Source organism: Phacochoerus africanus, chromosome 4 (genome assembly GCF_016906955.1).
Source record: "Phacochoerus africanus isolate WHEZ1 chromosome 4, ROS_Pafr_v1, whole genome shotgun sequence".
Lineage (NCBI taxonomy): Eukaryota > Metazoa > Chordata > Mammalia > Artiodactyla > Suidae > Phacochoerus > Phacochoerus africanus.
Window position 1 is genome coordinate 11,164,971 of NC_062547.1, and position 288,358 is coordinate 11,453,328.

The 288,358-nt window shown below is 39.9% G+C and overlaps 9 protein-coding genes and 1 pseudogene across 20 annotated transcripts; 2 read left to right on the plus strand and 8 right to left on the minus strand.

The window, feature by feature from the left end:
* Positions 1-8,736: 8,736 nt before the first annotated feature.
* On the minus strand, positions 8,737-21,989 carry MS4A1 (membrane spanning 4-domains A1). The gene is made up of 7 exons (XM_047775625.1): positions 21,803-21,989; positions 15,718-15,892; positions 15,147-15,266; positions 14,608-14,664; positions 12,732-12,968; positions 11,717-11,818; positions 8,737-10,639 (listed from the first exon to the last, which is right to left on the minus strand). Exons 2-7 carry the CDS (start codon positions 15,874-15,876, stop codon positions 10,406-10,408), a joined length of 909 nt encoding a protein of 302 aa, XP_047631581.1. The 5' UTR covers positions 15,877-15,892; positions 21,803-21,989; the 3' UTR covers positions 8,737-10,405.
* Positions 19,737-162,192, plus strand: LOC125125119 (membrane-spanning 4-domains subfamily A member 4A-like). Of its 7 annotated transcripts, XM_047775628.1 has the most exons (11): positions 19,738-19,824; positions 70,810-70,899; positions 75,661-75,791; positions 84,388-84,540; positions 100,527-100,629; positions 150,235-150,394; positions 151,726-151,860; positions 155,299-155,355; positions 157,063-157,218; positions 159,895-159,996; positions 161,904-162,192. In XM_047775628.1, exons 5-11 carry the CDS (start codon positions 100,586-100,588, stop codon positions 162,027-162,029), a joined length of 780 nt encoding a protein of 259 aa, XP_047631584.1. In that variant the 5' UTR covers positions 19,738-19,824; positions 70,810-70,899; positions 75,661-75,791; positions 84,388-84,540; positions 100,527-100,585; the 3' UTR covers positions 162,030-162,192. The 7 variants fall into 7 exon arrangements, with proteins under 7 accessions (XP_047631587.1, XP_047631584.1, XP_047631582.1 ...); XM_047775626.1 differs by lacking the exon at positions 75,661-75,791; XM_047775629.1 differs by lacking the exons at positions 19,738-19,824; positions 75,661-75,791 and adding an exon at positions 23,398-23,412.
* On the minus strand, positions 27,232-50,786 carry MS4A5 (membrane spanning 4-domains A5). Its single transcript, XM_047774515.1, has 5 exons — positions 50,634-50,786; positions 44,857-44,985; positions 41,100-41,156; positions 39,688-39,840; positions 27,232-27,342 (listed from the first exon to the last, which is right to left on the minus strand). The coding sequence occupies exons 1-5, from the start codon at positions 50,784-50,786 to the stop codon at positions 27,232-27,234; spliced, it is 603 nt and encodes a 200-aa protein (XP_047630471.1).
* On the minus strand, positions 61,315-82,188 carry MS4A14 (membrane spanning 4-domains A14). Its single transcript, XM_047775624.1, has 7 exons — positions 82,037-82,188; positions 80,420-80,548; positions 76,989-77,039; positions 74,031-74,180; positions 71,387-71,485; positions 61,715-63,459; positions 61,315-61,546 (listed from the first exon to the last, which is right to left on the minus strand). The coding sequence occupies exons 1-7, from the start codon at positions 82,175-82,177 to the stop codon at positions 61,315-61,317; spliced, it is 2,547 nt and encodes an 848-aa protein (XP_047631580.1). The 5' UTR covers positions 82,178-82,188.
* MS4A7 (membrane spanning 4-domains A7) lies at positions 88,343-111,215 on the minus strand. Of its 2 annotated transcripts, XM_047775635.1 has the most exons (7): positions 111,083-111,215; positions 104,898-105,332; positions 101,185-101,319; positions 99,454-99,510; positions 97,190-97,390; positions 90,125-90,226; positions 88,343-88,587 (listed from the first exon to the last, which is right to left on the minus strand). In XM_047775635.1, exons 2-7 carry the CDS (start codon positions 105,042-105,044, stop codon positions 88,561-88,563), a joined length of 669 nt encoding a protein of 222 aa, XP_047631591.1. In that variant the 5' UTR covers positions 105,045-105,332; positions 111,083-111,215; the 3' UTR covers positions 88,343-88,560. The 2 variants fall into 2 exon arrangements, with proteins under 2 accessions (XP_047631591.1, XP_047631590.1); XM_047775634.1 differs by lacking the exons at positions 88,343-88,587; positions 111,083-111,215 and having other exon boundaries at positions 90,026-90,226; positions 104,898-105,085.
* Positions 121,696-122,197, minus strand: LOC125126551 (ragulator complex protein LAMTOR2-like; annotated as a pseudogene).
* Positions 162,193-169,618: 7,426 nt separating the features above from the next.
* LOC125125122 (membrane-spanning 4-domains subfamily A member 6A-like) lies at positions 169,619-179,871 on the plus strand. 5 transcript variants are annotated; one of them, XM_047775636.1, is made up of 7 exons: positions 169,621-169,792; positions 170,664-170,826; positions 172,163-172,297; positions 173,939-173,995; positions 176,252-176,449; positions 178,371-178,472; positions 179,630-179,871. In XM_047775636.1, the coding sequence occupies exons 2-7, from the start codon at positions 170,680-170,682 to the stop codon at positions 179,723-179,725; spliced, it is 735 nt and encodes a 244-aa protein (XP_047631592.1). In that variant the 5' UTR covers positions 169,621-169,792; positions 170,664-170,679; the 3' UTR covers positions 179,726-179,871. The 5 variants fall into 5 exon arrangements, with proteins under 5 accessions (XP_047631595.1, XP_047631592.1, XP_047631594.1 ...); XM_047775638.1 differs by having other exon boundaries at positions 170,669-170,826; XM_047775641.1 differs by lacking the exon at positions 176,252-176,449.
* A 15,917-nt stretch (positions 179,872-195,788) lies between these two features.
* MS4A2 (membrane spanning 4-domains A2) lies at positions 195,789-217,133 on the minus strand. Its single transcript, XM_047775642.1, has 8 exons — positions 216,867-217,133; positions 206,610-206,747; positions 205,424-205,547; positions 204,478-204,612; positions 200,957-201,013; positions 200,265-200,420; positions 199,522-199,620; positions 195,789-198,568 (listed from the first exon to the last, which is right to left on the minus strand). Exons 2-8 carry the CDS (start codon positions 206,669-206,671, stop codon positions 198,470-198,472), a joined length of 732 nt encoding a protein of 243 aa, XP_047631598.1. The 5' UTR covers positions 206,672-206,747; positions 216,867-217,133; the 3' UTR covers positions 195,789-198,469.
* Positions 217,134-222,815: 5,682 nt separating this feature from the next.
* On the minus strand, positions 222,816-229,672 carry LOC125123952 (oocyte-secreted protein 2-like). The gene is made up of 4 exons (XM_047774124.1): positions 229,528-229,672; positions 227,019-227,197; positions 225,575-225,678; positions 222,816-223,899 (listed from the first exon to the last, which is right to left on the minus strand). Exons 1-4 carry the CDS (start codon positions 229,601-229,603, stop codon positions 223,662-223,664), a joined length of 597 nt encoding a protein of 198 aa, XP_047630080.1. The 5' UTR covers positions 229,604-229,672; the 3' UTR covers positions 222,816-223,661.
* Positions 229,673-277,786: 48,114 nt separating this feature from the next.
* On the minus strand, positions 277,787-286,115 carry OOSP1 (oocyte secreted protein 1). Its single transcript, XM_053743496.1, is given in 4 exon segments — positions 277,787-277,877; positions 278,788-278,894; positions 281,213-281,394; positions 286,040-286,115. Coding segments are annotated over 4 exon segments (456 nt in total).
* Between the last annotated feature and the right edge of the window lie 2,243 nt (positions 286,116-288,358).

A 288,358-nucleotide genomic window follows, 5' to 3' on the forward strand; every position in this document is an offset into this window, starting at 1 on the left:
CATTTGCCTCTGGATATCTCTTACAGTCTTTGATTTCACCTCCTTTGGCTCTCATCTTAACTTTAGATGGCCTGAAAAGATCTTTTTGGGCCGCCGATTCCGTGCTTGGTTGAGTATCCATATAGCATCACAAAAAGAGCAACTTTTTGTTGCTCCCATTGTAGAAAATTAGCTTGGCTCTGCAAGGTTATTCAGTGTCTTCCTCTTAGATAATGCTGTAGAATGTTGGTAAATGTTGCTTCTTCATTTTCTCTCTTGTCTCTGATAATTCCTTTTTAAAAATTAAAAAAAATTTAATACCTCTTCTTTTTTTAAATTTTATTGTGATGTAGTTTATTACAATGTTGTGTTAGCTCCAGGTTTACAGCAAAGTGAATCAGTTATACATTTATACATATATCTATACATATATAATTTTTTAAAATTTTATTGGAGCGTAGTTGACTTACAATGTTGCATTAGTTTCAAGTGTGCAGCAAAATGAATCAGTTACCCATATGTGTGTGTGTATATATATATATATATATATATATCCATTCTTTTTTTCACTTATAGGTTATTACAAACTAGAGTGGCTTTCCCTTAGCCATTAAGTAAGTTCTCTGATAACATTCTAGTCATACTCTCTCTCACTCATATCTTCTCTGACTTCATCTCACTTCATTGTATCTTCACCAACTCTACTCCCTTTATTATCTCTTCAAAGGGATTCACTTTACTTCATTTCTTCAGAAATTGTAGCATCCACCTTCTTTAAAGGTGTCCTCTCCAAAAAATAATAGCAAAGAAAAGCAAAGAGAGAAAGAAAAGAAGGAAGGAAGGAAAACACCTTTTTCCACACTTTCTGGATTTTGTGGTTTGGTATTGCATTCCTGTGTTTTAAAAATGTGATATTAATTTAAGAAGCATAAAGAAAGGTAAATCACATTTTAGTGGGCGGAAAATATGAACAGAAAGTAAAAGGAAATTCAGTTAATAGAATACTGTTCTATTTCACTAGCAATAAGGAACTATCAAGATGACCTATGATGAAGGAGAGAGTGGTAATTTATTTAAATTATTCCAAGTTTAGGTGAATGGGATACACCTGTCTTTTATGGGGACTGTATATCTTAACAACAAACTATAAAGAAAAAATTGTCACACGTGAAAACAAACCATTTATTGAAATCCCTTTAATTCAGTATTTCACTGACTTGTAAAATTCTCTAATATAGTGATAAAAGAAGAATAAAAATGAATGTTTGTATTTTAATAGATAAATGAAAAGATGGGTAGATAGGTAGGTAAAGATGCACAGTCAGAATCACCTAGGTAGAGATAGTCAGTTTATCAACAGGGTAAATGGGTAAAGTAACTTTGGTATTTCTAAGTGATAGACAATTATGCAATCATTAAAATGAGAATATGGCAAGATAAAAATACATGCATGAAAACTATTATGAATGTTATGTAGTGAAAAGTATGTGTCTGTTGATTAATATGAATACAGGTGACCATAAACACAACTGAATTTTAACCATCATCATTTAATAAGTATAGTTTGAGGACCTACTATGTGTCATACTGTTTTAGGTACTGTAGTTTTAGTGGTAAGCTCAATAGACAAATCCCGGTATCTTGTATTCTAAGCAGGAGAAGCAAACAATCAAATAAATGACAGAAACATCAAATTCTGATAAGTGAGTTACCAGACAGAATTAAGATGGAGTGGGAGAGTGTCCAAGAACGAGGGAAATTGTGTGGTCAGAAGAGGCCATTTGAAGAAGTTTTATGTTGTTGCTGTTTTTTCCTATCATGTCTTAAAAATTCTTAAAATAAGTCTCTTTCCAATTCAAAAGTATATTTCAGAAGTTATTTAAAGTGATAACTAGTTACCTAAATTTTTTAATCTTAATTATTTGGATTCCATAGAAGGAATTTAGAAGAGCGTTCCTTAAACTGCTGCACGTTAGAATCACATGAGAGTTTTTAAAACTTCAAGTTTTCTTAAAGCAAAAAAAAAAAAAAAAGTATGTGTCTGATTCATTTAATAAGTTTTAATAAAGTTTCTTACTATCTCATGACTTGGATTGTTCTTATCATAAACGTAGATTCACTGCAGCTGTTTCCTGCAAAATGCAAAAAGCGTAACTTTAACAAGTTTCATTTCCTATACAGATAAACGCACAGAGCTGTTTGTAGACCTCCTGGTGGCTCTTTCCCTGCAGAAGCTGATGAAAAATGGTGCCCATCAGCTACACTATAATCTCTTTGACATTTTAGGGGCAGTAACTTCTCCCTTCCTCGATCTCACTTGGTCCTGTCCTTGATGCTGCAGCCCACAGATTTGTTTCTATTGTGTTGGCTGTTGTGGTTTTTCCTATCAAAGCGGAGGAAATATTGTTTTTCAGATCAAGAACATTGTAAAAGCTCCACACAGTTGTAAGTTGTTTAGAATGTCAGTAAGTTGGAAGTAATACACCTGATCCCTAGCTCTTTAGTGAAAAGAAGTGTGCAGACTTTGCAATATCCTCTTGACCACTCACCTGGGAAGCATATTAATGCATCTAAATAATGTAAACGCCACAAGGGCAGGATTTTTTGTCTGTGCTGTTCAATGTTTATATCCTCATCACAGAGGAGAACGAGCCCTAAGAGCAATAAATACTTGAATGTGTTAAGTGAATGTACCTTGTATCTCTCGATGTCTGCTGGGTTTTAGACCACCCACCATTCTGGGTAACTCCTTGCCCTGCTTCTCACTTAAACCCTCAGTCATCTCTCTCCTTTTACAACCAAACATTCCCAAAGCAGAGTCTGCTCTCCCAGCCTAAATGTTTTCATGTCACATTCACTTTTTTTCAATGAGTTGCAGTCTTTCTTCTCTCCTTGATGCCTTTCTAAAATTGCTTCCCCCTAATGCCACTAGTGATGACCTGATAGCTGAATCTAGTGGCCTCTATTCAATCCTATTCTTTAGGATTTCTCAGCAACACTACTCTGCTTCCTCCTTGTCCTTTGAGACATTTGTCCTTCCTTAGCTTTCAAAGCAGAACACTCTCTTAAGTCCCTCTCCCACTTTCTTAGACATCTTCAATTTCTTTTTATTTTTTAAAAAGCATTTATTCTGAAATCTGACAAAGTCAAATAGATGGATTTGATACTTGACAGAACAGTATTAGTTTAGTTGTTCATAAGATAACCATTCTTATCCCAATTATTAAAAAAATTTTTAAGCAGGAAGACACTTTTTTAAAAAGTAGCAAAACATGACTAGAATATGACTAAGTACTAGTTTATGGAATCAAGGATTAATTTACACTAATTATGCAGTGCATGAAACTAAGCGATTAAATATTAAAATATGTCGAAGGTAGTAAGAAAACATCTTCCCATGTGATTACTGAAATAGAAGACAGGTTGTTACACTGTGCCTATCTGATATTGCCTCTTCCTTTTAAATCACATTGCTTTTTTTCTTATTGTTGAACTTTAAGTACTCTTTGTATATTTTGGATAAAAGTCCTTTGTCTAAAATGTCTTTTGCAAATATTTTCTCCCAGACTGTGACTTGCCTTCTCATTCACTTGACATAATCTTTTGTAGAACAGTGTTTTTTGTTGTTGTTTAATTTGAAAGGAGTTTAGCTTATCAATTATTTCTTTCATATTCTTGAGTCTTTGGGGTGTTGTATTTAAAAAGTCATTTTCATATCTGAAGTCACCTAGGTTTTCTCCTATGCTGTTTCTACGATTTTCATAATGTTTTTTACAAAATGTTACCCATTTTTTAGTTAATTCTATGAAAGATGTCAAGTCTGTGTCTAGATTTTTTTTTTTTTTTGCAAGTGGATAGCTGGTTGTTTCATCACTATTTGTTAAAAAGACTTTATTTGCCTAATTGCATTGCCTTTGCTTCTTTGTTAGTTGACTTTATTTTTTTAATGATTTTTATTTTTTTCTTTCATAGCTGGTTTACAGTGTTCTGTCAGTTTTCTACTGCATAGCAAGGTGACCCAGTCACACACACACATTCTTTTTCTCACATTATCATGCTCCATCATAAGTGACTAGATAAAGTTCCCAGTGCCGTTCAGTGTAGGGTCTCATTGCTTATCCATACCAAAGGCAATAGTTTGCATCTATATTTCACCTTCACTAATTTCACTTTCTCTGACAGCCGGCCACATGTGAGCATTCCTTACAAAGTGTTACCTTTCCTTGGAAACACTCACTCGCTCAGTACCGTAGCTTACCAATTTTAGGTGAATACTTCATGCATTGCCATCTTGTTTCAACCCTGTTCTCTCCTCTGATTTTCAGACTTGCATTTCCAGTTATTTGTAATGCATATTGTAATGAATCTTCAGTTTGTGGTGTACAGTGATAGAACTGGTCCAATTTGAGCTCATGGTGCAGTTCCCATGCTTCTGCTTTTCACAGCTTCCTCTCTCTCCTTTCCATCATCACCATCTATTGACCTTCTTACTTACCATCATCCAAACTGAAACTGAGAGTGTCTTTTATTTCTTCCTCTTTTTCACTCTTTATAGCGAACAAATTCCTTTACATTTATTAAATCCATCCTACCCCAAAATATCTTTAAAACATGTACCCTGTGTTTCTAGTCCCTAATTCAAGTCTAGTTTCCTGTTTACTTCTGCTGTCACTCTTACTAAACTACTAATTTTATTTTCTTTCTTCCTTACTCAGTTCATCACCAAGGATTCCCTAATGCTTATGGATTAAATTACAGATGCTGTAGGCATTTAGGACCCTGCATAGTGTGTGTGGTTCCAGCCTTTCTCTATTTCCTTAAGTCTAATTATATCCTGATTTAACCATGATCCATTTAGGTTATTCTATCATTGGCTCTGAATACAACTAGAATGTTTCTGTTTTCATCTTTTGTAGGTATTGTTCCTCTTATCTGGAATAGTCTTTCCTTTATCTTTTATTATATAAATTCTACTTATTCTTTAAGATTCAGCTCAAATCCCTCCTGTCCCGTGAGATTTCCTTGTAATACCCTGACCTTCATTGAGCCCACTCCTATAATATTACTGAGCAATAATTTTGTGTTGGGCATTAGCACATTTTACTGTTATGTAGTACTTCCTGACTGTCTTATATCACTTGACATATCTTTAAAAATATTATTATTATTATTTTGTCTTTTTTAGGGCCGCATCTGCGGCACATGGAGGTTTCCAGGTGAGGAGTCGAATTGGAGCTACAGCTGCTGGCCTACACCACAGCCACAGCAACACTGGATCCTTTACCCATGGAGCAAGGCGAGGGATTGAACGTGCATCCTCAGGGATGCTAGTCAGAGTCATCTCTGCTAAGCCAGGATGGGAACCTCTAAAATTATTTTTATTGGGATATGATTCACACACCTTTTAAAGTGTTTTTAATGTAGCCACAAAATTATGTAACCATCATTGTACCATTACATAATTGCAGAATATTTTCATAACTCCAAAAGAAACCTAATTAATTAATGAGCAGTCACTCTCTATTTCTCCTCCTGCTGCCCCAAGCCTCTATCTATTTTTTTGTTTTTATGGATTTGCTCATTATGGGCATTTCATATAAATGGCATCATATAATATACAGTTTCTTATACCTGCTTCTACTACTTAACACGATGTTTTCCAGGCTCACCTGTGTTGTGACATACACTGCTAGAACATCATTCCTTTTGCAGGCTGAATAATGTTTTAGTATATGGGTATACCAGATTTTCTTTATCTGTTCATCAGCTGATAGACATTTAGGTTGTTTCCACTCTTTGCCTATTATAAATAATAATGCTCCTATGAACATTTGTATGAAAGTTTCTATGTGATCTTATATTTTTCTCTTGGGTGTATATACTGGACTGCTGGGCTTTTTTGAGGAACTAACAAACACTTTTTCAAAGCAACTACACTATTTTACATTACCACCAGCAATGTATGAGGGTTCTAATTTCTCCAAATCCTAACCAGACTCGTTACTTTCTTTTTGAGTGTAGCCATCGCCGTGGGTGAAGTCATAGCTCATTGTGGTTTTGATTTGCATTTCCCTAGTGACTAGTGACCTTGAGCATCTTTTCATATGCTTATTAATCATGTGTACATTTTCTTTGGACAAATATATATTCAGATCCTTTGCCCAATTTTAACTTGGGTCATTTGTCCTTTTACTGTTGAATTGTCAGCATTACACATTCTGGAAATGAGATTTTTATCAGATATATAATTTGCAGCTATTTTCTCCCCTTCTGTGTGTTGTTTTCACTTTCTTTATAGTGTCCTTTGAAGCACAGAAGTTTTTAATTTTAATGATCATTTTTTTTCTTATTTGTTTATGCTTTTGGTGTCAGACCTAAGAAACCGTTGCCTAAGCCAAGGTTGTGAAGTTTACGCCTATGTTTTCTTCTAAGGGTTTTATAGTTTTAGCTCTTATATTTAGGCCTCTGATCCATTTTGAGTTAATTTTTGTATGCGATATGAGGTAAATGTCCAATTTTGCTCCTTTGCTTGTGGCTATCTAGTTTTCCCACCACAATTTGTTAAAAAGATTATTCTTTTCCCGTCGAATTTTCTTGAATTGCTACTACTTATCTTTAAACATTATTTTTTGTCATCTCCATTTTGGCACTAAGATTTTTGAGGGCAGGGGCCTTCTCTTATTTTTAGACGTATGCCACCAGTACTCAACAGTATGCCGTACTCATAGGAGGTGCCTGGTAGATATATAACTAGTGCCTGCCTTTCCAAGCAGATAGTAAGCTCTGAAAGGAGAGGACTCTGCTTATTTTTGCTTACTGGTAGGGTGGAATCAGTAAGGCTTTTTTTTTTGGGGGGGGGGGGTGATGATTGAATTAATGATTTCCCAGTGATTCATGTCTTACTTTAGAATTTTTGTTCTCCCCTGCAGCAGAATCCATACTAGGTCAGAGCAAGTTTCTTGCAATAAGTCCCCAAGGGAAGAGGTGAGTAAGGGGCAAACAAGCCTCCACAGGAAAATCCTAATTTAGCTTTGATTTTGCCACCTATGATTCTACCATATTCATTTTATCTTTCGTGATCCTCTTTAGCTCAGACCATACCACCAGGTTTTGAGTTAAAGGAAACTTCCTTGAGGTTTACAGACTTGGGAACATTTTCTGATTTTTGTTTGAGGTTACGTACCAAGAATTTAAAACAAATCAAACCCAAGTTACCATTTCTGTGTGCTGGGTTTTACTCTTGTCAAAGTGTAATAAAAATTAATTTCCTAGTCTTTTAACAAGTGCCAGTACTTCCTAGTAGTAGACTTTGACAAGGCCTGAAATGTGAAGCCACATTTTGAATAATGAGAAGAGGAAATATGTTTCTTGCTCATGGTTTCTGCAGCTCTGAAAGTGATTTGCAAAAAAAGAAAAAAAAAAAGGAAAGAAAAGGAAATACCCTAACTATCCAATTATAGAGGAATGGTGAATTATTCTGTTGATTCAATGAAGTGGTAAGTTGAAACTAAAAATAATACTTAAAAATTATATACCAGTAAGGAAACATCTTTTTTTTTTTGTCTTTTTGCCATTTCTTGGGCCACTCCCACGGCATATGGAGGTTCCCAGGCTAGGGGTCTAACTGGAGCTGTAGCTGCCAGCCTATGCCAGAGCCATAGCAACGCAGGATCCGAGGCACGTCTGCCACCTACACCACAGTTCACGGCAACTCTGGATCCTTAACCCTCTGAGCAAGGCCAGGGATTGAACCCACAACCTCATGGTTTCTAGTCAGATTTGTTAACCATTGCGCCACGACGGGAACTCCAAGAAACATCTTTATGATATAAAAAAAAGTATAAAAAGATTAGAATACGCAGTGATTGCAGCTGGGTAAAATTATGTATTGAACTAGGACAATCCACTATCCTGGTTTGGACTATCTGGTTTTTAGCACTGAAAGTCCTGCATTCCAGGAAATCTCTCACTCCAAGAAAACTGGGGTGGTCACACACCCTATTATGAAGAAATTGCCCTAGGGATAACTGGGGACATAGCAAGGATTTTCCTTCCCCGCCCCCCCCGATTCTCTTAGACCTTCCTATGCCTCATTTTTTTTTTAATTATAGTTGGTTTTCAGTGTTGTGCTAATTTCTGCTGTACAGTACAATGACTTGGTTACATGTATATTCCAGGAGACCGAACACTGTCACTCGTGCATAGCAAGGATTTTCATTCTTTTTTTAAGCGCAGACATCAACAGTGTCTCATAAAGAGTTATGTGAGGTCAGTAAAATTATTTGAGATCATGAAAATGAATGAAATAAATTAAAATTCTTAAGGAAACCATGGGTTTGGAGAGGGATCCTCAGAGATATTTCAGAAGTGGAAAGAAAATGAGATAGAAATACAATCGTGTCTCTTCTGAGGGTTTTCTCACGGAATTTTGCCTTGAACCTGCCATGGCCACATTCTTTTCGTGTTCCCCAAGTCCAAGGCAGGGCCTGGACCTGGTCCACCTGCAGATATTCCAGTCACGTTCTGGAGTGCAGACAGGGAGGAATACATCATTCATGTCCCATTCCATGGAAAATCTCCTTGAGAATGTATGTGTGTGTGTAGGAATATATTGACATGAATGTTTGATGTCCTGAAATCTTACAGTTCAAACCCAGATCACAGTTATGTGAATATGATCTTAAGGCTGTGGGAGCCTCCTGTGGTCAAACCTGTTACAAGAGTAAAGAAAATTAGGGAAACACCGTGACAAAATCATCTGTTGCAGACAAGAACACACATTGTTTTATTCATTTAAAGCCATTTTTTAGGACTTTACATAGACAAAGAAATCTCCCACCCCTTTTTTTCGAGTCACAAGAGATATCTTCTGCTGGGGGTCCATAGCAAAGTGGAAATTTCCCAGGGAGTGGAACTTAGGATGTCTATACACCTGGCAGAGTCTGGTGGCACTCAACAGATCACAGGTGCTCAAATGCAGTTGATCGATTGCAGCGACATCTTCCTAGGTTAGCATTCTTTCTGTGTAGGATACTGTATCTTGAAGCATGAACAAGAATTGAGAAGTGGGGCGGCTATTCCCTAACGTTTGGCCTTGTAAGTGATTATATCATTTCCAAGCATTACGTTTGGCCTTGTAAGTGATTATGTTATTTCCAAGCATGATTCTCTTTCTCAGAATGTCTGTAGCTCTTAGTGTCTGCATTATATACTCTGTCAGCTTATTATATATTAATGATTTTTGACGGTCTAAGTCTTTTTGTTACCAATGGTTAAAAACCTGATCGCTAACAATTTTGTGTCTCTCAACACCTGTTTCATGCTGGTACTTGAGAGAGTAGGTACTTGATAAAACCTGTAGTAGTTTATGCAGACATCAGATAGACAGTTTGGTTATTTCAGACATGATAGCATTTGAGTAAGAAGATCTGGGTATGAAACGAGGCTGTCAAGATTCCTCGCTGTGACCATTGACAAACTACCTTTACTTTCTTATGAGTTATGTAGCCTCTTTGAACATTCGTAAAATAGGGGTAGGGATATTTTTTTTTCCCTTGATCATGGAAGATCAATTGCAATTATTTGAAAAAATACTATGTGAACTAGAAAATATTTTACAGATACAAGTATTGATTATCATTTATGATTTGGGGGCTCATTATAGCATTTTTTTTCTTTCATTCTTTCTTGTCTTCCCTAAAGGCTAAAAGTAGGTAGACAGTGCAACCAAGAGCCTAGAGCGTATGTTAGGGAAAGTTAAAACATACAGATATGTGTCCATATATAAGAGGTGCTGTTTGTATGAAGACAGGGCTGAGGGCTGGCCACTTAGTGCCCCCCTGATGTGGTGTGGGAGCCACATAATGTCAACCCCACAAAAAAATAGATGGCATAGGTTCTTTATTGGACCTCATTATTATTATTTTTTTACTTTCCTGAAAATAGTGGTGCAAAAGAGACTCCATGAAACATGTAGATGTGGAAGGAACTAAAGATAGTTTAGAGATGGCATGGAGCAGTCGCTTATATTTTTCATCTGATGTGGAGTCTTCCCGTTGCAGGGGGAAGAAATGAAAAAAAAAAACAAAACAAAAAACAAACTACTACTGCTAATCTTGCTACTACTAGACCTTATTCAAGTCATATACTGCAGCCCTTATTCAGCGCCCCCCCCCCCCATTTTTTTAAATGTAAGAAAGCTGCCCTAAACAAGAAGCATGATGACACAACCTGCTACAATGGCCTATAATCATACTCTCAATGAGGGCGGGAGAAGGGAGCTGTGGCCACTCCATGCAAAGACCAGAGAGAGACATGGAGGATACATGCAAAGTGCCTCCAGAAATAGGGGCAAGTATGTCTCTTGTAAGCTGTAGGCACTAATGCTTAAAAGAAGAGGAAACAGAAAATAGAAAAAAAAAATAGTTTAAGGGGCACTGTCGTTTTCTATTGGTGAAGATTCCTCATCTTGGGGAGGCTCTGGAAAGTTTATTTCTGTTTCTTCTTCTTCTTCTTCTTCTTCTTCTTCTTCTTGGACTGGAATAATTTCAATCTCTTCTTCATTCTTTGGTTGGGAAGGTATTTCAGTCTGCTCGACTACTTCTTCTTTTATTTCAATGGCCTGTTCTTTTTTTTCTTCAGCCGACAGGAGAACCACATTCTAGAACACAAAATCGAACAAAGTTTTCTTGACCTTCATCATTGGCACATTTCTCAATAATCTATACAAATATAAAATACCTCCTAGTTGTTATGCTATGCTATTTTCTGTATGCTTCCAGGTACCAGGATTGATTTCCTAGGTGCACAGGTCCTTATCAACTCACTTATCAAGGCTCTTTCTCAAGGCCAGCCAATTTTGCCACTTTTTTTGGAATGATCACATAGTACAGTAGAGGAATTTAGATTGTAGTTTTGATTGGCCTTTATTGGAAATGTACTTGGGGAAGTAGTTTTCTCTCGCTAATCCTATCTTCTCATTTGCAAACAGAAGGAATTCACGATGATTTCTAAATTCTCTTCCAAAGTTAATGTTCTGTGGTGGGATATTCATATCTCCCAACTGTGGAGCCTCTTTGAACCTCTTGTTTTGGAAGAGGGATTAGATGGAAAGGGCACTGAAGAAGGGAATACTGAGAAATGAAGTAGAAGAACTAGTGGCTTTAATCGGCCTTCAGTCTTCATCCATCCTGCTTTTATAAATCAGCTATGGAATCTTGAAATCAAGAAGGATGACTGAATGAAGCTTAACTCAAGGTTCGTAAGAGGATGCGCATGTCATAGAACTGGATCCTTTGTTTAACCTTTTTTTTGGGGGGGGGGGAGCATATCCATGGCATGTGGAGGGTCCCAGGCTAGGGGTCGAATCAGAGCTACAGCTGCTGGCCCACACCACAGCCACAGCAATCCGAGCCATGTCTGTGACCTACACCACAGCTTACGGCAACGCCAGATCCTGAACCCACTGAGCAAGGCCAGGGATTGAACCTGTGTCCTCATGGATACTGGTCAGATTCATTTCCACTGATCCACCATGGGGAATCCCCCTTTGTCTAATCTTTAAACTTATGACATTTCCCCCCATTACTGGTAGTTTCTGCTTTCCAGAAATATGCCATGATCATTTTTCATGATGCTCCCAGTTGCAAAGACTTGTCAGGTTACACTCTCCATATAAAATCCTTTGTAGGTGTGATTTTCCTAGAGGGAGGTTGTGAGCAGCATGGCCACTACTTACAGCTTTGGGTCTGGAGCACATTTTTTTCCATTCATTTTCAACCGTGCCAGCTGTCACAAATTTCTGGAGGAAGGCAAAGATCAGCATCACTGCAAAAGTGCTCTGAGGAATAGAAAAATGAGGGTGAAAATGTAAGAAGGTGGTTGGTGCTCAGTAAAGGACCAGTGACTAAAATTAAGTGATTTAAAGATTAGTTCTGATAGCCAGTCTCTTGGGGTAGACCGTGATGGAAGATAATACAAGCAAAGGGATGTATGTGTATGTATGACTGGGTCACTGTGCTGTACAGCAGAACTTGGCACAACATTGCCAATCAACCATACTGTTTTTTAAAAAAGAAAAAAAAATCAGAGAGATAAACTGTAGCATGTAAAAAAATTATTTTTTTTGTGGGAATAATGACTGAGAGAACTACTCGTATCTGTATAACCAACCCTAACTCTTAGAAAACTCCTGGCACACAGGATAGTTAGTACATGTTGCTGACGGAAAGTAAGGCAGTAGTGAAGAATCAATTCTGTGTAGGCAAGAACAATTACTGAGTCCCGAATTAAATTGTATCCAGCTTCAGGTAGTATATATCAGACCAAGAAAACCTCTCCATACTTGGCAGATTCATTTTTTTTCCCTTCAAGTTCAAAAACACTAAAATCTCCTTAAGGCAAAAGATACTCATTGCAACTTATGTTCTTCATTGTCCACCTTAAAATAGTAATAATAATAAATATTAATTTCATTAAAAATAATAATAAATGTTTGCGCAAACAGTTAAGTAGCACTTTCTATGTACCAGGCACTGCTCTAAGTGCTTTGCATGTATTAACTCATCCCTCCAAACAGCACTATACTGTTACCTTCCCCATTTTACAGCTGAAGAAATTGAGACACAGTGTGGTTAAAGTTCCTGCTCAAAGACATATAGGCAACAAGTAGCAGCAACAGACAGTCTGGATCCAGAGTGGAGAAGAAAAATGCCGTACCTCCTCCCTGAAAGTAAATCCAGTTTCACACTTACCAAGAACACAGCTCGCATGCTTTCACAGTATCGCATAGATAGAGAGTTTTTCTCAGCGATGTTAGCTGGTTCACAGTCGTATATGTTAATATAAGGCGTGGGAGTTTTAATAAGGTTCAGATTCTCCATTTTAAAAAAATGGGAAATAGTAATATTAAATATGTCCATGATCAAAAAAATTATTCCAGAAATAGCAGCAAAGAGGCTCAATGAGTTCATTACCATCCTTGCTTTGACCTGAAATAGAGATGTAAAGATTTATTAACTGAGATCAATTCCTAGCTGCAGAATATAAACTGGGAAAGAATTACAGATCCTATTGCCCTGACTCAAAAAGGTACTACACCCAAATCATACTAAATCCTGCTTCTCTCTTGTTTTTAGTCTCCTTGTCTCTGTAAAATAAAAAACCTTCAAGTCTCCATATGTTTCTTTCTCCGTCTTCCCCATCTCATTTATGCCACCAGCATCCAGCCAGTTTATCAACAAGATGTTCTAGGAGTGATCCCTGTATTTCCCTTCACTGTCATTGCCACCATCCTAGGAGGTGTTCAGTACACAATTGTTGAATAAATGGAGATAAATCGTATTCAGATTATATCTTTCTGCATCAGAAGAGAGAAGGAAAAGAGAGAAGGAGGTTCTTCCATCACAGTGAAGCAGGATGGTTCTGTGTATATAGATAAGAAAAGAGCAGATAGGACCGTCTAGGTCTGTATCTTCAAATGGAAACAAGCAAATAGTGACACCTGCTTCCTATTGATATAAGTTGCAATCAGTCCCGGTGAACCATCTTTCAGAATACAGTTAGGGCTGATGTCTCTGGGTAGCATAGGTAAGAAGAGCATATGTCAGTGTGAATGTTCTACTTTGCGGGGACGATAAAAGGTTGAAACAGGAAGGTCTATGTGATAAGGACCATATAATGGCAAGGGGTCATTGACGATTACCTTAAGACACACATATTTCACCCCTGGTCGTATGACTTACAGATGGCAAGTCAGTAGGACTGGCTGTATTTGGAGAGTAAATACAACTTGATTTCCATAAACAGTTTTGTTCCCCTCCCCCCAAACTGAGTTTATCAGAACACCTCTAGAGAGAGCCCTCTCAGTCTTCTCCGTCCCTCACTGACTTTGGAAATGACTCGAATTAGTTACAGCTTGGTAAGTGTAAAAAAGTTGAAGGAGGGAGCTTGCTGATAAGCTCTTGACCCGCGCTGAAATGAGGAGTTCCTCCTAGGTGTGAACGTGTCCCAGGTGGTTATATGAATGAGAGCACGGTAGCCCTTTACAGACTCTGAGTCGCCTTCATATATATGTGTGTGTGTGTGTGTGTGTGTGTGTGTGTGTGTGTGTGTGTGTGTATATATATATATATATATATATATATATATATATATATATATTACTCCATTTTATTCTCAGGACAATTGCATATGGTAGCAAGGACTGTTATTTCCGTGTTTAGGTGAAAACACAGAGGTACATAGCGGTAGACTGACTTGTTTGAGGTTACAGCTTAAGGTTAGCTAGGACATGAGCCAATCACAGCCTTGGTTACACAGTCTTGCTAAATGCTGGTCTGAGAGAAGTGGCACAGCTTTTGTAGACAGCATCTCATTCCTAAGACCATGAGTATGCTTTTCATCCATGTGCCTTCAACCCTGTTTTCACGGACATGTTTCGGGTAGATCTCATGTCCATAGTTTTTATGAATCAAATCACAGCAGCATTGCAGAGGATCCTTTGCTTTTTAGGGCTAAGAGAAAACTCAGTGCTCCTGTCACTCCAGAGGTCTTCAAGGATCCTTGTTTTCAGCTGAGAAAATGGATCCTTCTCTGATGTATGGGAAAGAAGGACATACGATTACTTGCCAAACTCTTCCTGGGGCTTTTCTCCGCTGCTGCCAGGAATGATCCAGAAATGATATACTGTAAAAAGAGAGGTGGTGGGTGGGAAAGGGGGTGGGGAGAGGTGGGAGAAGCAGCAGAGGGGGAGATCATTTTTTAACATCGCAAGAACTAGTTGTAAAAAATCTAACCACACCCTCAACCACTTTCACTAAACTACCCAGCCATTTTTCCTGGATTCATTCATTTTTTTCAGCAGTCCTACTTCTCCATTATTCAGGCTCAAGCACCTTCAATCCATGCCTTTTTCAACTAACTGGGAGCTGTGATGAGGAATATAAGACCAGAGGCAGAACTCATATTTCTGTTTCAGTTAGTACTCACACTGTAAATTTAAAAGTTTTTTTAGTTTTCCTTCCTTGCTTTTTTTTTTTTTTTAATTTATGGAATTGCTCTTTGGAGTTAATCTGCTCTTTAGAAGTAATCTGGTATATGTCTGTGATTTAAAAAAAAAAAATACTTTTGTTTGCATCCTCCCCCAATGGTTAGTTGTTTTTACTCACCAGAAGGCCTCCCCAGAGAGGGTACCACAAAGTTACACAGATGGGTGCATAGACCTCCATGTGGAACAACAGGAGGCTGCCCAGGGTCATGTGGAAGAGCCCGTTCATGATCTGGACAGCCTGTGGAGAGAACAGGGCACCGATGGGTCAACCAACCTTATCAAGTCAGAGAGAGAGGGTGAGGCTGCATGCGCTGGCTCCCGACCTGGGTGTGGCAGTGTAAAACGCCCAGAGCAGGCTGTGAAGGCGCCAGGACCTCTGTCTTGTTCAGATCCATTTTCCCCACCACCTGGGCCATTTCCAAGGCAGGTGTACCTGGGATGCTGGTGGCGAACTGGGAGGGGAGGCCCCTAACTATGCAAGCCTCAAAATCAAGACAGGGCACACCATGGCGATTTCACCGTGGTGATTTCTCTCTACATCCCTGATTTGGGCCACTGTGTCAGACACAAAGAACACCTCAGGTTGGATCAGATGCCTTCAGGTTGGATTGAATTCCATGCTTGGCCTACGGCATCTGCTTCTTAGGCCAGGGATCCCTAGGATGTAGAATGGAAGGCACCTGACTTACCCCCAAAGCCTTAGATTCCCTCATGAAGAAGCTTTGTGTAGGGCCCACCATCGAAGGCACCCTCCTGGGAATTAGTTTGGGGACAGGTTGCATGGCAATGGGACCTTTCACAGGATCTGCTGGGAAAGCTCCAATCATTGAGTTTCTGGGCGTCGTCATTTCACCCTCAAAACTCCTAAAAATAAAACAAAACATAAACTGAGGAGAGAGGACAGGGTTTTCGGCAGTCTCTTATCTGGGCATGCATCTGAATGCCTCTGTCTGTATTCTCTCAGCCGGTGTCACTGGTGGCAGACACAGCCTCTTCCTAGTGGCTTTGGGCCTGAGGCAAGGCCTGCTGGTGAGTTCTGAGGACCCAGAAGGGCGTCTCAGGCAAGAATACGTGGGCTCGAGGATCCCTGCCAGTATTCTTTTTTTTTTTTCTTTTTTAGAACCACACTCGCAGCATATGGAACTTTCCAGACTAGGGGTCGAATCGGAGCTGCAGCTGCCAGCCTATGCCACAGCCACAGCAGCTCGGGATCTGAGCCACATCTGCAGTCTATGCCGCAGCTTGCAGTAACACTGGCTCCTTAACCCACTGAGTGAGGCCAGGGATCGCACCTGCATCCTCAGGGATGCTAGTTGGGTACTTAATCAGCTGAGCCACAATGGGAACTCTTAGAATATAAATTCTGTCAAAGCAGAAACCTTGTTCTCCCCTGTTCAATATTTAAAATTATGTCCAGATTTAGCAGTTTTTCCTAAGTATTATTGAAAAAGTAAATGTTTGTGAAGCACCCATGTCTGAAAAATTATTAGCTACTTTTTCTGATGTTCTTGTTCTTTATATTACTTTATATTATAATACCTTTGTGGGTATTAGTTTCTATTTTTTTTCCGTCTGAAAAATGAGAGAATTCCCCCTTTCACAGACATGTGAGAAATAAGTAAGTTAACATATGCGTAACTGCCTGGTACACAGGGAGAAAGTAGTAAATACTATTTGTTGTTAGGATTCCTGATATATTCATTTTTAAATAGAAATGTCCCTTTCCAGCTCTAAAATTTTAAGACTGTTCAACTCTTCATCTTATGATTCCCTTTGGTATTCATTTCTTTATCTCATTTACTTATATGAATTCTATTGGGTCTTTCCTGGGCCCCGGAAATTTCTCTTTAGGGACACAACTTTGGTCTTGGTTATGTTGTTTTTTGTTTTTTGTTTTTTTTGGCCATTTTCAAGGCACACGAAGTTCTCAGGCGAGGGGTCGAACCCACATCAAGGATCCAACCCATGCCACAGCAGTGACCCTAGCCACACTAGTGTCAATGCCAGATCCTTAACCCACGGAGCCACCAGGGAACTCCACGGTCTTGTCTTTATTGACTGTAAGTCATGTAAGAGGCCTTGGCGACCAAGGCTGTCTGTCCAGCTTACTTGTCTTCCTGAAGGCACACAGGGCCGGGCACCCGAAGGTGTGCTGTAGGACAGGTGCTTGGGAGTATCCCAGGCCTTACATCTATACCCACTTTCTAGTAACAGAGACATTTCTCATCTGGCATCTCATCTGAGCCTCAGAGTGTAGAAAAGGGATGAACCATTGCCCCTGTTTTGTAGAAAGGAAAACAATGGCGTGGAGAAGTTAGGTAACCGGTTCAAAGTTACATGACCATCAGACTTTTAAAATGAGAGCATTGACCTAGCCGACAAGGTATCTGTGGTACCAGGCTGCTTTGTCCTCCTTGGGGAATAGGAATTCAGCCTTTTATTTATCAGTCTTTTCCATCTCCTTCAAACAGATGTGCAGTTTGGATGCCTATAAACCAGCTGAAAACAGAATATCTTTCTGGGCTGTGGCTAAAGGGGAAGAGAGGAGGCTGATTTTGCCCCAGCTCAGGATTACCAGCTGTCATGTGGTCCTAGAGACCTGCTTTGCACCCCAAACCACCTCACGGGGCTACCACTGAAAGGTAATCCACTAATACAGACCACTAAGGAGTTTACAGACTGATTCTGGTCACCAGGGAGAATTTTTAGGGCCAGTAAGAACCTCAGAAACCTTTCTGTTCATTTTACAAATGAGGAAACTGTAGCCCATGGATGGGGTGTGCTTTGTTAAAGACCTTCCACTCAATGACGGCGCCAAACCAGAAGGAAGACTCCAGGCCTCTGAGGCTGATGCTCTTTCTTTCTTTTTTTCTTTTTATTTTTTCTCTCTTTTTTTCTTTTTTAGGGCCCCACCCACGGCATCAGGAGGTTCCCAGGCTAGGGGTCGAATCAGAGCTGTAGCTGCCAGCCTACACGACGCCAACACAGGATCCAAGCAGCATCTGTGAGCTACACCACAGATCACAGCAACGATGGATCCTGAACCCACTGAGTGAGGCCAGGGATCGAACCCGTGTCCTCATAGATGCCAGTCAGATTCGTTTGCACTGAGCCACAATGAGAACACCCTGGTGCTCTTTCTGCTGCCCGCTGGGTTGGAGCACATGGATAGAGTCATTCACTGAGCTCACTCTGTGCCAGGAGGGTTGTGTATCCAGTCCCAGCTCTACCCACACCTTCCTTACTAAATGGGCACTTTGTCACTTTGCAAGTGTGGAAAGGGGGTTCTGAGAGGTTAATTACCTTCCCCGTGGTGAGTACAAAATGAGCTGAGAGTCACCATATCCCTCTCCAGGATTCATTTTAATAAGGACAACTTAAAGAGCAAAGGTCATCAGTTATTAGGGCAGAAGGAGGTGACTAGACCATCCCTGTTTTAATTTCTCCTATTTTCCACCTGCCTAAAGCTATGTCTGTATTATTGGTAGGGTAAAGCTTTCAGGTAAACAAATCCTAATCAGGCTGTGTCTGCAATGACTAATGGCAGAAATGACCACTGGAGGGGAATATTTTATTTCTTTTAAAATGATATCTCATGGAGTTCTCATTGTGGCTCAGCGGTAATGAACCCTACTGGTATCCATGAGGATGGGGGTTCAGTCCCTGGTCTCGCTCAGTGGGTTAAGAATCCGTGTGGCTGTGGCTGTGGTATAGGCTGGCAATTCGACCCCTAGCCTGGGAACTTCCATATGCCATGGGTACGGGCTTAAAAAAGCAAAAAATAATAATAATAATAATAATAAAAATAAAACAGTGATGTCTCACTATGGCAATTACATTTCTACTAGGTCTTCAACATATATTATTGTAAAATAGTAATTTATAAACACAAACATGCTTGTTTCTATATATTACTTCATTTTTCAGGGAGATAATCTCTCCTTATATATAGTCACACACACACACACATACACACACCCATCAGGTCGTTGTAGGCTGATTGGGTAAAGAAATTTTTCATTCTATGGGACTATGTAAAACTAAATTACAGACTTTTTTTTTTTTTTTTTGGCTATGCCCGCAGCTTGTAGAAGTTCCAGGGCCAGGGCTTAAACCACAGCAGTGACCTGAGCCACAACAGTGACAACATTGGATCCTTAACCTGCTGTGCCATTTGAGAACTCCAACACACACTCTTAAGGATATTGTAGATTCTTGTAGCCTTATCCTATACATTTTTTTTAAATTTAATTGTTCACGATGACTGTTTGCTCCAACTGGGTGTTTTCCAACATGAAGTTATGCTCAATGACTAGTTGATTACCCTTGTAGTGGTTAGTGACCACATTGGTCAAAATGTGACCATAATAGAATTTTCTTCTCACTGAACTATGAAATCAGAACTCAGTTTATCAGACACTGCTCCATTTTATTATAACAACTTCTGCAAATCTCTGTTGATTTTTAAAAGGCACCACTGTTTCTGTGTCTATTCATTGAAGAAGACAGATCTCATAGCCTTTATGGGTTTTGGTTTGAATAATGACTTTTAGGTCCAGTAATTCCATCCTTTACTGAGAAGTTCAAAGCTGCCTAGCTTTTGTTACCTCAACTTCCTCCTTTGCCACTCAGAATAGTTTTGCATTTTTATCCCTTGTGGCCTCCTGTGCGCTTATCTCTGAGGAAGAATGTTCTTACTTCCTTCCTCTCGCACTGTGCTCCTCCACCCGTCTCCCTCCACCAAGATGTCAGTCCTTCAAAGAAACTGCTTCTTCAGTCTTACTCTGCTTGTGGTGGTATGTATCGGAAAGAGCTTGCCCCAGCTTGGTTGCTTGCTACCTTTAGGGTCTGATCTCTCTATTCAGAGTATTGTTTGGAGAATGTGAGATAATTTACAATTTATAAACTATTAAATGCTCAAAAAATTATTATTATTACTGGAAATTTTTTATGATTAAAATGTGCTGCATTTTCCCCCAGTTCCAAAGCCCCATTTCTTAAACTGTCCCAACCACTGCCCAGTCTCCATCCCTGTACCCCCGGCTTCTTAAAAGCTTAGGTACCACCTTCTTCCTCCACTTCCTCACCACTCACTCACTCCTTGACTCTTGGCAGCTAGGTCCTGCCAGAGCTACTCAGTTGAAACTGATCTCTTCAGAGATTGTGTGCCAGGCGTCCTCCCTCAGGTGGCTTCGTGTCTGTTTCCCTGTCACCTAGGCTTAAAAAGTTGGAACCATATTCCTCTCTGGCTCCTGCATCTTCCACGTGGAACCAATGGCCAAGTCATGCCATCTCTCCCCCTGTAAAGTATCTTATTTTGCAGGTGCACACTTTTTTTTTTACTTCCAGTGCCACCCTGTGACTTTGATTCTCATTTCCTCTCCTCTCATTTCCCCTCCTGGTTTAGCACAAAAAGCTTGTCTTGCTGCCTTCCATCCCATCTTTTCTAATCTATCCTCTGCAAGGCTGCTAGATCAGACTCCCCAAATCCCTGCTGAAGTTACACGCTCCCTGAACTTGAACTCACCCCTGATCTGTCATTACCTGCCAGAGAAACCCTTCACCTGGCCCCTCCCAGCCTCTGTGTAGTTTCTTAAGCTCAGACCCCACTACTCCCCACCGGAGCCACTGGTCTGGACAAGGCTCCTGCTTTCTTCTTTCAACCTTCTCACTTTTGACATGCTTCTCCACCACCCCCTCCCCCTTCACGTTCAGGCCAACTGCCCATCAGACATTCATATCACCTGGGTCTCTTCCTGGCAAGGAATTCTCCTTCAGAGCCTATAGCTCTTTGCATTCCTTACTTGTCACCAAGGGTTTTCCTTCTCCTGTCGTGTTGATAATTTCCTCTAGTGGAATGTAAATTCCTTTAAGCAATGCCCTACTGGGATTACCTAGGGAACCTGTTTTCCTATGTATTATGAACTCAGTAAACAGTAAACTGAACCACTTCCTCTGGGGAAGTTTACAAATGCTCAGGATCTTGGACCAAAAGGTGATGCTTCACCTCACTTGAAGATCCGTGAGATCAAGCCATCTTATGAAAAACAGAAAAGGAACGTTATATGCTAGTTTCAGGAAACAGTGATGTCGGGGTTAAAAGTCATCTTTGTCTAGACTTCTGTGATGGATTTGGGGCCGGATTTTGTGCTTGGTTTAGTGTCCACCAATCCCATCCAGAAAATATTAGCCTGAGAAGCTTAACAACATTTAGTAGTGTTCCCATTTAGTAGGTTATCTTTGGAGGAAGAAGTATATAAAGCGAGATGAATGGAGTTATTTTCATTATAGCCTTGACCAGTTGTCTTCCTATTTGGTACAAGCCAGCTCTAAGAGCTTCCAGATCTAGCTTATTTACTCTTCATAATGCAGTGACTGTTACTATTGCCCCCATCTTATAGATGAGGCAACTGAGGAAGAGAGGTTTAATACCTTGCCTGAGGTTCTATGGCTTGTAGATGGTAGAGCTCAGGTCTCACTGAGCCCAGCAGGTGAGTAGCCAAGCTTTAGTCTACAATGCTGCAATCTGATACTTTCGTAGATTGACTCCCAGTTGATGGCCATTATCATTCGTGAGAGAGAGTGAGTGGTTAAAGCAGTAGGTGGGCAGCAAGCCTCAGTGTCATGGGCCCCTTCTCAAATGATGACACTGTCAGAATACCCGATCAGGGAAGCCCTAGAATTCAAACCGAGAATCTCCAGTCTCCAAGACCATCCTACGCCTTATCCGCCGCTCCCTTTTAGTCACATAAACAAAGCAAATTGATTCCTTACCTGAGTCTCCAAGGTCTTAAGGCTCAAGGGCTGGTGTAGATGCTTGCTGCTGAGTTCAGTTTGGAAGCGAGCAGTGCCCAGCGGGTGAGTGAGGTGGGCCAGGCCTAGGATCTCTGATAGATACCAGGTGACAGGAAATCAGTGACTTCTGCCACCTTGGGCTTCACCCTAATTGCTTTAGTTTAATATACACTTAATCAGAGCCAGAGGATATACAAAAAAAAGCTTCTGCCTTACCAGGAGGTTTCACTTCTTGAAAAAAGATCCCAGGGGACTGCCAGGCGTACTTTACGCTGCCTTAATTAGAAGAACTTTGCAGCCCCCACCCTGTAAGCAGGTGTGGATGGTGGGTCCCCAAGGGCAAAAAAGGCTCTAGAAATTCTCCCAAGATGGGTTGCTAGGACTTTTACCTTTTGTCATTACTTTTAGGAGTGGGTAGGTGGGAAGGAGGCATCCATGCAGAGAGATTCAAGAGTAGGTGTTGTATGTATCCTTCTCAAAGATCATCCTCATTTGCCTGCACTGAGGGTTCTAGTGGGACCATGTATGTCTTGTGTAGAATTTAGTAGAAATGGTTAAAAGTTTAGTAGAACACGTCCCCAGAAGCTTGAGGCAAGAGTTCCACATTTTGGGATGTACATCGAAATAGCACTTTTGGAGTTCCTGAGGTGTGGCTCAGCGGAAACTAATCTGTCTAGCATCCGTGGGGACAAAGGTCTGATCTCTGGGCCTTGTTCAGTGGGCTAAGTATCTGGCATTGCCCTGAGCTGTGGTGTAGGTCACAAATGTGGCTTGGATCCCACGTTGCTGTGGCTGTGGTGTAGATCAGCAGCTATAGCTCTGATTCGACCCCTAGCCTGGGAAACTCCACATGCTGAGGGTGCAGCCCTAAAAAGACAAAAAAAAAAAAAAAAAGAAAAGAAAAAAGAAAGAGCACTTTTACAACTACAAGTCCACCTTTTCCCATCATCTGTCTAGTACCCCTTGTGTCCTCTCTCTTTTCCGTTTGGGCTGGGGTGGTGTGGCTGGCAAGCCCAGTGCTAGATCAACTGAGGAAATTGAGGAAGCTGGTGGCCAGGAGAGCAAATACTTAGGAGAGGAATCTAAGAGAGTTTTGCTCAAAGATATTGTACCCCCTGCTCCACCGTATACAACCTTTATGTTCATAGTTTGGATTTTTTTCTTGCTTTTTAAAACTTTCTTGTCCATTGCTTTATTTCATTAGAGACCCAGGCTGTAGTTAGGTAATTGTCTGCCTACAGGGCTGGAATATGGCAGCCCAACTGCTGAACCTGAGCTTCCTTTATATCTTCTCTCTCACTCTCTCTGTCCTCTCTTTGCTCTTTCTCCCTCTGCCTCTTTTTCCTTTTAGATGGTTTGGAACGAGAGGGTTGGAACCAATGGGTAAAGTCGTTCTGGAGAGGCTGATGTGGGGGCAACATAGAGAACAATGCCGTCTCCCCACCACTGGAGTAGCTCATGAGCGGAACAGGCTGTCATTTGAATAGAGAACTTGCTTTCATCAGGAGTGCACAGGTAGAAGCCCTGCAGTCTCCTGTCGTGAATGCTAGAGAGAGGAGAGGCATGGGAACAAAAGTCCTGACATTCGTGTAAGACTCTGGTTGTGGGTCTTTGAGTATCTGCTGAGGCGCTTGAGTGGTTGGTGGTAGGGTCTGAGGTGTGGATGATTGTGAGTTTTGAGTCCCAGGTGATAGGTGGTTAGGAGCCTTGGTCTTAGTAAGCAGGAGAGTGGGGTCCAAACTTGGTGAACATAAGGCATCATTGAGGATTGGGGTGGGGTCTCACTGCCTAGTTTGTTGTGTTTTTCCTCTGTGTAGGCCCTGTTTTGCCCAGGTATGTCTTGGGGTATTTGCAAGTCTGTTTTTTGTGGCCCATGAGATCACTGAAGGGCCTCTATGTTTGATTCCTCCTGAATCACCTTGAATTTTAATTTATATAAATAAACTTTCACTTTGTCCTTGCCAGTTTGGGTTTATTTGACCTTTCAGTGTTTGACTGTGTTGAAATCCTCCTACAGTTTGGATTTGTCAGTGGAACTTTCATTATTTCACCTTTTATTCTCCCCACCCCCCCCCACCCCCCCCGTAATATTTGAGCATGTTTTACTAGGTCGATGACACATTTAAAATTTCTCTCTCTGGATTTAGCCTCTTGTCATTATCTTTCCCCTCTCCAAAGGATGATCTCTTTCTTAAAGTCTGCATTAAAGTTTATTAACTAACCTTTTATTGCTAATATTTGCGTCATAGAAATTTGTCTTTTATTCCCTCCACTTCCTAATGCCCTCGTTTTTGTTTTTTTTTAATCCTTGAGACATCTTGCTTCTCTTATGAGAACTACATTCTGCATCATAATCGTTCATGTCCCTGCCTTACTCAGCTATCGCTTGATCTGTATGTTCCCAGAATGTTTTCTGTATGTTCTCTGACCGCTGTGTTCTCTGTGGTGCTGTGAGAGCCAGTGGTCCTTTGTGGTTCTATCTTGTATCCAGATGGTTATCCCAGTGCTACCCATTATCAGGAATATTATGATGGGTTCCCAACTGTTCAGCAAGGTGTTGACACCCAGAATCATCTGGCATTGGAGGGTTTTGATTTCAGAGAATTGGTAAGGGAGATGCCAGTGCCTCAGAGGTGAAACTAAAGATCTTATTGCAAATAGAACTTGGCTGTAAGTTGGAAAAATCTCCATATTGTATTTATAAAAATAACTACTATGAAGGAAAATATAAATTCAAGTACTTAAAAGCTTTATAGTTTATGAGCTCTCTTCTCTGTTTGGAGGGACTCCTTTACCTAAAAAAAAATAGCATTAGTTGAATATATGCTTATGTGCTAAGCACTGTCCATATGACACCTATCATACTGTGTATTGATTCTGTTTTATAATTATGGAAACCAAAGTTCAGGGGGAACTTTGGGGGAAGCTGGCTCAAAGTCACATAGTAAAGATATAGTAAGAAAAACTTCAGTTATAAATTTAAAAGAAAACCTACTATTTTCTAAGTGATTATTAATTTCTGAGCACTAATAGAATCACATGTTTCATTTAAGCTCACAGTAAACCCATTAGGTAGGTGTTAATATTACATTTTAGTTAGGAATTTAAAGCTCAAAAGATTAAATTATTTGTTCAAATCATTTAGCTTGAAATTGCAAAACTAGGAGTTCCCTGGTGGCCTAGCAGTTAAAGACTAGGCATTGCCACTGCTGTGGCTTGGGTTACTGCTGTGGCTCGGTTTGATCCCTAGCCCAGGAACTTCTGCATGCTGCAAACATAGACTGAAAAAAAAAATTGCTAAGTGGACATTTAAATCTAGGTCTGACATAAAAGCCCTTACTATTAGGTGACAGGCCTCTCACCCTTAAATATATCTCAGCCCCCACCCAATAGAACCTCACTCAGCTGCCAAGTGTTTTTCATGGGAACGGCACCCCACCCCCACCCCCTGCCCTCACTTATGCATCTATAGGCCTTGCTCCTTCCAGCTTATAGCAGAAATGAAAGCGTGCTAGTTGATTTCTTTGAATGTGCTGAGTTTTCCTATGCTGGAAGAATAGAGGCAAATGGGATTTGGAGCTGGGGGTTCTCACTTCAAATCCTGGTTCTAAGTCCCTCTCCCTTTTGTGGTCTTAGAAAATTGAACTGCTTTGAACATTGGTGTTAACGTCTGTGAGACTGTGAGACAGGCTAGTCATACCTGTGTCTGAGGGCGGTCGTGACCGTTCAGTGAGCCAAGAGAGGTCCCATCACTGGTAGTTCCCAGGTATCCAGTGAGTGGAAGGCAGTATAACATAAGGCAGCTGTTCTCAAAGTTGATCCAGGAACCTCCGGGAGTTCTTGAGACCCTTGGAGGGGGTCTGTGACCTCAGAACAATTTTCGTAACAATACTAAGACCTCATTTCCTCTTTGTGTGGGTTCACAGCAGTATCCTCCATGGGCTGTAGAACAGGAGACACTACAGCAGGTCAAATGCAAAAACAGCTAAGAATCCAACTGTCTTCCATTCAGCTGGAGAGAAGCCATGGTTTCCAAACTTTGCCCTACTTTGGAATCTCTGGGAATCTTCAAACCCTGTTGATGTCCATCCAGCTCTCAACACATTCTGATTTGTTGTGCAGTGCATTAGGATTTAGTAGTAAAAGTTCCCCAGGTGATTTGAATGTGCAGTCAAGTTACATGGGGATTTATGGGTATAGCGTTTTTGTTATGCGAGGTGAGTAAATTCTAAGAGATCTGCTCTACAGCGGAGTATATATAGTTAATAAATACAGTATTGTACACTTGAAAATATGTTTACAGGACAGATCTCATGTTAAGCATTTTCACCAAAAATCTAAAACAAAACCCCACAAAAGAACACAAAGGACATTTTGGAGGTGATGGATATGCTTAGTACCTTGGATATGGTATTGGGTCATATGCACACATTAAACATGTGCAGTTTTTTGTATATAAACTATAACTTAATAAAGCTAAAAAAATAAAAAGAATGTCAAGTAACCTAAAAAAAGATTTGCAAAATATCAGTGCCACTCTCCATGCTAAATTAATTTTTTATTTTGGAAAGTATAGTTATTTTAATGAAAATGTTAATTGTATCAATTTGTAAGGTGTCTTGAATAATTTTTCAGAGTATAAAGGGATTCTGAGGCTGAGAGTTTAAGAGGCACTGGTATGTTGGTACAGAGAAAACCTGGGGATCAGGAACCATGCCTTTTAATACCATGCCTTTGCCATTGCAAACTTTGTGACCTTGGGTACGTGATGTACCCTCTCTGTGCTTCAACTTCATTGTCTGAAAAATGAGTGTAATCATAACATTTGCTTCTTAGATTTTTGTGAGATTTAAATGTGTAATACACCCAAAACACTTAGCGTGGTGCCTGGAGCCTTATAGTGGCTTCCACCAATATTAGCCCACATTATTATGATTCTTCCAGTTGTTATAAGTGGCTAACACTGATCAATGTAAAATTTGTGGGTCAAGCCATTCTTCCAGCCAACTCATCTTTAAACACAACGGGGGAACAGGAGCCCCCACGTAGAGTCTTTTGGGGAAATCGGCAGGACCTGGTCTCAGATACTCTGGGCTTTGGTTCATTTCTCTGTATGTACAGTGACGGCCAACCCTACCTGGGTGTCCTTTTGTCCAGTGAATGCCTAACTAAGAGAGGAGGTAACACCAAAGCGACCATGTGATTTGAGGAGAGGAGGAGCTGGCACTGCAAAAAGGCAGGATGTGGTTTATCAGCCAATATGTCCCCACACCCCCCTTCTCTTGAGTCACTCCCCTTTGCTTCAAGGAGTTGCCAGCCTTAATATTCGATGTTCCTTTGGCTTTTCCTCACAAGTGGAATTCATCTCTCAACACCATTATAACACATCTTTATTCTCGCAGTGCTAGTCAACAGCATTCCTCACAGTTATCGCAGTGAATGGGTCCCCTCAAAATTGAGAAAGACAGGGCAATGAGTAATTCAATAATGCTGAAGGCCATCAACATAATCAAAATTCCCTGTAACAGAAGAAGAAAAATAAGAGTCATGGTATTTGTACAATAATGGTTTTCTGATGCACTGAGGTAGCAGTTCCCAGGGAGAGAAAGTTATCCCAGGAGTCTCAAGGGGATTTGAGGCTTAGGAAGCAAATTCAGAGAGGCTCATGAGAGCATCTGTCCATTTTTTAGCACACACGTCACAGCATAGCACAGTACAGGACTGCTTTCTCAGAGACGGTCATACAGCACCATCCACTTTCTAAATTATACGTAAGAAATGCTCCATTTCACAAATGTATACATATGAAAAAAATAATAAAGTGAGTGGCCTGTTGAAGGAGAAAGAAGGTTAAGAAACGTGAAAAAGCTAAAACAGAAAAAGAGAGAAAAATGGGGAAAAAGAAAACTGCAGGCTCAGAAAAAGAGGAACATGCAGAAAAAGACACATAAAAAAGGCTAATGGTAACTTCTTGTGTTCTTTGCCACTGTTAAAGACCTTTAAATTATTTTGTATTTTGGCAACTAAGCACATACAGGGCTGTACATCTTGTTAGTAGCCCAGAAGCTGGACACACAAGTGTTTTGCTAGATAAACATTCTGCTACCACCCTATTTGTCTGCAGTGTTTTAACTATAAGCTGAAAAAATATTTATGTCAGAGTCACATGGTATCTCTTGGTGTAGTTAACCATAATTCACTTATTCTCCAGTGCCAGGAAATACTTTATTTCCTCTTTCTCCTTTTCTTTTCTGCTTTTTGTTTTTACCACTCTGAATAATGCTGCAGTAAGCGTTCTTACACACATACCCTTATATAAGGCAGCTGAATTGCTGTGGGGAGAGCTATGGGGGTTAAAGGTACGTTATCTTTCACACAAGTGAATGACGCCTTGCTTTCCAAAGTGGTAGCAACATTGCACATTTCTACCCCTGAGGAACAAAAGCATCCTTTTCCCCATTTGCCTGCCCATGATAATTTTTATGACTCATTCATTTTTGCCAATCTAGTAAATGTAAATCTTAGACCATTGTTAATATAACTGGCACTTCCCTGACTACTAGTGAATTTGAGCATCACTCTTAAGTGTGTTTGGGTGCTACATTTGCATTTTTGTAAGTCGCTTCCTCAGAATCTTTGTTTTTTATTACGTTCTTGACTTTTTGTGACTTATATTTTCTCTTCGTGTATAAAAACATTAAAAGCTTGCTGTTATCTGCTTTAAAAATATTCTTCCAATTCCTTTAGCATACAATTGACCCCCTTTTTTTTTACTTTCTAGATCAGATATATCATATATATATCCATCATCCCAGTAAGTTCTCTAGCGTCCCTTCCGATTTCCCTTCCAGAGAGAACCACTATTTTGATTTCTAACACCATGTATTAAGTTTCCCTATTAATTCTGTATCTGAATTTGTCCATTATAATGAATTGAATTTCATCTGTGTTGCTACACGCATCAGTATTCTATTGTTTGAATAGTCATAGTTTGTTCAGCCCCTCCGTTGCTGATAGACATTTGAATTGTTTCAAGCTTTTAATTGTTATGAAGAGATTTCCCAAGAGCAATCTCGTATATATTGCTGAGAATAGAATAGGTCCATGCTTAACTTTGTTAAAAGCTACAAGATGGCTTTTAACAAAGTTTTCCAAGGAGGTTAAGCCATTTTATATTCCCACCAAAAATGTATAAGAATTCCAGATGCTTTATGTTCCCGCCAACACTTGGTTTTGCCAGTCCTTTTAATGAAAGTCCTTCTGGTGTGCATGTAGTAATGTAGTAATTTTTTCTTTTCTTTTCTTTTTTCTTTTGCTTTTTAGGGCCACACCTATGGCATGTGGACATTCCCAGGCTAGGGGTCAAATTGGAGCTGCAGCTCCCGGCCTATGCCACAGCCACAGCAACCCCAGATCTGAGCCGCCTCTACGACCTACACCACAGCTCACAGCTCATGTTAATTTTCATGGCTTTCTTTGGGAAGTAATAAAGTTGAATACATACTTAACATGCTCACTAGCTATTGATATATCTTTCTTTGGGAAGTGCTTGTTCAAGTCTTATTTATCTTTTGGCCTTTTTATTGTTGATTTTCAGGAGTGCTTAATATATTCGGTCAGATGCATGTATTGGAGAGATTATTTCCCATTCTGTGCCTTGCGTTTTCACTTCTTTCTTAAAAATGGAGATGTAATTGACATGTTGTGGAAGTTGAAGATCTGCAAGCTGTTGATTTGATATATTTATATGTTACAGTATCGTTACCACCGTCATGTTCATTGGCGAACACTTCTATCGTGTTCCATCGTTGTCATATTTTTTGTGATGAGAATATTTGGGAGCTAATCTCCTAGCAACAAGGAAGTGTGTAATACGGTACTGTTAACAGTAATCACTATGCTGTGCTCTAGGTCTCCAGAACTTACTCATCTTCTAAGGGCAGGTTTATGCCCTTTGACCAGGGTCTTCCAAATCCCCCACCCCCGAGCCCCTGGCAACTACCATTCTACTCTGTTTCTATGAATTTGGCTTTTTTAGATTCCACATATAAGTGATATCATACAGTATTTGTCTTTCAATATCTGACTTACCTCACTTAGCATAAAGTTCTCAAGGTCCATTCATGTTGTTGCAAGTGGTAGGATTTCCTTCTTTCTCATGGTTGAATAATATTCCATTGCATATGTGTGCACACACACACACAGATACACAAACACACAGACAGACACACACACACACACACACACCATATTTTCTTTTTCCATTCATCTATCAATGGACAGTTAGGTTGTTTCCATGTCTTGCTATTGTAAATAATGCTGCCGTGAACATCAGGGTACACGTTATCTTTTTGAGTTAGTGTTTTAGTTCATTTTGGATAAATGTCAAAGTGGACTTGCTAGATCATATGGTAGTTTTGATATTTTTAGCAACCTCCATGCTCTTCCAGTAGTGGTTGCACTAATTTACATTCCTGCTAACAGTGCACAAGTGTTCCCTTTTCTTCACATTCTGGCCAGTGTTTCTTATTTCTTATCTTTTTGATAATAGCCATTCTGACAGCTGTGAGGTGATATCTCATTGTGGTTTTGATTTGCATTTTCCTGGTGATTCGTGATGTTGACCATCTTTTCATGTACCTATTGGCCATATGTATATCCTCTTTGGAAAAAAATGTCTACTCAGATCCTCTGCCCATTTTTTTAATTGGATTTTTTTTGCTATTGAGTTACATGATTTATTTATATTTTTTGGATATTCATTCCATATCAGATATATTATTTGCAAATATTTTCTCCTATTCCATAGGTTGACTTTTTAATTTTGTTCATGGTTTTCTTTGCTGTGCAGAAGCTTTTTAGTTTGATATAGTACTGTTTATTTATTTTTGCTTCCGTTGCCTTTGCTTTTGATGTCAAATCCAAAAAAATCATTGCCAAGACAAATGCCAAAGAGCTTACCACCAATGTTTTCCTTTAGGAATTTCATGTATTTAGGTTTTATATTCAAATTTTTAATTTATATCAAATTTATTTTTGTGTATGGTGTTAAGATAGTGGTCCAGTTTTATTTTTTTGCATGAGGCTGTTTTTGTTTTTTTTTTCACAACATCCTTTGTTGAAAAGACTGTTCCTTCCCCACTGTATATTCTTGGATCCTTTGTCATAAATTAATTGACCATATATGCATGGATTTATTTTTGGGCACTCTTTTCTGTTCCACAGATCCATGTGTCTGTTTTTATGCTGATACCATACTGTTTTGATGACTATGGATTTGTAATATGGTTTGAAAACAGGAAGTGTGTTGCCTTCAGCTTTATTCTTTCTCAAGATTGATTTGGCTATTGGTGGGTTCATACAAATTTTAGGATCTTTTTATTCTATATTTGTGAAAAATGCCATTGGAATTCTGGTAAAGATTGCATTGACTCTGTAGATTGCTTTGGGTAGTATGGACATTTTAAGGATATTAATTCTTCTAATCCATGCATAGGGGTTATCTTTCTATTTCTTTGTGTCTTCTTCAATTTCTTTAATCAGTGTCATAGTTTTCAGTGTGCCAGTTTTTTACTTCCTTGGTTAAATTTATCCCTGTATATTTTATCTTTTTAATGCATTTTTAAATGAGATTGTTTCCTTAATTTTTCTTTCTAATAGTTCATTGTTGGTCATATAGCAATGCAACTGATTTTTGTTTATTGATTTTGTACCTTGCAAATTTACTGAATTTGTTTATTAGTTTTAACAATTTTTTTGTGGAGTATTTAGGGTTTTCTATATATAATATCATATCATCTACAAACATACAGTTTTACTTCTCTGATCTAGATGCTTCTTCCTTCCTCTCTCCCTCCCCCCTTCCTCCTTTTCTTCCTTCCCTTTTTTCCTTTCCTTCCTTCTTCCCTTCCTTCCTCCTCCTCTCCCTCCTTTCCTTTCCTTTTCCTTTCTTTCTTTCCTTCTAACTGCTCTGGTTTTATTGCATAGGACATAGACTGTATGACTTCAATCTTCAGTATTAATTTATAATTGTTTTATTTACCAATATATAGTAATTTTTGTTGGAATGTGCTATAAAAATGTATATTCTGTTGTTGGGTATAGTAGACTAACTATATCTATTAGCTCTGTTCTCTCACTTTTGGTATAAGCATTAAAATATAGAGTCTAAAGTTCTTCAAACCTTTATGCTCTTCTCAGGTAAAATTGAAACCCTTAGCAAACACAAATAACAAAAACACCATTTACTCCCTTTTCTACTTGTAGTTAATGTTGTCAGGCATTTTAAATATTTTTTAATCATACTATATATTATTATTATTACTGCATTATACAAGCAGTATTCACATGTATGTGTACACATATTTATCCCATCCTTTGTTCTTCATTCCTTGTTGCATCTCATTGTACCATCACTTTCTATCTACTTGGAGTTCATCGGGTCTACAGGAGGCAAACTCAATTTTTGTATCTGAAAATCCTTCATTTCACTTTTATTCTTGTAATATATTTTAATGGGGAACAATAGGTTGTTGGTTGGCAGTTACTTTATCAGCACATTGAAGACATTTTTCTACAGTCTTCTAGCTTTCGTTGTTGCTTTTGAGAAATTAACTGTCAGTCCAATTCCTTCCACTTTTTCCTTTTCGTAATTTTTTTAGTCTTTATTATTTTAGTTATGATTACTGACAGTTGAGAAATGCAAAGGAATCATGATTTTTCAAATAACTCAGCAAATTGATAAAGTGCATCAAAGCATAGCATGCCAGATTGCTCTCTAAGTTCAAGGTTTTAACATAAGGTTTTTCAGATCCTTGTTATTATTCAAGATAAGACCACAGAGAACTGTTTTAACGGTAATCTTATGTTAATTCATGTAATCGGTAATCTTATTTCCAAAAATAAGACCTTTGACTGTCCCCACGACTCTTCTAGCTTGCAAATCTAACCAGTTCCTTCCTAGACTACTGTTACTCTCTCCTAAAACTACCTTATGACTAACTCCAGCTGAGTTAATATCCTTTCCTGTTGAATCTGAGACTCTGTGCTCTCCCTGGATTAGCAAATTTGATAAATTCCGCTTTTAATTGGCATAGATTCCCTAGTGGTCTTTGAAGTTGCCTGAACAGCCATAGAGGCCCCAGAGATGTCTAGCCAGACCCCTCACCATTATGGTCCTGGCCCTTTGACTCATTCAGTACTTATTCCACTGGATCCTTGTGATTATTGACAGACAAGCCTACAAACACAGTATTACCAAGAGACTCTTCTGTGAAAATTCGTGTTGTCATATTTCTTCATTCACTCATGGCAGCAATTAAGGGGCAAACTCCTAGAAAGACACCAACTATTAAGACTAACTCAAGAAGAAAAAAAATCGTAATATCCCCATAGCAAGTAATTTTATAACTTTTCACAAAGAAAAGCCCAAGCCCAGATGACTTCACCAGTGAATTCTCCCAAGTATTTATAGAAAATTATATTTATTACTTCCTAAAATTTCCCAAAAAGTGTATGAGGAAAGAGTATTTCCCAGCTCATTTCATAAGGCCAGTTTTAACCAGATACAAGAGTCAAAGACATCACAAAAAAAGACAACTGTAGATTAACATCTTTTATAAATATAGAAGCAAAAATCTTTAACAAAATTCAAGGAAACCAAATCCAGCAATATTTAAAAAGGATTATGCACCATGACCAAGTGGGATTTATCCCGGGGACGTAAGGTTGATGTAAGATAAAAAGTAAATCAATGAAATACACCATATCCATAGAATGAAGGGCAAAAACACCTGATCATCTCAGTCAGTACAGAAAAAGCATTTGAGTAAATTCAACAATCATTATAAAAATGTTCAACAAGCTAGGAAGAGAAAAGAACTTCCTCAACCTGATAAAGGACATCTAAAAATGTCCTCTGCCAACATCATCCTTAATGGTAAAAAATTAGATGCTTTCCTCCTAAGTGCAGGAAAAAAGATAAGGCTGTCTGCTCTTTAACTTTTTTGTTTGTTTGTTTTTTGGTCTTTTTAGGGCTGTACCTGCGGAATATGGAGGTTCCCAGACTAGGGGTCAAATGGGAGATACAGCTGCCAGCCTACACCACAGCCACAGCAGTGCGGGATCTGTGTCGCGTCTGTGACCTACACCACAGCCCACAGCCACACCAGATCCTTAACCACTGAATGAGGCCAGGGATCAAACCCATGTCCTCATGGATGCTTGTTAGGTTCATTAACCACTGAGCCATGACAGGAACTCATGCTCTTCAACACTGTGCTGGATGTTCTAGCCAAGGGCAGTTAAGCAGAAAAAGAAATAAAAACATCCACATTGGAAGACAAGTAAAACCATCTCAATTTTCATATATTATGACGTTGTATTTAGAAAATCCTAATGAAACCTCTAAAAACTATTAGAAATGATAAATGAGAGCAAGATTATAGAATATATTAATATAAACATCAACTGTATTTCAATACACCAGCAATGAATATTGCAAAAAATAATTCCACTTATAATAGCATAAAAAAGAATAAGATAGGAATACATTTAAAAACAGATAAAAGTGTCTAAAAACTATTAAGACATTGTTGAAAGAAATTAAAGAACTAAAAAAACAAAGAGGGCCATGGATCAAACAATTTAGTGTGTTAGTGTGTTAATATTCCTCATAACTGGCCTACAGATTCAATACAATACCTATAAAAATCCTAGTTGCCTTTATTTCCCCCAGAAATTGACTAGATGAGCCTAAAATTCATATTGCAAGGACCCACGACAGCCAAAACTTTTCTAAAAACGCAGAACAAATTTGGGGAACTTGCACACCCCATTTTCAAAACTTATTATAAAGTACTATAATCAAGACAGAGTGGTTCTGGCACAAAGATAGACATTATAGATCAGCAGAATAGAACTGAGAGGCCAAACTAAACCTTTACATTTATGCTCAGTTTATTTTCATCAAGTGTGCCATGGAAATAGGATAGGTATAAAACCCAAATCTTTTCAATAAATGGAATATTTGGCCAATATGCAAAACAATGAAGTTGGATCCTTTCCTCACACCATACACAAAAATTATCTCAAAATGGATCATATAGTTAAATGCAAGAGCTAAAGTAATAAAACTCTTTGAAGAAAATATAAGAATACATCCTCATGACTTTGGGTTAGGCAATGATTTCTTAGACACATCATCAGAAACTCAAGCAAGAAAAGAAAAAGATAAATTGGACATCATTGAAATTAAGTTCTGTGTCACTAGGAGTTAACCTTCAAGTATGTAAATTTTACTTTATTTTATTTTTTGTCTTTTTAGGGCCGCACCTGCAGCACATGGAGGTTCCCAGGCTAGTGGTATAATCGGAGCTACAGCTGCCAGCCTACACCACAGCCACAGCAACGCAGGATCTGAGCTGCGTCTGTGACCTACACCACAGCTCACGGCCACACCGGATCCTTAACCACTGAATGAGGCCAGGGATGGAACCCACGTCCTCATGGTTCCTAGTTGGATTCATTTCCACTGCGCCATGACAGGAACTCCCAGTATGTACATTTTAAAAATCTTTTAGGTGACTCAGGCAGGCCAGAATGTGAAGTGGACCATGGCAGAGTAATCCAACTGCATTACAAATACATGAAATGAACTCACTGCAGAGGATTGACAGTGGAGACAGGTACTTATTGAAGTTACTTTGGAATCTGTAAGAATAAATTCAAATGGAACTGTCAGAAGCACAACTTCCTAAGGAGTTGTCAGCTATATTTACTGACAGGCGGTATTTAGACTATATATGGTAAGTTTTGTTTAACTGTTCAGTTTACTTTTTTTTTTTTAGGGGCGCAACCACCCACAGCATATGGAAGTTCCTAGGCTAGTGGTCAGATCAGAGCTGCAGCTGCCAGCCTATACCACAGACACTGCAATGCAGGATCTGAGCCGCATCTGCAGCCTATACCACAGCTCATGGCAATGCGGGATCCTTAACCACTGAGCGAGGCCAGGGGTCAAACATGCATCCTCATGGATAACTAGTCAGATTCCCAACCTGCTGAGCCATGACAGGAACTCCAACTGCTAAGTTTATATTTGACTGCTATCCCATGGAGCTGTCAATTAAATATAACTTATATATCAGTTAATCAGTTATTTAGATGATAAGTTAGATTTAACTACTTCCTACTTTTAAGTTGTGTCCCACGAAGATAATCACTTAACAGTTCTGGCACCACTATATTAGTATAAACTGTAATTGAAAAGTAAATGGGTGGAAGATGGCGAGAGTCAGGCTTCTCACTGTGGAGGTGAGGGGGGATTACAGATAGTCAGCTGGGGAGGCTTTGGTGGGTCAGGTAGTCTTGTAGACATCACTATGAAACTCATGTCCAGACTAATGTAGACAGTGATGTATACATAAAGAGATATGTATAGATGTACGTATAGACATGGGTTAGTACACTCACATATATTTCCTTGCTCTGTCAGAGAGGGCCTGCAAAGCAATGATGCTCCAGTAGCCCCAAGTATACTTGGTGCATATATTTTGTTTGCTAGTATGATTCTCCAAGAGAAGGAACCAGGGCTCCTTGGAGAATTGCCGTATTCTAGGCCTGAGGCCAGGGATATACAAATGGAGCCTGAAATGTCTCATTGTGCCAGAAAGTATGGAAGTGCCAAAACAAACAACCCCCCATGTATAGGGGTATATCAGAGAGTCACAGGAGACAACCGAAAGACTTCCCAATCAATGGCTAACACTGAACAATTTGCACAACAGTGTAGTTTTAGATGATAACCCAAGGTATAAAAAAATACCCACAAACCTATACTGATGTAAATAAGTAATTGAATGCATCAGTGAGTAGGAGGATAACAGACAAATCCCCTATTTAGAAGAATTTCAGATAATTTATGTAGATACTCTGTCCTCAAGGAGTTAGAGCCTAACTCCCTACTTCTTAACTGTTGGTTGCACATCGTGATTTCATTCCAAAAACTACATTATAGAAAGGGGAAAAGAAAAACAGTAACTTGATGTACAGACATGTGTTCAGTTTATGAAAACTCATCAAACTGTAGACTTAAATATTTAAAAGTTTAAAAAGTATGTTGAACACTGTCTTTTTCTGTAGAAATCTTCATTCAAAGGCTCCCAGAAAAATCTGTTGATCATATAAACTGCATTTACCACATTTTCTGAGGTTTAAGTCTCCACTGTATCTTGAAAAAAAAATGTATGTAGAGAATATATAGAGTGTCAACGATGAAGTTAGTCAAAGGGTGATCCAGGTAGAGATGAGTCATTTTCTATAAACTACAACAGCAGTCTTATCTTTGAAGTACATGAGTCTGTGAAGAATTTTATGGGTCTGAACTAGAAAATGTTGAAATAATTTGAATTTAGACAGTTTATTTTGAACATAAGGACGGACTAATACCTTTGAGGCTCCTGTAATACTTCCTTCCAGTTATTATCTCTCTTGAGATAAATGTTCTCACTGGCTATTTTTAGGAAGATAATCTTTTTTTTTTTCTTTTCACTGGTTGCTTTAAACTTTTATCTTTTCTGGATTTTCATTGTAATGTGTTGAGGTGTCTGAGATTCACTGGAGCTCTTAATTATATGGGCTAATTCTTTTCACTGGTCTAAAAATCTATCATAATTTCTCTCTCCTCTTCCCTCTGTAAATAATTCTAATCAAGTTTATATTAGACTTTTTTCACTCTATGTTTTATATCTCTTAATCTTACTTTTGTATTCATTTTCCCCATGAAATATGATTCATTCTGACCTATCTAGTATGTAATATCAAATATGGTACCAGTTTGGTAGGAGTTTTGTAAGACTATTGGATATTATTCCCCCCAAATAGCCTTTGATTTTGCTTTTGTCAGGTGCTCAGTGCACCAAATATCAAGGCCAAATTCAGGCTTGAGCATTCTTGGTTCACCCAGTTTATTTTTTTGAGTTTGAATTTTTCAATTTATTTTTTCTTGAAGTATAGTTGATTTGCAATGTGTTGATTTCTGCTGTACAGCAAAGTCACTCAGATACATATATATATATTCTTTTAAAATTATCCTTTTCCACTATGATTTATCACTGAATATTGACTATGTACTGTGCTATGCAGCAGGACTTTGTTTTTTATCCATTCTGTATATCACAGTTTTCATCTGCTAATACCAAACTCCTAATCCATCCCTCCTCCAGTACCCCTCCCCTTTGGCAGCCACAAGTCTGTTCTCTGTGTGTATGAGACTGTTCCTGTTTTGTATAAGTTCATTTATGTCGTATTTTAGATTCCTCATGTGAGTGATATCATATGGTATTTGTCTCTCTCTTTCTGAGTTAATTCACTTAGTATGATAATCTCTAGGTCCAAGTTGCTGCAAGTGGGATTGTTTCATTCTTCTTACGGCTGAGTAATATTCCATTGTATATATGTACCATGTCTTCTCTATCCATGCCTTTGTCCATGGACACTCAGGTTGTTTTCATGCCTTGGCTATTGTAAATAGTGCTGCAATGAACACTGGGGTGCATGTATTTTTTGAATTATAGATTTGTCCTGATAGATGCCGAGGAGTGGGATTGCAACATCATTTGGCAACTCTATTTTTAGCTTTTTGAGGAAGCTTCTTACTATTTTCCATGGTGGTTGCACCAATCAATTCAAATTCCCACCCAAGTGTAGGAATGACTCAATTTATTTTAATCAAAGGATAACATCCCAGTGGAGGTGGAGGATGGGAGGAGGTTATCAGGGGATCTGGGAAGGGGCCACAATTTCTCAAGCACTCTTTCTTTTTCACTCTGTTCAGTAAGTTTTCTTTGCTGTTATGGGGCAGCATATTTTGTATGCCTTTTTTGCCCTTATCTGAAGCGTGTAGTCATCTATCAAGGACCCAGGTCAATGTGGGGAAGGTCTGTTTCAAAGTCTTCCTACCTGAGTGCACTCTGGGCTGTGCCTTCCTCTTCCTTTACTGCACTTAGGCTGGGAATCAGATTCCAAATGGCCTCAAGGTCTAAGCAGCTTCGTTGCTCTTTAGCATTCCATTGACAGATTTTAGGTTAGGCGTTCATGTAAAGAATGATCTCCATTGCTTTTAAAGTGTTAAATTCTTTTTAATATAGCATTTTCTTTTGTTTTCAGAGAAGGGTTGATCCAAATAGCTCAATTTACAATTCCCAGAATCAGTTTCTCTATTTTCTTCTCTTCTGCCCTGGTTTTCATGGTCCTGATCCATCCAGATACTGAGTATTTCTTTGAATGTACCGTGCGAAATATTACTTCTGTTAGGACCCCCTTTCCTCAGGTGACTAGTTTCCAGCTTTCTCAGCAATTTTTGATGGGTCTCATTGACTATTTTTTTCTTTCCATGTAGATTTATATATATTTTTTATATTCCTTTACAGTTATTTTTGTGGCATTTTGGAAAGAGCAGAAATAAATACTGCTTTCAATCTAACATGTTTTATCAGAAGTCCCATCTAAATGTTAAAACCAAAACCAAAAGATATTCCACACATGGTTCCAATGTACATCTAGGACTGTGAACTATTACCATACTGCTGTACCTGTATTTTTCTTTTAATATATCACTTCATCTTTTGGACTATGTTCACCAGTATGCATATTTTATCTCCTCTACTCTTTGGTGACTTCCTATAGGCAGGACTTAAAATGTGCTTATTTTTCTATTCCAAAATGTGTGATACTGTTATTTCTATAAATGTGAATAAAAGTAAAGACATATGTCTGCAGCGTTATTTGGATGCTGCTGACTGAGGGCTAACAAGTCTTTATAACGAAACCCATCACTCCTCACCCTAAAAATGCAGCATACTTACAGTGAACAGGGTGTTAACAGACTGACACTGACTAATTTCTTCAGAATAGCCACAAAAGAAGTTTTGGTCTAGAATGAAACCGAATACGAGGAGAACAATCCCAGCTGTTGCTGCCATGGCACTAAGAGAGTTCATTGTTCTGCTCAGCATCATCTGAAAGAGAGTGAGAATGTAAGGCCATGACTCAGGCCCAGCCCAGTCCAAAGCAATGGGTGGGGAGACTGGAGAGCAGGGTTTTAGTCACAGCTTTGCGATGCCTCAAAGCAGCTGTGTAATCTTCTGTAAGTTTCTTTACCTCTTTTGGCTTCAGGTCCTCATCCACAGAAATGAGAGGATCCAGTGATTTTTTTTTTTTTGTCTTTTGCGTTTTTAGGGCCGCACCCGAAGCATGTGGAGGTTCCCAGGCTAGGGGTCGAATCGGAGCTACAGCTGCCAGCCTACACCACAGCCACAGCAACGTGGGATCCAAGCTGCACCTGTGACCTGCACCATAGCCCACCGCAATGCCGGATCCTTAACTCACTGAGCGAGGCCAGGGATCAAACCCGAAACCTCACGGTTGGTATGTAGTCAGATTCGTTTCCACTGTGCCACTGTGGGAACTTCCCAGTGAACTTTTATAACCCTTCCATCGGCCTCAAACTGCATAAGTGAGCTCCCATTTAAATTGGAGGAGGGGTGCACCCTAGACAAAAGAGGTTCTTAGGGAGTAGCCACATTACCTTGCATTTTGATGCTCTGGTAAAAGTCACGACCTAATTATATTTTTGTTTTGTGACTCTGTTTAATGAAACATTGTGTTTCTTTGTAATTTTTACTTCCTCCTAAAACTGTAAACCCAAGAGAGATGTTCTTTGCTAAAAATAATTTGTTGGTTTATAAATTAATATCTCATAAGCTTTGATTCTTTGAGAAAAGTAAAAATGCTCTACTTATAATTTATTTGTAAGTTAAAATTTTGTATTGATTAACACGTATTATTTATTGTGAGATGCTGCTTACAAGGTTGAATTAGGTTGTCTATTCAGTGTGCTATCATCGTATGAGTCAAACCAGTGCCTTCCAGGTGTCCAGAATACAGTAGGCACCAAAAATACAGAAAGAACAAATGAGGGAATTCCTGAAATTCTGAGACCCATTTTACCATTTGTCTGAGTAACTTGAACAAGTCATTTATTCAATGCCTCAGTGTCTAAGAATTAAACTGAATGTCCTAGGAAACTCTACTGGCACTTATGTTTTATGATTCATGGAAAAAAAAAAAAAAGAAGCAAATGCCATGCATTAGTGTCAGTACTTGGCAGTTCATGGAATTATGGTGATTTAATGATTTTCCAAATTCATTTTCAAGGCCAGAATGAATTATTTCAAAGTTATGCATTTTTAGTAAAGGGGACATATGATAGACTCACCAGAGTTTCTGTGGTTTTTCTTTCCAGTGCAACTAGAAAGGCTCCAGAATTAATGAACTGTTGAAAAGAATAAATATCTTAGTGATGTTAAAGAATTCTCTTGAATAGACCTCGCCACGTTTTCTCTTACATACCCTCCTTCCTGGTTCACACAATCCTCAGGGCAGTGAGAAGGGTGAGATGCCTTAAATGATTGTGCACAAATGGTTGAAAAAATACTGGACTAGAAATTTGTTTTTGTCTTATCTATTTATTTGAACATGAAGATTGTTTTTAATTCTTTCTTTTGTAGGTATTGTGGACTTGGCTTTGATATCATGACAGACTGGCGTCAAGTCAGTTTACAATCAATACAATCAAGTTTATCTTTCATTTCAGTTATTGTATTGTTCATCTTTGTTCTTTAAGTCTTCTAGCTCTTTGTTAAACATTTCTTGTAACTTCTTGATGTGCACTATAACTGTAACAAGGTATCACCTCATACCAGTCAGAATGGCCATAATCAAAAAGTCTACAAACAATAAATGCCAGAAGAGGGACCAATTGTGGGAACGTAAATTGGTACAACCACTGTGGAGAACAAACAGTATGGAAGTTCCTTAAAAAACTGTAGAACTAGCGTATTTTCCATCACTCCTGGGCATATATCCAGACAAAATCATAATTTGAAAAGATACATCAACCCCAGTGTTCACTGCAGTACCATTTACAAAAGCCAAGACATGAAAGCAACCTAAATATCTATTGACAGAGGAATGGATAAAGAAGATATGGTACATATATACAATAAAATATTACTCGGCCATAAAAAAGAATGAAATAATGCCATTTGCAGCAACAGGGTTGGACCTAGAGATTATCATACTAAATGGAGTAAGTCAGACAAAGACAAATATCATATAATATCACTTATATGTGGAATCTAATAAAAATGATACAAATGAACTTATTTACAAAACAGAAACAGATGTATGTATAACTAAATCACTTTGCTGTACACCTAAAACTAACACAACATTGTAAGCCAACTATACTCCAATAACATTAAGTAAAATGTTCCCCTTGTGGTGCAGCGGAAATGAATCCAACTAGGAACCATGAGGTACGGGTTCAATCCCTGGCCTCACTCAGTGGGTTAAGGATCTGGTGTTGCCATGAGCTGTGGTGTAGGTCACAGACATGGCTCAGATCTGGCGTTGCTGTGGCTATGGTGTGTAAGCCAGCAGCTGTAGCTCCAATTAGACCCCTAGCCTGGGAACCTCCATATGCCATGGGTACAGCCCTTAAAAAAAAGCAAAATAAATAAATAAAATAAAATTAAGTAAAAAATGGAATCTCCCTCATACCCATTTGCAATTCGTGTGTTTGTTTGAATGAGAACACAGAGTTGCAGCTGATATGCTGGTAATTCTGAAAAAAAAAAAAATCCCTTTAATTTTCACGTAGGGAAGTTGTATGTGGTAGCATCATTGTCTACTAGAAACTTCAAATCTGATTCTAACATATCTGTTTTAAAATTTCTGTTCCCATGGACTGGTATTTCTTCCGCTTCATCCCTCCACTCGCTGAACTCAGAGTTCTCAGAATAGAAGATGTCCTTCCATACCTTAAGCTGCTAGCCCACGTTTCTCCTTGGCATGTGCAAGATAGCCCCACCCCTCACCCAGCCACCCCTCAGTCCTTTCTTGTGTATGTGTCCTCACCCAATTAATGATTCATCCTTTAAAACTCAGTCAAGCTGGGATATCTCTGGACAGCCTCCCCTCTGTCTTGCAGTTGTCTTTCCAGTAGAGTCAGCTTGTGTGTCCTTTATCGCCACTCCTCACGCCATATGCTAGTTGATGACTACTCAACAGAGACCTTGAGACCAGGGACTGCCCTTCCCCTGAATCCCCGCATGTTGCACATTCTCTGGGACCACAATAATGATTAGTCAGTGTGATTAAGTAAGTGCTTCTGATAAGTCTTCCCTGCTTCTTCACTTCTCTAAAGAGTAAATTGATCTTTCATCTCTGCTTGTAAAGCACTGTCTGCACCTCTGTGATATCATTTATCAAGTACCTTGAAATGACCTGTTAGCCTGTTTTCTTTCTTGCTAGATTTAAGAGCCATTTGAAGGAAGGGCCCAAGGATTATTCTTTTTCTTTCTTTCCCTGTTTCCCCCAGTTTTACTGAGATATAATTGCCATACAGCATTGTATAAATTTAGGATGTACAGTGTAATGATTTGACTTATGTATATCGTGGAATGATTACCATAATAAGTTTAGTTAACATCCATCCAGAATTTTTTAAAAATTCCTTATGATAAGATGGAGTTCCTGGTGTGGCTTAGCAGGTTACAGGCCTGACTAGTATCCATGAGGATGTGGGTTCAGTCCCTGGCCTCACCCAGTGAGTTAAGGATCCGGTATTGCTGTGAACTGTGGTGTGGGTCACAGATGCAGCTCAGATCCCTCATTGCTTTGGCTGTGGTGTAGGCTGGCAGATGCAGCTCTAATTCAAACCCTAGCTTGGGAACATCCACATGCCCACAGGTGCAGCCCTAAAAAACAATAAAATAAAATAAAAATTAAAAATTCCGGAGTTCCCGTCGTGGCGCAGTGGTTAACGAATCCGACTAGGAACCATGAGGTTGCGGGTTCGGTCCCTGGCCTTGCTCAGTGGGTTAACGATCCGGCGTTGCCGTGAGCTGTGGTGTAGGTTGCAGATGCAGCTCGGATCCTGCCTTGCTGTGGCTCTGGCGTAGGCCGGTGGCTACGGCTCCGATTCGACCCCTAGCCTGGGAACCTCCATATGCCGCGGGAGCGGCCCAAAAAATAGCTAAAAAAAAAAAAAAAAATTCCTTGTGACGAGAACTCTTAGGATCAACTCTCTTAAACATTTTCCTGTATATCATATAGCAGTGTTAACTATAGTTATCATGTTGTCTATTTCCTTTCTGGTATAACTGGAAGTTTGTGCCTTTTGACCACCTTCATCAGATTCCCTCACATCCTTCCAATAATGACAAATCTGATCTCTTTTTTAGATTCCACGTGTAAATGAGATCATACAGTACTTGTCTTTCTCTGTTTGACTTACTTCACTTAGCATAATGCCCTCAAGTTTCACAGGTTGACAGGGTTTCCTCATTTTTTAGTGAATGAAGCTGAACAATATTCCATTTTGTATACACACACACACACAAATACAGGACTGTGTTATACGTATACACACACACACATCCCACACATCCCACAACTTCTTTATCCATTTATCCATTAATGGACACTTGTGTTGTTTCCATGTCTTGACTTTTGCAAATAATGCTGCTGTGAACATAGGGGTGCAGATATCTCTTTGACAGTGTGGTTTTATTTCCTTTGGAAGTGTTCCCAGAAGTGAAATTGTTGGGTCTTATGGTAGTTCTATTTTTTAATTTTTTGTGGAACCTCTATACTGAGTTCCATAATAAGGCCCCATATGTTAATGACCTTTGACTTCTCATTGCCTTCCTCTGTGTATCTGTCTTATGATAGATAGGAAGTCATCTTGAATGAATGAATAGACAAATAATGTCAAGACCTGAAGAAGTATTCCCAAAGGAAATCTCAAGACCCAATGATGGAATATAAGCAACTCTGATGAATTAATGGGGAATTAATTTTATTTTCATTTTTCAAAGTATATCATACAAATGCTCATTTCATTACTAAGATTTCCCTAATATCCCTGTGGGCATAGCTTCAAATTGAACTTGCCTGACTCTACTCACCAGAACAGAGCTCCAGAATGGATATCCTGAAAGAAATATAAAGGGGAACCTTGGGTATGGTTTTTCAAAGGCGAAAAGTAAAACAATTCCAAAAGAAAAGTTCATCAGTCCAAACAGGATCTGGATAGTCTGTAAATAGAGGAAAACGTCATGGTGAGGAAAAAGCAAAATGGTGGGTTTCCTTTTTGAAAATTTAGATCTCTTTTTGGTTAAAAGGACTTGGCAATTACCCCCTTTTATAAATACGGAAAGTATAGTAGAAGCTTCTTTACAGTGATAGTAGATGCTTCTAAAGATATTTTCTTTTTTAAAAAAACTTCTCACAGCCACACCTGCAGCATGTGGAAGTTCCTTGGCTAGCAGTTGAATCGGAGCTGAAGCTGCAGGCCTACGCCACAGCCACAGCAACACCAGATCTGAGCTGCATCTGCAACCTATGTTGCACCTTGTAGCAATGCCAGATCCTTAACCCACTGAGAGAGGCCAAGGATCAAACCCACATCCTCACAGACACTATGTGGGGTTCTTAACTCGCTGAGGCACAACAGGAGCTCCTACAGATATTTTCTTGATCTTTTTATCTTGTGTTGGTAATACATAAAATGGTCTAAATCAGCACTTCTGAAAATGTAGCCCATGGATTGTCAATATTAGGATCACCTGGGAATTAGAGATGCAAACTCTTACATCCTACCGTCTACTCACGGAAGACAACCTCCACGTGTGTCTGAGGGGTCTGTGTCTTAAAGTCTCTAGGCATCAGGGAAATGCAAATTAAAACCATAAAGAGATATCGCCTCACAGCTGTTAGACTGGCTGTCATCAAAAAGACAAGCCAGCAAAGGCTAGTGAGGATGCAGAGAGGAGGGACCCCTGTGCACTGTTGGTGGGGATGTATCACTATGGAAAATAGTATAGAGATGCCTAAAAAATGGGAAATAGTACTAACGTGTGATCCAGCAACTCCACTGCTGCTTATATATCCAAAGGAAATGCATTCACTATCTGGAAGAGATAATCTGTGCTTCATGTTCATTGCCTCATTATTAACAATAGGCAAGACATGGAAACAGCCTAAGTGTCTACTGACAGATGAATGGATAAAGACAATACACACACACGCAATATATATTATATACATATACATGTATATGTGTGTGTGTATTGTCTTTACCCACTAGTAGACAATGAATTATTATTCAGTGATAAGAAGGAAGGGAATCCTATTGTTTACAACATGGATGGGCCTTGTGGGCATTATGCTAAGTGAAGTAACTCAAAAGAAAAGTCAAATACTATATGATCTCCTTTATATGTTGAATGTATTTAACTTTGAACTCACAGAAACAGAATGGTGGTTGCCAGGGACCGAGGGGCTGGGGAAATGGGGAGATGTCGGTCCCCCATTCTGAGTCCTGGGACTCTAAGGTTCAGTATAACGACTGTAGTTAACAGTACCTACTGTGTACTTGAAAGTTGCTGTGAGAGCCGAGCTTTAATGTTCTCACCACTCCCATAATAATGAAAACATTAATTATATGGGATGAAGAATATGATAACTAACCTCATTGTGGTAAACATTTTGCAGTGTATATGTACCTCCAGTCAACACACCGTACACCTTAAATTTTCACAATGTTATATGCCAGGATGTCAGCTACATCTCAGAAAAGCTACGGGAAAAACCCTCAATATCTTTAGCATATAAAGTTTGAGACACACAAAATTCTCAGCCACCGTACCAGCCTGGCCTCAGGCAGAAGTGAGACTGTCAGAAATCCCTCCTGCTGACGACCGGTCTGGAGGGCCTGTGGAGGTATCGTCACATCCCGGGGCCCAGAGCACTCCCCATTATTTCTGCGTCTTATTCTGTCTTGTTTTTTTCTTCCCCATGCCACACTTGTGATGCTCTACAACGCCAAGCAGTGGTTTGACCAAATGCCATGGAAGGATGATGAGAATAACATGCAGAAGGGAAGGTATAGGATGTGATGAGTCTGTGTCTTCCGTCTTCATTCATTCTCAGTCCACCTTCTCAGACAGTGATCTCAATCACTCCCATAACAGCTGCAGCTTTTGAGTAGGTGAGCTGTAAATGTTATCAGTATCCTCAATTCCAGACGCATTTTTAGCTCTCATCGAACACCCTCCCTTGAATGTTCCACTCTTTCCCCTTGTATTCAGTGCGTCCAGAAACAAGGTCACCTTTCTTCCTTTAAACCTTGTCTTCTTTCTCCCTTTTCTGTCTTTGCGTTTAGCACCACCTTTTCCTTAGGCTTGAGGTGTTTTTTGTTTTTTGTTTTTTCTTTTTAGGGCCGCGCTTGTGGCATGTGAAAGTTCCCAGGCTAGGGGTCCAATAAGAGCTGCAGCTGCCAGCCTATACCACAGCCACAGGAACCTGGGATCCGAGCCACTTCTTCAACCTGTACCACAGCTCATGGATCCTTAATCCACTGAGCAAGGCCAGGGATCAAACCCACATCCTCATGGATACTAGCTGGGTTTGTAACCTGCTGAGCCACAATGGAAACTCCCAGGTTTGAGGTCTTAATCTGATCTTCTCATGTCCTTTGATCCCCAACAATCAAAAAGTAGCCAAGCTTTCCTCTTCTCTTTACTTGCAGGATCATAAATATTCAGATTTTTTTCTTTCATTTTTGCTGTTGTGCCAGTGTTGGGACACCTGTTTCATACGGCCGGAGTCCCTCTCGTATTTAGGTACTTATGCACAAATATTTCCGGCCTTTCTCGACTCACAGTTGGTAAGTTTCAAAATAGTTGGATAATGAGAACATAACCCACTCCCCTTCTCCCCTTGAGAGTGACCTTTTACAGCAGGCACCCATTTGCTTCTGCTTCTTGATGCAAGAGCAAATGCTACTTTTGCAAAGGGAAAGCCTGATGTTTGAGGAGTAGGTTCAACTCAGTAGCTACTATGTATTCACCTAAATTATTAACTGGCCTTTCTGCACCGGCCTCTTTTTCCCCTCTTCCAGTGTTGTATCAGAGTTAAGTGAGATTGCAAAACAGATTTCCGACCTGATTACTTGTCTCTGTAGTGTTTGAAACATAGCTCCCAAGTGTCGTGGTCATCAGATTCACTCAGAGAAGTGTTAAGAAATGGTTTCTAGCCCCCGCCCCGCCAAACTCCCTCAGAATTGCCCTCCAGTAGTTCTGGAATGAGGCCTAGAGACTTGGTGTATGTTTTATAAAGCTCCTTAGGCTATTTTGTTAATTTTAGAGATTGGAAACTACTTGTATGCATGATAAGATCCAAGTAAGGATGAGATATAAGATTCTTGGCCATTAGGTCTCCAAATTACGTTACTGGTTGTTTCCTCCACGGCTTGGTTTTTTAACTGTCTTTCTTAACATCGTGGTAAAATGTACACACCGTAACATTTACCATATTTACTATTTCATTTAAATTAATAAGCTTTACTTTTAAAGGCAGTTTTAGGTTCAGAGAAAAACTGAATGGAAAGGGCACTTTCTCGACCCACAGGGGGTTTCCACGTATCCCCGCCCCCTTTCTTCACATCCTCCCCCACTATCAACAGCCCCCATCAGATGGTACATTTGTTACAGTTGAGGAAACAGCACTGACTCATCCTTATCAACCGAAGTTGGTAGTTTATGTTGGGCTTCACTCTTTGTGTTGTTTTCTAGGGGGCTTGGTAAACGTATAATGACATGTATCTGCCATTATATTATTGTACAGAATAGTTTCCCTGCCCTAAAAACCCTCTGTCTTCTGTCTGTTCATCCCAGCTCCCTTTATCTCCTGGAAACCACTGATCTCTTTATCATTTCTATATTTTGGCTTTTCCAGAATGTCATGCAGTCGGAGTCATGTAGTTGGCAGCCTTTGTAGGCTGGCTTCCTTCACTTAGGAGTGTGTGTTCTCTTCCTCCCTGGCCCTTCATGGCTTGATGGCCTATTTCTTTTTAGTGCTAAATAATATTCCATTGAATGGATGTACCAAGGTTTATTTATCCATCCCAATTGTTTCGTATTTCTTACTTTGTATTTTTTAATCCTCTCACACGTTTTAAGCTGTTTGTTTTCTCCCAGATTTCCTTTGCCATTTCTGAGTGATGCTGCCATCGGCTTTTATCCATGGTGCTTTCATCATCTAGAATATACTGCTCTCTCCCCCCCCACTAAAATTCCATCACTTCTTCAATGTCCAGCTTTGCCCTGGTGTTGTCTCATCCCTTTTAGCTTAAAGTAACTGTTTCCCCTCTAGGTTCTGCTGCCCCATCAGCAACAGCATTTAGTTGATGCTACATGGAAGTGTAGTTATAACTCTTTTCATTTTATTAGTTTTAAATTATTTATTCTCTTTAGTGAGAAAAACTAGATTTTATTCATTTCCATAGGGTTTAACATAGTTTCTTGCACATAGTTTAATACATATTTGTCAAAATAATTTGTTAACACAGTTTAGACTGATGACCCCATTCTACATGTCAGTGAGCCATCTTTCTCTACTCATCTTTTTTTCCAAAAAAAAATTTAATTTCTTTCTGTTTTTCATTCTTGGAGTCTGGGGATTAAGAGGATCTTTTCTAAGCTATGGGCAGTATTATAGCCTCAACCATACCTGAATCCCCACATTGCCTGAGAAAGGAGGATTGGTAGATAAAAGATAATCAATATTAATGAAGGGATAGCTGGATGGATAGATGAAGACTTACAGTATTAAGGGGATTTTCCACAAAGGCCCCACGTATAGTAATACCATATCATGTTATCAAACTGAATTTTGATTTTTCATTGGGAAAATATAAAACTATAGGACTCGGAGTTCTGTCGTGGCTCAGCAGTTAGCAAACCCGACTAGCATCCATAAGGATTCAGGTTCGATCCCTGGCCTCCATCAGTGGGTTAAAGATCCAGCATTGCCGTGAGCTGTGGTGTAGTCACGGACATGGCTCAGATCCCAAGTTTCTGTGGCTGTGGCATAGGCCAGCGGCTACAGTTCCGATTGGATCCCTAGCCTGGGAACCTCCATATGCCTCAGGTGTGGCCCTAGAAGACAAAAAAGACCAAAATAAATAAATGAATAAATAAATAAATACTATAGAACTCAACAACCAGGATACACAAGGAATTCCCTACTTTGTAACTTTTAAGAGCCCAGGGATCTTGGCTTATTCATTTAACATTTTCCTTTCCACAGAACCTTTTATGTAATTGATAGAGAAATGTGATACCCACTTCTTTAATTTAATGGAAATACAGTGGCTCCTAGTTAAAACATTGTGCCACTAGAGTTCCCATTGTGGTTCAGTGGGTTAAGAACCCGACTAGTATCCATGAGGATGTGGGTTCAATCCCTGGCCTTGCTCAGCGGGTATATTTCTTTTCATCTCTCCTCAGCACCTGCCCCTATCTTATTTCAGGCTTATATAACACAGTAGCATAGACTAGTGGCTTATAAACAATAGAAATTTATTTCTCATAGTTCTGGAGTCTGGAAGTCTGAGGTCAAATTGCCAGCATGGTTGGGTTCTGGTGAAGACCTCTCCCAGGCTGCAGAGTTCTAATTTTTCTGTTGTATCCTGATATATTGGAAGGAGAGCTAGCTTTCTGAGTACTAACCCCATTCATGAAGACTCCACCATCATGAACTAATTACCTCCCCAAAGCCCCATCTCCAAATACCATCACATTGAGATTATGGTTTCAGATATGAATTTGGAGGATAACAAACATTAGCTTCATATCAACATACTCTCAGTGGAGTTTACATTATGGCAAATCTTACTTACCCCTAAGATTTTCATTCTTTTAGTAAGCATTTCTGGAAAGGGCATGCTAGACTCATAGGTTGTGCCTGTAAGTTCCGTTGACTGATATTCAGGAACAGTGATCTCTGGAGGAAATATCAGAAAGACAGGATGGTGTGCAGCATTTGAATCCATGATGGTGTAGTTGAGATTTTGAAGTGAAAAAATGATTTGGCTGATGTTTCCGTCTAGATCATATTCTTCCCCTGTACCATGGCTGCCTGGAGCACTAGCATTGTTGTGCCTCGTTGTGGAATTATAGAACCATGGCGTCACAGAGTCATGGAATCTCAGGACTGGTCGAAATCTCAAGAAAAAAGGCCCAGAATTGGGGATCAGAGGATCTGATTGGTTGTCCAGATTCAGTTAGGACCTCACTGTGACCTTGGGCAAGTCACATCCTCTTCTCTTGATTTCAACTTCTTCACATGTACATCGATCGGGTCAGATGGCATGGTCTATAGAGACATTCCAATTCTCAAATAAATGAGTATTGTGAACACTTATTCTAATTCTCTCTCGTCAGACAGGTAGAGGACAAAACCTCTCAGGCCACAGAATTCATTAGTTACTTCATGTAGCAGACGTGGCATCTATTTAGCTAGTCCCTATATTTTTTCACATTTTTGCAAAAATTTCATTCTTAACAACAGTGAAAATTACATGCATAAGATATATTTAAAGTTATAATGAACTTGTCTAGAAATATATTTTTATAACATTTGAAGTCTAGAAGTTCAGAAATACTATCCTTCTGGCCTTGCTAATAGAATGTCCTCTGTAGATTTCTAGTCTCATGTTAATCTGAAGTGTTATGTCACTAATGTTCTCATTCACAAGAGGCTCAGGTTTAATGAATACCCAAGACACGACAATTACACAAACTCACATGGTGTAATTCCAAGGATGTTCACTTGTGGTTTTTGAACAAACCACTTTAAAACCCAGTGGCTTCAAACAACCACCCTTTGGTTCTGCTCTCAATTCTGTGGGTTCTATGGGTGGTTCTACTGGTTGGGTCCAGCTCAGCCCTTCTCTACCAAGTTTTTTCATGTGTCCATGATTAACTAGTGGAGTAACCAGATCTAGATAATTTAGTATGGCCTCAGTCGCATGTCTGGCAGTTGGCAGATGCTTGGTTCTCCTCTGATTCACAAATGTTTTTCAAACGTCTGCTGAATCATGTGTGCCAGTGTCCCACTGACCTAAGCAAATGGCATGGACAACCCAGATTCAAGGGGTAAGAAAATAGACTCCATATATTCAGGGACAGGTCTGTACAGTCATTTTGCATGGATGAAGGGAGGGGAATTGTGTTCATTTATATACTCATCCTCTTTCATTTCCTATTAAGATCAGGTCTTCCTAAATTGAAAATCCTAATGTGGCAGCCATTTGGCAATTAGAACATTTTAAGAGACCATCACTCGTGCAAATTCTTTTCTCTGAATTTACCTTCTCTCATTCAATTTTCCATGGATATAGAATTTGAATGGTGATCACCCTTTATGAAAATCCTCTGATACTGGGTTAGTGTTCCCTGAGTTAAGCAAACTCTGTTCCAAATACTTTATGATTTACCATTTCCATCCTCATCACTCATGTTTTCCTCTGGACCTTTTCCAGTTTCTCTCCCCCCACCCTGTCTCCTCCCACACCTCTGTAAGCATGATGCCTAAAACAATGTAGTAATAGCTATCTGATATAAGATAATTGTTCTTATTATGCTTGAATTCAAGTGAATTCTCAAGATATAGTGGAAGACTCAATTCATAGAGCTTAAAAACTTAGAATTAATTTGAAGCCCTTTTGTTTATGGAGGTCTTGGCTAAATTATACTGTAACTTACATATTCATATTAACATTTATATTGATTAAAACATTGCATCTCTTATTCAAAAATGGGCATAGTAATTGTTACCGTGTAGGGTTATTGTAAATGAATTATAAAGTATCTGGCATGTTAGTAGATTGTAATAATAAAGATAATCAGAATAAGTATTGTTTCCATTATTGTCACCACATTAATCGTGGTGGCTAGATACTTTATTTTGCTCTATGTTTGCATTATTTCTAAAGTTCATTTTGGTTGGCTCATCAGCTAAATGTCCTCTGCCTTTTTGTGTGATCAGCTATAACAACATGGGAATGTCACACTGAGTTAGTCCAGAAGTTATTTTCTCCATTTCCAGATGGCTATGAAACCTCATAACCTTTCGATAATACATCCTCTGCCCACAGATTCACGGGTAACATGCTGTGTGCTACTTTTCATTCTTCACATACCCTTAGAATTCTTCTTATTTTCCAGTCTGTCAAAGCCTACTCTTTTCATGGGATTTACTGTAGCTGTAAGTTGGTCTGTGGAATGATGTAGAATATAACTGTATTCCTCAGTGTTCCCAAATCAAGACTTTTTGAAGCTTCATGTTGCTAGTTCATCCAGGGAAGTTATGATGATACAAGTGATCAAAGTTTTCTTGAGTTGTAGTCAGTGGGATTAAGCTTCTCCTTCTCGCAGATGATTCTGATTCCCTTGCTGGATAGTTCCAAGAAAGGCTCTCTTTGCTCTTTCTCTTATTCTTTTCCTCCTGAAACTGAAGCTCAATTTTATTTAAATTCCTCGTCTTTCTCTCTGTTGCAGAATCTCCCCCTTTTAAACATCTGTGCACTAGAAAGTACAGCAGTTTCGGTCAACCACTGTGAACACATGTCAGGGGTTCCCAAATCCTCCCTTTTTCTCTCACAGTTTATTATATAAATAATCATGGCTCCAGATCTTATCCCATTGTCCTTCCCAAAAATATCTTGGAAGGGATGAGTGGATACGAGGCAAGGAGAGCAATTTGGGCTTCTGACTATGAATTTTATTTGGAGGGGTATGTAATTCATTCCATAGCAGGGAGATAATTTGTATAATTTAGAATAAAGAGAGAGAGATTTTGTCAGCATAAAATATATGAAATTTATGCCACAAGAAGCAGTAATTTTTGCAAAGATAATTTATTTTGGGGTTTTTTGTTTGTTTGTTTTTTGCTTTTTAGGGCCACATGTGTGGCATTTGGAAGTTCCCGGGCTAGGGGTTGAATTGGAGCTGCAGCTGCCAGCCTACACCGCAGTCACAGCAATGCAGGATCCTTAACCCAGTGAGCGAGGCCAGGGATTGAACCCGAATCCTCATGGGTATTAGTTGGGCCCATAACCACTGAGCCACAACAGGAGCTCCAAGATAATTTGTTTTATAGATGTTTCATTATGGAAAAATATTGTGCTAGATAATCTTCTAAACCCTGTACATGCATTGATTATTCAATCTTTACCACAGTGCCATACTAGGCACTATTCCTGCTCATCTTTTATAGATGGAGAAACTGAAGTACAAAGATTTTAAGAAACTTGCCCAAAATATCCCAGCAAGTAATGTTGCAGAGCCAAAATTAGGAACCTGTTGGTTTAGATTTAGACCTTATGGATTCAGTTTGATGTTTTAGAGCGTTGCCTTGAGGACTTAAAGCTTTCTGCAGTGATACATGTATTACCAGCAACTCCACGCCTGTATCCTAGTGGAGGCCAGAGGGGTAGTAAAACATCAAGGGGGCCATAGGGAAGGAAAGGCTTATGTGTGTCTGTGTTGATGGGGGGAGCAGAGTGAGAGATTGGGAATTCCCAAAGGGTCAAAAGTGTACCTTGTGAATTGATGGAGAATTCCCTGGATGAAAAGGAGTTCTACATCCTCCTTAGGACTCCTGGTACAGGTGTGATCCACTAACAATAAGTTTATCTTTTTGGTAATGCAGTGCACCTACATGCCCTCCTAAATATTATAAGCACAAGTGAGGCATTGTATAAATAAAGATGATTCTTTCCAAGAGAGCATCTCTGTACCACATTTCTTAATATAACATTTTAGTTCCTTGCTAACAACAGATCTCAATGAGGGTTTTATGACTGTACATTGGTATTGTAGTAACTTCTGATATGAGCAGGTGTTTCCACATAAGGCTCTTCCCAGACTGTGGCTCCAAGTCAATCAGCATAAACCAGATGTGATGGTTAATTTTGTGTGTCCACCTGACTGGAACATGGGGTGCCCAGATATTTGGGTAAACAGTATTCTGGGTGTGTGGATATGTCTGGATGAGATTAATATTTGAAATGGTAGACTCAATAAAGCAGATTGTCCTCCTCAACATGGGTGGGCCTCATCTAATCTGTTGAAGGCTTGAATAGAACAAAATACTGAGGAAGAGAGAATTTGTTCTCTCTGCCTGGTGATCTTTGAGCTGGGACATTGGTCTTCTCCTAACTTTGGACTCACACTCAGGCTAGAATTTATATCACCAGCTCTCTTGGAGCTCAGTTTACAAATCTTGGGACTTCTCAGCCTCCATAACATGCAAGCCAATTCCTTATAACTAATATCTCTCTTTCTTTCTCTCTATATAAGGTGTATATCCTGTTGATTCTGTTTCTCTGGAGAACCCTAACACTGATTTTATGGAAAATGGAACCTGGAGGAACAGAATTTTAAGGATGAATTTTCTGAATTGGTTCTGAGGTTTTTAGAGTTGACTCTGTACTCTGATTAGATTTACATGTTAATTACTTCAGGAGTAGAGGGCACTGATAATCCATGGCATGAGGAGTCCCCATTGTGGCTCAGTAGGTTAAGAACCTGACATAGTCTCTGTGAGGATGCAGGTTTGATCCCTGGCCTTGCTCAGTGGGTTAAGGATCCGGCATTGCTTCAAGGTATGGCATAGTTTGTGGATGCAGCTTGGATCTGGTGTTGCTATGGCTGTGGTATAGGCCTCCAACTGCAGCTCGGATTTGACCCCTAGCCTGGGACTTTCCATATGCTGCAGGTGCAGCCCAAAAAAAAAAAAAAAAAAAGGAAGAAGAAGAAGCAAGGTGCTGCAAATAGAAAAATACATGAAACAAATGTCCTTCAGCAGATGAATGGTTAAACACAACCTGGAACACCTCTGCAATGGAATAATACTCAGTAGTTGAAGAGAATGAACTATTGATATACACAACAACATGGATAGGCCTTGAGAGAATTATCTTAGTGGAAAAACTCACTCTCAAGAGCTTAACCTTGTATGATTCCATTTATGTAACATTTTTCGAAATGGCAAAACAACAGAGAGGGAGAACAGAGTAGTGGTTGCCAAGATACAGAGATAGGGTTGGTGGTGAGGTGTTAATATGAAGAGGTAACATGAAGGAGTAGTTTTGTGGTTATGAAACAGTTCTGTATCTTGAATATTGTGATGGTTCTAGATATATACATAGGATGGAATTGTATAGAACTAAATGCAACTAAATATTCACACATACAAATGTATGCAGGGTAAGATGACAAAAACTGAATAAGGTCTGCAGTTTAATTGTATTGTACCAGTATCAGCTTCCTGTGTTTGATATTTGATATTGTGTCTCAGCTTGTATGAGATGTAGCAAGTTGGGTGAAACATTGGCTGAAGGGTATGTCTATCTTTGCATTTTCAAAGAATTTTCCATGAGTCTATAATTAGTTTAAAATGCAAAAAAAAGAGAAAAAAATTAAAAAAAACTTTACAGAGGTCGAAAAGTAAAAGAAAAAAAATACATACTGAAGTATGAAATGAAATAAAGTACATGTGTGTGTTCATATTTATTTCTATGTTAGAAAATTACACAGAAAACAATTCTTGTGAACAGAAAAATCAATAAATGTGTTATAGATGGAGTGGGGGGGGGCTACTGAAATGTGTGTTGTTATGGGTTTGTTTTTTTTTTTTTCATAACAAAGAGAACAGTGAGAGAGAGAAATAGATGAGATATAAAGTCAAAGAAGGTCTGTGAAAAATATTTCCAGGCTGATGGAAAAGTGATTCTGGAATGATAGCTGTGTACCAGTGATGGAGAGTGAGTAGGCCAGGCATTGCCAATGAAGACGTCTTCAAAATGATGAAATTAATAGAATTTGTAATATGAATTGTGTTAAGAGGAGACTTAGAAAACTAGTGGAGAGTTTGGGGTTAAAAAGCAAGGAGGAAAAAAGGAAATGCCATAATTCTAGGGGAAAAGAAAAAAGTACAAGAGAAAGAAAAAATATTAAATGACTCAGCTCTGATAAGTCATAAAGATATAAATACACTATATCTGCACCAAATTATGAGCTTTGCAGAGACCATGAAGGGTGAGAAATATTCGTGTGTGTGATGGTTGGGTGTTGGAAAGAGGAAGGAGAGTTAAATCTTAATCTTCCATAGTAGGAGGATCAGTGCTTCTACGCCTTTTTCATGGTGTTCATAGAAAATGATATATGGTGCATGGCTGAATTTGAAGCATTTATTTACTTATTTTTAAATTAAAAAAAATTTTTTACAGCCGCACCTGTGGCATATGGAAGTTTCCTGGGTTAAGGGTCAAATCAGAGCTACAGCTACAGGCCTATGCTACAGCTACGGTAATGCCGGCTTGCAGCAACACCAGGTCCTTAACCCACTGAGGCCAGAGATCGAACCCGCATCTTCACAGAGACTATGTCAGGTCCTTAACCCACTGAGCCACAACAGGAACTCCTAAATTTAAAGTATTTAGAATTACAAATGGGTCTACTTGCTATTCAAGATAATCCTTGTATGACTAGTTGATTTTTTTTTAAACAATTGAGTATATAAATATGATTATTGAAACTGCAAACACCACTTTGATTGCATATGTGACAAGGCAACTCAGTGTTTCAGAAGGAAAAATAATACCTAAAAATATATTGAATCATTTTTCTTCCCCCTTATCACCCATTCTGGGGTGTGATAGGAAGAATTATGGGCCCCAAGAAAATTCTATGCCTTAATTCCCAAGACTGGGAATATAATGAGATATCACACCCATGAATATGTTACCTTAAACTCTGTAGGTAAAGCTCCTAAGTATACTTTCTAATAGGGAAATTTTCCTGGATTATTTGAATGCACCGATTGTAATCACAGGACATCTTAAAAGCAGACACAGAAGCTTGAGAAGGACTTGACAAACCCTTGCTGGCTTGAAGATAGGGGGAACCTGCATGAGAAGAACTTCAGGTGTCTTTTAGGAGCAGAGTGGCCCCCCGCAGACAGATGGCAAAGAAACAGAGACATCAAACCTACAGCTGCAAGGAACTAGATTCTTCCAATGGTAAATGAGCTTGGAAGAGGACCCCTAGCCTCTGGACCACAGACCTAGCCAGTGCTCTGATTTTAGCCCCATGAGACCATGAGCAACTAATCTAACTAGGCTTGCCCAGGACTTCTGACCTACAGAAACTAAGAGATAATATATTTGCGTCATTTTAAGAAGCTGTGTTTCTAGTAATCCGTTAAACAGTGGTAGATAATACAGGGGGATAATAGTAAGGTTCGTTCTGTTTTGAGCAAGATTTGAAGGTTTTTGCCTTAGCAACTCTATTATTCAGAGTCGGCTAACTTCTGTGACAAACAGTTCAATGCTTTCCTTGGCCTAGTGCCATAAAAGGTTTCTTAGGTCTCAGTCCAACTAAATGTTTAGCAGTGGATTTAATCTATGCACGTCTTTATGGGCAAGGCTCAGTTCTATACAGATCTCAGCCTCTTCTGGGTCCTGGACTCCCTACATCTGACCAGAACAGGAGGAGAGCGAGATTGTGAGACTAATGCAGGGGATCTTGGGGTCAAGCCTGGAAGTGGGGAGCATCACCTCATCAGCATTCCACTGGGGAGAGTCGCCTTCCTACCGCCTTAGACACAAAGAGGCTGTAAAGTATAATCTAGCCATGGAGTATTCAGTCTCACAAATGAAAATGTCCTCGTGAACAACTGACTTGTGTTTCCCAAAGGATCTTGGGAATTGTAGGTATAAAGCAGTAGCATCAGAAAATCAACTCTTCACAATTTTACCCAAAAAAAAAAAGCCTAAGAGAGATGTTTGGAATAAGATAGTTAAATAAAACCCTAGATTGCCTTTGGCTGCCTTCGGTCTTTTGCACCCTTCTTTATAAACTGCTTCTTCACACATTCACCTCCCCTTATTGGCTTCTAAACTCACTGATGGGATGGTATTGGGTATGTCAGACAGGGGGATAAGGAAGAGAATTCCTTGGTAAAACAAAGAGAGAAAAGTATTTTTGCAGAATGTAAAGGGGTGAGGGGACTTCTGACGTGCTCCCTAGCATCATTCCCAGTGGGATGGAAAACCTAGGAGAGGATGGTTTTCTACATTTTCATGCTGTAAGTCTAGACCATAGGCACTGAAGTCTCATAATTTTAGCGGAAATGTATTCCAAGTATGGGATAGAAGCATCAAGTTCACAGGACACAAGAGTTCCTGTCATAGCTCAGCGGTTTACAAATCTGACCAGCATCCATGAGGACACAGGTTCGATCCTTGGCCTTGCTCAGGGGGTTAAGGATATGGTGTTGCCATGAGCTGTGGTGTAGGTCGCAGATGTGGCTCGGATCTGGCATTGCTATGACTGTGGTATAGGCCAGCAGCTGCAGCTCTGATTCAATCCTAACCCTAACCCTAACCCTACCCCTACCCCTACCCCTACCCCTACCCCTACCCCTACCCCTAACCTGGGAACCTCCATATGCTGGAGGTTCCTAGCCTGGGAACCTCCATATGCTGTGGGTGTGGCAAAAAAAAAAAAAAAAAAGAACAAAGTTCACAGGACACAGAGGGTCTAATGAAAACTGGGACAGTGACTTGGTGGTAAGTGGTGTGTACTAGCTGCTAATGACAAGAATTGCTTCTCCAATGACCTGGCACTATTTAAGACCCCAGTACCGTGTGTGTGTGTGTGTGTGTGTGTGTGTGTGTGTGTGTGTGTGTGTGTGTGTGTGTGTGTGTTGGATGGATAGGGCGCTGAATAGGCAGGAATGACCGAATGGGTTGGGTTCTCAAAGAATTTGATTAAGAATTGCCAATGTATATTTCCTGAACACCTGAGTTTGTGGACTGAACATTAAACCCATTAGACAAGCACCATACAAACGTGCTAGTTTAGCTGAAACAAAAGGGGTGAATTAATATTATTGAGATTAAGTTGAGTGCAAAGTGGTATCTATATGGGAACCATAGACCAACTGAAGTAGGGACCCTATCAAGGTCAACCAACCTTGGGCTGTTGAGGAAGTTAATCCTTCCTACAGAAGCAAAGGCAACAAGGAGCACATAGCCAGTCTCTCCAGCCCTGTATGTCACTATTCTACTGCGCATAACTTCACTTACCTCTAGGTGGGGGCCCTAAGCTTCCACGTATGCTCTTAAAAATCATATATCCTTTGTGTAGAATTCTGGAGAAGACACAGATACAGCACAATCTGGGGGTATTCACAAGAATATGGGAGAATTATTGTGGTTTCAAAAAAGAAGGAAGTTGGAGAGATATACCTGAAATACTTATTTTCGACTTCTTGAAATAGGAAAAGAAAAAAACACAGAAGCTGATATGTGTGATGAATATTGGGGAAATAAAGGATGGTTAATGACTCAAGATGGATCAAAGACACTTCAAGGAGGAAGAAGATCGAATATGTCATTAGGTTTTGGGGGCAGGAGGGTAACTGACGGCTTTGGATCACACAGTTTACTTTGACCACAGAGGATGAAATTATGTCCTAAGTGCTGAGAAATTAGAAGTAGTGAGTGAAGGCATATGAAGGAAGCTAGAGCTACACTCTAGTGTCTAGTGTCTACACTCTAGTGTCTAGTGCATTGCAGTCTGTCATACTTTTTTTTTTTCTTTTTACGGCCATACCTGCTGCATATGGAAGTTCCCAGGTTAGAGTTAGAACTGGAGCCGCAGCTGCTGGCCTGTACCACAGCCACAATAACATAGGATCCGAGCTGCATCTGCAACATACACTGGAGCTCATGGCAGTGCCGGATCTTTAACCCACTGAGTAGGGCCAGGGATTGAACCCACATCGTCATGGAATCTAGTCGGGTTCGTTACTAATGAGCCACAATGGAACTCCCAGTCTGTCATACTTTCTGCTAAGACATCTGCATCTCTTCCCTTCCCTGCCTCCGACCTCCCTGTCTCCAGGTATGTTTTATTCTTTCCCTATGCACCACATTCTGTCCTCATTGCAACATTCTACCTCATTAACTGAACAAACCTAAAGTATATATCCTCAACCTAGATCTGGGGTTGCGGGGGAGTAAATTGGGTGATTGGAAACAGGAAAACAGGGTAATGGTGGGATTGATTTTTATTCCTCACCAACTCTTTTGGTCCTTGAGCCCTTAGAGAGCCTACACAGACTTCTTCCTGGTTGACTTACAGAGCCTCTATAATACACAGAGGAGAAGGCAAAAATATTAGCACCGTAGAAAAGTAAGTCCACATAAAATATTAAGTTGTGAAATGAATTGGTGATCATAAACTGAGACACTAACACTGCTAACAGAGAGTTTAAATGTGAATCATTTCCTCACCCTCAGAAAGTTCTGATAGTGTTAATATTTGTTGTTTTATTGTAATTAAGAACACATTCTTTGAGTGTTCTGCATGCCCTTTGTTTCCTGGTGAGCGAATAAGGTAGCAACCACACTTGAGAACATAGATTGGAGGAGACTATATTGTTTTCCCCTAATTTAGTTCCATAACTGGGAGTAGTGCAGTATTTAGGTAGATTCTGCACATTGGTCAGTCTTCAGATTGCTGTCTTTCTTTTGGATCAGAGGCGGTAGAAGTTACATCTTCTTTGTATGCAGTTGAGCAAGTTGAAATGTTTTGTTGCACATCTTGTTCTGAATTTATGTTGGACATATAGGTGAAATATGTGTCCTGTACTGAGCTTTGATAAGAGGAACATTTAAAATCTGGTTTCATGTCTCCTGATTGAATGTCACTTGGGCTTTGACTTCCACAACTCATGCCCTCAGGGTTCTTCTCTCCTGTTTGCTTAGCTTTTGTTTCCCTGTTTTCTTTTTGGATTCCCATAGATTGAGGCTCTTGTACTGAGCTTTGGTTGGAGGAACATTTAGCATGTGGTTTCTTGTCTTCTGATTGCAGGTCACTTGGGGCTTGGCTTCCAAAGTTCATGTCCTGAGGGTTGATGTCTCCTGTGTGCACAGCATCTGTTTCCAGATCATCTTTTTGGATTCCTGTGGACTGAAGGTCTTGTATTAATCTTTGGTAGGAGGGACATTTAAGATCTGGCTTCGTATCTTGTGATTGCAGGTCACTCGGGCTTTGGCTTCCACAACTCGTGTCTTGAGGTTTGACGTCTCTTATTTGCATAGCATCTTTTTCCAGATCTTCTTTTTGGATTCCTGTAGATTGAAGGTCGAGTTGGTCTTTGTCTTGATACTGACTGTCTTGATGTGGAATGTCTTGTGATTGTTCATCTAGATGAGGTGGAATTACGGCATGGACAGTTTGAGTTTCTTGGAATAGAGCTCTCTGGTTTTGGGACTCTTTTACTAGTTGATCTCGGGTTTGCCAGGCTTGGGATTCCCAGTTTTGGGAATGCTGCATTTCAAATTGCCATTCTTGTGTTTTCCATTCTTTGTTTTGAGTTCTCCAGTTTTGGGATTGTTGGCCTGAAGTTTGCCAGTTTTGGATTTTCCAGTCTGGAGATTGCCAGTCATGGTATTTCTGGATTTGAAATTGCAAATCTTGGGATACCTGCTTTGGGGTTTTCTCCTCTTGGGCCTGCAGGTCTTCGGTTTGCTGATATGGGAATTGCGGTGAGGTTTGGACTTGCTTATCTACGTAGTGACTGTTTGGGGATAGCCTGTCTTTGATGTGCTTGTCCAGGGATTTCCTCCTTGGGGCTTGTTGGTCTTGAATTTGCAAGTCAAGGGATTTCTGTTTTAGAGATTGCCTATCTTTGCTTTCTTGATATTGAAAATGTTGCTTTGATGATCTCTTGCTATAGAGTTCCTCCTCAGATTTCCATTCTTCAGTCAGTAACTTGACTTCTGATTTAATGTCTTGATATAATAAATGCATAGATTTATGCTCTTGAGATTGGATATTTTGTAGTTTAAGATCTAGAGATTGTTGATCTAGGTGTTGCATATTAGAGGAGTGCACATCAAGTAATTTGGGGGCTTCAAATGGTAGGGCTTTTACTGGCAGCACTTGCCTTTGGAGAGAGATATCTTGGGAGTACATGTCTAGGGATGGTAAGTATTTATCTGTAGTGGCTTGGGATTGTGTATTTTTGGATGGTATGTGTTGGGATGGTGTGTCTTTGGATTTCAGTACATTAGACTTTGTGACATGAGATGTTGGGGTTTCAGATAGCAGGACTTGTTCTGGCAAATCTTGGGATGGCAAGGCTTGGGGTGGTAAATATGGGGTTATTTTTACAGGATAAGATGGAGAAACTTTGGTTGGCAAGGGTTTATCCTGCTGCAGTTTTATTTTCTTTCTTGTAAATTGTGCAGTAACAGCTTGCAGGTCTTCATCACTTAGTTGTTCCGTGTCCGTAGTAATTTCTGAGGACTTTTTCTCAAAAACTGGAGGCAAAGTTTTGAACTCTGGTTCTCTGTCATAAAGGCTTAAAGGTTCAAGGAGGTATTTCTGTTGTTCACCTGACTCGGATAGAGAAGCTGTGCAATAACTAATGCTGCCTCTCCTTCCTGCATGTTGGAAGGCTAAACTATTTTTTGTGACTGTTAACTTGAAGAAAATATAGCCTCCAAAGAAAACAGGCTGTATGTTTGTTGTTGAAACATCACTTGCAGACTCTTCTTGAAGCTCAAATTGTATTATAGCATTTTCTTCTGTAGCAGATAGTTCCCTATCTTGAGCAACATCCGAAGGCAAGAAAAACACAATCTATAAAACAAAGGGGTGGGGGAAACATTAATAGGACAGAATCATCTTTGATTTATTTTCTTCTTGTATTCCCAAAATCCCAAATTATTTTTCCTCTCTGCCTTAAGATAGCAGATAGGAAATAACATCTATAGGAGGAGTCAAAAAACAAATACCAGTACTGCCCTTACCATCAACTCATTGGTTTTATTATGGACAAGACATTTCCCTCTGATATCTCAAATATTGAATAGGGAATTTATTCAGATTGTCTGAAATATTCTTCCCATACTTAATATAAAGCTTTTGGTTACCAAAGGGGACAGGTGGGGGAGGAATGGATTGAGGTTTGAGATTGGCATAGGTATACTGTGGTATATGGAATGATCGGGTGATGGGGAACTGCTATGTAGCACAGTATTCTGTGTACACCCAATATTCTGTGGTAGTCTCTGTGGGAAAAGAATCTGTGAAAGAATGGAGGTATATAGTGTATGTATAACCAAATCACTTTGTTGTGCAGCAGAAATTGTCACCACATTGTCAATCAACTCTACTTGAATAAAACGTAAAAATATAAAAATAAAATTAAAAAGAGATTAAAAATATAAGACTTCTAAGATATTTTAAATTATCTTCTATTCATGTATTGAGGTTTATAATGATTTACTTACGACCTATTAGATGAATAAGATACTGGAGAACAAATATAGTTAGATGTGGGTGTTACCTGTAAGGCACTCACAATTATAGGTAGACCACAATATAGATAGATAACAATACAGTTAGCAAGTGCTATTATAGAAATAGGTACTCTGTATGTCATGGGGATGTAGAAGATGACCTAATTCTGAGAGATCCAGGAAATGATTCACAGAAGAAGTGATATTTGATCTATGTCTTGATGGATGAGCAGAAATTCCTCAGGTGAAAAGGTAAGATGAAGTAACAATGGAGCCAAAATCCACGTATAGTAGAATCAGCAGGTATAAAAACACAAGGTTGTGACACAGTCCAGTGTGATGGCAGATGGTACCCAGTTAGATATTGTTAGATGCTATGCTAGGACCTATACATCAAATATCCTTCCAGAGCCATATGTTGAAACCTCATCTCCAGCGCGATGCTCTTTAGAGTCAGAATCTTTGGAAGGTAGTTAGATCACGAGTGTGGAGCCCTTGTAAATGGGAATAGTGTCCTTATAGAAGGGCCCCCAGGAAGCTCCCCAGTTTTCCCTTTGTTCACGTGAGGACACCATGAGAAGTCTGCCATCCATGAACCAGGGAGTAGGTCCACACCAAACTCTGAATCTGTCAGCACCCTGATCTTGGACCTTCTAGCTTCCAGAACTGTGAGAAATAAACTTTTGTTGTTTAAGCTACCACGTCTTTAGTATAGGAGCTTAGCTGGACTAATACCAAAAAATGTTACCAAGAAGTGAGAGGGCTGCTGTAGTACATACCTAAAGATGTAGAAGCGGATTTGGAATATAGGGTAGTGGGTAGACGCTAGAAGAGTTTTGATGTGCATGCTAGACAAAGCTTAAATTGCTGGTGATTAAGGGCAATTCTGGTGAGAACCCAGAGAGATAAAAGGAGAGCTGTGGGAAAAAACTGTCACCTTCTTAGAGAATACCTAAGTAATCCTGAACAAAATATTGGTAGAAATACGCATGCTAAAGGTCATTCTGATGAGGTCTCAGGCAGAAATGAGGAAAATGTTATTAGGAACTAGAGGGAGACGGTCTTGGCTGTAAAGTGGTAGAGAACTTGTCTGGATTGTGTTTGTGTTCTGGTGTTTTGTGGAAGGTAGAACTTTAAAACAAGGCCATTGAGCTGAAGCTGTTTATAATTGAAGTGCTGAGGATGGTGAGGCTTGGCTTCTATTAACCACTGATTGTAAAATGCGAGAAGAGAAAAAGGACTCAAAGATGGAATTGTTAAGCCTAAAGGAAGCAGCACTTTATGATGTGGAAAATTCTCAGTCCATCCATTTTGTAAAATATGAGAACATTTAAGAGTAAAGCAAGTGACTAGTTTGATAAGGAAATTATTATGGATCGGCCATCTCAACAATAGCCAGGAGCTGTTCTCCAGGGCAGTGGAAGAATGCCTTCCAAAGTGATTCAGAGATCATCAGGGCTTCCACTCCCACCACAGGTCCCAAATGCCAAGGGCTCTGAACAAAAATGGTTTCAAAGGATGGGACCACATCTCTGGTTCAGGCAGAACCAAGATGCCCCCACCCTGTGCCTCAGGGGTGAGGCCCACACAGAAGAGCTGCTACATGCACTGCACTCCTCAGGTACCTGACTGCCTCCACCTAGATTTCAAAATACAGAGCCACAGGCTTGGGATCCTAAACCATCAGAGACATAGGCATGGGACTCTAGCTCAGGAGAGCAGTAGAGAGAGCCAGGCAGAGAGTTAAAATGGGGTCACCTTGATGACCTCCAGGGGTGATGACACCCCAGTGTGCTTGGAAGACAAAGCATCAAGCCCAAGAGGATCATTATTGTGCCGTAGAGTTTGTTTGCCCTGTTAGGTTTGGGGTTTACTTGAGACCTATCCTTTCTTCTTTCCCATTTCTCCCTTTACAAATGGACATGTCTATCTAATGCTGTTCGATTATTGTAGTTTGGAAGTTTGGTTTCACGGGCTTGTAGCTAGAGGGAATTTGCATCAGGTGGAATCATATCTTGACATCTAACCCATATTTTAGATGATATTTAGCTGAGACTTTGGACTTAGACTTCAAAGTTGATGCTAAAACAAGACAGAATGTTGCGGAGCTATTGGGATGGAAAAAATGTATTTTTCATGTGTGAAAGACATGAATTTGGGAGGCAGCAGGGATGGAATGCTATAGACTGAAGGCTTCTCCTCAACCCTAAATTCCTATGTTGAGAATTCATCCCCAATGTGATTGTATTTGAAGGTGTGGCCTTTGGGAGGTGATTATTTTGTGAGGATGATGCCATCAGGAGTGGGGTTGGTGCTCTTATAAAGGAGACTCCAGAGAACTCCCAGGCCCCCTCCACCATATAAGGTGGCGGGTGGCACACCAGGAAGTGGGCTGTCATCAGACTCTGAATCTTCTGGTGCCTTGATCTGGGACTTCCCAGCATCCAGAATTCTGAGAAACAAATTTTTGTTGTGTAAGCCATCCAGTCTGTGGTATTTTTTTTTACAGCAGCTTGAATGGACTAAGACACTAAGCTAGGAGGTTTGGACTTTCTTTCCATTACAGACAAGTGAGATCCGCTGGCTTTTTTTTTTTTTTTTTTTTGTCTTTTTGCCATTTCTTGGGCTGCTCCCACGGCATATGGAGGTTCCCAGGCTAGGGGTCCAATCGGAGTTGTAGCTGCCGGCCTACACCAGAGCCACAGCAACACTGGATCCGAGCCGCATCTGCAACCTACACCACAGCTCATGACAATACCGGATCGTTGACCCACTGAGCAAGGCCAAGGATCGAACCTGCAACCTCATGGTTCCTAGTTGGATTCATTAACCACTGCGCCATGACGGGAACTCCATCCGCTGGCGTTTTTTAAACAGCTAAGTGAGTGACAGCATCTGATACAACCTTTAGCCAGTGCTTCCCATTCTTTCCAATTTTTTTATTTCTTTGAGAAGGGTTGCTATTACAGACCAATCTGCTGATTTTTGTCAGCTTGTGTCCTTTCTGAAGACATTCATAGAGTAAGAGTAGGCTATTGTTTCTATTTGATGAGGTGATTGGAACGCTGAGTGATTAATACACCTAATTATGTTTATCCAGTTGATCGACGGCAGGGCCAACATAAGAATTTCCACATTCTCTTATGCTACACATTGTCACTCCTCACCCTTCTAATTTTCCACACCTGTATTTCATCCCTATTGGAAGTCAATTTATGTAAGGATAAATGGTACTCTAGGGGAGGTATCTGCATTTTTACTCATTCCCAAACTTCCATTTCATTTGAATTGTAATTTATTCATTTGGTAAAAGAGAGGTTTGGAGGCATGAATTATAGTTTCTCTAACTCTGTTCAAGCTGTTCAGTGCTATAATTTAGAATTTACTCATCCCTAATGATAACTGAGAAATTACCAGGTGCCAGCAAGGTTCCAAAGTCATGTCAAGTAATTGTCGTAACATCCCTAATGAGGTTATTATCTTTGTTTTATGACTGAGAGAACTGAGGTTCAGAGAGATGTTAATGAATCTGACCAGTGTTATAAAGCAATTAACTTGTGAAGCTAGGATTCATACATTGCAGTTGAATTATAGGTCCTCTGCTTTCCTATCTAATCTAATCTCTAATCTTTGCTTCCTTATAATAACTATTTCAGTTATATCTTACTCCAGGGTAACTATGACTGGAGATTATATGAAATAATGCTTTTAGTCACAGTAGTGAGCACAGCAAATATTAAAAGTTCACTTTCCATTTCTTCTTGAGAAACGCGTAGCACATAGTATCTTTAAATCTTCCATTGTGCTTTGCACATTACTATGCCATTAAAAAGTTTATTGATGGGATTAAATTGGGTAGTTATGCAGTGCGAGTATTTTTTTCTAATGGCTGCATACATGGCATATAGAAGTTTGCAGGCCAGGGACTGAATATGAGCCAGAGATGTGACCTATGCCAAAGCTGCAGCAGGGCTGGATCCTTTAACCCACCTGTGTCAGGCTGGGGATTGAACCCACACCTTCACAGCAACCTGAGCCACTGTGGTTGGATGCTTAACTTACTGTGCCACAGCAGAAGCTCGAGTAATTTGTTTTAATACTACTCCTAAGGAGTTTCCCACAGAGTTTTGAACTCTTCGGTATTTATATCGAGTAATTTGTTTTAATACTACTCCTAAGGAGTTTCCCACAGAGTTTTGAACTCTTCTGTATTTATATCGAGAGCAATATGGAAATTAACTTGGGCTCAGATAACATAATAAAAATATTATGAGTGAAACGTTACAGAAATCAATGTACAATTATGATTTTACAGATTCTCTGAAAACTAAGGGATTTAGGCCATGAAAAATCTATGGGAAACATTACATTTAAGGGTAAACTATAAAACTTTTTTACCCTAATATTGGGAATAAGGAAAGACTGAGTATGCTCAGTATTAAAAACAAAAACAAAAAACATTGTATGGAAGGCTCTACTTAGTGCAATAAGTCAAGAAAAATAAGGCATGAATTTTATAAATAAAAGTGTCTTTATTTACTGGTAGATAATTATCTACATAGAAAATTCTAGGAAATCAGTAAAAAAAATTGCTAGAATTAATAAGTTTATTATGGTCATAGTATACCAGTATATAAAAATATAGTTATTCTATATCTAGGAATGGAAATCTGGAAAGTTAAATTTTAAAATGCCTTGCAAAATAGTAAGAAAGGAGCTCCTGTTGTGGCTCAGCAGGTTAAGAACCCAACTAAGTAACCAAGAGGATGCAGGTTCAATCCCTGGCCTTGCCCAGTAGGTTAAGAATCTGGCATTGCCATGTACTGTGGTGTAGGTCACAGACACAGCTCAGATCTGACATTGCTGTGGCTGTGGCAGAGGCTGGCTACTGCAGCTCTGATTCAGCCCCTAGCCTGGGTACTTCCATATGCCAAAGATGCAGCCATTAAAAAAATTTAAAAATAAATAAGAAAAAACATGAAATACTTAGGGATAAACTTAACAAAATAAGCATATGATTTATACAATGAAAACTACAAAATATTGCTGAGAGAAGTGAAAGGAGATGTAAGAAAACATAAACACATTCCATGGACATGGATAAGAAGACTAAATACTACTAAGATGTAAATTTTTCTCAAATTATTTATAGGTTCGATGCAACTCCAATACAAATCCCAATAAGACTTTTTTTGGAACTGATAAATAGATTCTAAAATATATATGGAAACTCACAGGACCTAAAATAGCCAAAAGTGATTTTGAAAAAGAAAAAAGATTTACACTACCTGATTTTAAGAATTACTCTAGAGGAACCCCGGGGAACAAGGCAGAATAGGGAGCTCCTGGAATTTGTTGATTCATCTATACAGTAATCGTACTGACAGGGATGTACTGGCTGGTGAATGGACAGGCTATATCAGTCAGTTTCAGTCTTTAGAGCAGTAGTGACCACCCATCTCTCACTCTCAGCCTCTGACAGGCAGCTGGAGGATGGCAACCTGTGTTCTTGGTGTGACTTGCTCAAGGCAGGATAGGCAATAAGGCCTGATAGTCGTGTTTCTGCGTTCTAGTTGCAGATGCTTCTGATCACTGAAGTACAAGCACAGAGGCTGGGTACCATTGTTTCAACCTATACTGGCTGAAGCTACTTTGAGAGGAACTATTCCAATTTTTGACTTTTTGTTTGATGTTCAAACAACTGTGTGTATGTGAGAATGCAGAAGCCCACCATTCATGCCCAGGAAAAGATGCAGAGAATATATTAAACTCTCATCTTAGGCTGTTCTCTGTCACAGACATGATCTACACCAATAAAAAAAAGAAACAACCCCCACATCACCCCCTGAAGGAAAAGGGAGAGTCTGATTTCCAGAGTTAACACATTATATGATTCAAATGTTCAGTTTTCAACAAAATACATCACAAGGTCTACAAGGGAACAGGAAAGTATGACTCACTCAATGGAACAAAATAAACGAGCAGATAATATCCCTGAGGAAGCTCAGACTTCAGATATACTAGAAAAAGATTTTAAAACAACTCTATTAAAGATACTAAAAGAGGGGGTTCCCTTCGTGACTCAGTGGTTAACAAACCTGACTAGGATCCATGAGGATGTGGGTTTGATCCCTGGCCTTGCTCAGTGAGTTAAGGATCTGGCATTGCTGTGAGCTGTGGTGTAGGTTGCAGATGCAGCTCAGATTCCATGTTGCTGTGGCTGTGGTGTAGGCCAGCAGCTATAGGTCTGATTCGATTCCTAGCCTGGGAACTCCTGTATGCTACAGGAGCGGCCCTAAAAAGCAAAAAAAAAAAAAAAAAAAAAAGAAAGAAAGAAAGACATTAAAAGAGTTAAAGGAAGTCATAGACAAACATAGGAAAATTATTTATGAACAAAATGAGACTGTAAATAAAGAGGTATAAATTATAAAATAGGACCCCAAATAATTTCTGCAGCTGAGGAGTACAATAAAATATACACCAGAGAGGTTCAGAAACTGATGTGAACAGGCTAAAGAAATAACCAATGAATTTTAAGATAGGACAATTGAAATTATTGAGTCTGAGAAAGAGAAATGGAAAATAATTAAGAAAGGCGAACAGAGCCTAAGGAACCTGTGAGCTATGAACAAGCAAGTTAGAATAATATAGGTTCTCATTAAGTCTGGTTTCTCATATATTTTGGCAGGGTACTAAGGAGCTATGTCTGAACAGAGACGGCTGTGGATAACAGACAAAGCTGGAGCAAGTCGGCAGGACTCTGGGAGTCTGGTTTCAGGTGATACAGTTCAACTGCTTGGATAGTTGCAATTTTTAGTGATTGTTGTGTTTGTGTTTGGGCTGCAGATTTTAGGTGAACATACAGGATGTATGGACTTTAATCAGCCAAGCCTTCCTTAGAAGAAAGAGATCTACTCGATAGTTTCTAATAACCTATATGGGGAAAAAGAATGGATATATCTATAGCTATAACTATATCTATCTGTCTGTCTATCTATCCATAACCGATTTACTTTGCTGTACACCTGAAACTAACACAACTTTGTAAATCAACTCTACTCCAAAAAAATTAAAAAAAAAAAAGCAGCGTAGTTGTCTTAAAGGGTGGCATGAGCCATCTGTCTTAAGTTTGTCCCTCCTTGATCTTCCCAAACTTAGAAGTTTTAATTCAGCAACTGGGAATTCTGCGCTGCCCCACTAATAGGCCAGAGGTCACCTTGGAGTGTTCCCATAGGGATCCATTCTCCTAACAATATTGAACGCACCTCATTTGACCTTGTCAGGCAGTTGCTTCTAAAGGAGATGACAGTCACAGAGATGCTGAGCTCCACAATGCTGATGATCAGTAAGACTGACAAAATTCCCTGTAAATAATGAGAATAAATATATGGCGTTTGAAACGAAGGCTATAGCATTTTAAAGATAGAGGCCAAGGAGCACGTACACTGTATGACCAAGTATGGGAAAACCCATATTTTAGATGCATCTGGAGCCATCAGTAATTGAATAGTTTTTATTTAATGTCTTTCTAGTAAGGAGAGGTAATGGATTCCAGTGGCTGTAGGGGTCAGACAACCATCCCAAACGAGTGAAACCATGAGAAGGGGAGGAAGGAAGAAGAAAGGAATGTCTCAGTATCCATTACTCAATTCCAAGCAATAGTTGCCATGTGGGAATATGGGCCCCTTGAAGCCTGGTCTTTTTTCTTTTCCTAAGGGAGCTGTATATATGCATTTTTAATGTGAAACTCTCCAGTTATTTATTCACATGTATGAACCAAACGGAACATATCTTCAGGTTGGATATAGCCCACAGATTGCCATTTTGCACATTTTACCTGAAGGTGATATTTAGCTGGAGAAGCAACAGGGAATAGCGTAGTGTCTAAAAAGTTCAGACTTTGAAGACAGAAAGACCTGGTACAGTCGGGTCCAAGATTACATTAACCTTGTACCAGAGACTGAATCTCTCCAAGTCTTGGTTTCCCATATCCAAAAGCTTGAATAGTCTCCATTTGTTGATAAAACAAAATTTAGGAAGTTCCTACTGTAAATTTACTGGCTTCAGCCAACAACACGATGGACCTGGTCTTGATCTTTGCAGAACTTGCATCATTGTAAGGAAGTGACAAATAATTAGACAATTATTTAATTAACTATACTATGATAAGTGCTATAAAAGCATTGGGAGCTGTTTACTACTGTAATGGGAGACCTGAGCAGAGGCACGATGAGGAGGGACCTCCTTAAAGAAGTGATGTTTACACTGAGAGTAAAGAATGAGGAGGAGTTAATTGGGTAAGTAGAAAGGGGTAGGCACTGGGCCAGAGAATATTTGAGGCAAGCAAATTGCACATTTTACTTGAAGGTAATATTTATTGACACTTTAATGAATCCCAAGAGGTGGTGGGGAAGTGGAGTGAGAATGATAAAGGCCTGGAATAATGTTGGAAAGGCAAGCAGGATAGGTGCTACTGGGTCTTACAAGCCTTTTAAGATTTGGGTCTTAGTTCTCTGTTTAACAGGAAGCCATTGAGTAATGTGCCCAGATTTGCACTTTTAAGTGATGACTTTAGCTATAGTGTGGACAGTGGGTTGGTCTTTGGGACAGAAGTCAGTCCAAGAGGTATCTAAAGCCTATGGTTCCAGCTCTTTTTTTTTAGCTTTTTTAAATCATCTGGGTTAAGTTACAGCAAGGAATCATGGAGTGATACAAAGGAGGGCTTGGAACACATTCACCATGATTCTGTATGCAGAAACTAACCCTGCAGTGCCCATCTGTGCTGGGCAGGAAGTAGAGAGCAGAGTTTCATTTATCTGGAGGTTGAACCTCAGGATACAATTTTTTTTTTCTAGTATATACTAAAGAAATGTACAGCAGTGGCCTCCTGTTCACTAAGAAAAAGGGTAAGGATTATGATATTATATCATATTCTTGGCCCAATTAGGAGAGGATTTTGTCCCTTACATTGGTTTCTGACTTTCTTTAAGTAACCTTTTATGAGTCTAATTCTGGAATTTATCTGAGAACATATGGGAATGTCCTAGGCTCACTTTAATGGGTGATTATGAGGATTAAATAAGATCTCATATTCGGTAACTGATAACTCTTTTCCTTTTCCTTCTTTATTGGGGAAGACAAGTTCCCATGATTCCACTTCACTTCCATCCACACAAGTCAAATCTCATTAACATTCTAGGACTAAAGCCTTGGAGATGTGGCTGGTTAAGATATAATGAAAGCCCAGAATTTGCTTGCAGAATAAAGGGAAGGACCTTCCGGAATCTCTGACATGCCTAAAAAATAATGTCATTGAATACTTACTAGGTAAATACTTAAAATTAAAGTGACAATGATATTTTCTGATAAAGATGCAGTGCATCTGCTGTAAGAAATAAAATTCCTACATTTATGTAAAATGATTCATGTTCTAAAATTATTAAAAACACTTTATGCCTTAAACACCCTTCTCCAACTGTATTTAGTATTAACTGAGTAAACTTTTTAGATGCTTCTCTTCCTCATTAATGCTGAAAAGGTAACTTTTAATCCAGTCCATGTCAACACTAATAGGAATGGCTAAAACCTATCAACCACTAGCACTCTGGCAAGTAGTGCTCCAGTTTAAATAACCCTCACAGTAAATCAGTGAGGTTGGTATTCTTATTATCTTCATTTTTCACACGAGGAAAACGGAGGCTCAGAAAAGACAAAATATTAGGCTAAGCTTGTAAGTGACAAAGCCAGGATTCAAATCCGAGACCCTGTGGCCCTCGAGTCACCTCTCAACAGTCATTTCGAATGCTGAGACCACTTTGATTATTGAAGTCAAAACTGATGAATCAATGCATCGTGAACAGGGTTCAGGTGCGACGATGCAGATTCATTGTACAGAGTAAGACCACTTACACTGTAAAGGGCTCTACTTATAGCACATGTTCCTTCGAGGGAAGGCACCTGGCAGTACTTGTGTTGGTATCTGTAGCTGATAATGGTGAAAAGAATCCCAGCTGCTGCAACAAAGGAACTGATAGCATTCATGCTTGTGACACCTTGTCCCTGGAAAATAGTTTTCAGAAATAACAAAGTCAAAACCGGATCAAACAAAAAATATCCCCTTAAGAATTTCTTAATGCTCTTCTCTTTCCCAGTACCCCTCAGGCATAAATCGCTCCATCAGTTCAGTATCCCACATTCATCAAAATTAGAAGACAGACCAGGTTTTAGAATGAGCCAGGAAGCTAATGATGAGAACAGGGAGAAAAGGAATGCCCTCTGGTTAAGGCTAAAGAAAATATTCATTTTATCCCAGTGCATCCTCTTTCATAATCCATAAGCAAAATAGTGTATTGGAAAGTATCACGTCCTTGTAATCAGACTTGATTTTGAGTTCTAGTGAACTAGGACCTTCTGCAAGTTAACTAATCTCTTGTAATCTCAGTATCTACCTTTAAAAACAAGAATGATGTCACCTAACTTTAGGGCAGTATCCATTTATTCATTTACTTTTAGTAAATACTTAGTGTCTATCAGCTCTGTGTCAGGCACTTCATTAAGCCCGTGGGACACACAGATAAACATGATAGATGAGGTCCTGCCTTCCTCTGGCTTACATCATCCCCCGGGGGATAACCAACCAAATCAGCAACTTATTTACCGATGGCAATGAATTTGGCCTGAGGTTTAAAGATTTTCCTCTCTTGCTCTCAGTTTTCTACTGTGGAGGCTATGTAAAGTTCAGATCACCTCCATCAAGTTCCTATTCCCTTTATTTCCTTTTTTTTTTTTCTTCTTACAGCTGAACTTACAGCATATGGGAAGTGCCTGGGCTCAGGGTCAAATCAGAGCTGCAGCTGCCAGCCAAAGCCACAGCCACAGCATTGCCAGCTCCAAGCCAAGTCTATGATCCACACCACAGCTCACAGCAATGCTGGATCCTTAACCCACTGATCAAGGCCATAGATAGAACCCACGTCTTCATGGCTACTAGTTGGGTTCAGTACCACTGAGCCACAAAGGGAACTCCCAACTTCCTATTGTGTTTTGTTTTGTTATACAAATCTGAGTTCCTCTGAAGGAAGGGGGATGTCTTATTCATATCTATTCCCAGCACTGCTATTGCCCTTTTAAAAGAAAAAGAAAGAAAAAGCTCAAATCTCAATTCAGTAGGTATCTACTATACCTTGAGTGTGTTGCCTTATGGTGGGAAATGCAATGATACTTTGGCACAGCCTGTCCTATCCAGGAGCAGCTTGTGGCTTACTGTAGCAGGACTTGGAGTCTGTCTACCCCTGACCCAATGTTTGCTCCAAACACAGTTCTTTTCTACAGACAAGCCTTTTGGCAGAAATTATTCAAGCCATCTTTTTGAATCCTCAGTCTTTCGCTCATTTCAAGGCTCTGTTTTGGCTCCCATAGGACAGGTTATGAACTGACGTTTCTGAAATAAGCAATTCCTTGTCTGTATTGTGCTCTACGGTTTACAAAGACCATGCCCAGCCTTAGCTCATCTGATCCTGACTACAGTTTTATGATGTAGGCAGATCTCTCATGGTCCCCACAGTCCAGACGAATAAGGTCCAGGGATTCAGTGACTGTGAGTTTGAAGGAAGAGCCGCCATGGAAAGCCTGCTCTTCTGACGCCCGGTTTTGTGCTCCCAACCCCATGCCGTAAGTGTCTGCCTCCATCTGCTCCGCTCTGGGTGAGTCGTAGGTGGGTCCGCCTTATCCTTAACATATTCCTTGGCTCTGAAAGGAAGTCCGCGCAGAGAGAACAGCATTTGGAGTCCCCCCTGCATGGTCTGCATTTACTCCCAGGGGGAGTGGGAGGTGGGGGTTTTCATCCCCCAGAACTTCCCTAGGGTATGTAACTATCCCTAGAGGACACTGGCAGAGGACCACAGAAATAGAGTTAAAATGGCTCTGAGAGAGGGTCCACATCCCCAGGGCCTTAAAAGAGTCTGAGTGGTTGGAGGAAAGTACAAACATGTAAGTCTTATTTTGCCGTGTATACGTTGTATCTTATTAAATCTTCAAAGTAATCATTTAGAGTTGACACAGCAATGCCTGGCAGTCTTGATTCAGTCATGGAAGGATCTAGCATCAGACTCTTGCCTTGAGACCTCGAGCGGGCCCCAAAGAAAACCTCTGTTGTGGTTGGGGTGGGGGTGTGATCACTGGGATCCTGGGATTGATTTTGGTTAGAGTCGGGTTCATCAGTCTCGACCCAATAAATATTTGAGCCAGACCGTGTTTTCTGACTCTCCTATGCATTTGGGGATCTTGAGAATTATCCCTGGCTTCTACCCACTACCCAGCTGTGACAATCAAAAAGGTGTTCGGGCTTTGTCAAATATTCCTGGGGGCAGATCTGGAGGGGGTAGGGTACAAAATTACTCCTAATTAAGAACCATGGAGTTAGAGGAATGTGGAATTTTTTTGTTGAAGTATAGTTGCTTTACAGTGTTGTACCAATGTCTGCTGTACAGCGTAGTGACCCAGTCCTACAAATATATCCATTCTTTTTCTCGTACTGTCTTTCATCTTGTTCTATCCCAATATATAGTTCTAGAACTAGTGGATATGGTTCCCTATGCTCTATGGCAGAACCTCATTGCTTACCCATTCTAAATGTAATAGTTGGCATCTACTAACAAGCAACTATTTCAGTTTCTTTGCTCAGAGAAATGGGAACTAGTGGAAGGATATAGGGCTCCTGGTGATATTGACCCAAAGAAAGGCCAGACTGCAAATCTGACAGTAAGGATTTTCCTGGAAGATCCGTTGTTACTCAGGGCCGTGTGCACAAAGACGACCTAAAGCAAGTGGAAGACTTTCAATTGCACAGAAGTCACGAAAGTGACTTACCAGGCATTTTCTATTACCGTTGCTTCCTGTGACGTATCCTGCTATAATGAACTGTTAAGAAGAAAAGAGATCAAAGTTAACGGGAGATGCATTTGATACCCCCACAGTATCATTCCCTTTGGAGAGTATACTGTCATCTACGTGTCTGTGAATCTCCCAGACCAACCGGCATCTGTGTTTTCCATCAGGGTGGGAGGAGAGAGGGCACTGATGTAAGAAGGAATCCAGTGCAGGACGGGCTCAGTGCTGAACAGGGGCTCTTTGCCAGGGTCAGATGGGGGGGCAGGCAGGCCCTGCTTCAAGGTCCACAAGTTACCACCCAGCTGGACTCCAAAAAGAGAGGAATGTTGGGCCCTGGGCCTGGAAGAATGAAGGGTAAGCTCTGTCTGCTCTGAGCCGACAGAGGGAGACATTCTCAGGGAAGAACTCTAAAAGCTGATATAGGCCTGCAATCTAAGGTAATTATCTCAGCCTCCTTTTTTCATAGTTGAGTTTCAGTGTTGTGCTAATTTCTGCGGTACAGCAAAAATTACTTTTTTTTTTTTTTGGTCTTTTTGCCGTTTCCAGGGCCGCTCTCGCGGCATATGGAGGTTCCCAGACCAGGGGTCCAATCGGAGTTGTAGCTGCCGGCCTACGCCAGAGCCACAGCAATGTGGGATCCGAGCCGCGTCTGCAACCTACACCACAGCTCATGGCAACGCTGGATCCTCAACCCACTGAGCAAGGCCAGGGATCGAACCCGCAACCCCATGGTTCCTAGTCGGATTCGTCAACCACTGCGCCACGACGGGAACTCCTATACACACACTTTTAAAAGATTCTTTTCCATGGTGATTTATCACAGGATATTGAATATAGTTCCCTGTGCTGTACAGTAGGTCCTTGTTGTTTATCCATTCTATATATACTAGTTTGCATCTGCTAACCCCAAACTTCCATTCCATTCCTCACTTAACCCCCCGCTTCCTCTTGGCAACCACAAGTCTGTTCTCTGTGTCTGAGAGTCCGTTTCTGTTTCATGGATAAATTCCGTTGTGTCATATTTTAGATTCCACATATAAATGATATCATATGGTATTTGTCTTTCTGTGTCTGATTTACTTCACTGAGCATGATAATCTCTAGATCCATTCATGTAGCTCCAGGTGGCATTATTGCATTCTGTTTTATGGCTGAGTAATATTTCATCGTGCATATGTACATCATCTTCTTGATCCACTCCTCTGTTGATGGACATTTGGGTTGTTTCCATGTCTTGGCTGTTGTGAATAGTGCTGTAATGAACACAGGGGTGCATGTGTCTTTTTGAATTACAGTTTTGTCTGGATATACTCCCAGGAGTGGGATTGCTAGATCGTACGTCAGCAACTTCTTTACATGTAACATAAAGAGCCTTTACCATGCAGGGAGAATGAGAACTGTGCCACCCAAGGTGGAGTCCTATACTTTTTTTTTTTTTAATTCTAGAAATGGGGACCTCTCTTGTAGGAACTGGTTTTGGACCTTAGGGATATTGGATCTTGGATCTTGGAGTCCAAGGACCTTGAGGTGATTTGCAGAGGTCAGAGAGTCACTTTTGATACCTCCCTCCATTTCACTGCTCACATTGGATCACCATCAGGTTAGGTCTGCCTCCAGGTTGCTCTCAAAGCTACCCATCTTTATCTTCACTGCTGGTACAGGGCACCATCTCTCCTGGATTCCTAGCCTCCCCCCCAGCTGATTCTCCCAGATTTTTCACTGTCAACCTTGAACTCATTACCTGCTCAGAGAACATAGTATTTTAATACAATAGATCTTCAAATGTTACTATGGTCTTGAAAGATTATCAGTGGATTTCCCTTGCTCTGGTGTTGAAGTTCCACATCCTCGTAGAACCACAAGGACTGGCCTGGGCAGCAGTGAACTATTTCCAATCTCTTAGGGTAGAAAATTCTTGGGAAGGAAGATAGTATGAGAAAAAGATGTGTATGTGTGTATATATGCACACACACACACACATACACACACACACATATATGAATGACTTGGTAACTATGCTGTTCAGCAGAAATTGATACAATACTGTAAATCAGTTATACTCTAATAAAAAAAAAAATCCTACAAGGGAGAGTTCCCATTATGGTGCAGCAAAAACAAAACCGACTGGCATCCATGAGGATTTGGTTTGATCCCTGGCCTCATTCAGTGGGTTAAGGATCCGGCGTTGCCGTGAGCTGTGGTGTAGGTTGCATAAATGGCTCAGATCCTGAATTTCGGAGGCTGTGGCATAGGTAGCAGCTGTAGCTCTGATTAAACCCTTAGCCTTGGGAACCTCCGTATGCCACAAGTGCAGCCCTAAAAAGCAAAAGCAAAAGCAAAAAAACAAAAAACAAAAAAAAACACAGAAATCAAACATCATCAGATTTCTCCACAGAAAAATAAGGTCTAGCCTAAAAAAAATAAAAGCAGTGTGCCAGAACCTCATTATAAATCGTTTATACAGATCACACAGAGTCATCCTAGGATCATTCTCTTGTGAAGTGCACAAGTGAGGAGTTGGTCTGTCTCATTTTCTATGTACTTTGAAAATCAAATTCAATATTATCTGATTTACATTTGGAAGATGAATACACTCCTAGTTTCTGAAATGCAGATGATAAACAAAGCATGGAATATTTATGGTTATCAAAGAGAGCAGGGTTTTATAGAGACAGTAGTCTCATGTATTTATTATTTCCTCCACTTGTTCACTGCATGGTTCATTTATTCATGCCTCCTGTACGTGCACTAAGCATGATCCTAGGGCCTGAGAATGTAACAACACCTAACCAGACAATATTCTTGCCCTCTGGGGACTGTATGTTTTACTGGGGGAAGCTCTAATGAGTCCACCCTTAAATATTATGGCCCCAGATTAGGAACCAAGGCTGTGGGAATTGGATGGAAACAGTACTGAGAATTATGCTTATGCTTCTATCACTAACTGGAGGGATGACACTCCTGAAGCTGTCTCTGGACATAATGGAGGGTGGGGGTTTAACCTATAGTAATAATCGGTTAAAATTCTCCTTAAGCTATAAGAATTTGTGATTCTGTGAGGGCTAGCTAGATATGTTTAAGTTAGTACCTACTCCCAAACTCCATTTTCTTATTTGCAAAGGGAAAAGTGGGATATTTGCCCATCTAATCCCCCAGATTGGCCATAAGGAACAGATGACTGACTGGACACAAGGACTTCGGAAACTTTTAAACACCGCACACCTCAGAGTAATTATTACTATGAACTGGCAGTGCACTGACCAAACGGAGTCACTTTTCTCGCCATGGAGGGACTGACCGCCCTGCTTCCCTGGGGACCGTGTTTATGGGGGTCCCTGTTCTAGCACTTGAAGCAGTTCAAGGCAGTCTGTACCGCAATTCCTCAAAAGCTCCCAACTGACAGTACTCACAGTAAAGGCTCCCCAGAACGGGTACCCTATGAAGAAAACGAGGGGAAATCTTTGGGCGAAATTCAAGTAATTAAATGCAAATATAGCTCCAATGCCGGCTATGATCAGGGCAAGCAGGATCTGGATCGCCTGTGAGGAGAGAAAGGGGTACAGGAGGTCACAAGGGGTACAGGAGGTCACAAGGGGTACAGGAGGTCTCAAGTGCCCCAGCCTCTTTGTACCCTCCCAGGTCCCTTCAGCATCCTTCTGGACTCAAGGGTCACACATCCCTCCATCTGAATGCCTTCCTCTTCCATTTACCAGCCATTCTCAGACTTTCTGGAGACCCAGTGTCTCCCTTCTCATCACAGCTGGGTCCTCGTTTGAATCCTTCACCATCATCCTCCCCTACCTTCAACGTCTCCTAGCCATTACCAGTTTATCTTGTGTTGGACAGATTTGAGTGTATGTCTGTCTTCCTCTAGATTGCAAGACTATTGAAGACAGGGACTCCAAACTATTCGCCTTTATGTTTTTCCCTTCCGTAGCACCAGCATCCTATTATTATTCTCATCCCAATACACACACATACCCGTTTCCCACAGTCAAAGTTTTGAATCCTAGCAGAGAAACAAATTCCTGCTTTTGGAATTACAGCCTCAGCCCAGGTCTCTAAAAATGTAAGAAGTTCACTGATCCAGAGCAGAGAATCTGGGGTGACGTTACGTCTCATCTCTTGATGCAGGGGCCTGTCTAGATCCAAGAGTGACTGGTGGGTCTCTCAGCCTGTTAGGAATTTGGGGTGGGGGGGGGCAAGGAACAGCATCGCGGTCCCATGGGGTCAGTGGCTTTTCCCAGGGCAGAAGCTCTCCTCTAGCATCTAGGTTTTTCTCCAGGCCACACTTCAGTGGCGCTATATCAAATTGTCACAAGTAGTGACTTTATTCTGGTACTAAGGGTGGGAGCGGGGCACACAGCTTCACTCTAGTTCATTTATGACTGAAATTGTGTGTGTGTGTTTGTGTGTGTGTTGACATAGCGAGTCACTCTGGAGCTTTGGATGTGGCTTTCAAAAAAGCCCCCAGTGCCCGTAACAGCACAAAAGAGATGCTTAACCTCTCCTTTAATGGCTTTTAGCTCCTAGGTAGGCATCGCCACACTCTGAGGTTGCTTCTTCAATAAAATATTTGGATAGTTGCCTACATATCCTTTGCTAGGATTCAAAAACCAGAACTAGCTCCTGATGAAGCATCCCTAGGTTTTCTTCAGGGTTAGGGGAGTTTATTCATCACAGTTAAATATTCTACTTCTCAGAGTTAAATAAGCCCTCGAAAGCGTTTCTAAGAGAGGAGACAAAGACAGTGTGTTTCTAAACAGAACCTTCTCTTGTTCGTCACAATGTAGGGAAATGGTATTATTAACTACCTATTGGTGCTCCTACTGATAATCCAATTACTTGTATAAGCACATGACTTAGAAGAACTTATGATCCATCAAGAATGATGCATTGTGGATGAAGGGTGAGGGGAAAAAAAGGGAAAATCAACTTCCTTCCTGAAAAGCATCTCTGCAAACATACTTGGAGAAATAACTTAGGTTCTCCCTCCCAGGACGAACCATGGGCGGGAGAAGACTTACCCCCAAGACTCTTGGCTCTCCCTTCAGGACATCCAGCAGAGAGGTATGAGGTCCATAGGGAAACGCAGTCAATACAGTTTCATTTGGCTGTATAGTGATGACTTGGGTCGATCTTTTGACCTCCTCCTCCGATGACTCCATGATTCAGTGGCAAAACTCTGTTAAAAGAATGAGTGAGTAAACATTGCAGCCAAAACCATGGTCTTCCATCAGACTCACATGGAGTCCTTAGCAACGAGCCCTTCGCAATTACTTAGTACTAGAACCGACAGAATCACGGTCATTGGGTCATAGAGTCTTAGAATTCTAGAGCATATTCTTCTGTCTTCCCAGGTGAAGGATCCAGTTATCCAGAAGACTTCCTTTCTTTTCAGTTTGTTTGTAAAAAGATAGTAAACACAAAGTTAATAGATGGTGTACAAACAAAGACCAATACCTATGTTCATGAGATATAAAGAAACTAAAGTTATGGAATAGCCACTGTGTTTCAGGCACTGTGGAAGGTGTTTTGTTTTTAACATGGATTCACATGTATTCATTTTTTTCATTTTAAATGATTTTTATTTTTTCCATTATGGTTGTTTTACAGCGTTTTGTCAGTTTTCTACTCTACAGCAAAGGGACCCAGTCACAGAATACATATGTACATTTTTTCTCACATTTTCCTCCATCACACTCCATCACAAGTGACTAGATATAGTTCCCAGTGCTATACAGCAGGATTTCCTTGCTTATCCATTCCAAATGACAAGCTGTTGCACAGCAAAGGAAATGATAAAAAAAAAGAAAAAAAGACAACCCAAGGAATGGGAGAAAATAGTTTCAAATGATGCAACTGACTAGGGCTTAATCTCTAAAATATACAAACTTATACCACTCAACAGCAAAAAAAAACAACAACCCAATTGAAAAATGGGCAAAAGACCTCAATAGACATTCTCCAAAGAAGATATACAGATGACCAATAAGCACATGAAAAAATGCTCAACCTCACTGATTAGTAGAGAAATGCAAATCAAAACTGTGAGGTCCCGCCTCACACCGGTCAGAATGCGCATGTATTGTTTTAACAGTTCCGCAGTGCTGAAATTGAGGTCCAGAAAGATTAAGTTGTCAAGGTCCCATACCATGGGGCTGGGGATGGAGTCAAACTCTGTCTCCAAGATCTGTGTTGTTTTTATTCACCCATGTTCAGGAAGAGTTTTCCACTTGTAGTTGATTAGCTGTCTCACTTATTGTTTAACCACATTCCTTTGTAGCCTAAAAGTCAGTAGTTAAAAAGTTCCGGGACCAGATATAGTTGCCACTTTAATAAGGTGTATTTAAACTTTCAGAAAAACAAATTCTCCTCAAGGTCTTCCCCAGTTTAAACTATGAAAATACAATTAAAATAATGTAAAATGCCTTTAGGAATATTGCTGTCCAAGTTTTTTTGGTTTTTTTTTTTTAATTATTGGGCTGTAGTCATTTACGATGCGGTATTAGCTTCAAGTTTACAGCAAAGCGATTCAGACATGTAGCTATCTGGATATATACACATATCAGTGATTTTTTTCCATATAGGTTATTACAGAGCATTGAGTTTACCTTCCTGTACTTTACATAGGTCCTGTTAGTTATCTATTTTATTCACAATACCGTGTATATGTTCATCTATTCCTCGCAATTTATTCCTCCTCCCCACAGTTTCCCCCTTGGTAACCGTAAATTTGATTTCTAAATCTTTGAGTTTGTTTCTGTTTTATAACTGTTGTTTTTTATTAGATTCCATGTATAAGTGCTATCATATGGTGTTTGTCTTTCTCTGTCTGGCATACTTCACTTAATATGATAATCTCTAGGCCTGTCCCTGTTACTGCACATGCTCTCCATGTTAATCCTTTATATTCCTACATTTGTCGTGATTTTAACAATTAAATCATAAGGTAATCGAAAATGTGCAGCTATCATGTTGAGTATTTCCTAGTTTGTGGCATCCATGGATATAGCAGAGTGTCCCAACCTCAGCACTGCAGGCCTTTGGGGCCTGAAGATTCTTTGCTGTAGGGAGTTGTTCTGTGCCTAGTAGAAAATTTGCAGCATCTCTGGCCTCTGCTCATGAGGTATTAGCAGCACATCTCCAGTTGTGACAACCAAAATTTTTTCCAGATATGGCCAATGTCCACCAGGGGGCAAAATAATTCCAGGTTGAGAACCGCTGATGATGGTAGAGAACCACAGACATAATTGCAGACTGTGTCCCCTGTTAATTTTTTCCTGGAAGAAGGACTCTTTGATTTTCACATTCAGACTTTAGAGAAGGTATGGATTTCTCAGTACAATGTTTTTTTTTTCTTCCAATGTTTATGCAGGTAAACCTAATTTACATACCTAAAGTGCAATGCAACCTTTTAAACAGAACAAAGTGTGGGAGAAATCTGTATTTTGATTCTAAGCAGAACTGACAGACCATCTGAATCATGTAAGAGAAGTTTTGAAAAGCCTGCTGTGTCCATAAACAAGAGGTAAGCCCGGGATGTGCTGACTCTTAAGTTCAGCCACTAACTGTAAACAACCCATCTGTTTGTTACCAGCGTGGTTGTTTGGTGATCAAGGATTTATAATATTTTAAGCATTTTATACCCGAGCATGTTAACTTACCACTCCTGGATAGATCTTTACTGCCTTTTACTTATATTTTAGGAAATTGGATGGGAGTTTGGGTTGACTAAAAACGTGTAATCGCTTTCCTTTAAATTGATGAAAACAACTCTCTTCATGCAGAATACCTGATTTTTAGGAATGAATTACTAGCATTAAGCAGGAGAAGCTTATAATTCTAATCTGCATTTGTTAATTCAAAATGAATCTCATTTATCATTTCAACTAGCTTATAGTTATCAATCTCTGCCTTTTCTCCACTGCTTCTGACTTTCAAGTTTCTTAAAGAACAAATATTTCAATCTATGGGCTCAGACCAGAAGGCAGGAACTAGGCTACTCCATGGAGAGGTTAAATGACAATATTTATGGGGCAACTACAGTCAGGATAATATTCTTTGAATGGTAACGGTATTCCCTCTTGCTTTCAATCTGAAGAATCCCCCCCCCTTTTTTTTTGGTCTTTTTGCCATTTCTTGGGCCACTCCCGTGGCATATGGAGGTTCCCAGGCTAGGGGTCGAGTCGGAGCTGTAGCCACCGGCCTACGCCAGAGCCACAGCAACTCGGAATCCGAGCCGCGTCTGCAACCTACACCACAGCTCATGGCAATGCCGGATCCTGAACCCACTAAGCAAGGCCAGGGATTGAACCTGCAACCTCATGGTTCCTAGTCAGATTCGTTAACCACTGAGCCATGACGGGAACTCCAAAAACCACTCTTCTTAAGTTAGACAGGTAATATTTAGCACTTAGTACATGCCAACATTGCTCTAAATAAAATGTGTTACTCCATCATTGAGTTAATCCTTCTGCAAGTGTTACCATGTCACTCAATAACCTAGGGAGGCAGGTTCTATTATCATACCCATTTTAAAGATGGGGATAACTGAGGACCATAGTTACTGCTGGTAGATGGTAGAAACGAAATTTGAACTTGGCTTTTCCTCTTCCATTTTCTATGCAACAATCCAGGGTGTGTTCGTTTTCTATGTCTATGTAGTTACCACAAATTTCATGACTTAAAACAACACACATTTATTATCTTAGAGTTTTCATGGATCAGGAGTCAAGTCATGGCTTGGTTGGTGCCTCTGCTCAGGGTCTCAAATGGGTGCAGTCAGGGTGCAGCCTGGCTGTATATTCGTCTGGAGGCTCGCCTGGGGAAAACCCACTTTCAAGCACATTCAGGTAGTTGACAGAGTTTATCTTCCTGTGGTCATATGACTAGAGGCTAGGTTTTACTACCTGGAGGTTAGAGGCTGCCATCTTATTGTGGAAGATGGCCTCAGTTCCTTGCCTCCTCAGCTTGGTTGCTTACTTACTTCATCAGGCCAGCAAGGAGAATCCTTCACTGGAGTTAGCTGAGATTGGAGGAAGGATTGGAGAGTTTGCGTTAAGGATCTGAGTACATGCGGCTCAGCCACTAAAGATCACTTTTTTGGGGAAGCTGCATTTTTTAAAAATCAAGAGTGGGAAATTGGACTTTTCTTATGTATGTTAAATGTCTGCAGTGTCTTCTTGGACTTGGTTGGAACCTTTCACTCCTTTTCTTATCATAGGTTTATTAGATCTTCATATTAGTGATTCTTGACTAATTAATTTCCCAAATTGAATGTGGTAATGAAGCAAAATAAGGAAGCAACAATAACTCCCAAATTTAAAAATTTCAATTTTTTTTAGAAAATTGAATAGATAGTCATGCTAAGCAGACTGGGGGTGAGGGGTTGGAGGAGAGTTGCAAATGAAAGATGAAATGTTCTTACCATATCTTCCATCATCTTGGAAAAAATCCATACAGGGTCTGAATTCTCATTTCCTCTCTAATCTCTCTGACTCCTCTCCTCCTTGCTTGTTCTGCCCCAGTCACATTAGTAGGCTTGCTGGATCGTGTGGTAGTTCTGTATTTTTTAGCGAAATGGAATGGGTTTGAGCAGAGGAATGGTGTGGTCTAATTTTAGATTTTAAAACAGTCCCACCATCTGCCATGTGGAGAATAGACTAGGTGGTGTGGGCACCCAGTTAGTTGATCACTACAATAATGCCAGTGGAAAATGTTGAGTACTCACGAGATGATGATAAGTAATCAGACCGAATATATTGAAGCTAAGACTCACAGGTTTTAATGATAGGTTATGGTGTGTGGAAGAAATAGAAAAGTCAAGGATTACATCAAGGTTTGGGGGATATTTTTTTTTCGAGAAGGTTTTGACTGTAGAGAAGAAGTGAGGGAGAGCTTAATAACGAGGTAGATACCGGAGCTCAAAAGTAACTGTTTAAAACATGTTTTTATTCAATTATAACACAGAATCCAGAGAATACAAATAATATAGGCAAAGGACCAGCATCAGGATTAAGAAAAAGACCATCTCCAAGAAGCCATAGGCCCTCTGGGTCCCCTTGCAATTATTACCCCCAAGGTAACCACTCTCCTCTGACACTGTGTATTAGTTTTGATTGTGTTTAAACTTTATATACACGGAATCTTACAGCATGTACTTTTTTTGGCCATGCCCATGGCGTGTGAAGTTCCTGGGCCAGGGATCAAACCCACACCACAGCAACGACCCAGTGACAATGACAGTGACAGTGACAATGCTGGATAATTAATCCACTGTACCGCAAGGGACAACTCCAGCATGTACTTTTTATACATGGCTTTTTTTCTGCCTTGAACATTATGTTTATCTATGTGGCTGCATGTAATTGTTGTTTGTTCACTTGCGTTGGTGTATGTTACTCCATTGTCTGACTATAGAACAATGTTTGTTTCTCCCTTCAACTGTTGGCATTTAGATGCTTTCCTTTGGAGGCTATTGTGAGTATCACTTCTAGAACCATTTTTTTGTACACATCATTTGGGAAACATACTGTGCATTCATTCCTGTTTCACATTTCCCTCTAGGATAAGACCCAACACCTAGACCAGGGGACAATATTAGGAACCTCCTTATGGGGTAGGTCATGTCATTTACTCCAGTAAGAAACAAAGTTTGTTTTATTCCTATATATCTAACTTTTTACTTGGTCTGGAACTTAGATGGGAGAGAACTTTGTCATTAATTAGAATCTTTGAATCCAGATGTTTAAGAATAAAGTCATTAAATGAGACAGAATATTGAGACATACTCAATTGAAATTCACATCATTCAGTTGACAAAAATGGAGCCATTTTTTATCTTTCTAAAATTTTAGATATTATTATTATTATTATTATAGCATAGCTGATTTACGTTTCACCAAGTTCTGTTGTACAACAAAGTGACCCACTCACACACATTTCCCTGTGCTGTACAGTAGGATCCCATTGCCCATCCATTCTAGATATAACAGTTTGCATCCCCAGACCCCCAAAATGTCCTCCCCTCCATGTATTTTTAAAGTGTTTTTTAGTTAAAAAGTTCTTGAAACCCCTGATCACTGATATTTAAGCAATACGAATATAAAGATAATACAGAAACAAGGCCTGCAGACCCACATGACTTAGACAATTAGCACAAGAACGCACATTTTTCTCTATTTATGGATAGATGAACACTTTCTTTTTGGTTTACCCAGAGGAGTTTAGAAAGTTCATGGCTGATTTGGAAAACTAGCTAATAACATTTAATGACTCGGGCTTTTGGGACATTGTTTTCAAGAGCAATAAAACTACTCAAACTGAGCAAGTGGAAGACAAACAATTGTTTTATTTCCTTTTGTTTGGGGATTGTTTTTCTTTTTTTTTTTTAATTTAATGTTTCTTTCAGTGGCTAAAGGAGCTGAAAATTCAGGAGAGTCTAATCACATGTTGCCATGAACACTAGGTTTCTCCTCCTTCGTCCTCTAAGGCCAAGAGTGATTCGTATCTGTGACCTTGAACTCTTTTTGCCATATTGGATATGATCTCATGACTGAGACAAGGAGAATGCACACTAGAAAAGATAGAATTTGTCAGTAGTTTTTACTCTGATTTTGGAGGCTTTTTGGATACATATTTATAATTCATTCCCCCCCAAATGTTATACAGTGTTAGCTCTTTACCATTACTTTACCATAATATGTAGTTGCATCAATATTAGTTCAGGAGTTCCCATTGTGGCTCAGCAGAAATGAATCTGACTAGCGTACACGAGGACGCAGGTTCAATCCCTGACCAAGCTCAGTGTGTTAAGGATCTCACATTGCTGAGTCTGTGGTGTAGGCCAGCAGCTACAGCTCTGATTCGACCCCTAGCCTGGGAACCTCCATGTGTCGAGGGTGTGGCCCTAAAAAGATAAAAAAAAAAAATTCGTTCAGTTATTCTCCAATCTGCTAATCATTTTACCATTTTCTAATAAATTCATAATTTAATCATAATTTATTCGGTCCCTTTAAATTTTTTCCCTTTTGTTCTTCTTCTTTTCTTCCTTTTTTATACTATATCTTTTGGAGGAAAGAAAAGTATTTTAAGATTATGCCAGGACCTAAGAGGAAGTAAGGAAAAGCATGGGAAAGCAAAATCTGGACAGAGGTGTCACCACATTAGCAAGGGAACTGGGCTGTGGAGACTGTCTAGGGAGTCAAGTGGCTGTGTGCGTGATCAGAGTGAAAAGAGGCAAGTTCTCCTTCTCAGACCAATTAGTCTGTATCATTCATTCTCCAAGCTTTGGTTCCTTTATAAGGGGTTGGGCCTGATGTCTTCTAAAGCCATCAAGATTCATAATTAACAATTATCTAACTGGTCTGATGCCCAATAGGTACCAGCTGATCTCAGATGACCAGAGCATCATCATGAAGGGACCTAGTCTGTGAACTCTCTTCTCACTATAAAAGTTGCCTTCCAGGAGTTCCCATCATGGCTCAACAATAATGAACCCAACTGGTATGCAAGAGGATGCAGGTTCAATCCTTGGCCCCACTCAGTGGGTTAAGGTTCCAGCATTGCTGCAGTGTAGGTCACAGACTCAGCTTGGATCCAGCTTTGCCATGGCTGTGACATAGGCCGGCAGCTGCAGCTCCAGTTTGACCCCTAGCCTGGGAACCTCCATATGCCGAGGGTATTGCCCTAAAAAGAAAAAAAAAAAAATGTTGCCTTCCATGGCAAACTTTCGACCCATAATTGACTCTACTTTCTGCATCTTTTTATTTATTTATTTATTTTTGTCTTTTTGCCTTTTCTAGGGCCACTTCCATGGCATATGGAGATTCCTAGGCTAGGGGTCTAATCGGAGCTGTAGCCACCAGCCTACGCCAGAGCCACAACTCGGGATCCCAGCCGCGTCTGCGACCTTCATCACAGATCACGGCATCGCTGGATCCTTAACCCACTGAGCGAGGCCAGGGATCGAACCCGCATCCTCATGGTTCCTAGTCGGATTCGTTAACCACTGAGCCACGACGAGAACTCCTTCTGCATCTTTTTAGACCTGGATCATCACAGCTCAAATCTTAGGACCCAGCAGGTGTCATGTGACATGTCAGCATACTCACCCCAGGGTTGTTGGAGTAGACCTGTTTCCACCATAAGATAGAAGCATATGCGGACAGTAAGAGCTCCAGCACCGTGAAGATAAGCATCACCGCCAGAGCACCCTGTAAATCAGGACACTGGTGCCATGACTCTTGTTCATGAGAGGGGCAGTGGAGAGAATAAGAGACAGAGAGAATCATCTCATGCTCTTTTCTGCTTTTCCTTTTGTATCTCGCAACCAAGGAAGTGAAATAAATTGCAAAAATTTCATCTCAGAACCTTGGTACTCCACATTCTAAGATAAGAGTGAGCCTTGTTTATCTCTGGTTGCTTTTATTATTTTCTTTTTCTCTTGGGTGCTTTTGATTGTCATGATATTTCTAGGTGTGGATTTGTTTTTATTTATTGCACAATGATCTCAGTGCATTCCTTCAGTCTGAAATCTCAAATCTGTTTTCAATTCTGCAAAATTTTCAGTTATTTCTCTTTTATCTCTCTCCCCTGCTGTCCTGCTGAAACTCATATTAGATATGTGTTGAACCTTTTCACTGCACTATGTCCCTCCCGTCTCTTAACGTCTCATTCAATTTTCCAAAATTTTGTCTTACTGTATTGCATTCTGTGTAATTTAATCAGGCCTAAATTTGATTTCACTGTTTTTTTCTTTGGATGTGTTGAAACTGCTATTTGATCAGTGCTAAGTTTTTAATTTCAAAGATAATAATTTTCATTTCTGATCATCATTTTCAGCTCTTTCTCAAATCAACTTTCTTTTTTTCTGATTGTCATGTTCTTTCATTTTGGTTTCAATTCCTTTTTAAAATATCTTTAATCATTTAAAATGTATTTTCATTATAGCATTGTTTTCAAATAATTATATAATCTCCAATTCTTAGGCAATTAACTTTCATGTTTGTTCCACTTACTGCTATTCCCCTTTTTTTTCCTTAGGTTTTTCAAAATATTTTTATTCTTAGGTAATTTCAGTGTGGGAGTGGAAGAGGTCTTTGATATGTAGGAGACTCATAAGTTGGATTTATGGACATCTCTGTAGATGGTAGTTTTATGTTTGATTCTGATAAAACCTTAGGAATTTCATAGTTCCAGGAGCAAACAATTTTAACTTAATACTTTGATTTGAGGCTATTCTATTTTATGTGTAATTTTGGATTTGGATACTGTATCTGCCCAAGGCTTGGTGAGATGATAATCATCCTAGAAATATTTATGGCAGTTTCTTTCTTTTTTTTAATCATAGTCAATTTTAAATGTTCTGTCAATTTCTGCTGTACAGCAAAGTGAGCCAGTTATACATATGTATACATTCTTTTTCTTATCATATTTTCCATCATGTTCCATCACAAGTGATTGGATATAGTTCCCTGTGCTATACAGCAGGACCTCATTGCTTATACAGAAGAGTTTCTTAAAGCTTCTTTTTTTTTTTTTTTCTGCACACATGGCAGGCAGAAGTTACTAGGCCAGGGACTGAACCCACACTGCAGCAGCAACCCAGGCCCCAAGTGACAATACCATAGCCTTAACCCACTGAGCCACATGGGAACTCCTCTTGGGATATGGGGCAGAGTTTTGTCCTTGTCCTATTTTCATAAATTGGGCAAATATTTATTCTCAGCTTCTAACATTTTGGCAGGGCACTCAGTATGAGCTCCTTGTGTACTGTGGGCCTGAAGAACCACAAACCCCATCACTGGCATTAAAATTCCATGATCCCAGCCGCTAATATCTATGTTCCAATCCAAGCCTCCATGGTTTTCTGATCTCTACTTGCTTGGTTACCTGGCTTTAAGAACTTTTTTAGTTTCTGGAGTGTAATATGTATTCCTGAATTATTCTTTCCTCTACCCTCCCTTCTTTCCTTATTCCATCCTGGGATGTATATTTCTAATTTTTTAAATGTGTGACTTTCCCAAGGTTATCTCTATGGTAATAAAGAAAGAGTAGACCTTTGAAGTCAGCTCAGGCAGCTATGTTGCAACTTCTCTGATGTTGCAGGCAGGTCTCTTTGGCTCTAGTTATCTGAGACCTGGATGTAGCAAGATGAGTTTTGATTAAATTAAAAACTCCTAGGAGCACCCAAATACCTACAACAAATACTAACAGACATAAAAGGAGAAATTGATGGGAATACAATCATAGTAGGAGACTTCAACATCCCACTCACATCAATGGACAGATCATCTAGACAGAAAATCAATAAGGCAACAGAGATCCTAAAGGACACAATAGATAAGTTAGACTTAATTGACATTTTCAGGACATTACATCCAAAAAAATCAGAATAAACATTCTTCTCAAGTGCACATGGAATATTCTCAAGAATTGATCACATACTGGGGCACAAAGCTAGCCTCAACGAATTTAAGAATATAGAAATTATTTCAAGTATCTTCTCTGACCACAATGGCATGAAACTAGAAATCAACCACAGGAAAAGAAATGACAAAAAACTTATTACATGGAGACTAAACAACATGCTACTAAAAAAACCAGTGGGTCAATGAGGAAATCAAGAAGGAAATTAAAAAAATACCTTGAGACAAATGATAATGAAGAAACATCCACTTAAAATCTATGGGTTGCCACAAAAGCAGTGCTCAGAGGGAAATTCATAGCAATACAGGCCTTCCTCAAACAAGAAGAAAAATCTCAAGTCAACAACTTAACCCAACACCTAAATGAATTAGTAAAAGAAGAACAAAAAAACCTAAAGTCAGCAGAAGAAAGGAAATCATAAAGATCAAAGAGGAAATCAATGAAATAGTGATTTAAAAAAGCAATTGAAGAAATCAACAAAACTAAGAGAAACAAAATTGACAAACCTCTGGCCAGACTCACCAAGAGAAGAGGAAAAACCCAAATAAAAAAAATCAAAAGTGAAAAAGGAAAAGTCACAATGGATACTACAGAAATACAAAAAACCATGAGAGAATACTATGAACAATTGTATGTCAATGAATTTGACAACCTGGAAGAAATGGACAACTTTCTAGAGACTTACAGCCTGCCAAAACTGAATCAAGAAGAAATAGATCAACTGAACAGACTGATCACTAGAAATGAAATTTAAGATGTCATAAAAACACTCCCTACAAATAAAAGTCCAGGACCAGATGGCTTCACAGGTGAATTCTACCAAACATACAAAGAGGAACTTATACCCATCCTCCTTAAACTTTTTCAAAAGGTTGAAGGAGAAGGAACCTCCCAAGACATTCTATGATGCCACCATCACCCTAATTCCAAAACCAGACAAAGATACCACCAAAAAAGAAAACTATCAGCCAATGTCTTTGATGAATATAGACACAAAAATTCTCAACAAAATTTTAGCCAACCGAATCCAACAATATATAAAAAATATCATGCATCACAACCAGGTAGGATTCATCCCAGGTTCACAAGGATGATTCAACATATGCAAATCAATCAACATCATACACCGCATTAACAAAAGAAAACAACCACATGATCATCTCAATAGATGCAGAGAAAGCATTTGACAAAGTCCAACATCCATTCATGATCAAAACTCTTACCAAAGTGGGTATGGAGGGAACATACCTTAACATAATAAAAGCCATTTATGACAAACCCACAGCAAATATAATACTCAATGGAGAAAAGCTGAAAGCCTCTCCACTAAAATCTGGAACAAGTATGGCCACTCTCACCACTGTTATTCAACATAGTATGGGAAGTTCTAGCCACAGCAGTCAGACAAACAAAAGAAATAAAAGCATCCAAATAGGAAGCAAAGAGGTAAAACCGTCACTGTATACAGATGACATGATACTATATATAGAAAACCCTAAGGACTCAACCCCAACACTACTTGAACTGATCGACAAATACAGCAAAGTAGCAAGATATAAGATTAACATTCAGAAATCAGTCGCATTTCTGTATACTAAAAATAACATATTAGAAAAGGAATACAAAAATACAATACCTTTTAAAATTGTGCCCCAAAAAATCAAATACCTGGGAATACACTGGACCAAGGAGGTAAAGGACCTATATGCCAAGAACTATAAAACATTAATCAAGGGAATTAAAGAAGATGTAAAGAAATGGGAAGATATCCCATGCTCTGGGGTTGGAAAAATTAATATTGTAAAAATGGCCATACTACCCAAAGCAATCTACAGATTCAATGCAATCCCTATCAAATTACCCAGGACATTTTTCACAGAACTAGAACAAACAATCCAAACATTTAAATGGAACCACAAAAGACCCAGAATTGCCAAGGCAATTATGAGGAACAAAAACCAAGCAGGAGGTATAACTCTCCCAGACTTCAGGCAATATTATAAAGCCACAGTCATCAAAACAGTGTGGTACTGGTACCAAAACAGACATACAGACCAATGGAACAGAATAGAGAACCCAGAAATAAACCCAGACACCTGTAGTCAGTTAATCTTTGTCAAAGAGGCAAGAACATAAAATGGGGGAAAAAATAGTCTTTTCAGCAAGTATTTCTGGGAAACCTGGACGGCTGCTTGCAAATCAATGAAACTAGAACACAGCCTCACAACATGCACAAAAATAAACTCAAAATGGCTGAAAGACTTAAATATAAGATAAGACACCATCAAACTCCTGGAAGAGAAGAACACAGGCAAAACACTCTCTGACATCAACCTTATGAATATTTTCTCAGGTCAGTCTTCCAAAGCAACAGAAATAAAAGCAATGGGACCTAATCAAACTGACAAGCTTTTGCACAGCAAAGGCAACCAAAAAGACAACTTATAGAATGGGAGAAAATAGTTTCAAATGATACAACTGACAAGGGCTTAATCTCTAGACTATAAAAGCAATGTATACAATGCAACAGCAAAAAAGCCAACCACCCAATGGAAAAATGGGCAAAAGACCTGAATAGACATTTCTCCATGGAAAATGTACAGATGGCCAACAAGCACATGAAAAAAGGCTCAACATCCCTGATTGTTAGAGAAATGCAAATCAAAACTACCACGAGATACCACCTCACACCAGTCAGAATGGCCATCATTCATAAGTCCACAAATAACAAATCCTGGAGGGGATGTGGAGAAAAGGGAACCCTCCTGCACTGTTGGTGGGAATGTAAGCTGGTACAACCACTATGGAGAACAGTATGGAGGTACCTTAGAAATCTATACATAGAACTACCATATGACCCAGCAATCCTACTCTTGGGCATATATCCGGACAATACTTTCCTTAAAAAAGACACATGCACCCACATGTTCATTGCAGCTCTATTCACAATAGCCAAGACATGGAAACAACCCAAATGTCCATCGACAGACAATCGGATTAGGAAGATGTGGTATATATACACCATGGAATGCTACTCAGCCATAAAAAAAGAACAAAATAATGCCATTTGCAGCAACATGGATGGAACTAGAGACTCTCATACTAAGTGAAGTAAGTCAGAATGACAAAGACAAATACCATATGATATCACTTACATCTGGAATCTAATATACGGCACAAATGAACCTTTCCACAGAAAAGAAACTCAAGGACTTGGAGAATAGACTTGTGGTTGCCAAGGGGGAGAGGGAGGGAGTGGGGTGGTTGGGGAGTTTGGGGTTAATAGATACAAACTACTGCCTTTTGAATGGATTAGCAATGAGATCCTGCTGTGTAGCACTGGGAACTATGTCTAGTCACTTATGATGGAGCATGATAATGTGTGAAAATAGAATGTGTACATGTATGTGTAACTGGGTCACCATGCTGTACAGTAGAAAAAAAAAATTGTATTGGGGAAATAACTGTGAAAAAAAAAAAAAAACTCCAAATACCGAAGTGGGGAGGATTCCTCTCCTATCCTCATAGCTTTGCCTGATGTCTGCCCTGCTCCAGGTTTATACTATCTCCTGCTTATCTGATTTCTAACCTGATGGGTCTCCGTGTTCTTCAACTTCCTCAAGCTCCTGGGTTAAAGGGGTGCTTTTGTCAACCTCTGAGTCACCAGGGCAAATTCACAGAAGGCTGTGAGCCTGGAAACTTGAACATGTTCTCCTAGATTCGTGATGCAGAGGAGTCCAAGGGAATGAGGGATGTTGCCTTTGTCTCCCCACATCTGACAAGGTCGAGTCACAGAGGAAGTACTCTTTCTTCTTAAAGGGCCAACGGCCATGGTTTTAAAGTATGATGAGCCTGTATATGGAGGACTGACTAAGCCAGGATTGTCATCCTTAGCAGGTGGTGACCATCAAGTTTGGGAGAAAGGTGGGAAGGAAATTCTGCACGTGAGGATGCTGGCATTTCTGCTAGGCATCATATCCACTGGTGGGCTGCTTCCTATCCCCCTCACTCTCTGCAGCCCTGCTGGGCCAGAGTCTAATATTCATGCATTTGGGCTGAAGGTTCAACTTCTGTACCTAACTTAATGTAGGATACATTAATCCCCGATCAAATCAAATTTTTATTAAAAAAGAATATTTCTGCCCATGTTGAGGGGAAAAAAATGCCTATTCAACAAAAGGGGCATTTTGATGGTTAAATCTACTGAGAAAAGAATATTTATTTAAGAATGATGACTGGGAGTTCCCATTGTGGCTCAGTGGTTACAGAATCTGACTAGGAACCATGACGTTGCGGGTTCGATCCCTGGCCTTGCTCAGTGGGTTAAGGATCCAGTGTTGCTGTGAGCTGTAGTGTAGGTAACAGACAAGGATCCGATCCTGAGATGCTGTGGCTGTGGTGTAGGCCGGTAGCTATAGTTCTGATTTGACTTCTAGCCTGGGAACTTCCATACGCCGAGGGTGCAGCCCTACAAAGCAAAAAAGCAAAAAAAAAAAAAAAAAGAATGATGACTGAAGGCAGAGAGTACCCACAGCCCTTCTTGATTCCCTTTTTTGACGTTGCACAATGCATGGCCTATACATTATGCAGCCTGCTGACATGTCTCTTTTAACCATATATATTTTTTTTCCTGTCTGCTTCCAGGCATTCAGACCAAAAGGGCTAGAGACTGCTGAAAAGTCAGAGGTTAAGCAAAAGGAAGACACTGAGATTTCACATAACAGGAAATTCAGTCTGAAACTACTTACTGTTAGACTGGCACTGGTCAGAAGACAGTCCTTGACTGTTGAATAATAGTACTCCGAATACAGCAAGGAGGATAGATAATCCTTTTCTGAGTCACACTGCTGAGAGGCAGTCCCCAGGGCTACCAGGCTGTCCATGAGGAAGAGGAGGCCTGCTCCAGCAGCCACAGAACTCACTGCATTTGAGGTCAGGCTGCTCATGGCCTGGAAGAGAGAGTCTGCGTTGGGATCTCATCACAGAGCAGCATGTGATGCTCTGCTTCCTCCATCCACTGCTGCAGTGGTCCTTCCCTATGTCTGTTTCCCTGGAATCTGTGCACTCCTAGGAGACACAGACTGTTTTTTTTTTCTGCCTCCATCATCCCTCCTCACTACCTAGTTTATTAGTAAATGTCTGTTGAATGAGAAAATGTATGAATTGTTCTTCCTTAGAGGTACGGGTCTGGCTCCTTGACTTTCAGCATTGCTGAAGGCAGAGGTGGGGCTGCTCAGGCTACTGCCTTAACTTCCTCAACAGCTTGAGAGTCATTCTTTTGCTCTAAGGTCATCTGGAATACGGCCTTTGGTCCCTCCCAAGATGACTGCTCTATGGCTCTCCTTCCATAAGAAGCAGCTCCAGAGAAAAGGCAGAAGCTGACTGGAGAAGTTGGAATACCCACCTATAGGTAGATCAGGTCTACGAGAACTGCATTTATCACACTCTCTTCTGGGTCATAATCTACATTTTGGGGAAAGGGGCTCTCACAGGATGTGATCCTTCTGCGAAGACAGATGTGCCAGGCTCTATGCCAGTTTTCCCAGCGCCTGCTCTTTCTGGTTGAATGTCACTGTGGGAGATTGTGTCTGGGAGGATGCCTGCCCTGCCCTCTTATCTCTTGGTCCTATATCTTATGACTTTACGTGCTGAGTCCCTGAAGGAAACAGACCGAATAGGCAGTGCTTTTGCCCAGCACCACTGAGGAGGCAGTGGGGCCCACATGATGTTAGGTCTTGACAACTATGTTTTTTTCCATTTTCAGTGTATTCAAAGCACTGGGGAAACCACCTCTCACGTTTCTCTTCCACATTTTTTGAATGAGAAAACTGAAACCCTGAGAAGGAAGGAACTTTTTCTAGGCCATAGATGTGCCAGGGACAGAGCTGGGGTGGAAGTTTGGGTTTCCTGATTCCAAGTCCAAAACTCTTGACTCCGTCCAATTCTGTGGACTCTTCAAAACGCTGTCCTCTGGTTCTAGAGTTAAGACTCCAGCTTCAAGCATCAGGAGCTTAAACTGGCCTCATACATCATTTTGTGTGCCCTCATCCATGGCTAACCCTGGAAGACTCTAGCTTCAAGCATTAGAAGCTTAACCTGGCATCATACATCATTTTGTGTGCCCTCATCCATGGCTAACTAGACCCTGGAGCTTCCTGAGTCAGGATGTGGCTTTTTCCCAAGTCATCTTTGTTGCAGGGGAGTGGGAAAGGCTGCTCTGGAGAGGATCAAAGACCTCAGCTGCTGCCTCCCCCACCCCCCCACCCCCCCCCACCCCCGCTCCCAATCTTTGTCAGGAAAGTGGCTACAGTCTGATAATTCCTATTCTGAAGGGGTGGAGGAAATAGCCACAGGATCTAAGCCTACACACCTCTGCCTCTGACCCTGCCATTTAGGGAAATTGACTCATTATGAGGCAGGTTATTCTAGAAAAGGATTTCTAGGTTCTAACTGGGATGACCCTCTACCCCATTCAGGACCAGGATAACAAGTTGTAAAGAGTCCATGGGGAGTTCCCATCCTGGCTCAGAAAGATAGGAACCCAACTGGTATCCATAAGGATGTGGGTTCCATCCCTGGCCTCGCTCAGTAGATTAAGGATCTGGCATTGCCGTGAGCTGTGATGTAGGTCGCAGCTGTGGCTTATATCTCATGTTGCTGTGGCCATGGTCCGATTCCACCCCTAGCCGGGAAACTTCCATATGCCGCAGGTGTGGCCCAAAAAAACCAAAAAACAACAAAAAAAGAGTCCATGATATATTTTAAAACTTCTACTGTTGAAGCATAGTACTCCAGGAGAACTATTTTGTAGAGGAAAGAGCATGGGTCTAGAACCAAGGAATTTGAACTCTAGTCCTAGTTCTGCCAGTGGATCAGTGGGAGACCTTGGCCTCCCTCACTTGCTCTGAGCCTTATTTCCCTAAGGTGTCAAATGGAGACCCAGAACTGGGAGAATTAACTCTGAAGTCCCTTTTATACCAGCCGGCTGAGATTTGATGGTTCTCATACTTACAAAGGGCTTAGTTGATTTTTTTCCAGAGATAATTGAAAGGGATCCGGTAATGGCAAACTGCTCGGAAAAGAAAGAAATGATCAGTTCAGTTGTCTTGCGGAAACATGGCCACCATGTTACTGTCAGTCACTCAATCCATATGTAATGTGAAGTGGTAGGGGTCCTATTGAGCCCTTGGGGTGTTTACAGTGACTTTGAATAGACAGATGCACAGAGGAGCTGGGTTTATGTTCTTGAAAATCACCAGGGGCTGAGGAGGCCTGGAAGGAGGTATACATAGAGGGAGGGGAGCATTGCTAAATTACAAAGTTGAAAGAGATAAGGTTGGGAAAGACCCGTGGCTTGAGGGGATAGAAAGATGGAAGCAGCCATCAAAAGCACTTAGGAGAGGGGCTGTAATGGCATAAGGTGCAGAAACCAGGGGCTTCAGGCAATTGGTGTGATGACTTGAGTTCGGCTGGGAGTTGAAAGCAGGAAGGGTCTGATGTGAAAATTTTTCATCATAGAGCTCCAGAACTATAGCCCAGTGGTGTTAAGGATCCATCTGGGGGAGGGACGATGTTCTGAGCAGCTGAAACATTCGGCTAAACTGGTAGCTTAGGGATTAGGTGGTCAGCGACAAAGAGGGTCAAGCATGAGCCAGCTCCAGCTTTCACCAGAGAATGTGGGAGCTGTAACTGCTAGGTTGATAGAGAAGCCAAAGACAAACTATGCTTTTAGGGCAGAAGTGGGGCCCGCTTGCATCACTACACAGTGTGTTTACATGAGGACTCTATCCATCCAGATGTAAAATTTGCCCAGAATGTTTGCCTTTTTCTCCTTTGTACAGGAGACTAGACAGAAAAGAAGGGCCCTTTGTGGGAGATGTGAGTAGGCCCTGGTTCATCTCCAAAGAAAAGGATATACTAAGCCCTTTTTCATGAGCCATTAGATGGGAGGCAGCAAAAATTTTTTTCCAGATGCTCAGGATTGCTTCTGAATACATTGTTACTTGAATTCTTTGCAGACCTACGGCATTTACCAGCAGTACTCATTTTATTTCAGAAATGACCTTTTAATTCTCCACTTGCCAGGTTGATTATTCTTAAACTGGAGGGAATCCAGCTGCATCATCAAGGGGCCAAAGAAGGAGATGAAAAAACCTTGCACTTTTTCAGAAGTCTGCTGTAAGGCCAGGTAAGAAATGCTATACTGGTGTGGCTGTTGTATTACCCTTTTGCTTCCTGCCCCAAGCAGTCACTCCCAGGGAGGCTCACACAGAAGGATGGACTAAGCCCTTCTGCTGCTGTTCCTGGACTGGAGAGACATGCTGTTGGATGGTCACAGGGAGAGTTGGAGGGGTCAGCCTTCTGCTGTCTCCTTTCCTCTTGGGACTAAGTCACCCTGTGACTTAGCACCCAATTAGCATTTATAAAGCATATCCCTGGAGTTCTCAGTGTGGCTCAGCAGGTTACAAACCTGACTAGTATCCATGAGGATATAGGTTCGATCCCTGGCCTCTCTCAGTGGGTTAAGGATCAGGCATTGCCTTGAGCTGTGGTGTAAGTCACAGTTGAGGCTCAGATCTCACGTTGCTGTGGCTGTGGTGTAGGCTGGAGCTTCAGCTCAGATTTGACTCCTAGCCTGGGAAATTCCATATGCTGTGCAGGTGTGGCCCTCAAAAGCAAAAAAAATAAAATTAAAAAAAAATTTAAAAAGTATATCCACTCTTGGAAACCCCACTCTACTCACACACAGAGCTCCTAAAAATGGGTACCCGGACATCAGAATGGTGGAAACTGCTGGACTGAAGCGGGGAGAGTGGGGAGCTGAAACCAAAGTGGCTCCCACACTTGAAATCACCAGGCAACACATGATCTGGATGGTCTACAAGAAACAAGAGGAAATATTCCATAAAATGCTTCAGGCAGATGAACGTGATTATTTGAATGCACATTCAAATTATAAAGAGTACAAAGTATAAGGAGTGTATGTTGTAATTTATCATATTATGAAGGAAAAAAAGGTGTTAGAAACAGCTAATTGATATTCTCTAAAAGAAAATCGCATACAAGTCACCTCTATTCTTTTCTGATAGCATTATTAAGCTAGCAAATCAGGGAGCAATTGTGCACATTTTAAACTTTATTTCAGAGCAGATAGTTGATATGGCTTTTTTGGGGGGTGGTTTTTCCATTTTATTTTTGGGGTGTTTTTTTCTTTTTTTTTTGGTTTTAGGAGAAGGAGGTAGGAAAAATATTCTGGACAATAGTCCAGTTAGATGGATATAGAAAGCAAACTTACCAAAGAAGTATTAAGAAAGGGCTCTATTTCAACTGAAATAAAATAGAGCAGGAAGTCTTCAGTGTCTCAATTCATCTTATCTTATTCATCATTGGATTTTAATAATAATTACTTTTTTACTGACACCAGTGATCATTAAAATGGTGTGATTTTAGCCTGCATGTAATCATAGCCTGCATGTGTTGAACACTCTCTACACTCTGGCTGTTTATCTTGTCATATTTATGGGTGAGAAAAACGAGGCACTGAGAGTTAAACTAACTTGTACAAACCCACACCAGTGGCCACGTGGAAGAACTAGAATTTTATCCTTGTTAGTTTGATTCAGAGCCCACATTCTTACTCACCATTTAATTGCAATTGAAAAATTCGATTGAAAGATGATGCAAACATAGAAGAAGTAACTTAAAGTTGACGGGGAGTTCCCGTCGTGGTGCAGTGGTTAACGAATCCGACTAGGAACCATGAGGTTGCGGGTTCGGTCCCTGCCCTTGCTCAGTGGGTTAACGATCCGGCGTTGCCGTGAGCTGTGGTGTAGGTTGCAGACGCGGCTCGGATCCTGCGTTGCTGTGGCTCTGGCGTAGGCCGGTGGCTACAGCTCCGATTCAACCCCTAGCCTGGGAACCTCCATATGCCTCGGGAGCGGCCCAAGAAATAGCAACAACAACAACAACAACAAAAAGACAAAAGACAAAAAAAATAATAATAATAATAAAAGATCATTGTATACTGAAGTATATGGAATGACTGGCCAGTGGGGACCTCGTGTATAGCACAGAGAACTCTACCTAATATTCTGTGGTAATCTACATGAGAAAATAATCTGAAAAACTGTAAAAAAAAGAATTTAACAAAAAAAAAATTTTAAAGATCACCCTACCTACTCTACTGAGAAGACGCTGTAAGGGAACAGAGCAGGGGGATCCATAAAGAAGGTATTGCAACAATTCCCAGGTGGGATGATGTTGACCTGGAAGAAGATGTGGCTATCAGAGGTGGTGAGAAGTACTGTTGGTTGATTCTAGATGTACTGTGAAGATTAAACCTGTAAGATTTGCTGACAGTTTGAATGTGGATTACAAAAGAGGAATGAAGGTTGCCTCCAAGGGTTTTGGCTTGAGTATGTGAAGTGATGGCATTGACATTGATCTGCAATGAGGAATTCTGTAAGAGGAGTGGGCTTGGGGGAGGAAGATCAGGGTTTCAGTCTGGGACAGATGAAGGGAGCGATGGCTAGGAGATACGCAAGTGACAATTGGGCATGTGAGTCTTACGTTTGGAGAAGAGATCCAGCTAAGGAATACGGTCTTCTTTTCCCAAGTCATCTAACTGAAGATAATACTTAAATCCATATTACTGGATGAGGTCCCCATTATAGCAGATATAAAAAGAGGATGGAGTCAAGGACTGAACTATGGCACACCCCAAATCTAGGATCAGAGAAATAAATAGAAACAGTGAAGGATCCTAAAAGGAGCAGCCAAGAAGGAAGGAGGAAAACCAAGATGTGAGGTCTAAGAAGCCAAGTGATTACAATGTCTCAAGGGGGAGAATGGTCAATTGCATCAAACATTTCTATTGGTCCAAGAAAGCTAACAACAAAAACAATGGCAGTTGGGTTGGTGCTGTGGAGCAAAGGGGAAAATGACAATGGATATATAATTCAAGAAAGGGTATCTCTCAAGAGTAGAGACACTAACTTCCTACTCTTTAGAGAAACATTGCTGGGAAGACAAATAGCAAACAGGGCATTAGCTGGAGGGTGTGTGACATTAAAAGAATTTGTTTTTTTTTCTTTTTTGTTTTTAAGGTGGGAGAAGTTTCACTAAGATTCTGCACTCATGGAATTGATTTTAAAAATTTGCAGAGAGAATTACTAGAACAAATGATAAGGGATAGGATTTGTTGCACACCGGGAAGAGTATCTTAATTAAAGGATGGACATGTTATTTTTAATAATGGGGAGGAGAGAGAATGTATGGGCACAAATGTGGGTAATTGTAGATGTGTAGCAGCTTGTGGACATTCTCTCCAGATTGGTTTAATTTTCTTAGCATTATTGGAAGCATGGTGGTCAGTGGAGAAGGAAGATGCATTAGAGGTTTGGGGGAAAATAATATATGAAATAGTTTTTCCTAGGAGCGAATGAATGAAGAAATACTATGCACTTTTTAAGCAGCGTTTACAGTCCATTTGAGGTTATTATCATAAATCAAAAGTTGTGTGTGTGTGTGTGTGTGTTTTCAGCCAAGTTTATTTGCATGTATTCAGGTGTAGAGTAAGCAAACGGGAAAAGTTAGAGTTAAACCACACACACACATACACACACACATGCATATTTCAAATCACTTTGCCATGCACCAGAGACTAACACAGCATTGTAAAGCAACTATAATTTAATAAAAAAGAAAAAAAAAGATGGTGAATTACCTAGTTGAATGACATGAGATTCTGAAGTACGAGTTTTTTAGAGATGAGAGGAAAAGATTTATTTATGAGTCTTCATGAGAATCAAAGCAGATACTGCCTTCACTTCCACGCCTACTAGTGGGGGTGGCAGGGCAAACTGTGCCCTCAGGAGCCAGAATTCTATTTGCACAATAGATGAAGGGGCCTCGAGGAGAAAAAAAAAAATAAGGGATAGAGGATAATGCTATTAACTAACCCTGAATTTCAGTGGGTACAACTAGACAGGTTTCCAAACTTGGAAATGAGTATGAAGGGGCCTTAAAAGGAACCATGTGGGAATTAAAGTCCTGGATATGAAGGATGGTGACCAAGACATCTGAGTGTCTCATAGTTACTCAGGTGAGCAGGGAGAAAAGTTATTGTGACATTAGTCCAGATTGTCCCATTTAAAAGGGTTTGAGAAATTTAATCATTTTAAGTAAAATCATATGGTTCAATACAAAATATATGCTATGTTAAAGACAAATGACAAGAGACTTTTTGGATAGATTTCAGGCGTGAAAGACTTAATGGTTTGGGTAACTTTATAGGAGGGACCAAGGGAGATGTAGTCATCCTATTAAGCCCCATTTCATGTCCCAATTAGCCTGAAGTCAGACAGGAAAAAATGAATGATTCTCCCAGATCCCTTGTAGTCTGGATACGTTCACCCTGTTTTTCCCAGTTTTCCCTCTACAAGGTGATGAACTTACTCCAAGAACGGTGGCTTCTCTTTGCAGACGGTCCTGCAGGTTATCTTCTTTTTGGTAGACGTGTTGAGGTTTTCCTCCCTTGGGGATAATGATGCTCTTTGAAGTGAAGGTGTCAAAGGCTCCCTTTGTCTTGAGCAGTGATAGCATGATGCTGGTGGTGCTGGTGATGCTGGTGATGCTGGTGGTGCTGGTTGTGCTGGTGATGCTGGTGATGCTACTGGTGCTGGTGATGCTGGTGATGCTGCTGGTGCTGGTGATGCTGGTGATGCTGCTGGTGCTGGTGATGCTGCTGGTGTTGATGATGCTGGTGATGCTGCTGGTGCTGGTGATGCTGGTGATGCTGCTGGTGCTGGTGATGCTGGTGATGCTGCTGGTGCTGGTGATGCTGGTGGTGCTGGGAAAGTCAGTGAACCCAGTTGGGACCTAAGGCTTGGCCTAAAGATATGAAGCTCTTTAAGGGACCAGACTCTGCAGGAACTTAAGATTTTTTTCCCATTGTCCAAGGGGCGACCTATCCTTTAGAAACAAAACTGAATATGAGGATCAGTGGAAGTGTTGGGAAGCTGGCATTCATGGCACAGTTTGTCCATCATGGAAGAAGCATGTTACTGGGAAAAAACTATAACCGTTTTGAGGAGTCCCACAATGGGGAGGTGAACAATTCACACAGAACTTGCTTTGTATCCAGTGTGCTCTCCCTCCAGTAACCCCTCCTTCCTGCCTCCCTTCCTTACCCCTGTACCTCTTCAGCCACATCTCCTACTACTGTACTTTTATGATACAGCTACACTATTCAGTCTTCCATCACAGCCTTAGTTTCTTTCCATTAAGATGTTGGTTAATCCTATTCCACATCGCTTTCCTGTACATGGCCTGCCCCACCTAGGGTGACCCCCTTCCCCATCTTAGCTTAATAATTGCCAATTTGAACATTATTATTTAACTCCTGCCAAATTCTAGACATGAGGCCATAGTAATTCTGATTCTTATAACAATTTAGATGATATTAAATCCACTTTATACATTATAAACTTGGGGCTAATAAGTTCAAGAGTAAGTGAAATAGTCACACAAGCAGTTGACCTCATATGGTAGCAAATGTAATTATTATTAACTTGTATTCTTATAACTGGAGAGTGTCTGATCCAAGGTGATCTGGTTCAGAAGCTTGTGATGTTTTTCTCCATACCTCATTAATTCTCCCCTTCTTCCCCTTTCTTTCTTCCTAACACTGGCAGTTTCAATGTCAACTCAAGGAGAAAGTTGTCTGCTGTCCCCCAGCTCACCCATGTTGCTGAGCCTCTGCGGTGTCAGCAGCAGAATTCAGCCACTGGGATGCTCCCCAGATCAGTTCTCAGAACAGCATTCTCCCTCTTGAAGGTCATACTTTGGATAGTGTTCTGATTATCTGATGGTGCCACTGTTCTGTTCCCTGATGCTTCACCTCAGTGTTTTGGCGTTTGAGGAATGGTTCCAGTTCTCTTGGGTGGAGTGCGTAACATATAAAGATTAGAGCCTGCATCCACAATCTCATTACTGGTGGGGGAGATAGGTAAGGGCGCTGGGCCGAGAGTCCAGTGCCTCATTGTGTCGTTGCATATCTAGCTAGGCCTGTGCCTTGGAGTCCAGTCCTGAGATCACGTGGTATACCCACCAGTTATTATTAAACATGCCACAGGAAGTTATTTTAGCCACTTCCTGGGTTCATGGTGAGGGCTAGATGAGATAATGCATGGAATAGGCTCAACACAGAGTGGGGTAAACTCTCAGCACATATCCGTTATGTCTATAACTCATTGGAATTCCAGCTCTCATGTTCGTTAGCTGGCCATGGGCAGGTCATCTCCCCTCTTCCACCCTCAGTCTCATAACCTGTAGAAAAGGGATAGTGATGCCATCTGAAGGATTCTTGTGAGGGATTTGAATGAGGCGATATCCACGAGCGCCTTCTGCCATGCCTCTCTGATCTTCACTGGCGCTCCAAGATACTCAGTAAGAGGTTCAGGAGGTCCATGCATTCCTCCGCCTAGATGGCTATGCTTTGATCAAGTTTATCCTACTCTCTGGGTATAAAGCACCTATTCGAAGTGTTGTTAAAAGTAAAGATATCCTTTCCTAAGGAGCTGATTTTCATTTGGGGGGAGGGGTTGCATTTGGGGCAAAAATGTGGGTGAGGTTACAAGAACAAGTTGGGGAAAAGTGTTGCCCCTGACTCCAGGCGGTAGAGCCCCTGGATCCTTCCTCCCGTGTAGCTGAAGTCCATTTGCCACCATTCATCAGCCCCACAGGAACAGTTCTGGCCTCGGAGAATGTGGGTGATGGTTTCTCTCCAAAATCACTCTTATATTCTGGTAACTCAGCTTCTGCCTTGCTCCTTGTGGTTTAATAGCTCAAATATGCCACAGAGACCCCTTCTTCTTTCTAGTCTTAATAACCAGTCTCTCAGGGTTCATTCCTATTGTCACAGATTGCAGCATTTCCTTCTTTTTAAATGCTGTCCTTATGGACATTGTGCTAAGTGAAATAAGCCATTCACAGAAGGACAAATACTGCATGATTCAACTTTTGGTATCTAAAATAGCACAGAGGAGTTCCCTTGTGGTGCAGCAGGTTAAAGATCAGCATGGTCACTGCAGAGGCCTGGGTCGCTGCTGTAGCATGGATTCATTCAATCCCTGGCCCGGCAACTTCCACATGCCATGGGTGCAGCCAAAAAATAAAATAAAAATAAATAAAATAGCACAGAGAATTATATTGTGTCCTATAATAAACCATAATGGAAAGGAATATTTTAAAAAGACTACATGGGTGTTCCCATCGTGGCTCAATGGTAATGAACCGGACTAGTATCCACAAGGATGCAGGTTTGATCCCTGGGCTCACTCAGTGAGTCAGGGATCTGGTGTTGCTGTGGCTGTGCTGTATGCTGGCAGCTGCAGCTCCGATTCGACCTCTAGCCTGGGAACTTTCATATGCCATGAGTGTGGCCCTAAAAAGCAAAAAGGGGGGGATGGATTGGGAATTTGGAGTCAATAGATGCAAACTATTCCCTTTGGAATGGACACGCAATGAGATCCTGCTGTATAGCCCTAGGAACTGTATCTAGTCACTTATGATGGAGCATGATAATATGAGAAAAAGAATGTGTATACACACACACACACACACACACACACACACACACATACACATGATTGAGTCACCCTGATATACAGTAGAAAATTGACAGAATACTGTAAACCAGCTATGATGAAAAAAATAAAAATCATTTAAAAAAAAGAAAAAAAAAGAATGTTTATATATATATATGTATAACTGAATCATTTTGCTGTACAGTAGAAATTAACACAACACAGTAAGTCAACTATACTTCAAAATATATAAGTATATATAATAAAAATAAAGAAAAATGAAAGCAAACAGAAAAAAATTTTTAAAAAACAGATTCATAAAATCCGAGGCTAGAATGGTCATTGCCAGGAAATGGGGAGTTGACTTAGAACATCTATAACAATTCAGTTATGCAAGACAATTTCTGGACATATACTGCACAATCTTGTGCCTATAAATAACAATACTGTATTGTACATGTAAAAATCTGTTACAAGGGTAGATCTTATATGTTCTTGCCATGAGAAAAAAAAATTAAAAATTGGGAAGAAAGAAAAAAATTGACCCTCCAACTTAAAGTTCTTTTTTTAAAACAGTCTCTAGTTCTGGATTCCTGCTGTTTTTTGTTGGGTTTTTTTTTTTTTTTTTTCAATTCTCATACCCTAGGATTACAGGGTATGTTTCATTCTAAGCCTGAAGCTAAGACCTAGAATCCTAGTTAGTACCTTCCACCTCAGTGCACTCTCATAGACCATGTATGTTTATTTTCTTTTATTACTTTTTCCTTGTCTGTTTTGTTTAAAAGAGTGCATAACGGTAAATACAATCAAAGGAATAAAGCCTGAAGAGGCAAACAAAAAAAGTTCCTGACATCTCAACCACCAGGCAGTAACTACTATTTTGTTCATACCTTGCACACTCTTTTTGCCTCACTCACACTTTCTCTCTTCTCTCTTTCTTTATGTTTTACACACACCCATAATTTTGCATACACAGAGTCCCTCTACCCATGCCCTTTAGAAATCTTCTTTTTGCACTCACCATTATTCTGTGGGCATCTTTGACACTAGTGAATATAAATAATAAAAACCCTAAATTTGAAAGCCGAAGGGTAAATTCCAACACCTGCTACAATGTGGAGGAACCTGGAAGACAGTATGCTGAGTACAATAAGCCAGACACAGAAGGGCAAATATTGTATGGCTGTGCTTCTGTGAGGCTCCCAGAGCATTCACATTCATAAAGACAGAAAGTAGAATGATGGTTACTGCAAGTTATTGTGTAATAGGCATGAAATTTCAGTGTAGGAAGATTAAAAAGTAGAGTTCAGTTGTGGTGATTTTTTTTCAAGACTGTGAATTACTAAATGCCACAGAACTCTACTTAAAAATGGTCAGAATGCTAAATTTTGTGTTATGTGTATTTCACCACGATTAAAAAAAAAAAAAGCCAGGAGTTTCCATCGTGGCACAGTGGTTAACGAATCCGACTAGGAACCATGAGGTTGCGGGTTCGGTCCCTGCCCTTGCTCAGTGGGTTCAGGATCCAGCGTTGCCGTGAGCTGTGGTGTACGTTGCAGGCGCGGCTTGGATCGCATATTGCTGTGGGTCTGGCATAGGCCAGTGGGCTACAGCTCTGATTGGACCCCTAGCCTGGGAACCTCCATATGCTGCGGGAACGGCCCAAGAAATAGCAAAAAGACAAAAAAAAAAAAAAGCCAAACTCATTCAAATGAATAGATACTTCAAGATTCTTTTAACCTGTCACATATTCATGGTGATTTAGGTTGTTTCTATTTTGTTACCATTGTGAACAATACTGTAGTGAGCATCTGCCCACAAAGTGCTGCATCTATTCCGTTATCTGCTTAGAGTAGTTTAGAAGTGTATTTAGTGAGTTTAAGTCTATGATGCTTCAATTTTGACACACATCGATGATTTCTAGAGGAATTTTGTATAACAAAGTTTCTTTTTCCATTCTTTTTCCTTTCTCTCTCTCTCTTTCTCTTTCTCTCTCTTTTTCTCTCTTTCTCCCTTCTTTCTTTTCTTTCTTTCTTTTTCTCTTTCTTTCTTTCTTTCTTTCTTTTCTTTCTTTCTTTCTTTCTTTCTTTCTCTTTCTTTCTCTCCCTTTCTTTCTCCTTTTCTTTCTTTCTCCCTTCCTTTCTCCCTCCCTCCCTCCCTCTCTCTCTCTCTCTCTCTCTCTCTCTCTTTCTTTTTTCTTTCTTTCTTTCTTTCTTTCTTTCTTTCTTTCTTTCTTTCTTTCTTTCTTTCTTTCTTTCTTTCTTTCTTTCTTTCTTTCTTTCTTAAAGGCTACACCTGCTGCATATGGAAATTCCCAGTGCTAGGGGTGGAATCAGAGCTGCAGCTGGCAGCCTACACCACAGCCACAGCAACAGTGGATCTGAGCTGTATATGCAAACTACACTGCAGTTTGCAGCAATGCCGGATCTTCACCCCACTAAGTGAGACTAGGGATTGAACCTCCATCCTCATGGACACTATGTCAGGTTCTTGATCTGCTGAGAGACAGCAGGAACTCCCCACAATTCTGTTTTGACTCTGCAAGAAGGCTCCAAACTTAGTCCATCATCTCCCAACTCCACAGTGTGAGAGGGATCCTTTTTCCTTTCACATTGACCAAGGGGAGACAACCTTGAGGTAACTCACAGCTTTTCAAAAGTTCTAAAATCCCCACTTTGGAGACAGATTATAACTCAGAGGCCAAATGCCCCTCAACAAGCAATTTTCTCTCCTACAAAATTAGAACAGAGCAGTGGGGTCCCCGCGCAGGATCCAGTCTAACTGTACAATATTTATTGAGAGCGTATTTTGGGCAAGACTGAGTGACACACCAGGAAATGCAGAGAACTGCAGAAAAGCATCCCTCAAATCTTAAAGGAAACCTAAGAATCATTTCACCCAATTCTCTAATTTGGAAAGTGAGTAAGCGGAGGCCTCCCCGGTGCACGCAGGTGGTCAGCAGCAGAGACAGGATGAGAATCTGATTCCTGACTCTCCATTCAAATGACAGTAATCCCCTTTCCCCAAATTCATGATCCAGACCAAGGTGCCTACCTGTTCTTGCAGCCCAGTCCTGTGTGTTGTAGCTGGTGCGCCAGCTCACTGTGGGGAAGCCCTCAGCCAGAACTTCCTACAGGCTGTTCCTCTCAGAACAATTCTCGCTGCTCTGCTCTCCAGCCTCTGAGGCTTCCTGTCCCTTTCTCAAAGTAGTATTTCTGATTACACAAGCTTTGAGTTTTACTGTGCTTCCAGACAGCTGATGTATGAAAAGCACCTCTGCTTCCTCTTTCTAAATGTCAAGATCTGGAAAATAACAAGAAAGAGAAGTAACACAACAGAGAAAAAGCTTGTGAAGACTAGTGAGTGACGGGATCCCAGTTGGAATTCATTTCCCCTATTCCCATGGCTAAGTCACCTAGGCAACTGGTTCCTCTTAGCCTGAGTTTTTGTATCTACTAGATGGGGGTAGACAGCAATAATTCCACTTTATGACTGTTGGAACGGAAAGGATGTTAGAGGGAAAGATGCAAGCGTTTACAGAAAGTAGGCACTCCGTAACTTGTGAAAATAATGACGTTAATTTTGAATTCGGAACTGTCCAATCTCTTGGGTTAGAACATGATGGAAAATGGTATGAAAAAAAAAAAAGAGGGAGTTCCCGTTGTGGCGCAGTGGTTAACGAATCCGACTAGGAGGTTGCGGGTTCGGTCCCTGCCCTTGCTCAGTGGCTTAATGATCCGGCGTTGCCATGAGCTGTGGTGTAGGTTGCAGACGCGGCTCGGATCCCGCGTTGGCTGTGGCTCTGGCATAGGCTGGTGGCTACAGCTCCGATTCAACCCCTAGCCTGGGAACCTCCATATGCCGCGGGAGCGGCCCAAGAAATAGCAACAACAATAACAACAGCAGCAACAACAACCAAAAAAAAAATAAAATAAAAATTTAAAAAAATTTTTAAAAATTAAAAAAAAAGAATAGGTCACTTTGCTGTACAGAAGAAATTGGAGAATCATTGTAAATGAACTATAATTTAAATTTTTTTGAATTTGGGAGAATTTATACATTTTCCCATTAAGGGAAAGCCACCTGTGGGGACTCGTTGCCCAGTTGTTACTTTCTTTGGGCATCTTTTCATTGTGTGGCTTCTTCACAGCTTCCTGACCTCAAGTTCAGGGAAGTCCAGGCACATCTAGGGAAGGAAGTCAGTGGGATTGGAGTCAGTCGGAGACAGAACCCTCAGGCTGCAAACAAGCTCTTATTCTGGGAGGTGCACATTGCTGGGGGACATGGTTACCACTTGCCTGTCCTTTTAAAGCTGCTTGGGGAACAGAAGGGGAGGCGTTAGGATGGCTCTGGGATGTGCAGCCTGTGGCAACAGCTGACTGCAGGACATACTCCATACTTTTTCAGTTTCTTGAGGGCTGGCCGGGATGGCCCTTTGAGAGAGGAACAAGCCTCAGCTCGGGCGGTTTAGGAAACTCATGAAATCCTTGGGGAGAATTGTAGTCCAATCCGTCCCTCCTCCAAATGAGGCAATATTGCTGAAGCAGCAAACCATGGTTCAAGGTCAAGTCAGTGAAGACGCAGGACAAGTCTCCTGGGCAGTAGTTCTGCACTGACACCATGGCAACAGCCTGTCATTTTGTCATCATCTCCATCCCCATGACCAACGTCCTCTTTACTTAAGAAAACCCTTATGGTCCAGACCTTCCTCTGGGTCTGGGACCTGCTTTCAAAAAAGTGCCCAAGAAGAATCTTGGTCATCCGGGATTTCCTTCTGAGTCTGAGAAGGAATTTGTGGGAAAATCATTGAAACCTCCAGTCAATTTCCTCATATATGAAATGATAATAAAAAGGTCGTCTGAATTTTTCTGAGGATTAAGTCATCCATAACGTTGTGTATATGAGTCTTATGTAAAGTGCCCAGCGTAGAGTCTGACATGTATTAACATTCAGAAAAATATCTGCATCCCTCACCCAACATCGTCTCCCATCCCCTTTACAGAAAAGAGTATTTTCGCTCTAGATTGGTCTCTGTTTTATCTGTGGAAATGTTTTACATTTACTCTCACTTCATCCTCTTGTGGATTGATTGCACAGCCCTTTCAAGTTTCCTGGTGCTCTGCACTGGCAGGCGACTCCTGGCACTCAGCTTGCGTTGAGGGTGGAGTCTGGGGATTTGCCAATGCCTGCCCCTCCCCCAGCTGACAGTGAGGCCAGTAAAAGTGGATGTGCATCTCAGATCTCTAGTGACCTTGAACGGAGGTGACTGAGTGTTGTTTTTATTTTTGTTTTTGTTTTTTTTTTCTCTGTAGAAATGGGGAATGTGGGGTCCTACTGTCCAGAAACAACTCCTCAGAACACTGTGTGCTGACTTCGTTGGTGTTTGAATTTGGTTATGGACTCCACTCATGGGTGGTTTTGTTTTTTGTTTTTAATTTCGTTGGCGTATAGGTGACTCGCAAAGTTGTGTTAGTTTCAGGTGTACAGCAAAATAAATCAGTTATACATATATAGATATCCATCCCTTTTCAGATTCTTTTCCTATGGAGATTATTATACAGTATTGAGTAGATTATGTGGAATCTAATAAAAATGATGCACAAGAACTTACAAAACAGAAACAGACTCAAAGATTTTGAAACCAAATGTATGATTACCAAAGGATAAGTTAGGGGGGGTTAAGACCAACATATCAACTCATGGGTTTTTTTCCCCCTATTTTTTCAGACTCTTACATCACGACGGCAGAATGAAAGATTAAAGGTCTTTTTTCCCAGCCTCACGTTTTGCAGGTGGCGAAGCTAAGCCCAGAGGTTACTCAAGCATGGTAGTGACCAGGCTGGTGGCTGATTCATGCAGTTTTTATCTCTGTGATACTTCAGTGATTTCTTCATACCTTTTCAGTTCTTTAATGCACCATTATAGCAAGTACTCTCTGTGAAGATAACTTGGGAGGTTTCTGTGTTCTGACCAATGACTTAAGTCACAGGGGTTAAACTTACCTCGGGTCATGCACCAGGTATTAGTGGAGTCTAAATTTGAATCCAGGAATCCGACATAAGGGGCCATGGCTTCACTAGGCTGCTATGCAGTCACTTCTGGGAACTTGCTTTCCTGATCCCTCTTGACTTGGAAAGTTGAACCCAGCCCTGGTGTGAAACCCTTCCTTCCAAGTGGTTATGTGGGAGTCCCCTTGACGCCTGGGTAAGATGCAGCTATTGGGACTGACCATTCAGTGGTAATGAATGGGCTTGTCTAGCACAGTGATGGGGCTGAACACCTGGATCTTTGGCACAGCTTGAGGCCAGGCATAAGTATGGCATGGTGAGGAGACTGGGTAAGGCGGGGTCTCTTTTCACATCATTCTCAGCAGCTCTGTCAGGCCTCATGGAACTTTTCAGAAATATCTCCTTCCTGAAGAAGTGTAATCCTTCAAAAAAAAATCCAGATGGAAAAATAACGGACCTCACTTGTCATTCAACCAGTTTTTTTTTAATTTTTATTTATCTTTTTAATTAATTTATTTATTATTCTTTTTCTTTTTATAGCCACAAGCATGGCATATGGAAGTTCCCAGGCCAGGGGTCAAATCAGAACTGTAGCTGCCAGCCTACACCACAGGCATGACAACTCCAGATCCGAGCTGCATCTGCGACCTGCACCAGAGCTCAAGGCAATGCCACATCCTTAACCCACTGAGCAGGGCCAGGGATTGAACCCACATCCTCATGGATACTAGTTGGGTTTGTAACCTGCTGAGCCACAATGGAAACTCATAATGAATGTTTTTGGCTGTGCCTGAGGCACATGGAAGTTTCCAGGCCAAGGATCGAATCTGCACCACACCAGCAACCTGAGCCATTGCAGTGACAATGCCAGATCCTTAGCTCGCTATACCACAAGGGAACTCCTCAACCAGTTTTTTGAGTGCCTAGTTTTCTTTGCTAGGCTGTATTCTAAGGGGATGTATTATGGACTGAATGTTTGTGCTCCCCCAAATTAATATGTCGATAGTATTAGGAGGTAGGGCTTTGGGAGGCAATCAGGTTTAGATGAAAATGGGTCCTCATGATGTAATTAGTGTCCTTATAAACAGAGAAAGAGACTAGAGCTCCCTCTTTTTCTGCCATATGAGGACACAACAAGAAAGTGGCCATGTGCAAACCAGGAAGAGAGCCCTCACCAGACACCAAGTCTGCTGGCACTTTGACCTTGGACCTCACAGCATCCAGAAGTATGAGAAATACACATCTGTGGTTAAACTATACTGTCTGTGGTATTTTGTTACAGCAGCCTGAGCTGAATAAGACAGGGTGCATCAATGAACAAAACTGAGAAAATCACTGCCTTTGAAGGTTTAGCGAAAAATATTTGAAAACTTACGAAATAACACATTAAAGACTTAATAAGACTTACCAAAAGTCTTCCTAAGCATTTTCTTAAATCAGATAGTAGCAATGAATGGATATGGGACTATTTTACGGATATTATCATTTTAAAGATATTATTAAAATACATTTAAAAGAATTTTATGTTTCACTTTTAGGTACACAACACCTAATTAGATCAAATTTTAATGATATTTTTAAAAGCCAGGAATTCCCATTGTGAAGTGGAAACAAATCTGACTAGTGTCCATGTGGGTTTGACCCCTGGCCTCGTTCAGTGGGTCAGGGATCTCACATTGCTGTGGTGTAGGCTGGCAGCTGTAGCTCCAATTTGACCCCTAGCCTGGGAACTTCCATGTGCCATGGGTGCAGCCCTAAAAAGCAAAACAAAAACAAAAACACCAAAATGCGTTCAATTTTTTTCTATAATTTGGCAACTAAATATCTCTAGGAAATAAATCCAACCTGAGCGTTGTGTGTCATTACAACGGATTCGATCCCCTGAAGCTGATACATGATTATCACCTGTAAACAAGAGGACTTGTTTTGAACAACTTATCTTTTCCCACCCAGGGTTTTAGTTTTCTAGCCTTCAGTTTGTATAACCAATACTAAGCGTCCTTCTCACCAGCTGGCAAACCCCTGACTTTCCCCTCAGTGAATAATGAATTTCCTTTCTGGGATTGGGCACATATTTCAACACACAGCTTGATTGATTGATTGATTGATCAATTTATTTATTTAGAGTACCCTGTAGTGATTTTTATTGTACTTTTTGACATATGTCAAATCTCACTGATAATGGGATTAGAAAACTTATGAACCTTCTGATTCCATATACATGTGATTTGAGATTCTTAACATTGGTTAAATTTTAAATGAGATAGTGTTATGAAATGGTCATCTTCATTTTTTTTCTTTTTTTTTCTTTTTTTTTTTTTGTCTTTTTGCCATTTCTTGGGCCGCTCCTGCAGCATATGGTGGAGCATAGGCTAGGGGTCTAATGGGAGCTGTAGCCGCCGGCCTACGCCAGAGCCACAGCAACGTGGGATCCGATCTGTGTCTGCAATGTACACCACAGTTCACGGCATCGCTGGATCCTCAACCCACTGAGCAAGGCCAGGGATTGATCCCACAACCTCATGGTTCCTAGTTGGATTCGTTAACCACTGTGCCACGACTGGAACTCCTGTCATCTTCATTTTAAGTGGTATTCATTCAAAATCACTTTGTCCCTAATCAGTTATAACTACATCAGTTTTTGTCGCTTGTCAGCTAGGTTTATGGTTACAGATATTTATTTAAAATGTAATGATTTTTTTCACTTAAATCACATTTATTTGCAGTTACCATTTGCTGTAACAAATAATAATGCATATAAATGCACAGTGATGGCATTTGTTTAATTTTGAAATGTTTTTATTTAAAGAGAAAAATGGATTAGTTAAAATAGGATTACAGCTGGTTTATAGTTATGGTTCTGTAAGTGTGGAATTTGGGGATCGTGCCCCTCTTCTGAATAGAACACTTGAAGAATCTGTGTTTTGGTTTTTTTGGGTTTTTTTGTTTTTGTTTTTGTTTTGTTTTGTTTTTGTCTTTTTAGGGCCGCACCCATGGCATATGGAGGTTCCCAGGCTAAGGGTCAAATCAGAGCTGTAGTAGCTGCCCTACACCACAGCCACAGCAACGCCGGATCCTTAACCCACTGAGCAAGGCTGGGGATTGAATCCGCATCCTCATGGATACTAGTTTGGTTCATTTCTGCTGAACCACCATGGGAACTCCATCAGTTTATTTTAAGGAGCATCACATAGTGTTAAAGGATTTAATAGTTCCATTCCTAAAGCATGACTATGTGCCATATGGAGAACAGAAAAATAATCTTACACTTTTCCTCCTATTGGGGTTTTCAAACGTTTTGTATGTCACGTTTGAATAGGTGGGACTCACAGAATCCAAAGAAAACAAACTTATTCTTTCCCCACAACTATTCTTCCCATGTCCTTAGTGGGGTAGTTCTCCTCAGCTTCCTGTTTATATGTTATCGGTTACATGTGGAATCTAAAATACGGCACAAATGTCGCCATCTACAAAACAGGAACAGATGAGCAGACCTGGAGAGCACACTTGTGGTTGCCAGGGGGAGGGGGGAGGGAGAGGGATGGATGGGGAGTTTGGGGTTGGTAGATGCAAACTATTACATTTAGAATGGATAAGCAGTGAGATCCTAGTGTACAGTACAGGGAACTCTATCCAATCTCTTGGGGTAGAACATGATGGAAGATGGTATGAGAAAAAAATGTATAAGTGTGTCTGGGTCACTAACTATGCTGTACAGCAGAAACTGGCACGATGCTGTAAATCAGCTCTCCTCTAATAAAAAAAAAAAATCTAAGCTGAGTTATTGTCAGCAAGTGGGGACTTTTCCAGTTACCTCAGTGTTACCCAAGAAGAAAGACTCAGTTACTTACAGAGAAAACATCTTCCCTCCCTCAGTCTGGCTCTGCTTTAGACGCCTGGAAAGGAGAGAGTACTCTCGTTTTCCCTCTTAACCATCGTCCCTAGCTTGCTAAGAGGAATACCTGATCCAGGGTAGGAATGAGGAGAGCTGAGGGCCAGGAAACACCACCCTTGTCTGGTGCCTTCCCAGCTTAATGTTGGGCTATTGGGATTGAATGCTCTGAGGCTCCACCACCAGGATTCCCTCAGAATTTTAATGCACTTACTCAGCTACTTGCTTAAAACTCCTCCTACATCCCACCCTTGAGTGTCCATCAGGAATCTCCAGCTTCCTTCTCTTCGAGGTCTCCTTGCTTCCTCTGATGTCCTTTTGCAGCAGGCTCTAATACCACCCGGGTGGAGTCTCTTTCCCACGGCTTGCATGTAGAAGGAGGTCATCCCAATACAACCTGCTTTTCCTGCTTGGTTGTGGCAGATGGACTGTGGCATGGCTCTGATGACTCCTGCCCCCTCCTGTTCATGCCCTCTTGTAATTGCTTCCTCCTTAGCTACAGGGAGCCAGACCTGTGACTTGCTTAGAATAAAAAGAATATGGCCAAGGGGACAGGATGTCATAAATACATGGGATTACATGATTACGTTGCTAAAGATTGTCAGCATTTGTCTTCCTAGTGTCGCTTTCACTCCCTGACTGGCCTTGAGGAAGGCAGCAGCCAGGTGAGGGACTTGCATGTGGCAAGGAACCCTAGCATTTAGGAATTAAGACTGGCCTTAGGCAACAGTCTACACAGGCCTCCAGCCAACATCCAGCAGGAAAATGGGGGTCCTTGGTCCTACAGCTGCAAGGAAGTGGATTCTGTCAACAACACTGGAAGCCTGAGAGTGGACCCTTCCCCAGTCCAGCCTCAGTTGAGACCAAAACCCTGCTAATGCCTTGGCTACAGCCCTGTGAGACCTGGAAGTGCAGAACCCGGTCAAGCCATGCCCAGGGTCTTGACCCATGGAAACTGTGAGAGAGTCAATGAAGTGGCCTGTTTCATATCTCTGAGTTTGTAGTGATTTGTTATGCAGCAATACGCAAACACCCTGGCCATCCATCAGAAGCCCCAGCCTTAGCCTCTTTTGGTTCCTTCGAGCATGCTACACTTGAGTCTATGGTGAAAGTTCTATACTAAGTTCCCACGTGGTTCCCCCTGCAGCCTCTCTTTCTGAGCTTAGCGATGAGGGAGGAGTTCCTTCTCCTAGAGTGTAAGGAGGGGAAAAACCCCACAGAACTCCAATAATTTTGCTCCAATGGAATTCTCCAGTAAAGTTTTCCAACGATATTCTGTTTCTAATGAAATTCTCTTAGTTCCTTCTCAATCTTGAAATCTTTTTTTAGAGGCTGGTTGAGAAAACTTATTGGTGATCCCTTTTGCAGTTTTTTTCTTGGGTGAATGCATCTCATGTTGTAAATTGGGAGTAATTATCAACTCCGTGGTGAATCAAGAATGTGATGGTGGGGTCAGAATGGCCATCATTAGTACGTCTACAGATAGCGCATGCTGGAGAGGATGTGTCGAAAGGGGACCCTCCTACACTGTTGGTGGAATTGTAAGTTGGTACAACCACTGTGGAAAACAGTATGGAGGGTCCTCAGAAAACTAAATACAGAACTACCATATGATCCAGAAATCCCACTCCTGGACATATATGCAGACAAAACTATAATTCAAAAAGATATGTTCATTGCAGCATTATTTGCAATAGCCAAGACATGGACATAACCTAAACATCCATCAGCAGAGGAATGGATTACAAAGATGTGGTGCATTTACACAACAGGATACTACTCAGCTATAAAAAAGGGGGAAATAATGCCGTTTACATCAACGTGGATGCAACTAGAGATTCTCATGCTAAGTGAAGTAATTCAGAAAGAGAAGAACAAATACCATATGATATCACTTATACATGGAATCTCAAATATGGCACAAATGAACCTATCTGCTAAACAGAAACATACAGACATAGAGAACATAATTGTGGTTGCCAAGGGGGAGGGTGGGGAGGGAGCAGGATAGACTGAGAGTTTGGGGTTAGTAGATGCAAACTATTACATTTAGAATGGAGAAACAACAAGGTCTTACTGTATAGCCCAGGGAACTATATCCAATGATGGAAAATAATATTAAAAAGAATATATATATGTGTGTGTGTGTGTGCGTGTATGTGTGTGTGAATTCTATACAGCAGAAATTGGCACAGCTTGTAAATCAACTGTACTTTAATAAATAAAATAAAAGAATGTGGTCATGGAAGTGGCCCCTCCAGGTACAGGCAGTAAGGAGAAGCATTTTCTAGAGAAACTTTTGTAGCAATAACAAAATTGCCATCTGTCCTGTCTCACCTATGTGTGAGCACTTCTAAATAGTATCAATAATAAAATACTCCTCCTGCCCCCCCCAAAAAAAAAGGCTTTTTCTGGTCTAAATTCTAATCTAAAAATGGTCTGTTCCTGGGACAGATTCCTCCCGCTGCCCTGTTCTTGGCATGACACTGTGTCATCTATTGTCTTTGGGACCAGATGAAACTAAGCACAGTGTCCTCCCTATTTAGTCTCATAATCCCATTACCTCCAGATGGACCACTTAGCCACTAGCCTTCACTGTGCCTTCTGAGGCTGGATGAGAGAAAACTGTCCTTCCTTTGCTGCCATCTGCTGGGCAATTGTAAATATATATATGTATATACCCGTCCCTCCAGGCTGCAAAAGTGAAGGGGTGGAGCCTGTTAGATTTCGGTATTGTTCCACCTGCACTCTCATTTGTGGGGGTACTGTGTGTATGTGTGTGTGTGAGAATGTGTGTGTGAATGTGCGTGTACATGCAACTGCCGGAAAGCAGGTAGACCATTTATCACTATCTAATATATAAAGAACTAAGACACATGTGTTCTGCCGTGCACGGCTTTCCTTTCGGCTTGGTCTAGCAGAAGTGGTACCAGAAAGTCACTTGGGTGGGCCTCATGGCGGAGGTCGGGGGTAGGAGGTGGAAGAGATGGTTGGGTTCTTTGGAGAAAATAAAGGAATCAGACTGTAGAAGGGGGAACTAGCTTTAGAGTCTAGGAAAGCAAGGCTGGGAAAGACAGAGGAAGAGGAAGAAAAGGAGACGCGTCAGGACTGATGAAGTGCCTATTCGCAGTGTTCTAAGTCTTTGATACATATTTTCTCATCCCATTAGTGTGGAGTGCTGTCATAAGTCTAACTCTCCCTAATTTGCAGACAAAGAGAGGAAGACACTGAAATGTGAGGAACTTGCTCGAGATGAGTCTTCTGTGTGTTTGAGGAAATAGATGGAAAGGCTTCTGGAGGGAAAGCGCTTAGGCGTCTGATCCGCAGGGTGGGACACAGGTGCCCACACAGAGACACAGAGAAGAGAGGAAAGGAGGAAGAGAGCTACGTGTGCTTTGGGGGTCCTTTAAATCATCCTATGGGGGAAGTCCTTCCGGGATTCCTCTGGCCAGTCATCTTGCTTCATCTGACTTTGGCCTGACTGGGGTCCTGCCCTCGGGATGTGTTTTTAGCACAAGCGTCTCTGAGAAGTTGACAGGAAGGACTGTGATCGGGAGCCCCTCCTTTCTCTGACCCTGAGGAACCTTTCTGCGAGTGTGTATTTCTGGAGGTCTCCTTGACCTCCAGAAAGAGAAAGAGATGGTCTCTATCTTTTATCCAAGCAGGATGCAGCTTTTGTCTTGAAGTTATCTGTCCACAGGGAACAGATTACAACTGCTTAGCCTGGGACTGTCTAATCTCCTGCTTCACCACCCTCCTCCCACAGCTCAGAAAGTTTTCCCCAGGAGGCCCTGCCCCTCTAAATGGTCATCTCTCTTTTTGGACGATGCTGCTATTTGGATGAGAGGCTCCTGCGGGTACTGCACCAAGGCTTGGGCCTTGGCCTTGAGCATTCCAAAGGCAACAGTGCCGATGGCATACATGGGAGGAGTGCTTATTCCGTCAAGTGATGGCTGCACGGCCCTCCAGGCGGTCTATGAAGATGAACTTGAGATTGTGTTCATTAAACACTTGGTTTCCTGTTCCAGCCACAGGCTGCCCAGGTGTTCCTGGCAATGGCCACAGTGACCCGGCGTCCACATCCCTGTAAGTGGAGTGGTTCAACAGAGATCCCTCGTTATTCAGCAGCAGGGTGCTCTGCGCTCTTCCAGCACTGGCTTGGCTTAGCACCTGGGTCAAAGCCTTGGGATGCAGTCCGCCCGCAGCTCCTAACCCTGGGCTTTTGCACCCAGATCCCTGAGTTTCCAACTGTTGGCCCGTGCCTACCATTTCCCGTAGTTCAGCTGCCTGCCCTGCTCCAGGAGACCTGTGTTTTCCTTTGTATTTCTTTTATTTTCCCAAGGTTGCTTCTGAAAGTGTCTCTTTTTTTTTGTCTTTTGTCTTTTGTCTTTGTTGTTGTTGTTGTTGTTGTTGCTATTTCTTGGGCCGCTCCCACAGCATATGGAGGTTCCCAGGCTAGGGGTTGAATCGGGGCTGGAGCCACCGGCCTACGCCAGAGCCACAGCAACGCAGGATCCGAGCCTCGTCTGCAACCTACACCACAGCTCACGGCAGCGCCGGATCCTTAACCCACTGAGCAAGGGCAGGGACCGAACCCGCAACCTCATGGTTTCTAGTCGGATTCGTTAACCACTGCGCCACGACGGGAACTCCTGAAAGTGTCTCTCTTTAATGGTCGGATGATAAACGTTTGAGAAGACTTGCTAACATTTATACTTTCATTGAGAAACTTTGAAAACATAGATACAAGTATAGAAATGAATAAAATTGCTATCTACATACTCTCCCTAGAGGTTCAAGCATTTTCATGGTTTATTTTATGTATTTATTTAGATTTGCCCTTCCTCCCGCTCAGAGGTAAGATGTTGCAGACAGCCCTAAGGCTTCTCCTATGGTTACTGAATGCAAGTTCAGGCACCAACCATGGGCACAAAGAGCCCAAACAAACTGAAAAGTCAGGAGTTTGGAGCAGAGAAAGGTTTTTTGCCAAGCCACGCAGATGGGTGACTCGTGCTCCCCAAACCCCATACTCCTCAAAAGGGTTTCAGCAAAGCACTTTTAAAGGCAAGATAAAGGAGAGAGTTCCTGGTGGAGTGATTATGAGGATGTTTCATTGCGCAGTCAGGGTTTAATCCCTAGTCTGAGAACTAAGATCCCACATCAAGCCGCAGAATGACATGGCAAAAAAGAAAAAGAAAAAGATGGAAGCACACTCACGCACACATAAAGGCAAGGTGAGGAGAGGGCGTGGTCAGTTGGTTAATTGTTGCAGACTTCTTGGTGTTGGAATCCTTGCAGCTGTCCACGTAGGTCAGGTCACAATGTTCCTGTAAGCCTCCAGCAGATCAAACGTTATTCTCTGTTCTGTAATTTATTTTCCTCTTTGTGACTGCACCCACAGCGTATGGAAGTCCCTGGGCCAGGGACTGAATCCAAGCCACAGCTATGACCTACACCCAGCTGCAGCAACACCAGATCCTTTAAACCACCCTACTGGGCCAGAGATCAAACCAGCACTTCCACGGTGACCTGAGCCACTGCAGTCGGATTCTTAACCCACTTTGCCACAGCGGGAACTCCTGTCCAGCAACTTTTTATTTCTATATGAATGGACTCCTAAAGGTCCTGAGAATAGCCTATCTATATTTCAGGCTATGGGCAACATTCTTTTACAAAAGGTGCAGAACCCGCATGCCTAAGCACAGACAAGAGAGCACCAAGGTTCAAGTGAAAAGGATCAGACCTAATAGGGAGTCAGAATTGTTCTTCCCTGTTACACTGTCTCTTTCCCTCTCCTCCCTCCTAGAAGTATCCATGGATAGGTGGAACATCCTCTCTCTGGCCTCACATCGCCAGTGGCAGAATTTCCCATAGAGGAACGCAGCTTCTTTCTCTTCTTTCACCTGCTGCTCTTTAGGTACACAACCAAAGTTTGGAACCAGGAGTTGGGCTTGTACAGCTCAGCCCCTCTGAGTTTCTCCTTTTTTTCAGAGCCAGGCTGCCTTTAGGAAAGTGCAGCTCCCCCTTTCTGGAGTTTGGATGAGGCTTCTTTTAGAGGAGGATCCTGAGGGTGGCTCAGCTTTACCAGTGACTGTTTGGGTACAACTGTTTAATTCTATTTAGCCTCAAACTGAAGGAATGCTTTTCTTTCCGCTTCTCAGGAATTGAGTGATATTTGGTTTTTCACTTGAGTATTTGCTCTGTCTTATTTTCCAAGTTGTTCTAAACATGGGATGAGAGGTTTGTTTAGTTGTGTTATTTAAATAACACAAGCAGTGTTATTTAGTTCTCTCCTCATGTTAGTGCAGGTTCATGTGCCAGATGCACCGTGAGGCCAAATAAACTGAAACATCAGAGTTTGGAGCAGAGAAAGGTTTATTGTAGCCCATGCGAGGAGGTGGGCGGCTTATGACCTCCCCCCCCAGATATCCTGAACTCCCCAAATCAAAATTGCAAAGCATTTTAAAAGCCAGGGCAGAGGTGAAGGGCGCAGGGTGAGTAATCAGCTCCTGCACAATTCTCTGGTTGATGGTGAGGTAACACAGGGTGTCAAGGGGTTAATGTATTATCAATCCTTAGGTGCCAGTAGGTCTGGGGGCTACATGCCCGTGGTCATTAAGTAGTTAATTTCTCCCATTTGGTGATGTTTTAGCAACGCAGGAAACATGCGTAAAACAACGCAGGAAACATGCAGCAGATACTGTTATCCAGGCTCTTGAGAGAAGAGCTAAAGCAGAGGATATGGGGAAGGTTCTGCTGCAGGAAGGCTCCATAGGATCCTGCTCGGTTACACTAACTCCTCCCCCCCAAATCTATGTCCAGAAACTAGAAACTTGGTAAAAATAAATAAAAAATTGACATTTGGGGAGACCAAGGTCTCTTTTGTAGCCTTCTTTGGGTGGCTTCAAATCAACAATTTATCGAGTCCAATCTTGGCTAGAAGTTGATGAAATGGAATTACAGCCCTTAGGTGGATCATGTAACACTGGAAGGTGAACTAGACAAACCTCACTTGAATGGTGGATACTTCTGAAACACTAAGTGTCTTGAAGACTCACCGTAGGGGGTATATTAGGAAGACAAAAATGTCCAGTTCAGAAAGCAAAGAAAAAGAAAAAATGATATACTCTAATCAGTTAGCAGCATCAATCTTATATCAACAGATAAGGAAATGGATCCATTTAAGAAGCAGAAGAATTGCCAGTAGCTCAACTGAGCCTTCCAGAAAGTAGGAAAACTATAGAAGGAAATCGAATATTAGAGTCATATATGAATAGAGTAGAAAAAATACTACAGAGAAAAGAACCATTTCTGCTCCTTTGACGTACCTTGGTATTTTAGTGTAAAGCACCACACTAAAGGAATAGGGATTTAAAAACTGAGGAAATACTAGTTTGTAGAGCAGAGCACATGGCCAGAGGGACTGGCCATCCTTAGCCTCCTGGGGTCTCTGGATTCACAGAAACAGATAGAAGCTTTGGTTCAGGATTTCTTTCAGAGGAATTCTTTGGCTGAAATTACAGTGAGGACAAGGAGAATACTGCAGCTGGGGGGCTGGTTTTATAGGCCTGGATGAGTCCATTGCAAGAGAAAGTGCCACAGCTACTGTGGCAAAGTACCGTATCAGTCAGAGAGACTTCACACTGGATGCAGCATGTGGGTGCCAGGAACACGGAAACTAGAGAGGAAACAGACATCAAAAGGCTTTAAACACAAAGAGTGGGATAAAAGTGCCTCAAAAGTGACTTGGTATCTGGGATGGCCACCAAATTTCTAAACTTTACATAAGTCCCTGTGATGGTTAATTTTATATGACCCTTGGAGTTCCCATCGTGACTCAGCGGTTAACAAATCCGACTAGGATCCATGAGGATGCAGGTTCGATCCCTGGCCTCACTCAGTGGGTTAAGGACCCAGCGTTGCCGTGAGCTGTGGTGTAGATCGCAGATGTGACTCGGATGTGGCTTTGCTGTGGCTGTGGCAGAGGCCAGCAGTGGTAGCTCCGATTAGGCGCCTATCCTGGGAACCTCCATGTGCCTTGACTGGGCTAAGGGATGCCCAGATAGGTGGTAAAAGATTATTTCTGGGTGTCTCTGTGAGGGTGAGATGAACATTTGGATTGGAATTGGCAGACTGAGTAAAGAAGGTGGTCCTCACCAGTGAGAGTGGGCGCCTCTCACTCCACTGAGAGCCTGAATAGAACAAAAAGGCAGAGGAGGAGGGAATTCACTCGCTCTGCTTGAGGTTGGACAGCCAGCTTCTTCTGCTCTTGGACATGCGTGCTCCTGGTTTTCAAGCCTTTGGACTGGGGAACAGGACTGGGAAGAGCTGAACTGTCTGACCAAAAAAACATATGTCACACAAACTGCCTTAATACACATACGCAGGATGAGACTTTGGCTTGACTTCCTTTTGAGAAAAGCTGAAAGCGCATCATGGAGCTGTTATCCTTGTTGGAAGTTTGTATCAGAAGAAAAATGTACTGGAGTTTTCGTCGTGGCTCAGTGGTTAACGAATCCAACTAGGAACCATGAGGTTGTGGGTTCCATCCCTGGTCTTGCTCAGTGGGTTAATCCAGCATTGCCGTGAGCTGTGGTGTAGGTTGCAGACTCGGCTTGGATCCCAGGCCCAAGAAATGGTAAAAAAATAAATAAATAAAAGAAGAAAAATGTACTTATACATGGGGAAGCCCAGGGGCAGACTGCAGCACACACTTGCTATCCCCTTACATACAATTCATCTCCACTTGCCTCTTCCCAACGGTCTCTGACTTCTGATTGGAGAGCCACTGTTCTTTGGAGGAACTGACTGAACCCCTTTTTTGTGCTGTGTTTCCAAGATAAGCCAATTAGTGCCTTTCATCCCCCATACCCACTGCAGTTACTGGTTCAGGATGGACATGGTCCAATCAGAATCGTTTTAAAATTTAAGACAAACACTACTCTTCCAAACTATGGCGTAGTATGCAGATGCCAAGCATATACCTGATGTAGACATTTTTGCTAACTGTAGGGGAATCAGCCCAAGTGTGAAACGGAAACACAGTAGAGGTAAGAGGGAGGAATTGGGGCTAGAATCTCCATGACATCCTTATATATGGCTCCTTAGCCCACTGAGTGAGGTCAGGGGTGGAACCTGCGTCCTCACAGAGACTATGTTGGTTTCTTAACCTGCTGAGCTTCAACGGGAACTCTGAAAATAATGCAAATCTTTAAGACTCTTGAAAAGTCTTCAACATGTCAGAGGGAAGAGGGCTACAGATGTCATGAGAGAACACACAGTTAAACTTCCTAAAGGAAATTTTCTCCCCAGACTCCCTTTTATCCATGGCAGCCCTTTCTGCACTGTTCCTTTCCTTTTCCTCACTCCATCTAGCCTTCTCTGGAAACTTCCGTATCTTTTTCTTAGGAGAAATCCATGCATTTTTTTTTATGGAAAGAGAAATCAATTTTTCTATTTATAAAATCTTTTTTAGAAGGACCCCTGGTATAAAATCGAATCTGATGTCCAAGTTGTGCTCATTCAGGAGCACATGCTATCAAGTGTCCTTCAGTGTGTGGTGCAAAGAAAATGGGGGCTGGGGGATAGGTCTTTCTGTCCCAGACATGACAAAAGCCTCATAAGGGTCAGAGCCTCTGTGAACAGGAGGGATCAAGAGAAGTGAATAAGGTAGAGCAGAAATCTCTCAACTCTGCTTCTTCATCAAGGCTATCCCCAAGGTTCTAAGCCGAGTGGTTGACTTATCCAAGGATTATCCCATTGTAGAGCTGAGTACACATGGGGATGGAGGGACTGCAGTAGGGAGATGTTTATGAATACCTGCGCTTTTATAATCTGTCTGACACAGAGCCATACATTTCCTCCCTTAATTGTTAACCAAACTGTACGTGCAACTCTGTATGCTAAGTTTTCTCTTAACTTGATGGCATACAGATTTTACCAGGGCTGTATCAAGTGATTGGCTTCACTTTTATATCAGTGTGACGTTCCTTTGGGTCTAGAACATCTTAGTCTAGTTAAGTATTTTTTTTCCTTTGTGCATTTGTATTGAACTTTCTTTGTATGACAAATAATGTGCTGCCTCTCCTCTCTGCATTTAGAAACACAAATGATTTATTTACTGTTAAAAAGATTCCAGTTGCAATTCAGGTATTAAATTGTCAGAATCCTTTCTCTGGGTTGTAGCCATGAAGGACTGAAAATTGGGAGAAGCAAAGGAAGAAACCAGGCTATTCTGGAGGAAAGAAATGGGAAGAGGAGTAGGAGAGAGGTGATGGAATTTTTTTCTTCTAGTTCAACCGAATCAAAAATATTGGGCTACTCTTTCATCTCTTCCATCAGGAGTTTTGGCTCATGCATAAAGGTACTTAGGCTGACAGCTTTTCTAAGCTGTGGAAAATTGAAGAAGCTAAAAAATCACATCATAGATTGTGACATTTAATATTATTATCTTTCACTTGATTGTGCAAAAAGAAATATATGAATATGATGCCTGTACTTATACCAAGTAGGTACACTGCCTGTAATTACTACCTTGCCTTATTTTGCTCTTGTTCCAAATTCAGATGATTTTCTCTGTTACTTTGTTGCTCTTATAAGACAGTGACATTTGTTTTTTATGAGTTGAAGATGTGCCTGAAAACAGATTTATTGCAGCTCCACTTCTCTGCTCCATACATGTTGGACAGTTGGCCTTTAGCAGATGGTCACACCGTTGTCAATCCTTCAGCATTCACTCAACAAGTACTAATTGAGGCAGTCCTAGGGCAGAGTCAGACATTTTTGCCCTACCACGCTGGCACTATCCTTGGTTACTATTCCATGTGAGCTACCATTCACAGTTAATTCCCCTACTCAAATCAGTAGACATGGCCGTGTGTTTAAACATGAAAAATAATTGGATTTGACAGCAAATGACTTGTGTGTTCAAGTAAATGAAAAGTGATGTGGGATCCCTGTTGTGGCTCAGCTATAACAAACCCAACCAGCATCCATGAGGAGGCAGGTTCCATCTCTGGCACTGCTCAGTGGGTTAAGGATCCCGCATTGCCATGAGCTGTGGTATAGGTCACAGACTCGGCTCGGTTCCGGTGTTGCTGAGGCTGTGGCGTAGGCCAACAGCTGCAGCTCCAATTCAACCCCTAGACCAGGAACTTCCATATGCTGCAGGTGTGGCCCCTCCCCCGCCCACCAAAAAAAAACCTGACTGGGACCTCTCCAAACTGGCCAGGTGGCATCATCTGTGCCTGGTTTCCTTTCATCTCAGTAGAGCAGCCACTGGCCTCTGATGCAGGAAGCAAACTGAACCAGACCTCGTGATGATCCAACATGTGGGCATCTAGACCACATATTATGGATGTGGTGAATGAGGTCAATGACTTCGTGATACATATAAATGTCTTTTGGAGGCAATTGAGTCAACCTAGTCATTTCTAGTGAAGCTGACAGGTAACAATGGACTTGCCCAATGCCATGGAGTGGATCAGTGGAAGATCTTGTAGAAAAATTAAACAGTGAAATAAAATCAGACCTTTAGGGTATTACACTACTACCCAGCCCTATCATGGCTGAGCCATGGGGTTGGGGTGGGGTTGTTTTATTTTATATTGCTTCTCTCTCTATTTTACACATAGAGAGCTTTGCTGATTTATTCTAAGTTTTCTGTCTCCCCACAGAAATTTTAAATTCCCTACATCCTTCCTATGCTAGTAGTTTAATTCCCATCTTATGTTGCCTGAGTACCCCATAGGATTCTTGCTCTCTATTCAAAATGGATAATAAAGGATTTTTTTTTTCAAAAGGAATTTAGATGAACAAAATCTAACTTCATATTCATGTACCATTATTTTTGTAAACTAATGTTACACATACCAAGTGGGTTTCTTAAATCTGATGATGCAGATCCCTACAGCTGACTAGCAATTCTTTGGGCAAAGGAAATGGAATGCAAAGCACGTGAGGTGAGTGCGTGCCTGGTGTTTCTGAGGAGGAAGTGTGTCTGAAGCAGAGGGCCTGGGATGGGGAAAGGAGAAGGGCAGTGTTGTGTGAAGTGCCTGGGGGCTGGCTCATAACTTGAGCTTATATTCTGGGCAAGATGGGAGGTATTGAGGGATTCTGAGCAAAGGAAAGACAGAATCTGATTTACATCTTATTAGGATCACTTTGACTGCTGTGTCCTATTGAAAACTGACCAGAGATAGGCATGGGAAGAAATGGGAAAAATAATCAGGAGGCTACTGCAGAAGTCCAAGAGAGAGGATGGTGGTACAGACCATGGGACGTGTCACTGCTTGTTTAAAAATAAAACCTGGTAGGGAGTTCCTGTAGTAGTGCAGTGGAAACTAATCTGGCTGGGAACCACGAGGTTGCGGGTTTGATCCCTGGCCTCACTCATTGGATTAAGGATCTAGTCTCACTGTGAGCTGTGGTGTAGGTTGGAGATACAGCTTGGATCCTGCCTTGCTGTGGCTGTGATGTAGGCCAGCAGCTGTAGCTCTGATTCAACCCCTAGCCTGGGAACCTCCATATGCCATGGGTGTGGTAAAAACAAATAAATAACTAAAACCCAGGGGCGGGGGGAGGGACGGTTAGGCACGTCTCTTCCTTTCCTTTTCCCACATTCAGTCATTTTGAATCTGTAATAGGAAGAACAAATCTGATTTCCATATTGGATCTGTTTCTTTAACTTTTATTCTATTGCTTTTGCTGCAAGTTCATTGCTAAAGGGATGTTGCCCATAGCTTGAAGTATGCATCACTGCCCATCTTAGGGAAGCCTGCCTCCCATGTCTGAGGCTTGAGCTAAAATACCTTTGTTTAGTTCTCAGGAAATATCCTGACCAGGCCCACTGTGAATGGCTATAGGAAAGAGGAAATTAACTCATTCTCTCAGGAGTCTGGCTGGAATCAAGAAATACTGCCAACAATTTATTGCCTTTTTACTTTACCTCCTCACCTGCCCCACTCTTTGTTCTTAGAAAGATGCTAGTATCTAAACCAAGTCAAGATGGTTCTTTGGGACATTAGTCCACCTTCTTTTCAGTCTGTGGGCTTTCTGAGTAAAATCGCTATTCCTTGCCCCAACAACTTGTCTCTCAATTAATGAGCCTTGTCTTGCTGTGAACAGTGTGTTTGGATTCAGTAACACTCCCCAGTTATCAGTGTCCCCAAGAAACAGAACTCATGCCATGCAGTTCATTTTAAGGGGCTTTAATGAAGACTTTGCAGGGGCCGTACACAGTTAAGGGAACTAAGAAGAGACAGGAAGGCACCCAAGATGAGAAACAGCAGGAGGCTGCACCACCTCTAGGGCTAAAGGTATTAGAAGAAGGCAGTATTACTCAAGCCCAATAAAAGCAGGAATCTTAGAAGAGGACCTGCTTTTTGACATAATTGTGGAGGAAGGAGCTTCTAGTTCCATTCTAGAGGCTATGCCAATTCAGGGAGAGATTGAGGAAGAAATGCTTTACTCTTTTCCTTCTTTTAGCCTCTAATCCTCCAAACAACCCTGTGTGATTGACTTCATTGTATCAAATTTATAGGAGATTTGAGGAGATTTTCCCAGAGGTGCCCATTTGGCATGTGGCCATATTAAGTCTAGAGCTCATACTTTCCATTATGCCATATAGTTCCTCCTTTTTGGAAGAAACAATGAAATGAGACTTGGCTTTGGGTCTCAAGAATAATGAACCTAGAAAGTTGAAAACATAAGTGGGTAAAAAGACAAAGTATTTATTCACTCCTTCTCTTCTCCTCCAGGGGGAAAAAGAGGTGACAGTGGGTCCTAACCCCAATTTTGGATTGAGAAGTTTTTTCAGTATTAATAGTGTTCACACTGCTCTTCTTGATGGTTTATGTTGCTTTCATACCTGGAGGCAGCTTCAAATAAAGGATAAAGGCTTGGGTTCACTTGAGAGTTTGTAGGAGAGACACTTATAAGAGTTTTACCTCCAAGTCCCACCAGGCTCTCAGGGTAAAAATCAGAGAAAAATCCTCCTGCTTCTGGCTTATCTCAGGCACCATCTACTCTCTGTTGCAGGAGACACTGTGTGCCTGGATAAAATGTTGATTTTTCAGCTCTGGAGTTCTACCTATATATGTTACTATGTTGCAGGCAGCTCAGCTCAAACTCTCCTAGTTTAAGAGCACCAGCATGTTCAACTGTATATATCCAGGCTTGGGTTTTATGAGTTAATATGATCAGATTTGCAGACATGGCAGTTATGAGATGTGGTGGTCATGAGATACATATGGAAGGTAGAATTGATGACAAGGAAGGACTGCTCAAATGAGCTGGTCAATATTGACAGGAAGATAGTCAGAAAGGAAGAGTGAGCAGCTAGTTATGTGGCTGCTAAGCAGACATGGAGTCAGGTCTAACCAGATGGAGGTCAGGTTAGTTGGTCATTAGAACTTATCTATGTCAATTCCTCACTCACAGGATGAAGAAAAAAAGCTTCCTCATGTCACATTCAGTTTTGTGACTGAGCGGAATAAAAACCTGGGCCATCTCATCCCCAGTCATGTACCCTTTTCATTCAGATACCTTGCTCCTAGATGGTCTTCAGAGCAAAAAGTTCTTGCACATGTGATAAGAGTTGAGTGGATTGTTTTTGTTCTGTTTGTCCCTTACTACCATTGACCAGCTTTGCTTCCTGTTAGCTCTTGCTTTTATGGTTTTAACATCCCTTTCCTAAAAAACAGGGCAAGAGCTATGATCTCACTGAATCAAATTTCATTGACTATCAAAATGTTTGTGTCTAAATAGATCTTAACATTTCTCATCACAAGAAAAAAATTCATGGAGTTCCTGTCAAGGCTCAGTGGTTAACGAATCCAACTAGGAACCGTGGATTGCGGGTTTGATCCCTGGCCTTGCTCAGTGGGTTAAGGATCTGGCGTTGCCATGAGCTGTGGTGTAGGTTGCAGACGTGGCTCGGAACCCACATTGCTGTGGCCCTGGTGTAGGCCGGCGGCTACAGCTCCGATTGGACCCCTAGCCTGGGAACCTCCATATGCCATGGGAGCGGCCCTAGAAATGGCAAAAAGACAAAAAAAAAAAATTCATAACTATATGTGGTGATGGATGTTAACTAAACATTGTGGTGATTATTTCACAATATATGCAAATATTGAATCCTGGCATTGTCTACATCTTCCTTGCAGTGTTGTTGTGAGGATTAAAGGAGATATATAAAGCATCTTGTTCAGTGTCCAGCTCAGCCCCTCAATAAGCAGCAGCTAGTTCCTGATTTGGGTACCCTCTGAGTCAAATTCTCTGAGTGTCTGCACTAGAACATTCAGGGGCAGAGCCCTGCCCAGTCTCCTTTGCAAAAAATAAAACATAAATAAAAAGTAAGTCTATACACAGTTTTAAGCCATCCACTATTTTACTAAAGCAAATTATAATGTATGCCTAAGGTAGCATTTGTTTGGTTTACTGAGTCTACTATAGGAAGCTTAGGATAGCTAATCGTTCTGGGTACAGAATTCAGAAGAAATGACACTGTGAAGCATCTAATCCACTGCAGTTAGTTTTGGAGAAATGCTAAGATGTTTTCTTTGGCTATCTGTGGAATTGATTTTTTTTTCCTGCTCTAGAGTCACAAGATAAAACCCAGTGTACCAAAAACATGCATTTATGACTCTTGATAAAATGAAAGTGTTGTTGGGGTAAATACTTGCCGGAGACCATTGGAGATTACTATTCTCTGTGAAACTCAATGTTCAAATGAAGTGAGATTAGATTTCCCTGAAATTGTAGGGCTTTAGAATTCATCTTACAAAAAAAAATTAAAACAGTACTTTTGTCTCCTTTTAAAACTTATGAATTTGTTCAATTTGAGTGACTTGATGTCTGAAAGACAATCTCTAAGAAGTTCAGATAAAAACCTAATTTACTTAATTGGCAAAATGATTGCAGAGTAAATAGGCAGAGCTGAGTGAGCTATAATGATAACGAAGAGAAGAATATGTGGGCGTACCTTGCTTTGATGCTGGCATAGATTTGTTGGGCTATTGTCACTAAGCAGGCCCTGTCCTGGGGGCTCTAATGTTTATTTTATGTATTAACATGGATCAGTACAAATGTCTGAGGTTAGATGTTAAGCACTTCAAGTGTGATTTCTGAAGAATATTACCCTTTTGTGCTACCTGAACCATTTTGCCCTTAATCCTAGAGGAAATCCTGCCAGAAAAATGTATTGTGTTTGTGCTATTAACTTGGAAACATGCAGGAACCAGAACAAAATATTTTATCAAGAGAAAGGAAAGTAATATCCTTCCTGGATTCAAAATAATGAAGAACAGTGCTTAGACATGTCATTTCAACTTTACATGACTGCCAGATCCTAATATATTTGTTTTTACATTTTTTTTCTCTGCTCTAATCTTTTAATACCAGGTGTCTGAGGGTTTTCCCTTCTCTTTTGCTGAGGTCGAAATATAGTTTTCTCTGATATTGTGTCTCAACTCACTTCTAGTGTATCACCCACATCCATTTTCTCCAATTGACTCTATTTGACCCACCCAATAGCATTCAACCGAAATGTCCATGTGTGTACCCGATACTGATGAATATTGAAATCAGAAAAATAAATGATACATTCCCACCTTCAGAGATATAATAAACTTGTAAGAAAAACAGATATATAAGAATAAAATGTTGAATAATGGCTAATCTTGGTGGATTAAATACATCTATTTCTGGTCCCTTGTGAAGCCCAACAAAAATGAGTATAAGGGGTAAGAAGATCATTATAAATCCACAAATCCAAAAAATAATATGAGAGAAAAATGGCATCTCATTTTTTAGTGTTAGTAGCAGATGGATAAGTAGTAAGTGACTTAGCAGCCCGCAGAAAGGGTAAATCTGATTGATGCAGCTGGAGGCCTGGTTCAGAAAGGCCGATCCTCTTTGCAGAATTCCTGTTAAGTCTCGAGAATTGGAAATGGCTCCAGGGAATGTGTCGCTGGGCAAAGTATTGACCTCGTTCTGTCTAAGAAACTAAGAGAATTCACAAATAATGGTGAATTAAGATCTCATCAGGCCTAGAGGGCAACTCATTCTAATTGGAATAAAAAAATATAGGGCTCTAGAAGAAATGTCTCCAGAAAAAAATTAATAAAACCAAACAATTATCCTATGAGTCTGTTGACACGGAGAGATTTACACTTAGGGTGGAGTATTTGGGAATTAATTAGTTTTAGGTATACAGAAAATAAGTGTATGAAATGTGAGGCAGTTATGAACTCCAGGGAAAAGAAATGGTTGAAAGAAGATATAATATACATACTGGTTAATGATTTAAACACTATTGATGCTACTAAAAATTATGATAAACCTCTATTGGGAGAATGAAGGAAAAGAAAGTATTATTTGGGAGTGTAAGTGGAGGAAGTTTTTCTCATTATTTCATATTAGGTTTTGTTTTGCTGGATTATATGCTTTATTTTTTATTAAATTTATTTTTACTAGGGTATAGTTGTTTTACAGTGTTTGAGTCAAGTTCTGCTGACTCAAACAGACTCAAAAAGAAAAAAAAAATATTCTCTTTCCAATATTCTCTTCCATTATATGCTCTAATAATTCAAAGAAGCTCTGAGGTGGCTTTCTGTGTCCAGCTATTTCTTTGATAATACTTTTTTTTTTGTCTTTACTTTTGAGTGTTAATCTTTTTATAGGACTTCTCAGAATCTTCAGTGTGTTAATGTGCGTTGTGTCCTTCCAGCAGTTGGTGAAGTTTCTGATGCTTTCTAAACTTCAGTTGCAGTATAGCTGATTTACAATGTTTCAAGTGTACTGCAAAGTGATTCAGTTATACATATATGTATCTATACTTTTACAGATTCTTTTTCATTGTAAGTCATTACAAGGTATTGAATACAGTTCCCTCTGCTATACAGGATGTCCTTGTTGTTACGTATTCTACATATAGTGGTGCATATACCCCCTCCCAACAAACACACATACCCCATTTGGTTATTCTCTTTTTGTAAAGTGGCTGGACAAGTCTCTTGAACAATTTTCTGCAGAGTTGTCTCTATTTTACTTAATACTTGTAAGAGTTCTTTATATGTTCTGATTATACACTCTTTCTGTATATTAAAAATGTCATCTGACACTCCGCGGATTGTCAATTTTTGCTTGATATATTTAGACATTTTGTTATTAGACATAGATACATTTAAAATTATTACATTATCATGAAGATTTTATTATTTTTGTAATTATGTAGTTTTTTCTTTTACATCAGTAATGCCTTCTGCTCTAAGGTCAATTTTGTCTGATATTAATAAGCCTTTGTTCTGGAGGTTGCCTGATATATCTTTTCTCACTATATTACTAAAATTTTTGCATCTATTAAGATTTGCCAGTTTTAAATAGTAAGTAATTAGATTTTGACTTTTTAAAAACTGGCCTGAGATCTTTGTCAGTTGTTAAACATAATATATTTACTCATATATCTGGAATCATATCTACCATCCTACTATTGGCTTTCCTAGAAGAAATAAAAGTTCTCTTTCTTATTAGAAAGGCTGTATAACTACCAGACTAGTTGAAGGGAGAAATGTAACAGTAAAAAATGCTCAATCGCTTGAAAATAATTCAAGAAAGGGCAGATAAACAATATAGAGCAGTTGCAAAAGAATTAAAACTTTTTTTGTTTGTTAATTTGCTTGTTTAATTTGTTTTCTCTATTTTATGGTGTTGGTCGCCCTTAATGTTTTGCATCCACTCATACTTTCACTTGATAATTGCCTTTTTCTTCAGTGCATATACAGTCTTCTTACTGTATCATTCTTCTTATCATTCTTCTTTCACAATCACGTGATTGTGAAAGAAGAGTAGACACTGGGTTCCCCCTGTGGCGCAACAGGATCTGTGGAGTCTTGGGAGCACTCGGATGCAGGTTTGATTCCCTGCCCCTGCACAGAGGGTTAAGGATCTGACTTTGCTGCAGCTGTGGCTTAGGTGGCAACTGCGGCTCGGATCAGATCCCTGGCCCAGGATCTCCATATGCTGTGGGGCAGCCAAAAAAGAAAAAGAAGAAGAAGAGTAGGTACTAAGCCAGTCATAATGTCCTGATTGTGATGTAGGTGGAAGGGAGCATCTTGCCTCTCCAGACCCAGGTGCCCCGTGTGTGTCCATCGTCTGAATCCTGGCTCTAGAGGGTGTACCCAGGACTTTCATTTGGAGGCCAATTCCATAATACCCTTCTCCCTACTTTTTCTTTTTCCCCTGTTATTTTGAAGTTTTGAAGCCTTTTTCTTCAGTGCATATACAGTCTTCTTGCTGTATCATTCTTCTTATCATTCTTATCATTTTAAAACTATGTTGGACACAGTTGGGTCAGTTGATCCCAGGCATCACACAAGGCAAGGTTGAAGAACTGTTTTTCTACGTGGAGATCACCTCCTGTGTATTTGCCTGGAGAAGAACTGTAATTTTGCTTGGAAAACAGTTCTTCAACCTTGCCTTGTGTGATGCCTGGGATCAAATGACCCAACTGTGTCCAACATAGTTTTAAAAATCGTAGAAAACAAACTATGGGAGAGGTGGGAGAAAGATAAATTAGGAGTTTGGTATTAAAATATACACAGTACTCTATCTATAAAATAGATAATCAACAAGAACCTATTTTAGCACTGGGAACTATATTCAATATCTTATAATAGTAACAACCTATAATGGAAAAGAATCCTATGTGTATGTGTGTGTGTGTGTATGTATTAGATGCATTCATATATTATCTGAATCACTTTGCAATATACCTGAAACTAGTACAACATTATAAATCAACTATATTTCAGTAATTTAAAAAAACCAATTATCTAAAAAACTACCCCAGGCTCTGCCCCACTCTCCTATTTTATTATTTATTTATTATTATTATTATTATTATTGCTTTTTAGGGCTGCACCCATGCGCATATGGAGGTTCCCAGGCTAGGGGTCTAATTGGAGCTACAGCTGCCAGCCTACACCAGAGCTACAGCAACGCCAGATCTGAGCCACATCTGCAATCTACACCACAGCTCGTGGCAACACCCGATCCTTAACCCACTGAGCAAAGCCAGGGATCGAACCCGCAACCTCATGGTTCCTAGTCGGATTCGTTTCCGCTGCACCATGACAGGAACTCACCACTCTCCTATTATTTCTAGTTTTTCACTGAATTTGGAGTCTTTCTGTATTTGCTCTTATTTTTATAGTTTTCTTCTAATTCTTACTTTGAAATAGGGCAGCTCTATTCATGCTTCTCTTTCAAGTTTCACTTATACTTTCTCTATGCTTTCATAATTCCTCAAAATCACATAACAGCTAATGGCTTCTCCAACCTTTTGTCATTTCATGCCACTTGTAGTGGGAGGAGAGATTGACACTTGTCTTTAGTTCAGCATCTTAACATCTCTTGTGAAGGCACAAGACTCAGTAGCTCTTGGCTTCTGTGATGCCACAATTTTCCAGTTTCCCCGATACCTTCTGTAGCTGTCTTTTTATATTCCTCTGGAAATCCCTACTTCTGCTAATACTGGTTTTATCTTCTCTCGAAGGGTTTGCTCTTCTCTGCCTCCACCTACAACTCTGGGTGATTTCCTCCTTCTGCGTGTGATATTTGTCTGGATCTAACCTCTAAAGTCAACATTCTCCCTCCCTAGCTCCTGACAGCAATTCAGTTCCTATCAACTCTTTCTGAAGGTCCTGACACAACTCAAACTAAACATGCTCAAAATTTGGCTGTTTGAACCTATAATCCTGTCCCTGTCCACGTCTTGCTGCCTTAGTGAATGGTCCTATCACTCATTCAGTTCCCTAAGCCAGAATCTTGAGTGTCATCTTTCCTTTTTTTTTTTCCCCTTGTCCTACGCTTCCATTCTGCCATCAAGTGCTTCCATTTCTACTTCCCAAGCACTTTTCAAACCTCTTCACTTCTCTCCACATTCATCAGCACCAATGATGACTCAGGTAACCATTATTTGTTCCCTAGGCGATCGCTGCTTACACAAGTCTTAACTCTGTGACTTCAGCCTTGTTTCTTCCTACTGTTTTTCTACGTGGAGATTAGGATGTTTTTGAAATATATACATATTTCATTTTAAGAATGATAATTCCAGAGGATTCTAGATAACATAGTCTTTGAATTAGACAAAACTGGATTTCAGTCTCACCTACACCAAAGCAATGAACACCCCTGTGCTTTAGTTTTATCTTCTGTGAAAACCAAAGCGGACATACATCTAAAGCATATCTCACACATAATAAGCATTCGATCAATTTTAGCTGTAGATATAATGACATCCATTAACTTGACTTTTTATAAATTCCTTTTACTCAGATGAATTCCAAGGTCCTGAAGGGGGTGTAAATCCCTGGATTTTCTTGCTAGTGTTACTCTCTGCTCTAGTTCTGTTCTTCAGTGATTATGAAGGGTTCAGTTTTTTAATGCGCCATGATCTCTCCAGCCCTTCGGTTTTTCTTCATTCTGTTGACTCCGGAACATCCTTCATTCCTAACTCTCCTTCATTTGTCTTCTTCTCATTCATCAGGTTACTAGTTGGATGCCCCCTTCTCCAGGAAGTCTCCTTTGCATATCCATGACTGGGCTAATTGATTCTCCTATGAGCTCTCTTAGAATTCTGGTCCTGGATTATGCTAGCATATTAACTTGTCCGAATGCCCAAGAGCCTGCATACTCCTTTGGAGTAGGGGCTGTGTCTGTATTTTTTCCAAAATTTTATCCATAGCACATAGCTTCACACTTTTCGGTTCATAATAATTTTTCTCAAAGAAAATGTTGAATAAATTAGACCAGAACACCATTTTGCTTTCTTCCTCTGTATAAATTAGGTGTCAATTTCATGTTAGAAATGAGGAAACCTAGGTTCAGAGAAATAATAAGGTCTGAGTCAAAGGCCAGTTTCTTTCTGTGATACAAGTTGCTTCTTTGATTTAGGAAGGTGTCATATTAATTATTGTTATGCTACCAACTTGTTGCCATTTTATAGACATTTATCTCTAATGCTGGGATTTCATGAAAATAATACATTTCAATTGTGTATTGGATGGTAATACCTGGGTCTCTAGAGAGATAAAGGGAACATGTTAAAATGTGTGAAATTGTTAAAAGGGGCTTTTCAAATGAATTTTAAATGCCATTAAGTTATTTTGTTTATATAAAAACCTTTGAGCAGAGACTGACACACAGTAAATCCTCAACCGCTGATCACCACTAATATAAGCAGGAATAACCGCTCTTACTTTCCTATGAGAGACAATATGAGGCAGTCACTGCCTGTTCAGCAAATTTTGCAATAGATATCCTCCACACCCATATCTGGGACACAAAACCAGTTAGCTTCCTACAAAAAAAAAAAAAAAAGGAACTGCCTGTGGGTCTGAGAAGTACTCAGCACGGCTTTGGGGGATTAGAAAAGCTGCTGGGAGAAGAATGCAGATTCAAACTGAGTGAGGTATGGAATAGGGGCAAGTGATTATATCTGAGCTGAAGACACTTACCCAGACTCTCCAGCATTTGTAAGACTCCCAGCTGACATTGCAGGCGTGAAGAAAGGTAGGTCCAGGGACATGTCTTCCTAGGCTTTTTGGGCTTATGGTTTTCTCATTCACTGGTTCTAGAATCCCTGAGGGTGGAAGGAGAGAAGGTGAGGTCATCTCCCATGGCAGAAGCTGGTATTCTAAGTTGGGTTGGGTCAAGTGAACCTTTAAATGTATGTTTGGGGGTGGGGGTACAATCTGCTGCAGAGGATGGGTGTAAGGACAGGCTTCTAAAGCCCGATGCTGGATACTGAATGCTGGATGGGGTTTACTTTTGTTCTCTAAATCCCCAGACTGTCAGGAAAATCACTTTTGACTCATTATCTCATGTACTCTTTTTTTTTTTCATGTTTTAAAGTTTCATTGACGTATAGTTGATTTACAATGTGATAATTTCTGCTCTACAACAAAGTGACTCAGTTATACATGTACACACATCCATTTTTTCTTCAGATTTTTTTCCCAAATAGACTCTCGCAGAATACTGGGTCCTCTGTGTTATATAGCAGGTCCCTGTTGGCCGTTCATTCCATATACCTCAATGTGCATATGCCAGTCCCAAACCCCCAATCTATCCCTTCCCCCAGCTGTCCCCTTTGATAACATAAGTTTGTTTTCAAAGTCTGTGTCCTTTTTTTTAAAGATTCCACATATAATTGATACCATATGATGCTTGCCTTTCAGTCTGACTGACTTCATTTAATAAGATAATCTCTTGGTCCATCCCTGTTACTGCTAATGGCATTATTTCATTCTTTTTTAATGGATGAGTAATGTTCCATTGTATAGGTGTACCTCATTCTTTATCCATTCCTCTGTTGATGGACATTTAGGTTGCTTCCATCTCTTGGCTGTTGTAAATAGTTCTGTAATGGACACATGGGTACATATATCTTCTCAAACTATGGTTTTCTCCAGATAGATGCCCAGGAGTGGGCTTGCTCGATCATATGGTAGTTCTATTTTTAGTTTCTCGAGGAACCTCCATACTGTTATCCATAGTGGTGTACATATTTACATTCCAACCAGCAGTGCAAAAAGGTTCCCTTTTCTGTGCACCCTCTCCAGGCTTTATTGTTTATAGATTCTTTGATGATGGCCATTCTGGCTGGCGTAAGGCAGTACCTCATAGTAGTTCTGATTAGTAATTAGTGATGTTGAGCATCTTTTCATGTTTTTTTGGCACCTGCACATCTTCTTTGGAGAAATGCCTTTAGGTATTCTGCCCATTTTTTATTAGGTTTTTTGGGTTTTTTTTTATGTTGTGCTTTATGAGTTGTTTGAATATTTTAGAAATTAGTCACTTGTCAGTTGCATCATTTGCAAATATTTTCTTCCATTCTGTGGGTTGTTTTTTCATTTTGTTTATGGCTTCCTTTGCCATGCAAAAACTTTTAAGTTTAATTAGGTCCCATTTGTTTATTTTTATTTTATTAGAGGTGGTTATGAGAAGATATTGCTGTGGTTTATGTCACAGAGTGTTCTGCCTGTGTTTCCCTCTAAGAGTTTTATAGTTAACTGGCCTTACATTTAGATCTTTAATCCATTTTGAGTTAATTAATTGATTACATCTAAGAGTTTTTGGTTGAGTCTTTAGGATTTTCTATATATAAAATCCTATTATCTGCAAATAGAGGCAATTTTACTTCTTCCAATTCTGATACATTTTTTTTTTCTTTTTCTTTCCCAGTTGCTCTAGCTTAGTCTTCTAGTACTATGTTAAGTAGGAGTGGTGAGAGTGAGCACCATTTTAGAGGAAAATCTTTCAGTCCTTCACAATTGAGTATGATATTACCTGTGGGCTTGTCATATATGGCCTTTATTATGTCAAAATATGTACCTTCTGTGCCTAATTTATTAAGAGCTTTTTAAAAAATGTAATTGTAATGTAAGGATAACTTGATCCCCTTGCTGTACAGTGGGAAAATAAAAAATTAAAAAAAAAATAAAGTGTTTTTCCAGAGCAAAAAAAAAAAAAAAGAGCTTTTATTGTGAATGGATGTTGAATTTCATCAAATGCTTTTTTTGTGTGATTGAGATTATCATATGATTCTTTTCCTTCATTCTATTAATGGTGTATCACATTGATTGATGTGTGTATGTTGAACCATTCTGACAGCCCAGGGATAAATCCCACTTGATCATGGTGAATGAACCTTTTAATGTGCTGCTGAAATCAGTTCGATAGTGTTTTACTGAGAATTTTTGTGTCTATATTTATCAGAGATATTGATCTGTAGTTACCTTTTCTAGTAGTGTCCTTTTCTGATTTTGGCGTCAGGATAATGCTGAACTCATAAATGAGTTTGGGAGTATTTCCTCCTCCTTGATTTTCTGGAAGAGTTTGAGAAAAATTGGTGTTAATTCTTCTTTAAATGTTTGGTAAAATTTACCAGTGAATCCATCTGGTGCTGGGCTTTTCTTCACTGTGAGATTTTTGATTACTGATTCAAACTCCTGCTAGTAATTGGTATATTCAGATTTTCTATTTCTTCCTGACTCAGTGTCAAAAGCTGGCATTTCTGAGAATTTTTCCATTTCTTTTAGGTTGTCCAGTTTGTTGGTATATAGTTTTTCTTTCTTTCTTTCTTTCTTTTTTTTTTTTTTTTTTTATGGCTGCACCCATAGCATATGGAAGTTCCCAAGCTAGAGGTTGAATCAGAGTTGCAGCTGGGGCCTATGCCCCAGCCACAGCAATACCACATCTGACCTGCCTCTGTGACCTATGCCACAGCCTATGGCAACATCAGATCTTTAACCTCTGAGTGAGGCCAGGGATCAAACCCACATGTTCACAGAGACAACATCAGGTCCTTAACCTGCTGAGCCACAACAGGAACTCCAGTATATAGTTTTTCATAGTAGCCTCTTATGAACCTTTGAATTTTTCTGGTATCAGTTGGAATGCGGAATAAACTGGACATCCAGGACCACAAATGGACACAGGAGAACATTAAGAGGGCATGGCAATACTACTGATAAAAACAGGATGACAGCTTGATCTATTAGGGTAGGAAATATACCCAGAGTTTAAAAATGGTCATGTAAGATCAGAAGAATCTGACTGATTGAACATAGAGGGTGGATAAGAGAAGGCATCAATGACAAAGTACCAGGTTTTTTAACTTGCAAACTTGAGCTAATTGTTGGTCCTTCTTTTTTCCTCAGGGGGGAAAAAAAAAAAAAAAAAAAACAGTTTGAACCTTATGTCCTTAGTCCTCTTATGGTTCTTGTTATCTTTAGCCTTTTCCATTCTATATTAGGGACTGATTATTTATAGGTTTCTGAAATAATCTCCTCTACAGACTTGTCATTGCACCACATTAATTTTTTGAATGGAGAAAGCTGGATGTCTTCTGCTTAAGTCTCCCAATGTTTGACATAAAAATTATCCCCATTCTCCTCTGGGACAGGTTGCTAAATGGGAAACAAATTAGGGCTTTATTATCATGACTTAAGTTAAAATTCCAGAGGACTGGCTCTCTCAGGGAAAACTGGATTCGAGGATGTAGATTAGATTGAAGGCCAGAAGAAAGTTACCTGTTTTATTCTCTTTTCTCTAAGTCAAGATCTTGGGTTCTGCTCAGGCGATGTGCAAAATAAACAGAAAATTCTGAATACATTTGCTCAACAACACATGATATGGAATCTATCTCACAAATCTAGTTATCATCAGAACCGACCAAAATATAGAGAGAATTTCCTGGTCTGCTTCTACAGTCTTCTGTGTAGCTTATTTCATGACAGCAGAAATCAGGGGACAACCTTGACCTTTCTGACCAACTATTGAGACAAACTGGAAAAGAGGAAAACTCAACCACTGAACACACACTATAACCAATCATATAAGCCTCTCTCCTCTGCCTCTGCAACTCCCCCAAGCCAAGAGCAAGTTGGAGCAAGAGGATGCCAGGAATAAAATCACTCTCTAGTATGTCCTTGAGTGGAGAAAGTATTAGAGGAAGTTTGTATTCTATACCTAAAGCAAAAAAAAAAAAAAAAAAAAGGTAAATAACAGTAGTAGCAACAAAAATAATAGTTAAATATGTATTTAGTATTTATTACGTGAATTGCACTGGTTAAAATGTATCAGCTCATCATTAAATTCTCACAAGGGGTAAGCACTATTATTTACATTATAGAGTTTTGGAAACAGAAGATGAAGTAACTTGAGTAAAGAGTGGCAGAGATGGAATTTAAATCCAGGTGGTGTAATTCCAGAGCACCTTCGCTTAGGAGGAGCCATTATACTAGTCTAGTGAATGGGAGAGTTATTTGTTTGTACATTTATCCAGTTATCAGTTGACGGACATTTGGTTGTCTGTGGATAATTCTGCTAACAAAATGCATATCCAAGTTTTTGTGTGGACCTGTTTCTATCTGGGAGTAGAATTGTTGGGACATATGGTAAGTCTATCTTTAACGTCTTGAAGGGCTGCCAAACTGTTTTCCAAAGTGGCTGCACCAGTTTACAATCTCAATATCAGTGTTTGAGGGTTCCAATTTTTCCACATCCTCACTGCCACTTCTTACTGTCTGTCAGTCTTTATATTTTCCATCCTGCTAGGTGTGAAGTGGTATTTCATTGCAGTTTTAATCTACATCTCTTTAATGACAAATGATGTTGAGAATTTTTTCATGTACTTATCAGCCAGTTGCATATTTTCTTCTTTCTTTCTTTTTCTTTTTTTTCTATTTATTTATTTATTTGTTTATTTATTTATTTATTGCCTTTTGTCCTTTTAGGGCCACAACAGAGGTTCCCAGGCTAGGGTCTAATTAAAGCTACAGCTCCTGGCCTATGCCAGAGCCACAGCAACGCCAGATCTGAGTCGTGTCTGCGACCTACACTGCAGCTCATGGCAATGCCGGATCCTTAACCCACTGAGCAAGGCCAGGGATTGAACCCACAACCTCATGGTCCCGAGTCAGATTTGTTTCCACTGTGCCATGACGGAAACTCCAGTTGCATATTTTCTTGGAAGAATTAGCCAATTCAAATTATTTGCCCATCTTTAAGTTGTGTTATTTTTGTTTTATAATTGAAATGTAAGTGTTCTTCAGATTTTTTTTTTGCCTTTTTGTCTTTTTTGTTGTTGTTGTTGTTGCTATTTCTTGGGCCGCTCCCGCGGCATATGAAGGTTCCCAGGCTAGGGGTGGAATCGGAGCTGTAGCCACCGGCCTACGACAGAGCCACAGCAACGCGGGATCCAAGCCGCGTCTGCAACCTACACCACAGCTCACGGCAACGCCGGATCGTTAACCCACTGAGCAAGGGCAGGGACCGAACCCGCAACCTCATGGTTCCTAGTCGGATTCGTTAACCACTGCGCCACGAGGGGAACTCCCTCTTCAGATATTTTGGATACAAGTCCCTTATCAGATTTGCAAATATCTTCTCTCTTTCTTTGGCTCATCTTTTCACTTTCTTCCAAGTGCCCTTTGAAGCCTAATTTATCTGTTTTTCTTCAGTTGCTTGAGCTTCTGTTTTTATAACTAAGAAATCATTTCCTAACCCAAGGTCACAAAGATAAACTCCAATATTTTCTTCTAATAGTTTTATATTTTCAGTTCTTATGTTTAGGCCTTTGATCCACTCGAAGTTAATTTTTTTATTTGGTATGAAGAAGGGTGTAACTTTATTCCTTTGCATGTGGGAATGCAAGTTTTTCAGTATTTACTGAAAAGAGTATCTTTCCTCATTTAGTAGAATTGGCATCCTTGTCAAAAGCCAATTAATTATGAATGTAAGGGCTTATTTCTGGACTGTTAATTTGATTCCCTTGTTCTATATTTTTGTCCTTATGTCAGCACCACACTGTTCTGAAAATGATCTTGGTGATAAATTTTGGAATTTGAAAGTATAAATGCTCAAAGTTGTCTTTTTTTTAAGGTTGTTTTGACTATTATTGGTCCCTTGTATTTCCATATGACTTTTTTTTTTTTAACTGAAAACATCTTTTTTTTGTTGATATGTAATTGATATGTAGCATTGTATTGGTTTTAGGTATACGACACATTGATTTGATATAATATTGTGATATGATTACTACAATAAGTTTACTTAATGTCCATCACCACACATAGTTTTATATATATATAAACATATATATATATATATATATGTTCTTTTTCCCAATTAGACTTTTTTATTTTTATTTTTACTTTTTTATATAATGATTTTTATTTTTTTCCATTATAGCTGTTTTACAGTGTTCTGTAAGTTTTCTACCGTACAGCATGGTGACCCAGTTACACATACATGTATACATTCTTTTTTCTCACGTTATCATGCTCCATCATAAGTGACTAGACAGAGTTCCCAGTGCTACACAGCAGGATCTCATTGCTAATCCATTCCTAAGGCAAAAGTTTACATCTATTAACCCCAAGCTCCCAGTCCATCCCATTCCCTCTTTCCACAGAAAAGAAAATCATGGACTTGGAGAATAGACTTGTGGTTGCCATATGACTTTTAAGTTGTAAGCTTTTAAATGTCTAGAGAAAGGTAGCTGGGATTTTGATAGGGATTTTGTTGGGTGTGTAAATCAGCTTGGGAAGGGTTGCCATCTTAACAATACTAAATCTTCCAACTCCTGCCCATGGATTGTGTTTCCATTTATTTAGTTTTTCTTTGATTTATTTCAATGATCTTACAAGTCTTGTGCTTTTTTTGTTAAACTTATTCCAGAGAATTCTCTTATTTTCCATATTATTGTAATTGGAATTTTCTGAATTTAATATTTAGATTATTTATTGCTAGGGTATTGATATATAGTTGAGTTTTGTATATATTATGTGTATCCTGCAACTTTGCTGAACTTGTTTTTTTAGTTTTAATAGGTTTCTTGGGGGGAAGGGAGGGAAGATTTCATAGAATTTTATTTTCCTTTTTAGGGCTGCTCCTGTGGCATATGGAAGTTCCCAGGCTAGAAGTTGAATCAGAGCTGCAGCTGCTAACCTTCACCACAGCCGCAGCAACACCACATCCCAGCCTCATCTGTGACCTACGTGGCAGCTTGTGGCAATGCAGGTTCCTTAACCCACTGAACAAGGCCAGGGATTGAACCCACATCCACATGGACCCTATGTTGGGTTCTTAACCCAGAACCATAATGGGAACTCCAGGATTTTTAATATACAGAATAATATCATCTGTGTAAGATAATGTACTTCATTCCTTCCTATCTGGATGTCTTTTATTTCTTTCTCTTTCCTAATTAATTTTTATTTATTTATTTTATTTTATTTTATTTTATTTTGGTCTTCTGTCCTTTTAGGGCTGCACCCATGACATATGGAGGTTCCCAGGCTAGGGGTCGAATCGGAGCTGCTGCTGCTGGCCTACGCCAGAGCCACAGCAACTCCAGATCCAAGCTGCATCTGTGACCTACACCTAGCTCACAGCAACGCTGCACCCTTAACCCACTGAGTGAGGCCATGGATTGAACCCACAGCCTCATGGTTCCTAGTCAGATTCGTTTCCGCTGTGGCACGACAGGAACTCCATTTCTTAATTACTTTTGCTGGAATCTACAATACAATGTAGAACAGAAAGAGATGAGAGTGAAAATCCTGACTTGTTCCTGATCTTAAGGGGAAAGATTCAGTGTTTCAGCATTAACTACAGTGTTATCTGTGGGTATTTCACAGCTGCTTTTGATCAGTTTTTTGAGCTTTTTCATCATGAAAAGATACTGGATTTTATAAAAAATTTTTCTGCATCTATCCAAGGTGTTCATGCGGCTTTTGTCTTTTATTCTATTAGTGTTATGTTACATTGTTCACTTTCTGAATGGTTGAAAAAAGAAGCAACCTTGCATTCTCAAGAATAACTTGATTAGGTATATAGCTCTATTTACATGTTGTTGGATTCTACTGTTTTGTTCAGTATCTTTGTGTCTCTATAACAGATATTCATCTATAGTTTTATTTTCTTATGAATGTTTCCTGATTTTGGTGTCAAGGTAATACTGGCCTCATACAATGAAAATTGGGTAGTGTTCCTTCATCTTTAGCTTTTCAAAGCTTTTGAAGACACTTATTAATTCTTTTAAAAATGCTTAATAGAATTCAGTGAAACCATTTGGATTTGGGCTTTGTGGGAATTTTTTAATTCCTAATTTAATTTCTTGCTATAGATCTATAAAGCTTTGGTATTTCTTCTTGTGTCAGTTTCACTAGTTAGTGTCTCTATAGAAATTTGACTATTTCATCCAGGTTATCTAATATACTGTCATACAGTATATATTTTTCACATTCTCTTATAATTTTTAATTATTGTTAAGCTGGTAATCATATTCCTTTTTTTCATTCCTTATTTTAGTAATTTCTTCTTGCATTTTTTCCTGCTCAGTCTTAAAGATTTCCCAATTTTGTTGATCTTTTCAAAGAATATTCCATATAAAGTGTTCATTATTGTTGTGGCTGTTGCTGCCATAGCTGGGTTTTTGTTGTTGATGTGGTTTGTTTGGTGACCTCTTGATCTCTTTTTTGACATCTGTATTCTTTGTAATCTGTGGACATTGAAGTTTTTTCCTTGATTGGTATAAGTCAAATAATAAATCAGAATTGATCGTGGCTTGCAGAATCTGAAGTTTTGCTTCCCTCAAAATTTGTGGAAGTGAGCCATGCAACATCTGGACATGGATTCACATGAGTAGATAAAAATGTTCATGTGGTCTGCAGCCCATCTCCACCTAACCCGCATGGAGTTACCGATTACATTGAGGAGAGAAAGTGGCCTAAGAGGATTATATTTGTGCTGTGAGTCTCAGAAAAATAATTTTATGTGTCCCTGCTATGCATTGGCCAATCAGGATTTAAAGCATTTTAATTGGACAAGAGATTTAAATTCTTATTGCCAGTGATATGACTTGAAATAATAAATTCCATCCCCACAGTCCAGCGTTTACAGAGTGAAAACCAGGATTACATAACTGGTGTTTAGTAAAGATGACGCAGATTGGGTTTCCAGCTCTGAAAATGTAGTTGTATTCTGACTAGAAAAGAAGGACCACAAAGTTCTTTGCAATAAATTTAAGTGCAAATGATCCTGTGTAGCTTATTACTGTTATCAAAGTTACTGTTCAAAGAAGACATGGCTGTGACCAAGGAACTATGCAGTAATAGGGATGGAGATCAAAGATGAGTACAGACTTGATATGGGAACTTGAAGACAGTTCTCTAATTTGAGGGGGTCAGCATATTCACCCACATTTCCCTCTCTTCAGTACCTTCCAGCATCTTCATGTCACCTGGCACATTTCTTTTTCCCCCACCCCCTCTCTCTCTCCCCTCCTTGTTCCCTCTCTCCTTAAGGTGTTTCTTGTTCCACTTTCCTGGCTGGTCTATGCAGTAATTACATTTTGTGAAGATCTCCTAATGCTGTTATAATAAAGGAAGGGAATGTAGACCAGAGGTTTTCCTGTCACTTCCAGGACCTCACCCTAAATTACATTTCCTTTTTTTTTTTTTTTTTTTTTTTTTTAGGGCCGCTCTTGCATCTTGCAGCATAAGAAAGTCTCCAGGCTAGGAGTCAAATTACAGCTTCAGGCCTATACCACAGCCACAGCAATGCAGGATCCAAGCTGTGTCAGTGACCCTATTATACCACAGTTCATGGCAACATGGGATCCTTAACTCACTGAGTGAAGGCAGGGATTGAACCTGCATCCTCGTGGATACTAGTCAGCTTTGTAACCCACTGAGCCACAACAGGAACTCCATAAATTACATTTCTTATTGTAGCACCTTTTCTGCTGCCATGATAACCCCTCAAGAAATGGAACAGACCACACCAGGGGCTGACCCTGACATGCACCAGCCCAGACAGCTTTCTTCTCTACGTTCACATCTGTGGAAAGAGATGCTAGAGAAGTTCCTGAAAGGGGAACCCAAAATCCTTGGGGTAAGTCACCTGTAGATCTGGGAGAAGACCATGGGCTGTAAATTCGGTACTGATCAGACACAAACGCCAAATACTCTGTCCCACTAGCCTCCTCAACAAGCCCTAAGGACCTCAGTATTTCATGTTCAGACCCCACACTTGAAAAAATGATACAATGTTCTACTGCATCATGCTTGCAATTGGGTTGTATTTAAAATATTGTGACTTTAGACCTATTCTAGGGCTGTGGGTCGTCCGTAATAACTATATTTAATGTCTTCATGGAAGAGCAGCAAAGAAAAGGCCTCACGGATACCAGCTGATGTCCCTTCCTGAGAGCTGATGGTCCTGTATGGTTACTGTTCTCTCTGGGGGAATTTTCTCAGCCTGCTCCTTAGAGAATAAAAATTCTATCTTCTGTGTATGTCTGTCTAGAGTCTCAGGTGGGTCTGTCTAGAAAGGAAAAAAAAAAAAAAAGGATAGTTTTAAGAAGGAGAGGTTAGTTCAGGTAGAAAGACAGTGAATATAGAGAATTATTTCTCAGCCAAGATTGAAACCAATGGGACAACGTCATTAAGATTTAAACCGATGGGATGACATTTTGGATCCTTTTCAAAGCCATGGGGGTAATTGTGATCCAGGTCCTATTTTTAGACCCCTCTACTCACCCAAGTCCTCAGGCCCCAAGAAAATGCTCTCATCTTTTTCTTCCCCTGAACAAACTCTCCTTCATCTAGGTTATTTCTCCTGGTATAGTAATTGCTCCTTAACTTTTGGATCATTCCTGTGAAGGAGAGTGACTGGAACATCATCATAGGTATCCATAAAGCACCTCTGAGTAGGTCCAGGTGCACTCTTTTGACCTTGCAATTACTGGAGCAGTTGGGCATAGAGATCCTGAGAGGTAATTTCAGGGAGTTAATATATCCCCAGTTCTTTGTATGAAAGAAAAGTGACAAGAGAATATCAAGAAAATCATCTGAGTTTTTCAAAAAAATTTGGAACAGGGAGTTCCCTTTGTGGCTCAGCCGTAATGAACCTGACTCATATCCATAAGGATTCGGGTTTGATCCCTGGCCCTGCTCAGTGGGTTAAGGATCCGGCATTGCCATGAGCTTTGGGGTAGGTCACAGATGCAGATCAGATTCTGTGTTGCTGTGGCATAGGCCAGCAGCTGCAGCTCTGATTCGACCCCTACCCTGGGAACTTTCATATGTCACGCATATGGCCCTAAAAAGCACATAAATAAATAAATAAATAAGGGCCGTGAAGGTTACATAGAAGTTGAAAATGGAGAGGCTTGGGTACCGCTTTTGTGGTAATCAGCTTTTAACTTTCGTCATCATTTCTAGGTTGTACAAGTCCTGATTGCCCTGATGAACTCGAGCTTGGGGACAGTCGTGATGAGTGTCACATTGTCACATAAATACTGGGAATACTCCTTCTTCTTGGCATGTGCAGGGTATATAATTTCGGCATCAGTGATGGTGAGTAGAACACCCTCTGACATCTTTGGAGACAACCAAACATAGTTGTTAGTATGCCGAGCTTTGGAATCATATCCTAACCCTATATTGTCATTCTGTAACTTCCAGAAAGATGTCTAACCTCCTTTTGACCCAATTTTCTCATATTGAATTTGGGAATAATAATATAAAACTCAGAGAAAGTTGGCAGATTGACTGTTTAATATGTATCCGTCAGTACACAGTACATGCAGCAGCATGTAGCCAAAGACCCAAACCAGAATGAATTGAAAGCATCGGTCATTTCAGAAGAAGGCTAGTCATTACCACGGTTGGTTAATTCAGGAGTGCAAAGACCTCACTGAGCACAGCCGTCCTACCATTTCAGACTTACTGATATATCTGACTGTTTGTAAGTGCTTTGTGTGCATGAAGCTTTTTATTCCCAAGCCAGCTATGGGCAAAGGTAATGGAACCTCTGTGACTGGAAAGGGTTCCCTGATGTTTATGAGAGACTGAATGAAATGAAGGATTTTTTCAGCAAGAAAGAAAAGGAGACATGGCTGGTGAGCAAGCAATTTATATTCACCTATCAAATTTTAGCAGGTAGAATTGCTATTAGATAAATTTTGTCTTGTAAATTCAATATAAGAAAGTTTAAAAAATTCCCAAAACAAAATGGAATATTGTTTTTGTACAAGTTGAGAATGTAAACAGTATAAAGTGTCAAGGTTTACCTACTGAGAAGAGAAAAATTAATTTATAAGCTGGATTTGTGTTAGAATCAGAGAACCTATTCAACCATTGCGGGTTTCCATTTATCTACAAAATTGAGAATGAGAGTTTTGAGTTGTATGAGAGAGATGGCTCACCTGTTAATAGCAGAAGTACAAGATTTGAAGATCAGCAAATGTTGTTCAACTTCTGGACAGTTGTGCAATGCTTTATATCTCCATAAATGCTGATGTCAGTAATAGCTTTTAATAAACTCTTACCATGATTTAAACACTCTGCTAAGTGCTTTTATATATACAATTACATTTCAAACCATCATCGCAGACTTCTGAGAAAGTATTCATCATCGACCTCATTTATAGATGAAGAAATGAAGACTTAGAAAGATGAAGTAACTTACCCAGGATTGCACAATTATTTGGTACAGGAATCAGGGCCCAAGTAGGGTGAGTCTAATTCCAGTATTGCACACACCAAACCACTGGCTTTCTGCCTTCCCTTTCATTTCCTTCTCAAGACCAGCTCTGAATCCAGTTTTCATAATCTATGCCTTCTACGCATGTTTGGTAGATTGTTAGGACCTGAAGGAGCTGTGTGTGTAAACTGAGGCATTGCTCAAGACCTTTGCTGATCGCTTGCTGGATGAGCCTTGCTTAATTAGCAGAATTTTTTGCTGTTCACCTTCAACGATTCTTTCAGCCTATTTCCAGACCTCCCTGTGAAGGACCTCCTTTTCTTCCTTCTGTAACACAGGAACCGATACCAAGAGCCCTGTGGTCTCCAGCACAGTTATATGTCATTTATTAGACTCCTATACAATTATCCCCACCTTAGTCTGTTTAAGTGTGCTTTTGTGCGCTTTTGAAACATTATAAGGTTTTATTCATGTATGTGGATATTGCACATTCCTTAAGATTTTTTTTTCTCTCAGAAACTTCATTTTTTTTTTTTGCTATGGCAAATGACGTTCTTTTACTAAATTCTGTCTTCAAACGCACAAACACACTCATATTTATAAAATGCATATATGAAATTTCTGAATATAATGCTTTTTCCATGTGCCTTCCTGAATTTTCCTAGAAGCTAAAGCAGCTTTTAGTTGATAGACTTGAATGTTTGTATTATAACATTTTCATATTTAAATAACAATAATTTTAACCTTTTTTTTTTTTTTTTTTAGTCTTTTTGCCTTTTCTAGGGCTGCTCCCGCGGCATATGGAGGTTCCCAGGCTAGGGGTCTAATGGGAGCTGTGGCCACCAGCCTACGCCAGAGCCACAGCAACGCAGGATCCAAGCTGTGTCTGCATCCTACACCACAGCTCATGGCAACGCCAGATCCTTAACCCACTGAGCAAGGCCAGGGATCGAACCTGCAACCTCATGGTTCCTAGTCAGATTCGTTAACCACTGAGCCACGACGGGAACTCCTTAACCATTTTCTTTAAATGTCTTTCTTATGTAATTATTTTAGATAATATACTATGAGTAATAATACATAGCAGTCTACATTTTTATCTTGATTTTTACTTTAATGAGATAGCTTAGTGTTTCCCTATCAAATGTGATAAAGACATTTAGACTGAGACAGATGTTTCATCATGTTATGAAAAATGCAACTCTCATACTTTATAAATGTTTAAGTCAAGAATAATGTTGAGTTGTATTAAATTTCTATAAACATTGTAAACATGAATAGCAATTAGTGTGTGAATTTTCTCCTAAAATCTATTAATTTCATAAATTATATTTTCAATATTAAAATATCTGGACATTTTAAGAAATATCCCCACATGTTCATGATTCATTTAATAAAATATGATGAATGATCCCTTGAGCTATTTTTTTCCAGAGATGACTTAGTTTACATTAATCCTATCAATGCTGTGGTACCTGGAAGTTTATTGAAGAAATTTATCAAGCTGTTTAATCATGTCAGTCTTTTTTTGCTATTAATATACAATGATTGAAACTTCTGAAATCAAACCCACATATTCAAACAGTTAAATAGTTCCAAGCAGGGAGTCCAGTAGACTTCACTCCAGCCATTTTAGCTAAATGGAAAATGATTGCTCTGGAGTTCCTGTTGTGGTGCAGCAGTAACGAATCCAACCAGTACCCATGAGGATGCAGGTTCAATCCCTTGCCTTGCTCAGTGGGTTAAGGATCTCGTGTGGCAATGAGCTGTGGTGTAGGTTGCAGACACGACTCAGATCTGGTGTTGCTATGGCTGTGGTGTAGGCCGGCAGCTACTGCTCTGATTTGAACTCTAGTTTGGGAACTTCCATATGCAGCAGGTGCAGTCCTGGTATATTCAAATCATCATCTAATATTGAATTACATTTTTTCAGTGCTATTATTTTATTTGCAACTCTTAGTAGTCACTTTAAATAAAAATAATCTTTAATATCTTATTAAATTTTGGTACTGTATTTGGGTTACTTCATATCAGAAATTTAGGTGCTTCCTTATATTTCATTGGCCTTAAACAGTTTAAATACTTTGTAGTTAAACATGTTTTGAAAGACATGATAAATTCTGTGTTTCCATCTGGTAGAATTTCTCTGTTATTTCTGAGAAAAGGGGATTATTATTTACAAACTTGTGTTTCTCCCAATATAGTTGGTCTATTTAACATATTCATTACATTTAGGGTAAGTTTTAATAAGTTATGGCTTCAGATATTTTTTTAAAGTTTTTTACCTGCATTTTTCCTCTTGTTACTAGTTTATTATTTCAGGGTCCTTGTCAATTGCAGCAGGAACTAAAGGGACAAAAGGTCTGGTGAGTGATGCTTCCTCCTTATTTGTTCCTAAAGAAGGATTAACCCAGTACATGTTCTGCCAGAGAGGAAAGCAGATTCTGTTTGTTTTTTAAAAATCAGAGATTGTTAAGTTTTACCTAGTTGAATGGATCTTTTGAAAACTAGATAATAGAATTATCGACTTGAGAGTGAATAGTGTGGGAAGGTAGTTGCTGAGAGGGTACTTATGAAAATGCAGAGAATTCAGATGGGATTAGTCAAACAAGGCCTGCAGCTTGAGATCTAGCCCGTGAAAATGGCACCAAGCGCTGGTGTGGCAAATATTTATTGACTTATTGATTAAACTGAGTCTGAAGAGGAATGGATATATGTATATGTATAACTGATTTACTTTGTCGTACGCCTGAAACTAACACAACTTTGTAAGTTAACTATACTCCAATAAAGTTTTTTTCAAAAAATAGAGACTAAACTGTGCATTTCAACTGTATGCAGAAAGGCTTCGGATTCAGCTTGCAATGAAAAAAAATTTACACTAAGGCTACTTAAATAAGAAGCAGCAAATTTAAAACATAACTTTCCTGCCAAAATATTTCTTTCACAACGCCAATAAAAGGCCAAAGCCCAGATCTCAACAAACATTTTTATTCTGGCTCTAGACCATATTTCAGTTTTCATTGACCAGAGGACAAATATCAGACTCTGGAGCATGGCCAATATTGTTTTTCCCATTTCTGATCTCAGTCTGTCCCCTCGCATCTCTCCTCCAGTTATAACTGTTATAAATCTACCTTATGTCAATTTTTGGTGTACAGCATAGTTACCCAGTATATATACACATTCTTTTTATAGACATGTAAAAAGATATATACCTCTGTGTGTGTGTGTGCTCTTTTTATATATACCTTCTTATATGACCCAGATATATACACCTTCTTTTTCTCCTACTATCTTCCATCATGTTCTGTCCCAAGAGATTGGATATAGTTCCCTGTGCTATACAGTAGGATCTCATTTCTTAGCTATTCTCAATACAATACCATCTACCACCCCTAAACTCCCCATCCATCCCATTCCCTCCCCCTCCCTCTTGGCAACCACAAGTCTGTTCTCTATGTCTGTGATTCTGTTTCTGTTTTGTAGATAGCAGAAATTGACACAACACTGTAAATCAACTGTAATTTTTTTTAAAAAATCTACCTTGTGCTACAGCCACACTAAGCTTCTCATATGTTCTTGAGGAATTTTAGTTCTTCTGAAAGTCTCCTTAACTTCACATAGAGAGGATAATGTGGGAAAAGGAATAGACAGCAGAATGAGAAAGTGTGCAAAAGACATAGAGGCTGTCAGGCAAGCAGCATTGAGAAAATAAAATCATAAGTCAGACACCTGAAGTGGAACGTGAGAAGGAGGTGGATTCCTTCAGGAACATCCAGCTAAAGTGTGAAGGATACTGAAAGCCCTGCTAAAAGGATGAGAGTTTATCTCATGTGCCTCTGGGAATTTTCTGGAGGATGTAAGCTTGGGAATAATGGGATCATATTTGGGTTTTGGCAGATTAGAGTTGAAACCACTCTAAGGAATGAGACAAATCAGGGGACTATTGCCATCATCAGGAGAGAGCAGATGGACTGTGGTAGGTAGGAAGTGGTGGGTGTCAAGTGATGGATAGAGACATATCTGAGGATGCTGTTGGACTGTTAAATTGGTTCTCATTTCTTGTCTAGGTCCGGGGTAGCCTAGGATTGAACATCACCAGCTCTATCTTGGCTGCCATAGGGATCATACTCCTTTCATTCAGTTTTCTTGTTTCTTCCTTTGAATATACCTGTAGAAGCAATCCAGATTTGGAGAACTGTTCAATGATCCTGTCTATTTTAATGGTGAGTGCATCCTCTTTTCCTGGGATGCTGTGGTGGGAGCAGGACCCTTGGCTCCCGCAACAGTCACAATTGGTATTCTCTCCTTGACACATCACTTTGGAAAGATAGAGAGACTGAAAAATAGAACAGTCTTTTATTGAGGAGTCCAGTCCGCATCTCAGCTCTCCATCCCTCGTCTATGTGTGATGAGAGACGGTGGAAAGAACGCTCATAGCTTTAGAACATCTCCTCTCTAATCGTTAGAATGGTAAAAGTTTTGCATAATTTCTACTCTAATTTCAAAACACAGGTAAGTATGCACTGATATCTGCTATAAAAATGGAGTCTGGATAGCAGTCCCTTTCTGTCCCCAGCACCTCCTGATAGAGCCTGATGAGGTTATGTGGTTCTCTCATGATAAAGTAAAATGGTCTCGAACATTATCCAACAAGTGGTGAATAACCCAGCATCCCTTTCAACATTTCTGAATGTTCCGGGGTGAACCGGAGACTGGCTCTACAGCGTTTGAATCATGAGCCACTGCGGCTACTGACCCTCAACACCCACTGAGCAGAGCTCAGAGATCAGGAGTGAGGTCTCTGTGCTCAGGGAAAAACTGGCCTAACAGGTCTTCAGATAGTTAGATATTTTCAGGAGATTTTATGAGCCCAATTCTCGCATCTCCCCAGGTCTAGAAAAGCACTAAAATCCTTCATGGTGATGTCTGCTCCTTGTGACTAGCAGTAGCCTTCATGAGACTCATGGCACACTTCTAAAATATGTGTGCTTGGCCGCGTGTGTACCCCCTCCTTCACCAAAATCACATATATGCTGACATTCCCCTGCCTCTTTGGAGGGCTATTTTGGTGCTGTCTAAAATGCTGCCTCCCTGGCTATAACCCTCCTTTCACCCCAAATAAAACTTAATTCTCACCTTTTAGGTTGTGCACATTTTTTTTTTGTCTTTTGTCTTTTTGCCATTTCTTGGGCTGCTCCAGCGGCATATGGAGATTCCCAGGTTAGGGGTCGAATTGGAGCTGTAGCCACCAGCCTACGCCACAGCCACAGCAACACGGGATCCGAGCCGCATCTGCAATCCATACCACAGGCTCACGGTGACGCCGGATCCTTAACCCACTGAGCAAGGGCAGGGGTCAAACCCGCAACCTCATGGTTCCTAGTCGGATTTGTTAACCACTGCACCACGACGGGAACTCTTGGAAATGTATCTTAAGTCTCTTCTCTTCTCCTCTCATCCCTCTATTATCTGATAGGTTTCCATGTAGTTATTCAGAAGAATCTTCTGAACTTTTCTCCTTTTATAGACTTGAAGGGCACCATGATTGGGATGAAATCTACCAGTTTCATTGGCCGGGAACTGTGTAGTCACACGAGGCTTTGCAGTTAGGTGTGTGGTAAGATCCTTGAGGTTAGGGAAGTGGTCTTCCTTGTTTGCTGCTCTGTCTTCTGTGCCCACAAGTCCTGAACCATAGAGACTGAATATGTTGAAGGAATGAGTAAATAGATAAAGAAACAATGAGTGGTTCTTGAGGTGCACTTGAATCAGTGTCACTTATGTCCCAGTTCTTGATCTATCACTGGCTTTTGCACAGGTGCTATCCCTCTTCATGGAAAGGAAAAGAGAGAATGTTTAGACCAAATAATCCCAGGCATCCCTTCAGGTACCCAATTCATATTTTTAAGAATAAGAGTAAGGCCCAATTTTTTCAAATCGTACCATGTGTTTTGGCTAAAGATTAGACCTAAAACCTATCCTCTGGGGAGACGGATTAAAGACCAGCTAACTTAGTTTCATTGTTACCTCAATTTCTTATTGTTGCTGTAACAAATTACTACAACATAGTGACCTAAGACAACATACAGATACTATCTATACAGTTTGGGAGGTCAAAAGTTTGGAATGGTTCTCACTAAGCTAAAATCCAAGTACTGGCAGGGCTCTATTCCTTTCTGGACACTGTCAAGGATAATCAGTTTCCTTGCTGTTTCCGAACACTCAAGGCTGCCTACCCTCCTTGGCTTGTTGTCCAGGTCCTCGCTTCACAGAGAGCAGAGAAACATCTTCAAATCTGCCTTGGATCTTGACTTTTCTGCCTCCCGCTTCCACTTAGAAGGATTCGAGGCTCACCTAGATAATCTAAAATAAGCCCTCCATCTCAAGATTAGCTAATCAGCAACATTAATCCTTCTGCAAACCTGATTCTCCTTGGTCACATAAACTGACATACTGACCTATTCACAAGTTCTGGGCATTAGCTGTGGACCTCTTTGGTCTATTATTATTCTGCCTATAAATATCACCCTGCCTACCATTACTAAGATGTGAGATCATATTATTGTCTCAACTATATGGAATTCCTAGTGTTTGAAAGAACTAATTTGGTAGCTATCTTTATGAACAATTCCTCCCTTTCGCAGCATTTTCAAGTTTTGTATCTACAGTATCACTAGAAAGTGGAAGGTGGGGAAAATGATTATTTTATCAGTGAAAAAAAGTGAGAGAATAAGTGACGCTCAGCAAGCCAAGAAATTTGACAAGAGTAGGGCCACAGTTGGGAGGCAGTATTTCTGATCTCTGGGCGGTGCTGCTTCTCTAGTGGCCTTGTAATCAGTGATTGTGTTTGTACCCTGTCATCTCTAATCCTTTACATTTCCTTGTTATGGATTTGGCCTTAGGGAATGAATGGTATGGTGCTCATTTTAACCCTGCTGGAGTTCTGCATTGCTCTATCCCTCTCTGCCTTTGGATGCAAAGTAACCTGTTGTAAATCTGGTGGGGTGAGTATCAGGCTTCCCTGGAAGATGGCTATGTTCATTTTATGTTGCTGTGTAATAAATTATGCAAACTTAGTGGCTTAGAACAAAACACATTTATTATCTCTCAGTTTCCATGGGTCAAGAGCCTGGACACAGCTTCGCTGGGTCCTCTGCTCAGGGCCTCCCAAGGCTATAATCAAGAAGTTGCCTCGAGCTGCGGTCTCAACTGAGCATGGTCCCCTTCCCTGTTCCCATGGCAGAATTTATTTCCTCTCAGCTGTGGAACTCATAACAACTTACTTCTACCTTGAGGGAAGCAGGAGAGCAAAAGTCTCTGGTGCTTTAAGAGTCTTTTAAAGGGTTCACATAATGAGGTCAAGTCCATCCAGGATAATGTCCTTTTTTGATCCACTCAAAGTCAACTGATTAGTAACCTACTCATAGGAATGATGTCCCATCATATACACGGGTCCCACCCATCACTGAAGAGGAGAGAATTGTGCAGGGGGATGTGTCCTGGGGTGTCACCTTAGAACTCTGCCCACCACAATGAATAAAGAAAAGCCATTTTTCTCCATCCATCCTACTTCTATGGCAACCTCTCTTAGTCCAAATCAGAGAATACTTCACAATGTAGAGGTCCCCAGAGACTGCCAGATTTTCCCCCATTATCCTATGAAAGAAACCTTCCCTGGGCTACTGAAGACTGTCAGGTCTTGAGACTTCTCTGTTGGTGTGTACACCTGCCTGTTCTCTTACCTTGAGACCTGCAGCAGATCCTCCTGCCTCTTAAGAGTGTCTGGAATGGGAGGAGAATGGGAGAAGAGAAGAGTCTAGGAGACACTAGGAAGACTAGGACAAGTATACCTTCTAAGAATTGAGGGTTCCAGGATGAGAAAATGGATATTTAAACCCCAAGAGCTGTTCATTAATTTCATTACCCAAAGGCCCATGACGGACACAGCCCAAAACCAAATCAAAAAGTCATAAGTCTGATGAGATTCTTTTCTGGTGTTTTTCTACACCATGCTATCTATGCCTCTTTACTTTCTTTGGGAGCTTCCATGCTACACCACAACCCCCGATCCCACAGCCCTTCCCCACGAAAGAGAGACTGACTAAATCAGGTCAACTATGTTAGTGGACTTTTGCATCATAAGACCCCAGAGCCTATGGTTTCTCAGCAGTTTCTAATGATTTTGTAATTTCATGAATTGAAGCATTTTATTTTCATTCAGTGAAGCATTTGGATAAGGGAGTAAACTCCTTAGTCACATTCATGTTGTAGTATCTAGACCTATGTTTCCCTCACCTCCTAGGGTAGCTACAGAGCCAGGGAATATTGATCCCACTAATTGCACTTGTGACAGAATTGCCGAGTATGAATCCCAAAGAGCAGTGGCTTGGGGCATATCATGCTTAGCTCTTTATCTCATCTCAATTACCCCCCCATCCCCCTAAATTCTCCATTTCACAATGTGGAAGAAGGACCATCATTTTCCTTAGTTATCTGATGATTCCTGCCTTTCTGGGTCACTGTGGTTTTGCAGTTCATGGCAAGCAAGTCAATTCCTGGGGTACCTGGTTGCCGTCAATATGAGCAACATGGTTTGGAAGAAGAGCGCTATGTTTTCCAATAATACTGTGGTTCACCCAACTCATTAGGCATCATTGTCCACATGTAAGATCAATCCACTCATAAGACCACAGCAATAGCTATCAGCATCTCATGCCAAAAGCTATCACTGAGTGTTTTTTCTTAGCCGTAGCCTGATCTAAAGAATGCATGAGAAACTCCAAATAGATTTTGAGACTGAATCCAGAGAAGGAAGAGTAGGCTCAGATAATGATGACACTGTGTACTTAGAAAAGAGAAGCCCTGAGGTTATTTGGTGGACTCACCCATGGCATTCTGATTGATTTCACAGGTTGTGTTCATTCTGCCATCAAACGTTCATGTGGCAGAAACAGCATCTCCTGCACCATTGGCAGGAGGTTTGATGCCACCAACGGATCAACAGAAAAATGTTCCAGAAAATCTTTCCCTCCAGTAATGCAAGAAACCTGCTTGGGAAAGTACCAGGATCCAACTCTGACTCTTATGTATGTAAAATTCTGAGTCATGTTCTTATTTTCCCTCATAACTCAACAATTCTCTTGTCCATCTCTTTAAATGCAGTAAAAGACTTTAAATAAATAAATCATACATTTAATGAATAACATGCCCTCTTTTCATACATATATACATATACATAATTTTCTTACAATATTTTCTTTATTCATTCATCCCTTGATGGACACTTAGGTTGTTTCCCTATCGGCTTTGTGAATTATGCTTCAGTGAACATGGAAAGGTAGATATCTCTTTGAGATAGCGATTTCATTTCCTTTGAATATACACTTGACCTTCGAACAGCATGGGTTTGACCTGTGTGGGTCCACTATAATCAGATTTTTTTTTCAGTATATATACTAGAAAATTTTTTGGCAATTTTCAACAATTTGAAAAAAACTCAAACTACATGGCCCAAAAATATCAAAACAATTAGGAAAACATTAAGTATGTCACGAATGCATAAAATATATGTAGACATACATGTAACACACAAAATATGTATTAATTGACTGTTTATTTTACCAGTAAGTCTTCTGGTCAACAGTAGGCTCTCGATAGTTAAGTTTGGTGAGAGTCAAAAGCTATACACAGATTTTCAACTATGCAGGGGATTAGTGCCTCTAATCCCTGTGTTGCTCAGAGGTCAACTATATATCCAGAAGTGGGATTGCTGGATCATATGGTAGTTCTATTTTTAACTTGGGGGTGTGGGTGGGGAACCTCTATACTCTTTTCTGTAATAGCTGTACCAATTTACATTTCTAATAGGAGTGAGCTGGCTCTTTACTGTTGGGTGGGACCACAGCTCAGGGCTTCTGGAGTTAGTGTTGGTTTGCCGGTGGGTAGAGCCAGCTCAAAAGGTGTCTGGCTGCAGAGCCCTGGAAGTCCCAGGGCTAGTGTCACTGCACTGGTATGCGGAGCCAGGTCCTGGGCCCTCTGGTGGGCAGGGCTGGATCTCAGGGCAGCTATGGACTCAGTGGGTCTTAAAGCAGCCAGCTTGCTGGTTGGTAGGTCTGTGTCTCTGCTCTGCTATTGCCGGGCCAGAGGTGTCCTAGTACTGGTGCCAAAAATGCTGATGGGTGGGGCTAACGAGCTAGAGGGAGGATTCAGAAATGGCACTTGCCAGCACCAGTGTCCCCATGGTAGAAGGAGCTCCCCAACGTAACTGCAGCCAGAGGCTGTGTTCCCAGAGGGAGCTCCAGTTGCCTCCTGCCTCTCTAGGAGGCTCTCTAAGATCAGCAGGTGGGTTTGACCCAGGATCCTTTCAATTACTGCTTCTGCCCTGGGTCTGGAGAATGTGATATTTTGTATGCACCCTTTAAGAATGGAGTCTCGATTTCCCACAGTCCTCTGGAAATCCTCAAAGTAAGCCCCACTCACCTTCAAAGTCAAATGTTCTGGAGACTCATTTTCCCGGTGCAAGACCCCTGGGCTGGGGAGCTCAACCCTCTTTGGGGGTAATCTCTGCCATTGTAATTATCCTCCAGCTTGTAGGTCATCCACCTGGGGGTATGGGTCTTGACTGTACCTTGTCTCTCCCCTTCCTACCCATAATCATTGTGATTCCTTCCATATATATATATATATATATACATACATTTTTGTTTTTTGTTTTTTAGGGCTGAACCCTTGGCATATGGAGGTTCCCAGGCCAGGAGTCTAATCGGAGCTACAGCTGCCAGCCTACACCACAACCACAGCAACGCCAGATCCAAGCCACATCTGTGATCTACACCACATCTCATGGCAACACCGGATCTTTAACCCACTGAGTGAGGCCAGGGATTGAACCCGAAACCTCATGGTTCCTAGTCAGATTCATTTCCACTGCGCCTCAATAGGAACTCCCCATTCCTTATATCTTGAGATGCAGGAGTTTTCTGTTGTCAACAATTGCTTTGATTATATTTAGAATGGATAAGCAGTGAGGTCCTACTATATAGCACAGGGAACTATATACAGTCTCTTGGGATAGAACATGATGGAAGAAAATATGAGAAAAAAGAATGTTTTGTGTGTGTGTGTGTGCGTGTGCACCTAGGTCATTTGTCTGTTAAATCAACTATACTTTAAATAAAAAATAATAAATTATTAAAAAATTTAAAAATCAACTGCTCTGTAAATAGTTGTACTCTTAGTGTGCCCGTGGGAGGAGGTGAGCTCAAGTTCTTCCTACCCCACCATCTTTTTTTTTTCTTTTTACAGTGACCCCTGCAGTATCTCCCAGGCTAGGAATCAAATCAGAGCTGCCGCTGCAGGTCTACGCCACAGCCATGGCAACACCAGATCCTAGCATCTGCAACCTACACCGCAGCTTGCTGCAATGCCAGATCCTTAACCCACTGAGCAAGGCCAGATATTGAACCCACATCCTCACAGATACTATGTCAGGTTCCTAACCCACTGAGCCACAATGGGAACTCCTACCACAACACGTTTGAATCTCAAAGCTTTTTGGTTTAGGTACAAAACAAGTATTTCACAAAATTCAATATGATAAGAACACATGAAATTAAGTATAGAAGAAATGTATCTCAGCATAATAAAGCCTATTTATAACAAGCCACAGCTAACATCATATAGATTTCCCCCACTATCCCAAAGTAGAGTGTTTGCATGGAAGCTTTTGTAAGTTAAAATAGCATAAAGCAAATAAGTAGTTACCTTTTTTTCGTAAAATGAAAATTCTCTCCATATCTATTTTAGTTAGAGAAAAAAGGTACTTATGAAAGTCTTTCATAAAAACAAAGTGGTATAAACTGAACTTTTAAAAAGCAAGGAGTATCTGTACTCAACAGTGAATGAGTGAAAGTTTTCTCTCCAAAATCAGGACTAAGACAAAGGTCCCCCCCTTGCCACTTCTATTCCGCATGTCCTAGGCAAATCAATTAGACAAGAAACAAAAGCAAAAGGCACCCAAATCAGAAAGGAAGAGTTCATGACCTATGTTGGCAGTTGACTTGATTTTATCTGTAGAAAACCCTAAAGGCTCCATCAAGAAAAAAAAAAAACTATTAAAATTAAAAAAAGTCAGTTAAGTGGCAGGATACAAAATCAACTTAGAGAAATCAGCTGTGCATCTATACACTAACAGTTACCTATCTGATAAAGAAATTAAGAAGGCAATCCCATTTATAATAGCATCAAAAATAGTATACTTAGGAATAAATGCAATCAAGGAGGGGAAAGGTGTAAATTGAAAATTACAAGAAATTGATGAAAGCATTTGAAGATGTGAGTAAACTGAAAGATAACCCGTGTTCATGAATTCCGTTAATTAATATTGTTAAAACGTCCACACTACTCAAGGAGATCTACACATCAAATGTAATCTCTATCAAAATTTCAACAGCATTTTTCACAGAAATAGAAAAAAAATACTAAGATTCATATGGAACTACAAAAGATCCAAAATAGCTAAAACAATATAGATCATTAATAACAAAGCTGGAGGCATCACACTTGCTATTTTCAAAATATATTAAAACTGTCACTGTATGCAGATGACATGATACTATACATAGAAAACCCGAAGGACTCAACCCCAAAACTACTTGAACTGATTAATAAATTCAGCAAAGTAGCAGGATATAAGATTAACATTCAGAAGTCAGTTGCATTTCTGTATACCAGCAATGAAATATTAGAAAAGGAATACAAAAATACGATACCTTTTAAAATTGCACCTCACAAAATCAAATACCTCGGAATACACCTGACCAAGGAGGTAAAGGACCTATATGCCGAGAACTATAAAACTTTAATCAAAGAAATCAAAGAAGATGTAAAGAAATGGAAAGATATTCCATGTTCCTAGATTGGGAAAATCAATATTGTAAAAATGGCCATACTACCCAAAGCAATCTACAGATTCAATGCAATCCCTATCAAATGACCCATGACATTTTTCACACAACTAGAACAAACAATCCAAACATTTATATGGAACAACAAAAGACCCAGAATCGCCAAAGCAATCCTGAGAAACAAAAACCAAGCAGGAGGCATCACTCTCCCAGACTTCAAGAAATACTACAAAGCCACAGTCATCAAAACAGTGTGGTACTGGCATCAAAACAGACATACTGACCAATGGAACAGAATAGAGAATCCGGAAATAAACCCTGACACCTATGGTCAATTAATCTTTGGCAAGGGAGGCAAGAACATAAAATGGGAAAAAGAAAGTCTATTCAGCAAGCATTGCTGGGAAACCTGGACAGCTGCATGCAAAGCAAGGAAACTAGAACACACCCTCACACCATGCACAAAAATAAACTCCAAATGGCTGAAAGACTTAAATATACGACAGGACACCATCAAACTCCTAGAAGAAAACATAGGCAAAACACTCTCTGACATCAACATCATGAATATTTTCTCAGGTCAGTCTCCCAGAGCAATAGAAATTAGAGCAAAAATAAACCCATGGGACCTCATCAAACTGAAAAGCTTTTGCACAGCAAAGGAAACCCAAAAGAAAACAAAAAGACAACTTACAGAATGGGAGAAAACAGTTTCAAATGATGCAACCGACAAGGGCTTCATCTCTAGAATATATAAACAACTTATACAACCCAACAGCAAAAAAGCCAACCACCCAATGGAAAAATGGGCAAAAGACCTGAATAGACATTTCTCCAAAGAAGATATACAGATGGCCAACAAACACATGAAAAAATGCTCAACATCGCTGATTATAAGAGAAATGCAAATCAAAACTACCATGAGATATCACCTCACACCAGTCAGAATGGCCATCATTAATAAATCCACAAATAACAAGTGCTGGAGGGGCTGTGGAGAAAAGGGAACCCTCCTGCACTGTTGGTGGGAATGTAAACTGGTACAGCCACTATGGAGAACAGTTTGGAGATACCTTAGAAATCTATACACAGAACTTCCATATGACCCCGCAATCCCACTCTTGGGCATCTATCCGGACAAAACTCTACTTAAAAGAGACACGTGCACCCGCATGTTCATTGCAGCACTATTCACAATAGCCAGGACATGGAAACAACCCAAATGTCCATCGACAGAGGATTGGATTCGGAAGAGGTGGTATATATACACAATGGAATACTACTCAGCTATAAAAAAGAATGACATAATGCCATTTGCAGCAACATGGATGGAACTAGAGAATCTCATACTGAGTGAAATGAGCCAGAAAGACAAAGACAAATACCATATGATATCACTTATAACTGGAATCTCATATCCAGCACAAATGAACCTTTCCACAGAAAAGAAAATCATGGACTTGGAGAAGAGACTTGTGGCTGCCTGATGGGAGGGGGAGGGAGTGGGAGGGATCGGGAGCTTGGGCTTATCAGCCACAACTTAGAATAGATTTACAAGGAGATCCTGCTGAATAGCATTGAGAACTTTGTCTAGATACTCATGTTGCAACAGAAGAAAGGGTGGGGGGAAAATGTAATTGTAATGTATACATGTAAGGATAACCTGACCCCCTTGCTGTACAGTGGGAAAATAAAAAAAATTATAAAAAAAAAAAAACCTACTGTAATCAAAAGTATGGCACTGGCAGAAAGGCATATAGACCAAAGGAACAGAACAGAAAGCCCTGAAATAAATCCACATAATATGGTCAACTGAGTTAACAAGGGTGTCAGCAACACACAATGGGGTAAGGATAGTCTTTTTGTGTAAGATATTGGAAAACCTATATATCTGTATGCAGAAAAATGAAATTGGAACTTTACCACACAGCATATACAAAAATCAACTCAAAATGGACTGAACATAAGACCCGAAACTGTAAACATCCTAGAAGAAATTTCAGGGCAAATACTTACACTTTTTAATTAAAATATGTCCCTTGGTTTAAATTTATAATATGCCATATGGTAAACACAGAAAAGATAGTCGCTTTCTTTTGATTGCCTGTGGTTAAGTGAAAAAAAAAAGAACAACCAACATCTAAATTTGAGACATGGTTTGAACAAAGCTGACGATGCATTTGGCTTCCTTTTGAACCTCTTTAAGGTCATGCAATTTGTTTTTTACCAACAGATTTGTTGGGGTTGCTACTATTCATGTGATTTCTAGGAACTTAACTAATTTTGATTTGCATGTAAGGCTGATGATATCAGACATTTTTAATTTTTCATGTCCGGCAAGTACATAGATTTGGACAGAGGAAGCAATTGTGAAAGTTCCTTGTGGTACCCCCTGAATCTTTTTATTGTTAATTTCAGCAAAACATGGTATTGTTCCCCAGTGAAAAAGAGCAGAACAACGTGTTCTTGTCCTTCTTAGGTGCCAGACAGAGCTTCACCAGAATCAATGTCTAACTTGCTCCCACCTCTTGAATGAACATCTTCAGCTTAGCCAGGTGGGGCTGACCATCAGGAGGAGAGTCACAGCCTGGCTAGGGGTCTGGCACCTGATTGCCCCTTGTCGCAAAGCTATCACTTAAGGTGGATCCTTTCCCCTGCTACCAGCAACTGAGTGCTTTGACCCATACTTATTACCTTTGAAAACTGATTTTTTTCCCCTTAAATTTTTTTTCCACTTAAAAATCTTTGCCTCCTAAATTTGCTTTAGGATGAGAGAGTAATGAAAAATTTCTAATTTTCTCTCTGGACCTGAGGCTACAGAAGCTGTGTCCATACTAAGGTCCCCAAGTGACCTAAATTACATATTACTTATATATGTGATTTATATGTATGTAATATGTACATATGTATACACATTTAAATATATATAACATAGGTATAAAATATGTCATATATAATGTATGTTCATATATATTATTCATGTATGTTCAAATATATATTTCATATGTTCATACCATGGAAATGGAGCAGGGCCCTATGGTCCTTCCCCTCAATGCCCTCCACCTGCCTTTATCTGTAGACAAACTTTGGTCAAAGAGTAAGTTTAATCAGAGAAATGAGAAAATACAGGAGCAAAGAAAATAGTCAAATGAGACCAAATACAAATAGTTTAGTCATTAAGCAAAGTCAAGGACTTCTGCCTATAAAAATCAGTGTAGGGGGGGGGTCGACTTTTGGGCAGAGGTCTGCTCCCCACCTCACCCCTAGTTGTTGGCTTCTGAAAGAAAGCAAACTTTCCTTTCCAGCAACCTTGTCTCCCTTACTGGCTTTAGAGCAGCGAGGAACTAGACCCAATTTTCAATGTTACTATTATTAGTTACTTATTATCCAATGCAGAATAGGCCTTGGAAACCGAAGAGGCCCTCTATAAACATCTTCTCTAGTCTTTATAAAACAAACAAACAAAAACTCTAGTGTTGCTACTGTTCCTCTATTCAACAGACTGGAAAACTGAGGCTCAGGGAAGATCACAGGCTTGTCGATAACATGAAGCTAGTAAGTACTGGAGGCAGGGGAGGCAGTTTACACATAGATCTCTGTGACTCCCTTATTCTCCAAGTCAGTAGTTGGAGATTTTTCTGAAGAGCTAGGCATTTAGGGGGAAAAGAAAAAAAAAAAAAAAGAGGAAGCATAAGCAGTTTTCACAAATTATCAACAAACTCGAAGTATCACATCCTCTTAGCTGTAAACACTGAACTAAGTAAGGGCCAGTGACTTTCAGAAGATGAAGACGGGTAGAAAATTCTGCCAGGACTGCGTGAGACCCCAGAGTTAAAATCCCGTGGGAGTTTCTAACCGCTCAGCTGGAGGCAGCCCACCGGGACCATAGGCAAAGGTAGGCAATGCTGAGAGGCCCTTTCAACGTACCAGTCCCTGCAGCGATTCCGTGGGAGGGGATATGGACTTGAATCTCCTTGAGTGTTTTGGGAATAGAATGAACCAAAGGAAGCAGTTTCTGGTCTTCACTGTTTGTGCTGTCTTCTAACTGCACGATCACGTTGAGCCCCTTACCTAAAGTCACGTGATCTGGTTCTTACCTCTTCAGAGGTTCTCAGGCCGTGTGAAAACTGAGAAGTCCACAGGCTGAGAACAGTGCAGTGAAGGGCTCCAGGTGTAAGTGGACTAGAAAAAAGATATTTCTACATATGCAAGTTTGTGTGTGTGTGTGTGTGTGTGTGTGTCTTTTTAGGGCCACACGCATGGCCTATGGAGGTGCCCAGTCTAGGGGTCGAATTGGAGCTGTAAAAACTGGCCTACACCACAGCCACAGCAATAGCAGATCCAAGCATCATGTGGGACCTACACCACAGTTCACGGTAACGCCGGATCCTTAACCCACTGAGTGAGGCCAGGGATCGAACCTGTGTCCTCATGGATACTAGTCAGATTCATTTCTGCTGAGGCACGATGGGAACTCCTACATATGCAAGTTTTATGTGACCATTGGTCTCTGAACGTTGAGACCTTTCCAGATTCATTCAGCTACCTCCCCAGGATGTGTTCATTATCTTTGATGAGTCCACGGGGCCAAACGACAGGGAAAAATATTCATGAAACCCAGGTTTCACGGATTTCTCAGCTCTGTAAGACCAGTGTTCTCCACTAGAGGACAGGTCAGGTCTAGACTCATGGGCAGACACTGGCTTACAGTTTGGGGAGCCAGGAGCTCTGCACATTTTAAGAGGTGAAATTATTTTTTCTTCCAGCACAGAAATCGCCACGATGATCTCACAACCCACAACCAAGGAGAACATTATAGTTCTCACACCAAGTGGTATCAACTTCCTCGAAACAGAGAAATCTAAACCCACCAACCAGAAGCAAGACAGTGTGAAGCAATGTCTAAAGGCAGAGGTCAAAGTTCTTGCAGTAAGACCAGTTCAGAACGTGTTGGAGTGGGATTGAGGGGCACGGGGGAAAAAATTACATATGTCTTGGGACTAGAGGTCCAGTGTGAGTGTGGAGACTTAAGTTTTGCCAGAGGGACTCCAATCTGATGGAGACCACTCAGAGAGCCATGTGAACCTTCCCCAGACCTTTTCCACGCAAGATGGTATTTAAAATATTTCTCCCCTTTCTGAATATGAGGAATTGGGTTTGGGCTTTCATTTTTGTCTTTGTTCAATACGGTGCCTCTCTACATTTTCTTTTTTAAAAGACCACTTTTAGTGAGGTATAATAGGTATACAAAAAGCTGTACATCTTTTTTTAAGCAAAAGCGATGGTGCATAATTACATATTTTATGTACATTTTTCTGTGTGTACCAACTGCATATTTAATAATCCGACTGATTTTTTTTTTTTTTGGAAGGGAATTTTTCCTTCCATGCAAATTACAAGAAACTTAAACCTCCTTCCCCTCTTTTTTTCCTTCCCTTTTGGGGACAGAGGTAATGTTTACCTTCTCTTTTTTTCTTTCCTCTCCTGCATGATTTATTAAAGAAATTCTATGAAATGAAGAGAGGAGGGGAGGAAAGACTCTATCTAGCACTGGAAGGAAAGCACAGACCTCTGCTGTCTAGAATATATGATCCGAGGTGAGGCACTCCATCTGACCAGTTTTCAGACCCTGGCAGGACTGATTTCTTTGCCCCAGATGTACAATCATGTGAGTGACTGGGGGGCTCAAGTGACATAAGGTTGAAAAAACGGCTTGGTTGAAGAGCTGTAGATGTCAAGGAGGAAGACTTTACCCCTGAACATAGAGCTTCAAGATTCTCAGCTGTAGAGATATGGAATTAAGGGGTCAAGGAGATGGCCAGAAGGCCAGGCTCTTTGCTGTGTCCAGTGGGGTCTGGGAGATGGGCAATAAGGGGCTTCCAGACTGCTGGCACTCAGGAGAGGGTGAGGGCTTTCAGGTGCCCCCTCCCCATCCCCTTAAGCGGGAGAAGGAGAATTAGTGGTGATGAAATCAGGGAGTTGGGCAAGACAGAGTCTCATACTTGTCATGAGCTGGGAGCAAGGGTGGTGAGCAACCAGGACTAGCAAGGCAAAAATGCCTGAAGTCCTAGCCAGGTGGTCCAAGACAGTAGTTTTCTGTGGCACAACAGCATCTCCTCCAAAATATCCTCTCATAGTTCTTCCACCACAGCTTTTACAATGTCTGTACCCTTGCCTGGATACTGGAGGAGCACTGTGGGGGAGGCACAACAAATGGTTCCCAAATGCTGACTTGAATTCTCCATCTCCCTTCTTATTCTAACAGACTATCCAGATCATGTGTGGCGTGATGATATTGAGTCTGGGAATCATGTTGGCCTCTGCTTCCTTCTCTCCGTATTTCACCCACATATTTTCCATCCTGGTGAATGCTGCTTACCCATTCGTAGGAGCCTTTTCCGTGAGTAGAGATCCTCAGGAGGCCGAGATGGGGTGGAGGTGAGAGCCAGGAGTCAGCGGTAGAACGTGTTCTCCTCTGTGTGTAGCCTGGGGAAGAATCGAATGGGGAGAGAGGGCAGAAGTGGCCTGATTTTAAATCCATTTCTTAACTGGCTCAGGTGTAATTTCTTTTGAAGATCACCTTACTTTTCACTTCATTATCTTGAGCTGTGATGAGCCATGTGGCTTCCCTCTCGGTTTAGGCCAAAATCCACAGGGTAGGCTAGAATTGGGAAGGAGGTTTCTCTACAGTAAAATGAGCACCAGTGAAAGATGCCAGATGCCTACAGGGAAACCCACACAAGCTTGTGGGAATCCTGAAAGAAAGAGCCTTTGAAAATGCTTTTTGCTATATTGAGTGGCACCCAGGACACACTAAACAGATGTCTTCAGCTAATTCTTCTGAAATAGCTCCAATTCCATGGTGTCAAGAGCAGCTTTCTTCTAGGTTGATGTGAATGAGTCTTTCTCACAAGCTTCTCTTTCATCATTCTTCTATCAGCCTCCCACGGCTTAGTGGCAATCATTTGCCTTTCCTGCACTTGTTCCTCTGTCGGATGCATCCAGAAAGCCCCCCCACCCCACTTCTTTGGTGCATTTTCCTTCATTTACCAACTAAAGTCAACAGGTTATTTGGATTTCAAAGGTCTTGTTCCAAGATGCCATCAGAGACACTCTATCACATTTAGTCATTAGCTCTCCTTCGATGCCACTAGACTTTCCCGGACTCTTCATGTCCTTGATGATAGTGATGGTTTTGGGTAGTACTTTCCAGGATTTTTATAGATTATTCCTAAACTTTGGTTCCTCTGATTTCCCCCCCCCCACCCACAGGTGAAGTTGAGCTTGATCAAGTGGAGGAGGTAGTGTTTGCTAGGTTTCTCCACTGCAAAGTTACTTTCCTCCCTTTTCATTCCATATTCTCCTTTTTGGAAATGGGACACTAAGCACAGTGCACATTTGGAAAGTCAACTTGTCCAATTTTTAAGACCCAGAATTTATTTAGGCAGATATAAATGGAAACTATAAGAAACCACTGAAACTATAAGAAAAATTGTGTCCCATGTTTTTCGTTGTCAAAGGATTTTCTGTGACTTAATTGTTACAAATATATTAGCTCTTGAATACTCTAGAGAGTGATTTTCTGATCACAGCCTTAAGGGTTTTCTGCCATCCAGCCTCATCCTTTCTTTGTTCTTAATCACCTTTCTGCCTAAGACTTGAGAGCAACCAACTTACAATGTCTGTCTCTGTCCTCCCCTATCTGTTAACTTACCCCATTCTTCCCCCCAAACCATTGCCTTCATGTTCCTCTCTAAATAACATCTCCAAAACGTTCTTCTCTCCTTTAAAAAGTCCCTCCTTTCCTGGCGTTTTAAGGCCCTCATTGTGTTTACTGGGATGTATCACTGCTCATATCTGCCTTTTCTCATGCTTTCCTGAATACTCTAGAGGCAGAAGGGATACATCCGTGTATGTAATTTGGTTGTTCATTGGTTCCCCAGGGCTCTTCCCATGGGAATTTTCCATAAACAGTGTAATAATAACTATGTAGATTCATCTATACACAGAAGCTTAGCTGTTTCCTTTTCTTTCTGAGTAGTTCATCCTTTCTGGATCACTCTCGATCATCACAGAGAAGAAATCAACTAAGCTGTTGGTAAGTAAGAGAACCACACTCCTCAATTAGATGGATCAAAATGAAGCTTTGGGAGAACACATCAAGGGTCAAGCTCTCCCCTGTGCAGAGCTGGAAACTAAATTTCAGAGAAGGTATTTGGCAGTTAGAAGCCCAGACGCTTTCTGTGTCTGTCCGGTGCACATCCCTTCAAACACTGTTCCCTAAGTCCCAGTCTGTATTCAGGTATTATATTCTACCCTAGACCAGTGCCCAGAAGTCTACTTTTTAGATAGTCTGCTTCCTCATAATGCCCTTTTGGTGGTAATGTAGCTAACAATTGGCCCTCCATAAACCAGCACCAATTAAGTCTCAGAGACAGAGTTTGGGGTGAAGCGGAAAGAACAGCTTTATTGCTTTGCCAGGGGGAGAGGGCCACAGCAGGCTAACACCCTCCAAACTGTGTCCTTCCTTGGAAGGGGATCACAAGGAGTTTTATAGGTTTAGCTCGAAAGATGGGGTTATTGATTAGTGTCTACATTTCTCTCCCTCCATTGATCATTTCAGCGTCATCAAGGCCAGCATCAGGTGGTCCAGTGATGGTTTCTGGTGGTCTTCTGGGGGTAATCCTTCCTTGACCTTTTCTCTGGAACGAAGACTTCTTACAAAGAGAAGAGGTGTTAGGGGGAGTTCCTATTACAAAAGAAAGGTGCAATATAACTAGAAAGGAACCATTAGTAAAAGAAAAATTAAAAGTAAAAAAAAAAAAGTAAAAAAAGAAAAAGAAAAAGAAAAGACAACTACAGATGTGATGGATTCATTTGGGTAATTTAAAAAAAGGCAAAAAAGAAAAAGTAAAAGAAAGCAATTAAGCAAGGAAGAAATCATTTGTGAAAAGCCGGTTGGAGAAAGTTCATGAGGCTGAAGTCAAATGCTGTCTCAAAACACATCTAAATTATTCTAAGAAGTATCCACTCTAGGCATCATGACTTTTGCTGACTCTCTGGAGCCCAGAAGCGTGTGTTTTAGTCATTATTTTGAGGAACTGGGCTCTGGAGGAGAAAAATGCCCTGTCTGTTTTCTATTGTGTCCCAAAGCTCCCACTGCTGAGTCCATAAAAGAGCCCCCTAAATGGGATCTGATAATATTTTAATGTATCGCTTTGGGGTGTGCCCTGGACCACACCTACCTATAAGTACACCTTCCAGAATGATGCTAATTCACTTCCACCTTCTGCAAGTTGGAATAGAGGGCAGACATTTCTAGGATCAGTTTATCCACATCCCTCACTTTATAAAGGTGGACATGAAACCCAGACCAGAAGGTGAAACTGAGAAACTGAGCATTTGAGAAAAATTGAAAGGATCACAGGCAAAGCTACTGCTGTGATCTGTTTCCTCCAAGCCTCCTTCTTCTACCTCACCCCGCCACTCACGTATCACACCATCCTTGAGCTGAGTCTAGATCTCTGCCCATAGCCGTCTATATGTGGCCCTGGACATGGCCAAGCAGAGTCTTCCCAGGCCCCAGGACCCACCAGAGACTGCAACTCTGTCCCTACACTCACCCCTGGGTGTGTGTCTCTCTGTCTGTCTGTTTGTATTTTATTTTTTCTTTTGAGGGCCGAACTGCACCATGGCCTATGGAAGTTCCCAGGCCAGGGGTCGAATCAGAGCTGTAGCCACTGGCCTACACCACAGCCACAGCAACGTGGGATCCAAGCCGCATCTGCAACCTGCACTGCAGCTCACAGCAAAGCTGGATCCTTTAACCCACTGAGCAAGGCCAGGGATCTAACCCATGGCCTCATGGATACAAGTTGGCTTCATTACCACTGAGCCACACCAGGAATTCCCGTCTGTATTTTAATAGAGGTTATGCGTGAGGACAGTAACTTGTTCATCTGCCTCTTCTGTGTGGCCAGTGCCTCCGCAAGGGGTTTCTGAGTGATTTGGGGGAGTGAGATGCCACATCTGCCCGTGGTCACGCTGTCTTGGGGATTTTGCAGTCATAGTGCCGTGGAGCCCAGCTATCAGGACAAAATTTGGGAAAGCGGTATTCTCTATTACCCTGCGGAAGTCCTGCCTGGCCCAAAACATTTCATTTACTCCTTTGCTAAGATTCACCTGCTAGGTTCAGAGATGTTGCTAGGCACTGAAGTGGCATAGAGGTTTAGAGCTCCTGAAGGGCACAGATAAAACAAACTAAATCTTTGCAAGGCACAGGCAAAGAGGTTAAAAGACATGTGTTGATTTGTTGCTCATGAAGAGTGATCCTTTCCCCACATTTCTCTTGCAGGCTCAGAGCAGCCTGGCTGCAAACGTTCTGAGTTCTCTATCTGCTCTATCGGGATTCATTTTCCTCTCTGTCAGACTGGCTGCTTTGGGTCCTGCCTTTCAGACATGTAAATTAAATGAAGAAAGATCACCTCATGCTTATTTTCCTTTCTATGAACCGTTTCAACAAGACTGCTCCACGGCCAAATCTATTCTGGCTGTAAGTATTTTTAGATGGGGTGGGGGTTCCAATGTAAGGTTTCTGAAACCTTTGACTTCTTGTTATTGCTCCCTTTGAAAACTCCTTATTTTATTTTTTTTAAATTGGGCATCTAAGGGAAGGAAGGCTCGGGCTATGGAAAACAAAGGGAACTATATGACTGAGAGAAAGAGGCGAGGCTGTGGGTGGAATAGAAGAGTAAATGTCAAACAAGGTTAATAATGAAAAACTAAAACATTGTGGATTAAGAGTTTATTACTCAAACTGATTCTATTGTGAAAGGCATAAAATTTGAGTTCTTCAAGCCATAATTTTTTTTTTTTTTTTTGCTTTTTAGGGCAGCACTTGTGGCATATGGAGGTTTCCAGGCTAGTGGTCGAATGGGAGCTGTAGCTGCTGGCCACAGCCACAGCCACAGCAATGCTTGATCCAAGCCATATCTGTGACCTACACCACAGCTCGAAGCAACACCAGATCCTTAACCCACTGAGTGAGGCCAGAGATCGAACCCACAACCTCATGGTTACTAGTAAGATTCGTTTCTGCTGTGCCACAGCGGGAACTCCAAGAAGCCATAAATCTTGGTACATGGAGTAGTGAATTAAGAAAAGCAAAGATAGTGGCAAAATAGTGGCCAAGTGATCAGGAAATGCCAAGAAGGAGACAGGCATGTACGTGTTGTGGGGTATACTTGGTATGATCATGCATCAGGCCCAGCGCTGCAAAACGAGTAGGAAAGATGGGGTTTAAAGGTCAGTGTTTCTTCTTCCGGTGACCACAGCGATATGTAGTATTGATCAGATGAGAAGGCAACATCCTTGTTGTTTCTGTTATAACTTCAGAGGTGGGGTTTATTAAATAGTAACATAGGAAGATGGAGAATGTTAACTGATAATGATCATCATTATTGGAAAAAGGAAAACAATGAAGTTTGCTTAACAGAAATCATAGTCTTACACTGGAACATCAGGGAGCTTGTGGATAGTCAGCAATGTATTGAGGGGGAAAAAAGCAACATAAGAATTAAGAAGCTGCAAAATATTGAGTGTCTTGCAACTCATAAAAGTGAGTTAAGAACATAGTTGCTGTTCAGCCAGATAATAGCAGAGCTGACTGAGCTTAGGCTTGCAAACCGCTTCTTACTTGGAGCTGACCCCCGGTGATCTTTCCAGGTCAATGATATTATGATGAGGAAAGAGATAGGCAAATTATATGCAAATGAGATCAGGAGTAATTAGTATAAACCAACATTCAGCAGAGCCAATGCCATCTAGGGAAAAAGTCTGTGTAATGGATAAAGTACAAATTCATGATGTAATAATTTTATGTTGTAAATAGAAGGAATTATATTGAGTGTGATTGCTGGGGCAATTTCTAAGAAATGTAAATGTTTTATTTCCTCTTTAACTGTTTGTAAATAAGCTAGAACTTTGTGCAATCACATTTTCTCTCCTACCCCACCAAGTGGCCAGTTTTACATGAAAAATAGAGGTTATGCATGAGGACAGTAACTTGTTCATGTGCCTCTTCTGTGGAAAGAAATGGTAGAACTTACTCTCTTGATGTGGTATCTTTTTGGGGTTGGTTTGGGTTGTTAGCAACTATGGAAACTTACCAGCTTGATTGTTCTAACTCTTACTTCCATCAGGAAAGGCAAAAGAGTTCATGTATATAGAAGGGTGTTAATACTGAAATTTATAAAGTGCTTGCACAGTCAAAACCTCACTGAGTCTCACGAACCTCCGAGAAGGAAGTATCATTATGTACATTTGATAAATGAGGAAACAGAAGCCAGAGACATAGAGAGTCGTTCAGGTACAAACAACTACTAAGCAGCAAAGGTGAGGCTAGTTACCTCCCAACAAGGCCTGAAGCTTTTCATCGACCAATTACTACCCATTTTGTATTTTTTGCATTTCAGGGAACTATGTCTATGATGCTGATTTGTACAGTGCTGGAGTTCTTTCTAGCTGTGCTCTCTGCTGTGGTTTGGTGGAAACAGTCTTACTCTGATTTCCCTGGGGTGAGTGTGATGGCTAGTCTCTGTGTCTTGCTTGTGTATCTTCACTTCTGGGCAGTATGGAGCTATGTCAGCAAGAGTGGCAGGGGCAGGAGGGACCATCAATGGTTGGTCATGAGAGGCACAAAGCAGGTGGTTTCATGGTGATGGAAGACAGTGAGACGAGGGAAGCACATGGCAAGGGGGTAGCTGACCAGCTGAGGACCAGCTGATGGGATGATAGTGGAATCGGAGAAATTGATTGGTTCAATCTTGCCATGTTGTAAAGGCAGAAACCTGGGAGGTTACATGACTTGCGCAGTTGTTATGCTATGAGATTTAGTGCCCAGGTCAGCCTCTTTTCCAGGCGGCTAACTTTCTGCTGCAGCTACTAGTTTCTTTCACAGTCTTGACTAGGTAAGGGGCATTTACCAATGTGACTGGATTCAATAAGTGTCCTATGCTCCGATTTTCCCTTCTTGTGACCTTAAGATTATTTTGTTACTTAAAAGATACTTTTTAAAGTCTTGAATAGAGTTCCATGGGACACCACCCTACTGCCACCATGAACTCATGGCTTCGTTTAACTGAGTTTAAAAGATTTGATTTATCCAAAACTTTATTATAGATAGAAGAATGAATACAAGGCTGATGAACAGCAATTATTAAAGCACATAATGACATATTATACTCATCTTGCATATCTAAGAGTTTTATGTATTTAAGTTTGGAGGAAATATATATATATAATTTATTATAATTCTCGGGAGTTCCCATTGTGGCCCAGTGGAAATGAACCCAGCTAGTATCCATGAAGATGCAGGTTCAATCCCTGGCCTTGCTCAGTGGGTTAAGGATCTGGTGTTGCCACAAACTTCAGTGTAGGTCACAGACACAGCTTGGATCTGGTGTTGCTATGGCTGTGGTGTAGGCCAGCAGCTGCAGCTCTGATTCAACCCCTAGCCTGGGAACTTCCATGTACTGTGAGTGTACATGGAAAAAAATAAATTAAAAATAAATTAAAATAAATTAAAAATAATAAAATAATAATTCTCTATATATCTACATATATCTATAGATGTATGGATATAGACAGATATATGTATATATCTATATAGATATATAGATATAGATAGATATAAAATGAGATCTGAAGGACTAATATACTTTTTTCTTTCTAGGGTGTGCTCTTCCTGCCTCAGAATCACAAGAATAAATCCAGCATGTCTCCAAAGGCACTTCATGACCCTGATTATGAAGAACTATTGGCTTCTTAGAGGGAAATAGTCATCAGAAATTTGGTTTGATGATGATATATGAAAACCAACCAAGAAATCCAGCCCAAGAAAACAAAGTTTGAGCTGCTTGAAATGTAGGCTTTTATTTAGTGAGTATTAAAAAAGAAAATGTTTTCTTATCATCATGAAGATATGTGTTCATTGGGGGTCTTTTGATTTATCCTGGTATTGGCTTCAGCAAAAGCACTTAGAACCGTAAACCACCATTGACTAGACTGGCCAAAGAGACATTTCCCAGAAAAGCAGGCTGAAAGGTGATTCAGTGAATCGTAGTTGAGTAAAGGAGACAACTTTTTCTTATACCCCTTAATTGCAGGCAGGAGTTGCCTTACTTGTCATAGATCAGGGGTTCCCAAGACCCCCTCCTCAGGTTCCATTAATTGCTAGAGCAATTCACAGAATGCAGGAAAACAACTTTTTAGATTACACGTCTATCATAAAAGGATTACATGTCTATTATAACTCAGGAACAGGCAGATGGAAAAGACGCAAAACTATGAAAAGGTGCATATGCCACACCACTCTTCCTAAATTTTCACATGTTCACCAACCAAGAAGCACTCCAATCCTGTCCTTTGGGAGGCTTTATCATATAGGTCTGATTAATTAAATCGTTGGCCTTTGGTGCTTATGAAACTGATAGCACTAATGGCCTGAACCTAGCCAGAACCCAGATTGGAACTAGAACCCACAGTTTTAAATTAGAATCATTCACCGGGTGTCTGGACTTACTGAGCCTCAGGTTCCTTATGCATCCGTGCAGGAGGAATTCAGGAAGAGACAAAATGATAGGAAAGAAATAGATTTATTAAGATAGGATGCTTGTGAGAGATGCAAGCTTGCAGGTAAGGAGGCTCTGCCCCAAGATTAGGTGTGCTACATGTTTATCATCCAAGGAGATTGGGGATGGGAAAAGACCACCTCTTCCTTTCTGGGAGTAATAGCTCCTTCTTGGTATCTGGTATTCAAATCAGCAGAAGGGTGGTCCTCAAACTCCTGCTCTAGGTCTGAACCTGAATGCAGGCCTCACCCCATCCACCACCCAATGACCTGAGGCATAGCTGGTGCCTCTACTAGTCAAGCAAGCCTGCCTTGTTCTGATGGCTTTCTTGAGCAGTTATTAACTTACACTGATCTCCCAAAGTCCCCCAGGTTTCCCTCTCTATCTGTGGTCTCTTATTAGGACTTCTACAACTACCTGTGCCTACTCCATCCCTATCAACTGAACTCAATTTCCAGCCCTTCTCCTCTCCCAGGAAGTCCAGGTGCAGGACTGAAAGTTCCAAACCTCTAATCAAGGATGGTTTCCCGGGCAACCAGCCCCCATCCTTGGGCAACTCAGAGCTTCTCCGTCATCTCTTTAACATAACAAAAGACATCATTACTGCTCTGTCACTTAAGAAATTCCAGAGTTACTAGGACTTCTGTGCCAGAAACTGTGAGGAAGGCCAAATATATATTTCTTCTTATAAATCACCTTACCACAATTATTTAAATAAACTATTATTTTAAATAAACTATTTAAATAAACTATTATTTTAAATAAACTATTATTTATAATAACTATTATTTAGTTACTCTATTTTAAACAGAGAGTAACTAAACAATGATAGATAAAAACCTCTGGTTGAACTTACATCCTTCCCCCTTCACCGACTATTCCAACAAAACAAGCAAACAACAGCTAGGTGAAATACTGCTATTAAGAGAGGATCGGTTAATTTTTTTTTCTGCTATTGTTACTGAAGGTGGGGTCTGGCTGCTTGACACGCAAAAGCCAATAAAGAAAGGAAAGGAAAGGAAATTTTACTTGATTTTAGTGGTCGGCAATGGCGTGTGTAGGGGCATGGACTCACATCCAAACGCTGATTCCCCACTGCTGAAAATCAGTGGGCAGGAGCTGGGGGAGGGGGTTGGGGGAGGGGGTGACATGCAGAAACAGCACAGTCATCTCTGACAGTCATCTTGAAGTTGGTCATTCGGTGGTCTTGATGGGGGGAAGGAGGATGGTTGAACAGGTGGTTGTGGGGGGAGGTCCCAGTGGGGTCCATGGATGGAGAGGGGGGCCTGGGGAGCTTTGGGAGAGGACTGTGGGTTGGTGATCACTTGGAAGGGCCATCAGGAGGCAGGCTTGCTTGCTTGACTGCTGTAGGCACCAGATATGCCTTAGGTGATTGGGCGGGAGAAGCGGTGAGGACTGCATGCATGTTTAGAACAAGGGCAGGAGTTTAAGGACCACCCTTCTGCTGAGTTGAATAAGCACCATGACAGTCCTAATTTGACATTTCAGGGTCAAACACTCTTGGAGGAACTACGAAATCCAGGAAAGAGGAGGAGGTGTTCTTTTCCCACCCCCATTTTCCTTGGATTATAAAATGTGGCCCACCTAATCCTTAGGGCAGAGCCTCCTTCCCTGCCAGCTTGCATCTCTCACAAACATCTTTCTTAATAAATCTAGTTCTTGCCTATCACTTTGTCTCTCTGGATTCTTTCTGTGCTGAGGCACAAAGAACCTGAACCTCAGTAAGTCCAGACACCTGGTGAGTGATTCTAATTTTAAAAACGTAGATTTAAGTCCCAGTCTGGATTCTGGCTGGGTTCAAGTGATGAGTGTTGTTAGTTTCAGTCTGACCGGCATCATCTTGATTGTTTGACGTACAGCTCATCTTCAGTTCCAGGGTTGGTTTGTTCCCATTTCCTTGAGACCAGGTCTTGGAACTGTGGCAGTTTATGTCATGGCTACTATCTGGTCATAATGCAGTTAACTTCTTCTACCGTGTAGGGGTTTCAGTATCTAGAAGACAGCTCATAGGATATGGCTCAAAATATTATCTATAGCCTCATGCACATTTTTTTCCCAATTCAGTATAGACTTGTTCACAAAGGAAAGAAGGAAGGAACACTAGCAGCTTATTCCAAGAGGCCAGTATAACTCTGATACCAAAGCCAAACAACGATATTAGAAAAGAAAGTTACAGAAAAAAAAGTGCCTCATGACTACAATTTTACATCCTTCTGTGGTCACCAGGCCAAAGCCAAATAAGACACTGGTGTGGGCGATTGATGCCTCTTTCATCAGAGTATCCACCATAACCTAGATGAGGGGCATCCCACTTGGAAGGCTCTTTTAGGCTTCCTACAGCCATTCTCATACTGCCAGCGTCTGCAGTAATTCTCTGCCTCCAATAACTGTTGACCATTCATACGGCAAAGGACGGGCACCCAGGCATTTGCCCATTTTTTAGACTGTATGATGCATGCCTCCCTTAATCCCTTCTGGTAAATTCTAAATTCTCAGGGGCTGTTTTAACAGGTGTAGCCAATTTATTGGTTTCGGTTGCCTAGAATTCCTTTGGTTGGAGCTTCACTTGCTGGCCAGAAAGGGAAAAGCTCACTTTTGTTTTTGCTCAGCAAGAACAGTGAAAATAGATTTTTGGATGATCTGCCACTTTTTTTTTTTTTTCCCCTTTGGCAATTCCTTACTCATTCATTTTGCCAGATCCTAATATTAAGTTTCAGTATTCTACTGGGAAGTTTTATTCTCAGTAACTAATTTCAAAGCCTGTGCTATTTCAAACTAAAATGGCTCAGTAACCATCTCAATATCCCCTTTAGCAGAACCATCCTTTGTATTTATAAGTAAATCCTTAGCATTGTAGCACCATTTACAATAGCCAAGAATTGGAAGCAACATAAATATCCATTGACAGAGGAATGAATAAAGAAGACATGGTGCCTACATATACATACAATAGAATATTACTTGGCCATAAATAGAATGAAATAATGCCATTTGCAGTAACATGGCTGGACCTAGAGATTATTGCACTAAGTAAAGTAAGTCAGAAAGAGAAAGACAACTATTATATGACATCACTTATATGCGGAATCTTAAAAAAAGGATACATATGAACTTACAAAACAGAAACAGACTCACAGACTTTTACGGTTAGCAAAGGGGAATTTTTGGGAGGAGGGATAAATTAGGAGTTTGGGATTAACATATACAAACTACTGTACAGAAGGTAGATAATCAACAAGGACCTACTGTATAGCACAGGGAAATCAACTCAATATACTATAATAACCTATATGGGGAAAGAATCTGAAAAAGAATGAATATACATATTCATATATATATATGAATCACTTTGCTATACACCTGAAACTAACACAAGAGTGTAAATCAGCTATACTCCAATACAAAATAAAAATTAAATTCAAAAAATAATTAAAAAAAAATTAAATCCTCAGCAACGTTTATAGTTAGAGATGAGTCTGAATCTTCAAAGCAATTGTCACTTTTGATGCCAAATGCTCTAATGATGGTAGTTAGACAGGATTCAGTTTCTAAAGAAGACTCCCAGGATCCAACAGAACAATGCTCATGACTTTGGATCTTTTGGAGAGATGACACAATAGAGCAACAACATTAGACGAAGGACTGCCTCACAGAGGAGCAGAATGCCAGGCTTGAGTTTTAATTGTCCTCCCTTTCTCTCTGTGATGCAAGTTTTGTTTTTTTATAAGGAACCCCAACAGAACACCTCAGAAACAAGGGAGCCCCAAATCATAGCCGTGGTTGGGGCTTCTTATACTCGGCTAGTCATGTGGGCATATTTCTTATTCTAAAACCAACCCTAATGGCAGATCATTCTGTGGTCTCACTGAAGCCACAGTGAAGCAAATCATTAGTCACACTGTTATCAATAATTAATGCTGCAAAGTTGGTACAACCTCCCAGAAATTCCTCACACCCATGGTTATAAAGCAACACTATGAATTGATGTGTTCATGTTTTGACTAAGGGTCAATACCCTTATAGGTCCTACCACAAAACAGCTCTTGGCAATTTTAGGCTTCAATTAACCCTAATAACAGTTACGTGGTTGAACAGACTCAATTTGACTAATCATGGCTTGTGTGAGCTTGAATCACTTCTCAACTTCCACTTTAAAAAAAACTTCTAGGAGTTCCCATTGTGGCACAGCAGAAACAAATCCAACTAGGAACCATGAGGTTGCAAGTTCAATCCCTGGGCTCACTCAGTGGGTTAAGGATGTGGCATTGCCATGAGCTGTGGTGTAGGTAACAGACACGGCTCGGATCCCCTGTTGCTATGGCTGTGGCTTAGGCCAGCGGCCGTAGCTCTGATTGGACCCCTAGCCTGGGAACTTCCATATGCCATGGGTGTGGCCCTAAAAAGCCCCCCCCCCAAAAAAAATCTAAAATACAGATAACAAGTCAATCATTGTGTCATGGAAGTTAAACTGACAGTATTAATTGACTGAACCTAGCTAGAACACAGATTGGGACTTGAACCCACATGCCGGGACTCGAGCCCAGCCTAAACACAGATTGGGACTTGAACTCAAGGTTTTAAATTAGAATCACTCACCCTGTGTCTGGACTCACTGAGGTTCAGGTTCTTCATTTCTCCACTCAGAAGGAATTCAGTGAAAGACAAAGTGATAGGCAAGAAATAGATTTGTTAAGATCGGTGTGAGAGATGCAAGCTCTGCCCCAAGGACCTGGTGGCTACAGTTTTATCATCTAAGCAGAGTGGGTGTTGGAAAGGCCTGCCTCTTCCTTTCTGGGAGTAGCAGCTCCTCCTTAGTATCCTGTAAGGTGTGTATTCAAATCTGCAGAAGGGTGGTCCTCAAACTCTGGCCCTTGGTCTGAATATGAATGCAGGCCTCATCCCATCCCCCACGCAATGACCTGAGGCAATTTTCAAGGCTCCACTAAAGAAGCAAGCCTGCCTTGTGCATATGGCTTTCTTGAGCAATTTATTAACTTACGGCAATCTCCCAATGTCCCCTGGATTTCCCTCTCTATCTATGATTCTCTACTGGGACTTATAAAACTACCTGTGCCGACTCCATCCCTATCAGAAGGGTTGGAAGAAGAAATGCTGAGCACCATTCATTGAACCGGTTCGTTAAATGTTGGCTATGTACCTGTCACTCTCTGATGTCTGGTTTGAGATAAGGGAAGGGAAACATTATTGTAAACTTTCAGAGGTGCACCCTCTGCGAGGAGCAAGGAGGATACCAGGGTATGAAGTTGTCTGTTTTGACAAGGGCACCTGAAGAACATAACTAAAATTAATTAATATACTTATAATTCAAGGGAGTGAAACCAAGTAGGACTCTGCGGGGCTCCTAGGCACAAGCCTTTCTGTGTTCCTCGTTTCTTATTTTTAGGGAATAAGCTTCAGCCTCCATGACTTTCCCTGAGCTCCAAAGGGCAGGTTCAAGCAGTTGCTAATCAAGGAAGGGAGACAAGGGGGGAATAGTCAAGAAACAATGGTGGAGCCTTGGGGCAGGGTCCTGGTTCCTCTTCGAAGAATAAACATAGCAATATCTTTGAGTCCTTCTGCTGAAATAAAACTCCCAACAAATGAAAACCAGAGAGGAGGACCACCAGAACAAGTCCTAGGACCACTAAACACCAACTTCGAAGAAGACCGAAAGCTTACATCTGCCCTGATCATTATCTGAGGCCCCATTTTCTATTCCCAAACTGTAAAACCACTTTCTAATCTCTCCCAAAGGAGGGCACAGTCTCTAGGGCATTAGCCTACTCTGGCTTCCTTTGCCTGGCAAAGCAGTAAAGCTAATTTTTCTCTCCTTCTCCCAAAACTCTGTCTCCACCTTTCTCTTCTGCACCAGCGGACAGAAGCATTGTTTTGGCAACAGGAGTTTGAATCTAAATAAAAGAATACAGTGAAAACAGACATACTGTGGAATATGCACTGTCAGTGGAGTCCAGGAAGCTGTTAGAATATCTCTATTTCTGAGCGTGGTAGTCTTGATAATCTTCTGATAATATCAGAGCTAGCTTATCTCTACTGCTCTTCTGTTAACCTAAAGATGGGAATGAAGAAGCCTACAGTAAAAAACCCACATCGCTTGCAGCTTAAAACCTGAGTAGCCTTGGATAGGCAGCAAGGTAGGCACAGGCCATTTCTGGGTTTATGTGTTCTGGCAGAACTGGACAGTGAATCCGTGCTTGGATCTGGATTGAGGATAAGCAAAACCCTGGGTTATGAGCGGATCCGAGATGGAGGAGTGAGTTCTAGGGTTGAAATAAAAGCGTCTCTCGCTGCCAACATGGTGGTTGTACTGGATCAGCATTTTCTCTTTAGGGTTATTTGTTAGGTAACAGACAATATTATTGCACATACTTTACATACTGCCCAGAGTCAACAGACCTAGGCTTTTGCCATATTTGTTTCAATGTCACATCATAAAAATAAATAATCATAGAGCGAATTGGAGCCTCAGCCCTAAGCCTCCATCCCATTTTTCTCCTTTTTAACTCAAAGATGATCATTCTTTTGAGCTTGGTTTGCCTCCTTCCCATCTATATAAAAATTTCGGAGTTCCCGTGGCGCAGTGGTTAACAAATCCCACTAGAAACCATGAAATTGCAGGTTCGATCCCTGGCCTTGCTCAGTGGGTTTAAGGATCCGGTGTTGCCGTGAGCTGTGGTGTAGGTCGTAGACACAGCTCAGATCCTGCATTGCTGTGGCTCTGGTGTAGGCCAGGGGCTACAGCTCCAATTGGACCCCCAACCTGGGAACCTCCATATGCCGTGGGAGTAGCCCTAGAAAAGGCAAAAAGACAAAAAAAAATTTCACTACATGCATATGTGCTCATACACATAATAGGGCAGAGTTTTATTTTAAAATTAAAGAGTTTTGAAAAATAAGATTTTTTTTCACCCAAAGCTGAATATGCTATCTTCTTAAACTTTGAAATCTGTAGACAGAAAGGCTTCTCACAGAGGCAAGTGTATGATTTATAGTCAAAAATAATTCAGGGGAGTTCCCGTGGTGGCGCAGTGGTAAACAAATCCGACTAGGAACCATGAGGTTACGGGTTCGATCCCTGGCCTTGCTCAGTGGGTTATGGATCCGGTGTTGCCGTGAGCTGAGGTGTAGGTCACAGACGCGGCTCGGATCCCGCGTTGCTGTGGCCCTGGTGTAGGCCGGCAGCTACAGCTCCGATTCAACCCCTAGCCTGGGAACCTCCATACCGCGGGAGCAGCCCGAGAAATGACAAAAAGACAAATAATAATAATAATAATAATAATAATTCAGGAAATTTCTACAGCATTACCATTAATTCTGTCTGTCCTTTGCATCAAAATTCATAATCAATCCACAAAAAGTGTTACATGTTATCGTTTTAGGATTTCATCAGTAGACTCGAATCTTCCTTTTACTTTTTGACATTATTTCATTGACTAATCAAAGGTTTTTCTCCCCTTACATGCTGTTATGTTCTAGATACTAAAGAAACAGAGGTCAAGAAAATTTATGTTACTAAAATTTCTCAACCAGAAAAAGAAAAAAATTCACAACTACTTTTTACACTTAATTTGAAGTATTTTATAAATATCTGATTTAATCTTTAGAAGTTTTTCAGTGAGGGTGTCAAACCTGATAATCCAGTCATTTCTAGTGAGAGCATAAACAGAAAAAGAGGTTTTGTGGATGCAATTTGGAATAAATAGTACATTCTCTAACAATATCTTTATGCTTTGATCCAATAATCTTGCAAAAGGAAATTTACAAGTTAAATGTTAAATGGATATTTATTTATAATAGCAAAAAAAGACACTTAAATATATTGACATCTTGAGAATGGTTAATAAATTATACTTTTATCTTTTTTTTAATGGCTGCACCTGTGGCACATGAATGTTCACAAACTAGGGGTCAAATTGGAGCTGCAGCTGCTGGCTTACCCCACAGCCACAGCAACAATGGATCGGAGCTGCATCTGTGACCTGCACCTCAGCTCACAACAATGCCGGATCCTTAATCCATTGAGTGAGGCCAGGGATCGAACCCACATCCTCCTAGAGACTACATCAGGTTCTTAACCCAATATGCCAAAATGGGAACTGCTTTTATCCTTCTAAACAAGTACTGTGCAGCCATAAAGGTGATAATCAGGAAGAGACATAGATTTTTAATATATAATGCTAAGCATAAAAAAAAATCTAGATATAAGTCTGCATATAAACCATAATTAAAGTCTCAAAAGTCATTTATGTATGTCAAGAAATATTGGAATGGAAAGAAGGCAAATGCTACTAGGTGTGTTTGCTTAGTGCAAATACAGGCAAACTGTTCTCTATTTTTCAAAACTGCTAACCTTATATTGGATTTATTAGATTAAATATATAAAATAGTACAGTTTTCTGAATTAAAAAATGCGGCAGTAAAATGAGTTCCACTCTGTCCTATTCCAAAAATGGATCCTATTGAAATTTTAGACAATGCCATGGAAAACTAATAGGAAAGCTTAAATCACTCTTGTTCTCAGGAGAGAGGACTTTAATTAGAAATACCAGGTTTCTGACTGATTATTAAGTAACTTTGATGAGCTTACCTTCATAGCATTATACTAGAAAATCCCTATGAGGTGAGATAAGCATCGCTAGCCCTAAATCGGCGCTGAAGAAATGGAAACTCAGAGAATCTAAGTGAATTGTCCAAAGACAGGGAACAAGTGGGCAAACACGTTGAGATTTACACTCAGGTTTGCTTCATGTTGACGTATGTTTTCATTTCAATTCAATCCATTGCCTTTTTCGGGTATGTGACACACTAAATCAATGTGTCCCCTTTTCAAGAGTGGGAATCTTTAATTTCCAGAAGTAGTGACAAGGCTGGTTCAAGCTCCAGTCCATTGAACTGTCCCTTTTCCCACTACTGTGCTCCATATTCTACAGATTTCACCCTGCAGGACCTTACCACCAGTGCTTTCAGCCTTGAGTAAGGACGGCTTATCATCTCCTTGCAGTAGATTTGCTGAGGGCTGGGTTAACAAGTTTTACACGTGGTGCATTTTGCCAGTGCCTTCTCTTCCTAAATGCAGACCTCTCAGGGGAGTTCCCATTGTGGCTCAGCGGTAATGTGACAAAACCAACTAGCATCCATGAAGACTTGGGTTTGATCCCTGGCCTCCCTTAGTGGGTTAAGGATCTGGCATTGCCATTGTCGTGAGCAGTAGTATAGGTTGCGGACACTGTGGCTGTGGTGTAGGCTGACAGATGTATGTAGTTCCAATACAACCCCTAACCTGGGAACTTGTATATGCTGCAGGTGCAGCCCTAAGGAAAAAACAAACAAACAAACAAAAAAACACCTCTCAGTATTAGGAAACCCAGTGGTTGCTTTCTGTGAAATGCCTCTCAGAAATGCGCACAGCATTTTGCTCATTGGGGGAAGTGGCGCTTAATTAAGAATTTTGACTAATGTGCCCTTTTACAGCATGAGCAATGTCCTTGGTACTTTGGGGGCACCAAGGGCATTCCAAAAAATAAGATTCAAAACACTTAGGTGGAACAGAGACATCTGATTTTGCTCAGTATCTACACAGCAAGCTGCATATTTTCCTTATCTACACTCCCTGGGTGTAAGTTATCTTTAATTCTGTAGACATGTAGGGGTTGAGTATGAAAAACTATATGGTCTATGATTTTATTTGGATGAGATGAATTGTATTATGCTAGTTTATAAGATTAGATTTAAAAGTGGGCAAAGGGGAGTTCCCATCATGGCGCAGCAGAAACTAATCTGACTAGGAACCATGAGGTTGTGGGTTCGATCCCTGGCCTCGCTCAGTGGGTTAAGGATCTGGTGTTGCCATGAGCTGTAGTGTAGGCGAAGATGCAGCTCGGACCTTCATTGCTGTGGCTCTGCATTGTTGGCGGCCTTAGCTAAAATTGGACCCCTAGCCTGGGAACCTCCATATGTCGTGGGTGTGGCCCTAAAAAGCAAAAGAAGAATAATTTTTAAGAGACAGAAAAGGTGAAAAACATAAAATGTGATTCCTATGTGACCTTGAGATTGAAGGAAGGAAGTCCTATGTGGAAATTTTATAATTCACTCTCGTACTTTATTTTCCTTTCTCCAGGCGGCTCAGATAATGATTGTCCTGTTGTGTTTCTTATTTGGGATAATTGAGATTTTTTTTTTTCACTGGTCCTCCAACTTCAGGAATTTTTTATTCTGCTTTTGTGTTGGCTGCCTCTTCTGGGCTACAATGCCTATGAGTATATCCGTTGAACTACTTTGGAAATCAAAGCTATATTGGGGTTGTAGGAGAAAATGTCCCGATAAAAAGGTTCCATGGCCATGATGACGAAGCCAAGTCCAGCCAAAGAACAGCCCCAACCACCCCTCCCCCACACATCTGCTTCTGTAAACTTGTTTCTGCATCTACTTCTTGCCTGACCTCACTCCAGTCCGACCAGCCAAGCATGGACCTGGAAGAGGTAGCCCATAAAAGCCTTGTGAAACCCTTCTTCGGGGCTCAGACTCCGGAGAGCGATCTCCTCTGAGCCCGCCCTGAGGTCTCCAACTCTCCGAGCGCTCGCTTTGTTTCTCGCTGGGTAAAAGAGCTGATCCACTGCAGCCACATTGCTGCTGGAGCTGGTACACTACAGCCACAAGGCTGTCGCCAGAGCTGATATGCTGTGCCGGGCAGCTGCCGTAACGGGGTTACAAATAAATTAAAGAAAAATTTATATTTACTTATTCTATATGCTCTTTTTATAGACAATAGCTGAGAAAATTTACATTTCCCTGAATACTGATAAGGCTGATCATCCTTCTTATGTCTCTTTGTTATTTACATGTTTTCTTCTAAGTGGTTCCCATTGATATCTTTTACCCTCGTGTGTGTCTTTAAAAAATTTTTGATTTGTTGCAGTCCATGAAGTTTCTGCATATTAATCCTGCTGATGTTTTGTGTATTACATTTACGTTCTAGAAAGTTATTTCTTTTTTTTCTTTCTTTCTTTCTTTTTTTTTGTCTCTTTTGCTATTTCTTGGGCCTCTCCCGTGGCATATGGAGATTCCCAGGCTAGGGGTCTAATCAGAGCTGTAGCCACCGGCCTACACCAGAGCCACAGCAACTCGGGATCCGAGCCGCGTCTGCAACCTACACCACAGCTCACGGCAACGCCGGATCCTTAACCCACTGAGCAAGGCCAGGGACCGAACCTGCAACCTCATGGTTCCTAGTCGGATTCGTTAACCACTGCACCACAACAGGAACTTCGAGAGTTATTTCTTATTCTTCCCACTCTCCTTAGGTTTCTTTTTGATTAAAAATTTAATTTTATGCAGACTGTAAAACACACTTTTCAGTCAAATTCTATGCATCTTGTTTAAGAATTTTTTCTGTGCCTCTCTGTATTATTCTATAGGGCCTTATCGACTTGGTAATGGTTTTCTTTTCAAACTCAATCCATCATTTGTGTGGAATTGCCTTTCTTATGATGTGAGTTATGAGTCTAATTTCCCCTCTTGTTCTCCCTTAATGTTACTTAAGATTATGGGTCCAGCATCATTTACTTAAATGATTACATTTCCCCCAACCTCCCCAGTCCATGTGAGGGTTGTCTATCACTTCCTGAGGCAGAATACTAACTCAGGTAGTCAGTGGAGAAGGATGGCTTTGGAAGTATTCTTTGATATGGCTGTTGATTAACATTTGAGGTTTAAGGGCTCTAGAGAGTAATTCCCCACAGGCCTTGTTTTATTGCAGGAAGTGGGCCTTTCCCACAGGCCTTGTTTACTATAGGAAATGTGTCTTTCCCCACATGGACTTTAATCTCTAACCCACTCCTCAACTGATAGAAAAGGAATGAGAGGAAGGGTGGCTCAGTCTAAGGGAAGAGAAGGACAAAGAAATCAAAAAACTTATGGGACATTTCCGCCCCTAAAATCCCTGCTGGACGAGGACTGATATGGGTAATTGGGCAAGGCCAATGGGAGAAAACCACATCTTTCTGGACCTCATGTTGGTACCCGCCTATTTTTAAGGGATAAAAACTCCTATAGGACAATAGAGAAGGGGGGCTCTTCTCCACCCTCCCAGCAGCTTTGGGAGCTGTTTGCTTTCCTGTAATAGAGACTTTGCTTGCTCGCTTGCTTCCCGTGTGTTAGCAGAGTTCATTCTTCGACTGTGTGAACAAGAACCCAGATTCTGGTAACATCTTTCTGGCATCACTACTAACCTGAAAGAAAATCAGTGAGATACTCACATAGGATGAGTGAAGATGGCTTATTAAATTGTTGTTTATATCTGAACTTAAATAGAGAGGTGATCCTGGACTTTCTCTTGGACCCTGTATAGTCACATTCTTTGGCTCCAGATCCTTCAAAACCAGCAACAGCAGGTTTGGTCCTTCTTACTTGGCATCTCTCTGACTGTCCTTCCATTGACATATTCCTCTCTATGACCACAACTGGGAAGATTTCTCTACTTTTAAGAAACCCATCTGATTATATCAGGCTCAAGAGACAATCCAAGATCAGCAATTTTAAATCTTTCTGCCACTTTTGGTTTCCACTTGCCATGTCATACATTCAAAGGTTCTGGGAATCAGAATGTGGAGATATTTGTAGGGCAACTATTCTCATATCAGTATTCAATGGCAGTAGAAATTTCCTGGACCTTCATTCAGAGAAACAGAATCTTAAAAATAGAACAACATAGAGCTGTCGAATGAGAAATAACCAACATAGATTTCTTCTCCTTTGAAAGATTCAGTGTGACATGGCCTAAAGTCAGAATAATCTGAATCAAGTAGCAAGTTATTTCTATTTAAATGGCTTTAGGGACTATAAAAGGATGCATTATTTCCTGATTCCTTGAAAAGCCGAGGGCTGGGATGGTGGGGAATCAAGCGAATAACCTTCATCAGCATAAAATGAAAAGAAGCCTTTATTATACTTTGTTTTGATTCCAAGTTTATAAACTTAGGACCTTCAGAGAGATGTATGTATATAGTAAATAGCCAATAGTGAGGATAGGACAAATTGATTGGAAACGTCAAACCACTGGGATCTAGTGAGATGTGACCTTATTATAGACAGGTTCAGGAGAGATGACTGAGGCTCTGCTGTCATTATTAGGTATGAAAATCACCACCTGTGAAAATTTCAGAACATTAGATTCTTATAGCCTGACAATTAGAAGGGAACTGGGAACTATATAGTCATTAAGCACTTTCCTTCTAAATCCTGATACCTAGTAGGTCTATATTCCCATCTTTGCTTTAGCTCTCTTCTCCTTAAACCCTCAACCATACCAGAAATGATTCTGGGGAACCAGAAAAGGAGGACAGTTCTTTGGCTGAGTTTGGCCATGTCACTCCATCCTCCATCCCCATCTGTGCTACTTCCTTCAAAGATAAGGATATATATATATATATATATATATATATATATACCTCTTTTCTCTCCCTAATCTTCCCCATGAAAAGAATAGAGGATACACACACACACACATACACACACACACACCCGCCACAGAGAAGGGGCAAAGGGCAGAAGAGAGATTATGCGCCAATTTTGTCAGTAGAAACTTTGCAGACCAGGAGAGAATGGGACAATACTTTCATATTGAAAGAAAAAAAAGTGCCGAGAAAGAATGCTATACCTGGAAAAGCTGTCTATATTTCAGAAATGAAGGAGCAATAAAGACTCTCAAACAAAGGCTAAGGAAGTTTACCACCATTAGACCTGCCTTACGAGAAATTCAAAAAGAAGTTCTTCAAGCTGAAATAAAAGGACACTAATTAACAACGTAAAAGTAATAATGTAAAGAAATTAACCAGCAAATGTAAATATATAGTAAAGATAGAGTTATCTAGTATTATAATGATGATACACAAATCACTTTCAACTCCAGGACAAAAGTGAAAAAAATAAATAAATCATAAGTAACTGTAACTACAGTAATTTGTTATTAGCTATACAAGATAATAAAAACTTTAGTCAAAGAATAAATTTAATCAGAGAAGTGAGAGAATGCAGAAGCAAAGGAAAACACACAAGACCAAATAATAATAATTTGGTCATTAAGCAAAGTCAAGGACCTTTAACTTGAGTGCTTCAGTGCTAGAGATAATTTTTTTTTTGTCTTTTTGCCTTTTCTAGGGCCGCTTCCGCAGCATATGGAGATTCCCAGGCTAGGGGTCTAAGCAGAGCCGTAGCCACCGGCCTACACCAGAGCCACAGCAACTCGGGATCCGAGCCGCGTCTGCAACCTACACCACAGCTCACGGCAACGCCCGATCCTTAACCCACTGAGCAAGGCCAGGGATCGAACCTGCAACCTCATGGTTCCTAGTCGGATTCGTTAACCACTGCGCCACAACGGGAACTCCATAGAGATAATAATCTGAGCTACATCCTGTGAGCTGTCTTGTATATATTGAAACCCTTCCAGATGGAAGAAGTTAACTATAGGATGGCCAGACTGTAGCCATGACATAAGCCGCCACAGTTCCAAGAACTGCCATCAAAAAAAAAAAAAAAAAAAAGGAAAAACCCAGCCCTGGAACATAAGGCTAACCGTACTTTAAACAATTAGGATGATGCAGATCAGACTACTGCATGGCTGTCCATTTCAAGATGACCGTCAGAATTATTGAGAATTTTCTTTGCTGAGACTGTTTTTAGAAAGACTTTTGAATAGCTTTTGTCAGGAGAGTTTAGAATGCATGTTATTGCCCCAGATGTCTTGCTGGACCACACAGACCATGCATCAAAGAGCATCACATAGCTCTGATGGCTGTTGCTATCCCAACCACAAACTTAGTAGTTGTGATGAACAAAAATCCTTAATATCTAAAAGCATCGAAGGTGGAGGCAGGAAGGGCCTCTGGGATTTTTTGTTTTCAGATGGAAAAACTGAGGTGCTCGAAGAGCAAAGCCCTCACCGTGTTCACAGAGCCTAACAAACACATTAGGGTCAGGACGACTTGTAAAATGTGTCGCATGGCCCAGGTTCCTTTCAACTTTATCCCACAGTTTATTGATGAGATGGCTGATGATTGTTTTTTACCACCTGTGTTCTGTTCACAGAGTTACTTATAAATTTTCTGGTTGATAAGACATTGCTAAAAAGGAGGACTCCGGAATCTTGGTCTTTAAGATCACTGACACTTCGGTTCCCTATTATCCTTAATCAGTCTCCACCCTCATAAACACACAGACAAGACATCAAGTTAAATGATTCTGATTTATTGAAGAAATACCCATAATCGACGATACATCAAGGATCTTGTAAGTACACTAATAATACACGCTAATACATGGCATCATGGGGTAAAGGGGTTATGAAGCAAAAAATCATGGCTGCATGAATAAGTGTGCATTAGGTAGTCTTCATGGAGAAGATAACCTTGAAGTTGACATTTCAAAAAAGATAATTTGGGGCAGTGAATGTGTGAAAAGCATGCCCGTTGTGTTCTCAGTCTATGCTTGATGTGAGCATGTGATAAAAAGCAGGCAGGGGCAGAAAAAATACCAGAATGAACTGGAGACAAAAAAACAAAAAACAAACCAAAAAAAAAACATGCGATGTATACGGGATATACACAGTCAACAGTGTGGTTAAAACATAAATTAGGTGGAAGAGAGAGGCGTGTAATATTCTGTCAAGACTGGCTGGATCCACTTCTAGAGGTCCTGGTGGGTCAGATCTAGGAGTTTGGATGTGAGTATATTTGCTACGCAAGTGATATGATTATACCTATGGATGATCAAGAATGGAGATACAGCTTTGCAAGCTGTGCAGTGAAAGGGTATATTTTTATGCCACTCTGAAGTTTGGAGAAAAAAATCTTATTTAAGAAAAACGAAATTTGAAAACCTTAGGTCATGGGGTCAGATAAGCATAACAATTCATTTAATCATTGGTTGTGTCGTTATGTGATCACTTTCATAATCTGGAGAAATTCACATCTACTTATTACTTAAAAAAAAAAAATGATGGCCTCACTAGCAGCATATGGATGTTTCCAGGCTAGGAATTGAAACTGAGCCACAGCTATGGTAACACTGGATCCTTTAACCCACTGCACTTCCTGGGGATTGAACCCACACCTCTGCAGTGACCAAAGCCCTTGCAGTCAGATTCTTAACCCACTGCTCCGTGGCAACTCCTACTTATCACTTTTTAATCTTAGCATTCCAAATAAATGAATATTCTTAATGCTTTTATTAATGAATTTGTGAATACCTCAAGCTGATTTTTTCAGTCCCTCCACAGGACTTTTTTTTTTTTTTTTTAACTTGGGCTAATAGTGTAAACTCTTCTTCCTTCTTTTAGAAATAAAAATGTCAACAGCAACCAAATCATATGGCCAAGCTTAACTTTTCTTCACTATCTTCTGTTCACAGTCTCTTTCTTACATCAGGTATATGCCCCTATTCTCTCTCTCAAAATACTTCTGCAAATACTTTATTCATTTATTCATCACTATAACCCTGTTGTGAATGTCTCTGCACCTTTTATATGCATTCACTATCAATATTTTCTTTGCCCCTTTTCTGTGACTTACCTGGAGTCAATTTAGCACTACCGATTTTTTTTTCTCTTGCCCAAGCCAGCAGATACTGTCTCTGATGGTTACTTTGTCTCTCTTCCTCCGACCTCTCCCTACTTTGGGCTACTTGCTCTGCATCATTTCATAATGCATTTTTCTGCTTAATTCTCTTATCTTCTACTCAAGATATTTTCTTTCCTTTTCTGCTCTGATTATAAGCATGTAAAAGTTAACCTGGCTTGACTTTTATTTCAAAATAATTCTCTTAGAGTGTTAATCTGCCTCACTTCATAATGATGCCTCCTAGGAGTTACTGTTGTGGCTCAGTGGTCAACGAATCTGACGAGGAACCAAGGGGTTGCAGGTTCGATCCCTGGCCTCGCTCAGGGGGTTAAGGATCTGGCATTGCTGTGAGCTGTGGTGTAGGTTGCAGAGGCAGCTTGGATCCCTCGTTGCAATGGCTCTGGCATAGGCTGGCAGCTACAGCTCCAATTAGACCCTTAGCCCAGGAACCTCCATATGCCACGGGTGTGGCCCTAGAAAAGGCAAAAAGACAAAAAAAAAAATCTCTCCTATAGTGATATAAAATCTCTCTCACCAAATTTCATCTTCAACCAACACTATTCGACACCATCAGGCACTCTTAAATTGCATTTCGCTTTGCTTTCTTAAAGATGACAACCTAAAACTGAGCTTAATCTAGGTCTGCCTGTACTTCCCACTTATCAATTCATATTTCTTCCTGTCACTTCTTTCAACATCACCAGGTGTTCTTTGATCTCAGATCTGAACATGTAATGTGTTAAATAACCAATTGCTTCTCTTTATCCTTTAATTCAACTTGTTAACAAGAAGACCAATTACTCTTACTCAGTGTGAAAGAGAAAAGTGTGAAAAACTTAGTCTTTTCTCAGTGTATGTTTGCTGGATGGACTCTGCCCTCAAGGCGCTGACAGTCCTGTAGGGTGGCTGTATCACACAGGTCTGCAGATCAAGTGAACTCTAATAGCCAAATATTATTACACTGTCAGCTCTCAACCAGCTTTCCTTTTGTTTTCCCTATTTGCATAGTTCTAGGCCCACAGTAAATGCTTCCTAATTATGTGTTGAATTCCCAGAAAGGATGGCTGTGACAGCAAAAGAAAATAAGAAAAATAGGAGCCTATCATATCTACAAAGGAACAGGGGATTTAAGTGAATGAAAACAGCAAAAACAGAATATTGCCATCTGAAGAATAAATCATAATGTAACATTGGCAGATATAGAAAGAATGGAAATTTTGCCAGTGGCCCTGAAACAAAGGGCATTCTAAATCCTTTGTTGTGAGTTAGAATGTTCTGGACACATGATTCTTATGAATCAGGGGCAGAAGCTATCTCCTTTCTCTCTTCTAACTCACTGTAAATTGGCGAATATATGTTTACTTCTTCATAAAGACGATCTTCTGGAATCTGATGAGGGAAAAAAACAATTAGTATCCATCACCAAGTTTTTTATGCCACTAGGAAACTTGCTTAAGGGGTATATTTCATCTCCTTTTGCTGTTCTGAACCTCACAATCTCCCATTACATTCTAATTAGTTCCTCCATCTCCAACAAAACAAGCCAGATTGGCTGGCTAATTGGGTCCAATGGTGAGGCTAATATGTGTCTGAAATTTGGTAGATCACTTGTCTTATTTATCTTTGGAGGAAAGCGATCAGAAAAGGCAGTCTATTCTGGGACAGAAATTAAGCCCAGATATCTGAGTGTTTCCATCATACGGTACCTGCATATGCATCTCTCATACTCAACATACTTCAAAGCATCTATATTTTCTGACATGATAGAGATCCTATTCTCCTAACCTTCAGTCACAAGCATTTATCATGATATTTGTGAGTAGAAAACTTGATGCAAAACATGAGATTTAGAATCTAATTAAAAATGATACAGACAAACTAATTTATAAAACAGAAACACACTCACAGATCTCAAAATCAAACTTATGGTTACAAAAGGGGAAACATGAGGAGAAGGGATAGGCTAGGATTTGGGGATTAACATATGCAAAGTACTATGTATAAAAGAGATAACTAACAGGGATCTAGAATATAGCACAGGGAATGCTCCTCAATATTCTGTACTTATCTATATGGGAGAAGAATCTGAAAAAGAATATATATACCTGTGTGTGTGTGTGTTTATCTGAATAACTTTGCTGTATACCTGACACTAACACAACACCGCAAATCAACAATATTTCCATAAATTTTAAAAAATGAGATTTAGAAACCAAAATACTGCAACTTAGAGAAAATTTTCTTGAAAGAAATGTCATAGGAAACCCAGGTCATATTTTTAAGCAACAAGGCTCAAGTTTTTCAGCTGATCATTTAGGATTCAGTCTAAGGCATCTGCCTACCTTATTTCTTTCAAGTATTTCTCTGACCCCATAGATGGTCAGTAACACAGCACTGCAGAACCCCAGAATGGTGAGAAAGAGGATCATCGCCACAATTTCCTGTTGAGCAATAACCACCGAGAACCAAAAAGACAAATAGAAGTAAGTTAGAGAAAGACAAATGCCATATGAGGTCACTCATATGTGGAATTAATATATGCACACTACTATATATAAAATAGACAGGTAACAAGGAGCAACTGTATAGCACAGGGAAATCTACTCAATACCGTGTAATGATCTAAATGGGGGAAAAATCTGAAAACGAATGGATAGATGTATCTTAAACTGATTTACTTTGCGCACATCTTGAGGTAACACAACTTGTACGTCAACTGTACTCCAATAAAATTAATTAAAAAAAGAAGATGGCAAGTAGAGTCACAAGGTAGGTGCCCCCAAAGGGTGCCGCCTTATTGCAGCCCCGTTTTCACCACCCCATCCCCAACACGATCAGTTTCTATAAAATGACACACACATGGGAAAATCTAGAAATGGTTATTCAAGGCCGATGCCTCCACCCTTGCCCAGCTCAGCTAGGGGTGGGGGAAGGAGGCAGTCACATCTCCAGGCATGAACCTATGGAACACTTGCATTGTGTGATATTGCAGGTGCAAGAAAGGATTGTGTTCCTGAAAAGGAAAAGAAGGTGTCTTACTTAGGTTAGGACCCAGAATCTTCGCCATCCCATAAGAGATACATACAGTGGAAAAGGAAGCTGTGGAGCAGAAGTCATTCGCATAGATGTTCCGGCAATTGGAGGTATAAGATGAGCTCTTCTTTAGGTTGGTGATCAGGATGACCGTTCCTACTCCTGCAGCTATGCTGCTGATGGTGTTTGCTCCCAGCATTCCTCGTAGCTGATAGCAAGGACCAACATTTAGACTTGGTCCTGCACCTGTTGCAGTATTCAACAAACCTATCTGCATTTCAAGGCTGGATAGAACCAGTAAACTTTGAATTTATTCCAAATGCAAATTAAAAAGGGAAATCTTGAAAATGTACATATTTAATAAGGACCTGTAACTTTCCTTCTAGGGCTTCATTCAGGACCACCCACATGGATATGCATGGTCTCTCCTCAAATAGACTCCTTAATTGGATACAAATAATTTATTGAACATAGGACTACCCTTATGAGGACAGAACTGGCTTGAGAGTTGGATTTTTTTTTTTTCTGACGTGTCAAGGTAATTACACTTTATTGTTTTTAAGTGATACAATTGATATTTTAACAATTATATTTTTAATGATTATATCCAACACAAAGTAGGTTGGGAAAGAATCACATATTTACAATTACCCATGAGAGATGATGACATGTCTTCATCAAGGCTCTTAAAAATTAAATTTTTCTTACCTTCTCCAGGATGGACAAAGACAGATTGCAACTCACCAGATATGTTGCCTGTTTCTCTTCAGACATAACTGACAAAAATCCAGAAATAGCAAACTGTCCAAAAGGGAGGAGGAAAAAAAAAAAAAGCACAGTGGGTCTCCGTGCCTCTCTGCGTCCTTTTCATCCCTAACCTCCAAATAAAAAGTAAAGTTGTGGGTATTCTATAAAGCTATCCTTTAATTTTTATTTATTTTAAAATTTTATGATTTTTATTCCCTAGAGAGAGCTTCTCAAAATTCCATGCACGTATAAATTCTGTAAGGGTCTTATTAAAATGCAAATCCTTACTCAGTCAGCCCTCAATGGGACCTGAGATTCTGCATTTCCACCAGCCTCCCAGGTGATGGCAACCCTGAGGGTATATGGGTCACTTTAAGAGTAGTACTTGGGGTCATACGGAAGTTCTATGTATAGATTTCTAAGGTACCTCCAAACTGTTCTCCACAGTGGCTGTACCAGTTTACATTCCCACCAACAGTGCAGGAGGGTTCCCTTTTCTCCACATTCCCTCCATTATTTGTTATTTGTGGACTTATTGATGATGGCCATTCTGACTGGTGTGAGGTGGTATCTCGTGGTAGTTTTGATTTGCATTTCTCTTATAATCAGCGATGTTGAGCATTTTTTCGTGTGTTTGTTGGCCATCTGTATATCTTCTTTGGAGAAATGTCTATTCAGGTCTTTTGCCCATTTTTCCATTGGGTGGTTGGCTTTTTTGCTGTTGGGTTGTATAAGTTGTTTATATATTCTAGAGAAGAAGCCCTTGTCGGTTGCATCATTTGAAACTGTTTTCTCCCATTCTGTAAGTTGTCTTTTTGTTTTCTTTTGGGTTTCCTTTGCTGTGCAAAAGCTTTTCAGTTTGATGAGGTCCCATGGGTTTATTTTTGCTCTAATTTCGATTGCTTTGGGAGACTGACCTGAGAAAATATTCATGATGTTGATGTCAGAGAGTGTTTTGCCTATGTTTTCTTCTAGGAGTTTGATGGTGTCTTGCCTTATATTTAAGTCTTTCAGCCATTTGGAGTTTATTTTTGTGCATGGTGTGAGGGTGTGTTCTAGTTTCATTGCTTTTCCCACTCTTGGGCATCTATCCGGACAAAACTCTACTTAAAAGAGACACGTGCACCCACATGTTCATTGCAGCACTATTCACAATAGCCAGGACATGGAAACAACCCAAATGTCCATCAACAGAGGATTGGATTCGGAAGAGGTGGTATATATACACAATGGAATACTACTCAGCTATAAAAAAGAATGACATAATGCCATTTGCAGCAACATGGATGGAACTAGAGAATCTCATACTGAGTGAAATGAGCCAGAAAGACAAAGACAAATACCATATGATATCACTTATAACTGGAATCTAATATCCAGCACAAATGAACATCTCCTCAGAAAAGAAAATCATGGACTTGGAGAAGAGACTTGTGGCTGCCTGATGGGAGGGGGAGGGAGTGGGAGGGATTGGGAGCTTGGGCTTATCAGACACAACTTAGAATAGATTTACAAGGAGATCCTGCTGAATAGCATTGAGAACTTTGTCTAGATATTCATGTTGCAACAGAAGAAAGGGTGGGGGAAAAATGTAATTGTAATGTATACATGTAAGGATAACCTGACCCCCTTGCTGTACAGTGGGAAAATAAAAAAATTATAAAAAAAAAAAGAGTAATATATGGGGAGTTCCTCTCATGGCCCAGTGGTTAAGGAACCCAAGTAGGATCCATGAGGATGCAGGTTCAATCCTGGCCTTGCTCAGTGGATTAAGGATCCAGCGTTCCCATAAGCTGTGGTGTAGGCTGCAGACTCAGCACAGATCATGTGCTGCTGTGGCTGTGGTATAGGCCAGTGGCTGTAGCTCTGATTCGATCCCTAGCCTGGGAACTTCCATATGCCACAGATGCAGCCCTAAAAAGCAAACAAACAAAAAAATGAACAAAAAAAGCAAATACTTTATGATATAGTGTGGCAGCATCTGGATGACAATGTTACGCCACTACTCTCACTGTACTGTAATCATTTGCTTGTACGTGTGTTACAGGGTCATCTTCTTTGGGCAAGAAACGTGTGTCTGTCTCCAGAGTATGACATATATCAGTGAGACATACAGTAATAATGAAAATAACATGGGGAAACATTTAGTGAAAATATAAACCAAGAGCACATGGTCAAAACAAAATTTCAAAGATTCAGATTGTATGACGAGTTGAAAGTCACCTAATAAGCTATGTGTTTGGAATGAAAAGACAGTCGGAGGAAGTTGCAAGTAAAAAACATGGCAAAGATTCAAGAAGAGTTCTAAACAAGTGACCCCTGCGACCTGAGTAGTTAGCAGAGTACCAAGCCAACGTGATCTTTTCCAGGGCTAAGATACATGCATGCACGGCCCTGGAGAGCAGACTTGTGACTGCTGGGGTGAGGGAGGGGAATGAGAGGGACAGGAAGTTTCGGGTAGGTAGTTGCAAACTATTCCACTCAGAATGGATAAGCAACGGGGTCCTACAGTATAGCACAGGGAACTATATCCAATCTCCTGAGTTAGAACATGATGGAAGATAGTACAAAAAAAAAGAATGTATGTATATATACGTGTATGTGTGCATGTGCGTGTGCGTGTGTGTGTGTCACTTTGCTATAGAGCAGAAATTGAAGGAACATTGAAAATCAATTATCCTTTAATAAAAAATTAAAAAAAAATAAGCTAGGAGTTCCCGTCGTGGCACAGTGGTTAACAAATCCGACTAGGAACCATGAGGTTGCGGGTTCGATCCTGGCCTTGCCCAGTGGATTGGGGATCCGGCGTTGCCGTGAGCTGTGGTATAGGTTGCAGGCGTGGCTCGGATCCCGAGTTGCTGTGGCTCTGGTGTAGGCCGGTGGCTGTGGCTCCGATTGGACCCCTAGCCTGGGAATCTCCATATGCTGTGGAAGCGGCCCTAGAAAAAAGGCAAAAAGACAAATAAATAAATAAATAAATAAATAAATAAAAATAAGCTATATCCTTGTGAGTGAAGTGTTGATACAAACAAACAAACAAAGAAAAACAAACCCAAGGAGTTCCCGTTGTGGCTCTCAGTGGAAAGGAATCTGACTAGTATCCATGAAGATGCAGGTTTGATCCTTGGCCTTGCTCAGTAGGTTAAGGATCTGGTGTTGCCGTGAGCTGTGGTGTAGGTTGCAGATGTGGCTTGGATCCTGCGTTGCTGTGGCTGTGGTGTAGGCTGGCAGCTTCAACTCTGATTAGACCCTTAGGCTGGGAACCTCCATATGCCATGGGTAAGGCTCTAAAAAGACAAAAGATTAAAAAAAAAAAAAAAAGTGTGCTAGCATGTTCAACACAAAGTGCTTTGTAAACTGCAAAAATGTGTGTGTGTATGTATGTGTATACATATATGTTAGAATATATTTATTTCATCTAAATTTTCAAATAAGCAACTGGTTAGATCTGATCTGGACTAAAAAAAAAAAAGCCAGGTGCAGTGTTATTTCAGAGTCAATTGTAGGCATATACTCACCAATACTGCTCCCCAGAATGGGTAGCCTGCTTTAAATGATGAAAAAAAGTCTTCTTTAAATTCTGAAATATTGAGCATGGAGCAGACAATCGTTCCAAAATAAAGACATATCAAACCAACCAAAATTTGTGTTACCTGTAGAAAAATGTATATGTTTTGTTGAATAAGGAGATATTTGCCCTAAGATTACATCGGTTTTCTTAGAGTTGAGCTCAAATGGAAGCAATTGTTTTGGTGTCTTAGACCACCTTGAGAAAGGATCCAAATGTGACATTTTCCAGTGTTTTCCTAGCCACTCTAAGGATTTATATTGGCATGACCCAATGCAGGGATGGCCAATACATTTCTTCTGTGCCTTTATTTACATCCATAGGGACATAAATAATGTCTCTTTCCATCTAAGTGAAGATAAAGATTACAAATCCCTCACAATATCATAGTAACCCACTAGCCACTGACCAGAGTAGGCAGGTCCTATCTTCTTATTTTATTTTATTTTTTTTTATTTTTTGCTTTTTAGGGCAGCACCCATGGCATATGGAAGTTCCCAGGCTAGGGGTCGAATTGGAGCTACAGCTGCTGGCCTGCACCACAGCCATAGCAATGCAGGATCTGAGCCGTGTCTGAGACCTACACCACAGCTCATGGCAACGCTGGATCCTTAACCCACTAAGCAAGGCCAGGGATCAAACCCAAGTCTTCATGCATACTAGTCGGATTTGTTTCCACTGAGCCAGGACAGGAACTCCCCTAGCTGCTATTCTTATTTTACTCTTCATGAGGAAATGCTTCTTTCTACCCAACAGGGCCCAGTGAGTGTCAACTCTTCATCTACCAGATTTTTCACTCCTCATGAGTCTGAGTGGGGCAGTAACACTGATGCCACCAAATACCCTTTCTTAGAGCCAGTCTTTATTCTAGCTGAGGTTGGAGCAGGCTCACTCACCCCCAGGAATTCCAGCTCCTTCTTCAAAAAAGTCAGCCATGTACGGCGTGGTGGGGGTGGGGTATCCTCCTCCTGTAAGACGTTCTCATGGAGAGGTACTTCTGATAGTTCAATTTCAGATGCACTGCAAAGTTGAAACAGAAATGCCATCATGAGAAAATTCTAGCTCCCTGTGCAACGCTTTCAATGGATGGAAAGTGGACTTGTGCTTGTTTATTTTTTCAGAACGATTCGGCAATTAACATCTTTATTGTAATGGATAAGAAACTCTGAAGCTCAGAGGATTCAAGTTAGTGGCCAAGGTCACTGTCACATCAGTGGAAGAATAGCAGAAGAAAATGGAACCCAAACTGTGCCAGGTCTTCTTATTCTTAATCCAGAATTATTACTAGGTTGTTTCCTATTAATCTATGCCGATGAATAAAAATTAAAACTATCAAACAGACATGTTTACCTATGTCTTTTGACATAGAAATGTATCTGAAAATATTTTGTCACCATCGCAGTGAATTTCATTTCCTGTGCTTTGAAGAGTTTCTTGGTCTCGATTCTTATTTTCATCCTCAGAGGAGTCTAGCTGGAAATACTGTCTCTTCAAAAGGGTTGGAGTGTACTTAACTTTTTGCAATGACATTCAATTGATATTGTTCCAAGCACTCTGTTTTCAGCTTCTACAACCCTTGAAAGGAAAGTCTTGCTTCCTTTCCATTTTATTTCCTTGTCTCCGTCTTTGGTATTCAGAGGAAAAGTAAACTATGCCTCTCCATCAGATTTCATTCCAGGAACATTCTCCCTCTAAACAGTGGGGCAGGATCCCACAGCTTGAGGTTCACAAAAATCAACCAGAAAGAAGCCCAAGGTCCTTTTGGAAATTTTCTGTCCCTTAACACACATCAGACATGGGGGCAAGAGACCTGTACAAATTCCCCCACTGCGTACCCAGAATACAAGCCACTTTAGTTAGAAAACTTCAGTTGTTCTCTGTGTACAAGCTGAGCAAAAATCTCCCTCCCCATCAACCAGAGGGAACTACCGAAAAAGTCTAACAAATAACTTCTTTTTACTCAGGATATTAGTTAACACAGATGGGTTCATGCCTAAGTTCATGATTTGGCATCTCCCCAGCATTGTGACTGCCTCTGGTTCAGTAAATGATGGAATAGAAAAAATAATGGCCTGTACCTACCTGGAGGGCCTTTGTGGTTCTGGAAGAGCAAGATCTGTTCTGCTCCTACCTTCTGTGTCCATTTTTCATTAACCGAGAGATCCAGTGGTGAAGAAAAGTGTTACAGTGAGCCTTGGTGGGCTTCCTCCCTCAGCGTCTCTGGAAGGTCAGTTAAAATGGGTTGGCACATGACATTGATGACTATCTGCCTGCTTAAGACATTGGTCAGAAAGATAAGTTTCTCGGCTGATTCAGATCCACAGGGTTTTTCTTGTTATAATGAAGAGCAAAGCTGGGTGGGCTGCTGAATAGCGTCAAGTGTCAAATAGGGAGATTTGAGATGCCTGGAGGATAATTCTGCTTGAAACCAGCAAGATTTACATAACCTAAAAACTAGTGGAGACTGGGGAAATTGAGAGAGAACTGCAGGATTCAAAGAGACGATGCTTCTTTCCTGGAGCTTTCTCTACTGGTGACCCAGTTCAGCCATTTCTATGCCAGAAGTTCCCCACTTGTCCCTCAGGCATGCTTGGCTTCACATGTACTCTAAGGCCGAAGCACTGTTTGCAAGTATGAAAATATAAGTGTGCCTTTGTCTGTGAATCTCTGAATTTGTCTCTGAATTCAATATTTATTATCTCTTTTGGGAGGTTTCATTGCTGCTCAGTAGGTTAAGAACCTGACTAGTATCGCTGAGGATGTGGGTGTGACCCCTGGCCCCGCTCAGTGGGCTAATGGTCCAGTGTTGCCATGAGCTGTGGTGTAGGTCGCAGACATGGCTCTGAGTTGACCCCTAGCCTGAGAACTTCCATATGCTGCAGGTGCAGCCCTAAAAAGCGAAAAATGTAAAAAAACCATTGTCTCTCTCTTCTTATTTTTAGGCCACTGTTTACATGGCTCTCTGCAGTAGAAGACCTCAGAAACTGGACAGTGTTCTAACTCCTAGGAATCATTCCCGACAGAGTGTGAAAGCTAAGAAGTTTTCATACTAAAGACTCATTGACAGATGGGAGGGTGGGTGGGAGGGATAGACTGGGGCTTTGGATTGGCGTATGCACACTGAGGTGTATGGAATTATTGGCCAACGGGGACCTGTTGTATAGCACCGAGAACCTTACCCAACATTCTGTGATAATCTAGTGGGAAAGAATGTGAAGGAGAATGGATGTGTGCATATGTATGGCTGGGTCACTTTGCTGTACAGAATAAATGATCACAACCTTGCAAATGAACTATACTTCAATATAACTTAAAAAATAAATAAAGCATGGGAAAAATACACCACGCAAAAACCAATAAAAATGTAAAAAAAAAAAAAGACTCATTGTCCACTAAAACATTAGGTTGACCCTCTACTGCCTTGATTTTTGTGATGGCGAGATTGAACCCTGGAAACAAAAAGTAGCATGAACTTGAGAACAAATACTATGAGGAAATCTAAGCAGGGTTGCACTGAGTGGTTTGCCTAAATTAGGATCAGAGCTAAACTATTGTGTCCATTTGAATAGCACAACTAGCCAGACCACAGCAAAATGAAATGCAGGTGAGAGTCACAGATTTGGGACTACTTTATTTCAGTATATATATATATATACTTGAATGGCTCCTTGTTAAACTGTAAGATACTACAAATTGTCCCTCTCTGCACCTGTATTTTCTGTGATTTGTGATAAAAATCCCTTCCTCCAAGAAACTCAAGATGTTTGGGTAAACAGGGGGCACAAAAGAGACATTGGCAAAGCTTTCATAACAAAAATGTATTAACCACGTGCCATCTTCCCACTGTGTCTTCAGGAACTGGCGGACCTGACCAGAATGTTATTGGAATTCATAAACTCCATTCACTTATTCATTCATCCAAAAGGGACTTAAAGCTCCACATCAGGCACTGAGTATGCAGACGTGAACACCGTGGTCCCTACCCTTGTCCAGCTCCCAGTCTAGCAGGATCAAACAAGGGTGAATGATGGGATATTACCCATGGGGCAGAGGCTGCTGGAACACACAGGAGGATGTAACAGTTCTATTTGTTAAAGAGTATGGAGAACTCAAGGAAGAGATTCCCACAGAAAGTCATATTTGAGCCAAGACTTCAAATGGCAGCAGCCTCAGACATTTTTCTTCACTTGCTTCTGGCTCAGTGAAATGACACTACATCCCCTGGAAGAAGGGCTTGAAGAAATGCCCGTTTATGGTGTTTTCTGGAACTAGTGTGTTTGCAGAGGATAATTAGGAATTAAACTCTAGAATTAGACAGGAAATAGATTGAAGATGGTCATTGGTGTTTGGACAAGATGCTATTACGTGAGACTTTTCAACAGACACTGGCAAAATGCAACTCCTTAACGGAGGTATATTTTGTGATCTCCAACTTTTTCACATTCCAGTTTTCATCAGCATCTTCCCCCTCCAGCTTTCTGAGATGCTTATCATCTTTTGTGCCCTCCCCTTGGGTCCTGATGGACATATCTTTCATCTTTCATAATAGTAAACCTTGAAATATATGACAAAGTTGTGTTTTTTTTCGTGGGGGCAAAATTATCAAGATGAGTTTTAATCGCCGCCTCTGCCTGAAAGGAAGAGATAATACCGTTAACATCGCTCACCCAGCCACATATATTTCCTCCTTCTGGCAGCACATCTGTCCATGCTTTTCACCCACTCATCATCCAGCTTCCTCTTTGACAACTAAAGTTCTTTCTCTCAGATGCTGGGTTTATTTCCCCTAACTCCAAAGAAATTCACTTTGAGATCTCATCTGAATAATTGTTTTCTCAAACTCAATGTTCAATTCACTTAAAATCCATATGCATGAATTAGCACGTTGCAAACTGAAAGTTGCTATTGCTTTGGGGTATTTTCTGATACTCCCAAAGGAATCCCAGTCTGTCTATCTGTCTCTCTCCCTGTCTTCCCACTCTAGTTCCAGAGTCAAGAGCGAGAGTCAAGTATGGCTCATATGAGCCAGAGCCAAGTATGGCTTTGATAAGTATGATTAAGAAGTGAGAGAGGCTGAGACTAATACCAAGCTCCCACTGTTCCATGGGAAATTTGCTTATAAAAATGAAGGAAATGAGACAATACGGTACACAGCACAAGACAAGAGGTTCTAAAAAGCAAAGCAAACAAAAAATACTAAAGTTAATAAACAAGTCAATAAATTTAGGATAATTGCTGCCAGATTTCTTGCCTTTAGGAAACAGTTAATAAATAAACATTGGGGTAAAATATAGTTCTAAAAAAAAAAAGGAACAGAGAGTTCCCAGTAAAAATGAAAATTCTAGGTCTACAACAGGGAAATAGGAAAGTGCTAAAAAGGGAAGGAAGGGGAGGGGGCATGTCAGAACTACACAGGAACCAACTCAGTTCCCAAAGCTGGTACAATTTGAGCAACAAAATGAATATTGGTCACAAACCAAAGAGTAATATAAACATCCATGAGTCCATACTGACATAAATTATTTAATAAATAAATGAGAGAAAAGGGATTAATCTTTTTTTTTTTTTTTGGCCACACCCATGGCATGTGGAAGTTCTAGGACCAGGAGTCAAACATTCACTATAGCTGTGACCCAAGCCACAGAATGGACAATGCCAGATCCTTAACCCAGTGCACCACCAGGGAAATCTGAGAAGGGACAAATCTTTACAGAAAACTTCAAGTAAGTGAAGAAGAAAAGAGGGAGGTAGAAAAAGCGCCTTTCAACCATCACGGTAGTAATTGCCATAGGCAACAATCTATATATGGGTAGTAAAATTAGTGGATGAAATTTTGAGAAGAAATATGATATTTGCATAGCCTCAAAAGGTCCTCTCTTAAATATTTATTATGGTGGTGGTTTTAGCAGATGTCAACATTTGTTTTCGTATTTCTATCTCCAGAAGGGTGGAGCTCATTTCTTCTCCCCTTCATTGTGGACTGGACATAAGAACTCACTTCTAATGAATAAGGGACGAAAAAGAAATAGTAGTGACTTTACAGTGAGCACACCTGGCAGACACCACTTCATCAAGTCATTGTGGTTTAATTTCTCCAGGGACGTCACACTGGTACCTTGAGTGTCCTGATGAGGTTCGATAAGAGCACTTACCTCTTCTCCCCAAAACATAAATCTAGTCAAATCATGGGATAGTATCAGACAGACCCAACTGAAGAGACAATCTACTAAACACCTACACAATTCTTTACAAAAATGTCCAAGTCATGAAAAACAAAGGTAGTCTGAAAAGCGGTCACAGGTGAGAAGAGGCTAAGGAAACAGAACAACCAGCTGCAACGTGGTACTCAGGACTGATTCTTGGAACAGGAAGGGGGCATTATTGGAAAAACTGATGAGGCCTCAATGAAGCCTATGGCTTAGTGTTGCATAGATGACATGCCCAATGTTTTGATAAATGTACCATGTTTATGTAAGATGCTAGTATTAGAGACGGCTGGATAAAGAGTATATGGGAATGCGGTACTATCTTCACATCCCTTCCAACAACCTAGAAATATTGAAAAGTAAATAGTTAAAATTAATCCACAGTTTAAAAATATGTTCAGCTTTGGCCTATGTTCCTTTAACTGTTTTTCATTGAATATCTATAATAATAAGGTACTGTAATACATTATTGTAATAATGTATCTACAATAATACGTATCTGGAGATGTAACAACAAAGTCTTCTTCTTTTCAATGTTAGAGAAGTTATCTATGCCATTTCAATGAGAGAGAAAAATGTAAGTGTATATATTTATCTTTAAAGAAGAAAGGAAATGGCCTTCATTTGTAGATATAAATATAACAAAAGCTGAGCAAGATTTTGAAAGGAAAAATGATCTAATTAAAAAGAATAAAATGACTTGCAAGAAGAAAATATAAATGATACTGCTTAATATCATAAATTACAAAAATAATATTTCACTTCCCACCAAATCAGTCTATGATTTTAAGTCAAAATTGCAAAACATGTTAGTTTTAACAAGTGATTTTAAAATTCGTATAGAGATATAAAAATCCAAGTGTAGCCAAGAAAATGATTTTTAAAATATTCATGTATAGAAATTTGATAATCAAAATAATTATATTATGTGCCTAAAACAATATGGTATTTTCATAGCAAAGAAGCCCTTGAAATAAGAAATTCTCAAATAGTGTCATGTGCAAATATAAACTTGAGTGTGGCAAAAGATGGGATCCATTCATTAAAAGTTCTGGGTTGCTGAAAGGAGGATGATGATAATGGTGCAAACAATAGTGTCACTCTACAGAAAAAGTAAATTACAGACGTAGTAAAGCTTACAATGCAAAAACTTTAAACTTTAATAAGAAAAGTAATAATAATGTCCCCATGGCCTTGAGGCAAGGAAGATTTTCTTGCACAAAATACACAAGGCATAAAGCATGATGAAAAGTGAGTAAACATGACCACAACAGCCATATGCAGTGGAGAAATAACAAGATTTTAAAAACATCCAAATAAAGCAAAACACGATCAGAATGAGAGAAGACATTTGGAACGTATATTATTCAAATAATAGAAACATAATGTATGTGTTCATGAGACTTCCAATTCCAGAGGTAGATGAAATGTCTAGTGTGGTTAGATTAGAGCTTGATTCCTCTTTTCTAAAATTCTCTTACGTTGCCTTCGGCTTAATAATGAGGTTGGTTTTTGTCACTGCCACTGATAACTTCTAGTTCTAGTTCTACCTCAATTCACAAATATGATGAAAGGGAAGGTCATGTTTCACAAATGTACCAAAGGAGAAAGGGCAGGGGAGAGACAAATTAGGAATATGGGATTAACAGATACAAACGACTACACATAAAATAGATAAGCAACAATGATTTACTGTATAGCACAGGGAAGTATATTCAATATCTTGTAATAACCTATAATGGGAAAGAATATGAAATATATATATATATATATAAATGAATCACTTTGCTGTACACCTGAAACTAACACAATATTGTAACTCAACTCTACTTCAATTTAAAAAATGGTTAAGAAAGTTAAAAAAAGTTTCAAAGAAAGCCCCACAATGATGATGGCTCCACAACTGAATCAAGTCCTGGGCCAGGGGAAGGTCATGGGCTAATGCAATTAAGAATGGAATTGATCTAATGGATTTAGATTTATCACAGTGGATCGCTGTAGCACAGGATGAGGTTAACTCCACCAAAATCCCCAAGTTGCCATCAGTCTGGGGATCCATAGAATGGATGCTGGAGAGGCAACTGCAGTGTTCACCAAGGCTGTCAATACTTTATTTTTTGTCTTTTTAGGGCCACACCTGTGGCATATGGAGGTTCCCAGGCTAGGGACTGAATCAGAGCTGTGTAGCTGCTGGCCTACACCACAGCCACAGCAACGTGAGATCTGAGCTGTGTCTGCGACCTACACGACTACATTGCTAATGGCAATGCCAAATCCTTAACCCACTGAGCAAGGCCAGAGATCAAACCTGCATCCCCATGGATGCTAGTCAGATTTGTTTCCACTGAGCCACGATGGGAACTCCCCAGCTATCAGCATGTTTTGATCAAAATTTGTTAGCAGATATATTTGTGAAAATACATGTTTTTGTTTTTGATTTTTAAATTTTTATTATAATGATTTTTATTTTTCATCTTTATAGCTCATTTACAGTGTTCTGTCAATTTTCTACTGTACGGCATAGTGAGCCAGTTACACATACTTGTATACATTCCTTTTTCTCACATTATCATGCTCCATCATAAGTGACTAGACATAGTCCCCAGCACTACACAGCTGAATCTCAGTGCTAATCCATTCCAAAGGCAATAGTCTGTATTGTTCCCAAACCATCCCGCTCCCTCCCCACGCCCTTGGCAATCACAAGTCTTTTCTCCAAGTCCATGATTTTCTTTTCTATGGAAAGCTTCATTGTTTTAAATAACATAAAATAATAGGAAACAATTAAATAATGAAAAATGATAATACAACTATTACTATAAAAGTCTTTCCTTCTACCAACGTCTAAATACATTCACTGATTGCTTCGTTTACTGTATCATACTCCTAAGCAACCTTCTTCTCTTTACCTACTCCTTCCAAAACACTCTACATTGCAAGTGCAATGACATTTCTAAATGTCAAGTAAGTACATGACCTGTCCACCTATCCAGTCAGGTGCTGGATTATTTAACAACTGGCATTCCAGTATTGAAGGGTGGGCTGGGCATCAGAATGTGATTTGTAGCTTTTGCCAGTCTCTGTGGTGTAAACGCTTCCACCCAAGCCCACTTTAAGCTATCAAAATTACGTTGACTTTTTCTGTGGAGTGTGGTGTGTGTGGTGTCCACACAATGGAATACTACTCAGCCATAAAAAAGAATGAAATTTTTCCATTTGCAGCAACATGGATGGACTTGGAGGGCATTAGGCTAAGTGAAATAAGTCAGACAGAAAAAGGCAAATACTGTAGGATATCACTTATATGTATTACCTAAAAAATACAACGAACTAGTGAGTACAACAAAAGAGAAGCAGACTGTCAGATATTGAGAACAAATGAGTGGTTACCAGTGGGGCCAGGGGAAGAGCAGAAGAGTATGGAGGAACAAGAGGTACAAGTTATTGGGTGTGAGATAAGCTCAAGGATGTATCATGTGACATGAGGAATCTAGCCAATATCTTGTCATAACTGTAAATGGGAAGTAATCTTTAGGAGTTTCTGCTGTGGCTTACAGGGTAAGAAACCAACATAGTATTCATAAGGATGCAGGTTCAATCCCTGGCCTCCCTCGGGGGGTTAAGTACCTAGTGTTGCCACAAGCTGCAGCATAAATCACAGGCGTGGCTTGATCCAGGGTTGCTGTGGTTATGGCAAAGGCCAGCAGCCACAGATATGATTCGACCACTAGCACAGGAACTTCCATATGCTGCAGGTGCAGCCATAAAAAGAAAAAAAAATTGTATAAAAAATGACAAGTAGGAGTTCCCTGGTAGCATAGCAGTTAAGGATACTGTGTGTGTGTGTGTGTGTGTGTGTGTGTGTGTGTGTATTTTATGGCTGTGCCCATAGCTACGGAAGTTACCAGGCCAGGGATTGAACTCACATCAGAGTAGTGACAGCAACCCAAGCCACGGCAGTGACAATGCTGGGTCTTTAACCTACCATACCACCAGGACACTCCAAGGTATATATTTGAGATAGAATATCTGATGTGCTACCAAGTATGTAATGTGGGGAAGTTGCTTCTGCAGCTCCTTCATAGTCAGATAGTTACTTGGTTCTATCTCCACCTTCGTTCCTCACCCCTCCCTAATGCAAACCTCAGCCCAGCCTTGTTTTTTTCTTTCGAGTCCCCCAAGCGTCAAGCTCTCAAAAGTCTTCAACCCTTCTACAGTACTATTCCCCTCTTCCTGAAACACATTTCCCCTGAAGCTCTACCTAAATACATTTTGGGGGCTATGTCTGCAGCATGCAGAAGTTCCCAGGCTAGGGATCAAACCCTCACCACAGCAGTGACAATGCCAGATCCTTAACCTGCTGGGTCACCAGGGAACTCCCACCTAAATATGTTCTGATCTTCTTCTTCCAGATTGAATTTCAGCCCATGTCACACTTTCACAAAGGAAGCCTTGTTCAGTCCTGACCAAGTCTGGATAAAGCACCTCTTTTAGTTACCCTCAGAATTTCCTCCCCTTCCCTTTTCATACCCTTATCAGTCTGAGCCTCAATAGACCGGATACTTACCTGCATCTCTCTCTCTTCTCATCATTGAAATACCAGTGCCCACCTTGGTGTCTGTCAATACGGTGGGCACTTAGCTAAAACATGTCTGATAAATAAATAAACTTTTAGTCCCACCTGATGTAGCCACACCTTAGAGATGGTAATTGAAAATATGTTTGCGGGGTTCCCATCTTGGCTTAGTGGTAACGAACCTGCCTAGTATCCATGAGGATGGGTGTTCGATCCCTGGCCTCACTCAGTGGGTTAAAGGATCCAGCATTGCCATGAGCTGTGGTATAGGTCACAGCCACTGCTCCTACCCCAACAGCATTACGGTGGTTGTAGTGTAGGCCGACAGCTTACAGCTCAGATTCTACCCCTAGCCTGGGAACTTGCATATGCCATAGGTGTGGCCCTTAAAAAAGACAAAATAAATAAAGAAATCTTTAAAAAAAGAATATATGTTTGCAAGGATTGGAGTCCCTCATACACAAAAACTCCAGAACTCTTCTGGAGGGAGGAAATCTATTCTAACCACCTAATTATTTTTTAATTGCAGTAGAGTTGATTTCCAATGTTGTGTTAGTTTCAGGTGTACAGCAAAGTGACTCAGTCATACATACATATTTTTTTAGATTCTTTTCCCTTAAGTTATTACAAAATATTGAGTATTGTTCTCTGTGCAATACAGTAGATCCTTGTTGGTTACTTATGCATTCTAATCACATTATTTGAGTTCCTAAAATAACCATAAATATCAGGGAGAATTTTTCGCCTTCAGGTAAAATAAACTAACTGTTCTATAATTTGGTCAATTTAGCTTTTCTTTTTTTTTTTAAGAGAAAAAGTGTAGATTTTCTAAGAACTCCTTGGCCAAGTTCACCCATCTAGACTTTTCTCTATTTTTTAGCATTTTGACTTTAAAAAAAATTTTTTTAAGTTTGATTGACGTGTAGTTGGTTTACAATGTTGCGGTCATTTCTGCTACACCCAACCAGCTTCTAGTGTGTGTCCAGCATTGTTCTGTGTTATGCGTGGCAACCAATTTACCTCTCACAGTCTCCATAGGAAAGGTAATGATCCTTGCCACCTTACAGATAAGGAAGTTGAGCATCAGGGAAGTCAAATATCTTGCCCAAGGCCACACAGCCAGACATTTGAGAAGCCAGGAATCCGAACCTGGTAACCTGGCCCAAGTATCATTACTTCTCCCTTATGCAGAAACTCACTCATCAAATCCCAGCCAGACCTCAAGGATATCTGCACCCAGAGTTGTCAGCCCAATGTAGGTGTAGTCATTTGGATTCAAGAAATCTAGGGGGTGTGTGTCTGTGGGCTTGTGTGTCCATGCCCAGGTTTTTACAAAGAAATAGCTGCATATATATGTCTAGCATTTTTTTTTAACTACAGCACCAGAGTAATCAAATTCTAAAGGAAAATCATCCTCATAATTTGATGTCCCAAATCTCTCTTCTGCAGCCCCCTAAAAGCCTTTGCAGACAACCTCAGTGGCCCACGGGGTGGCACCTTTGACAGACAACAAGGAAAAGGGGAACTTTCTAGGGAGAGGGAATCTGTGCAATTTACCTTGGAGGCTTCAGGCCTTGGTAGAGTTCTTTCCTCTCAAGCCCATCTCATTGCAAGCAGAAGAGTCTCAAAAAACGATCATTGACGATGCCTGTGCAGAAAACAGCAACCACTCTTAACTCAGGCTTAACGTATCTTTGCCTACCCAATGCTGTAGAGAAGTCGGTGAAAATGTTTTGTTGGTGGCTGCGGGGTGTGGTGACCACATCTGGGTCTGTGGCCACATGGACTTCTCTGCGCTTCCCAAAAGTTCAGTTTTGGTGAGGAAACTAGCATCAGGAGTAACTGTCTTTGAGGTATTGCTTCATATGTGGTTAGAACAAGAAATCCAAGCAGAAATATGGGCAGGTGGGTGGTAACTGGTTGAGGAGCAGAGGTGGAACCATTATTTGTGTAGTGAGAAGAGACAGAGTCAGATTATAGGGGAAATATCTGGAGCAAGGAGGGCAGTCACATGCATTATCACATGCAATTTGCACAGGCTCTGAAAGTTTCATTAATTTGCCAACATCATAGATGCAAAAATAATGCAAATTATAGTTTAAGAGCATTTAATGATGAGTATACCAGACACCGTTCTAAACGCTTTATATGTATTAACTCCTAGATTCCAACTCTTCCGGCAGAGACAAATTGCCATAATCTATTATTCAATTATAAGTTGCCATAAACTATTATTAAAGAACAGTCTGGGGGCCATAATCTCAACTTAAAAAAAAAAGCATATTAGGGCTTTGCATAGACAAACAGGGAAAGGAAAAAGCAGTGTGTGGAAGAGAATAAAACAAAGGACTTATTCATATACCTTCAAATTAATGATAAAAATATGGACTTGGTTTAAATTCTTATATATTTTGCATACATTTGAATAAAATGAATTCAGTCCAAAAAAAATCCCACAATCATATTCCACCCCATGCTTTCTTTTTCTCAAATGACATTTAAGGTGGTCTTTGATTAATTATCTTGTTAATCATTACCTCAGCATCTCAGCTTATCATGGGCAATATCCTACCCTCAATCTTCCCAGTTTTAGCAAATGTTATTCTTATCCACATAGTTGCCTGAGTCAGATGCCTACTTGTCCTTCTTGATCATGATTACTTATCCTACTTTATTATTATTTTTTTTTCTGGCTGCACCCGCTGCATATGGAAGTCCTCGGGCCAGAGATCGAATCAAAGCTACAGGTGCAACCTATACCACTGCTCCAGGCTGGGGATCAGACCAGGGATCGAACCAGTGCCTCCTCAGAGACAAGATGGATTAACACACTGAGGCCACAGCAGGAACTCCTACCCTACTTTAAAGCCATTTGAATTTCTTTCTTCCATCTCCAAAGCACATAGAAAGTGGGTTCACATATTTTCCATTTTCATTCCCTGCCGTGAGCTCAGGCCATGATAGCATCAACACTTGCCTCAATCACTAACACAGGTCTTACAATGCCTCCTAGTAACTACTCTCATCCATGTTCTCAGGGTAATAAGAGTGATTTTAAAATATAAATCTAATCATGTCGCTCCCTGTTTATAATGCTGGCCATGGCTTCTAATTTTACTAAGATGAAACTATATGTTCCTACTGGCGGCCTGAAGAGGTACCCCGTGATAATATGAGTTTTTGTGGTCATGGACCATGTGTTTCTTCTTTTGGTCAATGATTGAGTAATAAATTCATTAAAGATGATACGTAAAGCCAAAAGTGTTCTTCTCACAATTAATGGATACTTTCTTTTTGTGGAGGTAAAACTAGATGTTACATAATTAGAAGTTAACAGAAAGTTTAGAGTAATTAACTTATATGTTTAATGACTAATGTGTTTCCTTCTTAAATATACAATATTCCCTGTTTAACTTGAGGGGAAGGCAAGGAATCTGAACTGAGCTCTGATTGAACCACATAAAACTGACACTATTATACATCAAAATAAGTACTCAAGTGTTTTAAAATGATAAATACACATATCAGAGACAAGAGAAATAACTGAATTCACGATAATTAAGGAAGATGGGAAAGTTTGTGAAATGAAAAATGAGACAGAATTGGCTCTAACTTCATTATTAAATGTTCGTATGGATTTGGGGGTTCCCATCATGGCTCAGCTGAAATGAATCCAAGTAGTATTCATGAGGATGTGGATTAGATTGTTGGCCTTGATCAGTGGGTCAGGAATCCAGCACTGCTGTGAGCTGTGGTGTAATTTTGCACACACAGCTTGGATCCCACGTTGCTGTGGCCATGGTGTGGGCCAGCAGCTGTAGCTGCTGATTCAACCCCTAGCCTGGGAATTTCCATATGGCGCAGGTGTGGTCCTAAAAAGGAAAAAAAAAAAAAAAAGTTTGTATGGATTTAAAACAAATTGCTTCCCCTTTCTAATCCCACCTGACATTGCCTATATAAAGGAGTGGCAGCATGAGAGAGGGCTTAGGGCCTCCCTCCTAAAATCCAGCCACACCATCACTCTTCATTTTTCTGGTACAGGAATATCGAAGAAACGTATTGCCTCATGCCTGATAATTTCCTTTGCCGTGAGTAATCCCTCATCCTACTCTATATCCTCCCAAATCTGTTGGCATAAAACAGTTTTAGTTCCAGATTCAGGAAAAAAACACTCTCTGTCCATTACTAAACTTGCTTATGTTTTATTAAGGGCTGGCCGAGTAATTGCTTTAATGGCAGGTGTTTTCTAGAAAAATAAAGTTTATCAAGGTACAATAATCAGAGGCAGTAGAGTTTAGGGACTGATGGCAGAGACACATCTAGATCCAGATCATTCAATTTTGTTTTTATTTCATCCATTTTTTCTAGTTTTGAGGTGTACTTGACAAATACAGGTCACGTATATATAAAGTATTTAATGTAATATTTTGCTGTTCATATAAGTCACCCTTTGACCATCTCCCCATTTCCTCCCCTCCCCCCAGCCCTGACCCCCACCTTTCTCCTTGGCTCCTATGAATTCATCTATTTTTAGATTCCACATACAAGTGAGATCATGAAGTATTTGTCTTTGTCTGGCTTATTTCACTTAGCATAATGCCTTCAAGGTCTATCCACGTTGTCAGAAATGGCAAGATTTCCTTCTTTAATGGCTGAATAATATTCCATTTTATTCCACTGGTAGACACTTAGGGTTTTTTTTCATATATTGACTATTGTGAATAATGGTGCAATAAACATGGAAGTGCAGTTGTCTCTTTGATATCCTGTTTTCATCTGCTTTGGATACAGATCCAGAAGTGGGATTGTTGGAGCATATAATTCTTTTTTTTTTTTCTTCTTCTGCTTTTTAGGGCTGCACCTGTGGCGTATGGAAGTTCCCAGGCTAAGGGTCAAATCAGAGCTACAGCTGCCAGCCACTGCCACAGCCACTGCTACTCCAGATCTGAGCAACACCTGCAACCTACACCATAGATCACAGCAACGTCAGATCCTTAACCCACTGATCGAGGCCAGGGATCAAACCCGAATCCTCATGGATACTAGTTGTGTTTGTCACTGCTGAGGCACAATGGGAACTCCTGGTTCATATAATTCTAATTTTTGAGGGAACTTCTGTATTGTTTGCCATAGTGGCTGAACAAATTTATGTTGCTTCCGGTAGTATACTGGGGTTCCCTTTTCTCCACAGCCTAACCAACATTTGTCTGTCTTCTTGAGGAGAGCCATTCAAACAGGAGCAAGATGATATCTCATCGTGGTTTTGATTTGCATTTCCCTGATAATTAGGGATATTGAGCACCTTTTCATGATCTTCTTAGCTATTTGTATGTCTTGAGAAATGTCTGTTCAAGTTCTGCCCTTTCTCAAATCTGGTTATTTAGTTAATTGCTATTAATTTGCTGGAGTTCCTTTTATCTTTTGGATATTAACCCTTTATCAGATGTATGATATGCAAATATAGTCTCTCATTCTGTAGGTTGCCTTTTCATTTTGTTGTTTGCTCTGCTGTGCAGCAACTTTTAGTTTGATATAGTCTCACTTTACTTTCACTTTTGCTAGTGCATGTAGTGCTATAAGAAAAAAATCAGTGCCAACACCAATGTCATGGAGCTTGATTTCAAGTCTTCTGGTTAAGTCTCTAATCCATTTGGAGTTTATTTCTATATATACTATAAGAATCCATTTTTTTGCATATGGAAACCCACTTTTCCCATCATTTATTGGAGAGAATATTTTTGACACCTTTATTGAATATTAGTTAATGGTATATGTGTGGATTTACAGCTAAAATCTCTATTCTGTTCCACTAGTCTGTGTATGCATTTCTATTCTAGTACTATAATGCATTGATTACTATGCCCTTGTAACAAAATTCGAAATCAGGGGTTGTGAGGCCTCCAGCTTTGTTTTTCTTTCTCAAGATTAGCTTTCTATTCCGTCTTCTTTGGTTTTATACAAATTTGGGTGTGTTTTTTTTTTTTTTTTAGGGTTGTTTTTTCCTCTTGCTGCAAAAAATAACATTGGAATTTTGATAGGGATTTCACTAATCTATAGATCACTTTGAGGGGTAGCGGCGCTTTGACAGAATTAATTCCGATATGAACATGAGGGTCTTTCATGTATTCATATCTTCCAGTTCTTTCATCCTTGTCCTATACTTTTCAGTGCGCAGAACTTTTTCCTCCTTGATTAATCTTATTCCCAAGTATTTTATTTTGCTGCTATTGTAAATGCAATTTTCTTAATTACTTTTTCATATAGTTCATTTTTAGTGTATGGAAACACAACTGATTTTTGTGTCTTGATGTTGTATCCTGGATCTGAGTTTGTCTGTTAGTTCTAACAGTTTTTTGGTGGGGTCTTTAGGGTTTTATATATGTTACAGCATGTCTCCTGAGCACACATAATTTTAATTCTTCCCTTCTGATTTGGATGCCTTTTTTAAATTACCTAATTGCTCTGGCTAAGACTACCAGTGCTATGTTGAATAGAAGTGATTAGATTTGATAAAATCCAACATCATTTCAAGATAAAAACTCTCAACAATTAGTGATAGAAGGAATGAACTTTAACACAAATGACAAGCCCACAGGCTACATCACACCCAATGGTGAAAAACTGAGAGCTTTTTCTCTACGATTAGGAACAGATCACTAATTTTGAGACCAGTCGCACAATTCAGGCTTTTTTTTTTTTTGTCTTTTTCTAGGGCGGCACCTGCGGCACATGGAGGTTCCCAGGCTGGGGGTCTAATCTGAGCTGCAGCCACTGGCCTACACCACAGCCACAGCAATGCCAGATCTGAGCCACATCTGCAACCCACACCACAGCTCACAGCAACACTGGGTCCTTAACTCACTGAGCAAGGCCAGGGATCAAACCCTCAAACTCATGATTCCTGTCGGATTCACTTAACCACTGAGCCATGACGGGAACTCCTCAAGCACATTTTTTAATCTATGTTTTCTTATCTGTAAAACTGGAATAATAGTAATATATAAGTCTTTGGGTTAATAGGATTAAATAAGTTGTTGCAACATGCTTGTAATATTTCCAACACACAGTAATCCTTTCAAAAATATTACCTTGTATCTGTGTGTGTGTATATATACATATTATATATATATATATACACATACACATATATAAATAAATTATGTATGTATGTATAATGTGATGTCAAAAATAGATGCCTATGATGACTATTTAAATTCAAGTAAACAGGAGTTCCCGTGATGACTCAGTGGTTAATGAACATGACTAGTATCCATGAGGATGCGGGTTCGATCCCTGGCCTTGCTCAGTGGGTTAAGGATCCAGCATTGCTGTGAGCTAAGGTGTAGGTTGCAGACATGACTCAGATCTGATGTTGCTGTGGCTGTGACGTAGGCCTGCGGCTATAGCTCTGATTGGTCCCCTAGCCGGGGAACCTCCATACACCATGGGTGCAGCCCTAAAATGACAAAAAGACAAAAAAAAATTTTTTTAATAAAAAAAAATGAATTCAAGCAAACAACTGTATGCAGCATTTTATTGGCAATGAGAAAATAGTAGCACTTTAAATTTTTTTAAAAACTAAATAAAAATATTTTAGCAAAATCTGTTTCCAGAAAGATATAACATCCAAAATGTAAATTCAATAAGCAACTAAATAACAAATGGCACAGTTTAATTCTCATGATTGATAGAAGAACTTTCCCCAACTCAGAGTGATCTTTGGTGTATTACACGGGGTAGACGCCCTTCTTTAAGGAAAAGGCAAGGGCATGAAGGCTGGTGAATAAATCATCTAGTGAAATGCTCTAAAGGCTACAGAGGATGAGTCTCTGTTGAGCACCTCAGTCAATTATTTCAAGAGTTGAAGAATCATATCAGGGATAAAGAAAAAACCTGACCTCAAACTTCAGTTAAGGACGTGGTTATTTAAATTCTAGACTATAAATCTAACTCTAATTATTAACCAAATATGAAGTACATTCAACTACTTTTAGGGCTCAGCTTTACTGATGAATTAGTGAAGTGCACACAAGGTAGTCTCTTCATATAAAAGCACTTTGTCTTTCCTGGGAGTTAGTGTATTAAATTTTAGTCTCTGGCACATTTAGATGCCTAGCTCTATTTTTTTAATCCTTACTAAAGAAAATATTTAGAACATATTTATTGGAGGTTTATATCAATTAAATGTATTGTCATTGAAGACCTATTGCTGAATCTACCTCATAGAACTAAAACCAAAATTTAAACAGGAAACAGAATTATCTAATAACTAACTTTAATAAGACATGCTCTTAATAAAAATATCTAAAAATACATCTTCACTGCAACAGGACCTATACTAGATTAGGGGTTTTAGGGAATTAGATACCCAAGGAAAGATTTATACCAATTATTTTTGTACAAAACTATTTTTCCAACAAAATTCATGACATCAATTTGAAGTTTCAATTTCTTCGTAAGTATGGAGTCAGTTTGACTAGAATTTAATAATCCTAACTCTTCTGGTGTTGTCTCAAAGTCAGCAATAAAAGGACTGGGGTCCAATTTTATTTCATGATCTGTAGAAACTGGTGTGAGCCACACTGATTTCCTAAAGAGAAGAGAAAAAGCAGATATGGTGGGCATATTTGGTACCCGATCCTTCTGAGTCTAAATCTGGGGCCAAGATGTTTTTCCCACTATTTAACACCATGATCATTTGCAGTGTGGTGATTTAGAGGCGTGGCAGTGCCTATACCTTCTCGATAATGTGATTTGTTAATAGAGCATCAACGTGCCCGGTAAGATAGACTTAGGCAAATGGACCCTAAGAATGATAAAAGTGTAATCTGATCCGGTGCAGTGGTGGCAGGGGTGTGTGGGGGGGTGTGTACAGAAGTAAAATTCATGCACCAAAAACCTAATCATATACCTTCGTTGGCCTGGTTTTCATTAAGAGAGATAAGGTACAATGTAATAATTATAATAAAAATAGAAATGTTTTAGTTATCACCATTAATCTGGTAGCCTATGGAGGAACAACAGCCCCAGTGGGTTAGGTTAGAAATTTTTACATCACTCTAAGCATTGGGTAATATATAGGAATGAAAGAGTGTGTGTGTGTGTGTGTGTGTGTGTGTGTGTGTGTGTGTACAGAATCAGGTGTTGGTTTCTCTTTAGGGGTCAGCTACTTCCCTGAGTATCACTAAATCCCTCAGCCTTGGTTTTTCCTTATGAACAACGTGCTAAAGGAAAGATCAAGAGTATTCAACATGTTGTACTTAATGCTTCTGAATTACCCACTTAAAAATGGTAGTTTTTATCTATGTATATTTTACCACAATAAAAAATACCAGTGCTCCCCTACTTCAAACATGTGACTCTGATGATGCTAAAAGATTCAGTACGTTTCCTCGGAGCTCTAAATTCTTTTTCCATGTCAGCTATTTCCAAAAATTAAACAAAGATAAATTTTTTCCTTGGGATTTTTCAGGTGGTTTCTATGATTTATCACTCATATTTATAATACTCGATGTACACCTTTCAGTGACTAAGGAAAACTGTGCCAGGCTATACTATTCCACTTGCTCTCAACCTTCACGTGGGATCCTTCTCAACCTGTCCATTCCACAAAATTGCAAAGTGCACTTAATAGGCCGATAAGCCCTTCCTTTCATGTATCTCCATGAGTTACTATGAATATGAAGGGTTGGTTTTCTCTTAACTTTTTAGTCATTTACTCTCCTAACAAGAAATTGAACCATAAAATATCTTAGAAAATAAAGGGAACTACATGGAGTTCCCCACTGGCCTAGTGGTTAAGGATCCCACATTGTCACTGCTGTGGTGCAGGTTCAATCCCTGGCCTAGGAACTTCTCCATACCATGGGCACGGGCGAAAATAAATAATTAAATAAAGGTCAAAATTCAAGCTAAAATAAGCCATATTAAAAGGAAGAAAAAGAGCACTATGAATGAGAAAATATTGAAAGACAATATCATGTTTGATTCTTCCACTTACTAATGTACTTTGCAGTTCAGTTACTGTAAAATAACCTAGTTATAGGTTGCATATGTTTTTATTCTAATGTGATTACTATACTTAATTTAAAGTTTAAAAAAAGGAGTACTGAAAATATGTTTAAATGCCAATTTGGTGCTTGTTTGGATTTTATGCTTATGAGTGAGTCATTTTATAGTCTCTAAAATTTACGCTTCTTCAGAAATGTCTGGTGAGTAAAGGCAAAAGCAATATATTTGAAAGGAGCCTTGTCTATTGGACTCACCTAGAGGCAAAACACTCCAAAGGGATTTTCTCATGGTCACAATGCATATTCCTAGGGTTAAAGTGTATCTCTGTTTGAAAAAGGAGAGTATCCTCTGAAACAACCTAGGAGAGGAAAAAAGTTAAGTAGAAAGTAGCTCTAATAACAGAGGGGGCATCTATACATTTAAATAGGGAGTACATTCAAGATCTCAAAAATGGCCATTGTCACTTTTAAGTACATACAAAGTTCTGACCACCCACTGGGACAAAAGAGGTTTATCTGTAAGAGTGGATTTAAATTGCCTGGAAAAAATCTTGATAGGACAAAGGAGCAAACTTAAATGGTTACTTAGAGCCATCTTTATGATTCATTAGTGAAAAGGTTTTCAACAGTTCTTCTGAGGAAGAAGGTCAAATAACAGGGTGGTTTAAAATTTAAGCTTTGGGGGATAATCCTCCGGGTAGGCATCTAAACTATCAAGCTGTGCATCCCTGAGCAAACTGGTAAAGCACCTTCTGAAGTTTTAGTTCCCTCATTTCTAAGACAAAGACAATATCTAATTCATAGGTGACTGTTTTAATTAGGCATTGGCCCCAACTGTTTCCACAGTATGAATACAAGTTGTTTAAATTCGGAACTTTGTGAAAAGATAATACCCCAGGAAAACAACGTCCTTTAAGATTTGTGCCTGTAAAGTAACTGACAAGAGATTTCAGTCCAGTGAAAATCTTGAACTATGTGATACCCATCCTCATAGAGCATGGGTAGATTCAAGTAATCTAGTGTCAAATATGAAATACGTTCCTAGAACTGGTGGCCTCCTACATGAGAAACACTGAATGGAATTTAAAACTGTCCACTAAGATTCAGTGAAATGCAATAGTAGCCTAAAGACAACTTAAAATCAGTTTGCTAACCAGTCTGGAAATCTGTGCTTTTAAGGTCTGTTCACACAGAAAAGACTTTATTCATTGACTAAGTAAGGAACCGTAGGGTCATCTACCCATTAATTACTATAACTAGAAGCAAAACTTGATCTTAGACAAACAAAAACCACCAAAACACAAAACAAACAGAAGTTCCATCATGGCTCAGTGGAAACAAATCCAACTAGTATCCATGAGGATGCAGGTTCAATCCCTGGCCTCGCTCAGTGGGTCAGGGATCCAGCATTGCCATAAGCTGTGATGTAGGTCACAGAAGTGGCTCAGATTTGGCATTGCTGTGCCTGTGGGGTAGGCTGGTAGCTATCGCTCAGATTCAACCTCTAGCCCGGGAACTTCCATATGCCACAGGTGCAGCCCTAAAAAGCAAAACAATCAAACAGAAAAAGAGGAAATAATCTTTATCACCAGACATAAAATTCTTAAAAAAAAAAAAAAAAAAGCCCAAAACGAACACACACACAAAAAAACACTAGAAGTTAGCTAGTTATTTATTTACAAATAATCATTATTCTCACCTTTGTCCTGATCCCACAGTCATGGACAGGGTATATAAAATCATATGCATATGTTTGTATCTGAGTTGCGGGGCAACTCGATCCCAGATATAACTCATCAGCAAATATATACAGATGGCTGCTGCATGCATATGGGCTAACAGAGACCATCACCCAGTCCATAGAACAACGTATTTTCACTGCAGAAAGAATCATATGACAAAGTGTCAGATGTGTATTACCTTAAGGGAGAGCTCAGAGAATATTCAGCTATGCCTTTTGTGATTAATAAAAGGTATTCCTCTGGCAAAGATACAGCTTAAAGAACAGCATACAAAGGATTTTTCATATTACCACTACTTTCTAAAATATCTGCATAGAAACTGACAGAACAATGTAAATCAACTACAATAAAAAATTTTTTTAAATATTTGCATAATTCTATCCTCAATTAAGTAAATTTTAGTTACTTCAGAGGGAAAAAAGCAATCCATAAAAACATCATTTTATCTTTTAGCCCCCTGCCTCCTTAAATTAGATTTCAATAAAGGATCTTTCTTTCTTTCTCTCTCTCTCTCTCTTTCTTTCTTTCTTTCTTTTTCTTGTCTTTTTTGCCTTTTGAGGGCAGCTCCCACGGCATATGGAGGTTTCCGGGCTAGGGGTCTAATCAGAGCTGTAGCCGCTGGCCTATGCCAGAACCACAGCAATGCGGGATCTGATCCGCGTCTGCAACCTACACCACAGTTCATGGCAACGCCAGATCCTTAACCCACTGAGCAAGGCCAGGGATCAAACCTGCAACATCATGGTTCCTAGTCAGATTTGTTAACCACTGAGCCACGACAGGGACTCCCTGAAGGATTTTTCATATTACCACTACTTTCTGAAATATCTGCATAGAAATTGACAGAACAATGTAAATCAACTATAATAAATTTTTTGACACTAATTTTTTTTAAAAAATCTACATAATTATATCCTCAAATAAGTAAATGTCAGTTATTTCTCAGGGAAAAAGCAATCCCTAAGAACGTCATTATCTTTTAACTCCCTGCCTCCTCTTATAAATTAGATTTCAACCAGGATGATATATATAGCTAGGACTACACACAAGGGAGAGAAGTAAGTTGCAGTACATTAGAAGAGGGGTGATGTAGTCCAGTAATACTCCCCCCCTTTTTTTGCTTTTTAGGGTTGAACCTGTGGCATATGGAAGTTCCCAGGCTAGGGGTTGAATCAGAGCTGTAGCTGCTGGCCACAGCCACAGCAATGCGGGATCTGAGCCATGTCTGCAACCTACACCACAGCTCATGGCAACGCCAGATCCTTAACCAGTTCCAACAATTGGATGGAAATAGATTCAAAAGCATAAGTGGGTATGGACATACAGGAAATCCATGCTTCTGGCTTTGCTCCTTTTTTCATTCTAGTTTTAGAGTCAAGGTTCAGTTTGGCATTCAGTTCTCAAATAGCTGAGCAATCCTTTAAGAAGCCCAAGGAACACATGTAGCTGTGCAAACATTAAGTGAAGCAGAATCTTCCTGACACCGAAGCATCCTTTACCACAGCCAGGCCTGAACACCCTAACTCACCCCACCCCAGATAACCAGAATTATTTCCCAGCTCACAGGTCACTGCTCTTTCTCCATACGTGCTGCACTGAAATGACTGAACTTACTGAAATGTCAATAATTAATGGCTATATGGTGAGTTGCACTAGCCTAGGCCTTCTGAAAAATTCATCCTAAGTAAAATGGAAAGATCAGAAACTAAGTGTGGTCCTTGCTCAGAAAGAGCTTATAGGCCAAATGGGTAAAGAAAAAAATTGTGTATCCATTCCCCAAAAAAGATCCCACTTCAAACAAAAAGAAACAGGTAACAAAACCAAAAAACACATAGAAAACAGAAAAAGTTGAAATGCTGCCTTAGAGTAGTTGGCATTTAGTAGGTCCTTGAAGCTGGGAAATATTTGGATGCCACAAAAAACGAAGACTACTCCAGGTAAAATATATAAAACATAGTCAAATCAATTTATAGAGAGGCCAGACACTGATTTAGCTTTATCCTATTGGCTTTGCAGAACCATTGAGTAATTTAACGTGAGTGAAGTTCATATTGTATTTTTAAAAGAACAAAAAGAGTGGTATCAACATCAAGGGTAAATGTGAGAGGTCTAGAAGCAGGAAAGTCAATTAAGCTACAACCAAGTATCTCACAATAAAACCAAGGACTGGTATTTGACAGTGGGTTCATAAGGGCAGCCTGAAACATAGAGCCAAGAACTTCTTCTGAAGAATTTTTGCAAATGAGGGTTAAAATAGACGACCACAACAGAGAAGGAAAACACATCTCATTTAGGCTGAAAGTTAAAATGTGTCCTCAGTATAAAGACCCAAGTCCAGTTGGCCTGAAAGTATTTCTCTTCCAGGGAAGGATAAGATCAGATCTCTATGGGGAGTTGAACCCTGCACTGAGAGCAATCATTCTGAGTTATCATCCAAGGAAGTCTTCCCCCAAACCAGTCATTTACCATAGATATTCTCAGCACAAGGCCAAATCCAGGCAGCAAGGAGAATCAAGACCTCTAAAACCACAGAGACCTCCATGTGAGCAGACCCCAGCCGAGGACCTCTCAGGAAACAGGAAGAAGAGGTGGCTTAAGTGACTTTATATGGAAGCCTATGCTCAGCTGCCTTCATTCTCCTACTTATTTAAATTAAGGAGGGAAAGGATATTTACGGTTTGAGTACCTCCCTATAAAATATAAAGCAATTACAAAGTGAGAGAGAGTAAGTTTACAGTGAAGGACCCTGGAAGGCAGCCTCTTAATCCAGTGACCAAATTTGCACCAACAGTAATGGGAAATACGGAAGTTGTGTACCACCTGATAGGATGCAGTAAAAAACAAGGCATAGCATCTGTGAAAATCCTGCCAAACCTAATGGTGAAGAAATAGCAGACACAAATTGAGTGCATTGAACAACAGACAGATGTCGAGGCCATGAAAAATCAAGGAACGATTGAGGAAGTGTCCGAAGCTTAAGAGCTGTGACATCTCACTGCCACACGAGATGTGATTCCGAACTGGATTTCATTTTATCATTATTTCTTACTATAAAGGTCATTAATGAGACAGCTGGTGAAATTTGAAAGAGGTGTGAGGATTCGAATCAGTAATACATTAAGTTTTTGGTTTTAATGATACTCAAGTGCTTGGTGTCTGGACCTCCTTAATGGTTTTAAAAATAGTGAGAATTCCAAAGAACTTTTGTTTAGGTGGGTTTACCTGTGCAAATTTACCACATTATACACTAAAATAAAATTTTAAATCTTTATTAAATAAGTAACATAAGTAACATTATGAAAAATAACTATTTTCCCCCAAGTGGAAGAGTAACATTGTTTTGCATGTTTTACTTTGTTTTAGTTTAATAGAAGACAGCTAGATTCTCATGTTCTACATTTAGCCTTTGTGATATGTTGCCTTGTTGAAAGCATATGAAAAAAACTTTTCCTCACACAAATATGTACTTGGATAAGTGAGGAGCATTTTAATAGCTTTTTTGGGTAATTGTGGCTCTTCTTTGGTGCTACACCAGATCTCTACAAAAGGTAGTTTCTTCAAGGTTAGTGGCAGTGTGGAATCAGAAAACGCAGCAATGAACTTTTCATGCTCGGTTATATTAAAATCCATTGGTCTCTCTTGCATTTCAAATGAAACCTTTATGCGTGCATGCTTGTATCACATTACACATTCGTTATTTGGAACAGCTTGTTCACTCAGTTATACAGATCTTCCAAATGTTAACATGTTACATTATGCAATGCAAAAAAAAAAAATCACAGTTGTACTCTGAAAGTAGGGAATGAAGTTCTCTAAAGTTCTAAATGTTGCTTGTAAGCTAGAATTTTTTCACTGGATACAAAAACCATCATTTGTTTTCTTTGAAGTGCCAGCCACATTTCATTCCATTTCTAGAAAATATCTTTCAAAAACCCAGGTGCAAATGTCGATGTTTGTCTACCAGTCATTCTTGCAGGTAAGTATGATGTTCTGGGAAAAAAGGATCTTGTTCAGTTCACAAGTCAAAAAATTGCATAATCTTCATGCTTTGATATGCAGCCAAAGCGCTTCATTCACACTTCCCATTTTATCATGCAGAACATTGTCTCGCACTCAACATATGATCAACATTTAAGAAAATGTTATGTAGGGATCAGCGTATTAGGTGATCACAAGGGAAGCTCAAGACGGCATCCACACAATGATAAAACCAGGAACCTGACTGGAAACACCTAGAACGGGCTACCAGTTTATAATCAGGGTGAAGCCCATTTCAGAAGGCCTTAAAAGGAACTATTTACACAATTTTTTAAAGGGCCATCATACCACTTAAATCACAACTGCTCTTCTGTATTTTATTCATACCTGGTAATAGACCCAATGCAGAGACCAAATCAAAGAATGAGGAGGAACATGTGTTAATAGCACAGGGGCCTTTCTTTCCTCTGCAGAGTAAGGCTCATTAAGGACACGGGCACAGGCCATAGACTTGCCACACTCAGCTGTTGCAATGACTCCTCGCTTAATGTAGCTTGAAGGGTTCTTTATGTGAGCCTGGAGAGCGCTGTTTTCCTCCCTAATCTCTATATTGCTGGAAATCACAGGATCTGATTAAATGAAACTGCAGGTAAATTACATCCAAAGTACAAAGTCTTCTATGGGGACATCTGTGAGGTTATTCTACTACATTTTCCCCAGCTTTTTTTTTTTAAGTTTCAAACCTATAGCAAAGTTGAAAGCATATATTATGAATACCCATACTTAGATTCGCCAATTGTTAATATTTTGCTATATTTGCTCTTCTATATCCTGTGTGTGATTTTGTATATTTGCATATATCATTCTTCTGAACATCTGAAAGTATGTTGCAGATACCATGACATTCATTCTTAAATACTGTTGAACCTATTTCTCCTAAGAGCAAGGACACTCTGCTACGTAACACAGGATAATTATTTCAGTCAAGAAATTAGGAGTACCCATTGTGGCTTAGGGGGTTAAGAACTCGACATAGCGTCTGTGAGGTTGCAGGTTCCATCCCTGGCCTCACTCAGTGGGTTAAGGACCTGGAGTTGCTGCAAGCTGCATCATGGGTCGCAGATGCAGCCTGGATCTGACATTGCTGTGGCTGTGGCATAGGCCAGCAGGTGCAGCTCCTATTCAGCTCCTAGCCTGGGAACTTCCATATGCTGCAGGCATGGCGGAAAGAAGAAAGAAAAGAAAGAAAGAAAGAAAGAAAGAAAGAAAGAAAGAAAGAAAGAAAGAAAGAAAGAAAGAAAGAAAGAAAGAAAGAAAGAAAGAGAGAAAGAAAGAGAGAAAGAGAGAGAGAGAGAGAGAGAAAGAAAGAAAGAAAGAAAGAGAGAGAGAAAAGAAAAGAAATACTCACATTTCCCCAATTTGCCAGTGTCCTTTATAGCTGTTTTTCAAGCCAAGACCTAATCAAGCATCAAACAGTACATTTAGTTGCCATCTCTCTTTAGTGTCCTTTAGTCTGTTTCCCTGAGAGCTATTTTGCATAATATACTGCTTAGATCTGGCTGATTGTTTCTTTATAATTACAGTTTTTTTGCAAGAAAACTATATTGGTTTTCCTTCATAATGCAGCCTACGTAATAGAGGGTCCATGACTCAAGTGTGTCCCATTATACTAGTGGGTATTACGTTTGATCCTTTTTTAAGGTAGTATCTACACAATTTCTGTGTTGTAAAGATGTCTTGCTTTTTGTGATTAATAAATAATCAGGAGGTGACAGTCTGAAGTTGTGTGTATAACTGTTTACCCCAAACTTGAATGTCATATTTTTAAAATCCACTGCAGTTATCACAATGCTGGCTGGAAAACTGATTTTTCACATGTATATGAAAATCATCTATATATACATATATATATATACACATCAATATTCTGTTGTAAGGAAGAGTTTCCTCTTATCTGCAGCCATCAGGTCATTTCGTTTTACATGTATCATTATGGACTTACAGATTTTTTTTAATTCAATGCATTCTAATTCATCACCAATATTATCCTTTACCCCAAATTTGGCAGAGACATGTCTTCATAATCAGTCATCTCTCCAATAAACCTTGGCTAAAAGTGAAATACTATTTAGCAGATCAGGGCACAACATGTAATCACTGCTGGTGACGAGATGTCACGGTTTCTAGGAAATTTCTGGTGAAATATACCACATCTTCCTTATCCATTTTATCTGTTGATGGACACTTAGGTGGCTTCCATAACTTGGCTATTGTATATAGTGCTGCTATGAACATCAGGGTGCACATATCTTTTCAAATTAGTGTTTTTATTTTCTTCAGATATATACCCGGAACTGGAATTGCTGGATATCAGGGAAAATGTAAATCAAGACTACAATGAGATATTACCTCTTACTTTCCAGAATGGATATCATCAGAAAGACCAGATTAAAGTGCTGGATTTAGTTTATCAATGCTATTAATCTCTGAATCTGATTTCCATAATTTTTTTTCTACCTATGTATATTCATACCTGGGAGAAGAGTTTGGGAATCTGTGTTATTTTAGCCAGTTACCATAAATTGGAAAGCTATCTGCCCCTCCTTTTAAGACTTTGTTTCCTTATGAAATGTGGGAATTTTCATTTGTTTATAGTTAGTAAAGTTTATATGATATCCCAGTATCATTTGATTTGTAAATATGTGATGACTTCTATCTAAATTGGTCTCTGATTTTTATTTCTTCAGATTTTCTGTGCCTCCAATCTATCTGCTAACATTTTACTAAGGAATTATTAATTTAATCTTCATTTTTCAAATATATTGGCCTAAAATCAAATAACATTTATTTGCGAACAATGTGTTGCAAAACTTTGACTACGGAGTAATAATTTCAGGAGAGTTCCCACCAACCTAACAGATAAGAGGGTCTTACTGTACTTAAACTATTAATACAAAATAGGATTAGTGATAATTTTATATTCCTCCTATATTATGTTCTTATTTATCATGGTTTTTTTTCTTTTTATACCTGAGTTTTATTTGATTAACTTGTCTCCTTGTTTCTGTAAATTAATTCTGTATCAGTTTGGAAGTTCCTATATATTTAACTCTTTGGAAGTCAGGTTTTATTTTATTTTTTTTTAAGGATGCATCTGTGTCAGGGTTTCCAAGACCATCCCCAGTTTTGATGATTTTTCTGGGAGGATTCAGCATATAGTAATACCACACTTTGATTTATTACAGCCAAGGGACTTAGCACAAAGGGAAAAAGTACATAGGCAAAGTCCAAAGGAAACCAGGTGTGAGCTTCCAAGAGTCCTCTCCCAGGGGAGGCACACAGGATGCACTTAATTCCTCCAGCAATGAGTTGTAACAATGTGTGAAATAGTAGCTACCAAGGAAGGTCATTATAGATTCAGTGTTCAGGGTTTTTTTAGGGGCTGGTCCCATTAGCATCCCCTGCCCATCAGATGCCAAAATCCCAGATTCCCAGAAAGAAGATAAGTATGCAGCATAAATCACATGGCTTGCACAAATCATTTAGGTACAATGAGCCACTCTCACCAGGTGGAGTAGTGAGAACTCTCCCCAAATCCAAGTTCTTCAGTGTAGGTCAATGGCCAGTCTCACAAGCAGACCTTTCTTAGTATGGCAGTCTCAAGTCTGCTGTCTTTAATCTATTTTGTACACCTCTGACTTTTTTCTTTTCTTTTTCTTTTTAAGTCCTCACCTGTGGCCTACGGAAGTTCCCGGGCTAGGGGTTGAATTGGAGCTGCAGCTACGGGCCTACACCACAGCCATAGCCACAGCAGATCTGAGCTGCCTCTGCAATCTACGCTGCAGTTTGTGGCAATGCCTGATCCTTAACCCACTGAGCAGCACCAGGTATCAAACCCGCATCCTCATGGACACTATGTCAGGTTCTTAACCTGCTGATGCACAATGGGATCTCCCAGCTCTGAATTTTTAAAATAGAGTTTTGTATTTTTCCATCATCTGGAGTTAATTAGCATAGGTAGGAGGCAATTTAGTTTTTTGCAATTTAGTCAATCGAACATTAATCTAAGTACTGCTGTGAAAGGATTTTACAGATATAATTAAGGACTTTAACACAGGGAGATTATCCTGGGTTATCTGAGTGACCCAACTGCATTACCTAAATCCTTAAAAGTGCAGACATCTCCCTGGCCGGAAGCAAAATGCAGAGTAACTCAGAAAGGGATGTCAGTAAGATCTGAAAACTGCAAGAGGCTGGACCCCTGCTGACTTTGAACGTGTCCACCTGGGGAGGAATGTGGGTGGTCTCTGGAGGCTGAGAACTTCCTCCAGCTGATGGCTAGCAAAGGAAGCAGCGACATCAGCCCTACAATTACAGGAAATTAAATTCTGCCAACAACCTGAATGAGTCTGCAGGTGCACCTTCTCCGGGACCCTCCAGAAGAAACACAGTCAACTTGATGTCAGCATTGTGAGACTCCAAGCAGGAAACCCAGAAAAGCACGTGGTGCTTGAACTCCAAACACAGAAGCTAAGGTAAAGGAGTGTTACTTTAGGGTGCTAGGCTTGTGGTAATTTGTTACAATAGCAAGAAAACCAACACACACTCTATATTTTAGGGGGAATATACCACATTTTCCCAGGATTTTATGATAGTTTGTATTTTATTTCCAGATTTTATATTCCAAAATGTAATTTAGGCCAAAGAATAAACTGTGCTGATATATTGGCCCTCTTACATTTATTTACATTTATATTTGTTTGTTTTTCTGGAGCACATGATCTAGTAATTCCTTAGAAAGGATCTATATATGTTATGTATTATAATCCTTTTTTGTTTTGCTTTTGTTATCCCCACACATTTAGAGGTATCTAAGTTGAATAATGTTGTATGAATGTAATTTTTAAACTTTTTTCCCTTCAGAACAGAATTCTGGTTATCCTGAATACAGGGGAAAAAGATTAAAGTAATTTTATCAGAATTTTAACACTACTATTCTATATACCTCTAGTTTCAAGTTTGTAGAAAATCCTGATATAATCGAATAACCTTTTTATAGTGTGCATTTGCTGTGTGATTTGAGAATATTCAATTTGGCTACAAATGTAAGAGAATAAGAAAGTGGTCAAAACTCATAAGATATGAGTAAGCAATAAGTTTGTGGAACAGAGTTGAGATTAATAAGATGTGTTAAATATAAGTGAGTTACTAACCAATGGCCAGCCACGAATAGATAGAACAAACAGAAATTATGATGGAACAAACAAGAGTGTCACTTAGGGGAGAAGATGAAAAGAAAAACACTATAACCCAAATTGTTCGCCTATCAGTAGTATCTAATATGGTCTCATTTTGGCTCCATGTGTGCTCTACTCTATCCCTTTCAAATACACACACACACACACACACACACACACACACACACACACACACACACACACACACCCATGGTGTTATATCATAGCTGTGACCATATTACCCAGTACAAATCTCTGATCAAGCATACATATCATTGACCCTGAACACTTTCCACCTGTGGTCCCCTTCTCAGTCCTTAACTCGAGTCCTTGTGACCTCCTAATCATGATCAGTGGAGAAAGCTGATGCAGCAGATACAAGATAAATTAACAGAGCACACCCCAGGATTCTGCTTGCCTCTCTCCTAAATATGTTACCTCCGATGTTTCTTTTTCTTCTCACGAAAGTTTTAAATTCATCTTCTATACTCGGTGATGTCAGCAAGCATCATCCATGAGTTTATGACCCATTCTGTTCTATGTCCCCGACAAGAGCTGACCTAATGAGCCTTAATACCACATTTACTATTTCTTTTTAAATTTTATTAATGTATTTCATAAGTTTTCTCAATCTTTGATTTTTCTGGAATGTTGGTAAACAGGTCTAATTCAGAAACACTTAGGTTGAAAGACTTGAGAAGTAGAGAATACATTTTTTTTAAATATAGGACATTCATGATGGAAGAAATTATAGCAATTCATAAAGCTAAAACAAATTGTATTCAAACTGAGTAGAAATGGATGACTCATGATATCCTAATGGTTTATTCCCCAAATAAAAAAAAAATGACATATAAGTTCTTTTTTTCCTTCTTCTTTTTATTTTTTATTTTTTTATTACTCAATGAATTTATTACATTTGTAGTGGTACAATGATCGTCACAATCCAACTTTATAGGACTTCCATCCCACAACCCCGGCACATCCCCCCACCCCCCAAATTGTCTCCTTTGGAGACCATAAGTTTTTCAATGTCTGTGAGTCAGTATCTGTTCTGCAAAGAAGTTCAGTATGTCCTTTTTTCGGATTCCACATGTCAGTGCAAGGATTTAATGTTGAGGTCTGTTTGTATGGCTGACTTCGCTTAGCATGATAATTTCTAGGTCCATCCATGTTGCTAAAAATGTCAGTATTTCGTTCCTTTTAATGGCTGAGTCATATTCCATTGTGTATATGTACCACATCTTCTTGATCCACTTCTTTGTCAATGGACATTTAGGTTGTCTTGGCTATTGAAAAGAGTGCTGCAATGAATTTTGGAGTACATGTGTCTCTGCAAGTCATGATATTCTCTGGATAGATGCCCAGGAGTGGGATTGCCAGATCAAATGGTAGTTCTATGTTTAGTTTTCTGAGGAATCTCCATACTGCTTTCCACAGTGGTTGCACCAATTTACAATCCCACCAACAGTGTGATAGGGTTCCTTTTTCTCCACACCCTCTCCAGCACTTATTGTTTGTAGGCTTTGTGATGATGGCCATTCTGGCTGGTGTAAGGTGGTACCTCATAGTGGTTGTGATTTGCATTTCTCTAATGATGAGTGAAGTTGAACATCTTTTCATGTGTTTCTCAGCCATCTGCATGTCTTCTTTGGAGGACTGTCTGTTTAGATCTTCTGCCCATTTGTTGATGGGGTTGTTTGTTTTTTTGGTATGGAGCTGCAGAAGGTGTTTATAAATTTTGGAGATTAATCCCTTTTCAGTCACTTCATTTGCAAAGATTTTCTCCCATTCTGTGGGTTGTCTTTTCGTGTTGTTTAGGGTTTCCTTGGCTTCACAGAAACTTTTTAAGTTTGAATAGGTCCCATTTGTTTATTTTTGTTTTTATTGTCATTACTCTAAGAGGTGGATCTGAGAAGATGTTGCTGTTGTTTATGTCAGAGAATGTTTGGCCTATGTTTTCATCTGAGAGTTTTATACTGTCTGGTCTTATATCTAGGTCTTTAATCCATTTTGAGTTTATCTTTGTGTATGGTGTTAGGACATGTTCTGTTTTTCCTTATTTTACATGTGGCTGTCCAGTTTTCTCATCACCACTTATTGAACAAGCTGTCCTTTATCCATTATATATTCTTGCCTCCTTTGTCATAGATGAGTTGGCTGTAGGTGCGTGGGTTTAATTCTGGGCTTTCTATCTGGATCCACTGATCTATATGTCTGTCTTTGTGCCAGTACCATACGGTTTTGAGGATTGTTGCTTTGTTGTATGGTCTGAACTCCGGGAGCTGGATCCTCCAGCTCCATTTTTGTCTTTCAGGATGTCTTTGGCTATTCTGGGTCTTTTGTACTTCCAAACAAACTTTAAAATATTTTGTTCAAGTTCTGTGAAGAATGTCCTTGGTAATTTGATAGGGATTGCGTTGAATCTGTAGGTTGCCTTAGGTAGTATAGTCATTTTGATATTAGCTCTTCCAATCCAAAAGTATGGTATATCTATCCATCTATTTGTGTCATCTTTTGATTTCTTTCATCAGTGTCTTATAGTTTTCAGAGTACAGGTCTTTGTCTTGTTAGGTAGGTTTACTCCTAGGTATTTTATTCCTTTGGATGTGATGGTAAACAGGATTGCTTCCCTAATTACTCTTTCTGCTCTTTCATTGTTAGTGTATAGAAATGCCATTGATTTCTGTGTATTAATTTTGTATCCTGTGACTTTGCCAAATTCATGGATGAGCTCTAACAGTTTTCTGGTAGGGTCTTTAGGATTCTCTAGGTATAGTATCATGTCCTCTGCCCATAGTGATAGTTTCACTTCTTCCTTTCCAATTTGGATTCCTTTTATCTCTTTCACTTCTCATTTTGCCATGGCTCGGACTTCCAAAACTATGTTGAAGAGTAGTAGCAGGAGCAGACATCCTTGTCTTGTTCCTGATCTCAGTAGGAATTCTTTCAGCTTTTCACCATCCAGAAGGATGTTAGCTGTGGGTGTGTCATGTATGGCCTTTATTATGTTGAGGTAGGTTCCCTCTATCCCCACTTTCTGAAGGGTTTTTATCAGAAATGGGTGTTGGATTTTGTCAAAGGCTTTTTCCGTGTCCATTGAGAGGATTGTATGGTTTTTATTCTTCAGTTTGTTAATGTGGTGTATCACACAGATGGATTTGTGGATACTGAAGAACCCTTGCATCCCTGGGATAAGTCCCACTTGATCATGATGTACAATTCTTTTGATGTATTGTTGGATGTGGTTTGCTCGTATTTTGTTGAGGATTTTTGCAGCTATCTTCATCAGTGAAACTGGCCTGCAGTTTTCTTTTTTTGTGGTATCTTTGTCTGGCTTTGGTATTAGGGTGATGGTGGCCTCATGGAATGAGTTTGGGAGTATCCCTTTCTCTGCACTTTTTTGAAATCGTTTCAGAAGGAGAGGTGTTGGCTCTTCTCTAAATGGTTGATAGAATTTGCCTGTGAAGCCATCTGGTCCTGGACTTTTGTTTGTTGGAAGTTCTTTAATCACAATTTCAATTTCAGTTCTTGTGACAGGTCCATTCATCTTTTCTGTTTCATCTTGGTTTAGTCTTGGAAGATTGTACTTTTCTAAGAATTTGTCCATTTCTTCTAGGTTTTCTGTTGTATTGGCATATAGTTGCATATAGTAGTCTCTTATGATCCTTTGTATTTCTGTGATATCTGTTATTACTTCTCCTTTTTCATTTCTAATTTTATTGATTTGAGTCCTCTCTCTTTTTTGCTTGATAAGTCGGGCTAAGGGTTTTTCAATTTTGTTGATCTTTTCAAAGAACAAGCTTTTGGGTTCATTCATAGTTTCTATGGTTTTCTTTGTTTCTATTTCATTGATTTCTGCTCTGATCTTTATGATTTCATTCCTTCTACTAACTTTAGGTCTTGTGTGTTCTCTCTCAAGCTGCTTTTGATGTACAGTTAGCTTGTTTACTTGAGGTTTTTATTGTTTCCTGAGGTGGGCTTGGATTGCTAGAAACTTTCCTCTTGGAATGGCCTTTGCTGCATCACATAGGTTTTGGAGTGTGGTATCTTTGTTGTCATTTGCTTCTATATATTTTTTAATTTCCTCTTGATTTCTTCAGTGATCCCTTGGTTGTTTAGTAGCATGGTTGTTGAGTCTCCACGTGTTTGTGTTTTTTGCAGTTTTTTTCTTGTTGTTGATTTCCAGTCATATAGTGTTGTGGTCAGAAATATGTTTGATATGATTTCAATTTTCTTCAAGTTACCGAGGTTGATTTTGTAGCCCAGGATGTGATCAGTCTTAGAGAATGTTCCATGTGCACTTGAAGAATGTGTATTCTGTTGCTTTTGGATGGAATGTCCTATCAATATCTATTAATCCATCTGGTCTAGTGCTTCATTCAGGGCCTGTGTTTCCTTATTGATTTTCTGTGTGGATGATCTGTCCATTGCTGTAAGTGGGGTGTTAAAGTCCCCCACTCTGATTGTGTTATTGTGGATTTGTCCTTTTAAGGTTGTTAGCAGTTGCCCCATATATTGTGGTGAACCTATGTTTGGTGTGTAGATATTTAGAATTGTTATATCTTCTTCTTGGATTGATCCTTTGATCATTATGTAGTGACCTTCTTTGTCCCTTAAAATGTTCTTCATCTTAAAGTCTATTTTGCCTAATATGACTATTGCTAGTCCAGCTTCTTTTGATCCCCATTTGCATGAAATATTTTCTTCCATCCTCTCACTTTCAATTTGTATGTGTCCCTAGAAGTGAAGTGGGTCTCTTGAAGTCAGCATATATATGGATCTTATTTTTGTATCTATTCAGCCAGTCTATGTCTCTTGGTTGGGGCATTTAGTCCACTAACATTTAAGGTAAGTATTGATATGTATGTTCTTATTGCCATGTTATTAATTGCTTTGGATTTGTTTTTGTTGCTCTTTTTTCTTCCCTTCCCTTCTCTTGTTCTCTCCTCTTGTGGTTTGATGGCTATCTTTAGTGTTGTATTTGAGTTGAGATTTTCTTATTTGTGTATCAATTGTAGATTTTTAGTTTGCAGTTATTCTGAAGTTTTGATATGAGTCTATATATATATGAGATTGTTTTAAGTTGTTGGTCTCTTAATTACAAGTTCATCTCCAGTGTCCTGCATTTGTACCTACCTCTTTTCATGATTTCTTTTTCTTTTTTTTTTTTTTTTGTATTTTTGCTATTTTTTTTGGCTGCTCCCACAGCATATGGAGGTTCCCAGGCTAGGGGTCGAATCGGAGCTGTAGCCACTGGCCTACGCCAGAGCCACAGCAACGCAGGATCCCAGCCACGTCTGCCACCTACACCACAGCTCACGGCAATGCCGGATAGTTAACCCACTGAGCAAGGGCAGGGACTGAACCCGCAACCTCATGGTTCCTAGTCGGATTTGTTAACCACTGTGCCACGACGGGAACTCCTTTTCATGATTTCTGATTTTGGTGGCATAATTGTGCATGGATGATTTTGTATCTCTACTCTCTATATACCTTTACTAGTGAGCCTTGTCATTTGTGGTATTTTTGTTTCCTGTTGCAGTCTTCTTTTCTGCCTAGAGAAGTTCCTTTAGTATGTGTTGTAAGGCTGGTTTAGTGTTGCTGAATTCTCTTAGCTTTTGCTTATCTGTGAAGCTTTTGATTTCTCCTTCAAATGTGAATGAGAGCCTTGCTGGGTAAAGTAGTCTTGGTTGGAGGTTTTTTCCTTTCATCATGTTAAGTATATGATGCCACTCCCTTCTGGCCTGAAGAGTTTCTGCTGAAAAATCTTCCAATAACCTTATTGGTGTTCCCTTGTCTGTTATTTGTTTCTTTTCCCTAGCTGCTTTTAATATTTTCTCTTTGTCTTTAATTTTGGTCCATTTGATTAATATATGTCTCAGTGTATTCCTCCTTGGGTTTATTTTATATGGCACTCATACTTCCTGGATTTGAGTGAGTGGTTCCTTTCCCATGTTAGGGAAGTTATCAGCTATTACCTCTTGGAACATTTTTTCTGTCCCCTTCTCTCTCTTCTCCTTCTGGCACCCCTATAATACGGATGTTGTTGCATTTCACGTTGTCCCAGAGTTCTCTGAGACTCTCTTCATTTGTTTTCAATCTTTTTTTCTCTTTTCTGTTCCACATCCATAATTTCTACTAATCTGTCTTCCACCTCACTTATTTGTTCTTCTGCCTCCTGTATTCTGCTGTTACCTGCTTCTAGTGAGTTTTTTATTTCAGTTATTGTATTCTGCATCTCTTCTTGTTTCAGTTTTATATCTTGTATCTCTTTGCTCAGTGTTTCCTGTAAGTTATCCATCTTTGCCTCCAGTTTATTACCAATGTTTTGCATCATCTTCAGCATCAACAGTCTAAAGTCTTTTTCCTGGAGGCTGAGAATCTCCTGATCACTCAGCCGATTTTCTGGGTTTTTTCCTTTCTCCCTCATCTGAGTTAGAGTTCTCTGTCTTTTCACTTTTCTAGGTTTTTGGTGTGGTGACCTTTTTACAGATAATGGAGTTGTAGCCTCTCTTACTTCTGGTGTCTGCCCTCCTTGTGGCTGAAGTCAGTATGGGGGCTTGCTGTAGGCTTCCTAATGGGAGGGGCTGATGCCTGCCCACTGGTAGGCGGAGATGATGATTCTTATCCCTCTGGTGGGTGAGGCTTTGTCTCTGAGTGAGATTAGAGGCAGATCTGTGCCTGGGGTCTTTAGGCAGCCTGTTTAGTGAGGGGCAGGGCTGTGATCCCACCTGGATTGTTGTTTGCCCTGGGGCTTCTCAGTGCTGATGGGTGGAGCCAGGTTTTCCCAAAATGGCCACCTCCAGAGAAATGCACTGCTGCTGAATATTCCTGAGAGCTTTGCTTCCAATGTCCTTCCCTCACAACAAGACACATTCACCTCTGTTTTCCCAGGAAGTCCTCCAAGAACTGCAGTCAGGTTTGACCCAGATTCCCATGGAGACTTTGCTTTGCCCTGGGACCCAGTGCGTGTGAAAGTCTGTGTGCGCCTTTTACGAATGGGGTCTCCATTTCCCCCAGTCCCGTGGAGCTCCTGCACACAAGCTCCACTGGCCTTCAAAGCCAGATGCTCCAGGGGCTCTTTCTCCCATTGCCAGTTCCCCACATGTGAGAGTTTGATGTGGGGCTCAGAACTCTCACTCCTGTAGGTGAGTCTCTTTGAACCAGTTACTTTCCAGTCTGTGGGGCTTCCCACCCGGGAGGTATGGGGTTCCTTATATCATGTAATCACCCCTCGTACCTTTCGATGTGTCCTCCTCTTTGTATTCTGGCGTAGGATATCTTTTTTAAGATTTCTGGTCCATTTGGTTGAAGATTGCTCAGCCTTTAGTTGTGAATTTTTTTTGATATATAATTTCTTATGAATTAGAAATTATATTCTTATATTCAGGGTAACATATATTCCATATTGTGTCAATAAACCTTCTAAACAATATATATATAATATATATATATACACATATATGTAAAATATATATATATATAATTTTAGAAAGGGAAAGGGGTTGGAGTAGGAAAGAAACAGGGGACTAGAGGTGGGATGGTACTGGAGGAACATATTTATTTACTCCATGACCCAAAAAGGAATAGCATTTGAGACCTACTCCTGGACCTTCTTTTTAACTTCCATCCAATTTCTCATGAGAAATTCAATCCTCATTCCATTAGCAAGGAGAGAGAGACTCACTCTACATACTTACCTGGCTGTCTGCTGATAGCTCATGGAAACTGTCTGGCCCCCAAGTCTTTCACAATATGGAAAGGTGCCATCCTGTGATGGGTTGGTTAAGTCCAAAAAGGTGCAAATTCTTCAAAGGATCTTCATTTTGTCTTGGAGGCTAAACTGTTTTCAACAGCTTTGTAAGGAATAAAGAATATACCATTGTATTTATTATCACCTAGCTACTTTGTCAACTGAGTCAGAATCCAGGGAGGAGTGAGCACATAGGTTCAAGAGAACTCCTATAAGCATGTGATTTTCACAAGATATTGAAGTATGGCCCTTTAGTTCATTGCTTGAAAAATTAAGACATTTGAACAAGAGGAGTTCTTGTCATGGCTCAGCAGTAACCAACCCAGCTAGTATCCATGAGGATGCAGGTTCGATCCCTGGCCTCCCTCGGTGGGTTAAGGATCTAGCATTGCTGTGAGCTGTAGTGTGGGTCACAGATACAGCTCAGATCCCATATCACTGTGGCCATAGCTGTGGCCGGCAGCTACAGCTCCGATTTGACCCCTTGCCTGGGAACTTAAATATGGTGCAGGTGTAACCCTAAAAAGCCAAAAAAAAAAAAAAAAACAAAGATACCTGAACAAGAGATTAGCCAAGATTCTAATTCAAGGTTTTGGTCTAAAGCTATCAGAAATTGTGACATCAAATCAAATAGAATGTCTTTCCAAAATACTAGCCATTTCACATGAGCAAGATAGATGAGCCCCAAATCTCAAACTGACTTAAAATTACTACCATATAGAAAAGGAAAAACTAGAGAAACACTAAGAATAGGGAACAGAAAAAGAGAATGCTAAATATCTATATTATAATACCTAAAATAGTCTACTATTCTGAGACATTTACAGAGAGAGCTCTGATCTTATTTTACATATATTATCAGAAGGAAGAAGAGGAATCAGAGAATTGTTATTATAGTACAATAATTATTCACCTGCCACTCAGAGCATTAGGTGATAAGTGCATCTATATCCTCACAAAATGCAGTTGCCTAGAACTCTACAATGCCCTGAAGTCAAGATTTTCAGTTTTCTTCAAAGAAGAGAAAAAAACTTATTCAGATAAGTAAAACTTTATTTTTAAAAATTTCATCCAATTACAAATTGTAAATTCTGGGGAGTTGATTTTTTTCCCCACCCAAAGAGCTCATAAAATGCACAGGAGAGCAATTCATCTTAAAAAGAGCATTATTATTTAAAAGGCAAAAGATGCTATCCATAGGCATTCATTCACTTTCCAAGAGGCAGAGTGATCCAAGCTGAAATACCAAGATTAGTAAGACAGTCTTCCCCACTAGGATGCATAACGTAATTCCTTCACTTAAAAGGGGCTAAAAGAAAGTACAAAGTCCAGCAAGGGAAGAATTGTTCCTGTAAGGAAGGAAAAGAAACAGTCAGGCATGTACTTACTGATGGGAAACTAGCACGTAAAAGTTCTTGAGATGTTTCACTGTGCCTCAAGTCAGGACTACAGGAGTTGGGAAAGTGGCCATGGATTTTACACCACAGAACCTATTACAGGCATACTTCATTTGACTGCACTTTGCAGATATTGTCTTTTTCATATATATACAAATTGGAGGTTTGTGGCAGCCTTGAGTCAAGCAATTCTATTGGTGCCATTGTTTTCCAACAGCATTTGCTCACTTCATTTCTCTGTGTCACATTTTGGTAATTCTCACAATGAATGTCTACATTTTTCATTATTATTATATTTCTTATGGTTATCAGTGATCTTTAATGTGATGACTATGCCTTGCTGAAGACGCAAATGAAGGTTAGCATTTTTATAATGAGGTATTTTTACATTTAGAATAGATAAGCAATGAGGTCCCGCTGTATGGCACAGGGAGCTATATCCAATCACTTGTGATAGAGCATGATGGAAGATGATATGAGAAAAAGAATATATGTGTGTGACTGGGTCACTTTGCTGTACATCAGAAAATGACAGAACATTGTAAATCAACTATAATTGAAAACATAAAAATCTTACCAAAAAATAAATAAAAATAAGGTATTTTTAGTTAAGACATGCACTTTTTTTAGACATAGTACTATTGCACATTTGATAGACTACAGTTATAGTGTAAACATAATTTTATTTTGTCTTTTTAGGGCTGCACCTATGGCATATGGAAGTTTCCAGGCTAGGGGTTGAATCGGAGCTGTAGCTGCTGGCCTACACCACAGCTCACAGCAACGCCAGATCCTCAACCCACTAAGTGAGGCCAGGGATCAAGCCTGTGTTCTCATGGACACTAGTCAGATTCGTTTCCCCTGAGCCATGATGTGAACTCCTAAACCGAACTTTTATATTGCACTGGGAAACTCAAAGATTCATGTGTGTCACTTTATTATAATATTCGCTTTACTGCAATGGCTTGGAACCAAAGCATCAGTATTTCTGAGGCATAGCTGTACAATTTTGTAATGACTCAAGTACAGTCAATGCATTATTTACATATACCCATTATTGGTTAATAAATGCTTATAAATTTTATATACAATAGTATCTCAAATTTTGATTTATGATAGATCTATGAAATAGAAATTCACACTATCTGTGCATTCTCAGATGCTAAAGTGCTAGGGTAATAAGCCAGTTGAACAACCCTTATGTCTCCCCTTCAGATTTGAGAAGGGTTTTCTCCTACAGGTGCTTAGCCTGTCGAAGGTAAAATGCAAATGTTAAGAGTTAAATATGTATCAGTTACAATCTTCATGGCAATTCTTAGGAATTCTCAGTCCTGTTCTATAGATGTAATAGGTTATAATCAAAGTTCTTTGCCCCTCTGAGTGGGTTGGGATTGATAATATGAATAGCTATTGAGGGTTCTTGGCAAAACTATATGTTCCCTGAGTGAATAATGAGAAACACTATGATAAATTGTAATCCTGATCACCATAAATTCATGGTCACAACAATCCTGAATGAATCTCTGTGGGCACCTGCAATACAATATGTGGTATGTGTTACCAATTTACTGAACCTTTGATTTTTTCATAAGCGTCTTGGAAAACATTCATAGGACTAAGTCCGAAACTCACCCAAATGATGCTTCTGGATTGGTCTCCAAGAACTGTCCTTGAGATGATGTTGAGTTTGTCTTTCCTACTGGCTCTTGGAAGCTTTTCTCAGATATATCACTATTATCTTTTAAGTCTTTTTCCGCAAAGGTGAACAAATCATTTTTGAAAAAAAGAAAAAAAGATTTGAGGCTGGTGTACATTTTACTATTTGTTTTTACAATAACTGGAAATGCAAGGATGGAAACATTAGACAGGTGTCTGAGTTGTAAAGGATGAAATGCCAGATGATTTAAAAACAAAAAACAGAAATGGAAATTTTATTTCAGAGAAATACAAGGGAAATTTTCTAAAGGAATGTTAGTCTTTCCCATTTTCTCAGAATTAGTTATCATGACCCAAAGCTGAAACCAAAGAAGTGTCAGATGCTAGAAACTCTTGAAAAAGCTACTGAGCCAGCTAAGTTGAAAAAGCTACTGAGCCAGCTAAGTTATCTCCAATCATCTCATACCCACAGGCTACATGAAATGATTACAGAGATACAGTTTCAAGTTTCTGAAATATGGTGGGCAGGTAAGGAAGACACAGAAGCACTTCCTTTCTTTATGAAGCCAAGTAAGGGTGTCTTAAAGGAGGCCCTTAAACACTGCAAGTTTCAGAGTTCCTGTTGTGGCTCAGTGGTAATGAACCCGACTAGAATCCATGAATATGTGGGTTTGATTCCTGGCCTCGCTCAGTGGGCTAAGGATCTGGCATCGCCGTGAGCTATGGTGTAGATCACCGATGTGGCTCGGATTTGGTGTTGCTGTGGCTGTGGTGTAGGCCTGCAGCTGTAGCTGCAATTCAACCCCTAGCCTGGGAACTTCCATATGCATGGGTGTGGCCCTAAAAAGCAAGCAAACGAACAAACAAATGCTGAAAGTCTCAGTGGAGACTGACATCTCACTCCCAATGTTTACAGACTTGTCTATTTCCATTGTGCCTACTTAGGACAGAGGAAAAAGAAAAGTTGAAAGACAAAAATGTAACAAATGCCCCCAATGCCACATTTGGTGAGTGATTTCCTACAGATAGCTGGGTTTGAGCTATTTCTCTGCTGCACCAACAAATAATACTTATCACCAGTAGGTTACTTGTCACCTGCAGAGGGGTATTCAAAAACTAAGAGAGGTGTAAGATCAACAATCAAGATAGGAAACTGGGAAGCTGTCTTGTGGCAAGGTGGGTTAACGATCTGGCATCGTCACTTCAGCGGCTTGAGTCACTGCTGTGGCGTGGGTTGGATCCCTGGCCTAGGAACTTCTACATGCCCTGGGCAGAGCCAAAAAAGCCAAAAAAAAAAAGAAAAAGGAAACTGGGAGGGAGGTTGAAAAGTAACATTTGGGTACAATTGGCAAAACTTTATCTAGGTTGCCCCATCAAAAAATAGCAGTGGATACCTCTATCCCTTGTAAGTCCCCCTAAGAACCCAAATGGCCATAAGTGGAACTATATTTAGAGTCCATAGGGCAAAGCTATTTGCCCAGTATTACTAGAAATGAACTATAACAGGGAGTTCCCATTGTGGCTCAGTGGGTTACAAACCCAACCAGTATCCATGAGGACGTGGGTTCAATCCCTGGCCTCGCTCAGGGGGTTGAGGATCCCTGCCATTGCAGTGAGCTGTGGTGTAGGTCCCAGACATGGCTCAGATCCCACATGGCTGTGTCTGTGGCATAGGCTGGCAGCTGCAGCTCGCTTTCGACCCTTAGCCCGGGAACTTGCATATGCCACAGGTACAGCCCTAAAAAGAAAATAAAAAGAAAGAAATGGACTATAATCGTATCAGGTTGAAAGGCATTCATCCCTCTTTCCTCATTCATCTTTTTTCCTGCTTTGGCTTGCCGTGGTGGTTGGAGAAGCAGGAAGGAGGATTCATGGATTATGTTGGGCTCTTCCCACCTCCAATCATTTGTGCTTGGATCTGGAGGAGTGAAGGACAGCCACACCAAATCTGATATGAAATTGAAACTTTCACTGGGCTTAATTTTGCTATGGACGAAAAAGGCCAGAGATGTGATGGAAGGATGGGAAGGAGACTTTACAAAACAGAATGAGATCATTTGGTTCTTGTGTCTCCACAGAGTTCAGACTGTTTAAAAATTGATTAGAGGAGTTCCTGTCGTGGCTCAGTGGAAACGAATCTGACTAGTAGTCACGAGGACGCAGGTTCGATCCCTGGCCTCACTCAATGGGTTAAGGATCCAGAGTTGCCACAAGCTATGGCATAGGTTGCAGATGTGGCTCAGATCTGGTGTTGTCGTGGCTGTGGTGTAGGCCTGTGGCTGCAGCTCTGATTCGGAACTTCCATATGCCATGGGTGCATCCTTAAAAAGCTAAAAAGAGAGAAGAATACACACACACACACACACACGAATGTATACATACATACATACATATATGTATATAATCTACTGACCTGACTAAACAGAACACAGTTGATCAGACTGGCCCCAGAATGCAATCTTAGCATGTTTTCTAATGTCTTTTCTCTCATCCTGCTGTGATCTGAGTGTTTGTATTCCCCCCAAATTCATAGGTTGAGATCCTAAATTCCAAGGTAATGGTATGAGGAAATGGGGCTTTGGGGAGGTGATTAGGCCATGTGGGTGGGAACCTCATGAATGGGATCTGTACCCATAAAAAAGAGACCCCGGAGAGATCCCCTATCCCTTCCACCATGTGAGGTTGCAATAGCCATCTATGAACCAGGATGGCCACTTACCAGACTCTGAATCTGCCCAGCACCTTAATTGTGGATGTCCCAGCCTCAAGAACTGAGAGATGAATATGTGTTTCCTATAAGGCAAGCAGTCTATGGTATTCTGTAATAGTAGCCCAGATGGACCCATCAGAAATACCTGGCAGCCAGGAACACACTAGATAATCATCTCTGCGGTCACCTAGACTTACCTTTTAACAAGGCAAAATACTGGTCTGATTCCTCTTCTATTTAAAAAGAAAGGCTCATATGTGATTGAACTTTCGATGAGAATGCCCCACGAGCGTTCCTGGGGGTGGGTGGGGAAATGTACAGTTATTTCAATTAAATCAGAGTTCAAAAAAACCCACTAAAAATTATAATTAGAAAGTTATAGGAATCCTCATGGTACCTTAAGATATAAAGAAGCAGCTCAGCAGAGCTAAGTGATCAAATGTCTATGTTTAAGTAAGATCCTAATAATAGCTCCTGACATTGTGTCGGGGACATTGTATTTGTTGGGCAGTAGAGTCTGCACAGACAACTTTTAATCGCCACATCTGATTTATGGTAAGGGTCTGATTTAGTCAGACTTGGGCTGTAGGACAGGCTCTGCAATTTACTCTGGGTGTGAACTTTAACTCAATATCTGACAGCTTCAAAGCAGGCTCCACCTTCCCTATTCACAGAATGGAGATAATGTAAGCCATGGATTGATAAATTTTCTAAAACTGGCCAGAGAGTAAATATTTTCATTTTTGTGAATCATACTCTCTCTCTCTCTCATTTCTGACATCGTAGCATGAGAGCTGTCAGGCAATGCTTTAAAGGAATGTTCCTATGTTCCAATAAAAGTTAATTTATAGGATGAGTTCCCGTTGTGGTGCAGAGGAAACAAATCTGACCAGGAACCATGAGGCTGCAGGTTTGATCCCGGGCCTCATTCGGTAGGTTAAGGATCCAGTGTTGCTGTGAGCTGTGGTGTAGGTTGCAGATGCAGCTTGGATCTGGCATTGCCGTGGCTGTGGTGTAGGTCAGCAGCTACGGCTCTGATTAGACCCCTAGCCTGGGAACCTCCATATGCCATGGATGTGGCCCTAAAAAGAAAAAAAAAATACTATCTTCCAGCAGGATTACTCTGAGGGTTAAGTAATTGTCTGGTACATGATAATCACTATTTATTAAATAAGTAAAGTATGATCGAAGAATGAAAGCCGTTAAAATGCTCATCAGCCCCATGGGCACAAAATTGTTTAGTAAATTTTTCTTACATCACCATCCATTTTATTCAGGAGAGTTGACAGAATTTCAAGAATTTTGGTTTGAGAAAAGAGGATTGAATTCTTTCTTAATTTTACAGCAGTTAGTAACTTGATATCTCCTATTTTAGTTGGATATTTAAATCAACATGACAACAAAAGGTTGGAGGCATTTCTGGAGTAGCTTCAAAACAAAATGTTTCTTTCAAGTTTGATTTTAACCCCAGAGAATATAAAATCTCTCCATTAAAGGCAGAGGATATTAGAGGAAGGAAGACAAAAAGGAATGCCTGATTTTTTTTTTTAATCCCACATTTTGGCTGATTTTTTTTTCTATTATGAAATGATCCAAAAATTTAGGACAAAGAATAGTCGTTATTGCATAAATTAGAAAATCAGTTGACAAGAGTAGTTGCACAGTGTTGTTAGGAAAGGGGGTTATACCCTCAAATAAGAAAAGACTGTCTCATTAAAAAGAATAGCCAATCTTACATATGTCCTGATGCCACAAGAAGAAAGCATGTAAAAGAACTCGAAGGAATCATTCAGCACCCTGGTAACAGGACAGCCAGTTCCTAGATATAGTTCGTAAACCTGGGGTAGCAGTTCTCCCATATACGGTACTCGTCTTATTCGGACCTGAAGCCAGTGATCAGTACAGGTTACAGACACTGATGGAAGAAAAAGAGGGGAAATGTCAGATTATATATTCTGTCTCCAAACAATGGCTCAGAAAATTTTCAACCTCTTGGTTGAAATGTCCAGTTCCAGAGCAAAAATGCCTTGGTTCTATTTCAATTTATTCTATGGTAACCTCTTCGGTGAGTTACTTAATCTCTACATGGCTCAATTTCCTTCTCTGGATGTAGGGGAAGTCATAAGAGCTCCATCCTGGGAATCACTGAACATTAAAATTAGACAAGGCTCTGATAGTCTTAGACTGATAGAGGAGACCTATCAGTAATTGCCTGATATTACTAGCGAGAAAAAAAAACATGCCTCATCGGATAACAAAAGTTTTATTTTTTACATAAAACTTTTAAACTTGTTCTCAAATATGTAGACACTGCCTAGAGAGAAGCAAATGAGCGCCCATCTTTTAAGTTGAAACAATATCCCTTTTAAGCATTTATAGCACTAAATATGACATATTGTTTGTTGCTCACTTCAAAATATATTTCCTTTATGTTTTCAAGCAGAATTTCATTGTTTAATAGGATCTGGTTTATACACATACAGTTCTGCAATTTGCAGAGACTGTGTTGATTTGACTACTGTGGCTAATAATATCTTCTGATAGCTGGTAAGGAAACTCACTTATACTCATATTTTACTCCAGGTTAATTCTCTATTTCCTAGTCAGCAAAATGGTACAGTATGACTAAGACTCTATGACAGTTTAAAAATATAATAGGCATCAGCTGTAGCTATGATTTCTAATTCTAGTATGAAATTCACTGTGTCAATAAAGGAAGCAATCACATATACATTACTATATTCAAATGAGAGTATACCTTTAAATGGCTATGAAACAGCTGTATGAATTGAGCATCATAAGCTTGGCCACAAAGAATATCTTCATATAAATCAAATATTATTGAATTTTATAGGTTAATTTGGTTATTGTCTAATAGGATTAGAAATATGCATAATAGTCTGGATCAAAGAAAATTTTAAATTAAAGGGAACAACCTATAATTAGTATAGAAGTATATAAATTCTCAAGATTTAACACAGAGCCTCGTGATTACAGTCAATAACACTGTACCATAAACTTCAAAGATATTGAGGGCTTAATTGTTCTCACCCCTCCTCCAAAATGTTATGACAATTATGTGGCATGATAGAGATATTAGGTAAAAATACAGTAGCAATATTGCACAATATATCAACACATTGTATACCTTAAACTTACATGGTATATCAAATATATCTCAATTAAAAAAGAAAATCAAGATTGATTTTAAAATTGATTTTAAAATTTAATAAAACTGTATTTCAAATCCCATAGAACCCATTAATCAGAGGAATTCATCTATGACTGCTTCCTTTATCAACACAGGATGAAGAAAGATTTTCTCACTCCCTCATCCCTATAGAATGATATTTAGAATTTCTTTACAATTTACTTTTCCCCTTCTCACCCCCCAGTGATACTTTTGCATGTATTTGCTTACTTTTCTTCCCTTATCCCAAACGTCTAAGTTTCACTGTGTTGTTTGTACCAATTTACATTTCTTTAAAGAGAAAGCACATACTCTGAATCAATGATTCTCAGAGTTTGATCCCAGAACCAACAGAGTTGCATCATCCAGGCACTTAGAAATGCAAATGTTTAAACAAGCAGCAGTCTATTGAATTTGCTGGGTTGCAGACTAGGAATCTGTTTTAACAAGCCCTCCAGGTGAGACATGCAAAAGTTCGACAATCACTGTTTTAAAGGATTTTTTTTAATCATATATTTTGTCATGTCATATATCACTTATCGTATTCTCATAAATGCATACATTTTAGACTAAGTATTCTATGTATTTATCTGAATACTAATCTCTTTTCTTTCTTGTTTTTCTGCCCCATCTTGAGTCTCTGTGCAGCTGATTCCCCTTTGTCAAGTGTTACTTGTTTTTGCTTCTTTCCCTGCTGATGAAAGGATGAAGCAAAGTGTACCCATTGTTAGGCTAACTGAGATAAACCAAATAAAAGACAGTTTGGTTGGTACTGGTACCACAGAAGGTACTGTTACTGCTCCTTCTTAGCAAGTGTGTCCAAGTTTCTTCAAGTTCTCGATTTTTCTATCCCAATTGCAATCTGTCATGAGAAGTCATAATGAAGAAATTACAGGACAGATTTATCAAACAAGCTCTACTTCTCATTGAATTTATATCCTAGTGGGAAGGTTAGAGAAACAAAATCAAAAGGATTTTGGGTGGTAACAAAAATTTTGCGGAGAAATCAGATATCGAAAGGGCACAAAAAACATTGAAAGTTGAAATCTTAAATAAAATGATCCTATGGAGAAGGCTTCAGTAAGGGTGCTGTAAAGTCCTGTAGAAAATGAGGAGAATTATCTAAGTAACTGTGGGAAGAGTATTGCAGACAGTGGGAAGAGAAAACACAAATTACTGGTATTAAAAGCACAACTGGAGATACCTGGGGAGTGAAGAGTCATGGAATAGAGCAAGTGAGGCAGAAACAGGATATGGGGTCAGAGAAATTAGGAGGAGAAATCACACACAGCCGTGGATGCTATCAACGGGCTGGGCACTTGACTTCGAAAGAAATGGAAAGTCATTAGAACATTTGGTGGCAGAGGAATGACACAATCTTGTATACATTTCAAGAAGGGCACTTTGGCTGCTGTGTGGAGAACAGCTTCTAAGAGGACAGGAGTGACATAGGATACTAGTTATAGGAAGGAGTACAATAAACCAAGCAAAAGGTACTGGTGGGTTGGACCAGCCTGGTAACATTGGGGTTGGTGAGAAATGGTTCAATTCTTGAAATATCTTAAAGATAGAACCAACAGTTGGTTATGTGGAGTAATAGAAAGAGGTAGGCAGGATGGCTTATCCAGTAATAAAACTGTTTTCTTTCTCTATGACCTTTGGAAAGAGGTCTTCTGGGTGGTGAGAAGATTTGATTTTAATTGTATTTTCCCAACACAGGATTTGCTGGTGATAGAAAATGACATAGGAGAAACAAATATGAAAGTTCATAGGTGTCAGTTTGGAAATGTTAAGTCTGAGATGCTATTGAGACAGGAAAGAAGTTGGGGCAGAACACAGTCATTAAAAGAATGACACAACCATTAAGACCAGGATCCCACAAAAACCGGTTAGAACCTGCTAGGCCAAACAAAGATGGTGAAGAGTCACCTTGCAGTGGATCTTCAACCTCATTATGTGCTCATTGTACTGCCTTAGCAGCTAAATGACATGCCCACAGGTGCCGTGAGAGTTCTGAGGTCAACTGTAAATGGCCAAAAAGTGGGTGGTGCCCCAATTCCTGAAATTACCACCCCTTCTCCAAGGTAATTAGAATATTCCTCCCAATCATTAGCCTATGAAATTACCCAGCCTAAAAAAAAACTAACCTCACACTTCAAAGCCTCTCATTCTCCATGTCCTGGGGCCACCTCTCTCACCTTCTGAGCCAACCCACACTCTGTCTACGGATTGTCCATCTCTCTAAATGATCCTGCTTTCACTGTATGATGGTTCACTCTTGAATTCCTTCCTATGTGAAGCCAAAGACCCTCCTTGACATCCCATCCCAGAGACTCACCCGAGACCTGGAACAGGACCATTCTCCTATGCTGCATTTTTCCAACAGCACGATTAGACATTCAGAGATGGCAGGCAGTGGGTTATATGCATCAGGAGTTGGGAAAAAATATACAGGATGGAGATTTTTTTCTTAAAAGGGTAGAAATCATGAGTATAAAAATGGTACATAAAGCCATGGCACTGGATCAGTTAACCAAAAAACAAAACAAAGGAGTTCCCGTTGTGGCTAAGTGGTTAACGAATCCGACTAGGAGCCGTGCAGTTGCAGGTTTGATCCCTGGCCTTACTCAGTGGGTTAAGGATCCGGCATCGCCATGAGCCGTGGTGTAGGTCACATATGTGGCGCAGTTCCTGAGTTGCTGTGGCTCTGGCATAGGCCGGCAGCTACAGCTCCAATTGGACCCCTAGCTTGGGAACCTCCATATGCCATGGGTGTGGTCCTGAAAAGACAAGAGACGACAAAAAAAAAAGTAGGAAAGGGGTCCTAGGATTGATTCATGTGCAAATTTGATTAGGCATCTGAGACACCAGAAAAGGAAACAGAAATGTCAGTAAGGTGGGACACAAAAGAGGAAGGGATGGCATGACCTAGAAGCCAAGTGAAGCCAAGTAAATCAAAGAGAGGGATAATCCATCCCATAGCTATAACAAAGTAAAGTTAAGATGGACAATGAAGGACGCTGAATTTTGCTAGGAAATCGTCAATGTCCCAGACAAATTCATTTTTGATGATATGCTTTAGGGAAAGGCTGATTAGAGGGGGCTCAAAAGAAAAGTGGGAGAAAATCCAAGCAACATTGAAGGGAAGAAGGAAAGTGAGGCAGAAACTGGAGGTAGGATCAAGAAAGCCAGAGAGGGAATTCCCATTGTGGCACAGCACAAATGAATCTGACTAGTATCCTTGAGGCACTTGGGTTTGATCCCTAGCCTTGCTCAGTGGGTCAAAGATCTGGTGTTGCCTTGAGCTGTGGTTTAGGTTGCAGACGTGGCTTGGATCCCGTGTTGCTGTGACTGTGGTGTAGGATGGGCAGAGGATGTCTACATAATTATCCAGAGCTAAGCCCCACAGGCAGAGGAAATGTTAAGCTTTCATTAAGATGTGATTAAGATGACTGAAGGTTTGGGAGATTCAAAACATGTGTGTGGGTTAAAACGAAGATATCAGCCAAAGCTTTCCCAAGTCCTTTAGAAATGTTTCCATTTTATTATGGAAAAGGGCTTCATGAATGTGTCCTTGAAATTTTTCCAAACACGACAGATACAGGTCTGAATTAAGGATGTGTGAACTGGAGTTTGGCACTTGCCATCTGCCTCTACATGGATTAAATCATGAGCCACTGTTGACCCACATGCAGCACCCCTTGAGCAGATCTCAAGGTAGAGACCAGGAGTGAGGCACTCCGGGGAAATGGGAAGAGCAGGTCTTCAGAGAGATATTTTTCAGAGAAGATTTTATGAGCCCACTTCTTGCATCTCCTCATATTTAGAAAACACTTAAAATCCTTCCTGACAACTTTGGGACAGTATTTCAGAACTGCCTGGGCTGTAGTTAAGTGAAGAAAACAAAAGATATCAAGGTCATCTGTGATATGCAGTTACTCCCAAGGGTGGGCCAGTGAGCCCTGAGGGAACTCAGGAAAAAAAAAACAAAGGCTGGCCCACAGCTGAGGGCATATCAAAGGAATGATTCCAGGAAGCCCAGAACTTCACATCTTCCCATAGAAACTTCTTTGTAAATCTGGTTTTCTGTAAATCTTTTGTTTCTACTACCTGTCCTTTTTTGGCAAAAAGCTCCTATGTATCCTAGCTTCCCCCCCCCCCCCCCCCCCCGCCACTTCTTCAGAGTCATTTCTCAGGGCTACCTGAGATAATGTCTCACAGGCTAAAGCCCTAATATCACCCCAAATAAAACTTCACTCTCAACTTTCAGGTGGTGCAATTTTTTTAAGTTGACAGATGGAAGAAATTCTATATCTAGTTATAGCCACTTAGAAAAATAAATCAGCTGCTTGGTTTTAAAAAAAAAATTACTCAAATCATTTTGATAGGGATGGAGTGGGATAGTTATACAGGTATTTGTAGGGAACCACAGAGAGGGAAACCTGGGGAATTAGGGGAGACCACTGTAAGTTAATAACTGCTCAAGAAAAGCCATCAGAAAGAAGCAGGCTTGCTTAACTGTAAAACCACAAATAAAATCACTAGATATGCATCAGGTCATTAAGTGAAAGATAAAATGAGGCCTGCATTCAAGTTCAGCAAGACAATGACCCTTAGGACAAAGGACAAGGATTTTAGGGAAAGATGACATTCCAAACTAGGAGACCGTCATTATAGAGAAACCTGAGATGATTCAATGTCTTTTAGCAGATGTTACTACCCTTCTGCTGATTTGAATAAATGCCACGATGGTCCTAGTTTGACCTCATAGGGTCAAAAACTCTCTTACCAGCTGCGAAGGAGGAGCTAATGACGTAAGCCTGACGTCTACTTGAAGGAAGAGGAAGAGGCGGTCTTTTCCCCACCGCCCACCTCCCCTTGGATTATAAAAGAGTAGCCAACCTACTTCTTGGGGCAGAGCTTCCTTGCATCTCTCACAAGCATTTTATCTCAATAAGTCAACCTCTTTCTTGCCTATCACTTTGTTCCTGGCTGAATACCTTCTGTGGGGAGGCACAAAGAACCTGAACCTCAGTAAGTTCAGAACCAGGTGAGTGATTCTAATTTAGAATGGGTTCAAGTCCCCATTTGGCTTTTGGCTGGGTTTGAGTCCCAGCATGTGGGTTCAAGTCTCAATCTGGGTTCTGGCTATATTCAGGTCATAAGGGTTGTCAGTTTCAATTTGAGCCAGTTAATGTAGTTTGATATGCTATGTGACAGTAAAGATTTCTAATAAATTTAAAAATATACGTACATTTCAGATGTTTCCAAGATACATCTGCAGATGTTTTCATTATGGATTTTACTCCACGGGCCAAGCTTGTTTTTAAACATGTCTTACGGACTCTTCATCACACCCATGCCATGTCAATTTTATTAGTTTTCCACATACACAGATGAATACATTTAAGTCACATAGATGCTAAGCAGCAGAGAAGAATTAAGACACAGGCAGAATCTGCTGAAATCCTTTGATCTACAACAGAATTATTTACAGTTGAAAGCAGCTGACCACTCTGCCCAACTTTCACAGGCCCAAAGTCATTAAGAACCTAGTCAGCCTCCTCTCCCAGGCATCTGGCAGTCTCCCCTGATGTATGCATTCAGCACAAATACTTCAGCCTCTGCCAAGTAACAAGCTTGTCCAACAAAAAGAAAATAAGAGCTTTAAAATGCTTGGCAAGCAAAGAAAAAAACAAAACAAAAAACCCCAGCACCTTGAAGTCACCTATGGATTCAAGAGAAAAATACAGTGATAAAGATGCCCTGATAAAACTGTATAGCAGTGAAAATAGAAAACCAATAGATACTAACAGATCATCACCAAATCATAAATATCAACCTCAAAGCCAAGAGTATAAAACGAAGCACCACACTACTTGCAATTTCAATACCACCCTCCAGCTTCCCCTCTTGTTCTTACAGTCATCAAGACCATGAATCAACACAAAAAGCATGAGGAGCCCTCCTAATATGCCAGAGGCCTCCATTACTTCAGCTCTGGATCCAAGGTTTCATGGGAAACAGGAATTTGAGAAAAGTGGGCACCGCGGGTGTTTATAGACCCCTTGTCTCCTCAGCTGTGGGTGATGATCCAGAACACACACTTGGCTTTTCCTCCTCACCGCTGAAAGTGTTATAATCATGGCTCAGAGAATCAGAACGTAAATACGGAAAAAGCAGTGCTAGACGGCACCTCTCCATTCATGTCTTCCCCAAGCTTAAGGATCTGTCTGAAATGGTGCCTTATGTAATATTTGATACGTGTCTAATGGAATGTGAAGAGCAGAGCTTGACAGGATGATTTGAGGAGATTCAAGGGAGTAGTGCAGAAGAATTATTTATGATTTGATTGATAACACTGTTTATCATGACCATTTTGGGGTCTTGTGAAAAACACCAATTCCCTGGCCACACAGCCAATGTTTCTGATCCAATTGACTGACTAATCCATCTCTCTAACAAGCTCCAGGAGATCCTGATTCAGGTAAGCAAATTCACAAAATTGCTATCTATGCTCAAAAAACAAAAACAAAAACCCAAAAAAACCTGCTTTCTCTTTTAATTTAGCTTTCCCAAGTGTATTTTATCGTAAATGCATACATCTCCAGGCTGCTGGAGAAAAACTTTATGAGAGCATTTCTGTCCAGTAAAACCTAACAGTGTAAAACCCTGGTGGAAAAAGAGATCATGGATGAGAATAAAATTTTGCACTAGCTCCGTAGTTTGGCATAAAGCAGCAATTATAGAAGCTCCATCTCAAAAGCAGAAGTTTAAATAGTAAAAAAGCAGAAATTACATAGTATGTTACATGGATTGCCTCAGTTTCTGACTGTAGGGTAATCGCTAGGAAAGATGATTAAAATTGCAGAAATCTCCAGGACTGGGTATAAGGGGAGCAAATAGCAAGCAGAAAGATACATCTCTGATCATGAGAAACCTCAGGTGAAGGTTTTTTCCCATGAAATATTTTAATTATAGTTTCTGTGTCTTAAAATCAAGTTTTTTTGTTTTAGGGTGTATTGCTTATGTAATAGCCAGGAATGAGTGTTCCTTAGCCGATGTAAATTAACAAAGACGTTATCATTAAACTGTAGCTGATAGTTTTCTTGACTATACAAAGATGGGAACATTTAATTGTAAATAATATAAATAATATAGAACTATTAGTATAATTATAATTAATATAATTATTAGATGGAATAATTATTGTATAATTATCATATAATTATTATAATATAACAATATAATCCATATAATATAATTAATATAACATAATTGATACCTTAATCATAATTATATTAACGGATAATATATATTAACCTATCAATTATATATAATTAATAAATAATATAGAACTAGAATATAACATTGAAATTTCTACTTGACCAATAGCGCCTCCTTTACCCCCATCCTCAGGTAAACATCAATAATATTTTATTGTAGAAAATCTTGGTAATTTTATTGACAACTGTTTCACTTCATGAATGCACATACATCCAGGCGTTTATGACATATGGAATTTGTATTGTTCTATGTTGAGGTTTATTTACGTCAGGTGTCTCAGAATTTTAAGGTCACTGCCTTTGCCTGTACCACTTTCTTTCTAATGGCAGCATGGTAACCACTATATGAAAATCATAAAATATTTAAAGTATAATGAGCATTTATGTCTTTTTCTGTTTATTAACATCATCCTTCCCAGACACTCTGTTTCCCTCTTGCTGTGCTGAGACCTGACCTTACTATGAGCCTGAGGGGACTAAGGATAGTCAGGGTAGTTTTTGAAGGGGACGTGTGTCATTTCGTGATGATCTTGCCACAAGGAAGATATCTGCAGACTCCATAGGCAAGGAGAAGCTGCTTTCCTCTAGAAAGAAGGATTGGGCCACTTCAGCTTTCTAGAAGTTTTAGACAAATTGAGGGTATCTCCATGGACTTTGGCCTTTTCACAATTTACCATATCACATGGCACAAGGAAAATTAAATATTTGTTTTGATTAGGAAATTGGAGCATTACCTAAAGTGGAGGATGTTTTGCTAATGGCGTCCCACCTTGACGGGTAAAAGGAGACTAGATACAGAAGCATCCCATGTAAATTGTCTTTACAATCTGGGGAGTAGCCATGGAATCGATTTTGCCTAGCTATCTACTCTTTTTAGCCTATCCTGTCCATATAGGGACAATAAAAGAATATTGTTGACTGGAGATACTTAAAGAATTCCAGCAATATGGAGTATTTGGGATGGGGAAGAAAGGAATAGCATAGATTTCACCTGAAATCCTTTGCCTAATGAGAAAACAATTTCAGCTTCATCATTTAGGGTCGAGGTAAACCTGGGGACTCCCCCATCTTCAATTTACTTTTTTTTTTTTTTTGACTCTTGTCTTTTTAGGGCCACATGCGGCATATGGAAGTTCCCAGGCAGGGGGTAGAACTGGAGCTACAGCTACCAGCCTATGCCACAGCCACAGCAACTCGGGATCTGAGCCACGTCTGCAACCTACACCATGGCTCATGGCAATGCTGGACTTGAGATTCCATGCTTCATTCTAACAAGCTCCTGGTCATAGCCTTGCTTGTCTGGACATCACTTTTATATGTGGGAGGTTGCAGAGGCTACTCATAGAATGGAGGGGGCTGCAGAGTCAGTGGGAGGTAGGGGAGGGACCTGGGACTGAAAAGGAAAGGAAAAAAAATCACATGCTCATGTGAGAAAGCAACTGTATTATCGCAATAAAGTTTAACAAGTTACATGAACTTGGTGTTAACAAGTTACATGGTGTTCATGAATAAAATAAGGCACCATGAGGCCTGTCTAGATGCTACAGATCTTGTGGTTACAGCTTCACCACTATCACACCTTCAAGCAAATGGGACCTAATCAAGGACCATTCTCTATCCCTCATACTAGAAGGAACCCTGGAACATTATCCTAGAGCAGTGGCTTACCCTCAACATGATTGATATTCCAGGTTGATGTACCAATTTCTCCCTCATGATTAGTGGTTTTGTGGTTAGGGGTTTAATACATTTTTCTGACACCAGAATCACAAAAGACTTCTCTATGCTCTTACAAAAGTTTTACAATGATGCTTTTCATACGTTCTTAATCTCTTTGAATTAATTTTTCTGAATAGAATAAGATAATTCGAGCAGATATGCATCCAAATGAATATTCAAATAATCCAGTTCCATTTTTTAAAAAGTCTGTCCTCATCCATATCTTTGCAGTCAGTTCATCGTAAATCAAGTCTACATATGTGTATGACTATTTCCAGACTCTATTCATTCATAGGTTCATTTATACATTCTTGTATCAATTTCACATTATCTCGATTATCCACTTATATTTCATCTTTACATATATTACAGTTAAGTCTTCTTTTTCTCTGCTTGAGCATGTTTGAGCTCTAACATACACATTTTATTACTATAAATTTCTTTGAGTCCTGTTTTAGTTACATCCCACAGGCTTGACATGCAGTATTTTTGTAATCATTTTCATGTAATGTGTTTTCTAATTACCATTATGATCTTTTTATATCGATTGGTTATTAAGAATTTATTACTCAGTTTTCACATATGGTGATTATTTTTAACATACTTAAAAATGGTTGAATTTTAAATACTTTGGTGTACAAAACATTCTTTATTATTTTAATCTTTGAAATGTGTTGTTTTCTCTTTATGTTGACTGTTATTTTTGTATGTTGCCTTTCTACCCTGCACCTTGCTGAATCCCTTTTTTCACTGTACTTTTCTCATGGATTCTTTGGATTTTCCATATATAAGATCATGTAAACTGCAAGCAGTTTATTTTACTTCCTTTCCAATTTGGATGACTTTTATTTCTTTGCTCTATCTGGCTAGGACTTCCAGTACTATTGCAATCCCTATTTTGTTTTGCTGTTGGATATCTGTGCTTCTTCAGACTCTAAGGCAAATTATCTTTTAAGTCCATAAATGCCCAGAAAAATCTTTTCTTCACAGATGAATTCCAGTTAGTCTAGCCATAGATATAGAGTATTAAAATAAATTATCTTAGAATATAATTTCTATTTCTCCATGGCCTACTAGTATTCATGGTAAGTCTGTAACAATTTAATTACCATTTATGTTTTGACTGTTATCTGAGACTACTGAATTCTGCTGTAAAGGCAAGAAAACAAACAAAATGGTGAAAATTTAGGAAAAGTAATAAACATAGATCTAAGTAAACTATGAGATACAGGGAAATTCATAGGATGTCTTTTTTTTAGCTTTTACTTTTTTATTGTAAAGAAAATAGAACTGGTTCCTTAAAGTCTACATGAACACATTCATATAAATGTGTGTGTATATTTACATATATTTAAATTGCATTGCAAAGCAGTACTGTGTTTGGGTTTTTGTAATTATTTTTTATTACTCAAATGAACTCATCACATCTATAGTCGTATAATGATCATCACATTTCAATTTCACAGGATTCCCATCCCACAACCCCAGCACATCCCCCCACCTCCCAAACTGTCTCCTCCAGGGACCATAAGTTTTTCAATGTCTGTGAATCAGCATCTGTTCTGCAAAGAAGTTTTCAGTCTGTCCTTTTTTCAGATTCCACATGTCAGTGAAAGCATTTGATGTTGGTGTCTCATTGTATGGCTGACTTCACTTAGCATGATAATTTCTAGGTCCATCCATGTTGCAAAAAATGATGGTATTTCGTTCTTTTTAAAGGCTGAGTCACATTCCATCGTGTATATGTACCATATCTTCTTGATCCATTCCTCTGTTGATGGACATTTAGGTTGTTTCCATGTCTTGGCTATTGAAAAGAGTGCTGCAATGAATATCAGAGTACATGTGTCTCTGTAAGTCATGGTTTTCTCTGGGTAGATGCCCAAGAGTGGGATTGCTAGATCAAATCGTAGTTCTATTTTTAGTTTTCTGAGGCCTCTCCATACTGCTTTCCACAGTGGTTGCACCAATTTACAATCCCACCAACAGTGTGATAGGGTTCCTTTTTCTCCACATCCTCTCCAGCACTTACTGTTTGTAGGCTTTTGGATGATGGCCATACTGGATGGTGTAAGGTGGTACCTCAGAGGGGGTTTTGATGTGCATTTCTCTCATAATGAGTGATCTTGAATATCTTTTCATGTGTTTGTTGGCCATCTGCATGTCTTCTTTGGAGAATTGTCTGTTTAGATCTTCTGCCCATTTGTTGATGGGGTTGTTTGTTTTTTTGGTATGGAGCTGCAGAAGGTGTTTATAAATTTTGGAGCTTAATCCCTTGTCAGTGATTCATTTGCAAATATTTTCTCCCATTCTGTGGGTTGTCTTTTCATTTTGTATAGGGTTTCCTTTGCTGTGCAGAAACTTTGAAGTTTGAATAGGTCCCATTTGTTTATTTTTGTTTTTATTGTCATTACTCTAAGAGGTGGATCTGAGAAGATGTTGCTGTCATTTATGTCAGAGAGTGTTTGGCCTATGTTTTCGTCTAAGAGTTTTACAGTACCTGGTCTTATATCTAGGTCTTTAATCCCTTTTGGGTTTATTTTTGTGTATGATGTTAGGGAGTGTTCTAATTTCATTCTTTTCCATGTGGCTGTCCAGGTGTGCCAGCACCACTTATTGAACAGGCTGTCTTTTCTCCATTGTATATTCTTGTCTCCTTTGTCATAGATAAGTTGGCTGTAGGTGCGTGGGTTTAATTCTGGGCTTTCTATCCGGATCCACTGATCTATATGTCTGTCTTTGTGCCAGTACCATATGGCTTTGATGATTGTAGCTTTTTAGTATAGTCTAAAGTCTGGGAGCCTGATTCCTCCAGCTCCATTTTTCTTTTTCAGGAGGTCTTTGGCTATTCTGGGTCTTTTGTGCTTCCAAACAAACTTTAAAATATTTTGTTCAAGTTCTGTGAAGAATGTCCTTGGTAATTTGATAGGGATTGCATTGAATCTGCAAATTGCCTTGGATAGTAAAATCATTTTGATAATATTAACTCTTCCAGTCCAAGAGCATGGTATGTCTTTCCAGCCATTTGTGTCATCTTTGATTTCTTTCATCAGTGTCTTATAGTTTTCAGAGTACAGGTCTTTTGTCTCTTTAGGTAAGTTAACTCCTAGGTATTTTATTCCTTTGGATGTGATGGTAAACAGGATTGCTTCCCTAATTACTCTTTCTGATATTTCATTGTTAGTGTATAGAAATGCCATTGATTTCTGTGTATTAATTTTGTATCCTGCAACTTTGCCAAATTCATGGATGAGCTCTAACAGTTTTCTGGTAGAGTCTTTGGGATTCTCTAGGTATAGTATCATGTCCTCTGCCCATAGTGATAGTTTCACTTCTTCCTTTCCAATTTGGATTCCTTTTATCTCTTTCACTTCTCATATTGCCGTGGCTTGGACTTCCAAAACTATGTTGAAGAGTAGTGGCAAGAGCAGACATCCTTGTCTTGTTCCTGATCTCAGTAGGAATTCTTTCAGCTTTTCACCATCCAGAAGGATGTTAGCTGTGGGTGTGTCATATATGGCCTTTATTATGTTGAGATAGGTTCCCTCTATCCCCACTTTCTGAAGGGTTTTTATCAAAAATGGGTGTTGGATTTTGTCAAAGGCTTTTTCCGTGTCCATTGAGAGGATCATATGGTTTTTATTCTTCACTTTGTTAATGTGGTGTGTCACACTGATGGATTTGCAGATACTGAAGAACCCTTGCATCCCTGGGATAAGTCCCACTTGATCATGATGTACAATTCTTTTGATGTATTGTTGGATGTGGTTTGCTTGTATTTTGTTGAGGATTTTTGCAGCTATCTTCATCAGTGAAACTGGCCTGCAGTTTTCTTTTTTTGTGGAATCTTTGTCTGGCTCTGGTATCAGGGTGATGGTGGCCTCATGGAATGAGTTTGGGAGTATCCCTTCCTCTGCATTTTTTGGAAATCATTTCAGAAGGAGAGGTGTTGGCTCTTCTCTAAATGGTTGATAGAATTTGCCTGTGAAGCCATCTGGTCCTGGACTTTTGTTCGTTGGAAGTTTTTTAATCACAGTTTCAATGTCAGTTCTTGTGAGGGGTCCATTCATCTCTTCTATTTCATCTTGGTTTAGTCTTGGAAGATGGTACTTTTCTAAGAATTTGTCCATTTCTTCTAGGTTTTCTGTTGTATTGGCATATAGTTGCATATAGTAGTCTCTTATGATCCTTTGTATTTCTGTGATGTCTGTTGTTACTTCTCCTTTTTCATTTCTAATTTTATTGATTTGAGTCCTCTTTTTTGCTTGATAAGTCGGGCTAAGGGTTTTTCAATTTTGTTGATCTTTTCAAAGAACCAGCTTTTCATTTTTCATTGATGTTTTCTATGGTTTTCTTTGTTTCTATTTCATTGATTTCTGCTCTGATCTTTATGATTTCTTTCCTTCTACTAACTTTAGGTCTTGTCTGTTCTCTCTCAAACTGCTTTAGATGTGCAGTTAGCTTGTTTATTTGAGCTTTTTCTTGTTTCCTGAGGTGGGCTTGTATTGCTAGAAACTTTCCTTTTGGAATGGCTTTTGCTGCATCCCATAGGCTTTGGAGTGTGGTATCTTGTTGTCATTTGCTTCTAGGTATTTTTTAATTTCCTCTTTGATTTCTTCAGTGATCCCTTGGTTGTTTAGTAGCATGTTGTTGAGTCTCCACGTGTTTGTGTGTTTTTTTTTTTTTGGTAGTTTTTTTCTTGTTGTTGATTTCCAGTCGTATAGCATTGTGGTCGAAAAGATGTTTGATATGATTTCAATTTTCTTCAAGTTACCAAGGTTGGATTTGTAGCCCAGGATGTGATCAATCTTAGAGAATGTTCCATGTGCACTTGAGAAGAATGTGTATTCTGTTGCTTTTGGATGGAATGTCCTATCAATATCTATGAAGTCCATCTGGTCTAGTGCTTCATTCGGGGGCTGTGTTTCCTTATTGATTTTCTGTGTGGATGATCTGTCCATTGCTGTAAGTGGGGTGTTAAAGTCCCCCACTCTGATTGTGTTATTGTGGATTTGTCCTTTTAAGGTTGTTAGCAGTTGCCCCATATACTGTGGTGAACCTATGTTTGGTGTGTAGATATTTAAAATTGTTATATCTTCTTTTTGGATTGATCCTTTGATCATTATGTAATGACCTTCTTTGTCGCTTAAGATAATCTTCATTTTAAAGTCTATTTGGTCTGTTATGAGTATTGCTACTCCAGCTTTCTTTTGGTTCCTGTTTGCATGGAATATTTTCTTCCATCCTCTCACTTTCAATTTGTATGTGTCCCTAGAAATGAAGTGGGTCTCTTGAAGCCAGAATATATATGGATCTTATTTTTGTATCCATTCAGCCAGTCTATGTCTTTTGGTTGGGGTGTTTAGTCCACTAACATTTAAGGTAAGTATTGATATGTATGTTCTTATTGCCATGTTATTAATTGCTTTGGATTTGTTTTTGTTGCTCTTTTTTTCTTCCCTTCCCTTCCCCTGTTCTCTCCTCTTGTGGTTTGATGACTATCTTTAGTGTTGTATTTGAGTCAATTTTTCTTAATTGTTTGTGTATCAATTGTAGATTTTTGGTGTAAAGTTATTCTGAAGTTTTGATATGAGTCTATATATATATGAGATTGTTTTAAGTTGTTGGTCTCTTAATTGCAAGTGCATCTCCATTGTCCTGTATTTTCAGTTATTGTATTTTGCATCTCTTCTTGTTTTAAGTTTTATATCTTGTATCTCTTTGCCACATTCACCCCTGTTTTCCCAGGATGTCCTCCAAGAACTGCAGTCAGGTTTGACCCAGATTCCCATGGAGACTTTGCTTTGTCCTGGGACCCAGTGCACGTGTTAATCTATGTGCACCTTTTAAGAATAGGGTCTCCATTTCCCTCAGTCCTGTGGAGCTCCTGCGCACAAGCCCCACTGGCCTTCAATGCCAGATACTCTGGGGGCTCTTTCTCCCTGTGCCAGATCCCCACACTTGGGAGTTTGATGTGGGGCTCAGAACTCTCACTCCTGTAGGTGAGTCTCTGTGAAACAGTTGTGAATTTTGTTGTTTTTAGGAGAGAAGTTGAGCTCCAGTCCTTGTATTCCACCATCTTTATCCCATCTCTCCCTTAGGATATCTTAAGTAGAGAAACATTAGTAAGCATGAAGTTTGTGAAATATCACAGAACTAATAAGATGTCAAATATAAATTAGTTAGCATGACAGTCAATTTTGTGTGTCAACTTGACTGGACCAAAAGGTGTGCAGAAGTTTGGTTCAACATTATTTTCAGATGTGTCTGTGAGAGTATTTCTGGATGAGATTAGCCTTTGGATTGGTAGACTGAGCAAAACAAACTGCCCTCCCCAAAGTGGGTGGGCGTCATCCAATCTGTTGAAGGCCTGGGCAGAACAAAAAGGGAGAGGGAGGAGAATTCCTTCTCCCTCTGACTACCTCTGACCTCAAACCAAGGTATCACAGGAAAAACAAAGTCAAGGACATAACCCTCTATGGGTATTAATAAAGCCTCCTCAGCTAAGGGTGATGCTCCATTTTTCTAGGAAGCATTGAAAAGCCCTCAGTGCAGTGTTGGCTTTCCCTTCTCATAACTGAAGTTATTATAATTATAAATCTGAAAACGAAGAGGGAGGATGTGACAAGTGGTTCTAGACTGTATGCGTCCACCAATTGTGTCTTCCTCCAATCATATAGATGGGTCTGAAATTGTGTTTCATGTAGTAATTGGTACATGTCAATTGGACCTTTAAAGAGGGTTTTTGCAAGATGATTTGAAGGACCCAAGTGGACGATACAGATGAATTGGTTGAAGTCATTGTGTATCATATTTACTCTGGGTTCCTGTGAAAGAAGCCGGTTCCCTTCCTCCCAGCCAATAATCCAGATCCAGTAAACCTGGAACGAGACCTGCCAAACCTGTACTTGTAACCAACTCCAGGATATTATGATTCAGGGAAATAAATTCTTATAATTTATTTGGTCTAAGCTTTGGGAAAACACTTCTCTCTGATTCAATTTTGCTTCCCCAAAAGGCACTTTATTATGACTATGTACATCCTTGGGATACTGCAGAAAGGCTCTAAGAGCATTTTGGTCTAGTTAAACCCAGTAATACAAAATATTGAGAGAAAGGGATTATGGACAAGGATAACAGTGTGACCTGATTATAGGTATTGGTGAAAACCAACCCCTAAAAAGATCCATCTCAAAAGTAAATGCTTAATAAGTTATGTTTAGCAATTATATAGTATGCCATATAGATGCCTCAGCTTCTCTGTACAGGACAGTTGTTGGTGAACACTGTCTAATTTAGCTGTAGGAATCTTCAGGATTGTGAATCAATATAACCATAGACAAGCAAAAAGGTACATCTGTGGTTATCAGAAACGTCAAGGTTGTTTCCATGTCTTGGCTGTTGTGAATGGTGCTGCAATGAACTTAGGGGTGCATGCATCTTTTTGAATTGTAGTTTTGTCCAGATATATGCCCAGGAGTGGGATTGCTGGACTGTATGGTAGTTCTATATTTAGTTTTCTGAGGTATCTCCATACTGTTTTCTACAGTGGTTGTACCAATTTACATTCCCTTTTCTCCAAACCCTCTCCAGAATTTGTTATTTGTAGACTTGTTAATGATGGCCACTCTGGTGTGAGGTAGTACCTCATCATTATTTTGATTTGAATTTCTCTAGTAATTCATGATGTTCAGCATCTTTTCATGTGCCTATTTGTTACCTGTATGTCTTCTTTGGAGAACTGTCTATTTAAGTCTTCTGCCCATTTTTTGATGGAGTTGTTTGGTTTTTTTGTTGAATTGTATGTGTCATTTGTATATTTTGGAGATTAGACCCTCATTGGTTGCATCATTCCCAAAGATTTTCTCCCATTCTGTGGGTTGTCTTTTTGTTTTAGGTGTTTTTTTTTTTTATTGTTTCCTTTGCTGTGCAAAAGCTTTTGAGTTCAATTAGGTCCCATTGGTTTATTTTTGTTTTTATTGTCATTATTCTAGGAGGTGGATCAACCAAGATGTTGCTGCAATTTATGTCAAAGAGTGTTCTGCCTATGTTTCCCTTTAGGAGTTTTATTCAAGAGGTGAACATATTGTTATTTTAAAAAGTTAACAATATATATATAAATGAAATAATATGGAAATTTCCAATTTCAATAGTTTTATATGCTTTTTTACATGCCCTCTAAGTAACCACTGATAATTGTTTTTGTAGAGTTGAAATTCACATAATGTTAAATTAACCATTGTAAAGTATACAATTAAGGGGGTTCTCTTGTGGCACAGCAGGTTAAGTCTGCATTGTCGCTGCACTGCAGCAGCTTGGGTTGCTGCTGTGGTGCAGGTTTGATCCCTGCCCTAGGAACTTTCACATTCCATAGGTGCAGCCAAAATAAAACAAAATAAAATAAAATTCAGTGGCATTTAGTACATTCATGTATGTAACCATCACCTCTATCCAGTTCCAAAATACTTTCAACACCCCCGAAAAGGAGAACCTAGATCCATTAAATAGCAACTACCCATTCCTCCCACTCCTCACCCCTCCCACAATTCAACCATTAATGTGCTTTCTATCTTTATGGATTTGGCTATTACAGATATTTCATAAAAATATAATTGTACAATATGTGACTTGTGAATGGACTGTTTCATTTAACATGTTTTTTCAGAGATTCATCCACATCGTAGTGTTTATCAGTACTTTATTTCTTTTTATGGCTGAATAATATTTTATTACACGACTATACTCCTTTTTGTTTATTCATCCATCCTGTGACGTACATTTGGGATGTTTCCACCTATCAGGTTTTTTCCATCTCTGTGCTTCATGATGTTATTATGAATGTTCCTGTATAATATATTTTTGAATACCTGCTTTCAGTTACTCTGGCTACACAGCTATGTTTTTATCACCCCCTATTCACCCCGTTCCTGAAGGGTGAATGGAAAAATTCCCACCTTAAAGGAATTGTTAAAGTTTTGCACAGTAGCTGCACAATTTGACATTTCTGCCAGCAATAAACAAGAGTTTCATTTTCTCCACTTTCTCATCAACACTTGATGTTTACTGGCTTAAAAAGAAAACTTATTATTGTGATCCTAGGGGTTAAGTAGCATCTCACTGTGATTTTGGTTTGCATTTTCCTAATGACTAGTAGGATCTTTTCATATGATTTTTGGTCATTTGTATACTTACTTCAGATAAATGTCTATTCAAATCATCTGCCTTTTTAAAATTGTTTTGTCTTTCTGTTGCTGAGTTGTAAGAATTTTTCCTATAATGTGGATACTAGACCCTTAATAGATGATTTGCACATATTTTCTCTCATTCTGTAAGTTGTCCTTTCACTTGATGTCCTTTGATGCACAAAACTTTTGGATGAAGTTCATTTTATCTATTTTTTTCTTTTGTTGCTTTTGCTTTTGATATTATAACTAAGAATTCACTGTCAAATCCAAAGTCATGAAAATTTACCACTGTGTTTTACTTGAATAGTTTTGTAGTTTTAGTTCTCACATTTGTCTGAGTTAAAGTTTGTATAGGGTGAGAAAGAAGAGGCCATCTTTGTTCTTATTCACATAAATATCGGTTACCCTAGCATAATTTTTTGAGAAATTATTCTTAACCCATTTAATGATCTTGATACCCTTGCTGAAAATCAATTGATAATAGATTTATGTGTTTATTTGGGGCTTTCAATTCTATTCCATTGGTCTATATGTTTATCTTTATGCCAGTAGTATACTGCTTTGATTGCTATAGTTTTGTAGCATGTTTTGAAATTGGGAAGTGTAAATTGTCCAACTTTATTCTTTTTCAAGACAGTTTTGGATATTTTAGATTTTCATATGTGTTTTAGGATTAACTTTTCCATTTCTGTTTTTTAAAAAATGTTGTTGAAATATAGGGATTGCATTCAATCTGTAGATTGCTTTGGATAGCATGGCTGTCTTAACAATATGAGGTTTTGATTTTTTTTTTTTGTCTTTCTGCCTTTTCTAGGGCTGCTCCCGCGGCATATGGAGATTCCCAGGCTGAGGGTCTAATCGGAGCTGTAGCCGCCAGCCTACACCACAGCCACAGCAACACAGGATCCGAGCCGCGTCTGCAACCTACACCACAGCTTACAGCAATGCCGGATCCTTAACCCACTGAGCAAGGCCAGGGATCGAACCCGCAACCTCATGGTTCCTAGTCGGATTCGTTAACCACTGAGCCACAATGGGAACTCCAACAATATGAGTTTTTTAATCTATGAACACAGGATATCTTTATATTTATTTGTCTTCAATTTTCATCAACTTTACATAGTTTTCAGTAGGTTTCCTTGTCTATTCCTGCACTAATATTACACTGTATTGACAATCCTTGATTTCTGGTTAGTCTTGATTTCTGACACAGTAAATTCTTCCACATATTTTCTGAGAGTATTTTGACTATATTTGATCAATTGCCAGGCTATAATTTTTTTAATTTGTACTTCCTTATATTTTTTTAATCTTTTACTTTATTTTTAAACTCCTTAACAATTTTTAAGTATACAGTATAGGATTATTAACTATAAGCCCAATGTGGTACAGTAGATATCTAGAACTTTTTCATCTGCCACCCCATAATTTTTAATACCAGCTTTACAAGTTTAAATTAAAAAAAGAAAATCTGATTTGATTAGTATTGGAATCAATCTACAATCCATGCGTCTTCTGTCCATGTGTCTCATCATTATTTTAGGTCTTTTTGCATGTGTGTAAGAGTAAAGTTTTGTAAGTCTCTCTTTAAAGCCCTTGCATATTTTTAGGTTTATTCATAGGTACTTTATATTTTCCTACTACTGTTAATCTGCTAATTATTTTTCTTTTCTCTTTTTGATTTTTTTTTTTTTTGCTTTTTTAGGGCTGCACCCACAATACAAGGAAGTTCCCAGGGTAGGTGTCAAATCGAAGCTACAGCTGCCAGCCTATGCCACAGCAACCAACGCCAGATCTGAGCCACATCTGCAACCTACACCCACAACTCATGGCATTGCTGGATCCCTAACTCACTGAGTGAGGCCAGGGATCAAACACGCATCTTCATGGATGCTAGTCAGGTTTGTTACCACCAAGTCCTAATGGGAACTCCCTGTAGTTATTTTTCTTACTGTTTCTGGCACACTAAATTTCAGCTGCTTTTTATATATTAACTTTAATTATTTATATATAGTCTTTGTACTTTGTACATATACAATTATTCACCTGTGAACAATGATGGTTTTTTCCTTGACAGCTACTTTATCCTTCCTTAATGTTGCCGTATACTCTACCTAGAACCTCCAACTTGGAGTTGAGTGAAGTGTTAACAGTGGGTACTTTCATCTTATTCCTGATCTCAGAGGTAAAGTCATCAACATTTACCTTCATGATACTGGATCCAAAACAACGACCTCTCAGGTTACAGAAAAGAAGAGGAAACTGGGCTGCTCATGTGACTTTATGGCTCACAGACAGCTCGGGTGTTGCATCAACTCACAGCATCAGCTGTTACCACATACTCAACCCATTTTCCTAAAACGCCGTTCTCTACTGACCACATGGACTTGAAAATTCAACAAAGTAAAACGTGAACATTAGTTTTGCCAGAGCCGTGTTTCCTCTTTGGGTCTATGGTAGTGACAGGAGAGAAAGTATGTGTAATTCTCACACCATTTATTTTTTAGACTCTCAGTCCTTGTGTGGGTAATTTGAGTAGCACCAGGAGACGCCGTCTGACTTTCTGATGTGTTCAAATCTACCCAAAATCTTCCTGGCATTCAGCATTATGGCAATCCATCTTATTCCCTCCATCTCTACCCCAGCTCCCATCTCCACTTTCCTCTACAACACCCGATTTCCATTCTTCTCTTACATTTATACTCACTCTTTCAGGAAAAGTCATTTATACTCACTCTTTCAAGTTCTTTCTTCTCATCCTCTCTTTTTCTTAATTGAAGTATAGTTGATACATTATATAAATTACAGGTGTATAATGTAGTGATTCTCAATTATAAAAGATTGTGTTCCATTTATAATTAATATAAAATATTTGCTATATTCCCCATTTTGTACAATGTCATTGTAGCTTTCTTTATACCTAATAGTTTGTACCTTTTAATTCCCTGCTCCTATATTGCCCCTCCCCCTTCCTTCTCTCTACTGGTAACTATTTGTTCTGAATCTGCTTTTTTGTTTTCAATCACAAATTTGTATTTTTTTGGATTCCACATATTAGTTATATCACACATATTTTTCTTTCTCCGTCTGACTTATTTCTCTTAGCATAATTCCCTCCAAGTCCATCCATGTTGCTGCAAATGGCAAAATTTCATTCTTTTTTATGGATGAGTAATATTCCATTGTGTGTGTGTAGTATACCACATCTTCCTAATCCATTCATCTGTCACTGGACATTTAGGTTGCTTTCATATCTTAGGAGTGGTAAATAATGCTGCTATGAACATTGGGGTGCATGTATCTTTTTGAATTAGTGTTTTTGTTTGATTTCTCATCCTCTCTTAAATCTGATCCAACAGGTTTTGTACATACCTCTCCACCAAAACTGCTTTTGCCAGAGTCGTCTGTGCTCTGCACATTGCTAGAGCTAATGGTCAGTTCTTAGTTCTCATCCATCCTACTTGATCTTTCAAGAACAAGTGATATGCTTGTCAGCTCCACCTGACTTACTCTATGCTGTTTTTACTTCCAGTCTACCTTACTGACTTCTCTTTGCCTCATTTGAAGGTTCTGCCTCCTTTCAGCTACCTCTTAACATCAGAAATCCCAAGGCTTTAGCCTTGGATCAGTTATCTTCTTTTTCCTTGCTTTTTGCTTGAACTCAGTCTTATCTGCTTTAAATTTTACTCTTTGCCGATGAATACAAATTTTCTACATCCAACCTCGACCTTGTCCTATGAACCTCAGGCCTACATTTAACTACTCATTTGCTATCTCTTTTTGGATATCTAAGAAGCATCTTAAACCTGACATTTTCAACATAAACTTTCTAAACGAGGATCTCCCACATTCTTGTCTTAGTGGCACCTCCCACTTTACAGTAGTTTGAATATCATGAAGTCTCCTGGATTCCTCTTTCTCTTTTACCCTATGTCCAACTGTATGCAAATCCTTCTAGATTATACATATTGATATATCTATACAGACATAGCTCTCCAAAATGTGACCACTCTATTCCCCTGCTACATCTAACCCAGGGTTCTTAACCCCAGCCCAGGTCATTCTTTGTTGTAGGCGGCTATCTTATGCACTGCAGGATGTTCAGCAGCACCCCTGGCCTACACCCACCTGCTTTAAGTAACACCTCCCCTTGTGGTAAGAAGGGAAAAATCACCCGTGGATGAGAACCACTGGTCTAACACTCCATCATTACCTCCCACTTGGAGCACTGACCTAATTGGTTTCTCTGTTTCAGCCTTTGCTCCATCTTGGGTCTATTCTGCACACAGAAGCCAGGGTGATCCTGGTTAAAAAAAAAAAAAAACCCAAGTTGGATTTTGTCATCCCTCATTTGAAATTTTCCAGTGACTCGCCATCTTGTTTCAAGTAAAAACCAAGGTTGTCACATCAACTTGAAGAAACTATATGACCCACCCCATTGTTGTGGGGTTTTTTCCCACCTCATTTATTACCACCCCCACTACCACCACCACTGCACCTACCTTCTTGCTCTGTGAACACTTTGAGCACGGTCTCCTTTCAGGGACTTTATAGCAGTTCTTCCCATAATCTTGAATAACCTTCCCTCCATTATCTGCACGGCTCACTCCGTTCAAGTCTTCTGCTAATCATCATCTTTCATTTAGGCATTTCCTGGTGCCATATTTAGAATGGCACCCCTCACACCCATTCCCACTCTCCTTTTCTCCTATAATTTTTTTTCCTAAGTGGCATTTACCCCATTCCTGGAATACTACAGAACACATTTTTTTATAGTCTGTCTCATCCTACTAAAATGTAACTTCCATGAGGGAATGTTGGTGAAATAAATGAATATATACTATTACTAGGTCCAACTATGACTAAATCCTAGCTAAGGGCATGAATCAGACACCAAGAGAGTAAAGTTTTATTTAACCCTTAAAAACCTCTTTATAGTGTGCATCAAAGCTTAAAATCACATCAGTCCTTCAGTAATTACAGACAGCCATGTAATAGAACACACTTTATTCATAAATAAGTCTCCATAGAGTTAAAAGCAAGGGAAATTTATTTTTAGAAAAAATAAATTTAAGGCAGCATGCTGTTGGATTTAAAATTGCAAATTCATTTTTTTTTAAATAGAAGAAATTGGAGTTTCATTACGTTCCATACCAGCTCCTCAGATTTCTACAAAATAGCACATTAAATCCTTAGTCCTAAGCAGTCATTTTAGAGGTTGCCTCTGTAGACTTAATTTCTTCTCTCCCAGTAAATGTCCATCATTTGACACACAAAGAGAATATCTCATTTAGATTTCTTCCTGAAATGGAAGAAAGACAGTTTTAAAAAAACCAATCCCAGTATAAACATTTAGCTTTTTCTATGAGCCTATTATTCTTAGGTAAAGCAATTTATATGCATGGAGGCACAGATTGGGAGAGAGTGTAAATTAAAAGTGAGGGAGAAGGAAAGAGGGAGAGGCTTGGACTGGCAGTTTGAAATTAATAGATGCAAACTATTACATTTTTAATGGATAAACAGGTCCTACTGTAGAGTACAGGCAACTGTATCCAGTATCCTGGGATAGACCATTACAGGAAAGATTCTGTATATAACTGTCACTTTGCTACACAGCTGAAATTGGCACAACATTGCAAATCAACTATACTTTAATTAAAATAAATAAATATCCATATTTTAAAAGTGAAGGAGGGGTGTTCCCATCATGGCTCAGCAGAAATGAATCCAAAGTGTGTCCGTGAAGATGCAGGTTTGATCCCTGGCCCCATTCAGTGGGTTAAGGATCCAGCATTGACATGAGCTGTGGTGCAGGTCATAGATGCAGCTCGGATCCCACATTGCTGTGGCTGCAGCGTAGGCCAGTGGCTACAGCTCTGATTCAACCTCTAGCCTGGGACCTTCCATATGCCACAGGTGCAGCCCTAAAAAAAAAAAAGAGAATGAGAGAAAGGAAGGAAATATTCCGTCCTTGAGACCATATCCTTAAATGTGCAATGATTCAAGTGCAATGCATGTGTAAATGCATTTTGCTTCTGTAAGCTAGGAAGTACAATCCAAAAGGTCCAAGACTACCCTGATACTCTCCATAAACATAGCTCCATCTCTTTATTGAGAACCAAAAATTAACACACGTGAAATTTTTTAAAATCCTTTCATCTTTGACTCAGGAATGAAGAACTGCACTGCCTTAAGGCATGTGGCCCTTTCTGGAAGAAGTTGCAATCAAGAACTATGGCACTTCTGAGTTCACTTCCCCACGGATTATCAACATATCTAAACCTCCACGTTGCAGCCTTAGCTTGATGCTGATTTTTTTTTAACTCAGCACTGTATTAATGTTGTAATTGATGGATAGTTCTTTCACTTTTGTATTTATCATAGAATTTCATATGATGCCCAAGAAGGACAGCTCTTACTTAAATGAGATCCCTGCCAGTTCACGACAGATTAGCAAAACCACCATAATCGGCAGTATCGTCAACAAACACAGGCATGCATGAATTGGTCATTCCTGAACTGGAAGCTTTTTAGGCACAAAGGACCTTAATAGATACATGGCATTTCCTTGCCAATTGTATAAAATGGTAAAATGCCAGTTCCAAGGGCCCTTACCATGGCTGCATTTCAGAAGCAACCTCCACGTCTTCAGAACTAGTTTCATTATCTCCACTTTCAGCTTCACTTAAAATAGAATATGTACTAAAGTGAGAAAAGAAAATAGAGAACTATCACACGAATCTAAGATCTTTTCAGACCCTTTTGTTTGCAAGGCTGAAATTAAAACCAAATTCCTATTACAAATAGATTATTGATTTCTGCTTATTTCTCAAGAACATCACAGGCAGTGTTTTGTAGCATTGAGTAACATAGGCTTAGAAACCAAATTCTAGTTTTCCTTTCTGGTTCTACTCTCTACCAGAAAATGATCTCGAGCAAATAACTTCCCTGTGCTTCACCTTCCTTACCCCTAAATTGGCATAACAGTATCTACCTATTGAGTTGTCATGAAGAACAAACACTTAAATAACTATTACATCAGTACAGGAATATGCTAAGTGATTAATTAACGTTAACTGCTGTTTATTATTATCTGTGAAGAACACTATGTAGTGAGGCTCTTCTGTAATCACTGAGAGAAAGAACAACTCAGTTCAATATTTTAACCAGTGGACTCTAATAGAAAAATTATCCAAAGAAAGTCCTGCCAACGATCAGAATTTTGTCAAACTGATCAAAGTTGTTCTGATATAAAGCTTGATTTCCATAGAGTTTCTCAGAAATCAGACATATTTCTTATTCATTTATTTCAGGAATCTTAAATGAGGGTTCAAACTTCAAAATAACCAGATTTGGTTAAGATCTGGCTAAGATCTATCAGGTTTTCAGTAACTCTGACATTTGTACTAAAAAAAATCATCATTCCATTTTTCCTTATTCCTGGTATTATAATATCCTAGAAGACAATTGCAATACCTTTTAAAATATATGTGGTCAGGGATCAACAGATTGGTGTTCCCATTAGGGTTTTTATGCCTGTTACCTTTTCGGGGTTGGTTTCTTATCTGGAAGATTAAGATGAAACTGGGGCCAGGACAGGACTCTGACATACCCTCCTCGCTTTGTGACAACACGTGACAGTGGCATTTCAGCTCTGTCTTCAGAGTTTCTTGAGATATACTTGATTTTAGTTATAAGCAGAAAAGTATTCTGGAAAGTCTAAGGGGATGAAGAGAACTTTTAAACAGATTATTTGTCTCAACAGTCTCAGGAAAATAAAATTATTTGAATATAAGTTATAGATCCTTTAGGCTCTCTAAAAATGGCCATACTCTTACTGAAATGAGTATACACAACATATGTTCATGGGAAACCAGGCCATTTCCTAAATGACAGATGGATTAAAATTTGGCCCAATGCTTGTACATGAAAGGCAATCAGTACTTGTTAATTGGAAAAAAAAGGAGGTCTGTGATTCATATTCAGGAACGTGTTTGTTTATATCTCTTTTTGAGAAACACTCCTGTAACTAGTGTAACTTAGTGGTAGAGAGAATGAGCATTGAGATCATATGAATACAATTTGGAACATGGGAGCTGCCTTCACTCACCATAAGTCCCTGAGAATTTTGTTTAAACAATTAAGTCGGAGTTCCCGTCGTGGCACAGTGGTTAACGAATCCGACTAGGAACCATGAGGTTGCGGGTTCGGTCCCTGCCCTTGCTCAGTGGGTTAACGATCCGGCGTTGCCGTGAGCTGTGGTGTAGGTTGCAGACGCGACTCCGATCCCGCATTGCTGTGGCTCTGGCGTAGGCCGGTGGCTACAGCTCCGATTCGACCCCTAGCCTGGGAACCTCCATATGCCACGGGAGAGGCCCAAGAAATAGCAACAACAACAACAACAAAAACCAAAAAAAAAAAATTAAGTCAACATACAGAAATTAGTTATGTTTTTAAACACTAACAACAAAATATATGGAAAAATAAAGAAAAATCCCATTTATAATAGCATCAAAAACAAGAAAATACTTAGGGATGATTTTAACCAAGAAAGTAAAAGATCTGTACACTGAAAATCACAAGACTTTGATGAAAGGAATTGAAGACAAACAATGGAAAGATATCCCAGGTTCATGCACCAGAAAAATTAATATTGTTCAAATATCCATACTACCCAAAGCCATCCATAGATTCAGTTCAATCCCTATCAAAATCCCAATGGTATTTTTAACAGAAAAAAAAACTATCCTAAAATTGTATTGAACCACAAAAACCTTGAATAGCCAAAGAAATTCAGAGAGAAATCAAGCTGGAGGCATCACAAGCTAAACTACCTTTGGCTTAGGATGGCAATGTAAGATTCTTAACTTAGTCCCTCCCACAGACATACTGATTCTACAGCTGTGTATGGAACAATTTCCGTTGGGGGGAAATATACTACAAAGCAGTATTAATCAAAACAGTATGGTACTAGCATAAAAATAGATACTTCTTAATAACCATCCTACATGCTCAGCTCTATCTCAAATTTTGCTTTCGACAGAACACAGTCTTTGGGTTTTTTTCAGGTTCAGTGAGACCTGAAAAGTTATATTCTTCTCTTAATATTCCATTTGGTAGTAAGCAAAACAATAAGTAACTTTATAGCAAATTTTTGTTGGCTGTTAATTTTTTAATTAAGACAAAATCCCAATTATATTTTTATTAGTGGTTTGCATACTTGATCTTTCACTGTGCCTCAATAAGGCACATCAAAATCTCTGGTGAATGAGGTTGGGTAGGGCTGAAAGAGTATGAAACATTTACTTTGGAAATTTTTCCAGGAATTCCCATTGCAGCTCAGGAGGTTAATAAGCTGACATAGTGTCTATGGGATCAATCCCTGGCTTCACTCAGTGGGTTAAGGATGTTTCATTGCTGTAAATTGTGGTGTAGGTCACAGATGGGGCTTGGATCTGATGAGGCACAGGCCTCAGCTGCAGCTCCAATTCAACCCCTAGCCCAGGAACTTCCATATGCTTCAGGTGCAGCCCAAGAAAGAAAGAAAGAAAGAAAGAAGGAAGGGAAGAAGAAAGAAAGAAAGAAAGAAAGAAAGAAAGAAAGAAAGAAAGAAAGAAAGAAAGGAAAGAAAGAAGGAAAATCTTCTGATGCTTGACTAGTGTTACTTCCTTCTTCTGATAATACCTGGCCAAAATTTATGAATTGCAATGTATCACTAGGCACTAGGTTGGGAAACTATATGATAAACTTATGATGTGTGGAAAATGCTTTTCTCCTCTCAAATCTGTCATCTCCCTGTTCTGTTACTAGTTGAATTTAATATCTACAAGGTACACATTAGAGTTTGTAGTTATTACCCAGTAAGAAAAAAAAAGTATTTAGCACCTCCTTCATTAATTTCCTCTGTCATGAATGAGACTATTATAGAAATTAGTCCAGCCATATTACAAATAGAAACTTAGTGACTTCCAGGTTGGGGACCTGTTGAAGGAATCATGCAATGCTCAGGTTTTAGGTAAAATATCTATTCCTCTTACTTTTGTTATGATGCCACAGTCATAAGAATAATAGAAAAACTCATAGTGATCATCCAATAATGTGCAGGTTACAGGGTAGCCATCTCTTAAAAATGCTTCATCAGGGTCCATATACAAATTGTGAAATACCGTGGGTTTAATCTTGGCATAGAACCAAAAGTAGCTTCACTGTACTCATATAGCTAAGAAGTAGAAAAGAGAAAATTCCTGTTAGTATTGCTATTATTCAGATCAGGTCAGGAAATTTTAGCACAGCCAGTTAATATAAATGAAGAGATCATCTTTCTACTAAAAATGTGTCTTAGAGATGAGCAAGTCTGTAAAATATGTTCTCCATATTTTGCTTTATTCTCTGAAAATACCCATACAAACATCCTTCAAAGAGTTTCTTAGGTGGATCCATATATGAAAAAAATCAATACGAAATAAAATCTTATGAACCAACTCTCCAAAGTCATCATTTATGGAGCTGGCATCATAGACGATATCTATATTATAGCATCTGCGCTAAGAAGTGTAGAGCATCTTTGATCTCCAATGTTCAACTAAAGTAGTTCTAAGCAAGTTCTTGTTTCCATGTTTGTATCCACAGCTTCATGATATGTAAAATAAGAAACCAAGAATTGATAAAGGAATAAAGACTTATCCAAAAAACTAAAACTTAGCAACCAGACTTTTATAGAAATTGAGTGTCTATAGTGCTTTATCTTTTCCCTTCCAACTAATAACTGGATAGTAATTTTTGTGTCTGGTAAAGGGAATCATTTTCTAATATAATTTTCTATCTGGGCTAGGGTCCAGAAGGAGAAAATTAGAATAACCTAAAAAATATTGGATTGGGTAAGACGTGGGATATAGAGAGTTAAGTTAGCTATTTATCTAGTCTTCGGTGAAGATAAATCCTCTGGTTGCACTTGGGATACTAAAAAGGAGACTCAGAGGATACTGAAAACTCACAAGCCAAGTAGAAACTATTTAAATCTGCAAACTTTTCACCAAGAAGTTATACAGGTTGCAAATAAAGACATGAATAGATGTTCAACATCATTAACCATTAAGAATTAAAATCACAAGGAAATATCACTACATATCTATCAGAGTGGCTAAAATAAACATGTGACAACATCAAATGTTGACAAGGGTATGGAAGAACTGGACCATTCATGCCCTGCTGCTGGCAATGTAAAATATAACCACCCTGAAAAATAGTTTCCCAGTTTCCTTAAAAACTAAACATATAACTACCATATGACAAAGAGATTGAAGTCTTTGATATTTAACCCAGGGAAGTAAAAACTTATATTCACGTAAAATACACGCAAATATTTATGATATAATAACAAAAAACTAGAAACATCTCAGATGTTTTTCAATGGAAAAATGGTTAAACAAACCGTGGTACATCCATGCCATGGAATACCACTCAACAACAACAGAAAGAATGAACTAGTGATACATAAAACAATGTGAATGAATCTCCAGGGAACTATGCTGAGTGGAAAAAGCCAATCCCCAAAACTTATATATTGTATGAATCCATTTATGCAGCCTTCTCGAAATGACAAGATTGTAGAAATGGAAAATGGATTTATGGTTTCCAAAGCTAAAAGGATTGGGGTGGGAGGGGAGAAGGGCTGCATGAGGAGCTCAGGAGGGAAGTAGACATGGCTGTCAAAGGACAACCTGGGGATCTTGGTTGTGATAGAAATGTTTGTAACCTGGCTGTATTAATAGCGCATTATGATGGAATATCGTCCTCTAGTTTTGTAAGATGTTATGATCGGGTGAAACTGAGTAAATGGTACACTCGATCTCTCTCTGTAGTATGTCTTATACAACTGTCATGCATTAGACAACTGTGTATGACTCTACAATTATCTAAAAATAAAAACGTTCGTTAAAATTAAGCCTGGTTTATTCTTATTTCATCCTCAGATTGTCAAAAAGGAAGACATCTGCAAGCACCAAGTGCTGGAGAAAATAACAATATTATTCTTCTAGGAAAACTGTAGACTGTCATACCCTGTTAGAGAAGAATGAGCAAGAGTGAGTTTGTTTTCAGATATGCCCACCTTGTGACCTCATGATCCCATTCCTGAGGAGGCAAAACACACTCAAGTTCAAACTCTACATTGTAACAGCCAAACATGGAAAAATTCCACCTCCCAGCAGGAGAATAGAAACCATTTATGACAGATTAACTCCATAGCATACCGTTTGACAGTTAAAATAAACCGAAGCTACACATATAAATCTCTAAATAGTGTTGAACAATAACAACAACAACAAAAAAAAGCCGTAGAATGAAACAGAAATTAAAAAAAAAAAAAACCTGAATGCCTGCAAAACCTACATTTATGGATAGACAAATTTGACATAAAATTTTAAAATGCACAGAGAAATGAATAATTACAAAACTCACACCTGGTCAAGGAGGCAAGAGAATAGTTTCAGGGCAGGCCATGGGGATGGCAATTCTACCTGATCTTTGACTTCTATCAGAAATTAAAATGTAAGCAACTATAAACCCACGCACCTATAGCCAACTAATCTATGACAAAGGAGGCAAGACTATACCGTGGAGAAAGGACAGCTTGTTCAATAAGTGGTGCTGGGAAAACTGGACCGCCACATGGAAAGAATGAAATTAGAACACTCCCTAACGCCATACACAAAGAGAAACTCAAAATGGATTAAAGACCTAGATGTAAGACCAGACACTATAAAACTCTTAGACGAAAACATAGGCCAAGCCCTCTCTGACATAAATGACAGCAACATCTTCTCAGATCCACCTCTCAGAGTAATGACAACAAAAACAAACAAATGGGACCTAATCAAACTTCAAAGTTTCTGCACAGCAAAGGAAACCCTAAACAAAATGAAAAGACAACCCACAGAATGGGAGAAAATATTTGCAAATGAATCACTGACAAGGGATTAATCTCCAAAATTTATAAACAACTTCTGCAGCTCCATACCAAAAAAACAAACAACCCCATCAAAAAATGGGCAGAAGATCTAAACAGACAGTTCTCCAAAGAAGACATGCAGATGGCCGAGAAACACATGAAAGGATGTTCAACATCACTCATCATTAGAGAAATGCAAATCAAAACCCCTCTGAGGTACCACCTTACACCAGCCAGAATGGCCATCAACCAAAAGTCTACAAACAGTAAGTGCTGGAGAGGCTGTGGAGATAAAGGAACCCTAGTACACGGTTGGTTGGAATGTAAATTGGTGCAACCATTGTGGAAAACAGTATGGAGATTCCTCAGAAAACTAAAAATAGAATTACCATTTGATCCAGCAATCCCACTCCTGGGCATCTATCCAGAGAAAACCATGACTCGCAAAGACACATGTACTCCAATGTTCATTGCAGCACTATTTGCAATAGCCAAGACATGGAAACAACCTAAATGTCCATCGATAGAGGAGTGGATCAAGAAGATGTGGTACATATACACGATGGAATATGACTCAGCCACTAAAAGGAACGAAATAGTGGCATTTTTAGCATGATGGATGGACCTGGAAACTATCATGCTAAGTGAAATCAGCCATACAAAGAGACACCAATATCAAATGCTTTCACTGACATGTGAAATCTGAAAAAAAGGACATACTGAACTTCTTTGCAGAACAGATGCTGTTTCACAGACATTGAAAAACTTATGGTCTCTGGAGGAGACAGTTTGGGGGGTGGGGGATGTGCTTGGGCTGCAGGATGGAAATCCTGTGAAATTGGATTGTTATGATCATTATACAACTACAGGTGTGATAAATTCATCTGAGTAATAAAATAATTAATTTTAAAAAGTAAGCTACTGTAGCCAACTATGGATTTAATAAGGTTGAAGAGAGGGTCAATGAATATTTATGTGACTTTTATGGTTGTCTGCTTTAAATAAAGGAAAGGGGGGAAAAAGCATAATGAATACACCAAGATCCTTGCAAGTCACCTTACACAACAGACCTGGGTGGCCCTGTGAAACAGGCAATTTGATAACATACAAACTCTTATTGCAACTCTGAAATTTCAACCTTAGAATCTGACAACCAAAGTTTATACTTAGGGTGACCAACTATCCTGTTTGCTCAGGACAGAGTTTCAATGCTTAAATAGGGAAAGTAGCAGGAATATCCAGACAGTTTGTCATCCCACATGGAAAGGGCTAAATGCACCCTCTCAAACACAATGGATTTATGAAGAATAGTATAAGTGACAACAGAGCCTTTGATAAGGCTTTCTTCCTGCATGTCACACTCCAGAGTCCTGAAGTCCTGCCAATGCCCATGGAAGTTATTTCATGCCCCTACCGACCCCCCTACACACACACACTCCTTATATTCAACCCATTTCAGATATTTGAGCCTCAAGAACATGACATCATCTGAAAGGGGTCAGAAAACATGAGGGGTTGAGGAAAGCATGAAACTCTCAAATTTGGGCACATTCTACAGTCTCAGAACTAGTACTCAATCATCTTAAGATCAAGCATCTAAAAGAAAACTATGCTCTAAGTATTCTTTGCTGTTTCTAGGATTCAGCAAGACCAAAATCAAGAACAATCCAAAGAGCACATTGAAAGCCCCATCTTTCCGCACTTAAGAAACTCCTGTTCAGTTCCCGTCATGGCACGGCGGAAACAAATCCGACTAGGAACCATGAGGTTGCGGGTTCGATCCCTGTCGTTGCTCTGGTGTAGGACAGCAGCTGTAGCTCCATTAGACCCCTAGCCTGGGAACCTCCATATTCCACAGGCACAGCCCTGAAAATACAAAAAAAGAAACTCCTGTTCTTCAAGTTGTATGTGATACCTGACTAATCGCCAACACAAATCCATGTCATAGAAAAAAGCAGAAAGAGCGCTCTTAATCCCAAGAAACTCTTCATTGTCCCAGATTGCAAATGAAATCCCACTGGGGAAACAGGATGCTTGGAGAAGCACACTTTAAGCCAAAATAGCAGAAGCTGCACTCATGTGTGTGTAATTAACTACCAACTTTGGGCAGCACACACATGCCATAAATATACCATTAGTTCATTGTCTAAAACCCAACACTTTTTACTCAAATGTTTTGTTCCCATGAAACAATGAATTTTACAAGCCTACAAAAACACCCATGAAACTCACACGCAAATTGTAATGATGACTACTGAAAACATAGGGAGCAGGTCTTTTAAATATGATTCAAAGATCAAGAGAAGGCTCTACTTCATTTGCTTAGTCTCAATCATCAAATACAAAGTTTTTTTTTTGTTTGTTTTTTGTTTTTTGCTATTTCTTGGGCCACTCCTGGGGCATATGGAGGTTCCCAGGCTAGGGGTCAAATCAGAGCTGTAGCCACCAGCCTAGCCAGAGCCACAGCAACGCAGGATCCGAGCCGCGTCTGCAACCTACACCACAGCTCACGGCAATGCCGGATCGTTAACCCACTGAGCAAGGCCAGGTGGTTCCTGGTCGGATTCGTTAACCACTGCGCCACGACGGGAACTCCTGTGCTGTTTTAATATAACATGGTAAGGAGAAATTTACAGGAACTAGAAATGATTAGATAAATGCTTTTAACTACTCGGTATTATGTGGATTTTATCCTTATATTCACAGTCTGTTCTAAAAGTAATGGCCACTAAGTGATGAGATCTTCAAGGGCAGGAACCATCCCCATGTATTTTTGCATTTCCAGAACTTGGCAAACCTGGTACCTGGTAACAGATGGGAGCCTATGGCTGAGGGGAACAGTGAAAAAGAAAAATATATAATTCATTAACATTTTTTCTATTTAAGAGTTTACCAAATTATTTATATTCCACTTCCGTGTAGGCCTAAATATATGTATATTTAAAATATTTATCCTTGTGAAATTTTATGTATATTAATATAAAAAGCATATTAATATATTTCATAGATATTGCCATCTAGGTTAGCAATGCTAAAGAACAGCACAAATGAAGGCCAGGCTTGTGCACAGGTAGATATATCAATGTGTCTGATTTTCACATCTACCAATCAGCAAAACTACAACTGTCGACAAATTGTCAGCAAACCGGCAAAGGAATATGTGGTTTAAGTCTTAAATGTATCTGGTTAAATCTCATGGCTCAGCAGAAAGGAATCCAACTAGGAACCACGAGGTTGGGGGGTTCAATCCCTGGCCACACTCAGTGGGTTAAGGATCTGGTGTTGCTGTGAGCTGTGATGTAGGTTGCAGACATGGCTCGGATCTGGTGTTGCTGTGGCTGTGGCATAGGCTGGCAGCTGTAGCTCCATTTAGACCCCTAGCCTGGGAACCAGCTATAGCTCCGTTTAGACCCCTAGCCTGGGAACCTCCATACGGTGCAAGTGCAGCCCTAAAAAGCAAAAAAAAAAAAAAAAAAAAAAAAAAAAATCTCTAGGAGAGCAGTAATTTCAGGGTGAGGCATAGAAAAGTAGTCGCCTATACCTCTATATTATTTTTCCTCTACTTGTGAGCCTCTATCTTCAAGGTTTCATGATCTTTCCTCTATTTTTTTTACAATAACCCCCCAATAGCTTGCTATACCCTGAAAAAAAAAAAACCCTCCTTTTTCTATTTTCAGTATTTTTTAAAAAGCATCTCAACATTTTAAGTACTTACAAAAATTAAGTACATTAATATGTATGTCTTAGCGAGGATATGTTTTAGTTTTTGGAGGGAAATAGTTACGTGAGAGGCACTATAGGAAATAGTGGAAAGATGAAACAAGACCTTCTCCTTACCTACTGCAACTGAGGTTCCAGAAACCTCCACACTTATTATGGTGATTATGCAATATACAGGCCATATTTAAGGTTTTCTAGTTGTTAGCAATATGTCTTTTTACAGCAATTTATTACTATTTATTATATTCTGAATATAATAAAGATTGATGCATTGTTTGGGTTATCGTATCCCTTTAACCCTCTATAATGTACTAAAGCCTGTCTCTCAGCTTTCTTTTTCGGTTTAAATATTTACTACTTTTTTACTTTTTAAAAATTAGGGCAAAATGGACAAACAATTTAGTTCAGTCTTTAAAATGTGTACGGTTTCATGAGTCTTGATAAATATATGCAGTCATGTGAACACCACGACAGTCGAGATACAGAACATTTCCATGATCCCACATGTTCCTGT

Coding starts and splice junctions, on each gene's coding strand:
- MS4A1 (XM_047775625.1), bottom strand. CDS start 15,876: ATGACGACGCCCAGAAACTCAATGATTGGAGCTTTCCCAGCAGATCCT. Junction 11,819..12,731: donor GCATGCGAGCTGTGTTCTTG/GTAAGTGTGAAA, acceptor TCTATTCCTCAG/AGCACTTTTGCAGTGATGCT. Junction 10,640..11,716: donor TGTGCTCCAGACCCAAAGCT/GTAAGTAGTGGC, acceptor TTTGTGTTCTAG/AATGTGGTTCTCCTGTCGGC.
- MS4A5 (XM_047774515.1), bottom strand. CDS start 50,786: ATGGATTCAAATGCTGCACACCATCCTGTCTTTCTGATATTTCCTCCA. Junction 39,841..41,099: donor GAAAAACCACAGAAACTCTG/GTGAGTCTATCA, acceptor ACTCTCTTTCAG/ATGATGCTGAGCAGAACAAT. Junction 27,343..39,687: donor CTGTTAACACCCTGTTCACT/GTAAGTATGCTG, acceptor CTTCTGTTACAG/GGAATTTTGATTATGTTGAT.
- MS4A14 (XM_047775624.1), bottom strand. CDS start 82,177: ATGGAGTCATCGGAGGAGGAGGTCAAAAGATCGACCCAAGTCATCACT. Junction 77,040..80,419: donor CGTTCTGGGGAGCCTTTACT/GTGAGTACTGTC, acceptor TCTTCTTAACAG/TTCATTATAGCAGGATACGT. Junction 74,181..76,988: donor ACGGTAATAGAAAATGCCTG/GTAAGTCACTTT, acceptor ACTATTTTCCAG/GGACAAGGTGTCACAAGCAT.
- LOC125125119 (XM_047775628.1), top strand. CDS start 100,586: ATGAAAAAACCTTGCACTTTTTCAGAAGTCTGCTGTAAGGCCAG. Junction 151,861..155,298: donor TAATTTCGGCATCAGTGATG/GTGAGTAGAACA, acceptor TCTTGTTACTAG/TTTATTATTTCAGGGTCCTT. Junction 155,356..157,062: donor CTAAAGGGACAAAAGGTCTG/GTGAGTGATGCT, acceptor TTTCTTGTCTAG/GTCCGGGGTAGCCTAGGATT.
- MS4A7 (XM_047775634.1), bottom strand. CDS start 105,044: ATGCTATCACTGCTCAAGACAAAGGGAGCCTTTGACACCTTCACTTCA. Junction 101,320..104,897: donor GAGAAGCCACCGTTCTTGGA/GTAAGTTCATCA, acceptor TGTTTCTTGTAG/ACCATCCAGATCATGTGTTG. Junction 99,511..101,184: donor CATTTTTAGGAGCTCTGTGT/GTGAGTAGAGTG, acceptor TTTTCCGAGCAG/TTTGCCATTACCGGATCCCT.
- LOC125125122 (XM_047775636.1), top strand. CDS start 170,680: ATGATCTCACAACCCACAACCAAGGAGAACATTATAGTTCTCACACCA. Junction 172,298..173,938: donor CATTCGTAGGAGCCTTTTCC/GTGAGTAGAGAT, acceptor CTTTCTGAGTAG/TTCATCCTTTCTGGATCACT. Junction 178,473..179,629: donor CTTACTCTGATTTCCCTGGG/GTGAGTGTGATG, acceptor TTTTCTTTCTAG/GGTGTGCTCTTCCTGCCTCA.
- MS4A2 (XM_047775642.1), bottom strand. CDS start 206,671: ATGGACACAGAAGGTAGGAGCAGAACAGATCTTGCTCTTCCAGAACCA. Junction 205,548..206,609: donor GAACCACAAAGGCCCTCCAG/GTAGGTACAGGC, acceptor TCAACTTTGCAG/TGCATCTGAAATTGAACTAT. Junction 201,014..204,477: donor CATTCTGGGGAGCAGTATTG/GTGAGTATATGC, acceptor CCTTTTGGACAG/TTTGCTATTTCTGGATTTTT.
- LOC125123952 (XM_047774124.1), bottom strand. CDS start 229,603: ATGGAGGTCTCTGTGGTTTTAGAGGTCTTGATTCTCCTTGCTGCCTGG. Junction 227,198..229,527: donor TTGTGCTGAGAATATCTATG/GTAAATGACTGG, acceptor TTCTTTCTGCAG/TGAAAATACGTTGTTCTATG. Junction 225,679..227,018: donor ACTGTGGGATCAGGACAAAG/GTGAGAATAATG, acceptor TTCCTCTCCTAG/GTTGTTTCAGAGGATACTCT.